The following is a 236,147-nucleotide window of genomic DNA, read 5'->3' as shown; positions in this document are numbered from 1 at the left end:
AGCACTCATCTACTTCCTCTGAAAAAGTTGATTTTTTTTTTTTTTTCCTCCCCCCTACTGAGGAATGAAAAAAATCCCAATTTGCAGGGTAGGGGGAAGCTGTGCTTCACAAGGAACAAAGAGAGCTTGGAGTAAAGTTTGAAAAGGGCTGTGCTGCTAAAAGGTGAGGCTTTCCACAGGAATAACTTGCACAGGGACCATAAACCTCCACAAGGTGCTGTTCTCCCTCCAGTCGTCTTTCGCCAGCTGGAAGGAGAGGATTTGGCCACGAGAGGGCTCTGTATGGACAAGAAAGCAGTTCCCAGACTCCTGGCCCCAGCAGGGCTGGAAGTGGCCCGGTGCCAATACAAACTTTAGAACTACACAGTATCTTCCCCTGTCAAAGAAGTCTGTTCATGGATGTCTTTACAAGTGTTTCTCCTCAAAGTTTTAGGGACACAGGTGTGTGCAATTGTACTACAGTTGCTCTATCTCACACTGCATAGATCAACTGCTAGTGAAGATCACTGCGACTGCTCTCTTGCCCTGCACTTTGCTGTATTTGAGTTCCTTGAGAGCAGTGAGGAAAAAGATGCCTGTATTCTAGCCCCTGACTGCCAGGCAGGACTCAGATCACATATTTTACTCTCTACACCAAGAAACAGGTTCTGACAAATTAAATTAATTTATTTTGTACAAACAGTAATAGTGTCACAGTTATTAAAGTAATACATAATTTTATACATCAGTTTTCTTTTAATATTACAAAATTCCCTGGGACTATTTTTTTAAAAGGAGGGTCCTGACATTGATCACATTCTAGTCTGAAAATACCTTAATCCTTAAAAATAAAAACAACACACCACCAACAAACAATAACAGAGCCACCAGTTCCAGTTATCAAATCTGACATACAGTACAAAGTGTTAACACACTTACTTGAAAGGCAGGAAAAATTGGTCAAGTGTCAATTAATTCATGGAAAGCTTAAAGTGTGCTTTAATCAGTGCAAATAGAGGAATGTGTCAATTGCTGTAGTATCTGACCACCTGGTTATATCTGGCAAGTTATCCCTGAGAAAGCAACTTCTCCCTACAAGTCTCTCGGAGTTTGTTGATTGTTGCCATGGATAAGCTTCCAGGATCTGTGAATATTTTCTGAGGGCAAAAGAAGAAAATTCTTAGTTAAAATGCTGGCCTTGGGACAGCATGCTAGAGTTCTCACATGGTTTTCTGATGTGTGAAATCCCTGCTTTGATGTCCATGCTGTGACATTGCTCACTGCTTTTTTGGCCTTCCTGTAACAGGGTAACATCATCATCTACTGTGCTGTAAACACGCAGTAAACCTGCGGCTCATAACAAGTGCGGTAAGTTACACAAAAGCAGCACTAGAAAATCTCTTCTGAATGTGTGTCCAGTTGAGATTATTTTAGATGGCAGGTGGTGGAAAGTGGAATATTTGGAACATATTAAACCGTCCTGGGTAATGTGACAAAGCACCAGTGTACTTTTTGTGTGATGCTAGCAGAGGTGGTTCAGGCTCTGGAACACACAAAGAAACCACTGTCTTCCTACTGCAAAAAATCAGTTCTAATCCCTCACTACACTACCTTTGCTCCTCTTCTCTACCAGGCTTTCCAGGGGAGTAATGAATACGGATGTAAGAACTTGATGCATTCTGAATGCCATCACACATTTTCAATTACTTTTTTTCTTTTGTTTCCACTTGTTGTTCAAGAACAATACATTTGTTTCCACTACTTCACCTAGAACTTCTGAGTGAACAAAACTGTGAAGCAAGCTACAAGTCTATGCACTTTAATCTACAGTTAAGGTGTGCGGGTACCTCAGTTCTCTGGAGCTGTCATTTAACAGCTCTAGAGATGAGATTGTAATTGAACCAGGTCAGAACAGCTTAAACACTAAGGTTCTCTTCTGGGGGAGGAGGCATAAAGATATGTGTCATCACCTCTACTGGTACTAATACCTGTACTGTTGAAAAAAACCTCAACCCAACAAATAAATCCAAACACAAAAGCACATGTTTCAAAGTTACAGAAGAACCTAACCTTAATTGTTTATCTAACTGCCTTCAAAGCTCCATTACTACAGTAAATAAGTTAAAATTCTCAGGGTAACTGCAAGAAAAAGGTGGTTGATTTTCTAAAAATAGCTGGTGTAAAATTTAACACAATTAAAGAGAGGGGATGGAAGTCCTTCAAGGACAAGTGTTAACATCAGCCTCTGAAGAGGTGTTCTTAAGGCAGTTAACATTTAATGAAATTCTTACTCTAAACTGTTTATGGAATGGACCTCTCAAACATCTCCCTTCTAAATTAAAGCTGTACCTGTGATTTTTCTCGTACTCCTTTAATTAAAAGACTTAAAAGTGTCAGTAAGTTAAGCTAATTTTTCTTCCATATGAGCAAAACCAAAAGTTAGTATAAATGACATCCTACTGTGACTGACCTATGCACAGAGATCTGCCATGAGCATGAAACTCTTTCGGGAGTAAATGTCACCGTCCAGGAGATGGTTTTGTGCACCCTGAGCAAACAATGATAGTGGAGTTGGCCAGGTGATTTATGACAGATGTGCTCCTGTTACTTGTTTTGTAGTTACCACCTTTTATGTTTCCATCTTCCGAGATAAAGCCCTGAGTCTCGTGTTTTATACTGATGTGGCACCCACTGTATTAATAATTTACAAGAATAATTCTTAGATTACATATTGTCATAGCACTTGGACACTCAACTTCATGGGTTTTTGTCTGGAAATGAGAACCTGCTGCTACTTGTCTTGTTCTAAACAGAATGCTGTGTGTTCTGGCACTAGTCATTTATCAGTGCAAGCTTGAAGTTCACTTTGTGCTTATTCTACAATACTGTATTACAATTAATCTGAAAAAAAGCACAGGATCGATATCCATAGTTCACTGGAAAAATGCACTAAAATTGTTTTCTCATCAGACTTCCTGCCTTAACTGGTAAAAAGGGCAAAAAGAATTTTCTTCCCTGTATGACAGATAATGCAGATGGATTGCTATATATGGAATTAGATAATAATTATTAAACATATTATTTAATTGATAATAATAAATATAAATTATTCAATATATTAATATATTTCTTAGAAAGGTTGGAGTTTCTTACTTTAAAAAACAATCCTGACAGCTACATTTCTCTTAACTGTATCCATCTTTTGCTCAGTGAAAAACATTTCTAAGTCAGTCTTGGTTTTAATCTGGAATGACTAAAAGCTGCAGAGAATTTACCTGCATGAAGCTGTGACACTCTGTTACAAATGTTCCTTTGGTGATCTGCTTAAATTTATCACAGATGTCAGGAAAATTCGTGGCTTCCAAAATAAAAGCTTGGTTTTGCTTAATCAATGTTAAGGCCACGCGGAAGATGATCTTTGACCCTTCGTAGAATAAACAATCCCATATTCGGAGCACAGTCTGCAAGGAAGAATTCAGATTAACCTTGATTTCCAGTAAGCAATTATTACTAAAGCAGTACAAACAAAATAATTATGGGTGTAGTAAGAGAACTTTATGTTACCGATTACCTCCACTGGAAGAATGTCAATGAACAGGCATATAAACCAGCGTGACACCACTAGGGTCCACATGACTCCATGTCTTTCCATCAGCTCTGCCACAGCTGGAACTTTCATTTTCACAAGTTCACCAAGGACTTCCTGATCAGTTTTGAGGCCCAACATTGCAGGACTGTAATAATCTTGGAGAGAAGAAATCAAAACTGAGGAATCTGTGGACATGATCTTTTCATGAAATTGAAGAGAATGTCCTCTGCAGCTGAATGTGTAAAGGCACAGTGAGCCTATAAATTCCAAGGTGAAGTAAGTTAACCCACAGCACGAAGATCTCTGCACTGTGGTCATACAGTGCTGCTCTTTCAGCCAAGGCTGATCCCTCTGCACAAACACTTCATTCATGCCTACTAAGTATCTTCTTTCTCGCTGATGTTTTTTGGCAATTCATTCTTCCTTCCCAAGGAAGGATAGTCTAGGTGGTTTTTAACTGCTAGCCTAAACTATGAAAGTGTAACTAATATTTAAACAGTCCAATATAACTACCACCTCCTTCCTGGGTGTGGGGGCTGCACAACTCCCAGTCCACACAACACCCAGACAGGTAACAAAAAACTCAAACCACCACAGTAACCTGCAGCCCTTAGACCACGTCCAGTCAAACTGGAAATGCAAATTCCCCAGAGTGTCAGCTGTGCAGGGGTGCTGGAGGCCAGATTCTCCCCATCTCCTAAGGTGTGACCTAGCCGTTAAGGTAGGAGTTTTTCTCTCCTTTCTCTGAGCCAAAAAAATCCCACTTTTCATAGAATAATTCTGAAAGGAAGTGAATGACACATCCCTCAGGCAACATGTCTTTCTTCTGAATTTACCTGCAAGAAAGGGATTGAAATAAGACCTATATCTCCTGCACTTCTGGTCACTGCAGTAAACTGGTAAATTCACAGTTAAGAACCACAGAGCGCCCTCTGGCCGTCAGTCCACAGCCTGTTTGTCAGTAATAAGCATTTTCATTACCAAGGTGCAGGCTGAACAACGAGCATCTCAGCTCTATAAACGAGTAGTTTTGGGTATATTTAAGGGAAGAAAAATACGTTGTTTCAATTCATTAGTATTCAAATGCCCCAGAAAGGGAAGAGAATTACACAGATGTTTAAGAAATTCGTATTTTGGGTTTATATATTGACAGAAACATTTAAGCTGGACTTGGCTGCTCCAGTCCATCATGGGAAGCAACCTTTGATGGTTCATGAGTGCTTTGCTGACAAGACCTATGTAATTAACTTTGTTTATGGAAAGAAACCAGTGGTAACACAAACACCTTTCTATGCCTTTCTTTCCTTCACTGATTTTGGAAAGCTGCAATTCAGGTTTCTCTCTCTTAACTGGTTTCTGCCAAGGTCCCCAGACACACACTTCATATAAAGGTGAAGGAATAAGAGCAAAGTCTATTTGCCTGCAGTAATTCTAATAAAACCTCCCAGTGCTGCAGGTAAGTTTAAAAATATGTCTGAACTATGCAGTACATGTATAACCACTTTAATTTCTGCAATTTCACAAGAGCAGTTTAATATTCCACTTTCCCGTGCCACTGGTTTTCCTGAACAGACTTCCCACCCATGAGCTATTTGCTCTGTATTTGTCCTGTCCAAACTCTAGAACATTTACAGGAGTTTTTAATGGCACTACATCACATTCAATCTTTAGGAATCTAGCTTTCTGTATGGGATCTTTTTCTTTGTTCCCACTGAAGAGTGAAACATAAAACTCCTCTACAGACCTAAGAGTCACTGCCACTCTATGTATTTCTTTAACCATCTGCCTTTCAATTGCTTGTAGGGAAAGCTCAAACAGCTAAACCACAAGTAATCCCATGAAAAAGTGTACTGAAAATACACCATAACCTCAGAGCCAACACAAAAACCTCTCTTTCTGCCTATGTTGTATTGGTGGTGTTCTCATTTTTGAACTGGAATGCAGGTAACAGTAACATTAATTAGCTGAGTAGATCTTTTTTAAAATGCTGCTTTAATGCAAGTGAAATCTAATCACATCTCCAATAGCAAGTAACAGAACAAGCCTTTTCTCTTTCCTATCCTTCCTCCTCCTCTCACACATCCACAAACCTTTTCCTTTTCTTTTGTGCTCCTGAAACATGTGAGTACTGAAAACTTCAAGTTACCACCAACAAATGTCCTCAGGAGGAAGGACAGCAGCCCACTTGCTCTGCTGCAATAATCTGATATGCTGAAACCAACAGCAGCTGCTATTTTTAATCTGTACAGCAAAGTAAATGTCAGGATCTCAAGAACACAACTGGACACCTACCCAGCTCTTTGAGAGCTGGCAAGCAAAAAGTTAACAGACAAGCAACGTGGATACATCACTCCACAAATTACTGAAGCAGCCAGGAAGCTTTGGTGTAAATTAAAATTTCATTCAAGTCTATTAAGACTGTACTGCTGGACAGAAAGGAAAAAAGGAACTATTCATCTATCTGGGGCAGCCCCCTGCTGTTCCTCGGAGCAGGAGCAGCTCCCATGTGCCCTGGTACACAGCACTGCAATGTTCAGCCCAGCGCTGCTGCAGGACAAGTGGGAGGAGTGATTAACGATTTATGCAAATGCCAATAACTGAGTAGCAGGGGTTTTCAGGATATTAGGTGCCAGTTCACAACAGAAGTTAGGTTAAAGAATCTGCACTCAAGACATTTTTACATGTAATTATTATACATTATAGTTCATGTGGGTATTAATTATAATTATTACACATAATTAATATGTAATTATCATTTTCTATTTATTTTTTCCTGTATATATACTTTTATACATAAATGTATGTATATAAAATTAGCTCTTCAAATTAGGAAAGCCACATTTCCAAATCCTTCAGAAACATTCCTGGAGGACCTCATATTTGTGCAAAACTTACCCACAGATCAGTTACAAGGAACACCTTTCACAGTCCACATCTGGTTTCACTAGGGAAAATGATTTTGTAACTTGGTTCAGTGCCTAAGTGCTTAGTAACATTTAACTTACATGGCCCTTCTATTCCCTTCTTATTTACTAGGGATTCCCAGTCATTAAGCCTTCTGGAAACGTGCCCTCAGCAAAAATCCTGCAGCTCTCCCTTGCTGCAAATGCTTCACTGTGCGCCCTACTTTCCTAGTATTTTGTAATTGGCTGCTCTGCCCAGAAGTCAAAATATCCTTTTTATAACCAAGTCTACACAAGCCTACCTCTCCCCCACACCACAAAGCTGTTTTTAATTAAATACAGCACAGTCAATTATTCTTACTCATCTACCATTGAAACACATTAGCTTCATGTCCCTTCCATATCTTATATCTTACAAATTATTTGAAATTTCTAGATTTGCATGATCCACATTTAATTAGCATCTTAATTATTTTTCCCCTCTCAATAATCTGGCAAGATACTGAGCAGCTGATGACCCAGAACAGACCTGAGTCAGTAACTGCTCCCAATCTGCCACTTACTAATTTAAAAAAAAAAAAAAGGTAGGCCAATTATATTGTGTATCTGTTGATCTAGGTGGTTTATGGGAGTGTCCTCTCACAAAATATCATTCCCCTGAAAAAAAACACATAGCCAGGTTGTTTCTTTTTATCCTCCAAATGGTCAAATGGAAGTGATAATTTTTAGGTGATCAGAAACTACATTATTTTTAATCACATTTTCTGGAAGGCAACAAATGAAATATTGTATTATAAATTATTATTGTATTATTAATTAATTGCTAAATTCCAGAAAAGTATCTAGATGAAAATCAAGTTCCTCGACATGCAACCTGGCATTTTCAAGTGCTTTTGGAAACTGATCCTAGGCTTTTTGTACTTTCCTCCCAGCTCTCCCTCTGTTGCTTGCCCATGTGGACCTGCTTTGCCTACTCTTTTGTTCCGAGTAACTGCCTATGGATTTTGGATGCCTTGCTAAGTTTAGGATTGCCCGAGAGCATAACAGAGGGCAATGTGGGCAGCATCCCACATGGATTCATCCTGCCAAGTGCCCCTTCCTCATCAAAGTCCTGACCCTGAACAGCAGTGTAGCCCTGTGGCTCTGCTGGGATCATCAGTGTCTTCCTCTTGAAGTCAAGCAGCAAACAGGAAAAGCCAGCTTCACCAGCTGCCAGGTACTTTATTGCTACTGTACAACACAGGTGACCACATGAAGGCACTTTTTCCCTTGTTCAAAGGGCTTTTTGTTACTAACACTGCACTGCCTGTGGCATGCACTCACTGAGCTGGAAACCTGTTCTGGCAAAGATGCATTCCTAACACTCCCTATCATTGTCTCCCTATCACAACAGTTAGCACCTCTGAATTTTACCAGAATGTCCAGGACTAAAATGTAACTGGCTGCTTATGCTCCAGAACAGTAATAAGATTTGTAGGAAGTAAGGATAAAGCTTGTAGGGACTGTATGACCTTGTTCTCTGTTACAAATAGATTAAGAGGTTCCAAAAATAAGTTTAAGAAGCAATACTCTTACAGCCTTAAATTACCTCTACGAGTCAGAGCTACAGAAGTTAAAAAAAAAAAATTCCTTCCAGTCTGTTGTGCATATGTCACGTTAAATACACACATTCCTAGCAGAACAAAATTCTTAAGTGTTACAAAAATGCCCAAAACAAGACCTCAGCTCTGCTGCTTACCTTCCAGCATTTCTGACTATTATTTCAAGAGCCTACATAGCCCAGCCTGGGACAGAACGATTTGTCTTGGAGATCCAAACCAGCTGAAAAGTTAAAAACTGGGTGGTTTAATTTTTCTCACAGTCTAAGCAATGCAAAATATTTTATTCACAAGAATATGTTTATAATGTCCATGAGAACTGGGGGGGGGGGGGGGGGGGGGGGGGGGGTGTGTGATAATAATAATGTTCTCTCTCCTCCCATAGTAGCAGAAATAGTTCATTTTTATACCAACAAACAACATTCAAGAATGTCTCCTTGCTGGAGATACCATTTGCTACCAGACCTCACTGGAATCCAGGAGGGAAACAGAACAGGCCTAAGGACTGGCAGGAAAAAATCAGAGGTATCCATGAACAGAATTTCATGAAAAGCACTCAGTTCTATATTTCAAGTGTAAACCAAAACAGATGCCATCACGTGCATTTGTAGGGGAAAAAAAGAAACATTTAAAACATACCAACTTTTGTGTCTTCTAAGTATCTACATCATGAGCCTTACATTAAAAGCTGAACAGCCTAAATTTGGGAAGAAATCAGAAAGCCACAACAAGAAAAGGGGGAAACTCAAGAGTACTGCCAATTCTTTTTGCAATATCAGGCCAGAGTGACCCCTGCAGGTATCCTGGCCAGAGTGATATCCTGCAGATATGCGGTTAAATGGCAAGCTAAAAACTCTTAACTACGTTATTTTTAAAACACAAGTTCCTAATTTTCCAGGGAACAGAAAAAAAAAAAAAAATCTAACAAACCAAGCAACCCTAAACAGGCTCAAGCCGTATTTTATCTCTTCCTTCAAACTAAACTGATTGAGAATTTCTGTCCTGGGGTACTGAACTCACACCACAGCCAGCATTAGCTGTATCATTCACAATTCAACATTAGCTTTAAGGAAACATAAGGAAACCAATTTTATTTTGGATGGCAGAACTACCTTAAAAAATGGGAATGCAAGCATTTTATGGAACCTTATTGGTTGATATTGAGATTACACAAAATCTAGAGTAATGTATCTTGAGAAATTACTTACTATTAACACCTTTCCAGCAAGCACAAAAAGGCAGTGTTTGTTTCTACATAATGCCATCTACCTGTATTCAACTTTTGCTTCTGGTCCCAGATTTGGAAAATAGATCCCAGGGAGCTGAAAGAGCCCTTTGGTTTCCCGTTTGCATTTCACAGAGCACAGTGGGATTCTGAGCAGATGCAGTAGCTACCTGCCATTTGGAAACTGAAGAAGCATGCTTGTTAATTAGAACGACAATGGAAAGGCAGGCAAAGATGCCATCCTTCCAGACATTACAGAAGGCAGAGATGAAATACAAAGGAACAAAGACTTCATGTGTAACCCCTTAGAGAAACAAACTGAAGTTAGCAGCATGTTGGAAAACACAAATGCAACTTTCAGACATTCTAGTTACAGAGAATGAAACTGGCTATGTTAATTATTTATTTACACACCAGCTCTGTTATGTGCTGCTCAGTAGAGACATTTGCATCATTTAAAACTAGTCCAGCTTAAAGTTGTAGCTACCAAAACACTCTCTTATAGCTTAGATATAGCTGAGGCAAATACTGTTGGCCAGCTCTCCTCTCTTTCCTCTTCATATCCAGTACCATTGGAATGGCTCCTTCTGTGGACAGTGGTTTTCTCACAGTATCACTGAGCCGACAGACACCAACAGACAGAGCATATTCCCTACTCAGCTGTTTCCAAACAGCCTGGCCTGACTCCAGTCATTGCACCCTATGAATTGTGCCTGTCTAAAGAGTTGCAGGCTTTGGAGAAGTCTGCAGCTTATGGAGCTGACGATGGTCCCAGGAGCCAAGGCTTTTAATTCACAAAACACTTTGACAGACTTTTATCACCAATTTCCTCAAACGAAGAGGAAATTCATTGAAAACTGCAACTGCTTATCCTGCTTGTTGAGGAAACAAACTTTTCTTTTAAAAACAAACAACTTACAGCTCTATAGTGAGTCTGAATGACTGATGACTTCAGCTGAATAAGGATTCTTGGGTCTGTGTTTTTTAACTCCTCCACAGGATTAGGAAGAATAGGTATTTTATCAGTTGACCATACTGACAAGATTATTCTGAACACTTCAGCACAAAACACAGCAGTGATACCCTGCCATGCTTAAGAAGAACCCCAGTGTTACATTTTCATCAGCTCTACCCAAGAATGCTACAGTCACACCGTAGGGACCATTGAGGACATTACTTGAGACTGGGACAGAAGCAGGCACCTTAAAACAGAGCTGAACCAACACGTACGGTTCTAGTCTGGCACTGGAAAAAGGAAACCAATCCAACACTTCGCTCTGAATAGAAGGGCAATTAAAGCCACAATCCTCTTACTTCAAGCTTGAAGAAGCTAACGAGAGAATTAATTTTATTCTTGAAGCAACAGTTTTTAAAACTGTAAGAGGAACAAGACTTTTCCGCTAGCCATAAACTGACAGCTTAGTAAAGTACTCCAGGTCTTCTGAACATGAAACACATGAAATTCAACCAAGGTTGCATTTTCCAACCATCTCTCTCAAACTGAACACTCATGTCTTGTACACTTAGGTAGACAAAAGTTACCACTGTACATCTTTTTAATTTAATTCCTTTACTCCCAAAGCACATCTCCTTACACCAACACATTCTTTATGTTGCCACCTCTGCTGCATTTGCATTATACTGTATTTTGAAACTGTATCAAAGCATGCTGTCAGTGCTTCTTTCTACTATGACATATTTGAAAAAACTCCATCGCAATAGAATTGAACTTTTGAAAAAAACCCTCAATTTTGCAGTATCTTAAGTTGCAAATACAATAAATCCAGAGTAAACACAGCTCAGAAAAAAGCCAAAGCAATCCTTGGATATATTTACTACTGAAAATAGAGTGTATCATCTCTGATTATGACATTAGCAAAACTGAGGTTAGAAAACTGCACCCAGCTCTGATATTTACAATTCAGGCAGGAAGTTGAAGAACTGGAAAGGAATGAAAGAAAAGGTTATGAATGCTACTTAGAAAAATTGAGTTCTGTAAGGAAGCTCTTTATTTGTAGCATTTATGCAAGAAAAATGAAAAGCAAAGTTAACCACATAGTGAAAACACACTAGGCATTGTGGGCTTTTCAATGTAGTAGGAGAAAGTCTTAAAAAGAAGTAATACGTGCAAATTAGGACAAGGCAAATTCCAATAAAAAATATAGCAAGTGTTTTTAATAAGACTGATTTACAGTTTGAATACACTACTAGCAGTGGTGGCAGGGTCACTCTTTCAAACCAAGTCTGGGACCTCTCGGATATCTTGACCTGGTCTCAAACACTTACAGGGACGTGGCACCCACAACTTCTCTGGGCAGCCTGTTCCACTGCCTCACTATCCTCCAAATAATGAATTTCCTCCTGACATCTAATCTAAGTGTCCCCTATTTTAGTTTAAAACCATTCCCCCTTGTCCTATCACGATCTGCTCCTGCAAGAAGCTGCTCTCCATCTTTTTTTGAAGGTCTCTTTAAGTACTGAAAGGCCACAATGGGAGGAATTACTACTATTTCCTCACCTGGCTTTTTGTATGGAAAATCCAGTTACACTTCCAGTTTTATGAGTCTTGGTATTTCATACACAGATAATGTCAAGCATATTAGTACATTTTATGGGGATTTACAAGTTAAAATACAAAACTCTACACTGGGATTTGCTTTGAGCATGTATAGCCCATCATACATTTGTCAGCTGATATGTTATGCTTCTAACTGTCAAAGAGACATATTCAGGAAGGTTCCTTTATTAAAATTGTAACTGAACATACAGAGCCCTGGCTGACCATCAGAAAGTAACAAAAAACCAAAAAAGCTGCTGTGCCTTTGCTGTGTTAATGCCGCAGGTAGAACAGCACAGTCCCTTTAGCATGGAGATGGCTCTGTCAAAAGTATAGTTTCTATACCACATGTGCACATTAGTGCTTTCACAGCTCAAGCCATTAGATAAAACTAAAAAAAAAACCCCAAACAAACCAAACCCCAGCAACAACAAAAAACCCCCACCACCATCACAAAAAAAAAAAAAAAAAATAGAACATCCCTCTAACATGGCTATTCCAATAAAATACAAAGCACAAAATAAGTAAGCCCTGAACCCACAGTTCCTACCTTCCTCCTAAGTACCTACCTTCCTCCTTTGCACGCAGCCAGGGAATTCTGCTTTTGATCGGCCCTAGCTGAATTAAGATTTCATTTGACAAGTTATTTTGCTGATGGCTTTTGAAAGGGATGAAACTTTGATTAACTGGGGAGATAAACAGGCAAATAGCACTGTCTGCACAGAAAGACAAAGGCTGCAGTCCCACACAGAGCAGTACCATGGATGGCCTACTGAAGATACTTCAAGTTCAACATAATCAAATTGTATCAATAAAAGGCTTGCTTGTCAGAACAAAGGAGGCATTCTTGACTTTTTCTTGGTGGAACAGGTCCTGCTTCCAGTGTAAATACAATCATGTTAAGGGACACAACATTCTTCAGCGTTTTTAAACGCTATGGGTGCTTTTGCTGCACAGCTGAAACTCAGCATGTTTCCTCACAAAAGTATGGCTGACAGCATGTATATTCTTGTCACATACAGCAAGCTTCTGTTTCAGACAAAAGTGTTAAGAGCTCTACCCAGCCAACTAAAACACACCTACTAAATAACAAGATTCTTCTTTTATTGATGAGGTATGTGACTGTGGGGGAAGGAGGTATGATACAGAAAGTAAATAAATTATTTCAAAAGTATAAATATCTGTATAATTTTATAGAAAAAACCCCAACAGTTACTTGTTTCCTGCTTGCTCAAGTCTCACAAATCCCCTAGCAGTTCAGATTTGTAAGTAATGAAGATTTAAGGCTTATCATAGTTTCTAAATACAGGCACATGACTCCTTCATTCCACCTTTAGCTTAACAGGACACTGCATGCTTAATTCATAGGTAAATTCAACTGATCTCTAATGCTCAAAGATTAATGCTTTAATTGTGGCTGGAGTATAACATGATGGAGTCTCTATTTCAGAACTCTTAATTGTTCAGCTGACCAGCAAAACACTCCTGTGTCCGAGTAGCAGATATGATGCTGTAGTCCAGAGATGCACACTACTACAGCATCAAATGCAATCCCAGACGAGCTCCATGGATGAGTGAGAATTCTGCCAACTCACAGACCTGCAGCTGAATGCTGCCAGAGGAGGAAGAAGAAGCCCAGAACTGATCAATCTGCTGAAATTTTCTGGGTTGATGGTGCTATAAAAAAAGCTCAGTTATCAAAAACTACTTGCAAACATGGTGTCATGCATAGCCTTGAGAGGAGCTTTCCACACCAAAAGCACATGCCTGAGGTGCTCAAGTCTTCTCTCTGAAAGGAAACACTTTTCATCATAACAGTCCCCATCTTAGGCTGCAAATTCAGCTCGGTTTAGGTCTAGCAGTGTTTTTTACTTGCAGAGCTAAATAAAATGCTTCCTGTGAAACAGTTCCACTCCCTTTGGAGATGCAGGTCTGAAAAGATGCAGCTGCCAAGCCAGTTCTGTATTCAGAGGTTCCCTGGCAATACCTAATTAGGGTATTTAAATAAATTCAGCCACAATAACGAAATAAATACAGACTTAACTGCAATTAAAAGCAAAGAGTCTAAATAGCAATACTTTACAGCTTAGTACAGCCTTCTGCATTTCCCAAGTGGTCCTTCCCTTCACAGCTGGAAGTCTGTATGATGGGACTTGAAAGAATGTTACAACACAAGTCACTCAAAAGAGAAGGATATACAAGAGTTTGAGAGGTAGCTATGATGCCATTCAGTTCAAATATTCATGTCTCTTACTGTGCCTAACTTCTTGTGCAACCTGCCAAGTCTCTGGCTGATACAACTGCAAGCCAGAGAGAGCTGAACAAACATGGGAGATATCTGTTAGCATGCAGGCACTTGCCTTAACCAGCAGTCACTATGTTAGACACCAAACTGGCACCTTGCTTTGCACCTTGTGTCTTTGCAGCTAATGCCAGTTACTTCAGTGCAATCTACTACTTTGGTGACTATTTCATCATTTAAAACTCTGCTCTTTTAATTTTTTATAAACAAAGAGGCAGTACACATTGGTAAAAAAAAAAATTTAAAAGAAGCTGCTAAAAAGTAACGAGACTGAAGGAAGATTGTTAGACTGATTCTTGAAGAATGCTACACCTCATGTAAGGTTTTTATTAAGAACATTGGAGAGAAAGAAAAAGCCGGTATTTGTTGACAATCCTAAATTAGGAGATACTGACCCACGTCAGTACACAAGGCACAACAAAGTAACAGTGTAGAGACTGGAGTAAGAGACATGATGACATTTAAAATAACAAGAACAAGGATGTGCAAGTAAAGTTCAGCAAAAAGGTGTTATGAATTCCTAAATGCTGTGGAAAAAAATCTGTTGACAATGAGAGAGGAGGAACAGCACATGCATTATGATGGAGATAACAAATCAAAACTAGAGCACCACTAAAGAAAAAAGGCAAGGGAAAGCCTACAGTTTTTCTCTCTTAAGCAAAACACTTTCCACTGTGAAAAGAGCCACTGCACAAGGCATTAGCTGATTCTCCAGTGGAAAATAAAAGTGTGCCACTGTGATCAGGTTTAAAAAAAAAAAAATTGAAAAATCAGTTTGAACTGGAACAACACACAGAATAATTACTAGGCTAAAACAGGAACAGAAAAAAGTTTCATGCAAGAGAAGAGTTTGACTGAAGCAGCATAGCCATACAAAAAACCTCCAAAATTAATTGACTGCATCCTACAAATACATGAAAAGTGAGCACAAAAGAGAGGGGGACTTTTCTCACCCCCAAAAGTCGGCATTGACACTAGAATAAAAGGATGTAAAACTGGCCATGAACAGGGCAGTGCAGAACTCATGAGAACTCTCTTAACCACAGGAGAAGTACTCTACAACTAGTTTTCAGTAAGCGTTAACTCCAGTATAGTAGTCCAGTAGACTAATTAGAGTATAGCTTGATATACACAATTGCTTCCAGACTGAGAACCACTGAAGGCAGGAGGGGGATTATTCTCCTATATATAAGCATAACTGTCATGCTTAAGTCAGACCAAATTGTTGAATTTTTCTTCTCATAAACTCACAACTTAATCACAAATATGTAAAATATGACAAATACACACCTTAACTTACATACTGAGGTATGACAGTCAAAAGGTCCTACCTACCCAATGCTTTCTAAAGCAATCTCCCAACTATTTCCTTAGCAGAACAAAAAAATCCCCAAAACTTCTCAACAAGGATCAGTGATGAACAGAACAGAAACATCAGAGCTATGCTGAGTACACACTGCAGTCACATCCACTTTGAGTTTGAATTGAATCTATACTGCTTCTTGTGGGCAACGCTGTCTGCTCCAGTCATCTGTTTGAATGAGCCTGGGAATAAAAAAACACTTGGTAACACCCAAAACTTCAGTTAAACAAATAATTCTCTTCCCCCTTGCTGTGTTTAAATGATAATCCCTCCAAATCCCTGGCTGAGCAGCTGACAGACACAATGGGCAGAAATGCATGGGCTTGCCTTCAGCAGAAGCCTCCCCCAGATGTACTCAGCAGTGCTATGTTCAGCCAAATGAAAGGCATGCACAGAACTCCTCCTATCAATCAACCAAATCCTAATTTACTGGCTCTCTCCTCCAGCTGTGTTATCTCCATTTGGATGTAACAGAACAACTCAGCCTGAAAACCTTTACTGATGGAGTCCCATTTTCTGTCCCTTCCCCAGAATGCTCCCATCTGTCACACTGTACATTTTTCAATCAATGACATTGATCTGCGGCTGCCTCAGTTCACCTGCTGACCAAGAAAAGCACTGTCAGCATGATGGTACTGGAGCGGCTGCTTAATGTAATTAAACGCGTGTGGGGAGGGGAGGGAGCACTCACAGGGACACGGGAGAGGGCAGAGAATGGATTTCTAAATTGTCCTAAAGCACCACTGATTTAACTGGCAGCGACAGGACACACTCGAAAATGAGGACATGACCTGGAGGCATATTTGATGACATGGCAGGGGAAAAACATGTAGATTATAATGCAAACAAATCAAGAAAAGCACATCAGCAACCAAACTAATGGAAAAATGTTGGCTAATCAAACTGTTAGCATCCAACAAAACTGATTCCTAGTCTTCCCTCAGAAGACCTGGAAAACATTCAAGATCTAGATGATCTTGAGAGGTACAGTGCTTTTCTGCTTCCCTAACAAATAATTGTAGGGCTTAAAACTCAAATGTGCTGTACATTGCACTGTTAACAGAAAAGTATAATTATTTACTTGAGTTCCTTTATGAATATGGTCTGATTCTCTTTCTCTCACATATGTACACAAAGTATTTCACTGAAATTACCCCAATTATTTTATCTGTCATGCTTTGAATTTTATAAATATACAAATCAAACATGATATAGAAGAGTGGTGGGAATAGAAGGGATAAAAATATTTTTTAGAGTTTTGGGGGGAAAAGCACCAGCAACAAGTTTTCTGTCAATAAAGCCTTGTATTATTCAATACAAATATTTATACTATATAGAAGATTCATACTGCCCAGTTGGACCCAGGCTAAAGTCAGTAACAACAATCTTGTTACAGGAAAGTAAAAATATATCTGTAACTTGAGTAAATATACACACCTCCTTTATACATAGTAATTGCATTTCATGTTATGACTTTCTTCTCATCACCAATGCTACCTGTCTAACAACACAACAACCAAGAGGGAGAAATAAGAACAACTTTTGCCACAAGTATCAGTGAAGTGTAAAAGGATACACAAGAACTGAAGGTTTTATGACAAAGTGAATTAAGTTCCCTACCAAAAACAACGAACACAAAATTCTGCCTCTACCTCCTTTGCCTCAAATAAAAGTGTCGAAGATTATTGAAAGGATTAACAGTAAGAGTTTCCACACAGCATTTCACAATAAACCTGCCTTGTACTGAGTGCCTTATCCCTGACACAGTGATGTCAAGGCAGACATCCACCCATGCCAGGTATTGGCAGGTCACATGGCAGACAGCAGCCCTGTCTCCTACCTGTTTGCACAGCTTAGAGTTCTCAAGGCTGAACAAAAGCAACAGACAGTTGATTTCTTTAGACTATTTTTATAGCTTAAAAGTAAACTTCAAGGCTGCATAATGGCAAATATTTGCAGACGGATTCAACAATTCATAACATTCCCTGCCTGTCTCTACTCTTTCAGTCTGGAAACAAAGTCCAACCACCCTTTCCACACAAGGAAAATCCAAGTTCCTATATGATGTATTCCATGTAAAATAATTTTTTACAGGCATTCAAAAGCATGAAAAGAATCTTCCAGCTATTCTTCTTTATTTCTCAAGGTCTTTCCTTTCTATTCAATAGGGAACCAAAAATTATATATCTTTTTGTTTAATCTTAAACAAGAACGGACAGAAGGAAAAATGAAAGTATCAATCAACCTCGATGTCGTTGACCAGTACCTAGTTGACAGTGTAATACTGAATTCCACCTCCAACCATTTGAGATAAAGATCTGTGCAAAAGCAAAACTAGGCCAATAAGGAATTAGTCCTCCATTTTCTATTGGTCTTCCAGTTAGACTTTCCACCTAAATTAAAGGTGTATCTGTAGTTAGTCCTGTGCAATGCTACTGGGAATTCACGATGAAACCATTCTCCTTCTATAATTAAATCCCAAGAAAAAACATTCCTAAATGCATTTCACAGGAGTAAAAAATGTGCCTGGTGTCTGCTTCTGGCTTTAAACTACCTCACGTGCAGTGAGGTTCAGCTTATACATAGGGCAAAACTGATTGTGTAAACACCTCCTGCAAACCCAGGGAACCAGGCAAGGGAACTCAGAGAGCTACTGAACAAACCAGATGCAGATATTGTCTACAGCTTAATTTCTCCTAATTTAATAGCTGAATATCTCTCTGGACTCTATTGACCAGCCTGGCTAGATCACCGTGGATTGTAACTGAGCTTTAACAAGAACTTTCCATACAGACACAGATTTTGACATTTGTCTGCTTTGTTGCAAAATCACAATGTGTAAAGTGTCCAAGAAGTTGACACTCAGAAGTAGGGACACAGCAGGAACTACCACCACCTTGTCAAAAAGCTCTGCAGAAAGCTCATATTGTGTCCTGCCAAGCCTGGGAATTCCTGCTCCGGGCTCAGTGCTCAAACTGGGCACATCTCCCACCTTTGCTCTGCTCTGCAATCACTGCTTCATCTGTGCTTTGTGCGACATCCCTGCAGCCAGAAGCGCCAAATCCCAGACACCTTCCCAAGCCCTGTTCCCCAGCATCACAGTGACAGAGGAAGACACCTAGATAACAGGTGTAAGTAGGGAGTGAGAAGAAAGACTGCATATTAACATACATATAAACCACTGCCTCAAGATGGAATCTGACTATGAAATATTGACAAATTTTGCCTGTGTGCTGTGTCTTTGTCCTGTGTTTCCAGGACCTAAAAAACCTTTAGTCCAGGCAAGCCCATTTTAACATCTAAAGCCTCTGAAACTGGAGAAGAATGCAAAGATAAAAGCCAAGCTCCAATATATGAATAAAACTATGTTTTTAACATACCAGGCAATATTCTTCCAATAAGAGCATCTAGCAACCAAAAGGACTCCTCTTCATTCTTTGTTATAAGAATCAGGTATCCAGCAATGAAGTTCATGCCCTGAAACAGAAAGAAGGGTTTTGAGATGCATACACTTATCTTAAGAGTTTCTAGTTTACTTCTTTTGATTAAGGGCTAAATTACTACAGCTCTACAAAGTGTGCGTACTAAATCAACTCTAGTAATGAAGGCCTTCGGTTGAGTAACCTGCTAAACCTGCATGACAACAGCTAAAAAGAATTATTAACAAAGATCAAGGGGAAGAAAATTAAAAGAAAAAGCTTAGCAGTCTATACTTTCAATTTTCCTTTTTTTTTTTTTAAATTCCAAAGCCCAGTGCAACTGAAAGCTGCTTTGATCAGAACCCAGCCACAGCTGTATTAGATGAGCACTACCAACATAACACACCTGCAGGTAGACAGTGAGGCTGCAGGAGGAGAATGTCTGACCCAAACACACTAAGTAAAACATTGCAGCCCCATCAGCTTTTACAAGTTTTTGCTGCTTAACTCATCCAAACGCTGCATACAAACATATTTCTTCCGTAATATCTCTAGTACTCCATATACACATATAATAGCACTGATCCTGTGAGGAGACCAGAGGTGCAAAGAATCCACACAAAAGTTTTTTTAAGTGTTCTTCTTTTGTTAGTCCATTAAACAGTAAAGGTACCAAAACATTTTATTAACAATTGGACATGTAGAAGCTACTATGGTTTAGAAGTTGTGTTATGTTGTGTATAACTGCCTCTATACAGAAACCTGACACTTGGCAAAAGTGAGTATTCGTAATTCTACCCCTTCTGTTATTATCAAAACATTAAAATTATATTTTAATAAATACATATTACTGAAAATCATAAATATCACTCATCTTTTGAAGAATGGGAGTAAATAATTTCTGTACTAAAACTGGTTGGGATACACAAGAAAAAAAAATTTTTTTTAGAGACTTCAGTGTAGGTTTAAGTCCCTTTAAGTCTTCTCCTCTCCAGATTTAAATAAATACTGTTCATATTCTTTCAAATTTGGAATAGTTGTACTTACTGCACTAACTTTCTCAACTAACACAAGCTATATGTTAGCACACATATTCTTGCTGAGGAAGGGGACAAGACAGGAGAGGACTTAATAAGTGAACTGAAAACACATTTTGCAGTTCCTGCTTCTTTAAGATCCTTAAGGATGGCTGCTTTTTTTCTTGACTGTCAGACTGTCATGAAATCAACTTATCTTCTTTGTGTCCCACAGGAAACTTTACAGTACTTGACAGTGACAACAGAAGCTTTCCTGAGCTGCCATCAAAGCAGTATCAGGTTGAATTTCAAAGAAATTTTCTTCCTACTTGTGTTATCTATATTGGGAGATGGCACTAAATAAATGCTACCAGCCCCGAAGTACATGATGTCACATTAATGCTGGTCTCTCTGTACTTTGGAAAATGTGACAGTGAAAACAAAGGAAATTGAGATCTCATGATGCCTTCTACATACCAAGGACTGTTTGGGGGAAGATGGCAGGAGGGAGGAAGAGGGAAAGGCAGGCTTGCTTTCTCTTGCTCTCCAAAGCAACTACTCTTAATACAACCATGTGTGATAAAATATTTCTGTTGCAGCTGACAAATGGAACCAAAGTGATCAAGCTGGCATATGAGAACAGCCACTGAGAAACTCAGAAGGACATGTGAACTTGCCTGAAGCAATTCATACAGCCCCCCCTTCCCTCCCCTCCTGGGGCCAGTTTAAAAACAGAAATAGTTTGTGGGTGTGCTTCTAAAAACACACATTCAAATGGACAAGAACAGTTACCACTCATGAAATGCAGCATTGTTTACAAAACAATGATTACCTACCTGACAATATCCTACTGCTTTATTATGATGCCCATATGCTACCAATACATTGTAGAGTGCATGCTGCAAACACGGATCAGCGGTTTTGCGGAATTTTACATTATCTGGAAATGTTCTGTTCATGTCTAGACAAAAGGGAAAAAGACCAAAATTAAGAGCCGTTCCCTCTCACTTTCCAAACAAACTTTTACAGGTCTTCTGAAGTACAACTGAAGCTTCACTATGGTTCACTGAACTGTTGTTTTGGTGGAATAATCTTAAACAGCTTTACCTCAGTTTTGGCTAAAAGGGCACTTGCATTCAAGGATAATCTCTTCCTAGAAAGAATAATCCTATTAGTTGTTGGGGTTTTAGGAGTTCTCCTTCTGTTTTCTTTTTCTCTTAAAGAATTTTCCCCATACATGTTGCCAGGGGGACAAATTACTGGGTGCTTAAGAAAAACAAGACCTGGCCACAGGAGGAGGGGTCCACCTGGCTACTCTCTTTCACCTGGGCTTGTGAGCTGTTAGTTCCCGCGTTTGGACAGAGAGAGAGGCTGGAAGGAATTCGTCAGCACTGGAGACTCTGCTTTTTCAGCTGCCTTCCTTCTACCGGAGAAACCCCGGGATTCCCAAGCCCGCCTTTCCCTGTCCCGCTGGGAGCAGGGCCGTGGCCGCCCTGCCCCCGCCATTGCTTGGAGCCTTCGCTACGTTGTAGCCCCGCATGCCCTGCCTGCTCAGACCTCCAGGGGCTCCCACCGCAGCTCCAGAGTTCGATCCATCTCGTCTGCCACCCGGGATTTGTGCTTGTCTCTGCCGTTCCAGCCTGCTGTTCCCGAGGGTCCGGCCGGACACCGGGATCGGCTGCCCAGCGGTTTGTGAAGCCTTTGTCCCATCCCTTCCCGGGATCCCAGGGCACCGGTGCCGCGTGCTCCCCGAGCTCGCTCCGGAGCGCCCCCTGCAGCCGCGGGGGAACCATCGCACCTGCCCTGCTCACCGGGAGCCGCCAGCGCCCCTGCCGGCTGCGAGCGGAACTGCACCCGAGGGGAAAGGGCCTGACAGCCGAGAAGGCTGGCACTGGGTTTGTGATTGATTGCTGGTACTGCCATAGTTATTGCTGTTTGTTTGACTGGTTATACACATACAGATATATAATAGTAAAGAACTGTTATTCCTGTTCCTCATATCTTTGCCTGAAAGCCCCTTAATTTCAAAATTATAATAATTTGGAGGGAAGGGGGTTTTAATTTTTTTTTTCTCTTCCATTTCAAGGGAGACTCCTGCCTTCCTTGGCAGACACCTGTCTTTCAAACCAAGACATTAGTATACAGAAACCAATTTCAAGCAGGCCTAAAGAAATTTTCCTGCAGATTGGACTCCCTCCACGTCTGACTGCAAAGGCTTAAATGAAAGCAAACCAGGTATTTAGACCGACAGACACAAGACATGCCAAATGTATCAAGTCAAGTGGCATGAAATGAGTTGTGCCTCTAGGAAAAGCATATTCTCATAACAAATCAGATGAACTTTCAATTGACTTTACTCAGTGAACTTCTACCAAACAGTAACAGCCAAAAAAACCCAGACCCGTTCCCACAGCTGCCAACTTCCACTTAAAAATCACTTTTAAAAATTTAAGTTTCTCCATGATGTGATCATGAGAGGAGTTGTGTCTTCACTGGTGCAAGATCGAGAGTGGGAGTGATTTCTGAAAACCAAGCAGCAGAGCACATTCCCACATGCTTCAAGCTCAATCCTTAACCAAGTAAGGAGTATGCAATTACTGACATTTCCAACCATCAATTTCTTTCAGACCAAACACTAACAGTAGGACTCATCTCTCCTTACAAAGGTCTAAAAATTAGTCATGCAAGTTTGATCCAGTTACCCCAAACCAGCCCATAGTTGTTGGAAAGAAACTGGCAGAGTTAATTTTTGGCTTGCTTCACTCCATAAAGAAAGAACCCAAGGTCACTAGTCCAGACTTGTGCATCTGATTTTTAAACAGAAATTTTCTCTCCAACTTAAATGTCTAAAAGTAACTTTGCAGATTTTCCAAACCCAAGAGTTATTAATAAAATATGAGTAGTTTCTTGGGTTATATTTAACAACAACAAATTGGGTTAAAGTTAAAAACAAACTTCAATAACAGCACCTCTGTACAGATCTTCATGTCCTAAGAATTATCACTTTTTATCAGCCTTTTCCGGCACAAAGGAAGAAGTCTGTTACAGCTTTGACACAAAGTTCAGCTGTAAGCAACCAAAGGAAGAAAGCTCCCCAAAATCACGAGCAGTGTAGTGGAAGTCACATGCATTAAGAAGTTATCATACTAATCACTATTTCTTCCTTTTAAAGTGAACAAATCATTACCAGGAAAATATTTCACTTCACCTCTCATGTGAATGGAAAAAAACCACAAGGAAAAAGAGGACCTGAACAACAGACAGTTACAGGATAAACAAATTTCTTTTGTTTCTTCTTGGTAGGAATGCAGCATAGTATTTGCATAATCAAAATTTATTCTTTATTAAAGTATATGCTGAATGTTACAGAAAAGATTAATGCTGAATTTTGGCCATGGCTCTTCTCAGCTATGCAAAGGTGAGCGGGGAGTAAGAGAAGTCCATCACATACAAAGCAGGGACTACTCACACTGAACTCATCTGTAACTTCACAACCTGAAATTGAGAGAATCAGCTGCAACTTGTTTTCTGATTGGAGAGCACTTTTTTCCTACAAGGACTGGTGGAAGCCTTCCCTAGTTTTATGAAGGATTTTAAACTTTCTTTTATATTTACTAACAGTATTTTAGTTTAGGGGAAGGGGATGGAGAGAAAAAACAAGATACAAGAGCTCAAAGACTTTACTCTTAATAGAAGATATAGGGCATGGTCCTTGTGCCAGACTATTACTTTGAGCCCAAGAGCAGAGGGTCTCATTGCCTCTCCATCCTACCCTTTCTGCTCCATTTGCATGCTCTCCCTCTTCCTCCAGTTCTAAGGCTCCTCTAGCTCAAGGTGAGGGAACTCAACCCACTCCACAGGCACACACAAGCCAATACATTTTATCATACTAAAAGATGAGGGTCAGAGATTACTTGAGGCAAATGGCAGGAGTAGGCAAGAGCTGTTCATTTGGCTTCACTGCTTATATCCACTTTAATACATCTATTCCAGGGGAGACATCCAAATACTTCCTTCTCATGCTCTGCACAGCCTACCCTCTGACCTACTGTCCATTAATCTGCTTCGTTCTTAACGGACATTACTGTCCAAAGGAACACAGCTTCAAACTGGTCCAGTTTGGGGGAAAAAAAAAAATCGGGATTCTTTTCAAGCAGCAAAATGAACATTAGAATCTTACACTGCTAAATAAATCCCAAAATTATGACTATCTTGTCATTATGTGCAGATCTGCTTATAAATAAACTAGGTATGGGAGCACAGAATCAGGAAGAAGGCCACAATGAAAAGATTAACTACTCTTTTGTAGTAAATTTAGATTAAATCCCAATAGAATTTTTTTAGACAATCTTTCAGCACTCAGAGGTGGCAGTTTTATGCTGCTGTGAAACAAAACCAACCAAAAGCTTTCCTGCTGATTCATCTCTGTGCAGGAACCATGAGAAGACCATTGGCTTCTTTCTTCCCTCTCATGGGTCTGCAGTATTTCTACCTCACTCAGTAACATAAACAAAGGCAGAACACATTAGCCTCAGTTTATAAAAAAGATGTCTATTTCGGTACCAAGAATCAGAGTCATTGATGTTATTTCTGGAGCAAAGAGATTTGAAAGCGCAGTCCAGAAAACCAATGCTTTTGGAACCAGTCTCGTGCTTTTCCTACTTAGGGTACTTCAAAGGTCAGGCATCTACAGGACAACCTTCTTCACCTTGCTATCTCATCCTTCCTTTTTGTCCTGATTCTAGCCACGATAGGGTTAATTTCTGCAGTAGCTGGGAGGGGGTGTGGCTATAGGGCCTGGAGGTTGCTCTATACCACCTCATCACTGCCAGGGGGTGGGAAAGGGACTCTCTTCCAGGGAGAAGGGGTTCCCATTCAGTTGAGAAAGTGGCAGAGGTATTGTCTATTATCGTGTGCTTTCTTTCTGTGTGAATTGTTTTGTATACCTTTTGTTATTAATATTGTTGCTGTTACTGTTTGTTTTCATATCTCATTGCTGTTTCCAGTAAATTGTTCTTATCTCAACCCATGATCTTCGCCTTTTGTCCCTCCAACTGGAGGGGGGAGAGGGACCAGCATGTGGTTTTAGAGGGAGTGCTAAATTGGAGAATACATTTCCTAAACCATGGCACTTTTACTTTCATATCCAGGTGCTTCTCACTATGAGACACAGGTGGTCAGTAAATTACACAAGTATTTTTATAACTAATATATTGTACTCCACTTATGGCCACTTCTTTGCTACTCCTACATCTGTGATGTGCATCTGCTCTGAAGAGCTTCAAGGCAGGTAATTTTTTCTTTTTTTACATAGTAGAGAGCAGAGCAAAAATTCACCTCATCTGCCAACTACAAGCATTCAAAAACTCCACTGCATATCCAGAATTCAAAAGTTCAAGCTTTCCCCTGCAACACCTGGAACTATAAATTATTTTGGAGGCTTGGGGGGTTTGCTTGTTTTAAGTTAAGGCCAAGTTTGTTATTAACTAAAGTCAGAAAAATTGAGCCTGACAACCCCCACTAACAAGTAACAGCTCAAGAGCTTTCAGCAATCAAGAAAGCCAACAGAGTTAGGGTTTTTTACAATATTGCCACTGTATAAATCCGAAAAGCACGTGCATAAATTCCAGTCCCCTTCATCCCCAAAAGATGACACTAGAATTAGAGAAATTGCAGGAAAGAATGGCAGCAAGGAAGACCACAGATACAAAATGGCTACCATATATAGCACAGACCCAGGTGGATTAGAGCTCCTTAGTTTGGAGGGAGATGCTTAACAGCATTGAGACAGCACAAATCTGCAAAATCATAAGCAAAGTAAACAACATGAAAAAGGAGCAACCAGAAGGGTTTTTGTGAATTTTTTCCCATCCAGCATTATTAGGTACAAACATGCAGCATATGTCTTGGCAACTCTCCAAACCTCAGATGACTGGAGACTAGGAAAAACATTCTGAGGAAGTCCTCCAGTTCCCCCTTTAGCTGTTCTGATAGACGAAAGACCAGATGAGGCAGCAGTTTGAATATGACCTGATAGGGCTCCTCTTACAGAGAGCCACAAGAGCTGGCACTGCTCTTCCCCTTCCTCTCGAATGGTTAAATGCTTTAAACTCACCTGAAAATTCCCAACTTCCACTAACAGTTTAACATTCAGAGAAGCTTCTTAGTACTTTGATAGTAAAATATTCCCTGTCTCCAGTGAAATGACAATGACCATTGTTTGAATTACTTTTCTGAACCCATCATAAACTCAATTAAGATCCTACAACCACCATCCAATCCTCAGTCAGATCCTTATGCCAGCTGTCACACGGCACAGCACAGGCTCTGGGACTGACTGATAAAGATCAAACCCTGGGTTTCACAGCACCTACAACTCCTCCTCATGAAATACAAGAGTGTAAGCACGGATTAGCTGCATGTACGTGCCTGAGGACTTGCAGGCATACTCCAAAATTCAATGGCCAGCCTAAGGGGAGCTTACTCCAAGGAAGCTACAACTTATACTCCAGTCTTTCCGTACCCAGCATGTAGCCTCTGCATTAGGAGGACAGCCACTTTTTATCTTACATCATCATTTGTGCTACTAAACTTGACTATAATAGGGCATGAAAAACAAAGTGTAGTCGGAATGCATGCCCTTCTAAATGTGTACGTAAACTAAGACACGAAAATTTAGAGACCTGGATTCTTTAAGCTCTTTTTTTAATGGTTAGAGTAAGAAGCCTGTTCTCTCCGACATTTTTCTTAAAAAAAAAGTTCAAACCACAAATAGCATATTAAATAAAGTCAGCAATAAAGTTCATCAGTTCAGAATCAGGAAATTAAAGGGCAAAAATGGTGAAAGAACAGATTACAGATTTAATTAGCTGAAAGACTTCTGTTGCTATTACTAGTCAGATTTTTCTTTAAAGATTAGACCATTTCTTGACACAATCTACCTGCCCTTTTTAACCTGATTATACCCATTAAAGACTTTCCCATATGAAAAAAAGTTCCATACTTAAAAATTGTTTGCAGCTTCTGGGCATGTAAAAGAAACAGGACACAGAGACTCATACACATTTTAAATTGAATTTGAAATAAAGTCTTTGGTTGGCCTTGTCCTCCTGCCCCTCCCCCTGGAAAAAAGAAAAAAGTGTGATTGCTGTTCTCTTGTTTATAAACCCCAGCATTGTGCTGGGCTGTAACTTTACAGCTAGACTGTGGCAATGAACACAGCACAGTTGCCTGAAAATTCTGGAAACTGCAAACATGAAAGCAACAGTAGTACGATTCCACATCTTACCTTGGTCTACTATTAAAAAAAACTACAGTAATGGGAAAACAACACTTGAAAAAACATAATGAAAGGCACCAATTCACACTGAAAGAGTCCTCAGCCAAAGCCCACTATAAAATGTGCAGTGAACAGGAGCACGAGTTCATTAAACACACTAACCACAAAGTTTACATTCACCTTAAGTACTTTGTTCCTTTCATCTCTCCTACGGCCACACTAGTTCTTCCTTTCTGAAGGAAAATCTACCATTGGAGTGTCTGAGGTCTTAAATTCATTTTTTCCCCTCCAATAAAGTCTTCCAAGCCATTCTTCTTTTCCCTCACTTGCTCCATGTTAATTTTCTCTTCTACAGTTTTCCAATCAATGCAGTAGCCCTTCCAAAACTTTATTTCGTCCATAGTTCACAAAGAGATCTTTATCATTACCCAGTATTTTTCCTTCCCCCAGAAAAATATTTTTATTTCATTTTAACCTGTGTGGAAAGCCACCTACTGATCCTTCATGTCTTTGTCTAGTACTGGAAAAAAGTTGTTTTCAACTCTTGCAGAAATTTTATCCCAGTTGAATAGTTTGATGCTTCTCCAGACCCTTACCAAGGCAGGCTTTAGAAAGTCATCTTACTAGCTCCCTCTTTATTCATAGTAAGAGCTCTACTGTTTCAAGTTCTGAGCAGGATATAAGCCTGCAGATTTCTGGCTAGTCTCCATATTCATAGGAACATGAAGTTAATGCTCCAACACACCTTACTAAGGCATGTAGTCCCAAAAGCCCAAAGTCCCAAAAGCCCATAGTCCCATGTAGTCCCAAAAGTACTGCTGTTGAGGGGAAAGGCAAAGAAGAAACTCTGCATAAGCCAAGTGTTTAGATGCTTATTCAACTCGAATAAAAATCTATAAAGCCTAAACTTTAGGTACCTGAGTTTTTTGCAAGAGGAAAAAGACAACCTACCTTTCTAACCAAATAACCTCAGCATTGTTCCAGAGCAGAGCCCAACCTCTTGACTTTTTAATTGAGCAATTCAGCCAATATCAGCTTCACCACAAAGGCTCTGCTGTTGCAGGTTTCAGGACAAGTATCAGTTACACCAAACTCCTACTTGTTTGTCCTCACCTACTGCCTCTTTTTTCTCCCAGTGGGCCAGCCCAAGGTCTCACTGCCCTTATACCCTGTCATCAGTATTGACCACTGATCAATGCTCACAGAAAGCACACATGAAAATGGATCAGTAGAGGAGGGGTACACTTCTCCCAGGGATTTACATTTAGTGTTTAATATTTCATGCATCAAGTGGATTCCCCCACCTGTCAGTTTAGCAAATTCCTTTTTAAACCAGTTCATACTTCTAAACTCTGCAGCACAGTAACAAGTGCCACAACTCTTCTAAACCTGCAGCACGGCACATTTCATTTAGTGTCCTTGGTTCTTATGTTACAAGAAACAAATAACAATTGTTCCTCATTCACCATCTTCGCACCATTTATAATTCATATAAATCTATCAACAGCTCTTTCTTAGCAGTCTTTTTACTCAACCTGAAATCCTAGCATACTTCACCTGCCTCATATAGACCTCTATACCACATCTTCAACCACCCCTGCTGCTTCTCCAGTGGCCTGTGGGACAGAACTAAGGAGAAACAGACTCAAAGGTAGGTGTCATGGCTCAAAGATACAACTCTTCACTTAGATGACACTATAATGTTTTCTAGTTTATTCCTTCTCAAATAATTTCTCATCTTTCTTAAAAACATTCCTTAATGCTTTTAACCACATGATGAACCTGGAAAGATCTGTGCTGTTGAAGAGCTTACGACTAATCCAATTTAAGTGTTAATTCAGCACTTAAACCACTACTACAGAAATACTAAGTTTTCCATGACATAACTTTATCTCTAACACTTAAGGACATAGGATGGATAAATACAGATAAACAGCATTATCAAGAGAATAACCTGTTTTGATTGCTTCAAGCAGCTTGTCATTCTTCTCTCCTTCAAGCAGTCTCTGGTAATACCCAGGGTTTTGTTCCATGTTGGCTTGGGCCCCACTCACAATCATCCAGATCAATGCACGGTGTTCATTGGGGATGCCTTTCCTGATATATCTCTTCACTGCAAGACAAGAAGTTTGGTTTTGCTTGTTCATTTTTTAAATAAATGAAAAATATCCAGCTGTATAACTCTTTTTTAAATGAGCAACCTAAAGTTAAGAAGTCATAGGAAAACTCTTGACTAGAGATTGTTTTCTCTCCTATGCTACCATTTAGGATAAGCATTTACTTCTCAGCCGCATAGTATATTTTAGATTCACTCCGAAGTTCTTGTCATTCAGACTCCCCGCCAGATCTCCAGACTCAGGTTTTACTCCGTCCTCACTTCCCTTGTTAGAATTTTGAATCCTTTCCTCTTCTTCTGCCTTTCTGGATGGAGATACGAACAGCAAAGCTCCCCCTTGATCTTTGTCCTTTTTCATTCAGATAAGCACTGACTTGACTTTTCCTACATCACCAGTGGCCTCTGACATGATGGCTCTGCCCATTCAGCTCTAACATCAATGGCCATGTTAACATAACCCTAGGGCTTCAGCTTAGCACCTGACCACTGAAATACAGCAGAAACCGAGGAATATTAAATACGTGCCTCCTATCTAAATGAGCCCTGGAAGAACTGGAGATGTGAGCGAACAGCAGATGATTTTTCCCTAGAATAACCGGGGAAGTCTTTTCCAATCTAAAGTAGCTCTTATCCCCTGCATAATTTTCATCATTAGGGTGTGCTTTATGGTTTTTTTTAAGCAGATGATTCAGTGTAAATAACTATGATGCAAGATTACAGGAAGAAGCATCAGGCTACTGGCAATGAAAGCAGCTTCCTCCTGGGAATGGTATGAAAAATATTAATAAGGAGTCAATGCTGTTTATGGGTATATAATCCTAAATCAGCTTACCTTTCCTGACCCAAAAAGACAGCTGAATGTTTGAGATTCTTCTCCTTTTTTGGGGGGAGAAGAAAATGACAAATGAAACAGACATTTCTTACTAAATGAATCAGGTTGTATCAATAAAAGCATCAACTTCTCCTCTCTACATTTTATGGGACTCAAATCCAAGTGGAGAATTTTATTCCACCCACACACTACCACACACAATATCACTACCTAGCCAGGTTTTATTCAATCACATAGTTCTGTAATAAATACTGCCTAAATTAAAGGCCTTAAAAACAGCAGAGTGAAGCAAGGTTGTACAACTCAGCCAGGCACCTTCTAAATACATTCCACCTAATTAGAACTGCTATCCTTTAGGACCCAAAGCTGCTTCCCCAGCATCACCCAACATAAACATGCACATATAATGACTATTTCACCCACCTAAAATCTGGTGTTTTCTCTCAAAGAAACATATTTGTAATAAATACCTGGTCTTTAGAGTACAGTTTTTGTTTCACTTTTCAATGAGGATTTATACTACAGGCTACAGTCTCTACAGTTCTAGCTCTAAAGCACCTTAATTACAATCTTCTTTTAGACTGGAAATAATTTACTTGTTTCCATGGTGGTTTAATAATCCCCGCTTCATCTTTTTTACGAAGTTTTGAACTCTAATGCTCAAGAAATCCTATAAATTGACATAGCAAATACAGGAATGAGCATCAAGAACCAGTCCCATTTAGGTTAACAAGAGACACTCAGATGAGCCTAGAAACAAACTTACTGGCTAAAATACTGGATTATCATATTTTAACACATAATCCAAATGGTATTTTTTTCTGGAACAATTTTAAATTCTGGAAGCATAGCCAACATCGATATCCAACAATACACATTAAATCCAAGAGAAGCATGGACAAGCCTTTGACAGTGGCAAAAGGGGAAAGCAGCCTGCAGCACAGCACACACTCATCATTCCTCAGTGTCATCATTTGCATGGCAATTGACAGCCAGGGGCTTGTATCACCCCAAGTGACTACTGACCCAGCTCTCTCATTCCCTGAGGAATGCAAAAGCCCTTTACATTGTGCTTTTTCTCCTGACACCATTAATAATACTTGCATTCAGAAGCAGCAAAGTAGTTTTGAAAAGAAGGACAGTCGCAATTTAATACATATCACTTATATATATATATATACATAGATACAGATATATCTTCTATACACAGAATTGTGTTCATACAAATATGTATGTATAGGCTCTCTTCCACATTATCCTTGGGAACGAAGAAACCCACAACAACAGTTGACACTGCAGAATATCCTCCCACTGTAACATCTAAGAAGCTTTCCCAGATGAAGCCAGATCATGCATGGGTCTCCACCCACACATCCAATGCCAGTTGCTTGACCTCAAAAGTAGAACTGTTGAATACCCCCAAGCCCCGAGTAAAATTCTAGAACATACATAGGTAAGAAATATCTTTATGTAAAATTTTTGCCTCTGTTCATTAACAAAATATTAAACATCAATTTTCATGAAACCCTCCCCCACTCTTAATAATTCAATTTCCTCTGACACTTACTGCCAGTTTCACAAGTTTAGAGTCACACTTTATGAATGTGTTTTCCTTGTTACAAGAAAAAACAGCTACTTGATAGGGTAGGAGTCTAAAAGTGATGATAAATACCCAAAGTAACTTCAAGAGAAAAGTATGAAGAAAATAACATTTTTCTAATACTGTACACTACTTATAGTAACAAGATGTAAAAACAAGTCACTTAAACCTGCCTGTCCTTGTTTGATGGTAGAATATGAGAATTTTGGAGACATGCTTCAAGATAAGTGTTGTATTACCTTTTTCCCCCATTAACATTGTTTCACTCTACATCATAGACTCAGTTTATGTAGCAAAAAAAAAGCCAAAACCACCAATATTTAAAATAAAAAATTATCTCATCTTAAAAATATTAGAAGAGCGTGATTTTGAGAAGCATCTGCACTTTTACTTTTTCAGTTACTAACAATTACTGTTGAATGTTGAGGAAATAGGAAATAAACTTGGGCCCTAGAAGAAAAATTCTACAAAAGAGCTGCAAACAGCATACGAGGAACTGAAAGCTTTATTTCATGAATATATAACAGAAGAAACAGAGCAGATCAGTGCTGTAAATGTTCAAGTTCCAGTCAAACTGACTTTCCGTCCACTAAGCCCTGGGCTGGAACAGAAGTGCCCCTGTTATAACTATTGTTTAATAAATTTACTTTTCCCTTTCACTGTATTTTATCAAAGACCAGAAAGTGTCTTCTGCTACTGGTCACTTTTGACAAATTCACTAAGAGCCAAATTGTTTTGTGTAGCATGAGTTTGGTCAGAATTAGGATACTTTGAGCAATTATGTCAGACAGTTTGTTGCCCACCTGTAAACAAAACAGAGCAGAAACCTGTATTTTGGTCCCATAAAGACAGAGCTGAATGAAGCAAGGAAAAAAATTAAGAGGATCTCAATAGTGGCAGAGGGAGAAGGAGAGAGAAAGAAGGCAAGTGACAAACAGTGACTATAAACTCTCATGTGCAGCGGAAACAAGGTGAAGATAAGGGTAGGGGGAGAAACAAAATAGCAGAAAAATAACAAAAAGGAAGAGACTGGAGAATGAGTGAAAGGAACTGACATCCAAAAGCCCCATGACCCACCCTGCCAGCAGGCTGCAATACAGAACAACAGGATACACTGCTTAATTACCATTATTAAAATGTAGTCTAATTATTTTTCTTTATAGTGGAACAGAATTACATCCATTCAAACCACCCTGGATATGAGGCAAACTCAGTAGCATGCGAACATGCCACATTTCCAAACTGGAAAATTAACACAAGTCATCACTTCTTCCTGTTTGCCTGGGCAGGAATTATGAGCTTCTCTGTGTGTAGACAAATGGGTGTGGAACTACTGAGCTATCACACATACACTGCCTCTCACATGTCTACTCACAGCAGGACACACAACAGTGGTTTCACAGCTACTGCGTTCGGGGGGGTAAGAGGCAGTTCTAGCTTATGGCAGAGCCAGCAGCCCTGAGCAAAGCTTCATAGCAATGAAGTCAGGTCCTGGAGGAGGGAAATTCAGTGGATAACCTGCAGAGCTTCTGCTATTTGCCTGCAAGGAAATCACTGCATAATCATCTTGCAGGATAAAGCACACACCTGCTTACACAATTCCATGTGCATGTCACAGACTTCAATCTTAATAACGATATGAGAAGGAAAGTATTTAAAAATCAGTAATTGCACAGGTTAACTTTTCACTCTCCGCCTCTGAGGTATCAGCTGAGGATAATGCAGGAAGCTTTTTGTAACAACTCTGGATCTACACTAAGACTACATTTCCTCAGTATTAGTTATTCCTGTCACTCTCCCTGGAATTACATGTATATGTGAGAATCCATAGCCTACAAATCCAAGTATCTTTAGCAAAAGTCAGTAATGTCAAAGATGAGGCACCAGCCCACAAGGACTTGCGCAGTCCAGAGCCATTGCCTGTGTCCCCTCAGTGGATTTATAGAATCCCAGTTTTCACAAAGAGCAGCCTGCTGGAGACAATTAAAGTCACGTTAAAGGCTGCTGCCATTATGTGCCCAGTAGGGCAGCATGACCATTGATTCTGAAGCCTGGTGGACAAGTTGAGATATTTGGTCAAAGTTTTGGCTCCAAAATAAGACCAAAGGCATTCACACTTTTAGTACAATCACAGTAACACTCTGTTTCTAAAATGCTAGAACTGGGAACACAAAGAAAGAGAAATGAAATGAACACACAGAAATTGCTAAAAGCTGCCAATGTTACCACTCACACATTAAGAGAAGGATATGAATTGAAACTGAGATTATTTTTCCACAACTAGAAGACTAAGTTCTGCAGAATCTCAAAATCCTCACCAATTCAAAATGGCACAAAGTTATCACTACATTCAAACTTGACACCCCAAACAAAAGCATCTTTACAGCTCAAGCCTACATTTCCTGGAATTTCTCACCATTGAAATAGACATCTGTACACAAAATACACTGTTATATTTAAAATGTCTCACTAGTTATCATCCCATTTCTGGTGCCAAGGGAAAAAAAAAACAACAACCCCACAACAACAAAACCATCAGAATCACCAGCCAAAGTCTGCACCTGGAGCACAGCTCTGAATACTTCAGCTGTGTTACAGTCAATGTCTGATTAACGTTTGCTTAATTTCACTCACTTTTTCTTTAACATACGTACAGACAACTCTGCCCAACTCCAAAAGACACCCAAAGAGAAAGCAACCTGAATATCACCATTAAGAGCAAACAGGAAAATTTAGATGCTTATTTGAAAACATAACCCAGGGAGAGAGTGGGAGGAAACCCCACCCTTTAGTTTCACAGGATTCCCTGACACCTTCTGACTCTCTCTCTGTATTTCCACCTGTATCTCTTGCAAGATAAAACATTGCTAGAGGTTTTCATGCTCTTTGAAGCAGACATTAACACTTCCATCAGCATGGATACAGTGTTGCATCAGTCCCTGCATAAATCTTACTTTCTTCGCTTCCTCAGGCATTCATCGTCAGTTCTTAGTACACACCTTTTTAGCTGCATGCTCAATGTCATTTTACAAAAGAAGGATAAGGAGAGCTGCAAAATCTCAGCAGCCTAAGAACTGTCAAAGAGACAGCAACTGAGAACCCTAACATCCTGATCCCTGGGGTTCAAGACAGCATCTTCTACATAATCTCATGTCTTTTTAAAGAGAGTACAGAGTACAATACAGCAAACAGCTGCAAAACGGTATCTTGCAGTGCCAGTGGCCATAATATCTGGGTTACAGATGTAACAAGATATTAATGTGCTGAAGAAGGATTACTCCTTTGGAAGGTTTAAATCAAATCCCTCTAACAACAGCATACTTGCTTATGCACTATTACTGTTTATACTACTGGTTTTCATTTGAAGACAGAAATAGCATTCAACATTCAAAAACACAAACCCACTGAATACCATTTCTGTTGATCCCAACATAATGCACATTTACCTATAAAAAGACATGAAGCTCACCTTTTAAACTCTTCTGTATACTGTTATTCCCCTTTAGGAGCTTGGACCATTTTATTGCTCTTCTAGTGAGTACCACTAGGTATCTGGAAAAGAATGCTTCATAGGATGCATAATCAAAGTCTTCTGGCCTTTCAAACCCATATGGATCAACCCTGCAAAATAAAAAAAGAATTCCTGTAATAATGTTTCTACATACCTACAGCTGGAGAAAAAAAAAAAGGCAAGTATGCTTTAAATAACTTCCAGTTGCTATTTCTAAAAGCAGCTCAAGACTCCCTCCTCCCAACGAAAACCTACTTTACACAAACTGTTACACTCCATTTAGCATTTAAACTTACTGTTTAAGTAAATTAATTTAAACATGCACTGTTCAGTCAGTTTTACAGATTTCACTGTTTTTTTAAGTACAGAGTTTGTGGAGCAAAGGACCCATTGAGTGCAAAACTGACACAAAATTATGGCCACATAAAAGTCTGGGAGGTATTTTTCACCACAATACAGGCAAACAGTTGAAAAGTATAAGGTATGGCACAAAAGTTCGAATATGACTTGAACTCTCTTTCCACACAGTTCTGTGCACAAAAATGACAACAGAAAGTACAAGTGTAACAGGTTACAAAGATTATTTTTTAAATAGGTAATTTCTGAAATTATCTTCATGAAAATATACAACTTGGAAAAAGACAAATCCTTGTGTCAATCCACCTTCTTCATATGTAGTACCAAAATGCTTATTTTATTATCTTTTACAGTTGTTCAATGTTCAGCACATTATCTCAGGCAGCACAATACTGACAGAGTATCAGAACTGAATGGCTGATTTTGTTTTAACATATCAACTCACCTTGATAAATTATATTTATGGCAACTTCCCAGGGTGCTCTATACCTGCCAATTACCACCTGAGTACAGGACATTAATGGGCTTCACAGAAGTTAAACAGGGAGAGGGATCTGTCCAGTCAGACAAGGTTTCAAGATAGACTTGAGGGTTTAACTTCCCAAAACACTGCCTGTTTCATTCATGGTGAAGGAATTTGGCCACGGAGCAGCACTGGAACAGCCTTGGGAAAACTGGCTCACGGGAGCGTCACAGGTAGAAAAGCATGAATCAGATGAGGAACAATTAAATATTCAGACCTCAGATTGTTACTACATTGTTGGCTGCTTAGAAGAGTCACCTTAATATTCAGGTACTCCTCAAATCTGACACAAAAACCAAAGGTGTAAAAAGCACCGAGACCCCCGACACAGATTGCTCTGAAGACACAGAACATGAAAACACACACATACAAAAAACCCCCTCACACGTCCATGAACACACATCTCTTATTTACGACTGCGACTGCCCAGGCAGCAAGTACAGATTAATTTCATGCTCCACTCCATTCCTAAGGTAGAAAGGGAAAACAAAGAGTGAGGACGCAGAGTTTCAGGGAAGCCACCTTCCCCGGCTGCCCTCGGGCAGGGAAGGTTGCGGCGGCCGCTCGGTGCCCTCAGCCACCAGCCGCGCCTGGGCCGGTCCGTGGGGCTTCCCCCGGCCGCAGCACCCCGGCAGGGCCGGCTCCGAGTGCTCGGGGAGGCACAGCTCGCCCTCCCTGCACGGCTGGCGCGGTCCGAGCCCAGCCCTGTCGGCAGCCCTACCTGTACGCCCAGTCCCGCCCGTCCTCTCGCCTCGCCATCGGCCACCCCGCTGGCGCCCGGCGGGCGGGCGCTCCCCAGGCCGAGCAGCGCCGCGGCCGCAGCCCCGCGCGGAGCTCCGGCTCCCCAGCTCAACTCTCAGCCGCCCTGCGAGGGGCGGGGGCGGCCGCCGGGCCCGCCCCGTGCCCGGGCCGCCACCGAGCCGGGCAGGGCAGGGCAGGGCAGCTCCGCGCCCGCGGGGCCGGGCCGCCTCCCCTGGCCGGCCGGCCCGTCAGGGAGAGGCGCGTCTGCTGCCGATCGCGATTTAGATTTGTGTATTTCACATTTCGCTCACATCTTGGAGAAAACAAATACAAATGTTTCAGCACGAGGGAAATGTCTCACTAATACAGGGGGAGAGTGATTTCAGGTACAGCTCTTCAAACCGAAGGAATTTCCCCATAACCACGAAGAAGAGGTGGTTGCGTTATTATTTATGGGGTTTTCCCCCAAATCGTCACAATCTTCTTTTTAATTTCCTAAAATTATTCATTACTGTCAGAATCACAGAATATTCTGAGTTGAAATGGACCCTCAAGGATCATCAAAGCCCAGCTCCTGACCCTGCAGAGGACACCCCAAGGGTCACACCAAGTGCCCGAGAGCATTGTCCAAATGCTACTTGAACTCTGTCAGGCTTGGTGCTGTGACCGCTTCCCTGGGCAGCCTGTTCCAGTGCCCAACCACCCTCTGGGGGAAGAACCTTTTTCTAATACACTGCAATATTGCCAGCTTTAGCTCCTGCTGATTAGTTTTCACCATAAACTAACATTCATTTAGATATTATTTAAATAATAAATGGCAGATTGTAAAAAAATGTGGATTAATAATACACAAAATTATACCCAAAAAAATTGGCTTCCCCATTTCCAGAATCCACCTCTAAAATTAGCCCACTGTTCTTCATCTTTAGAGGTCTCGAAAAAAGCCTGAAGCCCACAAGGACTCAGCCCTACCTGACTGCCAGCAGCTTAATTCATAACACACTGCAAAACAGAAGGGAGAGTGCAAAATTATATCCCTGCTTGTCCTTTTTCGAATCAAGTTCTGACTTTGCACCCAGCAAAGTGCTTGGAAAATTACAGCTACTGCTTGGGAAACATTATCTTGTTCAGCCAGCAAGTAAGAGCTGCTGCAGACAACAGATGGGATTTCACAAGGGAGATCAACAGTTGCTCCAGCACACTCTTCAAGAAAGCTACCTCCCCTCTGCGGGATCACAGGCAGTCACCCACACAGAAACGTAAAAGTAGTTCGGCTCCAATGGCAAGGAAAAAAAATAAAGAGGTTTGTACTTGATTTGATTGCCATTGCAGTGCTGTGAAAATTTGTGATTGTTCAGCAAAATATAACTATTACGTTTTTGTGCGCTGGGGGAGGGAATGCTGTGCTTCACCGCTCATAGGGCTTCTCCTGCAGGAGCAGGGTCCTGCCCGAATTACTGTGCGGCATCACGAACGCGCTCGGGTACTGGCAGAACTGGAGCGTGATTGCAGCCCAGCCCGGGGAGAGCCGGCCGGGGCCCGTGCCAAGCTGCGCTTGACTCGCCGCCAGCGTTGCCTTGGCAGAGCGTAGGCAGAGGCACGCTCAGCAAACAGCTCTGCCCCAGCGAGATGGTCACAGTCTCACAGAAAATCCTTGGCAGAGGTGTGAATAGGAGGCAATGTTGTCCCACGGAAGAAAAGAAGGAAGCCTCAGTTAGGCAGAATATCGTCTTCTCCTCTAAATTTTGAAGCCACAGGCTTTTTAGGTAACAGAGTTACACTTCATCTGTCAACATCAGGCTCTTAAGTGCATATGCCCTTCAAAATGGATCCATCAAAAATTCCCTGCAAACAGCAGATTGTTTCTGTGATTAATTAAGGTACATCTGCAGTGCATCAAGGGTAGCCTTGTCTATAGCACAGTGTACTTTTACTCAAGCCTCAAATGTTATGAACAGTTTCTGTTGCCTTAACACAAACACAACTGTGTGGGTGATTCAGGTTTATGCCTGTTACACACAAAAGCTCCCATTAAGAATGCTTAGGTTATTAATTGATCAATAGAAATAATTCCTAAATTTCAGCACAATAATTGGATCCCTATATTTTGTCTGATAATATGAGCTAGCTCACTGTCTGGCAAGAGATAATACCTTGGTTGTCCTTACCAGGGTATCAATGCTGCTCTCTTCTGGGCAGATGATACCAGGTTGCTTTTAAAGGCATTCAAAGAAACTAATGCACAACCCCTCAAATCTGAAAACTGCATGTGCTTGGTGGGGTGATCAGCAGAAAAGGATACTATTTACTTTTGATCCTTTACTTCTGAAGGAGCTGGTGACAGTGGCAGAGTGCAAAAGGGCAGGCTTGGTTAACGTTCAGACCAGTGAAGCTCACAGCCTTCCTATCTGCCACCTGGTGCAAAAGGAAATATACTTTATATAACTTCTCCCACACCCCATTTTTTCATCTGAACCTTATCCCTGAAGTTTTTATGTTATGGTGAATATGTTTGGTAGAAATTCTCATTGTTCTGCTGCCAGAGTAAGTCCTTAAAATAGTGACTTCCCTTTAAGGGTAGGCATTTAGATGTGCTCCCTGCAAAGGCAGATGGAGACAGCAGATGAATGTTTCACAGGCTGAGACGTTCAAAGCTTTGCTTTTCTCATATCCTGCATTTTAAGTGAGCAAGGCTTCTCTGCTTGTGTTTGCAGAGCAGTTGCTAAATAACAATACCAGGATGATTATGGGGAATTATAAGGTAGAATGGAGTTGTGAGCTGTAAAACCTGCCTGCAGAGGCACATGGCAGCACAAAGGAGCCCATGGTGGCACAGAGAGGCTTGTCTCCACCAGACCCTGGGGGGAGGAGGTGTCACAGGGCAGACACCTACAGAGAGGAGCCTGCCGGGAACTGACGGATGGATGGGTGAACAGTGAGTGATCATCCCATAGAAGGACACTGAGAAAGTGTGCTGCTGATGTGGCACCATGGGATAGGTCACACCATATAAAGAAATAACTGTGCCTTAGAAAAGTGTGTAAAACCAACTCACTCCTTTGAATAAATGATTCAGATTCCCTGCCGGTCTGGGTCAGTCATTCAATCGCCGACAGATGATTCTCAGCCTTATCAGGAATTAGTCTGGAGTGGCTTTATGCTTCCTAAGGCTGTGAAATGTGTGCTACATCACCCACGTTTGGTGTATCAGCAGTGCTGAAATGTGGTCCAGCTCCTCACTTAACATCCCACAGCCACTGTTACTTTTAAGGCCAGACAGGGAGAAGGGGCATCAGGAGAAATTCCCTAATAATATTTGTGCTGGAAGTATTTTTTGACTGCCTGTGGGGACCATAAGGATTCTTTATCCATCCAAGAATGGAAGAAATATATCTATTATTTTATATATCAGAAATGTGTCTGGTGTTTTTTCCCCTGAGGTTCTTTTTTGCTGGCTTCAGGGAGGCCAAAGAATATAAATTGTTAGGGGAAAGAAAAGCACTATAAGACCAAGAAACAATAAGGTGTGAATATAAGTGTACATGGATATAGTGTGCCTAATATTTTTGAAACAGGATGGGTGAATCTGCTCATAAGAAATACCAGTGAGAAACACCATTTCCAGCAAAGGTAGCAGCTCTGCTTTTTCAGATCCAGACAGGAGTTTAAACTTTTTAAAAAACCTTAACTTCTCACAAAATGGTTTAATAGCCCCTGTTTAAAAAATAAGAAAGCAGCAGCATTGGAGAAGAGATAAAAAGATAGTTCTCACTACTGACTGGGTGCTGTGGTATCCTAAGTAAGGGATGAAATTCCCATAGCATACGTGGCTTCCCTAGCTCATCTGATTTTCCATACAGCCACTCACCTTTGTGTCTGTACTTAGTTAACCACACCACACAAGAGTACTCTGCTTCCTTGGAACTCTACTCTGCATCATTTGGCTTGAGCTACTTTCCCGTGACCTGAAGTGAATCTACTGCTCCATACTTGGGGAAAACAGTTAAGGTGAAGTAAATTTGGCAGTACAGAATATGCAGTAAGAAGTAAACATACACTTATGTATAAATATGTATCTATATGTCACTGCTTGTCTATATTCTAACCTAGACATAATGTGCTCCAGGACCAGACAACTCATCCAGCTAATGAAGTTGAGGAATGCAACCATCATATCCAGACACCTTTACTTCCTGTTACAACCAGCTACCTACCAAGTTTAGTCAATCCTTACCTACATATGGATTAAGGCTCTCAATCCATAATGAAATGTAATGAAATGCTGAACTTGCTCCATGTTTTTGTCCCAGAAAATTGCATCATGCTTACATAATTGTTGTCTGCAGGCCTGATTAAACCTGTTCATGTGAACTGTTCCATCAGCATTCACTGAACTTCAGAATAGGCTACACAGCAAGGATAGAAATGTACTTAAAAAACTTAATTTCCACTATTCCCTAAAGGCTTCACAGCTTAATGTCTATGAAGGTTACTAGCTGCTAGGACAAGTTACATCCACGTGTAGTCTGGGAACTGCCAGTATTTTGATTATTCTTGGTATGACTGTGGCCCCAGGAGTCAAAGCATACTGATAAGAGCATCTATAAAAAGGAGCTCTACAGCTTGCTGCATAGCACTGCAGCTGCCTAGAGAATCAACATTACCCATGTAAACCTCTGCAGAGAGGTTTCTGCACTCAGCTGCCATCCTCCAGCTGCGTCAGAAAAGAAGGCTCAAGGCTGTAAGTGACAATACTGGAAACAGCAGGGGCAGAGAACTTATATGGTAGTGCCTTTGGTGTGAAAAACACAGCAAAATTATATGTCAAAAGTGATATGGGAAAGGTACGTGAACATTACTAGCAGGAAGTAGTCCTAAGGCAGGGACAGGGATGTCCTTAGGAAAAAGGTCAGTAGCTATCACAGATCAGCAACCCAATGGTGTGGAATTGAGTAGAGCAGGAGAGAAGCTCATGAATCTACCTTAGGTTAATCTGCAACTCTGTAAAAAGTGTTTGTTTTTCAACTGACAAAGTGAAGTATTTTCTACATGGCTTTGTTCTGTTTGTTTTGTTTTTCCTTATCTACTTGAATGATCATGAGGGGTATGATGAAAGCCCTTTAAATCATGCTGATGATGTTTACCTTCCTGGCTGCATGAGTACAAGGCTTATAACTGAACTTTGAAATTTCGTAGGGAGAGATGACAGACAAGATTGGAGATTATTAACTCCTTACTTGTCCCATCTCCTTTTCTTTCTTGTCCCCAGTTGTGAAGGTATTCTGCCTAGCAAATCTGGTAGCTCAAATATCTACTGATTAGGGATGGGCTTTAACTTGGATGTTCTCTGTCTGTCTACTATGATTTCATGTTTGGTCCTAGTTGAGAAAAGTTGAGGCAAACCTTCTCCTGGCATTTGATTGCTTCTGCATTAGGATTTCTCTGCAAGGACTCTCATTCCAGTTGTCTCAAGTAGTATCCTAATCTGTAAGAAATGGAGTTATCATTGCAGGTCTTTAAATACAGTATTTGCATGTAAATACATAGTATTAGCTGTGAAGAACATTATCTGTTTCACTTAGTTGTCTGTATGCAGTAAGGAGTTTCTCTAAAACTAATGCATTATGTAAAAATATTCTTAAAGTAACGACATGATTTGGTGTAAAGAGAAGAAGGTATATCTACCCACTCAGGAACAGACATCTGTTTCACACATGGAATAAGGATGAGTTTTGTAGGAGCGCAGATGTGAAGTTTCAGTAATTAAATACTATTTTATAATGCATACATACAGGGGTACTGAGTTTAAATCAGATCAGCAAATTCCCTTCTTGTGAGTTCCAAGCCTTGGAGTGCAGAAGGTAACGTGCTCCCAAGGAGGTTGTTCTTCACCATAGTTTTCTGCATGTTTATTCCCTACACATTTTTCAAACTCACAGCCTGAAAGAAAAAGAATAAGTTTTGTGAAAACCTAAAACTGGCTTTGACAGCAAGAGTGAGTGAAGCTTCTTGGAACCACAAGGTTATAGCAACAACCATCGGTACAGATGTGCCTCAGTATTTACATGGGATCTGGATATCAGCTGAAGTATCATGTTTTTAAATTCCTTTGGAAGGGAAGAAACTTTGATTGCAACATCTAGGATCAAATTCTGACTTTCTTCTGGCTTACTTTGTCAGGTTACAAATTATATCGCAAGACTAATACTGGAGGAAAAATGTCATTCTCATTTTGTGTTAAGCTGCATATAAATGTTCCTAGTACTATCACAAACTGGTACATAGTCAAAATTGAAATAATTTAATTTTCCTTTTTCATATTTCAGGTATTTCTGACACTGTTCTTTCCCATCTCAGAGTAACCACATTGACGAGGGAAGCATAACATTGAAAAACAGCAGCAACATTTTTGTATTTCCATGGTTTGCTGCATAATTAGATACAAAAATAGTGTGTTCTCAGTCAGCTGTTTGATCCTTTTTTCCATTCAAAGTGTAGCTCTTTTGTCAACAAAACACCAGTTTGTTTTTTTCAACTGAGAAATTTTATTTTAGCTGTGTATGAATTAAAGAAAATGATAGAACTTAATTTGCTGTAATTATTCAGGGAGCCATAGCAATCATTGAGTGTGACAGTGCTGCACATTTGTATTGCTTCTGCAAGAAGTACTATTTTGGTGTTTTCTTATTTCTCAAAAACATATTTTTCAAAAATTTTCTGCTCAGAAACTCCTATTGTCTTATTTTTATAATTTCCTTTTACATGACATCTTGCCACTGCCAGTCCTCCCTGAGCAGTTGCTAATTTTCTGAACACAGTCAAGTAAGCTTTATGATAATTATTATCTTTCCTGATCTATGCAAAGTAATTTTTTATATGGTTGCAAAAGCACAATTGTTCTTTTATTAGATGTTGATGGAACATTGTTGATGAAAAATTGCCTGTAGTTATAATCCATGTGTAGATGTAAATCAACTCACCAAAATACATAAGTAATACTTAGAATTGACCATAAGAGTTGTGGACATGCCTTGTAGGGGCCCTGATTCTCTGCCACACTCAGTTACAGTTTAGGACATGATATCTACGTGTGATGAAACCATCTAGAATTCTAAAGAATGACTGTATAAGCAATTCCAGCTACAATTCTCTTAACTACTATGTCCTCTCTCAGACACAGGTTTTTGTATTTTGAAGGCAGCATAAACGCCCTGTAAAAAAGTTTGTTGAGAATTACAGACTTGGAGAATTTAATGTTTCTTTATGTGTGGGCAACAGATTAGTTTGTATAAATGATACACTTTTCAACAAAGAAAGGTCAGATTCAATCCCACAGAAGTCAACAGAATGGGCTGAGTGTTCTTCATGCCTCTTAATAATTTCAGTTCTTTGTTTCATCCTGTTCTAGCCCCTGGGGTTCAAGCAGCTGTGGCAGTCGAGGATCAGAGAGAGTGTAAGAATCACCCAAGAAGAGATGATTCTCCTCCAGTGTGAAAATCTGTCACTCAGGCCTTCACTCAAGAAAAAAGGTAGTTTCTCTCTCCAGCTCCAGTGCCCAGCTCTGAAACCCACCTAACTCTTGGAGCCTTCCAAGGCACAACACAGAGTTGCTGATCCAGAAGAAACAGTGCTGGGAAGATCTAGCACTCCTCCTAGCCAGAAATACCCAGTCTGTGCTTGAAGGAACGAACTGGCTCTCATAAAATGTATTATATGTGGCTGCTCTATCTCTCATGTGGCATTTCTTTGCGTGTGTAACAAAAAATAGAGGCGGCAGCTGTACATTAAAGCGGGGGCTGTTCATTAAAGCAGGTCAAATTGCAAATGTGAAGTTATAGTCACAGTTTTACTTTGCATCTGAGTAGTAAGGGAAATTAAACATGAAGGAGCTGCAAGTAGAACAAAAGCAAGTTCAGCCTTCCATCTGGTACACAAAACCTTCTGGTGCATTGGATATTGTGCAGAACAATGCAGAATTTCCCCCCTGCACATCACAGGATCAATTATTGCTCACAGCAAAGTTGCAAGTCTAGCACCCATATGCAAGATGAGAATCAAATGGTTGGATACCAGGAACAGGGACACCTTGCCGAGAACTTCCTTAGATTCACTCAGTGCTTTAGAAAAGAAAAAAAAAGAAGAAAAAAAAAGGAAAAAAAAGAGGGGACTCTTGGAAGTCCTCTTCTGGGGAGGACTCAGCTTTCCAAGTGCACACAGTATTCATGAGCATGACAAACACTGGTGGTTCTTTTGATTGCACTGGCTGTATTTTAGAGTACTGCTGTGTGGTTACTACAAGGGGTGGTCAGAGTTCACAGTGTAGGTTCTAGCATGAAACAAATGCAGGATTAACAAGGTGTTGTATTTCCCACAGCAGTGATATTATGTCCCTGACAATACTTTTCATATTCCCAGGAGAGAAAGCTAAAGCTGATCCTTGCAGTCAAGCTCATGTAGTGATAATAAACAGTACTTAAAAACCTCTCAGTTGTTGTCGAGGGTCCTCACAAAGGATCATTTGTAATGAAACAAAAGACAGCTCTAGTGGACTGATTTCCGGGAAGAAGTAACAGTTAGGTAACACTTATGTAAGAATCAATGTCTGGCCTTAGCTTTTCAATGGTCTGATTTGCTGCTCCAGCACCCTTCAGTACCTTTTGTAAATACATCCTCCTGTGCAGTTACTGGCTTTTGCAACTTGCACTCCCCTGACTCACAGAGCTACTTTCAATTGTCTGAGTCCAGGCTGCATTTAACATTTCTTGCTAAACAATTTTGAAAACCAGTGGAGTAACATCAAATAATATTTGAGAAATTTGCAGCAGATGATTGCAAGGAGCAAAGCTGTGAATGATGAAATACTATAAAAAGGACATGCAAGATGCTTATCTTGTCACTTCCATTTTACCACTTACCTTTAATTAAACTGAGAAACAAAGGCATGTTGGATCTCCTCCCTGAACATACATACTGCAATACAGTAATTGAGTTGATGGTCTGTACTATTAAAGATTAGTAAAAGTAGTTTAGAAGAAGGTGAGACAAAATCTGTCTTTGACAAATGTGAGGAGAGATGACACAGGACACCACAGAGAATCACTGCATCAGGGTTTTTGCAGCTCTAATTTGAACATGACTATTTTTAGAAGACCTGTTGTACATACCAACAACACTAATGACTGCCAGAAGAGACAGCCACGTTCCTAGAGCCAGTGACATCATGTGCAGCTCTCAGGATTTAACTAAAGCCTGTGCTTGGCAAATAATAATAAAAAGTAAATAATTCTTTTTGTTTCCATCAAATTGAATTACACTTTTATTTTGCCTCTCTTTTCCTTTCAGAAATTAGTCTTGAGAGTAATTTTACAGCCTTTAGTTCTTACAATTTAATGGAGTGAATGACTTTTCATGTTTTGTGTGTGTTGTGGATGGAAACCATGATTTCCCATTGACTTCATTTTATTGTTATTCTGTGATCCTTCTAAGATTTCGGGAAGCAAAGCAATCCCTACAAAGAAACCTGTCTCCCCCATTACTGGATGGTGCAAAAAGCAAAGAAGAAGACTCTGTAATCTCTGGCAGGAGACGTGCGAACACATTTGCCATATAGACCCACATTTGTAAAAGGGGCATCCTGAGCTGGCCCAGAGTAAGGGAGATATTGCAAGGCAAAATTCCATCTGCCTTTGCCAAGGGTGTCTTTCTTATCACCATTTACTACTAGCAAGCTGTTCACTCACAGATCTACAGTGCTGATAATGATAATGTTCATAAGTGATAAAGCAGCCTCATTAGAAAAGTTTCCAACTGGCTGTGGTGGCTGGGGAATGCAAGTTGAGTGGTAAGCAGGGGGGTCAGAGAGAGCACTTTGATCTATGCCTGCAGTAGAATAACACCCAAAGAAATCACTGTGCAGACACTATCAATGAGTGTCAAAAGTGCCTTGAAGCAAATTGTGGAGGATTTGATTGTTGATCTCAGCAAAATACCATCCAGACTTTGTCAACTGTGGAAAAGGGAAAGAAAGAGCCAGAACCTACAAAATGCAAGGGCTCCATTAGGCAAAGCCACTTAGCTGTTGGTTTGTGCTCAGTGCAATTACTGAGCCCACTTCAGACACAACATAGAATCATAGAATATTAGTGTCACCAAAACTGGGAATCAAAGAAACTCTCCAACACCACCTTTTAAGTGTTAGAGAACCAGGCATTACTTTATTCTGGCCAGGATGTGCCATGGAAATCCTTCCATCCACATGAAACATCCACACATGACAAAAGTATCAGGGCATCATTTCAGATGGAAATGACCTTTAAGATAGTTGAGTCCAACCATTAACCCAGCGCTCCCAAATCCACCTTTTGCCCTGAAGTGGCAGAACTTTGCAGAAATCGGGAGGGGGCGTGGGGGGTGGGGAGGCAGGAAGGGAGGGGAACTCCAAAAATGGCTTGTGTGACATGGAAGAGCCTGTGCTCTTCTTAGAGAGATTGCCAGTGGTGCAGTCTTGCTTTCAGCCCTGCACAACCACATCATCTAAATGACAACCAAACTCTGAGATTATTTTTGTCCGCAGTAATCTGGAAAAGCAGTTGAATGATTTCCATCCTATAAAATAAAAAGTACACTCTGTGCCAAGTGGTAATAGGGCTTTAAGACCTCCATGATTTGGTATTCCTCCATCCCTGTGGCAACTTCACTGGCAACTGAGCCTGGAAGCCCTGTGTGCATCAGGAAAGGCAGAGATAATGGCATTAAAGGCCTTGCAGCAAGGAGAGGAGGTTTAGTCAGCCAAAATTGCTGAGTTTTATCAGCCAAAAAGTGCTGTGTGTGCAAAGGGAATGCCCCCAGGCTGGTGAAATATGCTATGGAGGTATTGCCTCTGTTCCCCTTAGCTTTGCCCACATGACTCACAAACTGTTGTGGGGTCAAAGACAAGCTATTAAAATCTAGGAATGAAGTGGAGTCTCTGGATTGCTGGAGGGATGAGTTACCAAGTGCTGCTCTTTGCCAGCAACATGCTCTTCTGAGCATAAATCAAAGTTTCCTCTTTCTTTCCACTCAGCCTTTGCTGTGCATTTCTCCTTTCCTGGAACTGTAGGAAGCCTCCACCATCTTCTGTGCTCCACAGCTGCTGATTGTCATGGAGCTGCTGATTGCCCTGCAGCAGCCCCAAGACAGTCCTGTCATGGCAGCAGCCCTGCAGCATTGGGTGTTGGATGAGCAGAGGGAAAGCCATGGGCAAATACACTCATGTATGTGTCCAGGTTCTTGCAAAACCTGCCCATTCCCATGGGCAAGGGTGGGGGACAGTGGTAGCAGTGGCAGAGCAAGAGGAGGTTGGTGTTTATATGAAATTTTGGATCATGGTTGCATTACAGAACACAGCTCTTATAGCTGTGTGGCTTGTAGAGATGAACACGATGGCAGAGCTCAGCCCTGGTGCAAGTATAACAGGCCTGGCTTGTGTGCTGTGCATTTATGGTCTGACAGCTGAGGAAGCATCCTTCTGCCATGCTGGGAATGTCAGAGAGGATGCTGCCACCTGCTTTGCAGCAATACTGGCAGTAGCACCAGCTGCCTGTCCTTTGTGCTGCCCAGGGCTCCAAGGTGCAGATGACTCAGCCTTCCTTACCAGGCTCCTCCTGCAGCTGGGGTGGTGGCAGAGGGAAAAATCCCAAGGTATCCAAGGATAAGTGGGGTACTGCCCTACAGAACAGGAGGGGTGGAAATGCCTTCCCCGCTTCCCCCAGTATTTCAGTTATTTAGTTATTCGAGCACCCAATTCTCACCAAAATTGAGGTTTGCTGCCAGAATGCAGTATATGTGTGATTTGTGTAGCTGATCAAAATAGCAGATTCAAAATGTTGGAGTTTTTTTAATATCTATGAGTGCTTTCTTTAACAAAATAGCAGTGAAACTTCAGAATGGAAAGATTACTACGTTACTGAAAACTCTGTTTGTTTTCAGGGTTTTCCCAGGAATTAATGAGCAGCTGCATGTTGGAAAGAAATTCTTTCTCATGAGGCTCTTGGGAGGGCTCAGGAGTCTTTATTGAACAATAACTGGAAAATTTGACCCAGAGAGCAAGTTCTCTATGTTTCTTGGAAACACATGATTCATGTTCCAGTCTCATTATGTAGCCCTTGAACAAGACAGAAATGTAAGGGGAAAAATAGGAAAGTGGAAAGGAAGAGAGGGAAGCCAACAATAGGAAATGTATGTGTCACAGGATGAGCTTAGCAGTTTCCATGTGGGCACTGAGGGAAAAATGTATATTCCTTTGTCTATTAAAAGTACTCTTTGTAACATCTGATTTTTACTTTTGTGAAGTATTCATAATTTTTGTTTTGTGGATTGGTGAAAGAATCCAGATGAGTTTAAAACACAAACATGGATTTTGAAAAGACAGATGTGAAAAACATATTTTCCTAGAAATATATGGTGATTCGGTGGGGCCCAGACTCAAAATTTTTGAACTCCTTGGAGAATTTAACTCAATGTGGCACAGAGATCAGTAATGCTGCAAGTTATTGCTTGAGTCTTAATCGTGGAGCTTGCTGTGGGACCTTTGGAGTCAGTCAATATGAGTATCTCTTAATTCATGTCTTTGTATTACTAAAGACTGTAGGGGGGACCAGAAAACGATCGGATGATCATCATATACATGTTGCTCCACCTCCTGGAAGAGCAGATTTAATGATTTTGTGCTGTGGACTGTGGTTGCTGCTGAAGTGGGTAGTAAAGATCCCTATTTCTGTTACAAGGGGTAATGTTTAATGATCAGCTGAAGTATTGGTATTACCATCTTCGGAGCAATATCCTCATGCCTGGTAAACAGCTGGTCATGCACGCAAAATGAAGCATTGTGGGAGAACTGTTGGGCAGGGTGAAGAATTAACTCTTAGCTATCATCTTCAGGCAGAATTTGTTTTTCAGACTCCCTTAAGGATGCAGGGCTTTTCCTTGTCAGCAAAAAGACACATCTCCACGTGGCAAACTCGCCATCTGCAGGCCAGTGAGGCAACTCGCCAAGAATGGGGAAAAAACAGCCCCGCAAGCTCAGGGACACCTTGCTTATGGTGGTCTTAGGATTTCCCTCTCTTTCGTGCGCCATTTAACAAAAGGAAGTCGCTCTCTGGGTGTTATCCCAAAGAAGTTTAGAATGTCTGTCTCTGGAGCTTAATCCTATCCCCAGAACCTGGATTGCTTAAAAAATGCAAAAAAAAAAAATATATATACTTGATGTTCTTCTGCAGCAGGCTTCTTCTACCCTCATAACTCATGTCTGGTCTCAGCAGCAAGGAGAGAGAACAAGCTTCCCAGCCAGGCCTTAACACCCTCCCCCAGCTACTAAAAATCAGCACTTTTTTGTCCCATGAGACACAGTTTTGATTAGAACATACTGTTTCATAAGCATATTTTTGCCATGAGAATATGTTTTAGTTTTTAAAGATACTAAAATATAGTATTTCAGGAAGTTTGCGCTTTCTTTGCCAGGCTGGAAGAATATTATTGGAATGCATTTGTCTACTTGAAATAAATCTTAGGGAGAACATTTACCTTATTTCAGTGGTTATTTTGTAGTGCTTTTGAATCACAGTTGCATCCAATTAACCATAGAAAGTCAAAACCTGAAGAAAATTTTTCATTTTCATAATAATGCTTCCATTCAGCCCTCAAACAAAAACCCAAGAGGAAACTGAGGCAACCTTAGTTTCCCCCCATTTTGAATAAAAGCTATCTCTAAGCTATTGAAAGGAAAACACGCATAGCCTAGGTCCTGCAGCAACAGAAAGGTTTGAAAGCATTCCAGAGAAACCAAAGAATTTGCAGCCCTCCCCTGTAAGCCACATCCTAAATACCATCATGTGGCATTTATGAGAAATTGAGCATTAATGAGAAATGAGAATTAATAAGAATGAGCATTAATGAGAAACACCTACTGCCCTGTCTCCCCAGTTTGCCACACATTTGGCCCCGCTGGTCCCAGCAGCTGTGGGTGAGACCCAAACCTGCCTTTCATGGCCTCTTCTGGCTCTTACCAGAGGTTTTGTTGTGGTCTTGTCTCACCTGGAGTTTCTGCTGTGGAGGAATCTGTTCTACAGTCATAGGGTTACATGGAGGGCAGCCACCAGACGAGGGGCTGCCTAGAGAACCTACCAAAGCTTCAGGGTCCTATTGGCCTTCAGTCAACCTGCTGCTTGACTTAATACACTCTTGCAATCTTTCATTAGTCACAGAACACTAGAAGAGAAATTTCAACAACCTTCATGGAGACTGTTGTGATTTCATGACCTTCAGAAGTAAAGTTGAACTTTCTTCAGCCCCTGGAAATGCACAGTTATGTCATTGTACTTCAGGCCCTGAGATTATTTTTCATTTAAACCTGGGTTTTTAAAGAAGAAAGAATAAAGAAAGACCTGATTTTGCATTTCTGTTTGTCTCAAGTTGGGCACTGGTGGTATATACTGGAGAGCAGTGTCCACTTATTTTTAAAAAAAATATTTAAAGAAGACAGTGAACCAAATTTTTAATTCAAAACCAAGCCTCAGCATTAGCTTGTTTGAAAGGGAAGCACCCAGATGTTGTACCTCTGCCACGTATCTGCTTCCAGGTGAATTCTGAAAACAGGGGACTGAAGGTAATAGAAAATAATAGCTGAAGTATTCAGATTGAGTTTTCACATTGCCTGGAAACATCAGGTGAGCTCTTGGTTGCAGTCAGAAGGGTAGCACATCTGCATCCATATGCTTGTTGCAGACTGCCATGACCCAAAGAACTTAAGTGTATAAAGACATGGTGAGGGGAAGAGTCATTCCTTCCCCTTACACAAGGGGAGAAGCAAGGCATAGACCAAGGCTGATTCTCTTGACATCAAAAAGCCTACTGCATTGGAAGCGGGGAACAAAATCAAGACTTAACTGTATTTTCATTATATTTCCTTAGGACTCCCTTGGGCTTAAGTGTTTGGTTTCATGGGGTACTAACACAAGTCTGTTTCTTTTAATTCTTACTGACATTGAGCTTCTACTGGGAATTGTGTTCCCACACAATTTACATGCACTCTTTGTACCTTTTTCAAACATGGGTTTTGACAGATAGAGTCTATGAAGAAAAACACCAGAAGAACATCACAAGTCCCTGAGCAATTGCTCGCATTGGTTTGGGTAAAAATAGGGGAATTGTAACTCAGTTAAACCTAAAGCTGAAAAAGTGCTGCCTTTGTAGGTGTTTTCTCTGATGACCTGTGTGCTCACATGGGCTGTCTCCCACCACAGCTTGTTCCCTCTCCACCACAGTGTCCCGCTCAGTGTCACCTATGTATGTCTCCTGGAGAAATAGCACTGGAAAAGCCAAAGGGGAGTGAGGATCAGTGGTGGTGGTTTTGGAAAAGGAGTCAGGTGCACAATGGTGAATGGTCCTGGTCTCCTTGTGCTGTTCACATCCAGGCAGTGGCTCCAGGCTGGATGCCTGCTGGACCCTGGCCACAGCTGTCACCTCAGCTTCCTGCTGCCTGTGAAGTACATCTTCTGTTTTGCAGGCAGGACACGTGGATGAATTAATTACCAATTATTTCATAGACAGTTTGTGACAAGAAGGAACAGAACTGAACTTGGCTCCTCCAGAATATCTTCAGATGGGGCAGGGTGAACCCTCAGCAAGATCTTTCTCTTCCCTTCAGTGGCATTTGTGGGAGCAGAACAAAGGCCCAGAGGAAGTGTCAAGGGTCTCGCCAGGGTTTGCCCCTCACAGACTAGCTCCAGGTTTGCCCAAATGTTCTGGCTGAGCAGCAGGCAGGGCTGGAATGCTTGCTGGTCACACTGGACTACTCAGTGGGTAACTGTATTTCTATGTTCAAAGGTTCAGTTTTGCTGGAGTTTCATGTTCTGGGGAGAATAGCATCTGGCAATTTCAACAGTAAAAGCTGTTTTCCTCAAAGGTTATATGTGAAGGACTAGCTGCATGAGGCCTTTCCACAGTTCTAACATACTGATTTCATCAACAAATTACTCACTTCTTCTGCCAGCCTTGAACCACAGGTAGCGAAACTTGATCCAGCCCTGCCACAGCACCGGGTTTGTTTCGGGTGTGCATTTAAAAACTGCCCTCACCAAGCAAAGGCAAGACAGGCAGTCATGTCAGGTCCTGCAGCCTTGGCCAGCCAGCCCTCCTCTATTGGCAGCATAGGAGAAGGAAGTTGGTCCAACCAACGCAGTCCTTAGCCCGTCACTGCTCCTATTTCAATGGCCAGAGCCACCTCCCTGACACACAGTCTTTCCTTTGCCCATGTCTGAGGAGCCAGCACGGAAAGGGCAGCAGGGAACAAGCTGCAGAAAATGTAGTTTGCTGGGCTCTTTTCAAAGCCAAGCCATTTGTGTAATTAATGTTCCATATTTTCTACCTATTCCCAGCTGTCACATGAAACTTGGCATGCATCAGCTCTCTTGGGCGTAAGGAAAACAGTTTGTATACTGATGAGACATTTACAGGTGCTCCTTGTCTTTATTTCTCATGCTCCTTCCCTGATAATGACAGAATGAATACAAGATTGTTACTTTATATGCTTTTACTATTTCAATCTTCCCAACACACAAGTAAGACCCAGTGGTACAAATAAGGAACCCATCTGAGGAGGAGAATAGTTTTATTAAGAAATCTGTATGCCATGACAATGGTACAGACTTTCTTGTCACATGATGTGTGTAATTTAAATGAGTTAATAAGGAAGATGTCTTTTGGGTATTTCTGGTCTTCTGGAATAAGTGTCCTGGAGCTTGGAGACAGAGTTGGGATACATTTTGTGGGACCTTATTTGGGTGTTTGGATCACTGCTACCTGCACTGTTCCCATTCCTGAGAAGAATGAAAGATCTCAGTAACTGGGTTAGCAATCCAGAACTGCCTTTTGATAGTCCATTGTATTGGTACAAATCCCAAGGGACACAAGGATTTCTGATGATGTAATTTGACTTCACAGTTGTTTCTTGAGAAGGATGGACTGGCTCTGAAGTGTCCAAAAGGTTTCTTTCTTTGATTCCTTACAGAAGTCTTGGGAAGCACAGCAATGGGAAGGACTCACCTGCTTTTTAGACTGCATCTCAACCAGTAACTGCAGCAACTGCAGCAACTGCAGCAACTGGCATTGTGCGGGTCAAAGAAGGTGTACAGCCTGCAGAAGGTGGTTGCAATTCTTTGTGGTAGAAGCAAGGCGCTGGCTGCATTCACCTACAGGGCTGCAGAGAGCTGGCCATCCCTGCACACCAGTTTTTTTGCTCACATGCTTTTCTTTTGTAGGTGCAGGGGCAAGTAGGTGCCCATGAAACTCTCCTGTATTTCAGGAACCTGGGTAAATTTATTTAGAAGGGGCTTTGGTTGCCTAACAGGAGGCATCATATGAAAGAATCTTGATTTTCAGAGAGAAAATGCTGACCACTTCCCCCAAAAATCAGATCTATGATAAGATGCCCCTTTTTGAATATTCAGGGTCACTATCAATTTTTTAAAACAGAGCCCATGACAGCTATTTGGTGGCTTTTGAGGATAACCAGTTCAGTGCATTATAGATTTTTATGGCTTTACTTTCCCAGTGATTTTTCCCTCTGGCACTACATTCCTGCTGTTGCATGACAAGCACCATTGAGAGCCTGCTGCAGTGCTTGTTCGCCAAATGAAAATCCCACCATCTTACAAAGTTGTTCTTGCACCTACAACTAAGGACACATTGAGGTTACTACCAAGAGCAGTAACAGGAGGTATGTAGCAATTCCCTAAAGTCTTTCAGGTCCTTCAGGTCATAAGAGGTAAAATACTGGCCAGCTGATTCATTGGTTATTCAGTATACAAAAAGTCTTTTAGTTGGCAGGAAAGTCGATACCCAGCAAGCTTTTTTTCCCCCTATTTTTTCCTAAATTCTCATCACGGAGTGAAAAATATTTCAATTCTATAAAAAGATGTTTATGGAAATGAAAAGGAGAAACAAAGCTCACAGGACCTAATACATTTTGGAAACCACATTGTGAGCGCAATAGTTAAAACTGTTTTGCTGGTAATACATATCCCTGTGCTCATTTCTCAGGTAACAGAGATTTACTTTAATGTTCCAGAGAAACCCACTGCCTCAAAATCCATAAGGATCCCAGTTATTACTTGTCAGTTTTCTCTGATCGACCAGAAAAACTTCTTTTGGATGGCGTCCATAGTGGCACAGGAATAAAAGAAGAAATATTTCCCTAAATTTTCCCACTATTCCTGGCACTATTTTTCCTCTGCTTTCACCACTGCTTGCCTGCAGCCTGCTTTATAAATTCAACCATTAGGTGGGGCGTTTCTACTGTCAGCAGCCCACATTTCATCTGCGGCATCTTGGGCCTGGGACAGATGCTCAGTAGTCCCGTGTGCTGGGATATGAGGTCTCTGCTGTTATCTTTAGTGCTTTCTTCTTTTACCAGTTCCATTGACATCCAAAATAGTACAAAGGGGGAAACCTGAGTCAGATGGTACAACCTGAGGTCTTGGTCTCTATCTTTCTTGTCATGTGTGATGTGTTAAAGGTTATCCAACTGAAGAAGATGGTGATCAATTACTAAGTTATTTCACTAAGTTCAGAGCAAAAAAATGTGCATTCATTAATTTTTTTCATTTCATTTGAACAATTTGGAATCAGACAGCACTACTGGGACAACTATTTCTTCCTGGTTTCAGTGTCTGGGTAAAAGTAGTGTCACATTTCCTGACACTGCAGTGGACCAGTCGTGTCTCATGATACAGCACTGGCCCCTGCTCTTCCATGGGGTAAACTTTCACAGGGTTTGGGCTTCTTTTTCTGTGAACAGCTATGCTTTATGTGCCCTTTTTAAATTTGAAAAGTAAAAAAAATCAATGAGGAGCTCTTTGTTGTACTTGTATAGAGACAATGCTCATCCAGCATAGCTGAGCAGCCCTTCCTGAACTGGGGGGAGAGGGAGCTCTCCCATGGGGCCTCTGAGCTCTCCTAGCACCTGAAGTCCCAGAAATATAGGCAGTACTTTCACTTCATTAAACTTTTGGAGAAAGTGATGGTCTCTTTGCAAACCTGGGCTCTGAGGCCTGGGTTTGTCCCAGTCAGACCCAAGTGCCTCAGTCAAGGACTGCATTGCTGCAGGAGATGGAGGGAGAGAGAGGCACATACAGAGGGCAGTTGAACTTTTTCTGAGTTTGGGGACCAAAGGCAGAGGTTTGTCCTTCAGTCAGAAATGTGGGAGGATGAGTGGGGCTGCTGGAGATGGTGGGCACTTGTCCAGCACTGTGAAGAGGACTGTACCATCACACTGATGGGCCAGATCCAAGCTTGACTATCCAAATCACCCCAAAGCAATCCTTTTGTGGTTTCTGTATTACTAAGCCCATCTGGCAGGTGTCCTGCCAAGAAGAAGGGCTCGGGGAAATTTGACTATGGTGTAATTAGAGAGGACATAAAAAGTCTGAAGGACTTTACTGATGGCTGGTACTGGGAGCCTGCCTGGTTTACTGTTGCCTCAACCTCTACCCACCACTAACTACTGAGCCCCCCTCAGACCTGCTTCTGCAGATGGGACCCTTCAGGTACCCCAGCTCCAGCTCAGAGTCTGGACTCCCCTTAAATGCCTCTTTTATTAAGGGTTTCAAAAGCTTCTGGAAAGCTACACTTTGGAGACTCAAAAGCAATGGACTATGCTTGAAGCAATAACATTGTCATTAATTTTTCCCAGTCTCCTTAAAAAATCTCTTTCCATGAGAGTCTAATTCCGTAAGAATATGAAATTTCAAAATACGTCACCATAGAGAGGGAACCTTGAGAAACCTTGTCTACCTGGGCTTTTTTTTTTTTTATATTCCCTGTTCCTGGCCTGGTTGTGATTGTGTATCTGTGTCTATAGCTAAGCCAGGGCTTTAAGGAAGCATTAAAAAAAAAAAATTCCTGCTACCTTTAGTATAGGCTAAGGATCTAATTCCTCCAGTGACCTTGAGAGATGCTTGCCTTGAGAACTGTATATCAGTAAAACAGAGCTCTGTAGTATGGAAAAGGAACAGAACTGCACGGAATTACACCCATTGTCCAGAACCACAAAAGCCAAGAGATGTGCTGGCAGATGCCTCAAAAGCATCTGTTATTAGGTCAGACAAATTGAAACAGCAGCTGGAGGGCTCCCTTCACTGCCTCTCCTGTGATGGAGTGAGAGATGTGCCTAAAGGATAGCAGGGGCACAAGGCCTCTGCTCCTGGGGGTAAAAAAATCTGTGAAGGACTACTGGACACTGTGAATTAAACTGTTTTCTATTGCCTCAGAAAGGGTCTCATCAGAGTTGAAGCCTGGCCATTCGCACACCTGGCACCCCAGCATAGATGAATATATCACTCCTCAAACACGTTTTCTTTCTGAAATACTAATTTCTGGCATTTCTTTGCTTATCACCAGTGCTAAATTTCCTGCCCACATGGTCTGCAGTGACTTGTTTACTGCAAGGCACACCAGTACTCTATTGCTCCATCACCACTGGAATTTGTATGGCATTGTTCTCTTCTTTCCTGAAGGGTTAAGTGTGCTAAATCCCAGAATGAAGTGATTTCCTTAAGTGAGGCTTTACCCATAAGGATGCATTTAATGCAAGTCTATGTCAGGCTTTAAGTGTACTTTGGGGAGGGTCATTTGACTTGGAGGGATGTTTTATCTTACCAGCAGAGATTAAGGCACGCAACAACCTAAAATTGACCCCCACAAGATGACTCTGCCTGGCTTGTCCTGAACACAGGATACTGCATCTTAGTCTGCTAGTGTTGCATCTCTATTGAGAAAAACAAACAAGGCAGGTGTAAACTGAAAGACTTAAGGGCCTCCTGGTGCCCAAGGACAAGCTCTGCTGGGAAACACCTGCTTAATATTTGTCTAACTTTCTGCCAGAGACAAGAGCTCCTTCAATTTGTTACAGAGGAATAATATTTCCAGGTGTGAATAAGGGGCAATGTTCCCCTCCCCCCCCACTTTCTTTAAAAATGTTAGCTAAAGAATAATTAAGGTGGCTTCTAATTAGAATAATTAAATTCTAATAAGATTAATTAAAACTCCCTCTATGAGAAGGTGACCTGTCTAGTGGGTAAGGGAAAAACTGAGTATGTTGTCTAACTAGACTTTAATAAAGCCTTTGACACCATTTTCCACAGCATTGTTCTGGAGGAACCAGCTGCTCATGGCTAGGATGGGTGAAGTGTTTGCTGGGTAAAAAACCAAATGGATGGCCAGGCCCAGAGGGTGAGAGTGAATGGAATTGGCATCCATCTGGTGTTTGGTCACCCATGGTGTTCCCCAGGGCTCAGTATTGGGTCCAGTCTTGTTTAATACCTTTATCAATGATCTGGACAAGGGGATTGAGCCCACTCTCAGACAGTTCACAGGCGCCACCAAGCTGCGCAGGAGTGTTGATCTGCTGGAGGGCAGGAAGGCTCTGCAGAGGAGTCTGGACAGGCTGGATCCATGGGCTGACATCAATGGTGCAAGGTTCATCAAGGCAAAGTGCCAGGTCCTGCCTTGGGTCACAATAACCCCAGGCAGAGCTACAGGACAGAGAGGCTGGAAAGGTGCCTGGAAGAAAAGGACCTGTGGGTAAACATGAGCTAGAGTGTGCCCAGGTGGCCAAGAAGGCCAAGGGCATCCTGGCCTGTATCAGCAATAGTGTGGCCAGCAGGACCAGGGCAGTGATTGTCCCCCTTGTACTCAACACTGGTGAGGCCACACCTCAAATCCTGTGCCCAGTTTTGGGCTTCTTGCTATAAGAAGGACATTGTGGAACTGGAGCATGTCCAGAGAAGGGCAATGGAGCTGGTAAAGGGTCTGGAGCACAAGTCTGGTGAGGACCTGCTGAGGGTGTTTAGCCTGGAGAAAAGGAAACTGAGGAGGGACCTCATCGCTCTCTAGAACTACTTGAAAGGCGGTTGTAGTGAGCTGGGTATTGGTCTCTTCTCACAAGTAACAAGCAATAGGACCAGAGGAAATGGTCTCAAGTTGTGCCAGGGGAGGTATAGATTGGATATAAGAAAACTTTCTTCACTAAAATGGGTGTCAGGCATTGGCACAGGCTGACCAGGGAAATGGTGGAGCCACGATCCCTGGAAGTGTTCAAAAAATATGTGGATGTGATGCTTAGGGACATGGTTTAGTGGTGGACTTGGCAGTGCTGAGTAATAGGTGGACACAATAGTCTTAGATATCTTTCCCAACCACAGCGATTCTGTGATTCTGTGATTCTCCTGTGCAGGCAGGAGAAGCCAGCTAATAGGGAATTTTTATTCAAGTCTGTTGCAAATGCTCTATGCTTTAAGGACTTTTCTCAAATGTGAAATGAAATAATGGACAAGAAAAAGTAAATTAGGCTTTAGGTTTAGTACAAAGTGGCCTTTATGTTTGCCAGCTTGTAACAGCTTGGTGGGTGAAGTAAACCTCTGTGTGTAAGGGCAGTGTTGTATCTCCAATAAAATCTATTTTAGTTTTTGAGGACTGGAGTGTGATATACAAATGCAGTTTTCATTTTGTGACCCTCCAGATGCCAGAAAGCCTAATTCTTGGCAGGTTGGGAAGGAAAAAGAAGTCAAAGTTTCAGCCTCTTCAGTGGTCAGGAAACACGATGTTCACATGTCCCCGACCGGGCCAGCCCAGTTGTCACTTACGTGACTCGTGTGCATTGTGCTGGCAAACGGGTTTGATCTCAGCTTGCTGCCAGCCTGTTCTTGTCCTTAGTCTCTTGATGGCAGTGGGTGGGGGCACTCTGCCAACCTGGGCTTAAGGAACAGCCAGCCCTCAGCTGTGGAGTGTGGTCATGGAGAGCATCATAAAAATGGAAGGGAATTCACTGCCATGGGGAAGCAGGACCTTGTTTGTACAAACCCTCTCTCCTCCTGAAGTTGGATCCTTAGGATATGCCTTTAGGGTTCCTCCACAGTAGGTTTTAATATGAATGTGTGGCTACAATGCTAAGCTAAACTAGTGTATGGGAGAGTTGGCGCTGTGGGACGTTCTGTCTGTCACGGCTTAACTAAGACACTCAAGGCAGCAACCCTGCCCTCCCTTCTCCAAAACAACATTCATCACACACAAACTTTTTGCAGAAGAGGCTATTATTGTAAACACAAAAAATCATACTGCATTAGTAGGATTCAGTGACACTGGCTGCTTTTTACTGCTCTATTTCACATTGCACTGTAAAATAAAGACTTCCTAAGACTTTAAATGTGAGCTGAGGCACCTGCCTCATGTCTGTGTGCCCCAGCATTTGGAGTGGGACAGATGTCCCAGGAAGAGCTGAATTGCCATGTCAAAGTGTTGAGCCACTCTGGCTTACCTTGTCCTCATGGCCTTTCAGAGTCGAGCTTTTTTGAGCTCTTACACTTGTTGCATATTCATTTTCAGTAATTAAGAACCCCTTGAAATGGTGTACCTTTACAACAATAATGCATACAGTGTACGGCCAAAGTGCAAATAGCTTCAGAGGAGGTTAAATCACTATTTTCCCAACATTAATATTAATGAGGCTGAACATTTGCATTTGCCATAAATCCCCTTGTAGCATCAATGTCCTTTGAGGATTTTTCTGCAGATAAATGAAGCATTCCCCTCCTTCCCTCACTACTTCTGCTAGCAATGTCACTCAGTGCAGCAATAGATCAACAGTTGCTGCTAATCTGTGAAAAGGCAGAGCCTAGAACAAGTGCTTTTTGACATAATTAAAGCTACACTGCCTACCACTATTCCTGGAAGAAGTACTAGCAGACTTTCATTAGAACAAGTAAATACAAATAGAGTTCAGCCTGAACAGTTGTCTTTGTTCCAAACAAAGGCCATTAGTTAGCGAAGAGAATTTGAAGCAGGGCTGAATTCACACTGATCTCAAAGCCCTTCTCATATTTAATTTATAAACTGATGATTAATTCAGTGATTAGCTAATTCACTTGCAGTGATTAATTTAATTCACGTCTTCAGGCTAATGTTTAAGAAAGAAAAAAAACCTAGCTCTGATAGATGCACATCAATGTCCTTGTGATTAAAAAATGATAATATAATGCCCTGGAGAAAAAAGGAGAAAAGTAAGATCAAGAGAATTGGTAGCATGATCTGTTGTAAGTTCTTGCCTAAGCTGCAGCTGTAATTTTTAGCTGTGATGTTTAAATGTGTCAGTTACTCTAATGATCAATGGTTTGAAAGCTGAATCTAAGGATCCTTCACTGTAGCTTTCCACTGTGTATTTTGAGAATGGTGTTGCTTTAGAGCAGTCCTCCAGCTCTGCTTTTTTCTCGCTTGTTTTGCCAGCTGCCTGCCCACTCCCCTCCCTTTCAGCAGCGTCTTTCTCATGCCTCACCAAAGTCTTTGACGAGAGTGCTTTGTACTTCTTAAATCCAGGCTGCTTTTCTCTATTTCCAGCAGGATTTTCCTCATCTTTTGATGCAACATGTAATGATGAGGATGATTTGGGGGATTTCTCTGTATTAGACAAACTGGTCTCTTTTGGGACAGCACTGCTTTTACAGTTTATGCCATTGCTTGGCAATGGAGCTTGATAGCTTCTGAAATCCATCACAGGGCCCTCCTCTCCTGAGCCATGATTGCTGTGCCTCTCTGACTGGGCTGAAGAACCGATCTTGTATTTCTCTCTTCTCTCAGGTTCCCTCTTCTTTTCTGGACTACCAGTCTTATGCGTTGGTTTTTCATCATATGGTGGTGGCAAATGCTCCTTTTTGGCTGTGGCATTATTTTCTTGAGACTTCACAGGCAAATTTGAGTATGGGGACTGGCACATCCCAGAAGTTGGATCTTTGCTCTTACGTTTTACAGCATTTAAATCAGGCTTTGTAAAACTTTTGGATACAGTTTTTGGTTTTTCTCCTCCTGGAATATTTTTCTCAGGCTTCAATAATTTACTTGAAGGAGGTAACTGATGGTTTCCAGAACCTTGGTATTTATCTTTCTCTTTTACAGCCTTTTCTTCAGGTGACCTGGTGTCCTCTCTTGCTGGCGTCTTTTGCTTCCTCTCTCCTGAAGTGCTTTTTTCTTGAGGCTTCAGCACTCTGTTTGAAGAAGGCAGCTTCTCAGAATTTGTATCTTCATCCTTTTTTTTTACAGAATTAGTACCAGGCTTCTTAAAACCTGAAGAATCTGATGGTTTTTGCTTTGGTTCTGGAGTAATTTTTTCTTGATTTCTTTTCTTATTTAATGTTTCTGGTGGTACTGATGAATACTTCCTGGAACTTGGAAGTTTGTCTTTCTCTTTTGCAGTATTTGTATCAGGTGTTGGAAGATCTTCAAATCTCATTTGCTGTTTGTCTCCTGGAATATTTTCCTCATGCATTTCTGATTTTCTTGATGGAGGTAGCTGGTGCTTCCCAGAAAACTGCTGCTCAATATCTTCTTTTACTACCTCTCTTGCAGGTGATCCAGTGTCTTCTGCTGCTGGTGTCGTTTGCATCCTCTCCCTTGAAGAGCTTCTGTCTTGACAATTTGGCACTTTGTTTGAAGAAGACGACTGGAACTTCTCAGAGGTATGTTGAGCCTCTTTTTTGTCTGACTTAGTTTCAGGCTTTACAAGGTCACCTGGTGACATCTGTTTCTGTGTCTCTAGAGTGCTATTGTCCTCATCAGAGGTCTTATTGTCTTGCCTTGCTGTATTTCTTGGTGGCATTGAATAATTGTTGAAGTCTGACTTGGTGTTTTCTAGCCCTTCACTGTCATTTGCATGTTTCATTGGCTCATCTGATGAGTCCAGGTGGTTCTTCCTATTATTGCAGTAGATGTCTTCATCTCCTGTCATATCATGTTTGTGTTTCACAAAATCTCTTGGAGGTGCTAGATGCTCCAAACTCTGTCCAGTATTTTTCACTCCTTGAATGTTGGTATCATGCTCTGATGAAGATAACTGGGATGTTTGAGGTCTATGAGCATCATTCTCCTTTGAAGAGTTATTATCATGATCCACAGTATCATTTGGTGGGAGTACTTGTTTCTGCTCAAATTTAGGCAAGACATTTTTTTCTTCTTTCTCTTCTGTCTCCATTCTATCACTTCCATCCTTCATGTCATCATCTGAGGAGAAGAGCTTATCCCTTGTGTGTTCAGATATCTTATTTCTACTTTTTGCATCCTTCTTTTGGTCTGAGACCAATTCAGTTGATGAAGGAATTGGGTTCTCTTCCAGCATATCACATCCTTGTTTTTTGGTATCATCTAATGTTGGTGTTTTGCTCTTCTCCAAGGGTAATGGGGGTTCTCTTGCTAGCGTGGTTTTATTTTCATGTTTTCCTGGCTTTGTGGTTGAATGTGAAAGACAGTTCTCAAGTCTCTGACATGTATTTGTCTCTTTGTCAGTAGAGTTTTCATTTTCTGTTGCATGATTTGGGAATAGTGCTTGGTTCTTAAAATCACACATAGTTTTCTTCTCCCCCATTGTGTCATTCCCACCATTTGTCAACTCATCTGAAGGGGGGTGTGGATGCTTCTCAGAGCCATGGCTGTCATGCTCATGTTGCACACCACCAGCTCCCTGTCCCACCAGATCAATAGGCGGAAGTGCTGGAGGATTTCCAAGAGTGTGATGGATACTTTGTCCTGCAATCCCACTCATTGATATTGGTAAAGGGGTTGACAAGGGTGACTTCCATGCCTCAGAGTCAGGCCAGGGCATCTCATCCACAGTGTCCTCTTCATGCTCAATGAAAGATTCAAATGGCCTGTGGCAGGTCTCCAGGTCAGTTAAGGAACTCCTGTGCAGGGCTTGATTGTTTGAGTGATTCATCATTTCATTTGATGAAGATAATTTATCTGTCCCCAAATCTTCTTCTGAAATAAAGGAACTGTGCTTTACAAGGTCACCTGGCAAAGGGCTTTGTGTCTTTTCCAAAGGAGAAGAGGTGTCCTTTTCTTCTGCAGCACCAGGCTTTGGCTCCAGGCTCTCATTTGAGGAGAGTATAGGTTTGTTCTGATTTGCACCTGGAATTGGCATGTCCACATCGGAAACACTATTTTGGGAGCTACAATTGATTTGAGGAGGCTGTGGCTGCGTAGTTTTAAATTCATTTTGCATTTGGCTGTTGGGTGTTTTATTCTCCTTGTCCTCCATATGTGGGATATAACTATTATTTTTGCTAGAAGACATTTTGTCTTCACTGTGAAATTTTGCTTCCTCAGAACATTTGCGTCTTAAATCCAGTGCCTCTTTTTGGACCATTGGTGGCTTTGTGCCAGAAGCTGGTATTAGGACAGTTAGCTGTTGATCATCCATTGGAGACTCAACTTCACAAGATGCTGAAAATCTTGGAGAGTAAAATGGCAGAATGTTTTCCAGCGCTTTCTGCTCTGGAAAACATTTTTGGCCTGCAAAGAAAGGATCCTCTTCTGACTCTGTGAGCTCTGTGTCATCTTCCTCTGAGCTGTATACATACAGCGATATTTCAGGAATCTCTCCTGGTTTAGTATCCTGAGGGCTTTGCTCGTGGGATTCTTCAGCTGTGCTAGAGTCAGGCGAGTCAGAAGGTGGGCTGTCTTCCTTAACAAGTTGCAGAACACTGGTAATTCCCAATAGTGAAGATGTGTCAGGCCCAGCTGGCATGTTAGTTCTGTCACAATCTAGACCACATTCTGATAAGGGAGGAATGCAGTCTGCAAGAGCTTTGTTTTTATGAGTAGTTGAAGAGTTACCTAGAACAGGATGAAAGTTGGGTGCCTGGTTTGTGGAATCTATTTTAGCACAGTCCTTTGCATCCAACATGGCCTCTGGTGCCACGAGTAACTCTTCTTTGTCCTCCCTGTCCTGTGCTGCATTTGCCAGTGTTTTGTTCTCTCCATGGTCTCTGTTGGATCCTTCCTTTTCGTTCAGTAGTGTTCCCTGACCAAAAGGCTGGTTTGTGGCATTATTTTTCGACCAGCTCCAGGGATGGTTAATTTTTGTAGCCATGCTTAGTCTGGGCACTGGGACCATAGAGCACACTAAATTTTGGGACTCTGGACTCTTTATACCTGTGGCTGTCATTGCTGCCATGCGCAGCATTCTGACCTCAGGCTTATGAATAGTTTTTCTGCTCTGAAAGCTTTTAGTCTTTCTTTCACCTTTGCGCAAGAGGGATGCTTTCACCTCTGCAGCTGAGCAGAAAGCACTTTGTTCAAACTGCTCCTTCAGTTTGGACAGGACTGAATTCTTGTTGACTATTTTTGGCAAACTGATGTTTGCTCCCTTCTTTTTCCAGCTGGGAGACTTCTCCTTCGCTTCTTTTTCTTCAGCAGCTAAAAATTTCTTCAGGATGTTCTTCACTGTGTTTTTTCCAGGCACATTACTCCACCTTGCCCTCTCACTGGGTGCTGTGTCTTCATCCTCCTCCACTGCTTTTCCATCTCCCTTCCTGTCTCTACTTCTGTCCAGCTTGTTACCAGCCCTGCTCATCCACAGCTTCTCTTTAATGACCAGTTTGCCAACTTCTCTTCTCTTCTTGGTGTACGGCTCACGATTGTTGTTTAGAAACCTGGACCGCAAGAGCTGAAATCTGGTTGGATACTGAACCCTGACTGGACCTGGACATGGCTGGTTAGAGCTCACCTGGTTTTCTTTACCTTCTGCCCATTTTGTCCTCTTGTTGCTGATCTCTGGATCACCAGCTGCGAGCTCAGTGACGTATAGCAGCAGACTGCTGAGAACCTCAAAGGCTCCTGGCTCTGTTGCCATCCTATTGAGCTTCTTCTTCAGCATCAGAGGGTCTATAAGCATCTTATCATCTCCACAGAAGTGTGTGCTTTTGGTGCTGTGCAAGAGAAAACATAAATATCTTTTCAAGTCATGAACATTGTCACTATCTTCTTACTTTGCTTTAATGGCATGCTGCTACGCATGAAATGGAAAAAACACTTAAATTTAGAATGTCTCAAGAGAGTTGATGTTAGTGGCCTGTTAAAAAGCATGCAAAGTGGTCAACAAGCTTCATGAGGCGTGGTGTAGCAGGACTGTCAGGGCTTCACATCATCCCACACAGCACTGTCAGCTCTTTCTTCTGTTTTTTGTGGGCAGTGGAAGCACTTTGGGAAGCAAGCAATGCTAGTTGGGTCACTGCATCTCCTCTGTGCCACTAGTCCCTCGTTTAGTATTACCATGTCCTAAAGTGAGGGCAACACTGAAGTTGCTTTCCTTTTTTGCTAGGTAAAGTGTAGGCAAAAATAAATATGATGAGACTGCAGTTAGCAGGAAACCATGGTTCTGTCTCTGGTTTATAAAACCAGACACCGACCATTAAAACAAAATATCAAGGTTGAGGGACCCAAATGTGCCACTCATGGTTTTTGCTATTGGTACAGCTTAGAAGTCAGTAGATACCTCCCCAGAATTGAAAAAACACAACCGGGTTTCTGTTATTTGCTTTTTGATAGCATTCAAATCTGACATCAGGACTATGCTCTTAAATCTGCTTTGTGAAGGCTATCACCACAACAGCAACCCTGGCAATGTCCCTTGACTACAACATCTTTTAATCTGGAGGAAGAAGGATGGTGTGTTGGACCTTTGCTTGTTTGAAGAATCAGGCCTTTGGACAGCTGGGGATTTAGGCAATGCTTTAACTGGTGTGGATCAGTTACTAAATAAAATACTGAACTCAGCACAGAAGCTGGAGCTTGAAGTCAATAACAATAGATGGGCCTAGGAGGAAAAAATCAAGAGGTGTCAGCTTTCTGACACCATGAAAAGCTGGAAGGTTACTTCACTGTGCAGTGAAATAGTTTCATGCACAGAATGCAGCCTGCACACCCAGAGGGGACTAATCTTTATGAGCAGAAGTGGAATAAAAAATTCTTCAAATTAAGTCCACATGTAGAAAATGAAGAAAGGCTTCAAAGAGTCTCATCCTTTAGGGAGTGTCAAGCTTGGAAGGTTGTGGAAGGCCCAGCTGTGCCTTAGCAGCTGGTACCCCATGGCCTCTGAAAGAAACTGGACACGGCCCCCCACTGCAATATTAGGGAGGCTGTTTGCGAAGTGAGGGGCTGGTCCTCGTCCAGTTGGGTTGTGACATTTGAATTCCGCTTGGCTGCATTTCAAGTGCACATATTGAAAATGACATCCCTCATCAGATGGATGAAGTTGCCATCTTGAATGGAAGAAGGTCTATTTATAATGACTTTGTAGGTATTTTTAAAGGCCAATAAAAGAAAATGCCTGACAACTGGCCCATGTCTAATGTGACAAACAATACCTTGTAGGTTTTGATTGGGAATAACCACATTTCAGCATAGCACAGGTGGTATCATCCACCCTTTCCCTTACCAAATTGACCACAATCAAGGAGGCAAAGCTTCTACGTTACACCAAGAAGCCCATTTGTCTCAACTATGGGAATTTTCAGAACAAAGAAAGAACCAGAATTCAGAGTATAATTGGCTAAAAATATCCTAGTTCATTCCCTCTCCTAGCAAGTCTGCCGATATTTTAACTGCAAGATTGCCATCCCTCTCCTCCCTAACTAGTGTCTAGTGTTTTCAGAAAAACATGTGGGGCCATCAATCAATATGTTTTAGGGTCATCTCTGATCTCTCAGAACAGCAGTGGAACCAGATGCCCTGCTTACCTCTCCCTTCTGGACTGCTTTGGATGCTATAAATGGCCACAGTAAAATACAGACTAGTCTTGCTTTCAGCATAGCCAAACTTGTATTGATTGTGAAGGAAAGAGGATCAGACTCTCTCTGCTAGGAATATTCACAGTATTTAATCACGCATGAGCTATAAAATTCAAATAGCTTCATTAAAATATACAATGAGCGAGGTCTATTCCAGGATTTCCTTTTCCATGTTAGAGTGTTATTATAGGATGCCATCTGAAATGTAGCATGTGTGGGAATACTGCATTGCCTTAAGTACCAAGACATGTTGCATGGGTTGAGTGTTTGATCCATATTCACCAGCCAGCAGAAGAAAATGAACAAACAGCTATGGCACCTATTTAGGGCATCTGCAGTTCTTCCAAGATGACGTCACCTGCAAACGACCATCGTGACCATGTAAATCTGAAATGCATTCTGTGCAAGGGCAGTGGTACGATGACACTGAATTCTGAGACCACCACAGAAAATGGAGGTAGTGGATGAGTCAGCTTTGACCTAGTGTTTGGAAAACACCATGGTTCCCCCTCAAGGAAGGAGGGCTAAGTAAGAGGTTTCTCATGTTTGGGAGCATGACCACCATTCTCAACAGGCTAAGTCATCATCCCTAATTTTTCCTTACTGTCTTTTCCCAAGTTGCATCCTGCTGTTCTTAAACTATGTCACTTATCAATGAAATATAGTCACCTCTATATCACCTACAGACAGTCAATTATAGTCCCATTGGGAGTACCTCGACAGGTAGTCCCCAGGAACAGAGGGAGCCCCATGCCAGCAGAATTCACTTCCCAGTGCCATGAGCTATGCCGTATGGCAAGGCAGATACTTGGGCTCCTCCCTGATCCTGTGAAATGGCCTAACATGTACTTTATCCCCCTCACCCCTCTCTTCCTCTGGAGATGCTGATTTTCACTCTTTTTAATGTGTGTGATGTGCCTCAGTGTGCTCCTGGTTCATGGAAGTGCTGCTGCATGGTTTTCAGTGTCTGGAGGACAGACTACTTGGACCTGCAGAGGAGGCAGGGCCACCTTCAAAAGTTTTGTCTTCTTGGCCCACAAATAATTAATATGCATAGGACGGGCTGCTTAGTTACTTATTTATAGGTTCTTTGGGGACACTGATCACAGGCAGCATCAGAGTGGTAACAGCCTAATATGCTAATGGGCATCAGTGCAACCCTATCTGGTTTACTGTCTCTGGAGTGGAAAAGAGAAGGCCCCGTCTCCTGATCCTGAATTTCATGTTAAATATCTGATCACCATTTTAGACACTGAGGCAGCCTGAAGGACTGGCTGTTGCAGGGACAGTGGCATGGGCAGGAGGAGACAGCACTATGGAGGCTTCATCAAAAAACAAGAAACAAATTGGAAAACACTGTCCAGCCTGCAAAAGTTGTCAGAGATCAATGGATTTGTCTGCCTTACTGTTGGTAGGCACTGGGGAAATGCCCATGAGCTAGAGTGTGCAAAGTGCTGCATCCCATAGCCTTCCTCATCCCTGGACATCCCATCACTACCTGGTTCTGTGTGGTGTCCAATGACCTGCCCCTAGATAAGGAAGACAATCAGGACCAGCTCTGCCCACTCAAACCAAACAGGCCTTTTGAGTGTGTTCAATGAAATGATGGCCAAGGCACTGCTCACCCCAACAGCTGCAGAAATGGTGCTTTATAGGTTCAATCTTTTTTTTCACCTTTTAAATGAGATTCTCTTATTGATCTCTGAAACACAACTTAGTCCTGCCCAGGCTGGATAGAAGGTAAAGTGGGAAAAATTATGAAAGCTCTTAATTTTTGTCAGTGATTTTTTTTTTTCTAAAGGAAGAAGAAAAGCCAAAGTACTAGAGAAAGTCCTACCTTATGCAGAATATGTTCTTCTCTCTTCTCTACTGCTGAATTTATTACAGGAGTGCTAGAGGCATCCTAAACTAGAAGCAATGTTTTCAGAAAGTCTTGGTATTCTCTGGCACCAAAAGCTACTGACACAACTGCTGCCTTTGGTTTAACACATCTCCAAAGCAAACAAGAAAGCACCTTGCGAAGCTGCCAAGAGAAAACATGCAAAAACAACAGTGCGAGAAGTAACGCATCGTAGGGAAAACCTTTTCATATGGACATTGTCATGCAGGCTGCTATTCCTACTGACAGGCATCACCTGCTCCTGTGTCTGCCTCATAACATCCCAGTGATGAGTCCAGCAATGGCTTACATGGAAAAAGGCGTAGGAAAGTACTCATGTATTTTTAGCTATCTTTTTAAAACACAGTTCAGCAGCTGGAGAAAGACAGGAGAAACCAACACCACGTAGGCAATCACACACGGTGGAAATTAGAAAGCATTACGCAGACCTCAGTTTCTGAACTTCTAAGGTAAAACATGAGGTTAAACACAGGAACAAATTCTGAGCTTGCTTCTGCATTATTTCATAGAGGATTCCAGATTTGTGCCTGTGCTGCTCTTGGGGGCATTAGGATCTCCGTCGTCAAGGTCTACTGTTTGCTTTGTTTGTGGTATGCAACTTTTAACCCAATCATGGTTTGTTGGTTTTCTTGAAAAATGAGGAAATAAAAGAAAAAGGGAAAGAAGAAAAAAAAAAAAACAACAGGGAAAGGCAAAGAGGAAGAAAAAGAAAAAAGAATGAAAAAAAGGACAAGAAGTAATAAAAATTAAAATTAGAAAAAAATAAAAAAGGAAAAAAGAAAAAATAGAAAAAAGAAAAAAGAAAAAAAGAAAAAAAAAAGAAAAAAGGAAAAAGTTGAAGTAGAACTTGGAGAGGAGAGGTGAGATGAAGCCAGGCAAGGAAAGGCAAAAAAGAACAAAAGGTAATAAAAGGAAGGAAAAAAAAAAGAAAAAAGGTAAAGCAGTTGTAACTTTTCTTCTTGGGGTTTTCGTGGTGCTCAGACTTACGAAACGTATCACAGCCTAACCGTTGACCTATTACAACTGCTTGAAGACCTCAGCCAAAAATTCTGATACTGATACACCAACATATAATCTGTTCCATCTAAAAATAAAGACTGATACTTAGAAAATAGTGCAAGATTAATTTATTTACAAATATTTCAGCCAGTTATATTTTAGAGAAACTTTTGTTCTGAAGACTGAAGAAGAATAAGAACATAATTCGGAAATTTTAGACACACTGATCAGAAATTTTAGACACACTGATGCTTTGCTGTTCCTTGGAGGTATTTTTAGTGTTGGCTTTTCCTTTTCTGGAAGCTTCTAATGTAACAATACTTTACACCACAGTGCTGATACAGGGATCAGTGATTCATTAAAAGTAATCCACGAGACATTAGGTTTACAAGTGTCACAGACACATTAGATTTGAGAACAAGGAGGGACACAGTGGTGAAAGGATTGTCAAATATACAGAGAATATCCCTGTAAGTGGGTACTACCATTAGTTTTGCAAGAAAGCATTAGTTCTGAAAATTAATTTTGTATGTGTAATTACTGGAAACAGCTGTTTAGGAAGTGGTATTATAGCAAGTTAGACTGAAATCAGTCAAAAGAAGTTTTATTTATTTTTTGCCATTTGAGGTTTAAGCAGCACTCCTTATATTTAGAAATCCCTCCATCTGTAAAAACCCCACAAATATCGCATATATCTAATCAGTCTAATAATTCAGCTATGTTCACTTGCACGCGATGTACATAGAGCTCTTCAGACTAACTCAGGGCTACTTCCTTCTCTATGAATGCCAGTCAGATATCTACAGGGTTTGATATAGTCTTTATAGAAAGAGAAAATGGCAGAAACTGCTTTACTTTTCCTCCATGGATAGTCGGTAAAGATTCTCGCCCAAGAACTCGAGCCTCTCCCTTTGTTCCAGGTCCTGGTACAAGCCCTTGGGCACCTTGCTCAGGCCGTAAACCAGGCCGAACAGGCAGCCAGCGATGGACCCAGTAGCCGCGCTTTCCCCTGCAGGTTTAAGCACAGTTGCAGTGGTCTCTTAGTGTCACCTTCACACACACAACCAAAAAACTGCGCTGCACAGAGGAGGGAATATTCCACACTGATGGAGTGCAGTGGGAGCATGTTGGGCCAGTCCTAAAGGCTGAGGATGCCTAAGTAAGAGAGTGTTGCCAAAGCAAGCACATGGAGATGCCACTGTGGTGTGAACTCCTGGGCTGGGAGCTCACTTGGTTTTGGGAAAATCTACCCCAGCACAGCAGCTCTTACAAGCAGCTAGCCATTGCTAAGAACAAAGGAGGGAATAATAGTTGTTGGGGTGTCTACTATACAACAAAGGTCCTGGACTGGAGAGTGTCCCTTCCCTCCTCACAGCGCAGCACAGCACTGTGCAGGCTCTAAAACATCCAGTCGTGCTGAGGAGCACTGATGCTCTGTGCATGCAGTGCCTGTGGGTTTGTGCCTGCCAGGGTTTGCAGTGGGGGACTGTGAGCTCTCACCACTGTGTTGGGGCAGGTGAGAGACCCAGAGCCCCTGCAAAGGGCCCACACCACATCGGGAGGGAGTGGGTGATTCAGGGCTGGGGTCCTACCCACCCCAGCTACGCTGGCCCTCCCAAAAGCGCAGCAAGATGCGTCTGCTAATAAGAAAGTTCTCTCTCACAAAGCTGTAGAAGTACTTAATTGTGTGCCTCTAAGTGCTGGATTTTATTTGGCTGTCACTTGTTTGGGTGCTATATTATTTTTCTCCCTTATTTAGTTTCAGTACATGCAGCTAAAAGGTTGTTTTGCCAAAGGTGCTTGTGTTCTGTCAGGAATTGTCAGCCCTTTAGAGAGTCCAGCCTGCTGGACTTACTCCTCATGAACCTCGGGCAGAACCATGAGATGTAGGAGGAGCAACATATGAAAAGTGCCATTAATGGCTTGTGTGGCAGCTGCTGCCAGAAGAATGGGGCTTAGAGGATAAAACCAGAGGGGAGAATGTTACAGACAGCATGGCAGATTGGCCAACAGAGGCAGCTGACAGCCAGGAAGGCGCTATCCTGGCCCTGGCGAGGGAGCAGGGGTGGGAAGCACAGGGGACCCTCACCTCCGTGGAACATGGAGCGGTTGCAGAGCTCCGTCCAGTCCCCGCCGCAGCCCATCAGGGCGTCGTACGCGATCATGGGGGCGTCGTGGCCTCGTCTTCCCCCACGGCCTTCGGAGCTCCACCGCCTGTACGTCTGCGGGAGAGACAGCACTGTCAGGGCAAGGTACTGGAACTGCAGGCGTGGGGCACTTGGCCACGCCGGGCTGGAGTCTCCCCTGCCAAGTGGGAATGGCTCATTGGGCTGCGAAGGGCGGCAGGGGCTGTGCTGTGCTGCCGGCTCCTCTGTGTGTGGCGTGGGACGAGCCACGGCGGCAGCTCCAGCAGCCCCGGTGATGCCCGAGGTGCTGGTGTAAGCCAGCACTCCAGCTTAATGCAGCCAGTTCCTGGCAGGCCAAGAGGCTGGTTTAAGCAAGCCAGAAATGCCAAAAAGTAGATGAAGATAGCTTTCAAGTTCACATCCTAGAAATTCCTTACCATATAAAAAATTAAGATTGGTAAGTCTTTGTCAGTCCTCTTCCTGCCTCTGGGAAATATTTTCAACTCCCCTTGTCACACATTTGCAAATGTTTCAAAAGTTTTCATAGGGGGTGAAAATGTTCTGATTCAGTAATTTCTTTAGGGCCTTAGTTTCAGACTATGTTAATTCAAGCCCCTTCCTCTGTCTTTTTCTTGCCAAGCCTTTTCTCTCCTCTTCTAAAAGCTCTTGTTGAACAAAAGGAAAAATAATTTGCAAATGTAACAGTTCTTCTCCAGGAGAAGGAGAAGAAAGAACTCCAAACCCACAGTGAGGTTTGCAAAGGAAAATCGGATTTTCTCTAGAGCAGGTACCTCCAGCCCCAAATCCCCAAATTATCTCAACACTAATAAATTTATAGTTAAAAAATACCTTCCTATTAAGAAATGGGCAGCTTTATTTCCTGACGTTTACCTTACATCATGGCAAGTTGAATTGTTGCTGGTTGGCTGGCTCTTGGCTTCTGCAAAGTGTATGAAGAGTTTGCATTTCTCTCTATTCATTTTCACCTCAGCCATTTCATACTTGGCTGAGGTTTATCTACACATACATCAAACAAGGCAGAGTCAGACTACAGCTTCACTCTGCTGCTTCCTTTTTTTTTTTCTTTTTTACAATTTAGGAGATTATTTATGCCTTTATGCTGTCCTCTGCCCCATGCAAATTTCCAGCCTTATTGCTGCAGTTTGGATGCTAGTGGAGCAGCATGAACACACATGCAATGCTACCAAAGGCAGGAGGGCTCAGCACAGAGGGGCTATTCTGGGTGTGCAGCCGGGCGGCTCAAGTGTCACTCTGGTTATTCCTCCTCATCCCTGATGCTCTGCACACATCTGATGTCATCTTGCCTTGTTGAAACAGCTTTACATTGGGGATAGCTGTCCTAGGACTGAACCTGGCGGGACTTAGCTGCACCAAGGCAGCACTTCCCGAACTTCTTCCTTCTCCTTTCAGCTCCAGCGCCTTTGTGCAGCCCTGTGCTGTGCTGTGGCACCAGCCCAAGCTTGCCTTGGGCCAGCAAGGACCTAGTACTTGGATGGGTGTCAGCAGGCACTCTCCTGCTGAAGGCACTGAGCTGTTGCCAAGCCCAGGAGGTAATTCACTCATCCCCTCCTTGCTGTCAACCCCTGCCACCAGTACTTACAGCTGCCTCTGACTTCCTCACCCTTCAGGAGCTCACCTGCTGCTGGCTAGCACTCCCTTTCCATTCTTTTTTTCCCCCTGCTTCCTGGGTTCTTTCATACTGCTGGTTTAAGCAATTCCATCTTAAGGAAACAAGGTCCTTACAGTCTAATTGTCCTGAATGACTTCGGTTTGGTTCCTCCCTCATTTTGTGGCACATTGTGTCCATCACAGGAAAGCGAGCCAGGCGAGTGTTTTGTTTGCAGAATCAAGGCTGATCCCACATGTTGAGAAATGTCTGCCCATGCACCGTGTATCTAACATCTTCCAAATGCGCATCACTGAAAAATTATATATACCAGCTTATAGAGAATGTGGCCTTTGCTGCAAAGCATTTCAAGGGGTGATTTGTTTTTGGGAGAGAAATTGCCTTTGAAACATGCTTGGATCAGTCCAAGCCACATTTGAGGTCTTCACTTTCACATACAGCTGGCACTGTGCCTGAAGAAAGGTGTACCTGGCCAAACAGGAACATGTATGGTGACCTGTTGGCAAGGGTTGTGCCAGATACTGGTGCTTTATTAACTGCACATGGAAAGCGAGTGGCTGTACTCCCAAACGCAAGGGGACAGCTAGTCTGGACAAAAGGCAAAGAGAGAGTACTCCTGGGAAAAAGGCAGGCAGAGTTGTTACCTTCTCCTTGTCTGTTCTTTCCATAGCTATTAGCACACTGATGAAGTATCTCTGCTTCTGCCAGGCTGTGATTTCTGCCTGCTGATTTGAGGGTCAAGCACCATTTTTCCTTTCTTGTTCATCAAAATAAATAGTCAATAGGCCAAAAGAGTTGGGCTAGGGTAATGAAGGTAAATTTTGCTTCTGCATTAGGAATTCATACAGTTCTCTCTTGAAATGACCGTGCGAAATTACTGTTTTGGTTTAATCTCTCCTAAAGCTTTGCTAAGACTCCAGTGGTACCAGAAGGACTATAAAACTAGTAGCAAATTCATGGCACCGATTTAGTAAAATAAATCTGGAAGGGAATCTGTTCTTTAGAGTGAGCAATTTCTTATTACCTGCAGTCAATCAGACTTCCATAGGCACTTTTCACTGCACAGATAATCACCCAAGCATACACAAGGTGACTTCTGAGCATAGAACTATGCTTAAATAGTCTGGAATAAAAGATTGGTTTATGGCAAAAGGTGACAAGAACCACATACTTATTGCTTAGCTGCCAAGTGGAGAGCTTTGGGAGGTGCCAGCATGTATCAGATAGCTGTAAACACCAGGAAAGAAGACACATTATTTCTCTCGAGTTAAGAAGATACAACCAGCAAAGAAAAGATCATGTACACTATAAAATAGTATCTCATGGAATGTGGTGAAACATCATCTCTCAAGACACTTAAAACTAGCTTGGCACAGCCCAAGCTGGCAGAGAATCAATCACTTGGCATGTCTGTCTTCTGCTCGAAGAACCAAAAAATCATAGACTGGTTTGGGTTGGAAGGGACCATAAAAGCCATTGAGTTCCAATCCCCCGCCATGGACCAGGATACCCTCCACTAGATGTGACCAAATCCAGCTTCTAATACCTGGGGACATTTCTGTGGGACTCTGGCCATAGCTCCTTAGGCTTTAATGAGAGCCCCAGGCAAGACATTTGCCTTTTCCACCTTCAGATAACCATGGCCTATGTCCTGTACCTGCTCTGGGTACCAGACCATTAAGTCTGCCTCTCTGCACTGTTTTCTCTCATTGCAGCAAACCCAGGACTGGCGGCAACTGCTTTTTTTTTTTTTGAGCTAACATGTACCTGAGCCAAGGACGGGAACTGTTTTTTCTTTCTTGAAATTTCAGAAAAAAAAAAATTTCCTGACTACTCTGGCAGCAGAATCAGTTGAAAAATAGTGGTTTGTCTCTTTGAAAATATCTCTTTTGGTTCAGAGCCATCCCAAGAAGTTTTGGAAGTTGCAGTTACCTTTTCTCTCTCCTCTGCATCATAGTTGGCTGGAAAGACAGGTTGATTCTGATTTTCCTCATTGATTTCTCTCTCCTCCAAATAAAACTGCCACTTGGCTTCAAAGTAAAACCAGTGCTCCTGATATTCTGAAGGCAAAAGAAATTAATGATGTAGTATTTCATTTTGAGAACATTTTCAGTTCTTCTTTAACATATTTTAAGGATAATGACAGTGTTGACTGATACGAAACCCCAGGTATTTTACAGTAATATACTGCATATATACTAAGTATGTATGGAGTGGGACATCTAATTGAAAAGAGGGTGCAATGAAAAAAATACTTTCAGAATTTTGTGCTATTTTAATGGCATTTAAGATATATCAAGATGAAATTTTACAAGAATTTACTGAAGAGAACTCCAAGGAAAATATAAGAGTCAACAAAAAGAAAATAATCAATTCTTTGTCAGTTTTTATTCCTTTACTGTGATTAAAGAATATCTAAAAATGCTTCCATGTCCTAAATACAAATTGCCACCTACCTCAGTTATCAATTTTTAATCACATAAGTTCTCCAGTGTTTCTGTTCTATTTTCATCGGGTTTATTGTGTGATCATTCAGGAAAAAACAGATAGGAAAGCCCAAAATTCCCATTTGCATATATTATAATACATATCAAATGTAACAAAAGGGATAAATAACACACACCTGCTATCTGTGCCTATAGAAATAAGCCTTTTTAAGTAACCATATGTCTTTCTCCTTCTTTTCTGTCACTTCGGGAAGTGATCTCTAATCATGCTTAATGTTCCACGTGTAAATAAACTTTATAAATTTAGTTTGCTTTCAACCCAATGCTCTGGTTCACCCTTTTCAAAAAGGCTTAAAAAGGCACCTAAGTCAGTCACACTGAACTGTTAAGCACATGCACCTGCCTGCAGAACTGAGGCCTGAGGGAAACCCTGCCTGGCAAGTTGAGGGGGATAAGGAGTTAGAGAACAGTGGCCCAGATGGCTGAGTATGCCAAGGCAAACTAGCAATTTTGGATGGGACTATGGATGTAAAATAAAATTTAACTTTCCCACTTTTTCCTTGTCTCTCTCCTGCTTGGCTGCTCAGTGGTGTGTGCTGCAAGTGGCTGAGAAGCACACACACAACCAAACCATTCATCTGAAGGATGTAATCTGATTTTCCTTCTTTTCCTAAAATGCCACAGTGGTGATGCTCTTTGGCAATTAAGACCTTTAAGTAGGGGCTTTTTTGTAAAAATCCAAGCCAGCAATGAGCCTTCAACCACATGCCTGAGACACCCGGAAATGTCCACCTTTTTCTGAGTCTATGACCCAGTTTGACCCCATTTCAAAGAAACTATTCACCAGAACCCTAAAAAAGGGGAGGTGTTTAGAAAAACAGAGTGAAAGTGCACTCACAGCCTTGAGGCCAAGGAGAGCATCTAGATGCATCTACAGCATCTAGAGGAAAAGAAATGTAAGCAGAGCAAATGTAAACTATCAACACCCACTACAGCAGCTGGTTATGATTGTTTTTAGGAATGTGAGTGACCTGACAGGTTTCTGTCTTTTTTGTTGGTTTTTTGTTTGGTTGTGGCTTTTTTCCTAATTCCCCCGTGACAATAAAGCATAACTGCCCCAAAAATGAATGTTTTCTATGTAGCATCTAAACAAGCAAGAAAGTGTGATTATTCCACAGGTTCCAAAATAGACGGATCAAGCGGCTGAAGGAGATTTTTATTGGGTGGACCTGTAGCACGATCAGAATCCCATGCCACTAACCCTAGCAAGGCTCTGCACCTCCCCTCGAGCCCAGCCGAGATGGTGGTCACATTCAGGTCCATGGAACTATCTGGCAGTAATCGCAGTTGGATATCAGAGAGGAGTGTAGAGTCGACCTCTCTGTGACATGGATAACAAACTCTCTGTTTGTTATCCATGGGGGATAATATAGCTAAAATAGGATTTTCTAAAACTGGAGGACTCTGTTTGGCAGGATTTCTTTGCAGCGCATCTCAGCAGCCAAGGAGCTTAACTTTAATGCAGGACACTTTTCCCACTACCAAAATAGGATGAAGCTCAACAATACGGGCACTGGCTGGAGGGCATGCCTCAGGAGTCCAGCACGCATACCTCCACGCTGAGGGGTCCTGCTCGGGTGGAGTGACAGGGACCTGCTGCAAAGCCACTCAGAGAGACGCTCGATCACATTAATCCTGCACCTGCTCCTCATGGGTCTCTGCTAAAAAAATCCTGGTGTGCAATGAGGCGCAGATGAAAATGCGGGGTCTTTCAGAAAGCCTTCCTGGTGCTCCTTTCAGATTTTAAACCAGCAGCTTTTCTTCAGGGGGAAGGTTTAATTTCTGGGTGCTCTTGAGTAAAGATTTCTATTGAATTCAGTCTTTCTCAACAGCTGTCCCTTAATCTCTTTCCTTGATGTTTCAGTGTAATGATACTCATCTGTCCATGGCAGGTCTCACCGTTACAAACACATCACTCCCTGGCAAGAGGGGACTAAAGTACCTTTGCCCCAAAGACCACATACATAGCAATAATACGGTAGTAGTTGTAGTAGTACAACTACTACAGTAGTAGTTGTGTGACACTCAGTTTTTTAAAAACAAGGCTACAACAGGTTGTATCTTAAATATTTGTTCAGAAAAGCAACAAGTCAAATCTGAGGTTGTGGTCAAAAGCTAACTCTTGGTTAGGGGCATCTGCAGGTGCAATTTTCCTGCCAGGATGAGGAGTGTCAGTGTTTTTTCTTTTGGATGATGTTGAACTCCACTAATTGATGGAAGGCAGCTGAATAATTAGTATCTCAGCAGTCACTTTGCCTAATAACCTGCTAAATATATTTTCCTTCCTCCCCCCCGCCAGCAATCTCTGAAGATTCCCTAAAAATAATACTGTGCCTTAGGGCATGGTCATTGCTATTTTGCTTTGTATTTTTGCCACTAATACACCAGGCAACTAACTGGTGGTAGAAGGTGCACCACCTGTAAAGAGCTTACTTCTCTGAGCAGAGAAAGCAGGAGGACAACCTGTTGAGGGAGGAGAAGGGGGAAAGCAGCAAGTTGGAAAGACTAGGGAGTGACATTTCTTCAGTGCCTTTTCAGCTAAACATAGCTTTAAGAAAATAAACTCTTGATTCAAACTCGGTACCTGCCATGTGACGAATGGTCTTCTTACAGTATTCTTCAGCCATCGGCACAACCTTCATCATCTCTCTTCCCCACTGCGCAAGGGGTTTCCCTTGTATAGCATATGCCACAAAGAGAGCTGTGCAAAGGGACCCTAGAAAACCTGGAATTCACAAATAACAAGGATTACCAGTGTGCATCTGTGCTGGTACCATCCTTGTTGTCCTTGTTGTTCCTCGTAAAATCACCAGTGGAATGCCTCATGGCTGTCAGGTAGGTTAACAAATGCACACAACCCATCTCCGCCTGCTTGCAGCCTGACCTGTGGCACGTCGAGATTATTGGCTAATGAGTGGTTCCCACTGGTTTGCGACTTATATTACATGGAAGGGAGCTTCTGTTCTCAGTGGTGTAATGTGATAGAAATTGAGGTAGGGGTCAAAAATAAACATCATCCACCAATGTGATACTGAAAATCTTCTAATTGAAGTCACATGAAATAATTGACTTGTACAAAGTGATTCAATTACAAGCTGTATCAGCTTGTTTACAGCATCATCCAGCCCAAGAGTGGTGGTTGCTAGATCTAACACTATTTCTGGCTCATTTGACTCTAAGGGAACAAACCCATGTCCCCTTAGAGGAAAGAAGAAATTGTCCAAGAACAACACGCTTATCTTCTACTTTGGTTGCAAATATTTCAACATTGCAAATATTACAAATACTATAACTGTTGATGGGCACTCAACACTTCCATGACACCAGAAGCAGTAGGGTTCATTTCTTGTATTTGCTCGTGTTCTTAGCATTCTGTCAAGGGCAACAAAATTAACCTGGTGCAGTGTGCAAAAGAAGCTTAAGAAAACCAGTCAGTTATTTAAATAAATCCCAGGTGAGCAAAGTATTGATGCATGTGCTTCTCTCAGTGCATGGATCCAAAAGCGTCCACTCCTGCACAGAGGCAATCATGAACTTTGTGTGTTTTGCTGAAGGTAAAACCAAATTATTTTAGGAGGTGACAAGTCCAGATGAGGTGATTACTAATTCCCTCTGCCACAAGACCTGCAATAGTGGGTCAGGCCCAAGGTGCATCCAACTGGAGTCCAGTAGATGTTTTCATAAAGAATAGAAGCCTGTGTAGAACCAATCTGAAGAGTCTCAATCAGGTAGACAGCATCTATCCCAGATGACACAAAGATCCTTGAGTGCCACATTTACCATGAGGGTGGCAGCAGAGGGTTTAGAGTGAATCAGAGGGCTAGCAGGGGGCAGTGGGACAACTCAGTCAGAGGGTGGCAGAGGCTAGGGTGTGCCCTGAAGGTTTTCCAGGGGCTGGCAGTCTCCCCCTGCCCACTGCCCAGGCTGTTGCTGTTGCCCTGCTCCCAGCAGCCCTCACACAGCCTGCTGCCCCTCACTGGGGAAGAAAGCACACCCTGGCCAGGGTGTCTGCCTCTGCAACACAGTCAACCTAAGTGGTTTGGCTTCTCCATTCCCCAGAGCAACTAAGCTAGCTTCGTGGCCATTTTAATTACACAGCTTGTTTGATTTGACTTGATAGTCTCTTTGCCTGGTCTCCTTTGAACCCAGGCATATCTGTAGACTTTGCAGCTGTCTGTAGCAGTGAGGTCTGAGGCTTCACTATGTATAACATGGAGAAGTATTTCCTTTGTCTGCTTGTTTCAGTCCTGACTGACACACTAGCTGGGTTTTCTGAGTCTTTGAGTTATGAGGATCACAACTGGCATTTCACTGATACCTTTCAGGGTGGCAGTGAGGTGCATGTAGCCCTTCCACCCCCCTCCTTCCTGCCTCCCTGCTGTACCGCTTGTTTCTTTCCCAGCTGAAAACTCTTTCTGGATGTAATATCTCATTGTATGGAAGGTGTCTGACAACTTGGATCCTCCTTGCTGCCATTTTCTGGGTCTCATAAGCCCTTTCTGGCATGAGGCACGCAGACTGCCAACAGTCTTATGGCTGCTAATGCACCACAGACTTTACATACCAGCTTAATTTTCTGCTTTGTTTTGAACCCTTTTCCCCTAACTTTATGCCATCCTGATGGCTTCTCTGACTGCTTCATAGCACTGAGCGTGTTGAACATGTCACCATTCATTATGGTTTTATTTATTGCTGTTTAAAACAGACAGAATGAATACATGTTTACATAGCATAAAATTATCAAAATGACAGACCTGAATATTAAAAACAACATTAAATCTGCTTATTTAGGTTTTGTTTAGAAAATGTTTCAGATTCTATCCTAAAATATGTGGAGTTAGGTTTTTTTGGCTTACTACCTTTACCTACGGTGATTGGATATGACAAAATCTGCCAAGAGAAAAATGCTGTTATCCCCTGAACCATAAATTTGCATGATAACAGTGAGTCATCTAGATAGACATGAATCCTAAAATTTGACCCAGGCAACTAACATGAACATGCTTTGGACAAAGCAGGTTGTGTTTACATATTGGGATTTTAGGAAAGAAAACAACCTGAGGATGCTGTCAGCATAATATACAAGCAGCTATATCAGCCTATATATAAGTAACATACACATGTATGTGTTAACCAAGCAAAGTTCAAACTGAGGCCTTGGAGCCTGCAAAGCAGAAGTAGTTTAACCAGGGGGGTTCACAGGAGCCACGTTAGTCCCTGCAGAAGAGCAAATCTGCCTTAGGGATGTCAGAGTGTGGGCATTACCTGTGGGATGGTTATGAGTCATTCGTCCACATTCAATGCTCACTTCAATAAGCGACTCCAGCCTTTCTGGTTTCCAGTATCGCATCCCTAAACACATGGCTTTTGTGGAAGCTCCAAATCCAGAACCTAAAGTGAAAGGATAACACCAAGCATTTAAAAGGAGACTGATCTCACACAAATATGTTGATAAAATGTGAGACAAGCACACTTCATTAATTCCGTTCATGTGTGGGAAGGGAACTCCCCAGGGAATGGGAAATTAACATGCAAAATGAGTTACAAGTTTTGAAAGTTTCTTGCAAGGGATTTTGCTCCTACATAGTCATTCTGGTTTTACAGGTATGTTCCAATATAATCAAGTGCTATGAAGAGCACAGTGGGTTCAGAAAGCAGTGCGCTCTCTTGTTCACAGCACTTGTTTGATCCAAACTCTCATCCCATCTTCACTCATTCTTGGCTGACACTTCTGTTTTGCTTGCTCCAGGTGCCCACACTAGAAACAGAACTTTGAGAAACAGATACATTTTCCCCATGCCCTTATTTTATAGCTGTAAGCACACAATTAAAACACTTTATATGAGCCTCAGAGTTCACCTTTCAATTTTAATGCACGTTTCATCCTGGAGAGCCTCCCCAGTTTCTGCTACATACAAAAATAATGTGTCCAAAAGAAAGTAAAGGCTACAGAGCCAAATCCTACAAAGTTAGGCAATGTCAGAACTGGAGTTTCCCATGCAACCTCAAATTAGTGCTTGTTGTGCTACAGCCTACACTTACTGAGCTTGGTCTTGGGAACATCTGCCTCTGTGCAGCAGAGAATTTATTTATTGAATAGCTAATTCAGAATTTCTTTTAATCCTCAGCACTGAGTGCATGATCCCAGGTGTTCAACTTTTAAGCACTTCATTGAATGGAGTTAAACTTATTAATGAGTTTCTCTGCAGTACTTATCACAGTAATATCAGGATCCCAGAGAAGTTTTAATGAGCTTATCTTCACAAGGCACCAGTGAGGTGATTATCTCCTCTTTGCAGCTGGTGAGCCAATGCCCAAAAAAGCATTAACTCATTGCAGGCAACCACCCTGAGATGGATAGGCTTTGATTTTTCAAAGTACTTGGCATTTTTCAGCACTGTCTTTGCTCAATCACACTTCCCAGTGACCTTGGGAATAGCTGAGAGCAATCAGCATTTCTCTATTTGGTTCCTGGAAGATAAGGGGCATATTTATGCTACCTAATTTTAGCCTGTGTGAACCTGCATTACGAGCCCAGTCTCCTTGTCTTTCCCAGACAGGCAGCATGGAGAAAGGCTGTATGTCCATGAGTGTGTATGATGGCATAGTAGGAGCAACTCAGGGGCCAGAGTGAATTGAAGCAGCAGATGCCAAGGAGCCAGGGTCATGGCTTTCAGTCACTTATCTGCAGAAGGGCCCTCAGCTGCTCCACTGGGATTTGTCTGTTGTGGGAGCAAAACACATGGGGCTCTTTTGGAACACCTCTTGCCATTTACTCTCATCCCAAGTGGCTCCAGCTCCGATGTCCTAAGATTATGAGTGTGATACAAGTAGGGTAGTGAGAGTTGCAGGGAGATCTACTTCAAGCCAAACTGAAGCCTGAGCCAAACTAACATAAGCTACCTACTGGCATTTCCAGGCGCAATATCTGAATTTCCCTCTTAGGAAGAGTTCTTCTTCTCCCCGAGAGCAGCTATCCAGGAGCAGATAAAACTGTCTGCCGGTCCCACATATCACACAGAAACCACAAGGAAGAGCCAGGAAGAAAATCCAGTCTTCCAGGGCACCACTCAACTGGGAGAAAATATCTCCTCCTGCTTGCAAGACCAAACTCTTCATGAAACCATCTGCTGCTGTAGAGTAGCAGATGAGAATCTTCACTATGCAAACCTGGTTTCTCCAAAGGACACAATCCATGCTGGTTATCCAAGAGGGAAAGCTCTTGTACTGCACAAAGCTGCTAATTAAATAACATCTCTCACTGTATCCAAAGTGGAAGATGTACTACAGTAATCTGACTTCTGGTTTGGAGGAGCTTCTCTTTCCCACTTTATTGCGTTCCTACAGTCTGGGAAGTTCCATTAAAACCTTCTGCAGTATTAGAAAAGTAAACTTGGTAACAAAAAATTCCATCACATGGAGTAACATTAAACCCAGACAGAGCTTCAGGAGCTGTTAACTCCCATGTCTCATGTCTACCATTTGAACCAAGGACATAAGGGACAGTGAGACTAGTCTGAGCAATGGGTGACACATGTGACAACATAAGGAGTGTCCTCCATGATCACACCAAAGGTCAAACCAACTTATCATGTCTGAAAATGAAAAGGATACTTAAAAAAGAGTAAAAGAGAAGTACAATGGCACTATCCCTTTGCACTAACTAGGCTGCTGACAGTTTGTCTCCCTGATCCAGGAGGCAGCTAGCTATTCATTGTTCTGCTTAAAAATGCATGAAGGATTTCCCCTCGGTGAATTTGCCCAGCTCTTTTTTGAACTAGCATGAACCGCATCATCTGCAAATTGGCTTTGGAAAATAGTTATGCAGCTTATGTAGGTGTGTGAAGGAGTCCTTTTTTTTGCTTCCTTTGAGCTCATGACCTCTTAGTTTCATTTGAAGCCCCTAGTTGCTGTCCTGGAGGAGACAGTGAATTTTGCTGTACCTATCCATGTTTCCCAGTTATTTTCATTTTCCTTCATGCACTACATTATTCTTTTTTAGTATGTCATACCTCAGTGTGATTTTCTTCACTCTACACCTGTAGAATAACGAAGATTAGGGTAATGGCTGCTAAGCCCTGAAGAGGATGTGCCTTTTGTGACTACAGATAATTCTGCATGAAAACGTAGAGCCCAGAACCTTTATCTCCTGTGCATCTGCAGCTTAACCCTCTCTTCAATTTTCCCCTCAATTTCTGCATTTTCCCTCACACGTTTCCCTCATGCTCCTCTGACAATACCACCAGCAAAAGGGCACTGTTTTCAAGTGCTTCTAGGAAGCCCAGAAGTTGCTTCCACAGTTGCAAATAAAGACCTGCTTGGATGCTACAGTCTCAGCCTGAAATATGCACGATACAGGTAGAGCCCAGCTATTTGACTCGGCATTTGACTGGCCTTTCGCAGCGGCTCCAAAAGCAAATCTCTGGCTCAGGGGGTACCACCTTACTCAGATTTTAGTTCCAGTTCTACAACATCAATGATTCTCTTCTGAACAATTTGAAGTTTTAGCAATGGGTCAAAACATTTTTACCATGTCTCAGAAACAGCAAACTCATCTGCATCAAAACTTTAAGCAAATATTGACAGACAAAGAAAGGCAAACACTTAATGGAGAGAACGTTAGCCTTGCACTTATCAATGTTGTAAATGGTAAACAAGCTCTTAAAATGGAAGGTGTTAGACAATCTTGGGCAGGTTTTCTGATGGTCACAGGAATCTCACCAGCCTCTAACATAACTCAGGTATCTCTGCAAAGAGTGTGGCAACGAGCATGACATGAGGTGGCAGAGACACCTTGGGCAGTTTGACTTAGGGATTCAGTGTGCTGCCTAAACCCACAAGAATTTGAGCAGAGAAGCATCCATAAGCAATGCAAAATTACCTAAGATAAGTCCATGAAGGCTGGCACATGAACTATTGCTGGAAGCAAGATAAGATAGAATGCCCACAGCAAATCAGACTTTCGGTTCCAGCCTATCTAAAATATAACCTGACTGCTAGGCATTCAATCCAAGGCATTCAATGCCTGTAGCATGTTTTTGCCTCAAGAAGAATTTTGTGCAAATTCAATTAAATGTTAATTAGGTCCATAGCAGTGCTTGGTCCCGTAGTAGACAGAACATCTCCATTCAGGTCACTGGTTCTTCTGCTCTCAGGGTGAAAAAAAGGCTTCTTGAGATGTTCAGGATGCTTATTTGTCAGACCAGATGGAGAAGGTGGCTTTTAGCTGTCAGATCTCTCAAGGCAGGAATTAATTTTAGATTCTTCTAGCCCAGAGTGTCCCCAAAGCAGATAGTCCATCATCGAAAGCTGGGGGAGGAAGGCTGAAAGAAGAGATGTAGCTCCAACACTGCACTGGACCAGGGAACAGCCATACTCAACTGCTTGTTGAACAATGTTAAGAGCTACTTGGGGCCAACAGCATCTCCCATGATTATTTTCACCAAATTTTATCCCGTGTCAGTCAGAAAACACATGACAAGTGCCAAAGGGGCACTTTCTCAGATCTGGCTGATAGCAGGGTGGGAAAAGTAAACCCTTATCACTCCCAGCAGCTGTTGTGAGGAGCGGGGGACAAGTGAGAGATGCTTTTTTTCATCAGAGAAAACTGGCTGCAGAGACCCAGAAATAGCCATGGCACTGTGCCACCGGGTCTTTGCCGTGGTGTTGCATCAATACGCAGTTGTGTTGAGCCAGTGTGCTCTGCAGTGGCTGAGTGTCACACCAACACAGCCAACGCTGGTGTGAGCTGACACCGTTTTATGGCTGTCTGGGTCTCCCTCTGATAACGGGGTGTCTCTATGGCCTTTCAAGATTAATTGCACTGTATGTGTATGCACATAGCTGCATGAGCATTATTTAACTTGAAGCGGAAATTTTATTCATTGTAAACATAAATGATCATAAAGAGAAGGAAAGAGAGGGTCAGGTGTAGGTAAACCAGGCTACGAATATTAGGGATTGTCAACAAAACAACCACAGTTGTTAGCAGGGGGTCCAAATGGATACAAGTCTCTGCTTTCCCTCCAGTGAACAAGTTGGTGCTTAGAGCAATTTACAGGCTTGGCATTTTGTTTCAGATCTGGTATCACTGAAAAGATCCAAGTCTACAAACGTTTAAATGAAAAATGGCAGAAAATATTTCTTAAAATAACCATTAAACTCAAGGACAAAGATCTGGACCCTGAGGCACAGAGCCAAGGACAAAGCCTCTTTAAATAGATGTTAAAAAGGGAGGGGTTCACTTACAAGAGGACACAGTGCCCTACAGAAGGAATTCTTGGCAGATCTCTTGTCATCCTCAGGCAAACATGGAAATGTTTCAGGGGTAGTGGCCTTTGATGTCACGGGGGGAAAAGGAAACATTTTCCATACAGCCACAAACACCGAGAGCATGCATTATTCTAGCCAGGGCCTCTAAAAGGAAAGCAGTACCGTACCCTTTTCATTGAAGGGCGTGTGCCAAGCGAGAAGGTGGTTGTCTGGTTTTAACTCCCTGCAACCTTCGATGGTGGCGGGGTCCGGCCGCCTCCCTGACAGCTTGTCAACAGCATCCACATAGCGCTTCACCAGCTCCCGGTACAGGTCTTCTAAACACCAGTAATCTGCTCAGGGGAGGGAAGAGAAGGTTATTGTGTGAAGGCAGAAGGGCAAAACACCACAGAAAACATGTAAGCAAGTTCACTATGCATTTGAGAAATATTCCTGTTTCCATTTCCAATATAACAAGTCATATTTCTGGTGCCACTGTTGACACATTTTTACACAACATGACAACCGGCTGGAGGGAGAATGGTCTTCACTCTCAATTCTCATCTTTCCCTCCATTTCTTCCCATGTTTAATTCCTTCACTGGAATGATGAAGCATTCTGTTAATCCACAGTAGCTGCTGAGGGCCTGTATTTAAGCTCTGTGGTGTGAAGCCGTTACAGAGATGTTCAACTGTCTGGTCACAGTGTGGCTGCCATGGGGTCTGGGTAAAGCCAGGTATGCCTAGCTCAGCCCCTGCCTTTACAGATGTGAATCCAATCTAAAAATGAAAGCTGTTTTTTTTTTAAATTACCACATTATATAATTACTTTAGAAGTATATATGACTAGATACAAAAGCAAATTAGCAACCCCTTTTTAAAATCTGTATTTTATATAAATTTTGTCAAAAATTTGTAGGTCTTACATGTAGGGATCCAAATATCTTATAATATCATTAACAGTGAGCTTTTATAAAAAATATTACAAAAATCAGTAAGAGTAGTAAATCCCTACTGCCTGAAGGCACTTTCCAGCACATAAATTTCTCTAATGTAATAAGTTCACTAACAATATCTGTTTATAGATTATTTTTACCAAGTCCTACAGTCTTGTCTGAGGAGGAACCTTCCCCCTGTTAAACATATACTGTTTCTTCAGTATTGCTGCTTCTCTCGGCTGATGTTGTCTGTTGTTGGTCTTGAAGAGTCCTGCCTTTTACTCTTGTCAAGGAAAACCATCCACTGGCATCTATTACAACTGCGTAATCAGTGGAAACAAGAGGCCAAAGGGATTTATCCACTTACATATTTTCTACATACTTAGAGAAACTCCATTTAATACTTGGTTAGTTGCACAGGTTGAAAGACACAACAGGAGAAGTTCTTCTAAAAATATCTTCATTTTGTCAGAGAGGGTGAATTCTGGAAATCCACAGTTTAACTTAAGAGAAAGTTTGGAGTCCAGAAGCCAGAGACATTCTGAAGTACCAGTTGTGGAGGCAGGCAAAAGAGAAGATGAAGGGTCAAACATTCGTCTTCTTGCACATAAAATAGTACCCTACCAGTTATACTAGCCATCCCACATGTAATCCGAAAGAAACAAGACACTGTCAAGCTGCCAGTTCTTTCCAGACTTAGGAGTCAGGTGTCACAGTTTATCCAGATGGGAACTGCCTGGCAGTTCCTCCAGAAACCTTGTCCCCAGAGCCAGAGTTGCTGTGGTCCAGCACCTCCAGGCTGTTCAAGCCCACCACGGTTCCCATGCCTGGAGCCAGATTGCTGTCTCAGCCATCAATAGGACAGGTTCTTTCTTTAGAAATGAACTCTTATTTTTTTAAACCCATGTGTAAGTAAGAGAGGAAAAGGCTTTTGTCATTACAGGGATAGTGTCCCTGGGTTTGATGATGCTGTCCTTGTTCCTCCCTTATAAAACAGATTCCTCCTGGAAGCAGATGTTTTGTCTATCCTTCATTGTCAGATCAACCTTTCAGTCAGGGCACATGGTGGATTTGGGGAGCACCAGCTCAGTCTGCAGCAGTGCCCACAGCCCTGGTTGCTTGTGGCCATGCCCCTCCTGGGATGCTCTCCATGCAGCTGCCAAAGCGCTGGCCAAAATCCCCTCCCCAGGTGGGAACAGCATTTGTCTTTAACACAAGCCTGCACCTCATGCTTGGCTGCTGCCTCAGGCTGGGAGCTCCCCCGAGGGCAGTGCCCTGACAATGACAACGGGACTGCCTGACTTTAAGCCGTGGGCAGGTTTAGTCCCAGCCTACAAGTATCCCGCAATTGCCCGCAGGTGAGCATCCGGGGAATGCTGTGGCCAGCAGGCAGCCAGCCAGGCAAACAGGATGTGTAGGGAGCAGGGCAGTGAGAAACAGAGATATTTTTATTGCTTATTTCCACTCCTTTTTTTTTTTTTTTTTTTTGGCTGGTAATGTTCCAGTCACCCAATATATTCTTTAAAATCTGTTTCCACAGCAGTAAGGGCAGGTCCCCAGGGCTGGGGGCAGACGCCTTCAGCCTCACAGATGTTTCCCTTCCTCTGCTCCACTCTGTTGACGTGGGTGATTTGGCACCTAGGCTGGGCCATGGGCAAGCCACGGGGCTTTTTTGCATTCCCTGTGGGCAGGAGGAGCCACTGCTATGGGCAGGAGGAGCCACTGCTGTGGGCAGGAGGAGCCACTGCTGTGGGCAGGAGCAGTTCTTGTTTCCCTTGTGGGAAGCAGGGAGAAGGACTTGTTTTATCCCACTCACCAATGTTGCTGTGAAATGAAGATTTCTTACTAAAATTCCCTACTCCATCTTGCTGTTTCCTCTCCAGCCCATGAAAGCACCTTTTTAAAATGCTTGTCTGATCAGCTCACAGGGAAATAAGAATGTAGGATAAACACAGCCAATGGAAACAATAGCTTAAACTTTTTTCTTTAGAGCAATTTACAGGCTGCTATATTTAAGAAAATAATTATTATTTTACTGTTGGTCTAGCTGACTTGATTACCCAGAAGTTATGGTTTTAGAGGGTTCAGTAAGCAAGAAACATATGATACGTATTTAATCATAGCCTATATTCAGAAATATACTAGTCATCTTTTTTCTTGATAGGCTGACATCTTGCCCTTATCTTTAGTGTATTAGCTACTCCTTAAACCATTGGTTAGCTAATAGCCAAGTATGAAGTGTCCTACACACTCTTCAACTGATCTCTACATACTAAATTTAGAGCAGATTGGAAGCAGGCAGATAAAGGAGTGAAACACTAGCACAAGGGAAATCTCATTGATGTGAAGGATACTTGGCTACACTGTGAGTTTCTGCTACTGGTAGTTATGCAGTGTTATGAGTTTTAAGAAAAATCAGGAATATTTAAAAAAATTTTAAATAATATTTCCTGATTTAAAAAATCAGGAATATAAAAAAAATTGAATCATTGTGAAGAGGCAAAATACTGCTGAGAGGTCACTGTCTTCTGGTGTACTTTCTATGATCTTGCCAGTCTCAGCTCTAGTTTGATGGGTAAGGTGTCGATACAAACACTGTCTTATCTTAAACAGACTACCCCCACTTTAAGAAAAAACAAATGTTCTCTCTCAAACCATTGTGATTTTAGAAGACATATCTTAATAACTTCCACTATTCTGACAGATTTCATCATAAACACAGAATGTTAGGATACTTTTTGGACTAAAGACATGGAGCTCTCCTAATAAATCAAATAGCTTTTTTTCTGGCTTTGCAGATGCAACCCTTTGTCTGAGGGGCAGCAAAGAGGAGACAGCACTAGTGCTTTTAGCCTGAAAGAGGTACTAAGGTAACTCTACTCCAGCCTGGAGTTCTGGACACAAACACGTAAAAAATGCACTCAGAAGAGTTCTTATCTTTTACAGAAGGATATCTAGTGGCTATATTATTCCCTAATGTATTCCAGCATACAGATAATCTACTTGGCAATTATTTTTGTTATGCTGGACATGTGATATTTTAGTCTCTAAGCTTTAACCAACTGTATATCTCTAGAGAAAATATAGGAAGAGCCCCTCCACACTCCAGAAATCAAGACGACCCCCCAGTTCGTGAGATGGTCACAGGATTGTAATGGAACAGCCAAACTAATGCACATTCTCATTCATGTAAGCAGCATTTCTGACATGCTTTCTTATGACTTCCCCAGCAATCAGGCTTATTCTAAGAACTGCAGCAGCTCGACCGTTCTGCTCCTCTGCAGACTGCGTTCGCCATTCGCGCCGTACCTACCTGTGATGACAGCCTCAGCTGTAGCCATGTGCATGAGCGTGTTGTCACTTACTGGCCACTTGTCAGGAGAGAGCACCAGGTTCTCAAGCCCTCCAATTTCCTTCAGCTCCTGCTGGATTTTTGCACCTAAGGCATTGTTTTCTCGGGAGAAATTGCGATAACCGAGAGCATCCCCTACTCCAGCCAGAACAAGCGCAGCCTTAAATTTATCCATCCCCAAGACACTTTCCACTTTCCTTTTGCCTGAGACAGCCACCGAATCTTGATCTTCCTTTGTTCCTTTGCCTTCAACTCAGCTCCCCCGACACTTTATATCAGCCATTGTGTCACACCAAGAGCTCTCTCTATAAGGCAAGGACTTCCTTTTCTGGCTCTGCAGATGCCATCTCTTGTCTGGGACCCGACAGAGAGGAAATATTTCATAACCCAGGGATTTTGCAGGGGCTTTGTTCAATGAAACTGTAAGAGCAGACCTGCAAAAGCCTCGTTTCTGCAACCCAGCTTAAAGCAAGCCAAGAGATCCTTAGCTCTACCCAGCCAAAGTAACTCTACACCCAGAAAAACAGATGCCTCCACAGGGGTGCTTATTTATTCAACAACTTGTAAATTAGTATTTTTTCTTCTGCCCATTTCTGATATGCTGAAGTCAGCCTCCCTCTCAGGGACCAGTCAGAAGTAAAGGCTATTATAAAAGCAGTTTTCCAGGCTCTGTACACACTAGAAGGAGGGATCAAGGAGTAAGAAATCTAGTGAAATGCAGATGACCTCTCCCGTTTCTAATTACGCCCTATAGAGATATTTTGTTAGCAGCTTTCTTGTTCTGTTCCACCTAGTATAAGAATGTTCTGCTAATTCACTGCACCCCTGGATAAACACTGAGCAAAACACCAACTTCAATTCCATGCCTCTTAGTCCCTGGCAAAGAGTGACTTTCTCCTGAAGATGAGGTCAGTCCACACTTGGACTCTGGAAGGAAACTATTTTGAAAGATGTATTGAAATGGCATCCTGTGAGTCTAATAAAATCCTAAAGACTCACAAACAACTACTACTACTTTACAGATAGAAATAGAAATGTAAATATAAATGTAGGTAGATAAACAGAAAGCTTTGATTGACTTGACTATAATTTTGATAACAGATACCAGGGGAAAGGTCTTTGTTTTGATTTTTTCAGAGGGCAATACTGATTGCTACCCAGATGGAAAAGGCCAGCAGTGTAAAGGATGCACCATCCTAGCACCCAAAGCAACAAGTTAATAAGCAATAAGTTAATCACAGTCTGAGTTATTGACCTGTGTAGAAATATCTCTGTACTTAATGGAGTTTCAGGACACAGAGAAGCATTGCCATACTTATTCTACATTAGAAGAAATAAAGTGCCCAAATGGTGAAAGCAGCCTCTGTTAGTGCACTCTTGCTTTAAAGATTGGGATTGGTTAACAGAAGAGCTGAAAAGGACACTGAGAGTGTGTTATCATTGCTAGAAAGCAAAAGCTCTACACTGAAAAACCCCCAAAAAATGCCCCAAAAAACAAAAGAAAGGAGGAAAATTATGCCTTAGGGACCAAAGGATATGCAGGGACAAGCATCAGAGGGGCACAGCCAGCCTACTCCCGGGCTGGCTTGCCACAAGTGGTGGATGCCAGCCCTGCTGCCCTGTGTGGGGCAGGGGGAACAAGCATCATCTCCCACAACCAGGGCATTTATGTAACGCAGAGATAATCTTAGAGTCACCCCTGCACTGCCCGTTACCTCACGTTCCACGTGTCTGAAAACAAACACTAAAAATGGAAAACCAAGGCCAGGGCAGCTTACAGAACACACCAGGCAGAAGCACTGACGTTGACATCTCTGTTACAGGTCCATCCACCCCTCTGTGGCACACACCTGTTTTCTATTCCTGCATAGCATCACGGTTTGGAGGCACGTGGGAATTTGAACTTGCAAAGCAAGGACAGGAGGAATCACCTGCTGAGGCACTGTGGCGAGCTAGTAAGGGCCTCATCAGATGGAAGGTTCCTCCCTGAAAAGGGGCAAAGCTATTCTTAGTTTTCCATTTATCTTTTTCTTCTGAATGTGGCTGGCAGTTGCACTGCCCTTTTGCCTCCTGTGGACTTCACTCTGTTGCAACACACTCGGCTGCTCGGAACACAGCCCAAATAAGGAATAAAGCCATAATAAAAACCCAGAGAAAATTGCAGAGAAGTTCTATTTTTCAACTCTGTAAAACAGAACATGCAGCAAAGACATTTTTATTTATTAATTATGCAGGGTCTCCTTTTCATGTGGTACTTCCACCTTCTGTGAGCTTTCTGGGCAGAGGTAGGCTAGACACACTGATAACTCCCCCACAAAGCAGACAATTATTTGTAAAATATCATACCTACATGTCTTAAACAGAGACAAAAGACAGTAACTCTGTTAAGATGGGTAACTATTCACAACAGGAAAAAAACCAAAACTGAGCAGAGGTCCAAACTACTTGGTAAATCACATAAAAATGCAGCTTTGGTGTCTTTTCACAGTGTACATACAACTGCTTTCAGATGGGGAGAATCCTTAAAGAAAGGAATGGGAAGGCAGAACAGAGAAAAGGCTTGTCTGTGTTGGTGGCAACACAGTTGTTTCAGCTCAACTGCATTTGAAATCCAAGGTGAGAACATGAAAGCAGCCTTTGGCAAACGTGGCTGCTCCTGCTCCTCCAGCAGAGGGATGTGCATGGATGGTCTCCAGGCCCAGGACACCCGTGCACGCTACAGGTGCTGAGCTCTGCTCCAAACCAAGGAACTGGCAAATGGAGCTGGGCTGACACTGTGTCCACACAAGCCCTTTTAAGTTAAAAGAAGACTACACCCCAAATGCTTCTCCCATGAGTGAGTGAGTGATCCTTTGCCATTCAAAGACACTTGGCAGAGAAACGCTCTAGATTCCAAGTTCATCCATCCAAAGGACACAGCGCCATATCCTGGAAAAGCAGCATTGATACCAGATGAGTGCCAGACTTCTGTCAGAGTTGCATTTTTACAAATCTTGAAGTGAAGGATTTTACTCCAGCATCAGGATCATTCCTTTAAAACACATTCATTGAGATACAGGAAAAAAATAAACTGGTTTTACTCAATTCTTTAGCAATGGAGATGAATTATTTCCATACAGTTTTATACCACTGCCTTGAAGGAAAAAGAATCCTTTAACACCACAGGATGGACTTCTTTACTGTCTTGACAGAAAGCTGTCACGATATGAAACCTACAGGATTCACTGAACAATAGAGTAGTTCATTGCTTGGAAAAGGAGGCACAAAAAACCCCCATGGGAATTGGTCAAGTATATGCACCAACAAGGGGAAGTATCCCAATATTCAATCAAAATGTGAATGCCCCTAAACTTCCCCAGCCCTTCTCATTAAGAGGTGAACATTGCAACTACTTGTCTGAAATACAGTATTTTCTGCATGTGATTGTAGAGGCAGCTGCAGATCCCTCTGTCAACAGTTTAGAACAAAAAAGTTAATTTTAGAGGTCTGTCACCTAGTTCTACCCAGCACTTTGTAGATAAGGAGAAGATCAGAAAACATGTTCTGCTGAACAAGTTCATGGTTGTAAAAACATTACACTTCTTCTCTTTCAGAAGAGCCTTTTGGTGAGCAAGGTGCTGGCTGGCATCACCTGAGGGAAGTTACTGGTGCTGAGACTTGAAAGAAAAAAGGCTTGCCATGGTTGAAATATCAGCAGCTGCAGTTTCACTGTCACAGGAAAAGGAAGACAAAACTTGTGCAACACCAAAGCAGCCCATGGTTGGTGAAAGCACTGGAGAAGGATGGCAGCTGGGTGAAAATAGAGGACAACTTATTTATTTTAACTTAAACTTTCAGAAGAGAATTAATGATAGGTGAATGCATACCTCTGAAGGTCTTTGCACAGATTTCTGAGCATGCTGCTTCTCCTACAGAGCTCAGAGCCAGGACTGAACAACACTTTCTGGCAATTAAACCTCATTGCCAGCACAAAGTAATGACAAAAATTGTGGAGAGTTTGGTGACCAGCAGACACATGCAGTGAATACAGTACTGCAGCTAAACATGCCAAGCTTCTTAAAAGCTTAACTGTGACACAGATGACCAAACCAGACATTTATTAAGGCCATATAAAAACTACTGAGTTGCATCCTTACCCTCTTCTGGCTGATAGAGTAATAACACAAGAACCTAATAAATGAACCAAAAAACAACAACAAAAAAACTCCCACCAGACCAAGACTTCCAAAGCAGAAAGCTGACAAAAACCATACAGACAGCCCACATGACTGACTTCAATCCTTTGACAGTCCATTTATTCCTTTTTCCATTGCCACAAAATAAACACACACGTACAGCTTACTCAGCAGCAAATCTCCCAGGTGCATTGAATGAGCAGATGCCTGCAGGTTTGCTCTCCTTGGCATGACACACATGATAAATTACATTTAAATTTAGAACTGGCAAGTACAAATCCTATGGCTCAGTTTCAAACCAAACAACTTGGCACCAAGTTTAAAAATACATACAGCATATCTGTGAAGTAATACTGTATGCACTGAACAACTTGAAGACATCTGTACCATTTAGGATTACAAATTGAGCAGCCTGGGTGTTACCACTGTATCAGCTTACTTAAAATGGAAGTCAGAGTACCCTGTAAAGTGGAACTGTGGACAGCAGCAAATGATTAAAATAGGTAAGAAATCTGTAAGGTGAAAGCAGTTTATTTGCATTTTTTATGACTGTTCAAGTGTGAAGGTGTTACTCCATGCTATTATGTATGGGAATATAAAAAGCACATGTGGTTTAAAATGGGTAGAAGGCCGGGAAGAACAAGGAAAAGCATAGCAAACCTCAAAAGCTGGCTGACAAGGAACAACTATCTTTGGAGTATTTTGCCCAGTATTTGTCTGCTGGAAGGTGTCACCCATGAAGGATCTGCACAAGAATGAGGTTTAAATGTGCGTGTGTGTATATATATATACATACATGTATATACATATATATATATGTATGTGTATATATGTATATGTACACACACTGAATCCTAGGCTAAGCACCTTCCTTCTTGCTCAGATTAACAAGAAAAAAACCCCTCAACCCACATGCATTTTTTATGCTCTATTTATTTTAAAAGGTAGAATCAGAATGATTTGATGGAGCTCTCATCATGAGCAAATGTTTCACAAGCTCTAGTGCTATGAAACTTCAGTTACATCACATACCAAAAGATTAAGCTACTTCTGGTCAGTTATATTATATCTATATATTTTAAGTGGCAATTGTGTGAGTAACTAGCATTCCACTACTTCTGGCTAGGTAAATGCACTTGAGGCTGTAAGATGTTACACATTCTGCAAAGCCTGCGGGACAGATACAGCAGTGGCTTGTTTTGGGGAGGAGGCATAGATAAATCAAATGCAGTTAAAAGAGCGTAACACTAGTTCTAGCTCTCTGTTGACTTCTGAAGAATACCTGGAGTTATGTACACAAATGCCCTTCTAAACAGATTGAGTGAGAAAGCAGTAATTTGGCACAACCTCAGTGGTTATCTCTGCACAGGAGCGCGAGGCAGCAGCAGGCTCAGACGCTGACATCTGGCGGCTGTTCGGCCAGGGCTGGCACTCACAAAAAAAAAGACAAATATTGGTAACAAATCATTCACAGGGCATTTCTAACTTGAGTGCTAGGCTCTTACTAAGAGAAAATTTGCTAATTTGTTCAAATTTTCCCTCACCCTGCTTTTTAAGCATCATGCACAACTGAAATTCCATCAAGTGGAAGAATGAAGGCAGTCTCTGTATGCAGCATGTACACTTGTCCTTGCAGGTTGTGTTGACATAATGAAAGCTGACTGCTTGTATGAAACTCTAAATATTAGAGTTTAAGAGAATATTGTAAGCTTTTATACCCTGGCAACTACAAAATAAAATAGTATGCTGTCATGCAACACTTCAACTATCCAAACAGATATAATTTATATAACTTAATGCACAATTTTATCCAAAATTCTTGAATCTATTCAGCCTTAAATACAGAAAATATATTGATCATAGCTGTACATACTCTTCAGCAACTCTTCATTTTAACAAACTTTTACAGTGGCTATGACAAACTCATTTTGATGAGGTAGCATTTGCAAGAGCCCTGTGCGAAGACATGCCGAATAGTTTCTGGTAAAACTTTTTTGTGCTTAGACATCAGAAGACACTGATGAGAAACAGAAGACTGACACCTCTGTGCACTTCATAATCAGTGGCTGGCAAAAGGGGAGAAGCAAGTGACTGAACAAGTTCCGGTTTGGTGAAACTGGTCCAATTTCACCAGCCTTGAGATCACTGAAACTGCATTAATTTGCTTTTTTCTCCCCTTAAATAAATACAATTGAATGCACAACACATCCACAGGCATGAATACTTATAATCATTAATATAAAGTCTCCTTACCCTTAACTATTTCTCCAACATGGAAGCCAACTAGTTAAGTCTTTGGGCTTATTCACATCTATTTTCCATGAGAAGTGCCAGGAAATGAATTTACAACTATGTTGCATTTAGCTAGAATTTATGATATGTTTCAAGCTACAAATAAAATCCATATTCTACCAGCTCCTTATTAAAAATAAATAAAACACATAATTGGAGACTAACTGAATTATGATAATCAAAAATGAATTATAAAAGCATCTTTGGTTGTTTAATGTCTACTTTAAAATGGCTACTAAAAAAAGCTGAAGTTGCATCACCGCATAGAGCAGCAGCCTGTCCTCAGCAATGCTATTGTTACATGTCCAAGCACTTCAAGAATAATGACGAAGTCAAATTCATTGGGAGAAAACAAAAGGCTGGATGTAATCACTGTATACATCCAGGACGTGAAAATACAAATTTAAAATGTTGGCAACAAGTTAAAAACAAAAAAAGCATACATTTGTTGGTTTGGGGTTTTTTTTACAATTCTATAGTAGGACAGATCCACAGAACTAACCTTTATAAAAATACAACATACTGCATAAGTTTTATTTAGGGATTTAATTTATATACCACAAATACTGCTCTTAATATAAGTACAATATAATACAGTTTTATTTATGTAACTGCTGGTGTTCACTTTGGATTATGAACTGAATGGCATGCTGTGCTGTCAAAACTTTAATAAAATGGCCTCTAGTTAAACTTCTCCAAAGTATAAAATCATGCAAAATCTACATCCTATATGATACAACCAGTAGAATAATTGAAGCCAGTAGCCTACAAACAGCCTGGACTATCTTCTGAGTTTGTTCTTGAAGTGTCCACACATCAGTCATCATTTTCTTTAGGTAGAAAGGAAGAATTTCAGCTTTGTCTGCAGAATGTCCATCACGACCACTGAAACCAGCACCAATGTGCACAGTTATCAGCTAACAAATCTTCATTACCCAGTGCAGTTCATTTAGTCCATATTGACAAATCTGGGGTTAGGAAGTTTTATGTTTTCCTCCTGTGACTACTGGTCGTGCATATTCCACAAAATCATCTATTAGAACAGGCCACGCTCCTACAGAGAAGTCAAGCAATTGAGAAATTAGCCTACCATTATCTGCAAAAAAATAGTGTAGTCTATAAATGCAAAGGATTAGAAGCTCATCTTGATTTCTGGCCTAGTCTAGCTTTAACATGCACAACACAATAAAATACTTGAAAAAAGCACCTAACTAATAAATTCCACATTTGAGTCTCTTCTTGCAGCAATAGTTCTTAAGACAACCAAAATGCATTTAAAGCATAAAACTGCACACTACAAATTTAAACATTAGTTGATAGCAAAACCATGGCATTCTTATTATAGCCATTTGTATCTTAGGACTTACTTCTGCACACATTCCAAAACAGAATTAGTAACAGAGAGTAAACTGCATATAAGTTAGCAAAAATTTTGTACAAAACATTGTTTCACTGAGAGGTCTGTAGCATAACACATTCAAGTAGTGTGTTCTATCATGGTGTGACTGTATCTTTACTTCTGTTTTCAAATTACAGCAAACTAATTAACCTTATCACTACTGTTTTGGCAATAAGTATGACACTGTATTTGTGGCCGAAACTTTAAGGGTAAACAAATTAGGACATGAGGTAACAACACGTTCTCTTGTTAATTTATAGCAGTATTTTAATTCTGCTGTACCAACTTTTGAAGATATTCAGGTACTGCTTACCTTCTTCATCATAGTTGGACATATCATCTGCAATCATATTTCCAAAGTCTAACAAAAGATTCCAAGTATCTTTTGGAATCGATCTTTTATGATGTTCCTGTATGGAGGAAAAACAGTACTGTTCAGTCCAAACTACTTTCAAATTCCACAGCAGTATTTTATATTGACATATACAGAAATACACATTTCAAAAATATTTCTTCAACTTCTTTATCTTACAAAACCAATAACCTAAAAAAACCCAACCATCTGAAAGAGTTCCAACTTGCTTCTTTCTTAGGTTGAAATCTTTTAATTTAAATATTTCTTCTGAACTAAAAATTCAGGTTGAATATTTCTCCTGAAGTAACACACTTTAATACCAGGTTATAAATTGCAGATTTTTCTTCAGTTACATCTATAGATCTGAATCTGGATGTCTTAAAGTGTATTAAGGCAGTTAAAATATGAAATGTTTTCAGAAGTCCTCTTGATGAAACTGGTACATTATTCAGTGATTCAAATAAATATACTGCCTAAAAATTTAGAAAAAAACTTCAGAAAAATATTTCAAAAAGTGTACACCTTCCCTATTAAGCACTGCGGGACAAAAATGCAGAAAGACTTCTTATTTCTCCTAAACTACAGATAAAAAGAAAATCAAGATAAATTATATATTATGTAACATTGTTTTTTGTAATTATATAGACATGCAAATGTAGAAACATGGATGAGTGAATCAGGTCTTTTACAAGAGCATGGTAAAATACATGGTTGACAATAATCACAGCTGTCTTGAGAATTAGCAGCACCAGTTCCATCTACAATCATGGCTTCCTTTCATGCAGGAACTTTCCTAAGTAGGAGGATACAGGATTAAGCAACCAGAACACTATCACTTTGCTGCATCTTTTTGCATTATTCTCAATTAGAAAATCATAAAGAGAAGATTTAATTTGGCTTGATTTGAGACTATTTTATATCAGTGTTCAAAAAGGAACAAGTTTGAAGGAAGTATAGAGATATTCTATCTTTTTCTTATTGGAAGCACACAGCCAACAAAAGCCAGACTACAGGGGAATAAGACAGGCAGTAAGGAATAAAGTACATACTTACCAACAAAAATTTATTCCAAAGATCTAAAAATTTAAACCTTCCTGACAAGACTAAATTCCAGTATGCAATTGCCATTTCTAGATCTGTAAGAGATAAAACAACATGTAAATATTAAGCACATTATAAGCAAAAAAGCCCTCATGGTTAAACTATTAATGCTACATCTAGTGTATTATGATACAAATGAATAACATTCTTTTAAAATCAGTAAAAAAACTATAAGGAATTGTTTTCTACTCTCCCTGACCCAAAAAGTAGAAGACAAGCAGTAACAGTATAAATTTTGTATTGAACATCAAAGTCAATAAAACCAAAATATTTTTGTCACCATCCACCAGTTACAGATTAAAGCTACTTTCAATCTACAGAAAAGGAACAAAATACTTATGGATAACTTTGTCTGCAAACCAAAAGAAAAATATACACACACATACACAAACATAGCAAATATTGACTGAAACAAACATTTAAATCCACAGATGTCAACTCCTCTTAATTTATCACATTTTGGACACACTTGACTTTGAAGGTAATTTAAGGATATGAGGGGATGAAAAAAGTCATTTGTCTGCGGCATTAGGATTCTGCAGAACTCCTTACAGCAATAATTCTCTTCTGGAATCGTTCAATAGACAAACCCCTATAAGCAATACTGAAAATACAAGTCTAAGAAAGCAGCCCTCATTCTGTATCCTGATCAGTGATCTGAGAGCAGGGTTCAAGGAAGATGCAGCACAGCCACATATTCTGGCAGAAAGGCAGGAGCGACATTAGATGCAGCTTAAGGGTAGAAAGGATGTTTCCTTGAAGGCCTGTTTTCATCCTCAGCAGCTCACAACACCTAATGGCTGTGGTGCTTGCTCCCACAGGTAACAGCACTAAGTACATGATTACTGCTGGGCAACCACAAAACAAGGCACAGCTTTTCTTAAACCACAGAAATATTTCAGCTTGTGCTTTCAGGGTAAAGGAAGCGTAAAGAGAACGCGAAGCTCAAGAGAAAGTAGTGTGATAGCATGCAAGACAGAAGCTTGACCGGCACTCCAAGAAATAAGAGCAGCTTTTGAAATTGCACATATCACACTACAAAACAAAGGATGCTCTGTCACCTCAAATCAAGTTTCATGTCTGAAAGTGATGTTCCAGATTTTAACACAGCCATGTCCCTAGAGTCCCTGTTTCAGACAGGGCTGCGGCCCGGATGAAGTGCAGCAGTTAAGATGTAGAGAAATGCAATATGCCTCTACCTGCCTATACAGGGACAGTGCTGCCAGTGTTTGTCCTACTATGATCAGTGCTCTTCAGTACAGAACTTGAATTATGCTCTAATAAACTTCCTTCAGTGTTGGAACCCTGGGTTTAGAGAATTTATTATATCTGGGATATAACAATATATACGTGTAACAATATGGAGGATTTTGGGTGTGGATTAGCTCTTCATAAATCTGAGTGCTCTGTTATTGGGTCAAAAAACCCGCACTGCAGGTCATGAATAGATAGTTACTGGATTATAAGTAAAAACATATTACTTGGTATTTCATAATTGGTTGATTTGGACTTTAAAAGGCCTTGAAAGTTAGAACTCGGGGACATTTTCCACCTTGTTAACTTGAAAGCACACCCTGTGCAGCTGTGCTAAAGATAAGAAAATAATAAACATCAATTAGAAGAAAAACCTAGTGTCTCCTGCATTTTAATCCAAACTAAGTAAAAGAACTCATGATTTCAGAGACAAGAAGAAAAAACAGAAAAAATTAATACTTCAGTTCTTCCTGTCTTTGCCACCATGCTCACTTTTCACCAAAAAATATGTAGAAGAGAGTAATTAATAGCATTTACTTGCTGCTTAGATATGCAGATTTATTATTCTTATCTGTTATCCCAAATGAAAAGCAAAAAGAATTAAAAAAGAGAAACTTCTAAAATCTTAACAGTTGCTAAACTTCACTGTGAAGTAGCTGGCTTTGATCCCATTCACTCAGGCTTCTTTATGAAGACTCAACCTCTCCAAGCAAACCTTGCAAATCTGTAATTTTTAAAGCGACATTGAAGTGACAACTTTAAGCAAAATGCGCTTTGAAGAAATAACACCTTAATAGTTGAAAAGTTTATACTTCTGATGGAAATATTCCTTGGAAAAAGGAAGAAAGTACAGGTAGGGAAACAAAAATGATTAAAGGTGCCACAAAAGAAGAGGTAAAAGGGAAAGAAGAGATAACACTTCCTTGGTTTTTGTCAAAGTCAGTGTTATGTTAAGGTGAACTTGACTATTTCAAAATTGTATTAAACACAATGCATGTGAAATACTATCCAAAGCTGATACTTAAGGGACACTGTACATGCGTCTGCCAATGAATTCCCCTGCACAAGGATGCAAAAGTTATTTGCTGTAACATGTAACAAATGCATATCCCACTGAGAATGCTGCTCTGTAGTGGCTGGAACAGGTCCACATCAGAGCTGCTCTTATCAACAGGCACAAGGAGGAAAGTTCTGTTCTTGATAAAATTTGCCAAAAGAAAAAAAAAAAAAAATCCATCTTCTTCATCTGGTTCACTGTAATCCCACAAACCCATCGACTAACACAAGTGTTATCTGAACACAAGGACTAGATGGGACTATCACTCTTGGTAGTGGTGCCAGTTTATGCAGTCTTAAAGTACGTGAGAAAACTAGGTCTTCAGATTTGCTACAATCCCAGGGGATACGGCTACACTTCTGTTTGAAGACAGTTCCCTACCCAGGCTGAAAAATTTGGCACCAGAGGACAAAAAAGAGGATTTTTCTGCTTTAAAGGAAAGACCTAGTTACAGGGTTCAAATTCAACATTAGCATGCTGACAGTAGTATCAATAAACAGTAATGCTGTGGAGACTGTATCTGCTACAATTAGTGCTCCACTGATAGACAGTAAAAAAAGAGAAAAGCCCTTATGCCATCAGAGTTCTGCATCCCCACAGGAAGATGCTTTTGCAAGGCAAAAATTCCTTAGGCAGTCTTAGGAATACCTATTTCAATGCTCTATAGATATGAAGGCATTGTTACAATAGAAATCAAACTACAACTATAAAATATGCTGGTTTTTTTGTACCAAAATACATGCTACCCACATTACAGACTAATAATGTAAATTTTATAAACAGAAAAAGATGCATGGATCTCAGAAAACACCTAGACAAGGACCAGTTTAAAAGAGACTTCATTGCTAACATCCATGTTCATATCCAAAGCATAAAATTGCCAAATGATTAAAAAACAGCATAAAAATACCACATCATATACTGTACATTATACAGTAGTTTGAGCTTTCCTTTCAACCCAAAAATATTTTCAGTGTCAATATCTACTGAGAGTTTTGTGTCATGCAGACCCTTAAACAATCAGTTTTTCCTAACCAGAAATAGTATTTTACATGCAGTAGGATTTATCTTCAAATATTAAAACCTCATTCTAAACTTGTTTTTAAAAAACCTCAGCCTTTTCTATCCTGATTGAACAGAAAGCTTGAAGTGATAACAAATAGCACAATTAATGCAGAAGGAGAAATACAGCCTGTGTCTGCTTTTAAGATTTGATCAAATGCTGATCTTGTTAAGAAAGAAAAAAATCTTTATTAGATTGCTGCATGAAAAAAGTAAGAATCAAATTAAGTTCCTCATGCCTTTGCTATGATTTTGGACCAGGGCAATGAAGTCACTGCACACTAGAAATCAAGGAAGTGTGAAAACAAAAAGAGAAATCAACAAATAGCAAGGAATTTTCTAGAAAGCAGGATTTCTGAGGAACAGGAAACGCAGTTCATTTAGACCTGCTGTGCCAAAACCATCCTCTGGGACTGCAGCACTTACTTTTAGCGTCTGCCAAACAGAGCTTTCTACCTCTCAGTCTGCCCTACCAACAAGATCTGTTCATGCAGTCATGTTTGAAACTGATAGAGTATTATCACTAATTCACCTGAATTACTGCTATAACTTTTCAACACTGTGTTGAAACTGACGCAGAGGTAAGAACAATGGAAACTGTTGTCAATCTGTCTCAACAACACGACTATCACACTGCCTGACCAATAAGCATCAAGTGAATACTTGCAAGAGCCAGTGAGTTAATAAATTCCTTGTTTCTTCATTTCTAAATGATTTTTAAGAGTCTTCTTTGGCCTCCAAATTGCTAAGAACACAGACACAAGAATTAGTTTCTTCTTTCCTAATCAGCAAAATAACAAGAAAATACCATGAGGTTTAAACCCAAACCCACTTAATTGAGTTGCCAAAAGCTTAGAGCAAAATAGCCTGTAGCTGCAACTGGAAGCTCCCCCACAGGAGACAGACAGAAAGGAAAAAAAACAAGTAAGGGGGATGATACAGATACAGATCATGGCTAAACTCAGGATCCAGCTGAGCTGGATCCACTCATCCCAGCAAAGGTGTAAGAAAAGAGCTTCCCAATGCCCTATGTTATGGGACAGATAACGCACAGTTAAGTGCCTGTGGCGGACAGGAGGAATGGTAAAGCACAGCACATGGATTTCAGAGGAGCACTGCAGGAATCACTGCAGAATTGAGCAGGGTCTGGCTGTGCTCATTAGCTCTGCCTCAGCATCTGCCATGCTGAAGCAGCCTGATTCCATGCAGAACCTTTCATGTTTATCACCTTAAGCATTAACTACACAAAAACAGATGAGCTGCTTTGGAATTCAAGTTAGATTTAGGCTGTCTGAACACCAGTTTTGAGTGCAGCCTAATGAACCTGATTGTAGCCGGTTCAAAAATCCTTTTGCCTCTGCAAATCTCTCCACGTACAATTCAGATAAACTACAACAGATGACTCAAAGTTGACTGGACATACATTTCCCAAACAAGGTCCAAACATGAGTAAAAGAATCAATGAGGCATTACTAGAACTGGCAGTTATGCCACACTTTTACTGATCAGAGAACCTCTTCTGTACCAAGTTTCTCTCAAACTGCTGGCATTTTCAACATGGAAAATGTGAACAAAAATAAAGCAAGAACCATACACACAGACCAAGGTCACTGGAACACCTAAAATACAGCATTCACAGACCTCTTTCAAAATAAATGTAAAATTCATTTATAGACCTTCCTCAACTTCTTCCATGCACTCACTCCTACCAATAGCCTACGAATCTAATTCTTCATTGAAAGGGGAGGACATCTTGATAACTAGGCTGGGGAGAGAGGGAGTAAAAAAAGAAAACAAAATACAAAGAAAAGATATCCTTCCCTAATGTCTAAAGATCTCTTCAAAGAATCTTACCATACTGCTATGGTAAAAGCCAAAGTTGATGTTGCTTCAATTAAAAAAGAGTACATTATACTCATCTGCTTATAGGAGAGGAAACCTCCTTGAAGTCCACATACCGGATGCAAAGATAGTCGTTCTTCTGGTCTTGAGGTAATATTTGATTCAAGTCTGAATGCCCTCCTCATCTTTCATCTCTTGCTTGATCCCAGGCAACTGGCAGAGAGAAGGAAGCACAACCTTTTGAGCCAGCAAGCAGACGAAGGGATCACAAAGAAGTGATGAAGGACCAAATCGGCTTTTTGTTTCCATGTTGGAAGGTGAAGATCATGAAAGAATGCTTTAAGCTCCTCCCTGGGGCTGAAACAAACTGTAACAAACTCCTGAGCATGTCTTTTTGGGGGTCAAAGGGAGACCCAGTAAGAGAATCACAGCAAGCATCAGGTTCAAAAAAAAAGAAGGGGAAAAAAAAAAAAAGATAAGGCCTTGTTTTGAGCTTCAAAGTGCCCTTAGAAATCTGAACTGCTCTGCAGACAACATGACAAAAGACCTATAATCCTATTTTTTAGTACACTTACCAACAAGAACTAAGATACAAAATTTCATTCGGACTGCAGTAGAAAAGCTAAACGTTGGGAGTAAAAGGCAAGATAAACCTCTCCAAATCTGCACCATGCAAAAAATAAATATTTATTGTACTATATCCAGTAGTAAGAACATGAGAAAGCAGACTAAAGACAGAATCACAGTTATCCATAATAATTCTTTTTAAAGTGTCCTGGCAAACCAGGAAGGTAACCTCATAAACTGCACCTTCAATATATAAAGACAAAATGCAGATCAAGTTTAATATATCTAAATATTATGTACGCCAGATCCAACATGCAGCCGTTGAGATGGCACTGCTGTGTTGAAACCCTGCTAGGTTTTTTTCCTGAATTTTGTCCACCACTTAGAGAGTCATAAGTTATAAGCATCCATTGTCTTCTTTGATAATGATCAAATCTACTCAGATGTATTTGAAAGACACTTGACAGTTGGGTGCTGAGCAACATTAACCAGAAAATGATGTTCTGATTAAAGATCATCAAGGCAGATCTTATGCACTGAGCTTCTGCCTCCTTCATCTCACTCCTTACACAAGATATCACCTTGGGGCACCGCTATTACTTTCACTTCTTTAAACAGCACGTGTCCAGACTGAAGGATTCTACTTGATAATACTGAGCTAATAAAAGTAAATGCCAACATTTGAGTTGGATGAGACTATAGCAACAGAAGTCCAGCATATACAAAGAGAAATAAAAATTCCCTACTGTCACCACATGAACTGTGGGAAAGAGACTCCTACAAAAGGCAGTCCTATTTCTAGGAATGAGTATTGGTGTACTCAATTCTGTGTCTATTTTAGGGAATGACAGAACAGATGTAACTTAGTTTATTGGAGAGGATCCTTCCCATCTAATTACATAAAGGCAGAATTTCTTGCATTGGTTTTGAGGGAAAATGGAGAAGAAGAAATTAAAAAGCAAGGGAGGACAGGCTTTTCCAAAAATAAATAAAACACAAAACTACATACACACTCCTACCCTCCAAGAACACTTTCCTGGAGCAAAATCCCCAATGAATTATGAAGACAGCTGTGTCAGGTATCATCAAAATTCTTCTATGACCAAAAAAAACTTTAAGAAGGGCTTCTGTGCCTTCCCACTCCCCATCTTATAAATGGCAGCTGGTGTGATAAAAGATACTGTCCTGCTGGTAATAACTCCAGAAAGAAAAAAAGTCTGGGACACGTGGAGATTTTTTTCCAAGCTATGCTCCAAGCAAAAAGATTCAATAAAAACTGACAGTTATTTCAGAAAAAGCTTTCAGAAATTCAGTCTTCAAGCACTGCTGCACAAAGCGAAGCCAGATATGGTGAAATTCACCTCAGTATGCTGAAGCGATCTCAAACTGCTTCCTACCATGTTTGAAACTTCATAAAGGTCAAGGAAGTTCTGGAAGAACCTCAGTCATTCCCTGCCAAACTGGGAGAAAGTAACTCATCCAAGCAGGTCAGTCCTGTATCTAACACTGCCCAATACTTAAGTAACTCAGATGATACAACAAAGAAAACTTCTATTAAATTTGCAACTTAAAAAAAACCTGAAAAAAGTCTAACATGATAGAAGACAGGATTAGGATTCAAAATTATTTGGACAACCACTTGGAAGTAAATAAGAAAGATTTCATTAAAAAGAAGTGCAAAGTCATACTGCTAGTGGGAGTAATCAACTGCAGAAATACAGGATTAGATTTAACTGGGTACATTGCAGTGCTACAGAAACCCAATAGTAAAACAGATTGCAAACTGCAGACAGTATCAAACTTAAGAACACTCAAAAGGATGCAAAACAAGAAGCAAAATATTTAAGACAAGTGGAAGGTATCTGGCTTGTTTGGGTACTACAAGACAAAGAGAAAATCAGATCAATTTGATTGCAAAGGAAAAGAGAGTTGGAACACAAAATTCCAGTATCAGCTAGAAGATAAAATTTATCAGGGTAGTTGGTTTTACTCGGTCCAGAGACGAAAGGCATATGTATTTGGCATACATCATGCCAAATATGTAAAAAGTTGTTACTCACTTTAAGGAAATGTATTCTGCATACTTACTTTGACTGGAAAATTTAGAAACAGAGATTTATGTTACATGCTAAAGAAAGAAAAAAAAAATCTAACAATAGGTTTAAGCAAACATGGACAAAGATGTATGAAACCTGCCATCAAAAATTTCAGGTTCTATTTTGTGAAGGCAATGGCTCTCAAACTTGTTCAACCAGAGAACCATTACGAATCAGACCTCAAATCTTATTGATACTTACTGAAACTGAAAAGGCAAGTTAGTATGTATTGTAGCATACCACGGAGCATTTGGTTAGAAAAGCATGTGCAAGGAGTGGTTTTGGTAGATGTTGATCCTGTCTAGCACAAGGGAATACACTACATAAGTATTTCTCTACCTTTTAAATTTAAAGACCACCTATTAAAAAGGAACCCATAAATCACAATTTCCTCACGTTTTTCAGAGGAGAGGGGACAAGAAGTTGCATATCACTTCTTAAAACAGCAGATAGATTTAAAAAAAAAATTAATCTGAAATGTATTAATGTACTGAAGGAGTAATGAACATGATTCATAATCAAAGCATTGCTGCTTGAACATTTTAGAGATACTTCATTAATTTCTTGTGGTTTCAATATGCTAAGATAACAAACAAGAAAACATGAAAAGTAATTGTGTAAGTCAGTCTGCCTATCACAGCCTCATTTCTAGCAAGCTCTATTTTCAAGAGTTACTTCTTTTAAAAAAAAGATGCCTTAGCACTCAGCCTGAAGGACCCAACAGAAGGGGTTTAATTACGTCTTCTTTTATAAAAGGTTTCTACTAACAATCTGTTAAGAATACAAATTCCTCATTTGTCACTATGTCAAACTTGCTGAGTTTTGAAATAGGTGCATTCATAGGTGATGCGTATATCCAAGAATCAAACAACATTGTTTTAGCCTACAGATCAGTCCCCTAAACAATGAGTACAATTACCAGACTTGGTGATAAAGGCTCCCAGACTAATAAGAAAAAGCACTGAATACTTCAGACCCTAGAAAAATCATATTAAAATATTCTGCAACTGAAATTTAGGAAAGAATTCCTAGATTATTTCCACTTCATTCATTAAAACTATGCACTTTCATCCTTTACTTGACAAACTTACTGACCTCTCAGTCTCCAAGTTACAATTCACCAGAAAGACTTTAAGGCAAGCAGCTTGAGCAGGAGCTAAGCAGCATCCTATACTGACTGAATGTCATCTAATGTGCATGTGGGGAAGAAGGAGAGGCCATCACTGTAAGATGACCTAGACACAGCTAGGCCCAGATTTGTACCAGCTCAGTTGGTAAAAAAACTAATTCTTCATTCTGTTTAAGTATCTGGACTTAATGAAAGTAAAGGCTCCAAACTGAGTAAGACAGAAGCAGACTCTGTACATGGCTGATACCAATTCCCGAATCTCTTTGACAATAGGGCACACAGTCATTAGACACAAATACCAAACATCCCTGGAGAGAGGGAGCAAAGGTTCTCATTCCAGGAGAAAATACATAAATGTATACAGAGAAGAGGATGTAAAATAAAAATACAAACCAACTACCTAAACCTGTATTAAATGTAGCTGAAGCAAGTAGAATTCTTAGCTCATATAGACACTCCAGTAAAATAACTGTTTGGATTTTTTTCCTTGCTTACAACTTACTGCTTCCTTCTGTGGTTATTACAAACACCTACCTGTAAACTTACTTTTTTCCTTCACCTCTTTGCTCCACTATGATGGTATTCCCTGTAAAGATTCCAACTCCAAACCTATACAGTGTTAATTTTTATTTGGGTAAGCTATCATTGGCCTCAATCACTCAAAAATGTCACATTAGTCTGTATGTTTGCTCAACAGTTTTTTTCTACTCAACCTATGGTGATCCAAGAAATATGGGGTCTCCACTGAATAACAGTGGCATCTGCTTATACTTCTTTACTGTCAAGAATCATCTTATCAAAACCAGAAAAAGTCTGATGAAAAATGCCACCAAGATACTATCATGTAAGAACTAAGTACTAGAAATTAAGAGACTGTATATATTATCAAAATCACTAAAATTCCTGAAACTGAAATCAGCAACAGCTCTCATCAATTCATCCTACAGTTTAAGCTTTACTTCAGCTTTTGCACTCCTTACTTTCTCCCGTTAATAGTTCAACTCTTAGTCCAAGAAGGAACTTCGGTACTTTTGGCAATAAAACACCTTTCTTACACAACAGGTAAGACAGATTTACCAATGAAAGGACCCCCAATACTGAATAAATAGAAGTAATGGAAAACAAGTAAGTTTCCTCCTCATGTCAAGTAAAAAGTGCATTCAGTTCCAAATCTGGGTTGGGCTGCCTGACGTCATCCACTCTTCATACAAGCTTAGGTGAAAAGCTTTTGAAATGTACTGACTGCCCAAGTTCAAGAGTTTCATGTTGGAACTGATCCAATCAAAACAGGAAGCTATTTGTAGTATTTCTTTAGGTATCCCATAAATTCCAACCTCAGCTGTAACTAACTTACCTTTCCTGCAATTTCAAAGTACTAATCTTTGTTAATGAAGACAAGCTAAGGGACTGGAATTCCAACCAACCTCACAGAGCCACTACAAGACTTCTTCATTTTTGTGCCAGTACAAGTGGCATGTGAGCCATGAGAGAGGGACAAATGAAATGAAAAATGAAACTGCTAAAAAAAAAAAAAAAAGAAGACAAATATAAACTAGCTAGAAGTTGTCCATAGTCAAAAAAAAAAAAAAAAGGACACCAGGGCACCAGGGAAGACAAGAGAGATTATTCAAAGTAAAGAATGGGGAACAGATACCCCTGGTTGAGGTCTAAACCAATATTCTGCTCTCCCAGCAGTTCTTGAGAAAAACATTTACCAACTTTTCAAGTAACTTAGACATAGATTTAAGGTGGCTATGCTAAAAAACATTAAAAACCCCCAAACCCTAAAAAAAACCAACAAACCACTTCCTCTCACCCACAGCACAAAAAACAGTGATGATGGGAAAGTGCTATTCTATATGCAAAACACTAATTCCTTTCTACGCAGTATCTTCTGAAAGTGGACATAAATTTGAAAAGAGTGGATTTCACCTTACTATTTTTTTCATCTATTCACAAACTAGAGATTTTTGATTTGAAGAAAAAATAAAAAAGGAATTTAAATAATGTATCTGTTTTACTCCAGCAATACAAGGCATGGATTGGGATAAATCTCAAACTTTATGAAGAGTAATAGTTTAATGCTTTATAAACTATGCTTATTTTTACTCACTAGTTTTAAACCAAGTCCATAATACCCTTTTCCTAAACTTTACATAAAAACTGAGCTAAAACTAAAAATTCTTAGAAGAAGAGTAACTTTTGTCAGTTTTCTCCCTCTTCTGAGCTGATACGGACTTCTTGTTTCAGTAGTTGTTAACACACAGAGCTCACTAGCTCAGTATTTAAAAAAAATAAAATTTGACAGGTCTTGAAGAACTGCACGAACTTCTTTTGACAAGAGGTGAGAGAATGTCAATACTGGCAGAAAACCCCATTAAGTTATCTGTACCAAGGGGACATTAAGAAGAGATTAAATGAAAGAAGATGGGAAAGAGAAGTCAGTGAAAGAAATCAATAATGAATTTACTATACAATCACCAATGAGAATATTGTAGTACTGGAACCATTTGGAAGACTTCACTGACTGCAGATATTTCCTCACTTTTTTTCTACTTACCTAGACCTTTTTGTCCTGGGTTTTTAGCAAAGTTAAAAGTAAACTGATAAAAATCTTTGAACTTTGTTGGATCCTTTAGCTCTTGTTCCAGTCTTGGCAATAGAGCTTTTAGTTTTTCTGTGGTGTCACACCTGTTCAAAAGAGATTATGTTATTTTCATATATTTAAAATTTCTTTCTACTTTCCCCCCACCTTTTTTATAGTTTAGTTTCAGAGCAAAACAAAACAGTGTTTAAGATAAAACCAGATTGTCTTTGAGGATAGCATTCTGAAAAATATAAATGCTCATGTGCCTTTACTAAAGAATTTTAAGTGGAACATTGTAGACAGGCATCCATTATGTACACAATGCAAACAGGATTCAATGGTTTAACTTCTTTTCTGTATCTTTATGAATTTCTGAACAGATGCTATTCTGTTCTTAAAGAACACCCAAACCTCACTGAACTCTGTTATTCCTTCTCCTGGGACAGATGTTGTAACACAAGTGTGTGAGCTTTGCGTTAATCTAGATAGACACTGCTTATTCCCTGCTCTCCTAAATAAAGAGCTTCACACTACATGAACACTTGAGAATGAAACCTAGGAATAAAATGAGCCTTGAATGATAGCCTGAAGACTGGCAAACTATTTAACAGCCTGGCACAGGTAAGCTAAGACAGAACCAAGTTACTGAAATTTTAACAGAAACACATCCCTGAATAACACCACCGAAGCATTTTCAGTGAAAACACCTGAGCTAATAAGACACATTTGTAAAAGGGAAAGCATTTCTGCCACAACAAGGCATCAAACGAATATTCAAGGTTACAGGACATTACCAGTATCTTGAATTGTACCTAGAAACTCAAAGCGAAGCAAACAGGTTTCAAAAGAAGCAGCTATCACAACTAACACTGTGTATTTGAAAGTTCTCCATAGTTAAATATTTGTACTTATTCTAAAGATTCCAGAAAAATTCTATGAAAGGATGGGTAACCATAACAACACCCATAAAATGCAAGTACAGTTTTAACTGTCTTGCATGGTATAGATAAAAGTAAGTACCTTTCTGGCCTCCAGCAGTACCTGGTGGAGAAAAGAAAGAATTCTGCCAATGGTCTTCAAATGAGAAGTTCAATTTCATTGGGACTTGATCTAGTCAACAAATATACCTTCCCATATGCATCCTAAAGATGCTATGGGATCTAAGCCTCAGGGAATTTCTTTCCATTTGAATGCTCACTTGTGCTCATTGCTAAAAACCACAGACACTGTGCCTCCAAGTACGTAACAACATCACTCCAAATTCTCAGTAAGTGCTGTGGCAAGCGGGCACAACCATATTATACTCCCAAGAACAGTTTAGCATGTGTTGAGCAGAATGAGATAAAAATCACAGACTGCTATGGAACTATCAGAGACAGTCAAACGAACACAGCAGAAATGTGACAATCAAATTCAAAACAAAATCCAAGCCAAAAGTCACAACGGGTTTAGCAAAACCTCTTTTAATCACTTTCATGGGAAAAAAAAAATGCTGGCAACCTTTAGTATAATAACATGAGCACTTAATTTCTGTCTGTGGTTAGAAAATCATAATTATTCTTGTAACTTCTTGTCCTGGGTTGCAGTGTATTCTATTACCATCCCCATCAGCTGTTGAGATCAGGTGGGGCAGTGTTTCCTTGCCTCCTCCCCCCAGACTATCTTTCTGTTAATTGCCCATCATTGTCCTGCCGCCTGACTCAGAGATAACTCCCTCCGGACTATCTCCTGTTAATGAGCCTAATCAACACTTGGCCTCATGACTCATTACCCCACTGTGAGATGCTCCACCCAGAGGGAGGAACCAAGCATCCCATCGTGGATATAATCTGAGGCTGAACACCAGAGACACGGGCTTCCCACTGGATTTCCAGAGGACAGGAGCTACACAGCCATCACTGGACTTCCTGAGGAAGAGCAGACTGTTTTACTACAGGATCACCGCTTCAGAGGACTGCAGCCACCATTCTACCAGACTGCTACCACCACCCTGCCTAACAGGGTGTCAGGTTGTACCTTGACTCTGTCAGTTTGACAGTGTTTTCTTTTACCTTTTTTTTCCCCTTTTCTTTAATTTCCATTAAATTGTTATTCTGACTTGGTGCCTCCCACTGGTTTGTTTTCAAACTAGTACACTTCTACTCAAAGCTACCCAAGGGGACAAAATAAAGCAGTGAACAAAGTGGTATCAAAAGTTATTTCATCATAATTTCCTAAAAATGGAAGCTTAAAAAAAAAAAAAAATCAGTAACTGAGGAGGTCAGTAACATCAGACTGCTAAGATCTCTGCTCAAGAAACAACCACTACATTTCTTAGAAGTTGGTCTGTCACAGAAATGTATTGATAAGGTGCCATTCTAAGACCAAATGAAATTGTTTACCTACAAAAAACATGAAAAAGTAATAAACTGTACTTATCCACCCATTTAATGCAATCTGTTAAAAAGTAAGTTATTTTGACATCTCTAAATATTAGAAATGCTGCTCCTCTTGCAAGGAAAAGTTATACACAAAATATTATTTTATGATGATAAATGCTTGGCTTTATTGGTAAACACAGGCAATGTTCAAGGTTTGTTATCAAGAACAGCTCCATAATCCAGGAAGGAAATTTTTATCAGTTACACCACAGTTGGACTAATCTTTTCTACTACCAAGATTCTAGTTTTTATTTCAATTCCTCATAGGTATTTTGTACAAATGAAGTATCTAGGATAAAAGAGACAAAAGTATGGGTGGTAAAACGGACAAAAAGAAAGATGGGTCCATTTGCTGATAGCAAGGGAAAGAATTGAAGGTTCTTTTCTGTTTTCCTATTTCTTTTCTGCTTCAATAGCGAAATTTTTTTCCCTTCACACACCTCCAGCGACTTTCAGTTTTTAACAGCAGGAGCCCCAACTCAAATCCTTAACACAAATATGGATATGTTTACTATGAACTACATAAAAAGATACTTGAATTCATCTGACTCCCTTGCTGTACAGGTAGAAATTGTTTTGCTTCCCCCCTACTGCGGTCATTAAGGCTTTGCAATAAAGCACCAATTCAAGGAAGACAAGACACTACGTTTTGCACCTGTTAAGCTTGGCACTGGCCTCAACAGCTTTGTAAAGCTTCACACAATTTATCTGAAAATGTTTTGAGCAGAAACACAGTTCAGGCCTTACACTATAAACTATGCAGAAGTAGATACTTACCCCAACTCTGTCATGCCATCAACAAATTCCTTTTTACTGAATTCACACTGAGTAGCTGCCCTGAATTTCCATGCCACAACCAGAACACTGATACTGGCTGGGTCCAGGCTTAAATCATCACAGAACTGCTGAATCCCATCAATGCCAATTTTATTTTCATCTTGTGGATCTGCAGTTCAAAGTACAGAGAGGAGAATTATAATTATTTACAAAACATGTTAAGAAATAATCATCTGACAGTTCTGATGTGCTGCATAATACAGGTATTCAATTTTTGATAACCTTCACAAATGTTTTCACTTGAAGTCTAGGTAATTTTAAAAGTGAATCAGTAAACAGATTAAGTATTCTGTACACTTACAGAGAAATTCATTTGCATCTTTTCCTGAACTTATCTGCTAACAACAAAATAGTTTTGTTTTCCCTCCCAATCCTCTATAAAAGATTTGCATTAACTCAGGAGATGCTGCCTACATTTAGAAATAGTAAGGGTGATAAACAAAATGTACAACACAGTTATATTGGTCAGCAGGTGTTAAGCTTAAAAACAAAAAGCAACCCAAAATCAAGCCCAGCAAAAACACACCTACCACGTAAGACCACAGATTTTTTTTTTTTTCCTGATAGTGACATATGGGTATCTACTGTATCTATTTAAAGACCACATTTAAACATTCTGGGGGTTTAATTCTAAGTCAGGAAAATCACCAAAACATTGTTCAAATAATGCCTTACCATAACAGTCTTAAGCTAATTAATACAATTTAGAACAAGCGAGACATAGTATTTCCCCACTAGTACCTTTCTGAATGTCAGAAGTGCATTTCTGAACTACCTACATCACAGTAGATGCCTCATAATAATTCTGTAACAAAATTCTCTCTCAAAAAAACCCCCAAACAAACAACCTCCTGCATGTAAACTTAAATAATTGGAGAAGAAAAAACCAAATGAAAACAAAAGAAAATGAGATCCACACCTGTAGTTTTCAGAGCTTGAGACTTTACAAACTGTCTTTCCTAGCTTTTGAGAGAAAGACATTTCAATATCATAAGTTGGGCTGTGTAGAAAAGCATCCCTTGAGAAGATTTAAAACTAACTTCCTAAACTGCTACAATTTTCAACCATGCTATTTTTAAGTCCTGATCCAACAAGATGATTTAAAAAAAAAAAAAAATATCAAGCCTAGATAAAACTTTTTGCATTTTATTTTAATTCTTAAGCTCTCTTCTACTTTTCCAGCCAATACTACAGTGAAAAAAATGGTAAACTCCAGAGAGGAAGTTAATTTGGCAAACAGACTTATACCCATTAAACAAAGAATTACACCTATGGTATAATTCAGGGACCTTTGACCCCAAATAACAAGTAAATATATCTATTCAACTAGTTCTAAGACACATATAACATATTTCTTGTGTATTTGGGGAGTAATTGAAGAACTGAAGGCTAGATGTGCACTGTCTTGAAACCAGTGAAAAGATTCTGGTGGATTTCAACAAAGACTTTTCATCCCTATCATATTTCACATTATCCATGCAATTAGTAACAAAAAATGCAATTGTTTTGACAGAGTTGCTGGATAAACAGGTAAGAAAACTAAGAAAAAACAGCACAGAAAAAGACATTTTATCTCAGATTTCAAGTACAGTGCAATATTGTATAGGCCTTGTAGAACAAAGGAATCCCTTACTGTTGAGGGACCAGTGACTCAGGTTTAAGCCAGATATGAATAAAGAAAAGGTGCTTAACCAAAACTTTTATAGTCTTCTGTCAAATCTGATGAAACTTTTTAATGTTTACAACTTCAGTGTTTAAGTGCCAGAACTGCAAAGGTGTGCTGCTAACTAAAACACTGACATAAACTGGCTAGACTTGCTTTCACAAAGTCAGATAGTGCAGTTTGCCCCTGCTAGGAATTTGTAAATAACAAATAACATTTGTGATGATCTTTTTCCATTTTAGATATTCTTAACAGCATTTATCAATCTGAATACGTATTTTTGACCCAGCAATCTCCAAGACTGACATTCAAGGAGCAAAGAGAAGATTCATATATATATGCTATATATATATACATATGTCAACATACACATATGCATATATAAACCAAAACATGGTTCTCTGAGTTTTGTCTCTGGGCTTTTGTTTTCACAAAGAAATGCTATAGCACTGCTGCCTCTTTGTCCCTGCACAATTCACTCCCACATAATAATGAAGTATTAAAGAACCCCCATACTTAAAACAGAATAGATTATGTAAAGAGGAATAAAAATGGTGGAAACAATATAATAAAACCAGGATAAATTGTATAAAAAGCATGCCATATATTTCAATTAGAAAAGTACATAAAATCATAGCTGAGTAGTGGCTAAAAGTTCATGTTTTAAAACACGAGATGTATGGATTTCAACAGGAGCTAACAATGACTCCAGCCTGCATCGCTCCAACATGAACAATGCACACACTCATGTCACATGGCCATAGTTCAGCAAGCACTGTCACCTGGATCATGTACATTCTTATATTTAAATGCCTATCTTTTCTTTTTTGTTGTTCTTTTTAATAGTGATGTAAAATAAAACCTGGAAAAGAAGCAACTCTGCCTTTAATCCACTTTCCTGTGGTTTTCCCTCCAAGCCTCTCTGAAAAGGCACATCACTTTTGCTGTAATATGGCAGCATGAAGGAATTAAATAAGGATGTAGTTTTCAGTTCTTGAGTTTCCTCATTAGACTGTTTTGTCACACTCCTAGCTGTAATGTTATCTGAAAAATTTTTGTTTTAATGTATAAAAATATTACTGTCTCTGAACAGAATTAATTTCCCCAAATGTTAGCATAAGACCAGTATGTATTATTTTGCCATGGAAGGAACATCATACACATATTTAATAGCAGCCACTGACAACAAATCATGGAAGCTGAATAATAAACTTTGCTACCATATTTGACAATTGACACTTTTTCCTCACTATAGGTTTAATTTCCTACTTTTGAAGTCTACAGAAATCTCTACAGAAGTTGTGTACAGACCATTAAGAGCATTTAAAACCTTTTTTCATTCTTATTACTGCAAACACACTTGGAGATGCAAAAGCTAGTGAGCTTTTCTTAAAGCTCCTTAAAAATGGTAGAGGGAAAAGCAGAAAAACTCCTCACACAACATAATTTAGAAAAAAACAAAAAAAATCCACAACAACATCAAAAAACCCAAGCCCACCAATCAAAAAAATCCCCCCACAACCAAAACCTTACCTTTGTATCGATTATACAATTGTTCTAATTTCTTCTTGTCTACTGAATTTTTCATGGATTCTTTGTAGTATAAATCTGGATTCTGGAAGTAGTTGTCTGTTGCCACTTCTAGTTTCCATTCATTCTGTGTTAAGCAGTATATAGCAGTCCTTTCACCAGCCTGGGTAAATGCCATAAACTGGCGGACCTTGTCCTTCTGGGATGATTTAAGCTTATGCTTTGGGATGCAAAAGAAGCAGGAAAGCCAATGAAGCTAATCCAGAAGTTTGTTTCAGCATTCTACTACTAATGCCTATCTTTTAAAGGTTTTAGTTTTCTTGTTGATGACAACTTTCACTTCAGAATTACAGGAAGACAAAGCCTTGTTCTTCTGCAGTTAAATAGACAGCATTTTCTTCTGAAAATTGAAATGACAGCATCTATATACACACTTTTAGCAGCACATATTCTGTCAGTAACAAACTTGTATTTCTGCTTTATTGCTCACATACGCTGACGTTTTTTCTGTTCTGTAACAGCAGTAAACACAAGTATCATCATAGTATAATATGGTTATCTTCTGAAAGATATGCCTAGTGGTTATAAAAAAAAAATAAAAAAGGTGCAACTCATAGATTCTCAAATTCTGTATAAGTCCTTCGTACATGGAAAAAAAATACCCTAGAGTTTTCCTAGTATTTTCTTAGCAACAATTAACAACACAAAGTTTAATAATTTAAAGTCATCAGCTGAAAAAGGCAGAAGCATTTCTCATATAATTATGTTATAGAACATTGCCAACAGAAGACATACAACAAAAATAAAATAGATGAAGCAGACGTATCGGAGACTGATGAATGTTACAGTGAGAGTATAAGATTGTTATAAATGTAATCTAAAACTTTAATTAAACTCTGAAAAATATGTTTATACTACTAATACATTAAAGAACAAAAAAGCCTGTTACAGCGGTCTACAGGAACTAATATGATGTTTCTCTCAATTGCAGCAACCATATTGATACAATACCCCTAAACTTCTGGAATACCCGAGAGGTAGGAATGGGCATTTTATGGGGAGAAAATTTGCCAGTAACATATTTCAACATTATTCTTTACATGAAGCTGCAAGCAGAAGGAGATTGCTTAAATCAAACTCCATTTTTTATTATATTCTGTAGTTTACAATTTTGTTAAACCATACCTAACACATGTTCTGGGCCAACAATTAAGCTGAGAAATTTGTCTAAATTCCCCACTACAGCTTAAATCATCAAGTATACGGAAAATTTACTGGTCTCTTAAAAGAGAACTTAATCCTGATCCAGTCAGCAGTAAACACGGGACCACCTTTCAGTTTACTTTTTTATCACTTGTACCCATATGGGCAGTGACATGTCGACTATAGATGGTCCTGACACAAGAAACACATCACATAAACAAGGTAAGGATTTTGGTCTTTCCTACAAGATTTTTCAATTTAGTGTAAGAAGAAACACGTTGGGTTTCTTTTTATACAAAAAATGTGTACAGTGGGAAGGAAAACAAGCAAAAAGTAACTACAACATACTTTGCTAAGTAAATAACCAATTTGGCTGCAAGCTCCAGCCTGCCTCCAAATTTTCATGAAGGTTTAGCTAAGGGAACCTCTGCACCTAGATCTTCCTCAGTTACATAAACTTCTTTTGGGCGACAAACTTAGCGATAATCACTTCAAAACAGAGCACTGTGCCAACAACGCCAAAGCAAACCCCATGTCCTCTTGCAAGCCTAGTTAACGTCAGGCATTTACGGATATTTTCTAGCTTCGTGTCTACCGAAATGACACACTGAATTATTTGAAGCGATAAGAAACACACTCGACTCTGCAGCCCACTACCCTGCCACGTAGCACAGTTCCTCCCGCTCATCTGCGGCCAGTGCCCTGCAGCGGGCAGCGGCACCCGCGCAGCTTCCCGGGGGGCCGGGACGAGTCTGAACTCCCGTCTCCAGCATGACTCCTCGCCGATGGCACCCGAACAAGGATGCGCACCTCGCACCCAGGCACAGCTCAGTCACGTTTCGGTAGCCCTCTCCCAGCGCTTATGACACCGTACCGCACACCCCAGGGAAGCGCTGAAGCTGCTGCAGAGGCACCGTGAGAGCGCTTCCTTCCCAGAACAGCCCCGGCCGACCCCGCCACCCCGACCCGGCAAGGGAATTTGTACCGCACCTTTCCCACCGCCTCAGGCTGCACCTGCCGCGCCCCGCGGCGGGGAAGGGCCGGTGGGAGCGAGGGACTCGCAGCTCCGGTGACCTGCCCCGCCGGCCCTAATCCCAAAAAAGGGAAAGGTACGCGCTGCGCCGGCTGCCTGCGCTCGAAATAGCCGCGGCGACGCCCGGCCCCTCCCTTCCCCCGCCGCCCCCAGTGACCTTCCCCGCTCCCGGCCCGGCGGAGGAGGCGGCGGCAGAGCGACTCCGCACGGGGGGTGCGCGTCCCCGTGTCGCCGCGCCGCTCGTCTCCCCCCGCCTGGCACCGTCGCCCCCCTCCCCGGCCAGGGCAATGGGACTCGGCGCGGCGGGAGGTGCGGGATCGCTCAGCTCGCCAGCCCAGGGGGAGCTTGGAGGTCGTTCGGAACTCCCCCTCCCCGGTTTCACCGCCTCCCCTCCCCCCCGGCTCGCACAACCTACCATTTTATCACCGGCGCTCCCACCAACTTCACCGCCCGGCGCCGCCTCCCGCGCAGGCGCGCACCGGCCCGCCCGCGCCGCCTCCCGCCGAGGAGCGCTCCGGGCACGGGCCGCAGAGGCGGAGCGCGGGGTCGCGGTGCGGAGCCCGCAGCGCTGCCGGGGGGAGCAGCGGCGTCCGCGGCGCTGGGGCAGCTCCGGGGCCGCGGCTCCGACTACAACTCCCGGCGTGCGGCGAGAAGCCGCTGTGACGCTTCCCGCCGCGAGGCGGCGCTCGGAGCGTGGGTCCCGCCCGGCTGCGCTCCGAGGCGCCGCCCCGGCGCTCGGGCACCGGCGCGGGGCGAGGGGCGGCCGCAAGGACGGGGCTCCTCGGTGCCCTCCGCCAGCGGCCGCCGCCCCCTTACACCCGTACTCGCCGCCCTGCGATCCCGCCCTTCCCGCCCCGCCGCTGCGGGCCTTCTCCGTCCCTCAGGTGAGCGTCGCTGCCGAGAGCGCCGGGCGGGGTGGCCGCCTCTTTTCCCCCATCCTTCCGCCGCCGTGAGGGAGAGGGAGCCGGGCCGGTCGCCGCCGCGCTCACTTGTCTCCTTCTGTTCTCCCCTTGTACCCCGCTGTCCGCCCGGCCTTTCTCAGGGACCGGCGCCGGGAGCTGCCATCGCGCTCAGGTGGGACCGCGCCGGGGCGGAGGTGCCGGGCGGGCACGGCCCCGGCTGCTCTGCGGCTCCTGGGGCGGAGCTGGGATTGGTAAAGGGGGCGAGTGGAGGCGAACCGACAGATGTGGAAGGACCCGCAAGAGGGTCCAGAGGCAGGGCCCAGTATTATCAGCTTGATGAAATCTGGTGCTACAGTGTCGTGTTCAGGAAGCAAAAAGGGGGAAGATGAGCTGTAATCCAGCAGGAAGCAAACGCTGCTTAAATAAGGGCTCCAAACGACAGTAGTTCCCTCTGGTTTGATACTTACTGGTGATGAATGGAGAGGAGTGTTAGTTTTTTTGCCTTTTTTTTTTTTTTTTTCGCTCAGCATCACATCATTTATTTCGGTATGTGAGGTCTTTATTCCCTTAAGAGCTTTTGAGCACTGCCCCAGGTGTCACTCCTCTAAACAGTTTTTGCTAGCTGAGTAAAAAGCACTGAAACAAAAATGTCCCACGTCTGAACCACAGTGCTAAGTTTGTGCTGCGCAGCAGTGAGTGAACTTTGCTGGTATAAATCTCTGCTCAAAATTTTGTTATGTGGTTTGATGTACCACATAAGACAGGCAGTAGAGTCTTCTACTCTCCTTGGATATACACTGGGTTTTTTCTTCTCCCTCTTTCTTGCAGAAATAGGTTGTAATACATATTTAGAAAAATCTCTGCCCCAAGCCTACTAAACAGGAAGAGTATTAGTTTGTATATATGAAGAAATACTTCCTTAAATTTCACTCTAGAACTTTGCCAGTTGGTGGGGATTGTTATTTTCCTGATTTCTTAAAAATAGTAAGCCCCACAGCTTTATCAAAGTTCCGAAATGTTTGTACTTTGTTATTTTATTGACATTAGACTGATGCGATTTGCATTTGCTACTTTGGTTGCCCTTTCAGTTCCTAATTTTAAATGCTTTAGCTCTTTGTGTTGTTAAACCCTAGCCCACAGTCAGCTATTAGTAACTAAATACTTTGGCCTGCATTTCATGCATTGAAAAAAGAAGTAAACCAACCCAAAGACAGATTTTTTCATTTCTCTCTGAAACAGACATGGGAGGGCATTTGTAGAATTAAGGTAGTGCATGACTGTGCTTGCCGTGTTCCCTTCCCATCGAATCATAGAATGGCCTGGGCTGGAAGGAGCTTCAAAGACCCTCTGGCTCCAACCCCTCTGCCATGGGCAGGGACATCTTCCACTAGACCAGGTTGCTCAGGGCTCATTCCATGTATTGACGATCGCTGGCCCAATTGGATACCTGGGAGTGTGACTGCTACTGCATTGTGGGAAAAGAAGATTCTCTGTTAGGCAGACTGCTTCCAGATGACTGTGTCCATGTGTTGGTTCTTGATTAAGGCTGCTGGCCCAATGATCAAGACTATAAATAAATTTTTAGGGAAATACCTGCTATGTTGGTGATCTATTAACATGTTGCGTATGATGTGTGTTTTTAGAATGCCACGTACAGAGTTTTATATATTGTTATGTGTAGCTTTGTGGTGTGTGGGTTTTTTTGAGGGGTTTTGTGTTTGTTTGGATTTTTTTAAAAGAAAATGTAACTTTGTTATTTTACAATAACATCAGTATTTTGCTCTAGGTTCTGAGGGAAGGAAATTAGTTTTTTACTTCTATCCTGCTTGGTGTTAAAATTAAATACAGCAGTCTTAATATGGATCTTCAAGTAGTTGTTGGGAAATGAACTTAAGAATGAATTGATTTAGTGTTTTTATAATTTACTTCAAAATCTTGAAGATCCCTAATAAGTTTTGAAGTAAAGTACCTCAAGGCCCTGCAGCCTTTCAGGAGAAGGAGGTCTTTGATCCAAACTAGTAGTACCCAGAAGTCCAGGAAGGTTTGCTGTTCTTTCTTCCACAATTATGATTTATAATGTAATCTGATTCAGTTAAGCTTTTTTTTTTTCATTATGTTTTGTTGAATGTGTGTAGTTGAGTTTGTTAATGCTTCTGAGACTTTATAAATAACAAATGATTATGATACAAAGTTTTAGGATAGGTTTGAGAAGAGACAGAAGGTTTACTGATAGCTAAGAATAATGAGTTCTAGTGCTAGGTTGAAATGCAGCCTATGACATCATGGCCTGATATTTTTAAAGGCTTTTCTTTCATGGAAGAAGTGCAGATGAGTACCATGTGAAGTGACTAAGCTTACCAGTCTCTGCTTTAAAACAAGGTGTTATCTAGGAAACAGTCAAGGGGAAAACAAAAATCTATCAATAACCTTGGACTGTTTCTTGGTTTTCGTAAATGTTGAGTGAAGAAGACCATATGTGTTCTGTTAAAGATAGTTGTGCAGGAGGCTGTCTTGGATTTATTTTCTACGTTAGTTTGATCTAATGGCCCAACATTACCACGTTTGATAGCTGGTTGGTTCTGTCTTGCAGCCTAGTGTGCATACTGGAGATGCAGAAACCATGTAGCAGAAAGCTTTGAGCAGCTGTGGATTACCAGTTTCTCCCAAGAGCAATATAAAGTGAAGAATGAAGGCGACTGGATTGATTTCCCTGTGGACATTGGTTTCACTGCCTTGTGGCCCGTTAGCAAACCCTGCAGAACGTGAAGATGTAGTGAAGCATGCAATAAAGCTGCACCGTGGGAAAGGAGCTGTTATCACTCAGAGGAAGCAGTGGGTGTTGGAGAGCTGCAGAAAACTGTCTGGTCTTCTTCGCCAAAAGAACGTCGTTCTCAACAAACTAAAAAATGCCATAAGAGCAGTTGAGAGGGATGCAGGACTGTCTGATGAAGAGAAACTTTTTCAGGTGCACACCTTCGAAATTTTCCAAAAAGAGCTAAATGAAAGTGAAAACTCAGTCTTTCAGGCAATCCATGGCCTCCAGAGAGCTCTACAGGGTGATTACAAAGATGTTGTAAATATGAAAGAGAGCAGTAGACAGAGACTGGAGGCCTTGAGAGAAGCTGCAATTAAGGTTGGTTTCCCCATGTTTGTTACTAGAATATTCATATTCTACTTGTGATTTTAATTTTATTATGGTACAGTTTCAGTCTGTTTTAATAAAAAGGTATCTACATAAAACTTGCAATGTTTACTGTTGAAAATGGATTTTGAATGAAGTATTTGTTCTCATTAGTAAATTTACAAGTAATTCTTAAAACTTATTAGCAGTCAATACTTCTTATCTCAAAGCTAAGCATAGTCGTAAGACCTATGGCAAATACTATGTTAAAGGGAAAGGAATATGAACAGGGAATCCGTGCACATAGCACAGTTGCACTAGCCAAGCTAGTGGGACTAGCTGAGTGGAAATAATGCCATCACATCGTGAAATACTGACTGGTTTTTCCATTTTAAATGAGAATTGCTAAACCAAAGTCCACAGTTAAAACAGAATGACTTGCTGCCTCTCACTTCCGTGTTTGTATAGATATGGGTAAAATGGACATGCAAATCAGTAGATGACTGGATTTTTAAAGTCAGTATTGCACTCCTAACCTAAGAAGTGCAGGTTTGAAAAGCAGTGCTTCCAAGAAAGAGCCAGCTGAGATAACTTTGCCAAGAAAAAACACAGATGAGTAACAGTTGAACACAAGTACTTAATGGAAAATTTGAGTTCCCATGTCCCATTAGGTTGAGCACAATCTGTCACTAGGTAGCGTTCAGACTATGTACTGGAAGTCTCCCGTTGAGAGAAAATGTAAGTTAATTTATTTGGTATTTAAATTGGTTTTTTCCTTGCTTTACCCCTCAACCACTGGAGGAATATATTAAGAATTTTCTTTGTTTTCTGTCTTCCGAAAGAAGAGGCTGCCCCTGCACAAGGGACCAAGAGAAGGAACAAAAATGTAATTGGCATTTAGCATTTGAGTTGTTAGAGTCTCTGAAGGGCATTTGTGCTAAGAGATGTGCAGATCTTGACAGGTGAAGATGGAAAGAAATTATGTGCAGGAAAGGTATCCAGTGAATTGTGCCAAGATAGGCTGGTGGAAGTAGAAATTAGGATGCAAACTTGGCAGACTGGTGTGGTTCTGTGCAGTGGAAATGAAGACTGAATTATAACAAATTTGAATAGAGAGTAATTTGGATCTAGGTGTATTCCAATGAACTGCTTTATATGATTTGTATATTGATACTCTATGGCAGTGGCAGCCTCTGCTGCATAGAAATGTCATAGAAATTGTCATAAGCTTTACTTGATTTTCCAGCTTTTTTCTTTCTTGGAGTTTGTAAAGTAGCAGCAGTGAGGCAGTCCAGAACCTTCTTTCCCATTTACCTAATTCTTGGTAATGTTACTGTAAAATAATAAAGTAATTTATCCTTGAACTTGAGAATGGTGCTTCTCCTAGAAGGAGGCCTGTGTGTACAATGATGTGTTTTAGAAGTGTGTGCTATGAAAACCTGACTTTTGCAGAAGTGGATTGTGCAGGCTTTTTTTGTATTATCAAAATATTTACTTGAGTGAGCAATCTTTTGCACCTTCCTTCTTATGCCGTGCACATGGTTATTTAAACAGAATATTTGTGGTTATTACCTTGTAATTGTTGTATAAAGGGAAGCAAAGGATATGGAAAAATGCATGCCAAAAAGATAAAAATTGCATGAGATACATTTGTTTTGGACTTGTTCTTATGTTGTAAGACACATATTAGTCCAATTTTGTCCCAGTTTCATTTTAACTGTAATGATTATTTTGTTGGTATACTCATAGAACATCTATTTTTAAACAGTGAGTGAACCGAAAATACAAATAACTGTAGAGGGTGCTGGACTCTTCCCATTATTTTATTTCTGTTGAGCTGAAGTGCTTGGAAGTCATTAGTGCTGGGGTATATTTGTACGTCTGATGCATTTATTGCTGGTTCTGCTGCTGTGAAAAGATGTAGTGGAATCATTCATGGTGCAGGGCAGGGGGAAGTAAGAAAGAAGCACTGAAGATGGCTTCTGCCTTCTTTTGCTCCAGGATCCTGTTTGGAAGTTCAGGAAAAACCAACAAAATCTTACCTACTTTTTAATTAGCTTCTGATTTCTTGGATGCCTTCTAATCAGACATGGGTGGAAAAAAATAACTTGCAAGTAGTGCCAAGATGCAACCTCTTCTGAATGTGCTTTTGTCATCTCTGATTAAACAGTAGAGAGCAACAGCAACACTGCATTCTGAATCAGCATTTCCCCAAAGTCTTACTTAATCTTACTTCATTTTGCTCATGTGTTTGTAGGTGTTCCTGTTAAGTGCACAATCCTTATCTGTATTACTTTGCTTAAAGGATTGCTTGGTATGTACCTGGTGATCGTGTGTCTCCAATCCCAGCCTGAATTGCACAGCAGTGTTTGTACTGAGATGCACTTCCGCTTAGCATGTAGCAGGTTGTTTGAATTAACTTGTGCTTTTTATGGACACCATTCCCTGTGATTGTCCCAGTCTACGGCTGTCACACTAGTCTGTTGGTGGAAACAGATGCCACTTTAATAGACTACAAAAACCTTTGTCTCCATTAATTGAAGAAACATGCAGCTAAACTCTAATTTTTTTCAAAGCTTTTCTACCTTGCTATTCAGGGAAAGTTAACTTCTTTGAAATTAGGGAATTATTTTTTATGTAGTTTGCCTCTAGCTCTCTTCAGCTTGTTTGTCTTGGCAGACAGAAAGGACTGAGATGGGCTCCTTGCACCCAAAACCTCTTCCATTTTTGAAGGGAAAGAATCTAATCATTATCAATTTCATCTTGTGTTCTAAGTTGTTGCTGCATTAGCAGGGAATCTGCAGCTCATACGGGGGCTGTTTCTTACATCTTTCAAGCAATGTCTGCTAGCAGAGAGCAACAGATAGGAAATGTTTTTCCTTGAGGCTGTATGAGAGTGACTATGTCTCCTACTTATGTATTGCATAAGAACTAATAGTTGACATTGGGCCAAACACATTACTAGTTACATTCTTCCCAGCTCCAGTTATTTTGGGATCTGGGTAACTTTCACCATGATGGTGTAACTGTGATAATTTTAAACACCAACAGACACCAATACTGTGGTTTCATCTCAGTCAGAGGCATTCCTCCGACTGTCAGGATTTTAGAAGGGTTCGGCTACAGTTACTGGTTGTACTGAACATATTCTTGTCTTGGCATCAAGGAATTGATTAAATTAAGTGCATGTTCTTGCAGGTTCCAAGGGGAAAAATGTCCATCTGCAAATGTGTGGAGGAGAAGACACTCCAGTTATTTAAGCGTAGGTGTTTAGGACCATTTCATAAGCTCAGGTTATTGAAGATATCTGTGGAGGGTAGGCAGATAAAACACAATCTATGGGAGACCTATGTTCTCTGATTTCTAACTGGGTGTGGCAGGGGCAGGGCATCTGGAGACAAAAACTTGTGTTTTCTGGGAATTGAGTCAGACCTATAGATTGCTTGCATTTTTTTGCCTGTGTTTTTTCCTTTTTGATAATATTTGCTCTCTAAAAGAACAGCAAAAGGGTCTCTCATCCAAGTATTCTCAGCATCCTGAATCTAACTGAAAGGAAGGAGTGCTGCCCTTGTGTATGTTTCCTAACTCATAGCTGTTCTCTCAACAATCTTTAAAAGAATGGAGGCATATAAAGGAAAGTCTTTTTTCCCCAAAAGCCTCAAGTTGTTCTCTGTCAAGACACAAAGTATTCTGTTTAGTTACTGTCATGGTAACTACGGAAAAGATACAGTGTTAGGCCCAGTAGTGATCAGTAAATTAAGCTTTTTAGTTCTCGAATCTGAAACATCCAAAGAGAAATGAAACATCGTAACTTTATCAGGGACCTTAGTGAAATATTTTCACACCATATCAAACCATATGAGCATATTTTCTCATTTTACTTCTGAAACCTAGTAATTTCAGAAGCTGTCAATGCAAGTTGATAAGAGGCCCAAACTGAAATAGGGGGAAAAGTCGTATGTTTTAATTCTGATAGGAAAAGTGCTTTTTGGGAAACATGAACAGGAAGCTTGGCTAGAGTGATTGGCTGCTCATCTTTCTTCCAGCTCTTTTTTTTTTTTTCCCCTGTTTCCACAGTTACTGTAATTTTTTGAAAACCATAAACAGACTTCTTCCTATGTTTATAAAAGGGCTTATAAAGTTAAGATTCATTGTGCTTCACATCTAATTTGTTTGTTTATTGTAGATAGTATAGCTATGCTTTCAAGGTATTGTGCTTCCTTTCTAAAGCATGAAGTTCTAAGCCTTTTTGGCTTTGAAATGTTTCCTAGAGTTTCTCAAAGTAAATTCTTTCTCGTATTTTCTGGATCAGAACCTTGGGGCAAGTCTACTGTTTAAAGGATTAGAAAACGCAATTGGTGGATATTTTGTTTGGTTGTTGTTTTTCATGCCCACTTATCCGGTGAAAATTGGCACAACAGAAAGCAATCTTTAAATATCTTCATGAAGTCTATATTGCTTTTGCAATTCACTGCTAAAATGTTTAGTGTCAAAAGAAGCATATATTTATGTCAAATGTTTTTTCTGCTCAAAGGCCTGGCCAACACTTTATCTGTGTGTTGTAAAATTCAACAGGAAGAAATGGAATATGTTGAACTCTTAGCAGCAGAAAAACACCAGGTTGAAGCCCTTAAGAACATGCAGCACCAAAACAAAAGCCTGTCGATGCTTGATGAAATTCTGGAAGATGTCAGGAAGGCAGCTGATAGATTGGAAGAGGAAATAGAAGAGCATGCCTTTGATGACAACAAATCTGTAAGTGATGCTTTACACTCAGTCATTTCATTGGAGTGCATTTATTTATAGTTGGTTTTTTTGTTGCACTGTGTGTTTCTCTTGTCTTATATAGCTGTTAGGATTTTAGTGATTGGTAAAGAGTGAGCAAACAGGAGTAATTGTTCCTTTTTGCTAGTGATTTCTGTGGTTTTGATTTGAAAGTCCTCCCTGCAGCTGCCACTTTAACAAGAGACAAGTGTAGTCCATCTCACTGATACAGCCCATGAGAGATATGGCATCTCTGTGGTGTTGGGGACTGTGATGGTTGGACTTGGCAGGATATGGAGTTACCGTGTTAGGCATTGTATCCACTTTTTCATTTTCTTGAGAAAGTTACGGGAGAGCAAGAATCCTTGCAGTTGGTTTTCACGGTCTGGGAAAAGATATATTGTTCAAAGGAAAGACCTGAAATGTGTTTGTGGTGTTACTTTCTTCACATCTGCCTTCCTCTGCTTTTTGTGCCTTGGCCTACCTGCACTGATCCTTGTTTTATGTTGCATGATGGGACAGTATCCTTCAGGTAAGGCTGTGTGTTTCTAGAGCCAGCAATGTGTCAGTTTATTCTGTGTCCGATTTTGCCATCCTCAAACAGATTGGCCCTGTTTGCATAAACATGGATTACAGTTTTTTTGGCTTCTGCTCTTGGGAGGTTTTTGTTGATTTCCAGGTTGACTCCCGAGGTAAGCATAGCTCTTGAGTTCTGCTGAGGAGGCAAGACCAGTTTCTCTATGGCAGAGAGCCAAGCCGTGCGTTGTTTTGTTTGTTTGGGTTTTTTTTGTAGTAGTAGTGCTCGAATCGAGAGAAAGCGACAGCAGCTTTTTAATTTCGTGTGCGGCGGATGAGAGCGGGTGTGCCCCGCGGGAGTCGCACCTGGCAGCGCCCGCGGCGGGCGGGGCCGGGCCGGGCCGGCGGCAGCGCCCTCTCCTGTTCCGCCGGGGGAGAGCGGCCCTGTCGGGAGCCGGGGCGGGCGCTCTCCCCCGGCGCCTGGGAACGGGCAGAACGCCCGCCATCTCCTTGCTTTTCTGCTTGTAGCTCCATCCATGAAAGAAAAGGAATCATGAAATGCAACCTGGAGGACTACGTATTTCTCCGTCATTGCAGGGAACATTCTTTTAAACTAAAACAGTGGAATTTTAGAATAGAGGAGCTTTAATACAGTAATCCGTATTCTGATAAAGATACACAAGCTTCTATTAAAATATAGCCAAATGGAGAAGTGTAGCAGGTAAAAATGAAAAAAAATCTGCACTACAACCTGTGTTCAAGAATTGCTGTTTTGAGAAAGAAAATCGTGAAAATAACTAGATAGAAATAGTTCTTATAATCTCTCCATCAAGTTTACAGGATAGTGACCTTTTCTTGACCTGGAATGCAGTCTTTAGTTCAGATTTTCGTGAACTCAATATCACTTTGTAATCTCCAAGTAGTTTTGTTCAAGGTGATAAGATGTTACTTTTAAAGACATCACGTTTTGATTAAGAGATTGAAAGACTTTTAGAGAAGAAACCTGCACTATTTTTAGTCTGTGTCAACAAGTTCTGTAGAAACTTCAAGCACAGCTAATAGTCTTTCCCTTTTTATTATATGCTTAATTGACTCCCCTTTTTTTGTTTCCTTGATTATTTGTTTTCTTTTTCTTAAAGGTTAGAGGTGTAAACTTTGAAGCAGTTTTAAGGGTGGAAGAAGATGAAGCCAGCTCCAAAAGAAATGCTTCAAAAAGAGAAGTAGAAGATGACTTAGGTCTTAGTATGCTTATTGATTCCCAGAACAATCAGTATATCCTTACTAAACCCAGAGATTCAACCATTCCTCGTGCTGATCATCATTTCATAAAGGTAATAATTTTAGAGACATTCTTGTCCTTCACTTTTGGGTTTAGTCCCCCTAGTTTGCATGTCAGTACTACTTGGTTGGAGTGAGTATAGTTTCAGCATTTGTCTCTCTGAAGTTATCCCAGCATTCATGACTCCCCTATCTATGATGATGATTTGGCCATGTGTTCCCTGCTCTTAGGATTGTCTTCACAAGATTGATCATGAAGCCACATGAATTCTCTCTGGTTTTATTCAGCTTAATCTTGTTTCACCTTTGGGGCACTGTCCCTTCTCTCAGACTGCAAAGTTTTAAAGCTACTGCTTAATAAGCCACTTGCATGTTGTCAATAGAGAGAATTTATCTGGTTGTGCCTTGTGATGAAAAAAGGGAGACTGGAAAATACATAGATGTGGTAGAGTTTTGATTGTACTTGTGCTTCATATAGAATAGCTGGATTGGGATTTTTGTTTTAATTATAAAACCCCAAAACAGTTCTGTTTCACCATCTTGTTTTAATGCAAGGTGTCATTCCACTCAGGAAATTGCCTGCTTTCTGTAATATATTTAAAATGTTTATGAGTTGATTAAAAGTCTCCCAGTTACTTAAGGTCGGTACCTCATCTGCTTCATCTGAAAAACTGCTATGCTTACTACCTGCAACAGCACTGAGGTTAATTTACAGAAGTTTTGTTTTCCTTTCACAGGAAGTAGTCTACATTTAATTTTACAGTGCTATTTATCTTTTGAAAGATAATAGTCTTCAATTTCATCCCAAATTTGTGTGTCCTTTATACTAACGCCTTTGTAAATCTTACGTATTTAGGATATTGTGACAATAGGAATGTTGTCTTTGCCATGTGGCTGGCTGTGCACAACAATAGGATTGCCAACCATGTTTGGATATATCATCTGTGGAGTACTCTTAGGACCCTCAGGACTAAATAGTATCAAGGTAAGCATGCAAGTTACTTCTTGACTGATTTAATTTGTTGAAGTCTTCAAAAGCAGTTTTAAAAGAATATGGTGTTGCCAACCTCAAATGTATTTTGAAAAAAAGATATCCCCAAACCTGAACCTTTGCAAGAGGAGGCCTTCAAATTTTATGTCTTTGAATCATTTTGTTTTCAATCTTTTTTTCTTCTGTAAAATTATGACAACTGTTGAAAGTGAAAACCGAAGGTTGTGTGTTGTGGAAGTTTTATGTCAGGTTTTTTTGTTTCTTTCTTTCTTTCTTTTTGACTTTAATCATAAAGCATCACGATTTACAGCTAAATTATTTAAATGACATAAAATATACAGAACCTTGCAAAAAGTCAGTGTTGACAGTGGAGGAAGCATTTAAAACAAATAGTTCCCCAAGTAACATAGCTTGGCTTTCTAGAGAGTTATTTTGCACCTCTGTAGTGCTTTCATCCACCCTAGTCCCCCTATTCCTTTCCCAGTACCCTGCCCACATTCCTGAAGTCTTTTGAACCTTTTTAGCTCCGTCACGTGTACCCTGATTACTGGCTCCTGTGAAACCTTGAGCTGTGGTTGGCTGGACATATTTTGATTAGTGCTCTGGTGTGCTTTAACAGATTGTTTAGCCAGCAGGCAAAACAGAACACGTTAGGGCTGCACGGTAATGTCTGCTTAAGTTGCACGTGTCTATTGCATTGATATCCGTGAAACCACTTGGAACTGTCTTTGCAACATCTGCTCTTACATGGGCTTCTGTTGGAAATGACTATTGGGCTCAAAAGTAAGTAGGGATTAGTAGAAATTCTAGGATTTTGTTGATCTTATGTTAGAAGAGATTAAATAATCTCAACCTCTGCATTGTACATAATTTCTGGGTGGAGAATGTCTGGAAAGTTTCACCACTTAGACTGAGAATCAAGTTTGTAAGCTTGGCAATTAGAAAGAGACCCAACAACAAATTTTCAGAGACTTACATTGCAGAAGATGATGTGGTCAGAACAGATAGAAAAGTTTCTTTAGGACAGTTTAAGTGAGTTGCCTTTTTCTTGTGGAGCTGTGATTAAACATTATTCATCTGGATAATACTCATATTGACTGGGTCTCTTGTGCTTGATCTCTTCTGCATTTCCTAAAAAAGTTGAATGTCCAAGGAACTGAGAAGGCCGGCAGATTCTAATCTGGCAGAAAAGATAGTTTCTGTCCCCACTTCTGTAATTGATGATAAACCTTTTCTTCTACTCTGCCCTGTAAGTACATAGAAAAGAAATACTAGGTTTTTAAAATAGAATAGGGTATTTCAGTCATAGTGTTCACTGTTCATGTTCCCTGCCTGAACACTTCTGGGCTAACCAAAAGGTAAAGCATATTGTTAAGGGCATTGTCCAAATGCCTCTTAAACACTGACAGGCTTGGGGCATCAATCAGCTCTTTAAGAAGCCTGTTCCAGGGTTTGACCACCCTCCCAGTAAAGAAATGCTTCCTAGTGTCCTGTCTGAACCTTTCCTGGGGCAGCTTTGAACCATTCCCATGCATCCTGTCGGTGCATACCAGTGAGAAAAGCTCAGCACCTCCCTCTTCACTTCCCCTCCTCAGGAAGCTGTGGAGAATGATGAGGTTGCCCCTCATCCTGCTTTTTTCCAAGCTAGGCAAACCCAGAGTCCTTAGCTGTTCCTCACAGGACATTCCTTCCAGCCCTTCCACCAGCTTTGTCCTCTTCTGGATGCATTCAAGGACCTTCACATCCTTCTCAAATGCTGGGACCCAGTGTTCCAGGTGAGGCCACACCAGCACTGAATACAGTGGGATAATTTTGAGTGACTGGTGATGTTCTGTTTGATGCACCCCAGGGCGGGGTTTGCCCTTTGGGCTGCCAGAGCTCTCTGCTGACTCACACTGAGCCTGCTGTCTACCAGCATGCCCAGATCCCTTTCTGCAGGGCTGCTCTTCAGACACTCCTCTCCTGATCCATACTTATGCCTGCATTACCCCATCCCAGGTGGATCAGAATCCAGCATTTTGCGTTGTTAAATAATTTCCTCCCATTAATCATTGCCTAAATGCTCGAGTGTATCTATATCCCTCTGCAAGGCATCTTGTCCCTCGAAAGAGTCAAAGCCACCTCCCGGTCTGGTATCACCAGCAAACTTGCTAGTGGTGCATTCAACTGCTCCAATATATATATGATAGAATTGTCCTGAGAACTGAACCCTGAGGGTACACCAGTTTCCAGCCAGAAGTATCCCCATTTTTCTGTAGTGATTAGGAAGACAGCCACTTTTCTTGCTGTTGGACCCTTCCGTCTGAAGCACAAAGGCTGGTAGTTGTGCTGGTCTGAGAGATGGATGTGTGGAGCCTGTAGGATGGCGAGCAAGACAGCAACCGCAGTCTAGCAGAAAGGTTATACCAATAGACCAAGAAAATAACTAGCGAGAAGTAGATTCTGAATGCAAGCCTTGGGGATTTAATAGGACCTGTATAAAACATAATTTACTTTTTTTCAACCAGCAAGTAAGCTTACTGTTAAGGAAACTTCCCCGTCTGACCATTGATGAAAGTCTCTGGCCTCTCAGTGTGCATTCACCTTCGTGGCCTTGGTTATCCCAAAGGCTGATACTTCACTGACACTTGTTGCAGGCTCCCACTGAGAGTTCAATCTCCATCTCAATCTGCAGCTTGCCAGCCAAGCTACCTGGACCAGATGTATTCCTCAGCACTTACGAAGATCAATGCACATGTGCACGTTGGGTGACCAGGACTCTCCAACCAAATTATCACCTAATATCAGCCAGGTGATGGGAAAAATAATTGCGCCCTAAAGGTGCTATGGGAACTTCTGATGTCATATGAGCAGCAAGTGAGCTACCTGTGAAGCATAATGAGAATCCATTTGTTTTGTAGTGTATTTATAATTTTGTATTCTAAGTAGACTGCTGTGCACTGATTTTTTTTCTTTTTTTTTTTTTCTAAGTCTATTGTACAGGTGGAGACATTAGGAGAGTTTGGTGTATTCTTCACTCTCTTTCTAGTTGGTCTGGAATTTTCTCCTGAAAGATTAAGAAAGGTATTTTTGTATAATATCTCTGCGTTAAAGGATTTAATTGCTAATTACTGAAACTGCAGGTTTTAGTTATATTTTAGATTTTTACACACTCCCTATAACGCAGTGGTGTAACTTTGTACATTTTTGAAAAGACAAATGTGACATTTGCTTCTGCACTTTGTGAAGAATAGAATGCATTATTTATTCAGTGTCTCAAAAAAAACTACGTTTACTCCTTATTGTAGTAAAAGAGTTTGATTACTAGAAAAATCTCTCACAGTTTGACAATCCATCTCTGCCTTATTTTAACATGCAGTAATGTGCAGTTGCTGTTATGGAGTGTCAGTGATGTTTGCCATTCCTGTTATGAAGAAATCAGAAATTTTAAGTCCTGCATACTGAACTGATAATACATACTCTACTGGCTAATAAACTGATCAAGCAAGTATGTTAACACAATCTGGAATATTAAATGACGTGGCCATCAGAATTCAACAAAAACTACAAGTTTCTTTTGGTCTTAATTTAAAAAGAAAAAGTTATAAACCAGCTAGAATTTTAATAGTGGAAAATATGGCTACAAAATATATGAAGACTATATGTAAAGAACTGCTTACTTGCAGTGAAAAACATTGTAACTTAGCAATGCGGAAAGTCATTAAAACATGTTTTCTTCCCAAGGTATGGAAAATATCTTTGCAAGGACCCTGCTACATGACAGTTCTGATGATTGCCTTTGGTTTACTATGGGGGCACTTGCTCCAAATTAGACCAACACAGAGTGTCTTCATTTCCACTTGCTTGTCTTTGTCGAGCACACCACTGGTGTCCAGATTTCTTGCAGGTAGTGTTCGAGGAGATAAAGAAGGTAAATATGACTTTAAATATGGACTACTATAGTATCTAATAAAATTTGATATGAGTTGACTTTGTAATATTATAAGAGAAGCTAGTTAAAAGAGCAAAACAAAACACACTGTTAAGCCTGGTTTACAAGCAGTCATCCTTGTTTAACACTGACCAGTGTTGTGCGTATTCTTGCTAGGAAGTGTACTTGATTTGTACATAGCCAGTCCTCTTTGGGCAAAGACAGTGTAGTACAACTAGTGCTCTCCATTAATAACTGACTTTACTGAGGGTCTGGAATCCTTGAACTTTTTAAGAGGTTACCAGATTAGCCCACTGCTACCTGTCATCAGGGCAGAAATGCTAATTTAAATAATTCACATCCTTCTTCAGGAAACAGAAACCGGTTCAGATGGTCTTTCATAGCTAACAGCTCTTCAAATAAGTACCTTCAAGAGCCGTATTTCTAGCTTCTCAAATACTTCTAAATGTTTCCTTTTGAAAGTTTTGACATCCTGCTTTCTTCCACTTAAATCTCCCTCATACAAATTGTGTTAAAGTACTCCTCACCCTCTAGAATATTCATTCTAATGCCAGAATTCAAAGTGTATGTTTTACACATGCTGGCTCATACATGTGTCTTCAGAATAAAGCCTGTAGAGAAGTTTCACTAAATGCATAACTAGTGCTTAACTGCTAAGCAAAGTCTATGTTTTTACTGTGTAACAGAAGTTTCATATGAATATTTTGTTTGTATTTTAATATGTCTTTATAGATACATTTTAATATACCTACTAGTGGGGAAAAAAAAAATCCCTAGACTTCTTTGAATGACCTTCAGCCCATTAAGAGCTATACTGGGCTTCCATTGGATTGAGCCTTTTCTAGATTTCTGAGCATTTGCAAGCATTCATGGTTTCTGATGACTGTTTCCATGACCACTTTGCTGGTGTACAGGGGACATTGACTACAGCAGCGTACTGCTTGGCATGTTGGTGATGCAGGATGTGCAGCTTGGTTTATTTATAGCTGTCATGCCTACACTTATTCAAGCAGGAGTGAGCACATATTCCAGGTAAAAAAATTATTGTATGGATCTTCCCCTTATCCCTTGCAGTTACTATGTAGATTACCAATATGAATGTGAGAGCACTACAGTTAATGTGTGTTCCATGGAAAATAGGCACTCTGGTGGATTTCCTTTATTCTACTTGTCATGAAGTAGAAACTTGTAGTAGTCATACAAAAGTAGTTGTATGAAAATAATCTCTTTGCTATAGCTGCTTTTTTCCTGTGTGGTAATTAAAATTTGTAGTGGAAAGTTTGTTATTTTAAAAAAACAAGAATGAATTTCTTCATTTACTTTATTCTGTCTGAGCATGTTTTTGTCAAAGACTAAGTGATAGTATTATTGTGCCTGATGTCTTACCTTGGAGATCAGTCAACAAAAATCTTTCTGAGTCAATGTGGAAGTAAATTCTAGGCTGTAAAAGAGGTTTCTGGACTAAATCTGCAGATTTAGTCTTAATCTTGTTTGCTAACGCATCTAAATACCTTCCTGTAGCTACTCAGTTTTGAACATTTATGGAATTAGATCTTTTCATTTACGGGGAACTGGTTGGGAAGTATGAGAGCACTTGAAAGAAACTTTTTGTTTGTTCTTCTCTTCCAGCATTTTCAAGGAAATTCTGAGAATATTGATACTGATTGGCCAAATTCTGTTTTCTCTGGCTGCTGTTTTTCTTCTCTGTCTTGTTATAAAGACTTATCTCATAGGACCGTATTACCGCAAGTTGCACACAGAAAGCAAAGGGAATAAAGAAATCCTCATTCTAGGAATAACTGCATTCACCTTCCTTATGTTAACGGTAATCTTTTAAATTAATAAAACATTTTTATGCATGTGGTAGTTTACTTCATCAATATCACAAAAGCCATCACACTTACTGTTATTGCATATACATGTGCCTCTTAATTATTTGGTTTTAAAATGTTTTAAAACAACCCCCAAATGTGCAGATTCCTGCATTATAGCACAGATGAGTAGGAAGAGATACAATTTGAATGTGAATCAGCTGAAATTCTGCTGTTAGCTTTTAATACAGCCAGTTTAGGAATCATGATCTGAGTTCTAATTGTGGGCTACTTCATGTATTTGAAAATAATTTAGGATGGGTTTTGAGATACTGATGTCTGATTGTGACATTTGCTCACAGCTTTCTTCTCAATAACAAATTCTCAACATGGTTTTTATTATAAAATAATTTTCTTTTTGTGTGGGAGACACATTTTGGGATGAAGTTAGGAAAGGAGAGAAGTGCCTTAAGGTTCATAGATTTTGATTAACCCTATTGGGTGTGGTTCATTTTTCCCTGAATATTCCTTATTTGTTTCTATCTCACATTTCAGCCCTCTGAAAAACTATACTGCTGGAGAGCAGAATGTGACAGTTGCTTGATAATGTTGTGGGTTTGACACTCCATTATCCTGAATGTGCAGACTGTTACATCCTCTAAGAATAATTAAGCCCAAAAGTTCCTGTGCCTGTTTTCTAGGGGTATTTGCTTAGTTACTGCAGCCCAACAAGGGAAAGCTGACCTTCTTCGGGAAGAAGGTTGAAAAGTAGTTAGTGAGACCATGGCTTTACAGTTAGTGACTTCTGTTGTACAAGTTAAAAATGCCATTGCTCTAAACAGGTGTTCATATTTCAAATGTGTCCTCTAATAAAAGAAACAAAACTACTTTCTCCTTTTTACTGTCTAACAAGCAAACATTACGCTTGTAAAACAACTTTAATGAAAACCAGCAAACAAACCACAGAAGCAGTTTTACTTTTTAATTAAAATCATGGCCTACATAGAATTGGGCTTACTGTACCCAAATTGCGTTTCAAATATACAAGGAGATTGTCTACATGACTTTACACAATACATATGTGTATACAAACATGGAGGGGAGAATATGTTTGAGTTCATTGGATTTATACTGCGAAACCAGAAGGCTTCTTCAGCATTTTCAAAATTCTTTCTTTTTGAAGTTGATCAATGATTTATCGAAGGGAATGGTACAAAGTTTACTACAGGCAACTTCAGTGAACCAGTTGAAGTGCTTGATATTCACTGACACTGATAGATTTGTTATAGTTTGAACACACAAATTTAAAAAAAGTAAAAAATCATTTGCTTGTTGAGTTGTACAAGTGAACAAACAAATCTTCTGGAAAACCAATCTTAATTGGTGTAGATGCTGTACTATGTCAGGAATACAAACATAGGATGGGTGATCACAATCTAAGCTGAAAAAAATGTTGCATGTCTTTGGAAAGGTGAGATTAAGGTTTTCGGGTGCCAGGTAGGAAAACAATTAAACTGTCATGGATTCTGCAAAGATCTTTCTCATTGGAAAGCCAAGTCTAAATATTGAAGGAGGTTGTATAATTAATCTGCAAACACTGACTTCTCTGTACTGGTGCAATTCTAAAAATGCTTTTGAATTTGTAGAGGAGCACTAAGAGAGTGCCTATTTTAGTGTCCTTAACCAACGACAGCTCTGTGGCTCCATTTAGAAAATTTGAGATATGTTTGTAAATAAAATATTTTAACTCACTATCTAGCATTGTGAGTTACTCTGCAGGACACATCCTTTCCAATACACAAAGAAGAGAGTAGGAATGATATGGTCTTCCTGCCTCATGCATATAGTTACTTATTATGTGCTTCAGTGTTGGCTGTGTTTCTGGTGTCCAGCTAAGCTTATTCTGTATTTGGATTAATGTGTAGCACCAGGACATGTAATGCTCATTATATATAAACTTAATTTATTTTACTTGGTTCCTGTGTTTGAAAAATCTCAGATGATTAATTAAACAAGAATTGCCATTTCCTTGTCAGTAAGTGCAAATTCTGTATGAGAAAACAAGAGGGAAGATGAGACAGAAGAGGTTCCTATACTGCAGTGTGAGTAAGGAATTTTCTTGTAAGGATTATTCTGTCAGTTGAGGAGATTTTGTGTATGGTCATGACTTTTGAGCATTTCTGAGCTTGGCTCACTTGAATAACATTGCAACTTGTTAAACCTGAAACAGATATTTTAGTAAGACTTGGAGCTTAAGATACCCTTTCTGTTCCCAGTATTCTCAGAAATAATTGAACTTCCCCTCCCTTTTATCCTTCAACTGGTTAGGCAGATCGGGGCTGGGAGGTGGGGATTGTGTCAAGTGCCAATCCTGTAACAGTATAGATGACACTGAGACAGTTGTGCATCTTTGAATCATGTACCTTGTCTTCAGTTCAGTAGGTTCAGTAGATCATTATTACACTTTCAGCAACTCCTTTTCAAGCTTTGGGATATGCATATAGTGGTTGGTTGGTTTGTTTGTTTTTGTTGGTGAACTGTTCTCCTGAATTACCACATAAGGAACAAATCTAACTTACAGTTTTAAATATGGCCATTCAGGATCAATGGCCAAACTTGTAGTTGTAAGTCGAGATACTTACTGGGATCAGCTGAAGAATATGTCAGCCTGAGCATTCACTGGTGTAGTGTTGCTTTTTCATATTCTGTATGTACGGAAACATTACAAGGAAAATTGTTTTAAATGCTGTCCTGATAATGAAGTGCTGTATTGGACACCTGCAGGACAACTGTAGTCAGTTTTATTGTGTTTTGAAACTGAAGTTGCTGAATGTTATTGGGGAAATGGAAAAATATAAAACCGGATCTGACAAGAAGGACAGCAGTTACATTTATACTATACATTTATAGTTTATAGGACTGTGCATACACATCGGGGAAAAGTGGCTTCTGGTTTCACTGCCTGATGGTTGACCCAGGATGGTGACAGCAAACGGAGGGAAATTGCCAGTTTGCTTTACATACCGAAAATACAGTGATGTTATTGCAGTATTTTACATATGAATACGTACAGGGGGTTTTCTGCAATTTCTTATGGGTATCATTACTAGTACTGCAATATCATTCTTAGCTTCATGTACTTTTCAATGGTTTATAACCTGCTTATGAACTCTTTCCTATCAATTAAAAGAAGATTAAGGAAGAACTTTAATTTCAAATATTCTAGTTAATTATTTTGTAAAATACAGTTGAGATAGAGGTTTTTACAAGGTTCACTAAAAATTGTTTCCATTTCCATTATGGCTTTACTTTCTTGAAATGCAAGCTTAAAATTCACCTCTTTACTCTTGAGCAGATTTAAATTACTAACGCCTGAAATTCTAATACCTTTATTTCCACCAAAATTTTATTTAATTTTACTGGTTTACCATATTCATTAAGCTTCTATGATGATTAAAGAGAGGCAAGAAGATAGACACCATTAGAGAATATAAGCAAAACAACTGCTGAACAGATGGTTGAGATTCGCACAGAACATGTTATAGCAGTAATGTTTATTTCTTTATTTATTGACGTGGTAGAACATTTGAACATAAAAATCCAATATTCTAGTGAAAGCAAAGCAATCCTTTCTGAATTAGAGTAAAATGGGATCTTTGAATACAACTGAAAACTAAGTTGTACTGAGGAAAACATATAAACTGACAACATTTTTCACATAATTTTGACTGAAAAAGCTTTCTGTAGTGTAAGAGTTGGGAAGAGGACAGTGCAAAGCCCAGGGATTAGTAATTGCTAAAGCCCTGTTTGGTAAAGGCGGAACATTAGAAGTGATGCAAGCAGAGAGGGAATACTAAACGCTCAATACTTTCCAGGCTTTGCTTATGTAAGAAATTCTGCTCTGAATGCCTTCCTGCCAGTAAAACAAGTCCTCTAGTATGTGTGTGCACATGTGCCCTTACATTATATATAATAAACCCTGATTCTACAGTTTTAGCTGAGGAAATGTGTCCACTTGTAGGTAATACTATGGGACAGCCAGAGACAAAGCTGGGAATTGTAAAAGGAATGTATGTATAAAGCTACATATAAAAGTTGGACTTGATGATCTTAAAGGTCTTTTCCAACCTAGTTGATTCTGTAAATCTGAAGAACAAACTGGAGCAGGGGAGAGAGTGTTAAAATTACGTAAATTTGGGGTTTTTTCTTGCTCTCTGATACACTTTACACTTTTCTGTATCTGGAGTGACCTATAGATTCTGTAGACCTGAAGTTGTGTGGTACCCAGAGACTAGACAAGAAATAGCAAAATCTGCCTATTTTTTTACCAGGCTCTTGAGCTCACACTTGGCTTGCTATAGACTGAAGGAATGTAATTCAGTTTTTATGCTGTGGGACCAAATTCCCAGTTAGACATGCTGTTTACTCCAGTTATGTCTGATGCTTTCTGAACAAATATGTTTCTTTCACACTCAAATTGCTCCTTGCTTGAAGATTGATTCTCACAACAGTGCAGTATCGTGCAATTCTGGTACAAGATATGCTGCATCTCATATGGTAACCTAATCCTGTCCAAGGGAATGTTTAAAATACTAGCTATAGAAGTTTTAATGTAGAACTGTGTTGCAGCTGATAACACTTAAGTGTGGGAAGATTATAGCTGAGTAGTAAAAATAATTCCAACTTTATTTGAATAGGCTATATTGGATCTTAATCATCCACAAGAGGTGTGACTTTTGAAACAACTAATGTATGATTGAGAAGAACTTAAATGTTTCCTATTCATATCTGTTTCCTTTATTTTATTCATCTCTTGGTGATTTTTAAATCCTTTATGTATATATTGCCTTCTTCCCTCTTAAAATTTCAAATTGTTCTGAAAAGCACTGAAATTCCTTTTGTTTTAAAATGAGAATAACATTATTTTGTTTGCTTTGCATGATCAGCAACTAATATTAGTTGACAGAACCAATTTGTTACCTTAAGTATCTTGCAATAAATTAGAGTGTTATTACAAATACAGGTATGTGATAAGCATTCAGACATTAATACTTCAATACACAAAAGTCTTGGGATTATTTTTAGATGGCATTTTATGCATAGCGTGGAGACTTGTTTATTGTGTCTTTTGCACTCCTCCATTAGTTTCACATCACCTGAGTTTTTGTTTCATATCTTACAGTATAGCACTGTTCAAGATATGATGAATGGTGTCCATAAATGTACTATAGTGTATTCTTGCTTAATCTAAATTAGAATGAAAATTAAGTCATCGGTTTTAAATGTTCTATTAATATTAATAGCATTGTCCTTTCTCAGCAGGATGACCATCTGCAGCTGCATGATTTTGAAGTATTTTAAAACATACTTTATACCATACCATACATGAGAATTGCTGCTTGCTTTTTTTGTAATGTTCCAGGCATTGCCTTAAGCAGTTGGCTTTGTGTTTTGTTTAGTCTCTTTACATGTGTTTCATCTCATCTTCTAGTACCACATTAAAATACTAAAAAACAATGAAGCAGTCTGAATTCTTTCAAGCAGACATTGTGCTTCATTTCAGCAGTTTACTTCATACACTTAAATGAATCCCTGTTCAGTAAAGCACACAGGTACATTTGAACCAAATTTACAGTAATTAAATGTAATTTATGCCGGGGGCTTCTGCTAGATTGAGACTCTTCTCCCAAATACAAGCTTAGATTTTCATTTTTTCCCTCTTGTTTGACAACTGGAAAATACGCTGTTCTTACTGCTTTATTTCACAGCCTCCATGTGTTATGTAACCCCAACTCCAAAGATGTTATAGTCTCTCTTGGACATGTGAAATCAGATGCTGTCCTTAAGAGCAACACAAAGCATTACAATGTAGATTAAGAAATTAAATTTTCTTTTTGTGGGAAAGGAGGTAACAGAAAGGGAGAAACTAGTTTTGTGAGTCTTCTGTATAAATACAATACTGCACAACACTGAAATATGTACACTGAATTCTGTTTGTTGTTGAACTTGCATGAAGACATACTAATTTCCTGCATTTCGTATAATGTAAAGTTCTATAGTTTCACTGCGAAATGGTATATAAAGTCACTCAGCAATAGATTCTCTGTTATTCCTTAACAGATCACAGAGCTGTTGGATGTTTCAATGGAGCTGGGATGCTTCTTAGCCGGAGCTCTGATCTCTTCTCAGGGTCACATGGTTACTGAGGAGATTATGTGCTGTATTGAACCAATACGTGACTTTCTTGCCATCATTTTCTTTGCATCTATAGGTAACTTCCAAGAAAACTTACTTTAAAATATATTATATTTATATATAATATTAAATAATGTTATATCTATACTATATAAAATACATACAATGTATAAAAACATTGCTTACAGTGTGGGTGAGGAGAAAAAAATGTTGTCTATAATGTGAGGGGAGGAGATAGATTGTACTTTGTTAAAATACTACGCTGTTAGCTGACCACAGTATTGGTTTGCCTTTGCTGCTATTTTTAAATGTAACATTCAGTTTCAGAAGTCATTTCCATGTTGTACTCCCAAGTCTTGTTTTAGTGTCAGTTTTTCAATGTCAATTCTGAAATGATCCTATTTAAAACACATAACTAAAAATTTTAAGACAAAAAGGTCTTGGTTTGGGCATTGATTTGCTGGGGTTTTTTTGAATGTTCTTCTGTCTTCCCAGCAGCTGTATTTGTAATTTTTACTAAAATTGTATTACTATTTTGAGTCAATTGGTAGAGTAGATTTCAGATTTTTGTGACTTGGTTTTCTATAGAAGCAGAACGTCATAATACCATAATTTTTTATAGCTTGTTTCTTTAGAAGGTTAATTGGGAGGGGGTGGTCTGTATGTTCTCAATGCAGGGAAAAAATAATTGAAAGAGGATGTATCTCAGACACTACTTGAATGCCAACTGAAATGCAGCATTGATGCATAAGATGAGAGAGTAACTCATTATGCTTGATATCCAAAAGGAGTTAACTCAGAATACTTACAGTAAATCAGTAATTTCCTTTTGAACTGCTATGCTCTCTAGCTGTCTGTGCATGTCCCAATACACTTCGTCTAAGGGAAACTGGAACGCGTTACTGAAGTGCTTGGCATCAGCAGGTGAGGAGACAGGCCCTGTGAAAGTACTTGCCTCTCCCTGTGGATTGTATAGGAGATGCATGTCCTGCAATGCCGGGAACATCGCAGTGTCTAAGAGGAGGTTTGGATGTGGCCCGGTGCACAAATCCAACTTTCTTCAACCCATGTTTACTCAGAAAGTCTTAGGGTTTGGGCTTGGGTATTTTCAACACCACCCTTGGTTTTTCTTCTGGTAGGATTTTAAGTTTTTTATTGTTCTTTTTATCTCCATGTATTTATTCAGATAACAGTAAAGTCCCACCATCAGCATAATTTTAATGTTTTTCCATATATACCTGTGTGATACTTATTGTTTCGTAACAGAAGCTAAACTGGTGGCTGTCAAAACAGAAAGGAAATAGCTATGCTTGCCAGTCTTAATTTTATTTTAATATTTTTTTAATCCAGCCCATGCTAATAGCTTCTGATGATGAGTCAGATTACTTAGTAATAGATATGTTTATTTGAATAACTTATTTTTTAATAATGGGAGGGAAGTGGTGGGCTGTGATGAAACTTGGGCCTATATAACTGACAAGCTTGGATGAGTAATGCTCACAGATGTAAGTTGTTTATGTGTTTCAGTAAAGATGGTGATGGAGTGGATAGTGTTATCAGGGATACAAAGCATGACAAGTGATTATAAGCCCAAAGTTAATTTTACAAGGGACTGAACAAAAATACTGTCCTACGCTCTTGTGGCTGCATAAATTAAGACTAGAGATAAGACTTCGCTAGAGTACAAGAAAATAGCAAGACCTCAGTTGGCATGCTAGCAGCACTCTATACTGCCTACATTGTACTCTAAGGAAATTATTTTAGTAATTCTGTTACAGAATTATATGAAAAAAATTCTTTTTAACAGTTGTTGCCATTATAATTGGAAGAAGGGAAGAAAAGAAAATTTCCTAACAAGTTGGTGTGATTTTACAGAAAATGGGCATTATTCCTGCCTCAGAAGAAAATTATCTAAAAAATCAGAAGAGCTATGTTAGAGGCCTCTGGCAAAATGTGAAAATGCTTGCTTGTTAAAAAAAACCAAACACAAAAAAACCAACAAAAACCCCTCCAAAATCAACAAAGAAAGAAGACCCAAAACCCTAAAAACCCCCCACCCTCAAACAAAATCCCCTTCCTCCCCAAATAAAAATTAGCCCCCCCTCTCCCTTTCAGTTACTTTTAAATTTTGTGCTTAACAGGAAATTCTGTAGGGTCGCACAGAGGTAGGTTTTAAAAGGAGTGAATGTGATGTTGCAAAGAAAACCTGAGTAGAATAAAAAGTAGTCCTGAATTTTTCTTCTTAGTAGACTTCTTTTTAAAGACTTCTTGCTTGCTCCCTACTTGCATATGTACACATGCAAATTATATCTATCTATAAATGGATAGAGATTTACTATGTGAAATTACGTAAGAGCCACAGGGAAAGGTTCTTCCCCCTGCCTAACGAGAAGGTTTTTTTGTTACTATATGCAGCAATCATATTATAGAGAGCAGTTATATAGAGAAACGCTTGAGATCCTGAGGAACACCACTGCAGTGGTATCATTTCTGGTCCCTGTAGAATAAAGGCACAAATGGAAAAATTATCATAATTGAAAAGTGACTGTAAGTATGTCATTTGGAAAAGTTCATTCCTATTTTGCTTGTCTTAAAAGCCTGCTTTTCTGTTCTCACTACAGAAATCCTTCTGGTGCCTAAAAGCTGAGCTGAATAGTACTTTTCATGTAATATCCATAGCAGTGGACCTGCCCTAAGCTTGACCTGTGCAATGGTACTGCTTTCAAATTTGCGCTTGGGTGCATTTGTGGGAATAATGCACCTTTGCAGTTAGGCATTAACAGCTGCACTTTGAGTTAAGCTCAATCTGTACATTCATTTAGGCCTCTGGATGTTCTTCAGGGTTCCTGGCGCTCTTCATGCCACCTGCTGAGGTTAGAAAATTCCTGTTAGTCTCTGTCCTCACTAGGAGTTTTGAGGGAACATCTTGACCAGTCCCTTAGAGCCACATTTGGGCACTTTCTTCCTCATTTTTGTTTTGGTCCCTAGTACACAGATCTTTACCCATACATCATTTGATTTTGTTTTGGTTACTTTTTAGAAAGATGGAAGGCATCTTTGAGTAGACTGTTTGACTGTTTTAAAAAAGCTCCAATTTTTTTAGTGTACATGTGGAGTATGGAGTTTGAAACTGGGCATCAGGACCCTCTCTGCCACTGGTGAGGTGAGAGATTATTTCCACTGACAAGTTGTGTGTTCTCAGTTGGCTGTACAGATGTACCCACCTGCCAGGTTCCGTGCTTCCCTTCTGGGTAACTCCTGTGGTCTGTGTTGGACCTTGAATACAAGATGCTGAAAACCCTTTAACAGCTCAGTCCTTTGCTACGGAAGATGGGTGATGCTGACACTGACAGCACCATCACTGTCCAGAACAAACATGCACACAAGGATTGTCCAATGAGCCTCTTAACATTTCTGTTGAATCTGAGAAAAATCAAAGGAAGGTCCCAACTGGAATTCATTAGGTGGCATGCATCGCCTTCTCTTTATCCATGCAGCTCTACTGCTTTGTTTTCCTGCGTGGAACACAATGAAACTTGAAGGTTTTATGCCCTCAGAACTTAAAATCAAAAGGACTTTACCCTTTGCAGAGATATGAAGTAAATTGGCTTTCTGCTCTGCTCCTTAATGATCTGGCCAGGGCTGTAGCATTTATTGCGTTTGCTGGCTATGATCTTCGGTTCATTAGGACTCTTAGTAGACACAGCATCTCAATGCATAGCTAACATGATTTTTCTGAGTGATGTCCTGTCTTGAGGATGTGTCAGAATTAATTCTACTGGCTCCAGTTTGACCCACAGAGTTCTGATTTTTGCACTCGTTTGCCGTCAAGGATCTCCAAGATTGCTTTTTTTGATGTTGGATCTAACCAGGATATGGTCAAGATGTTTGGATATTCACATGCTGTTAGGAAGCTGTCCAGCAGATCAGTAGAATCTGTCTAATCGAGGAAAGAGGGAGTACTTTTTAAGAAAAATGTACTTATAAAAAGAATGTGCAAAGTCTTGCCTGTAATTGTCCACAGAATATATACCAACTTATATGAGTGAACTGTGCTTTTTGGCTTGACATCGATGCACCCCAAGGCCTCTGTTCCAGCTCTTTGTGAACACTGCTTAGAGCTGAAGTCCGGTAGCTTATGGTCAGCTCTGTAAAAGTGTACCTAAGTGTTATCCTAGCTATTGACTGCTGGCCAATGTGACATGTGCTGATGACGCTGCTGACGTTTTTGAGTTATTTGAAGTGTTTCTTACATGTTAGAGAATGATTTCAAAATTACTCCTGAACTTAGTTGAAATCTGATCAAAGCCATTGCAATAACTGGCCATATTCATACACCTTCTGCCTATGAATTTAATCTTTCTGATGGTGTTTGTGTTGTCAGGAAGGTTTCATGTGCTTGTATAGGAGTCTGATATGACTTCTGGCCTTACCCTGGGTTTTCATCTAGGACTGGGGCAAAGGTCTATACTGACCATAAAAATCACTTACAATGAGATTTATTTCCTTCAAAAAAAGTCTGGTTTCTGGGATGTTGATTTGTCTGCTCAGAATAGTGTATGTGACAGGTTTAGGCTTGTTTTCACCTTGCAGACACTCGCCTCCAAAGGATTGGTACAGAAATCAGCTGTGGTTTGTGCTTTAGCTCTTTGGAATATAGCAATAATCTCCACATTGGGCAGCAGTTCAAATGGACTTCAGACTGCCTGTGTGCTCCAGAACTGAACGTGTAGTGCCACCAGTAGTGATGAGAGCACTAGGTTTTATTTATAGCCTACTGTGGAAACCTTCAGTTCTAGATGTGGCAGAGTTGGCCCTCTTATCAAACATGCCATTGCTACAGGCTGTATTTCTCTAATTGCTTTTCATGTATTTTCTGAGATCGGCCTAAAGGTGAAAGAGCACTGTGTATGTGATATACAGTGAAAATACAGAGGAGCTACTTGCCCTTCCACGTGCATCTGTGTATATATGTGGATTTCTTTTTTTTGGTGTGATGTTCATCTCTTATTCTGCCATCTCTCCTCTTACTTTGCCAGTCTTTTGCATTTCTGTTTCAGTAGTTGGAAGGAAATCGAGAAATAAAACAGGGTGTGTGCGTGCTGACTGGGTGGTACTTGGGTAAAGATCCCTGGTGTATTTGAAGAACGTTTCCATCAGCAATTGAATGTGCATACAGACAAAACATTGTGAAGTTACTGTAGGTCTGGAAGTGATGACAGCTCTTGGTCCTCTCCAGTTTGTCTGGCTCTGCACTATAGGGAGGGAAAATTAATGAAACCTGTCCCACATTAAAATAAGAAGTTATTTACAGCATTGATTTACATGCCTTATGCTTTAGAAAGCTAAATTCCTGTCCTTCATCAGAAATAACTGGATTGGAGAAATGCCAACTATTATGAATTTGTTGAGAACACCACCACTATTTTGATTTCACCTTTTAGAAATTTTTATGAAAAAGGAACGAGCTTCCAAAGATCCACAGTTATGTTTGCCTGCACAAGTTCCTCATACTTCAGGAGATAAAAATGGACTTAGTTGTAAGATTATTCCTTGGTGACTCTAGGACTTCTCCAACAAATACTTCTTTTTCTTATGTTTAATATTAACAGGATTTAATTTTATGTTTCTGCAGTCTTTGTGGTTCTTGTTACCTTTCTTCATATAATTACCAAGTTAGAATGACCAAATATTGCAAAAAACCAAAAAAGCCAATCCACTCCAACAAAAGAAACCCCACCAACATCAAAGCAATGGGTTTTTCTGTAATTCCTTGATTGTTAGACCGTGCTCAGGGGTTTATAGCCTTACCTGATTCCAGTCTAAGTGACTTTTCAAGTTCAGGTGTCTTTCAGTGTTTGGAAGTGAGGGTCATAGAATGAAGCAGTTTGGATTTCTGTTGTAGCTATAGTCAAATATATGTAGTCAGTATGCAAATACTGAGTTACATGTTCCTTCCACTGTGATAGTCCATGACCATATTGTACAAAAAAAGTTAAATGACTAGCAAAATATTACAGTGACTGTGCAGAACAATGGAATTATTTTCCTGTGGGATTTTTATAGCTTTCATTAGATGTGTGTTTCAGTTCAGATTTTGTATTGTTGGCTGGTGTGGAAGACTGAAAGCTTTAGAAATTAAAAGTGTTTGTCCATCAGTCATATGCAACTTAATTCATTTGGGAATATTTCTTGTGCTGAACCTCCCCAAAGGAAAAAAGGGCTGGATATTGCAGGAAATGCTTTTGTGATCAAGTAGGTAGTTAGGGCTTTAGTGATCAAGTGGTTGGTAGGTAAGTTAAGGCTTTCTGTTTGATTGGTTTTGAGACTATAGTCTTTCAATTAAATATATTATTAACCCAGAAAATTACCATAGTAAGATATTGGCCTCAAACTGTGCAATATTGTTTTCTTTCCTTCTAGGACTTCATGTTTTTCCCACATTTGTAATATATGAACTCACAGTCTTGCTATTCCTTACATTGTCTGTCGTCATAATGAAGGTATTTTCTTTTACGCTTTTAAAAAATATTTTAATCTTCAATAATCTAAGTAATCTTTGTGCTGCATGGGCTAAAGAAAATTCTATGCAAGAGCTGAATATCTGATTTAACAGAGAATACTACTGTAAATCTGTATTTGGAGGAATCTTACTGATTAGAATACAGTTGATACAATATTCTTCAGGTATTTAAAAAGAAAATTATTTAATGTTAAAAGTAAGTTACACATGGAAAAGCATCTATTTCTCTACCTTGGTATTTGTGACAGTTATCAAGTGTTTTTATTATAGTAAAGAAGATGCTACTTTTTAATGTGCAATGTACATTGTCTGTTTTGACATTAATACAGAAGACACACTTGGAAGTCCATTATTTTATGTTATGTCCAAAATTATTGTATTTGATGCTATGTATCTTACAGAGATAGTACTGTTTTATTTACTGCACTTCTTTTATCTAATCAAACAAACAAAGCAAGCCCACAATAACTCAAAAAACCCTGTTTTGAAAGTTTGTCTTGGCAGTGCTTGTCCTTTCTTTGATTCTTCCAAAGACCAGCCAATATATCAAGTGGATTGTCTCAGCAGGACTGGCCCAAGTCAGTGAATTCTCTTTTGTTCTGGGAAGTAGAGCACGCAGAGCAGGGATCATATCTCGGGAGGTAAGCTGTTCTGTGGTTATTAACTTCATTTTTGCACCTGAATAACTTACACTGTAATACAAAATCCCAGTATTTGAAATACCAAAGCACTCCAATTTTGTCGCACCTCTCAACTGTAAAAAAGTAGAATCAACCCTTATACAAATGGATACTTCTGTGTCCTTGATAGGGTTCTTAGTGCTGGTTTTTACTTGTTTCATACTGTACTTTAATATTTTAAATAGCTTAGATATAAATGCTTTACCTTAACTTCTCTCACTTACAACTTAATTATGTGAGCAGTGAGTTGCAGATAGCACCCAAGCGACACAGACTGAGAGGCCTTTGCTTTTAAAATCTTGATACAGCTATTGAAAGAGGTATAGGAGTATACAATACAGAGAGAATATAGGATTTGAAGAAGGAAATACCAGTAAATAAGAACTAGAGAGCAGATATTGTGAAAATTGCCTTGACATTTAAACAAGCAAATAAACTTGTAATCACTTTAACCTGTAAGGCTTGTTCATTTTAAATCCTCCACAGAAGAAACAACCAATGTTTTCAGTAGTCATGAAAAAAGTTCCCCAGGAAAGAAGCCTTAAACTTAGTTTTATACTGAAGCTGTGAGAATGTTACTTTTTTTTTTTTGAAGATGAAGTCTGATTTACGAAATTAAGTAAATTATGGCTATAGAGATACAACAACTGACCTCACTTTCTAGTACTAGCTGCTTTGTCCTCTGTGCTTCTGCTCACAAAACATACTCTCCTAGTGCTCCAAGGTTTTCATTATATGAGCAAGTGGACTGCATAGTGTTGGAACCAATTCCAAATAAAGCACGTGTAAAAAACTTACACAATGTTTACTTGTAGGTAAAGGTGATTCACTTTCACGTTCACTCTTTCATATAATTAAGAGTTACAAATATTGCATGTTTGCATAGAGTTTCAAGATATCTCTGTGGGATCACAGAGCCAGTTTAGGGGCCCACCCACTGAGCTTGGAGGCTTTTAGGCTTTCATTTTTTTCTATTCTCACATGATTATCTACTGTGTAGGTTTGTATAGCTGTGAAATTTCCTGAACTCATTCTTTTTCTTAAGACCTCAAAACTACTTCCTGCCACTCCTAAGACTGATTTAGACTATGTAGTTAGGATCTTTTTTTTCCAGAAGATGTACAGTATGACTTAAAGGGATTTTTGTTTGCTTTTTTCTGTTGATAAGTGAACTAGCAGTGAACTTTGCCATTCTATCACTAAACCACAATAGTTTAGAGTGGTGGTGGGAGTTTTTTTTATTTGTTTGATTGGTTGGGGGTCTGTTTGGTTTGTGTGTTTGGGGTTTTTTGTTTAGTTTTTTAAATAAAGTGATAATTGGCCTTTGACATTTTAACAAATACTGAATTTTCAAAATTGGTCACTTAACTATACATACAAACAATTGTTTTTCTATAAGTTCATAATGATGTTTTTGCAATTGTATCTTCACACCAGGTAAACAGGTAATTAGATGATTTGAGCATGCACTTGTTTGCTTTTGTAGCAATATGCAAAGTTGCTTAGGAAGACAGGTGAAGTCTTTTGAAAATATTGTCTAGAAGAGTCTAATCTCACCAAACTTCTGGTCGCTTCTTTGTACAACCTCGCAGCCAAGAGAAGTAATGGCTTTTATTTGCCTTTTGCAGGTCTATCTTCTTATTCTAAGTGTGACTACTCTAAGCCTTTTACTTGCTCCTGCCCTGTGGAGAGCTGCAATTATGAAATGTGTTCCAAGACCTGAAAGACGCTCAAGTACTTGATCAAGTTTTGCACAAATAGAACAATATGTCCTCTTGGAAGGAAAACATCTTCATTGCTCATTGATTTTTATGCACTCAGAAAACGAGACCTGTTGAGTAGTCAGTCCTCTTAACAAGCACTTGGTTATAAGCCTTATACTGCTTATACTTAAAGCAAAACAAAATTCAATACTGAAGGTAATTGCATCATTTGAATTGCACACCTTTTACAAAATTTACTTTAACTCTGACAGATTGGAATCTGCTAGAATATTTTTTTCTGATCCAGTCTGTTATTCAGAGCATAAATTATTTTTTTAAAATATAGCGTCATGCAAACTATGTTGATTATTTTTTTGCCTGAATGTGCCTTTTAATTTTCATCCTGTTAATGATGGTTCATCACCAGATTTTGTTCAAAAAGGGAAAAAAAAAAAATATATATATATATTATGGTGCCTATGGTATCTTCTTTCACTAAATGACTTGAGTCATTTTCACATTTCGGATTTTAATATAGCAGTATAAAATTAATTACAAAACAAATTTCTCGTGGTGAATAAAAGAGTGGTCTTCTACACAAAGAAGAGGTTTAACTGTTTAACATCAGTTCCAAGCAGTTAATTACATATTCCAAATCATGCAGCCAGTACTGCATGATATTTTATTCCAAATTTCAGCATATAATATATTTTCTTATAGTGGTATATTTTGTGTTAGCTCTTGTATTTATTTACATATTTGACAAAAAATTGACAGTAAAAAGGGCGTAACTTATGTTTGAAGACTGACAGTTGTTACCTGTTCTTGTTGCTAACTGCTGCTACAGTAATGGTTTACGGGGTGTTTTCTTTTTTTTTAAATCAAAAAGAAATTTAATAAAACTGGGAAGTGTAATTTCAACTAGATGTGAAAAATAGCACTTCTGTAACTTTGGAGGTTGGGTCTTAGTTGACACTATTCTAGATTTGAAATTATTTTAAGTAAATTAACTTGCAGAAAACTAGAAACAACAGACTGGATGTGTATTTGCTGCTCTATGACCCTTTAAGTTACATTTACATTTAATAAATTGTTAGTCTATTTAAAGTACCATGATATTTTAGAAAACAATGTTTTGAATGTGATCTTAAATGTGTTTTTTCTTTAAAACATTGTATGTAGTGAGATAGGTCTTGTAAAAGCCCATTCTTTAAGTGTCATAGAGTAAGCTTACTCATAGGCTATAGTCTACTCTGTGACAAAGCAATTAAGAATCATCTTGAGGTTTATCTGCTAAAACAAATACTATTTAAGATCCATTAACTCTTCAGATCGGTATTGCAGTGTTACCTGAAATAACATTGATAACCGCAAAATGGTTAGAAAAAATGCATGTTATGAGGTTTAAATGCCAATTAAAATGAAAATTGTCCTCCAAGTAGCTAAACAAAGTTTTGGATGGATTTTTGTGCTCTATACCTCTTTCCCCCATAGCAGCCTCAGTTTCTTCTGTGTTTTCTCTGACATCTGCTGGGCTTGTCCAAATGAAGCTTGGATTGATCTGGAGCGTGTATGTGCTGGTGGGACAGGGTAGAGATCATCATGTTTGAGTTCTTCCTCACTGGATTTGGGGCTTTCCCTCTAGGCACTAATGCTTCATAAAGCTTGGAGGAATGTATGGCAATTCCATCTCCCCTCAAATGGTTTCAAAAGTTGTTGCAAAACAGACATATGCAGAGCAAAAAGCTGCCCTATAAATGAATTTTTTTTTTTTACAAAATGAATCCATAACAGAAAAGAAACTCAAAACTTGTTGTCAAATAAATAAAAATTTGTTGGTGAATTTCAGTATTTTTATTCAAAATAGAGGAGCAGTTCAAGTTTTATGGGTCCATTTAACAATCTATTATCTCAGTCCTTTTACTCTTTTCCAGGTGCCTCACTTAAATATTTTGTTTCTTAACTGTTTTAAGGAGAGAAATCTTACTCTACCTGCTAACCTAGCTCATAGTTTCTGCATGAAATACAGACATCTCTCATGAGTGCTTCCTTTTGGCTTTGAAAGATGCTTATTTCACATGTAGTTTGCCACCTGTTTCAGGGGGTAAAAAAGGTATGACAGATCATGGTAGAGACTTCTGTATGGTTTCCATTATGTCACTTAGTTAGCCCTTGAAGCAATTATACAATGTATTACGCCTGTGATGAGTAAAACTTTTATCTAAATAAACTGCTGTGGGTAGTTGTAGTTCTCTAGAGAACTCCAGTTAGGAAGGAGACTAGGAAATGCTGTTGGCTTGTGTCTCATAAAAGAAAAAAAATGTTTTCCTGATTATCTTTTTGAAGATTTGGGTGAAAAGCTCTTTTGGTACCATGTTCAAAAAAAAGGAAAGTGAGCATCTAGATACCTTACTGGTTGCCTCACCTCTCTCAGTTCTCTTCCAAATAAACTTGTATCATGGTTTAGGAATGGTATTCCCCAATTCAGTGCTCTCACCAAAACCATGCTGTCAGTTGTTTCCCCTCTGCCCCCAGTTGGAAGCACAAAAGGGAAAGATTGTGGGTTGAGATAAGCACCATTTACTGGAAACAGCAATGAGATAAGAAAATAAATGGTAACAACAACAATATTAATAACAAAAGTGTACAAAGAAGCCCCCCCAGACAATAACAGTTCCCCACCCCGCCACACAGGAAGGGGCCGCCTTTCTTCCTGGAAGTAAGAGAGGGAGCCCCTTTTTCCTGCCTCTGGCAATGACGTAAGATGGTATAGAATAATGAGGTAGACATACCCACACCAGGTTCCACCCCCTCACGGCTACTGTGAAAAAAGCTCTATCCTGGCCAGAAGCAGGACAGCTTGGCTAGGCTTTAGGAGAACTCGGGAAAGAGAAATAGCCTCATGTGACTACCAGTGTTCTGTGCCTCTTTGTTGACATAGACTTGGATTGCCTGGTTCAATATTAGATGTAAGTGCAAAATAGTAACCTTATTGGACATATGGTAAGTTTGTTTACAATCAGATATTTGAGATTGCTGCATAGAAATCTTGAGGTATATTGAGATACCGTAAATGTTTCCTGAAATGCAAATAATGGCTCCATGCATAATTCCATGTCCAAATGAGGTAGTCTCATGATATGATCTTAGGATAGAAACAACAGACCTTATTCCTGAATGATCACTCATTCCTGTATGGAAAATGGGGAGAATATTGCATAACCAGCCCACTTAGATATAATTGCAGCTTTTTGGAAACCTTATGCTTGTACTGTGGAACATTCTCTTTCTGTGTCAAGCAGATAAAATTAAAGCAGAGTTCCAGAAGTCCTGAAAGGAAAATCCACTGATTTGTTGAAGGTTTCTTGAAGAACGAAAGGTCTTTTCTGGAAATTCTTGTTCCAGCTTGTTGGACAGAGGTTCTATCTCATTCATTAACTAATGATCAGCATCATTTGAGTACAGAGAAGCTGATACAGAGCAGAAACCTGATTAAGTGATGAGAGGATATTCCTGTGGCCAAGCTGAGCTTAAGGGGAGTGAAAAGGAAGGTCTGCTCTGTGCTTTACTTGCAACTCATTCAGCTAACCTATTTTGGGGTTGAGATTCATTTTTTCAGAGGGGGGTTGGTTGTTTAATTTTATATGTGGATTTAACTGTGTTTGTTTTGCATGGCTTTCTGAAAATTTGAGTTCTTGCATGTTACCCCTTAATTGATCCCTGTGGTCATTCTGTAAAGATAAAGGAACCAAAGTAGTTTAAAAGCTGGTAGTGTGGGCTGTGCTTATCTTTTGTGAGCCGTTTCCCTGGCCCTGGGGTCAGATGAGTATATATGGACCCACAACCACCCTACTTGTGGCTTATCCCATATAGAGCAGGTGGCTTCAGTTTGTCAGTAGGAAGGTATTTGTGGGAGCTGTGAGGTGGTTTCCTGGAACTCTGACTGATGTAGGTCTAGGATGGCTCAAGAATGTGGTGATGGTGGACTAAGTCCATGGGACTACATAGCCTTTTAAAAGCTGTAAGAATATGTACTTCCTATAATTCTCAAATATGAGGAAAAGCATCCTCACAATGCCTTGTACTTCACTTGTTCTGTGATTGGACATCCTCAGCTTTGCAGGCAGAGAGATGTGGGGGTGCCTTGTATGACAGAATAGTGCTGTACGGTGGTGCGTGATGGAGGGGGTGAGAATCTAGTGTGGTCTTGCCTGTTGGAACGAACCCAAGAACAGTCAAACCACAAAAGCACTCCTGGGGTTTGTATAGGGAAGGAATCCATAGTTCTGCTCTGTAACCAGTCCTGGCAGTGTTCCAGTATGTGGGCAGTGCCAAAGGTGGAGGAAACGGGATCCCTGAATGACGAGAGACAAGCCACACTAACAGCGTTACTATTTTGTGGGAAATGCAATAGCTTGTAAGGAGCAGCAAAGTATCAGACATCCACTCTTGATGACCTGACAACAAGGGAGCCAACACAGTGAAGGGAGAAGGAAGAACAGTGAGACAGTGAGATGTCCTAAGGGCTCAGAGATGTGTAGCCCACTCAGCCCCTAGATGCAGAAGGGAAAGGCATGCCTTTACCAACTTCTCTCAGTAGCCCAGGAGATTTGCTCCTTGGGTTCTCCCACAGTCTCTGTTGAGTAATTACCACTGCTGGGTTGAACTCACTGACCCTTAAGGACAGTGGGACTAGAAAAGCCTCCTGCTTGCTGGAGACAACAAACTGGACAAAGGTGTGACAAGAGTGACTTAGGGATAACTGATCCTGCCTTGTGGGAAAAAAACCTAGATCAGGGAGTTGTAAAATTTTCAAATTTATAATACCAAGCAGTATTTTTTATTTCCTAAAATAGAGTAGAAATTTGAGAATTGGAAGGTGGTACCTCCCGACGAGGCCAGATGCTGACAAGGTGGTCAGCTGGCATGAGGTCTTTAATTAACTCATGAGCTTGCACATGTCACAGTGGTCACATTGTTCAGATTGCATGGCTCCCAGTTCATGTGCATGTCCTCTGGCATCTGTTGTAGCTTTCTGCCTATAGACTAGATGACCTCTTGAGACAATTTCCTCACGTCTGTCATGCAGTCCTGCCGCAGTGATGCTGTTTAAAGTTATCATCTGTTCTGCTTTTCGAGCACCCTTAAAAGGAGGAGGCAGTCCCCAGAAAACAGTTGTGAAGTGGAATAGACTTGCACCACTACAAACAGAAACGAAATCCTAAAGCTCCAAAATACCTGAAAACGGTGTGCTCAGAGATTAGGCAAGTGTGAAAAGTTTTTTCACTGGTACAAATACTTCAAATTAGTTGTGAACAGCCCTCGGCTGGAGGGGAAAAGAACCACCACCCACGAGTGGGCGTGTTTGGGCAGTTAGTATGTATCAAAATTCTAGCAAACTAGGACACTCCTTCTTGTTTGTGCTTGTCCAGTTGACTCGCAAGGCTTTTTTCCTACAAGAATTAATGTAAAACAAAAGAGGGGGGGGTGGGTGGGTAGGGACGTGAGATACATAGATAGTTTGAACCCTCAGGCACAGTATATACGACCTGGAGGGTGGAGAGCAGCACTATCAACTGGAGATGTCTTTCAGGAAGCACTTTTTCCTGCAACTGGCTTATGGTGCTTCATGGGTTTTGTGTGTGAAAGTTTTTGCTGCTTTCTGAAAAGTTACAAAGTTAGAAACACTTTTTTATTATCACCTTCTTTCTTCGATGTCCACTGCCGTCAAGCTTAATCAAGAGGAATGAAGAAATAGGATAATAACCCTAGAGCAGCAAGTGGGGGGTTATTGTTAATTAAAAGCTCCGAAGACTGCTATTTATCACGAAAATGAACGTAGTGTTTAATTATAATTGTAAAGCACAACTATTCAATATCTCAAAAAAGAAAAAGTAAGGTGTAAAAGTAAATGCTAATCTTGTCGACTCGTGAAATCCATCTTCTCCAGCATTCTCTCTGCTGGATTTGTCTGCTGCCGCAATGGAGTGGCTCTGCTGGTCGTGTGTTCTATTCCCAACTAGTCTTCTTCCCCAGGAAGCAGCATGATTTTAGCGAAAGAACGAGCCTTTTACTTCCTGCTCCCCTCTTCACTGCGTTATGAGCAACCTTGTGCCATGCAGGCTTGGTCTTGCGTGCAGAAGTGTGCATAGCTTCCTCCCCATCAAACAGCCTTGCATCCACTCCTACGAGCAACGCAGCTCTTGAGCTTTCCTTACTTCCCTGCAGTTTCCACCATTACGGCCCTGCCTTTGTAGCCCCTCAGCAACGCTGCAGGTTTTTTGGTTTTTTTTCTTGCCAAAACTTACAGGACAATGATGTAATTACATCGCACAACCCTCGCTAACGTGCTCTGTTCCTGCAGTCGTCATTACACGCAGAGGCTGCACAGCCCCGAGGTACTTTAGTTTTGGACGCAAGGTTGAGAGCTGCAACCGCCCAAAGGAAAACTTTCCCTTGGATTACCACAAAATCCCTAATTTTAGCAACGATCGCTGCAAGCGAAACTTTGCTCGAGTAACGGCCGGACAAAACGCGATGAGGAAGCACCGGCAGCAGGATGTTGTGGCAACGAAACCGCACGGCCGAGTCCCGCTCCGCGCCAGCAGCGCGGCCGCACCCGCGGGCACCGCTCGGCACCGCGGGGCGGGCGGGGAGTCGGAAGAAGGCGCGAAAATCCCGCGCATGCTCCATCCGCGGCTCCCTCCGCGCCTTGGAGCGGCGGGCGGGCGGGTTGGCTTGGCCGCTCCGCGTGTGCCCGTGCGAGGCGCGCCGCGCCCGTGACGTCAGCGCGCAGCGTCAGGGGGACGCACAAAAGTGTAAGTTTCAATTTTTTTTTTAATTTTATTAAGAAAAAAAAAAAAGACAGGGGAAGAGTGGCGGGGTCGCGCGCCCAGGGTCCGTGGGAGGGGGGAGGTCGCTGCGCTCGCTCGTCCCCGCTCATTTCCCGCATCGCCCCCCATTCCCGCGGGCAGCCCCTCGGCGGCAGCGGCGCTGGGCAGGTGTGCGGGGCCGCGGCGTGCGGGGGCGGCCGGCCGGGAGCCCGGCGGGCTGGCGGTCGGCGGGGGCAGAGGCGCGCTGGGAAGTGACAGCCCGCCGGGGGAGACCCTCTTCCCCCTGCACCCCCTCCCCCGGAGCGCGGGGGGGGAAGGCGGTCCCTGCCGGTGCCCTCTCCTCCCTCCTTGCTTCCCTCCCCTGTTCCCGGGCTGCCGCTGTCGGTGTCCCGCCGCCTCCCCCCGCCCCTGCCCCCTCCCGCCAGGCCCGCGCAGCCGCCGCACATGTGCAGTCGGGCGCCTCCGCAGCGGCAGCAGCAGAAGCGGCGGCAGCAGCGCGGCGGCGGCGGGCGGGGGGTGCTCCCGCTCCTCGCTCCGGGTCCCTGTCTCGGGGCGGCGGCGGGGGATGGAGCCGGTTCTCTCTGCCTTCGGCCGCTCAGGTGCGGGCAGCCCGCGCCCGAGGATGGGAGCACCGGGGGGGTGCGTGGGACGGCGGCGGGGGGCGCCGCCGGCGGCGGGTCGGGCGCGATGAGGATGGGGACGGCGCGGACCCGCACTCCGCCCGCCGCCCCTTCCCCCCGCGGCCGCCGGTGGTGCCGCCGGGCGCGTCCCCCCTTGCCCGCGCCCCCGCCGCCGAGGCGATTAGCGCGGCCCCTCGCTGCCGGGGGGAGGCGGCGCGGGGCTCAGGGCTCTGCCCGGGCGGTGAGGCCCCGGCTGGGGGGCGCGGACGGGCGCGGGGTGCCCGCGGCGCGGGGGCGGCCGCCGGTCTGTGCCGCCCGGTGTGGCCGCGGCCCGTCCGCCTGCGAGGAGGAGGAGAAAAGCGGGGCTGGAAGGCCCCGGGGGGAGCTGCCCCTGGGGCCTACTTGTGCCTGCTGCTGGAAATGGGGGTGGGGAGGAGGAGGCCGTGATCGCTGCCCGCGGCCAGCGCTCGGTGTTGGAAGGGGCGCAGCTGGACAGGGACCGGCCTCGCGTGGGATCGGGCACGGGCTGGGGGAAGGGCTCTGCCAGGGCACAGCTCACTCACCCCCGCCGTCGGGAAAGGAGTGCCCCCCACACGTGAGCGTGGGGCTCAAGGGACGAAAAGGTGGTGATGGGAAACTTTTCCCTTTTAAAAACGTGTTTTTTTCAAAAAGAAACCTAAATTGTATTTGGTAGTAGCCAGTAATTTCAATTGTAAAAACTTTCCCTTCTTTCATTTTTTATAGCTGGTGCTGTCTTTGCTTGCTTTCCAGAAAATAGCATTGTCCCTGTGTCCTGCAGCCATCAAGATTTTACGACGACTGGTTTTTAGTCTTTGGTAACATGGCAAAAGATGTAAGTATATTTGTAGCACATAAAATGTGGAAGCATAGAATGTTAACAAAAGCAAATGGGGTCATGCTTTATAATAGCTGGCATTAATGAATATGTGGAACTTTATCTATACTGTGCATCAAGCCTAGGCTGTTTTCCTGTAGACAGCATAACCCAGCTTCAGATCTGCCGCCATTTTTTTAGAGTGATTAATGTTGAGAATTCCCTATGCTAGTAACAGCACTTGGGCTGTTGTCATTATGTGCATTCATATTGAACACTGAAACAGCTTGGGTTTGGATTGGATTGGAAAAAACCCAGCAAGTGTTGTTCAGATGGTGGGGCTGTCGTTGACTACTGTTGTCAACTAACGTTGCCTTTCTTGAGTTCAAGAAGGCATCAGACATTGGAGGGAAGGTGGGTCATTCTCCATATGTGTACGTTGTTTGTCTACCAAAAGATGCTCGTTAGTGTCTGTAAAAACAGGGTCTGGGAACTTTCATCATAGATTTCCATTACTGCTGGCATTAAGGTTTGTGGCTTTGATTCTGTGACCTGCCTCATGGAGCACGTTTGCTCTGTACCCCTTCCCGTACTTAGAAAAAAAAATTTCAATTTATTCTGCCTTTAAGATGTCAGTCATTCTTAATACCCAATATAATTGGACTTCCATGTTTTGTTATTGAAAATAAGACACTATACTTGTCTGTATTCAAGCTAGAATATATTTCACTTTCAAAAAAAACCCAAAAACCCCAAAAAACAACAGCATGCAAGCTAAGGAAAAGTGATACAACTCACTGGTTAAACAGCAGGTTGCAGTCTAATGTGGACTGTTGCAGTTTCAAATAGCGAGAACTGCCATGAAAGAGTGATTGGTTTAAAAACTTAATCTTGTAGGGAATTTTAGTAGTTCAACTGAAAAACATCTTAATGTCTGGAGAAGCAGCCAGACATACGTAGTCACTCAAAGCTTGCCTGGAAGAGATAAGGGTGGCCAAGTACATTACAGATAGCAGAGTTCAGGGAATGATAGGCCATATAAGCGGGAAGAAAACGAAAGTGAAGTGTTAAACTAGGAGATGAAATTGAAACAGTTTAAAGGAATTGAGATACCAAAGTACATTTGTTTAATACTAGCTTTTGGGAAAGAGATCAACTAAGTGAAGAGTTGCTAGCACCTGAAAATACAGATAAATGTCATACTAGATCTAAGTGAGAATAAGACATTTAAGAACAAACCTTATTTTTGACAGCTCTAGATTCTAGGAAAGAGAGTAGTTAAGGAAGAAAGGAAGGAATAACCTACCACATAGTTAACTTAAGAACTGGAAGAAGGTGCTACAGATAGGAAAAGAAATTGCTTTCAGTATCCTTATTAAAGAAGTAATAAACCAAATTTGGAAAAATGAAAATCTAGGTCAGGTTGTAGGTAAAATTTTAAGTATACTTTAGCACTGGAACAGGGTAGCTAGAAAGGGTTTGAAATCTTAACTGAATATTGTCTAACCTGTTCTTAAAAACATCTACATATATTTCAAACCTGCCTCAGGGAAGAAATATGAACTGCTTACCTTTCTGCAGACTATACCACCATTACATGAGATCTAAAATGTGTAGTGAATGCTGGGAAATTGTAAATTTCCAGGTCTGAATATGGGCCCTATGAGTTGTGGTTTAATGGCATAACATAGACATGCTAATTGGTGTAACACTTCTTTTAATTTTCAGAAGGGAAGAGATTTATTTCCATATTTTTGTTCGAAGTCCAAGTTGTTTTTCAAACAGAATAATGGAATTAAGCATGATATGGACAGTATCACTAAATTTCTGGGCACTGAGTCTCTGAAAACCTGTGTTGCTGTAAATTTAAACATTCTGATGTGAAAATATTGCTGTGATAAAGGGCTTGTGGTTCTGCCATGTCACCTATCAAGTGCTGTAATTGTCTGTGAGATCTAGTGGTGAAGAAGATGGCATAGTTGATGATTGCTCCTTCTCCTTCCTTCCCTTTTTCTCAGCAGAGCTGAGATGGCTAAACTGTGGGAAGGGCCACGCTGCTACAGTCCTAAGTCTGGGCTTCCTTCAGGTGGCATTTCCATGGCCGGGCATGTTTGGAGTGCTGCAGTCTGGGAGGGCAGGCGTGATGTGCATCGCACTGCTGTCCTGTGATGCTGCGGCCAGCGTGCCGTGGTGACAGTGGAGCAGGGAGCCCTGCAGAAGGGGAAGGTGTGGAGACAGTGCACCACAACAGAACATGCTCCTACTTTGTGCTTCTTCCTGCCTGCTGCAGGAGAGCACTTTTCCTTTTATTGCTCCCTTCCAGTTCTTCTGATGCTTCTTCATAAAAACTATAATTGGATAAGACCTGCTAGAAAAGTCGAATACTTATAAGATTATGCAGACTGAGACGTTACTGGATAATTGAAGAAATGGGGGAGTGTGATGGAGAGTACTGGCAAACCCAGTGAAATATTTTTGTAAAGTAATAAAGAATTACAAAAGTACTCGTCAGGTAAGCTAGCAAAATAATGTTTATGAACTATTTGACCCAAGTCTAAATTCTGTGAAATGTTACTTTTTTCAAGTATGCCTCTAATGTTTTTCACAGTGTACAATCTAGAGAAAATAAGCAGTAAAGCATTGATTTTAAAATTCATTTTAATTTATATTTTGGGGTTTTATGCAAAATACTTTGATTTCCTTGGCAGTAGTCGGAAAGCTGCGAGGTGGGAGGAAAGATACATTCATATGTAGCACCTTAATTAAGAGCCTGCAGGTGGAGTTTAAATGCATAATCACAATGTTATAGCTGGATAACTTGAAAAACAGTAATGTAGAAAGAAATAATAGCTTGTGAAGGTTAAAGTATCCGTGGCTATACCAATTTATGTTTTGGGTAGGGGATCTGAAATGCAGTAAAGATAAAGGGTGAAAAATAGGAGCACTCATTTTCCAGTGTGATCTAGTAATAGCAAAAGCACAGTCATTTTTTAGTTTATGAGCGCCATGCGAAGCTGAGAAGCAATTCTAACAGAATCAGGCAGATGTGGTATATATCACGTGCAATTCAGGACATCTTCGTTCCTAGAAAGACTTTACTTTTTGTGCAATTTAAAGAAACAATGAAAAACCACATGTGGAGAGAACACCAACTGCTGTATCTCAAGGACTTGTGTACCTTGGAAGTGGAATCATTGCATTGCTTCTCAGGGTCTGGATGACAAGTTGAGGTCAGTAATTTTTGGTACAGTTCTACACCTACATTTGCACTCTGTGGGAAATTTCTTGGTCATTGCATATGGGCAGTCTCCAGAAACTTCATCTTAGTGGGAATTCCTCTTTCTGGTTAATCAGTGTCGCTCTGAGTTTGCTTCGTCTACTGTGAGCTCTTCCACTGCTTACAAATGTGGCATGTTCCAGGCAGGAGCTGGGGGAGCCAAATGTACAGCTGAGGTCCTCAGTCTGCTTGTGCTGCTTATTGGATTCGTGGGAGTAATAGTGTGGGGGGAAGGCAGTTCCCTGTGTGCAAGTAGTCACCCATCCACCCTTGGCATGCGTAAAACTAGGTAGGATGCAGCATTGAATGAAGTAGCAGGAATTACTGTAGCAAGAAAGAAAATTTGATAGATTACTTTTTTTTTCAGCTCTCAGCATGAGACTGAGCACTGCTTGCTGGCCACTTTTATATTCAGTTGTATGTTGAGAATTATCTGTAAATTAAGACGAAAAATACTTTTTTTAGTAGCATTGGCTAATGTACCTTCCACTACTAAATTATCAGCTTCTGTAGCGTGGCTGAAGATCCAACTTCTGGTGACCATGTTTCCCTCGTCAGTTACTTCTGTCACTGGTGAACTGTTCAGGCCTCTCAAGCAGCCATAAGGAAAGCAAAGCTTGTGGATCTTTTCTCCAAGACTCAGTGTTGCATAGGAGAGAAGAAGCAGGAGCAAGGGGGTTTATTTTCTGCCAAATTTCTGTACTCTTGAAGCAACCACTTGCAGGAACTGGGTCTGTTACTGAGGGTAGTACCTAATGCATGGTGTTACAGCGAATATTGAAGAGAAAGGGGCTAGCCAAAAGGAATGGGTACGATTCCTTCTGATCTCAAAAATTACACCTATCAGACTATATGAGTCACGTAAATGAAATATTTTTATCTAGGCCTGTTGTTTATGGTTGTTTCTGTTGTTCAGCATTAGTGGATGGACCCCTTCAAGTAATTTAAAAAGTAGATTGTGCATAGAGAACTTAAAGTTGAAAAATAACTTCAAAAACTTTTTAAAAATGACACACCACTGTTAGCTTTCAGAATTTCTCGCAGACTAAAATACCTTTCATGAGAGTTGTTCTTGAGTTACTGTTTTATAGGTTACTGACAGTGGTGTTGGCTTTGGAACTGCTTGTTCTAAAATGAGGTTTTTAAATTTATTTTTAAAAATTATGTTCTACTGTCATCTTTTGCTTGAATTATTTTATGAGGGATTTTTCTCTTGATCCCTAGTTTGCATAAAAATTATTGTATCTCTTTAGTTTTTTGTGGTACTTTCATGAATCATACTGAGTAGTAAGATGTGGCACATACATCCGACTTTGTGAAGGAAGCCCCATGAACGTGTGGAAATATGAGGACACACCATGTGAGAAATTGTGCCTGTAAAAAGTTCATCACCTGATCTAACATTACTATTTAAGAGAAGTACAGATGCAGGAATTAATGCTGGTGGTTTATTTTAGTTGAGTATTCAGAATACATTCAGGTATGTAGCTTAATCCAGTGGATTTATTTCACAGTATTAGTACATATTTTGCTCAAAGAATATATTTCAAAAAACCCACAGCAAACTGATTTCTTCATACAGCTTTACTGGATAGGTTAATAGGGCTGCTTTTTTTGTGGAAAGTAAAAATCTTTTGTATTACTGATTTTTGCCAGAGCACCACAGAAGTTGTACTTCTACATCAGTCTTGAGCAACTCTAAAAAAGTTAAGTTTAGGATGGATTAAAAACAAGAACCCAATGGAAGTAGGAAAAATACTTAATATGGACCATTTTTACATGATGCACTTTGAATCCCTAGAAAGTATTGAAAAGTCTTCAAAACGTTTTTCAGACTCTTCTTAAAATATCAGCATGCATTTCGCCTTTTATGTTTATTTTTGGTTATGTACTGGGAATTTCAGTGAGGTGGACTAGAAAAGTTAAGTCTTTGAGGAATCTCAAAGAGGAGTTTTAGTTCAGTGGCTTCTCAGTAGCTTGATCTCCTTCTGTTTGCCTTTAGTGAGTTCTAACGCGTCCAGAAGTTTGCAAGCTAACGATCAAATAATATTATGAAATTAGGTTATCTAGAAAGGCATCTCTGTTTGGGATTTTGAATGTTTCTGATTTTTCTAATAGGCTTTTTCAACGAAGGCAGAAGGAAAGTGATCTTCAAGCTCTCTTTTATATGTTCCAAGTATGCAGTCAGAGCTCTGTATTTTTCTTATGTTGGTTTGTATTATAAAGTCAGGAGATAGCAACTCAGAAGTTGCCTGTCACCTTGCCAATTTATTTGTATAAATAAAGCATTTTTTTGTAGCCTTTTAATGTTAAACTTTATTAATTGTATGTGCCAGTTAACAGTAGTGTTTTTATATAGGTATATTGTAGTATTTTACTGAATTACTGCACTGTGATAACAACAGGCTCCACAAAAATGCAGATTTTAGAAGTTAAGTTATGCTAAGGATCAATTGTTTTAGTGTTTGTATTTGATTGCCTGGGTATCTCTTAATGGAGATTTATTATGGCTAATTAGAAGTGGGAAGAAGAATGGATCAATCTTTGCTAAATGTTATCTGTATTGAAATGGTTCTCAGGTAGCAGGCAACTTGATTTTAAAGATGGACAGTGGTCCATATTCCCCAAAAATGCTTCTGGCTACTTGTCTTGTGTTACATTACATTTGCTAAGGGTTCCAGTACTGCATTATTGGTTACACAGACTTGCTTGAAAGCTACGCTGTGGGCCACTCTAGCTTTGTAATACACTGATAAGGAGGTTGGTAAGAATGAAGCAGAGCCCCTTTTAGAAGGGGTCCTGTGTAACACTACTTGTTGGTTTCGGCTGTGGTTCAGATGCTGGTGAACAAGCTGCTCTGAAGTCTGGGTTTGGCTAGAAAAACAAGTCTCTTACAGTCAAACCTAGAACAGGTTCAGGAGGTAGTTGTGGAAGTGGCTGCTGCTGGTACCTCTGCATACGGGTATTTAGTCCAGAAGGACTCAAATTATGATTTTATTTTCTGATTAATTTATGCAGTAAAAGTGGAAAACCAATGCTTTGGTGTCATACTCGCTGCTAGGAGTCTCGTATTCAATTCTGCTTCGTTCTTACAGCTTCACATTTAGTTTTGAGCGTGTCAACTTTAAGTTTTACAAGGATTGTATCACTTGAGCAATTGAATTACTGCAAGAAGCAACACCATGGAATGACTTTTAACTCGAGGTGGTTTTGATCTGTTGACTGCTTAGACAGGACCACCATTTGACTTGTCTTCAAAGTGAGTTCTTAATTTAATTTTTGCTGAATTCTGGATGTGTTGCTCTTGTCAGAAAGAACAGCCAAGAAGCTAATGGTCTTGACATACTCTGCAATAAAGGAGATCTTGGGTGTTATTTTGTGTATTACTCAGTGTCCAACTTACCTGCAGTATCAGCAGAGCCTGTATTCACACAAAGATCGACAGTGCTTAACTGAGCTTCTCACCTTATTTAGCTTTTTGGTTTCACAATTCTGTGGTATCCAGACCTTTAGTGCTTTGACTATGCCTTGCTAGTTAAGGTGCTAAAAATTCAAATATACTCTTTGGAAAGCTCATTTCTATGGTGTAGCTCATTGCTGAGTGTTTGAGAGGCACATTAATCTTGAAGATACTGCCATGAACTGAGGATGTGATATGATTATCTCTGTTTCAGAAAAAGGTTTCTGAAACACGGTAAAATAACACATCTGAGAATTTTGAGGGATCAGACTCTTGTAGCCCAACTTCAAAAGTTTTTGTTATTTATACAGTAAAGCATAGTTCTCACTGGCTTCAATTTCAAAATGAAATCCAAATGTTTTAAATTTAAAAACTTTCCCCCCTTTTCTACAATATTCCTCTACTTAATACCTTGATTGCCTTCTAAATTTTGCAAAAAATGAAATGGATGTCCCATAAGAATAATCTTTTGCATTTGTATAATAATTCATTCCCAGAGCATGTTTGCTCTGGTCCCTGCATGAGGTGAGAAACCAATAGGAGAAGTAGTTCAATATCATCTTCTTATAAATGACATTTACATATGGATAGGGGTGAAAGAAGAATAAAGGTTGTTTAAGCAGTCTTAAAATAAGGTTGTTTGTTTCTGATTATAAGCTTTATTCCAGTTCTGCTTTGTAACTGCTAATTTTCTGTTGCTTCCTGATATTGAAATAAGACAAACAAAAAAAAGAACCTTGCATTGTCAGTAAAGTGGCCCATAGTAAAATTGCATGGCATGGGGCCTTTAGGCAGGTTGCCTTTAAAATGACTGGGGATCATCATGGATCGAGTTAGGCACAGTTTTGCACAAGATGGGTGGTTGTTTGCTGGTACACTTTGCAAATGCCTGTAGACAGCAGAGGCACCGTCCTGGTCATAGAACTGTGGAATTGTTGTGGTTAGAGAAGACCTCCAAGATCATGAAGTCCAACCATCAACCCAACACCACCAAATGTCTCTGACAAGCTCTGGGTGGAAATGCTTTCCTTTCCCAATATCTCCATTTTCTGATTCTGTTGTCGCTACTTCTTTCCTAGTTTATTTTGAACTTCTCTGTCTGAGTCCCAGCTTATTTCCCCTTTCAGTTGTAGTTTAGGTTGTATTCGTTTTCCCACTTCCCATGTTCATCCCTTCTCACAGGATTTGATCTCATTGTTCCATTAAAGCTTTCTTAGGTTCTCATCAGTTGTATTGCCTGTACTTTTTCAGTGACTCGCAGTTCCTCTACCTCAACTCCTAATTCTTCCATCTGATTTTCTAGCTCATTTTTTGTGTCTTTCCCAGACAGTCCCAAAATTGTCTCTTTTTCAGACCATCCCATTCTGGCTCCCATTCTTTAACCATTCTTGTATCTTTGGCACCTGTACCTCTTGTCAAACCCAGTCCTGTGCCTCTGTGCTCTGTGGGCTTAATCTGCTGTTGACAGCTGAAAATTTCTGTTCTGAGGAATAACCTTGTAGCAGGTACCTCTGTTTCCATGTGTCTCTACCCTTTTTGCTCTTCTTTCAGTTCTTTTTCAGTTACTGTTCTTAAAATGGGCTCATTACTGAGAAGCAAGGTAGAAGAGGAATTTCTGTGGCACAAAACCACCCTTCCCAATATTTAGTTAAAGTAGTGTGGGACAACGTGCCTCAGATTAAATCCGAAATACATAGCACATGTACTCGTTCAGTCTTGTTTTTGTCAGATAAACTTCTTGTTTTATAGGTTCCTTGTCCTTTAGTCCAAATTCACCTTGCGTATTTTCCTGTTTAGTTTAAAGGTTTAGTGAATAATTTGATGCCAATTTTTATTAACAAATTGAATTGCAATGCTGGAAAGCTATGGAAGAACTTATATTTTTGTTGTAAGGATGTTGATTTTCTAATGCATAACTACAGAGACTGCAAGGAGTAGCTTGTTAGTAAGATACTAAATTATTCTCTCACAGTCCCTAGAGACTTTTTTTTTAATAACTGAAATTCTCTGCATCTTTAGAAAATTGTGTTTTAGATTAACTTCAGTCCCAGCAAAAAGATACTTCCCAGTTTACTGATTTTCTGGCTGAGGGCACTTGTAGTGCTTTTCAGTTTTCATTTGTAAACAAAACAAAAATAGACTTCGCAGTCCTTAGGACTGCCGATGATCTCATAGCAGGCCAAAGCTAACTTTAGTTGATTTTTTATATGTTTAGCCCTTCAGTTAATTTCTTTTCCTTAGGAGCTCTGAACAATGAGCTGAGACCAAACCTTGGTGATGGTTGGGATCTCCACTCCACCACAGCTTCTGCAGTTCAAATTACCAGATCTACTAATTTATCCAGTGGGCTTTACCCTCCTTTCTGGTGATCTGTGGGAAGATACTAAGTTACTACAGTTTAGATGCTGTGTTGGATGTCAAAAGCTATCTTTTAAAATCATTGTTGGCTTTGTTGTAGTGTGTTAAGGAGAAAGGCTGTATCTGTATCTGTTGCTTGTTTAGGATTATAGGGGTTTCTTCATGTAGCCATAGAGAAGTAGACGTTGCCAACATGTGTCTTCGAAGAGGAAAGCTTCACTGAATTGTGGAGTTGCACACACTTAATAAACTTTCCAAATCAGATACTAAGAGCATTATTATTTCAAGCAGCCCAAAGATCACCACCAAAGGAGGTAATGCAACCTGAGATTGAGAATCGTGAGAAGATAAAAAAATGTGGAATACAAAAAGAATACAAAGGAAAATAGTAAAAATCCAAATACCTTGTTACAAGTAGCTTGATAAGGCCTAAAAACTAAGTCTATTTTCTCATCAGAAAATAGAAAATCCTTGACGTTTAACCCTTCCTGACAGAAGGTTACCTTTCCATTGGGCTTTCCACCTTTTCCTGGGTGGGTTTTTTTTTTTTTTGTGTGTGTGTGGGTTTTGTTTTTGGTAGTATTTTGGGTTTTTTTTCTTTTTTGTTTTTTGAGGTTTTTTTGGGTGCGTTGTGAACCTGTGGCTATAATATACCGAATGGGAGCTATAGTCACATTTTCCTCTATTTTCTTTCTTTCTTTTGGGCACTATGCTCCATAGGTCCCAGAGGAGTAATCCTGATGTTTCCTCCAAAATAACCTGGCTTGAAAAATAGTGAGAATGTCCTTGAAATGCAGACTGAGAGATGTTTTGTCTACTGTTTCCATTTCAGAACGAAGAGACCAGAATTCTGTATGGGATGGAAGTTTTGCTTTTCAGTTTTCTTTCACCAAAACTTGTCTCTTCAACCAGTGATAAGTCTTGCTAACCTTAGAATTAAAAGTGTGTCTGGAAGTGTGAAGAGCATACTGGGCCTGGAATAGCAGAATTTTCACTAGAAATCAGTTTTCACTACGAATAATAGCAGCTGGTGATGCTGTTTTGCTGTGGGATACACAGTATTTTTTCCAAATACCTTACTTGGAGTCTTTCTGGGCATATGCTTACAAATGAGTTGAATGTGCCATTTTAACTGCTAGAGGTGAACCTTTAGTAAGACACTGGTAGAAGGATGGTGGAACTATAACTTCTATACTGTTCATTAGTATTGTGGTCCCTGAGGGGATTTTTCTTGTTATTCAGTGATTGCTCTTCTCTGGTTTTTCACAAATTGTTTTCTTTTACTGATTAAATGCGGTGTTTTCCCCAGATGTTCTCCAGTTTTTCAGTGACTTGTGTCATTTCAGTCACACAAAAGCATGGTATAGGGCACGTAGCATTAACCTGAGCCTTTGTAATGCTAGATCAAATTATGGGTTTTGGAGTTGCATGTTGTTTTGGGTAATATTTTTTCACTATATGCTTTAATTATGCAAAAGAAAACTTGAAGTTTGTGAGACCATTTGATACTATGATGTTGGTTGGCTGAGTACTTCAAATGAATAGAGAAGATTATGCTGGAGACATTCTAATTGAAAAAAAAAACCCAGAAAGTTGAAGGGACCAATAAGTAATTGATTACTGAACTGCTTAGTTTTCCAATTACTGAAATAGTGATTTGCATTAGTATTTGAATTTGCTGAATATCACAGCTTAAATATTTGGGTTTGGAATATCACTGTAACTGACATGCACTTGGTGCAGGTTTGCTTTTGCATATTAAACCAATGAAGGGATTTAATAATTCAAAATTATTAAATTCATGTGCTTAAAGGAAAGACATTACAGATTAAAATAGCCATTTTCTTGGTGATTTTCTGATCAAAACCACAATAAATTAAATGCTTTTCCAGTCTCATTTATAATCTTTTTTTACTCTAATGTAAAAGAGAATTTACAGGTGTCCTGAATATAAGCCTCTTTCTGCTGTGGAATGCAAACTTAAGTACTGCATTTAAAGAAATGATGACAATGAGGCTGCACTTCCTGCCTGGTTTAACACTTCTGTTGTGAAATTTAGGTAGAATTGGAGTATAAGGTAACATTTACCCAAAAATTCTTCTTCATGTTTTCCACAGGGTTCCAGTGTTCTGGAATGTCATGTTGCTGTAGTGTAACTCTAATAACATCTTTGTACACAATACTGGTGTCATATGGATGAGTATACCTTTTTCTTTGGAAGTGTCTGATGTAGTCTGTTGCCTTTCTGAATTAGGTAGTTAAGTGTGATAAAGAGTTGGGTTTATAAAGAATTCTGGTGCCTTGGAATAGGGTGGTAAAACTGTTGTTTAACTGAGTGGATCTTTGAAATCCCTACTGTGGGCAAGAAGGCCAACAGGCAGTGTTCTGAAATAACTGAAAAGTTGTTGCAGCCTCCCTAAAACTATGCTATTGTGTTACTTTTTAGGGGGGGGGGGGAATGGAGGCCAGAACTGCCACAGGCTCTTCATTCTATCCAGCACTTCTGCTGTCTACTCACGTTTTCTTTATGTGACCAGGTCCTCATTGCTGCCATGCCATTACAGGCCACTGCTCTTTGTGCCTCTCTTAGCAAAATTTGTCTTTTGCAGAATTCCAGCTTGTCCCCAGTGCTCTATCATCTTCTCTCCCCCCTCTGTCCTTGTTCACTGAGGAGAGAAAGTTTCCTGTTTCTTAAAGTTCCCTGTCTTTCGTAAGAAATCCTTGGTCTGATACACCTGGATAATAATGGCTCCACAGCATCATCTAGTGGCTTTCTTGTTTTCCCCAACTACTGGCAGATGGCAAGTAGGGCTCTTCAGGTAGACTTCTAAGGGAGAAGCTTTGCTGCTGACTGACAGCAAAGCACTTGATTCTTGCTCAGGGTTGTTGGCAGCCTGCACGTACCTGCTATGTGCAAAATACAGCCTGAGGACTTCTCAGCCTCTGGAATACCACAGGCTACGCTGTGGTTAGGTACAGATGTTGGCTTTCTTACTGTTGTTTCTAAATGGAAACAGTGTGTCCTGTGTTTATTAATTTTCTTTTTTCAGAACTGTTTTGTCTGCAGATACAAAGAAATCACTGCATCCTGTTCTCTATTCAAAAATTAATAGTATTTTGAAAAGTAACCACTACTGTGAGCTTTCTTGAAGGATGGTGATGACTTTATAAACCCGTGTGTCACCCTATAGCTTTTTTCTCTTAAGTGGTTTGTATTCTGATCTTTAAAAAAATAATAATTGAAAAGCTAAAGATATTTCTTATTAATGATTTTTTTCCTGATTAAAATGGCCAAAGGCGCTCTCCACCCTCTGTACTGTTTTTGCTATAATGTTTTTACCTTATGTATTAGGTAGGTAGTATCTACAGAGAGAAAGGCATAGTTGCAAGTATCGGTGGTTCAGATTAGAAGGGTGTTCAGCTGTCTGTTAAAACAGTGCATACACACTGTAAGAGCTTAGGACACAAATAGCGAAGTAGGTGTAAACTGGTTTTCTGCTTGCTTTTTAAGAATATGGTGTTTATAAAATCTAGACCTTAAAATTTGACAAGTACTGTACCCCAAACAGTACATAGTGGCATTTTTGTAACAAAATGAGAGTAGTAGCAGTAGAGGCTTCTGGTAAGATACCTTTCATCTTTAATAATAAAAGGCTATCTGTGTTTGTAAATTTAATAAAAGTTGCTTTCTTTAACAGGCTGGACTAATTGAAACCAATGGAGAGCTTAAGGTGTTTATAGACCAAAACCTAAGTCCTGGAAAAGGTAAGAACACAATTCATAGTAAGACTCTCCATTTCTTGATTTTTAGTTGTTATGCATATTACTGGCTTTAAACTGCTTTCTTAGCATACTTTTTGTAAAGTTTTTCTTAAGTTATATGATCATTAAGCAAACTGTAGGTTTGCTGTGGTTTATAATTGTCTTAAAACTACAGGTGCAGTTAAGTGGTGGTTTGTCATCCCGTATGTGATCTCCTCAGTGTAGCTTGTGTTTAAGTATAAAGACCAGGATGTTCTGAAACATCTTTGGGGCACTGTGTTTCAGCAAATGGAAAAAAAATGCAGGAGGGTAGAAGTTTAAAATGGGTTATGACAGTTTTTATGATAAGCTTGCAGCAGAGTGGATGCACTATCTCAAAATACATTGTGAACAGCACTGTTTTGGACTTGCAGATAATGCCTGTGCATGTATGATAATGTAATGTCATTAAGCAATTTAATAAAACACAGGATGTAAATTTGAACTTGAATTTGATACGTGAGCTCAAAAACTGGGAGTACCTAAACATTTGGGGAGTTAGGAGCTGAACTTTCACAATTAGCATAGCTGAGGGAAAAAACAGAAGCAACACTGAGTTCCAGCCACCTGCAGTTCTGGACAGCTATGCCATGTAAGCTCTTCTGTAAACTGATTATGCTACATTTGAAGACTGCATTTTGTATATTCTTATGGGAGGGCTGTTTCCATAGTGAGATGGTAAAAGTCCTCTCTAATTCCAGTAAAGTATATTCTTGTCAGTTTATGCATTCTGCTGGTGACAATTGTTTCTCAGGTTAATAATTTCCTCCAGTATGTTTCCATACTTTTCATAAATAACAGTTGGGTGTCTTAACAGTCTTTACCAGTTTGACAGGTCAACTAGCCAGTGTTCCCTAGATTGCTCATCAGATGAGCTCTTTGTCCTCCGTGTTTTCCTTACTGTCATTCTTTGAGCCTGTTCGATTGCTTTCATCAACTTTCTCGAATACAAGCGACTAGAACAGTATGTGTGGACTCACAAGTGAAGTGTCAGTTGTTTCTGTATAGAGAGATCAGTAATTTTTCTATGCAACATCATGTTTGGTTCATAGGCATCTGACAAGGTATTTTGGCAAAATGGCCATTTTCATTTGTTGTTCCTTCCAAATAATGACAGTCTGCTTTATTCTTGTGTGTGACAGATGGTGTCCTTTGATAGGCTGTATGAAGGAGGGCAAAGTGTATATTAGGACAATCATTTACTCACTGTCTATAAACCTTACTTTTGACTAATCTACTGACTTTAAGCATTGTTGGAATACTCTAGTACTCTCAGATGAACCTGTAGTCCAGTTCAGGTGAACTCGTTTAGTATTACTGCTCTAGTATTTTATATACCATTTCAGGAAACCCATTTAATTTCTGTCAGCACCACTAGGTACAGCAAGTATCTTACTGGCATCTCACAGGACTCTGTCTTGGACGCTTCCTTGTCTAAAATATACATTGCTTTATGAATGGGGGGGGTATGCAACTAATCTGTCCTGTTCTTCATTTTGTGGAGAGGGCACTAAGGGTTGAGTAAAGACATGTATTAACTGGTGCAGGTGTTTATCTGTAAGCACAGTCACAAACCCCGGAGCTGAAGTGTGCAAGTAGGTACCTGGTCCTTAACAGCTGTACCATATGTGCTAACCCTGTGGGCAGTAAAACTGATGGGTTTTGGGGCAGAGACTTTAGGAGGGTACATTTTGCACCCACATAGGCATCTGTGTCTAGACCCTGTTACAGTCAGTGGAGAGCTAGTCAAAACAGTGCAGCAAGAATTGGAGATATGACTCTTCCATTATTACATAGCTCTTTAAGTAGAAGTGGTCAAATTGGAGGGCATTTTATTGCTTACAGAATTTTGTAAATAAATTCAAGTTATTAAATAGTTTATTATAGGCCTGCAGCTTGTCCAGTTTGAGAGTCGAGCTCTACTCTCAATGTATAACACAGCAAACTGGACTATCCTCAGTCAATTTCTGCATTTCATTGCTTTTAGGGGAGTTCTTTGAAGTTAATAGACAGCAACTAATTCTTAATATTGAGAAGAAACAACTATTTCTCTTGGCTTGATCAGTTTATGTTTTGTCTCTAGCTTGTCTGTGTTTTATGTGCAGGCTCTGTAGTCAATCAGAGCTTAAAGCTGCAAATATTTTGTCACTAAAGTGCTCAGGTATGTATCAGAATTTATTCACTACAGTAGCACTTTTTTTCGTTCGCCACTTTTTATAATTTTTAGGGGTATTTGTCCAGTCTTTAAATGTTGACACTGACAACTATACACAAAAGTACTATGCTGTCTCTAAAAGTAGCTGTCTGCATTGCATGCCATTATATCAACAAAGTGCTGTCCTCTGCTATGTTTTTAAATCTGTGCAAAATTTCTCTTAATTTCACAATGGAGAGGATTCAGTCCAGAGCAATCATGGAGTAAGTTTTCCATAGGGTAGCAGAAGTGTATCTGGTATACTTTTTAGGATCAGTTGAAGGTGGTTAGGGAAAAAATCTTCATGTTCTTTTCTGGTGGTCATCATTAAAAGGTTTTTTTTGGTGGGTTTGTTTGTTTGTTTGGGATTTTTGTTTTGTTTTGTTTTTTCTCCACCTTCCCCTTTGAATCTGTATTTCTTAAAACAAAAGAGTCTTTTCTGAAAGTTGCAAGTCAATCACAAGAAAGAGATTGAGAGTACATTGCATGATTGATATTGGTTATGGGATCAAATCTCCCTGCTGTGTTGGATGAGTGGTTTGTTTAACCCAATCTGCTGCCCTTGACAGCAGTAATTGGGCAGGCTCTTGAGGGAGAATGCAGGAGCCTGGCTGCTTTTTTGAAGTTCATTCTTACGCTCCTACAGCACTCCAGGTCCCTGGACTAGTAATACCAGAGGGTGCATTCCATCATAGTTTTGGAAAAGTCCAACTTTAAGACTCAGTGAATTAAGAATGAAAATTTGACAGAGAAATCTGTTACTTGCTTCAGTTTCTACTTGTTGCTAGCCAGATGTGAAAGGAGGAGGAGTTCAGCTGTCAGAGGAATAAAGGTTTTAGGGGGATGGTACAGGACAAAAAATGACTTGTGTGCTGGGTCATAAGGACATGCTTGCAAAAACAGGGTTAAAGAGAAAGAGCGGAAAATTGTAACTGAAATGGTTCCGTAACATCCTTGTCAGCAGTCTATAAGGTATGTGACTAAGTGGTAGGTATATGAGTCAACTATGATAGATAAGCCAAGGTTGACTTTTCTGGCCAAAACAGGTTATGATGCAAAAATTCTCACAGCCTGAACAGTTTTGTTACAATGCTTTCAGAATAGGTTGTGAATGAATTTCTGTAAATTTTTAATCTGCACAGGCAGAAAACATGGTAAATGAATAAATTCTTTTCAGACTTGAGTTTTGGTGGTAGGGTATGTTGCTGTTGTTTCTTAGGTGAATAACGAAGAAGAGACAAAACCATCTTGCTGAACAGTTATGCTGAACAACTTCTTGCTCAAAAAGTCCTAAAGTTTTGGAATCTGAGAGAGAGAGGGTATGTTTGAGAATAATCTCTGTATGCAAGTCCTATCCATACATTCATTCCCTGACTGTTCATGAATGTCCACTGTCAGAAACAGGTTACCAGTGTAGACAACCTTTTTGCTTCAGCAGTAGCTCATTTTGGAGAGACTGGTCTCAACCATGAACTCCAGATTAGGATTTTTGTTTTAAAGCAGAGACTGACTTTATTTGTGTTAAGAGGAGATAATAGTATGTAAAAAAACCCAAAACAAAAACACAACAAGCCCCAGAAACCCAAACAACAACCCCACAAGGTTTTGTTTATAGTGAGTAATGCATACAGTTTTGAATAAATTAGTCATGCACATAAAATACTGTTCTAGAAAATGCTCTAAAGATTTATTTCTTCAAAACCATCTCTAGTGTGAAATAAGAGGTATCAGCCTATATGTGGTAGAAATGAGATGGCAACTCGTGTTTTTTCCAGTGCTTGTACAACCTCCAGAAAAGGTTGCCTGTAAATTTGCCCGTGTTTTCTGATACCCCTGTGTATTTCCATTACTGGAAAGTAACACTCCATATAGCCCTGAAAAAACAGTATGACTGTGAAAGCTTTGTTTCACTTGGTAACTGGGAAGGTGCTTTCCAACTGGCTAATTCATTTTGAGAGTTAGCAAAAGCATAAGTTTTGGAAGGATAGAAAGAACTTTTAATAGGGGCTGAACTAGTAAAAACTTCCTCATGAGTTTGTATTTTCTATTGGTATTTGACAGTGAATTTTAGAAACCAATAAATTTTGCTGTTCGTGGAGGTTACATTTTGGAGAAAACTGCCACATTCTTCTGGTCCTTGCCATATTCAGATTAGTGTTGATACTTCAGCATTAAATAGAACACTATTCAATTCTAATCCTGCCCCTCACTTGTGGAGAAATTTGGATGAAAGAAATTATTTGCTTCAGATGGGTGCAAGGGAAAAGGTAACCAGTGGTATTAATATTGTATTGAAATTAAAGCTCTTAGGTTAAAAATTACTCGGAAAGAAAATTTGGATCTTCTCTTATGCCAGTAGGTGGCATTATTGGTATGTAACCAGAAAATGCTTGTAGGGTATGTACTGTAGCTCCTTTCACCACTTACACTTTAAAACAAGGTTTCAAATTTATAGGCTAAATATAGTTACATTTCAGATCTGAAAAAATTAAAGTCAAATATGTAACATTTTAAGGTGTGTTTAGACTCATATTTCAACACTGCCTAACTATAAGATTGTTTTGTTCTTTTTATTTATATGACAAGAAACTTGCAGTGAAATGTTACTGTTACTTTTACTTGCAAATTCATTCACCCTAATTTTTAACAGTGACTAGAATTGTTCCTCTGGAATAGAACTAGAGATCAATTTTCAGAACCCATGAATTATGCTTCAGCAAACAGATACATGTTTGAAATTGGTTATAAAATGCATATGTATTACTGCAGCTGAGGTAAATCCAATTATTGTCTAAAGTCAATCTAAGGAAATAAAACTGTTGCTGGAAGTAGAAATGGTATTTTGGAAAGTCTAAAAGTAAACCCCAGTTTATTTCAACACAGACTTGGAAAAACTGGCTTGTAATAGCTGAACTATTACTAGTCATATCTAAGGATGTAAGAATCACATAGAAGTCTGTGTTCATGTAGGCAATTAATGAGTACTACACACTGGGAGACACGGATGTCTGTACAAAAGCTCCGAATTGCTGTGCAGGCACGTTTGTTGTCTTAAAACGGTGGTGTGGCTTGTTCAGTAAGTACAGGTGCTTTTACTTGACTTGACATGCAACTGGAGACAATCATCTGTGTTGTCACACAGATACCTGCAAAAAGAATTCAGTTTTCTGAAAGTTAGCATACAACTAACTAATAAAATAACATAAAATATCTGTGATGTTCACGACAGAGACGTTAACAACTTCCGCGTTACAGGAGTGACGTCTGAGGAATCAGCTCCCAGGATATAACTGTCACCTCTATTGTCTGTCAAAACTTAAATTTGTTAGAGACTGCATTATGAGGGAATGAGTTGTTTTTCTGTTGACTGCTCTCTCTTTCACAAGTAAAGAAAACATAAAGGCAGATTACTTCAGAAAATGGTACAGCATCTAGAATGAATGGAATTTCTGCTCCTGAGGCAAGGAATACCTCAGCCCATCCTCTCTAACCTGAACACCAAATTCAAAGTCGCTGCTGTTTCAAGAACTGGAGCAGTCGGCTTTTCAGGAGATTTACCTCATTGTCTGCAGAGGGCACTCGTTTCTTTGATTTTAGATGTACTGTGTCTTTTTTCTGTGTCATCTTAAGTTATTTAAAATGTTCTTAATTAACTGTATCACCAGTCCTTTAAACTGCCAAAATTCTGCAATGGATTCTTTCTTTTTGGTAAAATTTTTTGGTTTGTTTTTATATGCAAGCAAAGGTCCAGTTAACCAGTAACACAGATTATCTGTCTACTTGTTTGTAGACAGATAAATAACAGGTTTCATTAAAGAGCACCGCTTTTTTTGATATGCAAGTTTTTTATGCCGTTATTCCTTGATTCCACCTGAATCATCATCTTGTATTTGGAGGTATTCTGGAACATCATATTAATGAAGTTCTACCTCCCTTGAGGTTTAATGATTGCTTATAAGTTACTAAAAGTAGTTTTCCAAACATTTGGGACATTGAGAATGTAAGTAGTAGTAGTAGTAGTAGTAGTAATATCCTTCTATATACACTGTTTTTTTCTGCTTTACATGGCATTTTCCTGTGGCTCTCAAAGTCTTCAGGGGGGAAAAAAAGATACATCAGAACTAGCAGTATTTGTTTTGAAAAGAAAGCAGAGTTGATGCCAGCAAAACTGTTTGCAAACTTGTGGTTTTAATTTTTACATGCTGTTATATACACTGTATGTTGTCTGCAAAGTACAGGATTATTGGGATTGCAGTGATGGCAGAGTAACAGTAATTAAGAAGTTAATAGTAAGATTTGTTTGAGAAACTGAGCTGTCAGTCACTCGCAGATCTAAGTTGATACAATTACTTCTGCTTGTACTTAACAAACAAAAACCCCCCACATATTATGAGCTTTTGAAAATGCAGATGAGTACGAGAAAAATGTTTGTATGTGAAGCAAATGAGAAAATAGAATACACTTGGACAGAGACATTGAAAATATCCTTTTAAAAAAAGTCTTTTTTTCTGTATAATTGAGCACTTATACTCTTTTGTATATTGTATGATAGCTTTTACAAGTTGACTCTGAGTTTGCTTTGAACTGTGAAGCTCATGTTACTATTCTTTCACTTACATTTATGTTTCCTTGCCAGTCAGTTTGTGCTGCACAGAAAGATGAACCTTGTCATTTCTGTATAGAGCTAGGTTGGTTCAGTTGCATGAATTCTGGCACAGCACCACAGGAAATGTTAATGTAATTAAAAAATTTAAAGAAACATAGTGTGTGCTCTTTCCTTCTCATTGATGTTTTAGTTGCAAGATAGCTATTTCTGTTCAGAAAATTAAATTAATAATAACAGGAGGCTGGAGGCAGTCTAATAAACCTTGCCTTCAAACCAGGGTCAGCTTTGACGCACAGAGCCTTCAGTTCTTGAATTTTGCTGTGTATCACCAAAGAACCTCCTATGCAGCCTGTTGCTGTGCACTGCCTTTGGCATTTTTCCCTGGTTGGAATTTGCTGTGCAACAACTTGTGACCATTCCCTCTTTTCCTTTTGTTGTGTCCTATCATCTCTATAATTTCCATTTAATAGTTGAAGGCAGTGATTAGATTTCTGCAAATAACACCCCTTGCTCCACCTTAACCTTCTCTTCCAGAGGCTGCACTTACCAAGCTCCCTGAGCTTCTCCTTGTGCAGGATATACTCCAGTACCTGAGGCACACTGGTGTATTCCGGCTGCACTCTCTCTTGTTTGCTAATGCCTCTCTTGCACTGTGGGCCCCACAACTGAGCAGAGTCATCCAGGGACAGTGTAAGGAGTGCTCAAAGAAGAGAGAATAATCAGTTATTACTGTACTCTTCCAAATGCAGCCCAGGATGTGGTTAAGTCTTTGTTAGCATAGGGGAACACCTCTGGGTCACACACAGCATATTGTCTGCCCAGACCCCCTGGTGCTTTCCTGAGCATCTGCTTCCTAACCACTGATCCTGACCTCTGCACTTGTGTTGACTTACATCATCACGACATTGTTGTCTTTGTTGACTGTGTAAACTTTTTTAATAAACGACAAGATAGCATAAAGAATTACTTTATTTTTAAACATACCAGAATAATTAAGTCTCTTAAGTGCATCTGTAGAGGGTCTCATGGCAGTATTGTTCTTTATGAAATTGTCCTACTGAAGTAATATTTGGAAGCTGTCCTAGGAAAAAATTCATAACATGAATGGGTAACACTCGTCAGAAAATTGTCTACCTTTGAATTCTTAAAGGAGCTAGCAGTGGCACTTCTATCCTTGTAACTTGGTATGTGTATAATTGATACAGTACCAGAAGAAAGAGAGCCACATAGCCTGCACCAATTCCTGAAGGGCTCAGATAACTGCAGATGAGTAAGTTACACTTCTGTTAGGCAGCTTGGTTGAGTGTGTAACAGAGAAGCAGTACAGTGTGGACAGATGTGATAATGGCCTTCAACGGGGCTTTTCTGGAGGGAGGGTCTGCAATTACGTCTTTTTAAAGTCATGCTTTGAAAGAGTCAACAACCATGTGGATAAGGATTATCTAATCGGAGTGATGTCCTTGGATTTTTTAAAAATAATAAATTTTATTGTCAAGGTCCTTCATCAGCCTGGTAAACTAAGGTGTGATAGAATGGGATGGTCCTCCCTTGGGTCAACAACTGGTGAAAACTGAACTTGGTACAGTGAGTATCCCAAGCGAGCTATTAGCACCCAAGGAAGATGCTGAAGTCATCGTAGCTTATATTAATGAAAATGTGCTATCAGTGTTTGGTGGGGAACAAGCACATTGAATTTTGAATTACTTGGAAAGGAACAGGTAATAAAATAGAAAATGAGTTATAGAGATATAAATAACGTATGGCATTCCTTAACATAAAACATTCATGAATACTGTACGTATGCCTGTCACCTGCAATAGAAAGGGCAGGAGAGCTAGAAAGCATGGGCAGCAAGGACTGTCAAAGGTAAGGGAAGGTTGGTTGAAGCATGGTGCTCATAATGCCAAGGCTGGGGGTTTGATCCCTGTATAGGCCATTCACTCAAGAGTTGGAGTTGATGATTCCTGTGGGTCCCTTCCAACTCAGAATATTCTGTGATTCTGGGAAGATGATCAAATAGATGAGGTGTCTTAACCTTGGAAAGCAGTTACAATTCCTGTTTTATACTGGAAATACAGTCTTCAGGTTGCACTTGTTTTTTTAAAGAAATGAGGAGAAGTTTTAAAAAAAAGCCTTCCAGGAAGCTGAGAAGAAGCTACATAAGCACTGCTAGCCAGGGTAGTTTATATTGATTTATTGTATTCTGCAGAGAGGAAGAACAAACACAATTCAGGTCATGAGAGTGATGAGTGTACTTGATGGGACAGGAAGACATAATAGACTTATGTTACAAACTGGATAGCTGCTGACTTTCTGAAAGAGCACTGGGAAGCTGGTTAATAATGGAAGAAGGACATACTGCTGCATCCTCTTTGGGAATAGATTGATCACTGAGAGTAGATTCTTATGTGAAACTGTCCCTTTGACATGGTGTAGTAATAGCAGCTGCGAAATACAAGCCTTCTGGAAAGCAAGGGCTTAAACAAGATTTGAATTGTCCTCAACTTCCTGTAGACTTCCTGAATGTGTAAAGAGGGATGATAGGCATCAAGGACCAGTCAGGGCCCTCCTGATACAACCCTTGTAAAAATGCCTATTTATTGCATCTATGTTGGACAGTGAGAAAAAGAGAATGAGAGTTGTACCAAACCCTTCTGACCCCATTGGCCCCTTTAAAAGTGATCTCAGAGAAACAACTGCTGAACCTGACAACCATACTTAAAAGTTGATTTGGCAAAAAAAAATGTCTCCAGTATTTTAAGACTGATTTGTCTATTATTTTCTTACTGTAGTGAGTCTTTGTTGCTTTTTTTTTTTTTTTCCCCTCTGTTTTGTTGTTGCTTGGGGGGTTTTTGTTTGTATTGAATTTGTGGGTTTGGGGTTCTTTCCTCTAAACTATATCATGGAGCATCAAATTGCTGGTGACCTGGGTCATTATTTTTGATTTATCTTTTACATGGCTTAAGACTTGCTTTACCTACCAGTGCTGATTGCATATGGGTTATGAACAGAGAGAGCACAACCTTTCCTGCAGGGTCTGTCTGCTGAGTTGCATGTATTTTTCTGAAGTAATGATGCTTGAAGCTGTTTGTTCTTTAATTCCCTGCCTTCAGCTGGGAGGCGACACTTAGAGGAAAGCTGGGAATATTCTCTTGGAAAGGCCCATTCCAGCCAAATTTTATCTCCTGTGGATCAGCATGTCTCAGAAGGCTATGCTGTATGCTATGGCATTGGGCATGTTTGTTGGGTGGTACTGAAAAATATTTCAATAGCCACAAAGGATAAGGGTAGAAGAAGAGAGGTTTATGCTTTTTGTCAAATGCTGGTTGCCTCCTTTACTGTTCTTTAAGAGAAAAATTGAAATACAAGGAATTAAAGCGTATTATGTCATTGACCTGTCAGGTTATATAGAAGAAAGTTTGAGAGAACATACTGTGTATCTTGATTTCTTTTTTTGCTTCAAATGTGTAAATGCTACATTTCTATTGAGACTACATGTTTCAGGGCTAATTGCCATTAATATGCATAGGTAGTATAGATGAGACTATTTGCTAAAATAATACAATATGCTGACCTGAAGCTCTCTACTTGTATTTGTTTCAGGGGTTGTTTCTCTATTGGCTGTTCATCCTTCTACAGTAAATACGATTGGAAAACAGCTCCTGCCAAAAACATTCGGACAGTCTAATGTCAACATTGCACAACAAGTGGTAAGGAGACTTTGTTGGGATTTTTTAAAAATTGTTTCTTTGTTTGTGGGGCGTGTGCTTTTTTTGAGTTGTTGGGGGGGTTTTTTGTTTGTTTTGGAGTTTTTTTTGTTTGTGAGGGGTTTTTTGTTTGGTTGGTTGGTTTTCTAATTGTTTTTATTGCTTGCAGTATTATTTACATATACTGCAAATCTGATGTATCTTGGTAGTCTGTATCACTTATCATGGGCAGATAATCTAAGTTTGTTTCTAATTTTAATAGACTTATGTTAAAAAAATGTGTATTGCATAAAGAAATTCAAAGATGACTCTCAAATCAACATTGTTACCTCACTATTCAGGTGGCTTTATCTTTTGTTAGTCTTCCCATTTAAAGTCAGTGTCTCTTTCAGATTGTGCTTTGAATTCTGGCGTAGGAAAATGTAAATGAAGTCCATAAACACATTTTTATGGAGATTTGAGTTAGGTGGAACAAAATTGAAAACAGAATTATATTTTACTGCTTAATTTAAGTATTCTTTTGCTGAAATATTTATTTCGAGCTTTGTGTGAGATATATGGAATTAGATGTTTCAAAGACTCTTATAATGCAATAGATAATACATAGGTTATACTAATTCTTGCTGTAATCAAAATTAAAATCTGTTGATCTGAATAGAATTGGTCTCAATCTTCTGGAAAGCAACTGTAACTTACAAACATCTGAACTAGAATGTCTTATATTTGGGTTTCTACTTGATAGGAAAGCAGTTTCCTATCTGCCTTTCCCATCTCTTAAGCTGGGTCTAAGGAGAGTTTTATAATTGAGGCCGCCTCAATCTATAAACTGTACCCCTTCACCTGTTCAGATGTAGTGCAGATCATTCACTGTGCTGTATTTCCAGCAGCAGGGGTGACTTAACTACTTCTTGTACCCACTTGCAAGTGAGTTTAAATGAATGAAATTGGTCTCTCAGTAGGAGGTGTTTCATCAATAAATTCCATAAAAAATGAACTCAGAGTAGTTAGGCATTCTTTTAATTTAAAATCAGTAATCAGCAGTAGAAGAGTGTTTTATTTATAGATCATAGGCCATACTGGAACAACAGTGGTCCTTTCTGGGCATTGTCATGAGACTGTGTACATACTTGGGTTAAATGTTGAAACTGAATTGTTCTTTCAGGTGGCATGCAAAATCTTTTCTTAAAAGTATCAAGACCAGGGGATAACAATGCACACTTCATTTCTTCCTTAGTAGTGTTGAGTATTTCAGGACACTCCTGAGTGCAGTAGAGGTCCAGGGTTTGCTGCTGTCAGTTTGTTTTTTCTCCAGCTGTAATTCCTCTTGTCCTTGCCCCCTGCCCCCATACTGGTTTGGCTTTCATCTTATTGCAGAGTGATAGAAATTCTAGATGTGGTACCATGATGGGGCTGCTCATGGAATTCGTAAGCTAGGGGGTTAGAGAGTGGGACTCTCTGCAAGCAAGGTGTTAAATCATCTCTTGCAGTCTTCTGTCACTGTGTCCTAGGGAATAGAAACTAGCTAACAGCGTTCTTCAGTTCTCCATTTAGTCTACTTACTTGAATAGCACATGGGTGGTTTTCACACTCTTTGGAGACATTTGGTGAGACAGACCAGTTGGTATCAATACTGATAGTATTTTTTTTCGTGGGAAGAAAGTGAGTGGGTTCACGTGTGTCCTGTGCCAGCATTCCCCACCCTCAATTCCATTTCCTACAATCAGAAATTTTGTTTATGGAAAGCAATAGAGGAGATTATTTGGCTTCTCATAAGAGACAGAAAGTTTTCAAGTATGGTACAAAGCTGCTGGAAAGGAGTACCTAAGATATTCTAGCTGTCAGAAGTGGATGTAACAAATTTATATGCTAACTGCTCAGAGAGGTGGCATAATATAAAGAGAATATTTGGGAAAAAAATACAGCTGTTTGTCTTTCCAGGCAGCTGAAATCACGGACATCTAGCAGTCACTGGACTCCCTTTGGCAGCGTATATGTAACTTTCACACATGTAATGTTTCATTTTCAGTTTTTGTATTTTACTCTTGTTGAGGCTAAACTATTGAAGCTGGCCCAATGAAGAAAAATTAAGTTTTGCTGCTCAGACAGAATGTAGCTGCAGGAAAATATGGAAAGCTTGTGGGTGGTTATGGGTTTAGATTTGTTTGATGCTTTTTTCATTTACCTGATGTCAGGAATGCAACCAGCTGTTTCCACTGGGAGATAAATGTGCTCCAAAAAAGTAGGTACATCTTTCTACAAAAGAGTAATCTGTATGGTATCTTTTTTTTCCCCTAAATCCATATTTTCTAGAAAGTTACATTTAAAACAATTCAGAGATAAAAAACATCACCTGCAAAAGTGGGTGTTTTGTTTAGCTAGCTTCAGAGGTTAGGAGGGCACAGTTTTATGTGCTAGTGTATGTATTACTACTTATGATCAAATTTACACATCTTCAGGACCACACACTTGGAGGCTGGAAGACTGTAGCCAAGTGTGTGCTCTTAACATGTTTGCAATGGAATGGTTTTGCCTAATTTGATGTCACTCACTGCAGTCATGAGGGAAGTTCACCCGTACTCTTTCTCACCTCTAATGTAGTGGTTTTGACTCTAGTGATAGAGGCTGACATCAGAGGAGAGGCTTCTTGCAACAGCTCTGTATTTTCTCTCTGGTTTTACTGATTTTCAGCTTTTCTTATGTTCATAGTTTAACTGTAATTTACTGCAGTATCCTTATACATTATTTGGTAGGGTTGGGGGTTTTTTTCCCTCCTTTTTTCCCCCCATTTTCCGTGGAGGGAAAGAGTGTGTGCGTGTTTTGATCTTGTCCAAGTTGGTGTTGAAAAGTGTTAAGAAATCCAGCAAGCATGAAAACCTCATTTAAGGAGATTAAAATAGAAATGCTCATAACTTAGGGAGTGCTCTAACTATATTAACCATAGTCTGAAGTTTTTTATGCTAGTGTGTATAAATTAGATGCATGTAAGAGAAATATGTAGAGAAAAGTACTAGTGTTTGGATAATGCATCATTTCAATTGTGTCGCTTGAATATCTTGGAATTCTTACCATTTTCCAAATTCTTTTATCTTTACTGTAGGTTATCGGTACACCTCAGAGACCTTCAGCGCAAAATACTATCCTGGTAGGAAGCCCACATACACCTAACACACATTTTGCATCACAGAACCAGACTGGAGATTCTTCGCCGTGGTCTGCTGGGTGAGCAAAATGAAAGCTAGAAAGGGTTAATAAACGGTTGGAACTTTTATTTTAAATGTTGTGATAGTGTATGTACTCCTCAGGGTAGCAGTGTGGGAAAGTCTGTTTACCTTTTCATCAAGAGCACTTCTCCACTGAAGTCTATTGTACTAAAATAGGGAGTAGTCACAAAATGATGAGTACCTCTTCATTTCTTGTAAAAGAATGCAGAATATTTTCTGTAAACTCTGGTAGATATTCTGACATTACTAACATTTAGAAAATTTAGCTCCTGAAAGGACACAGGAATTTGCTGACTTCATTCTATGATTTCTCTTATGCTGGTGTATTTTCAGAAAAATACAGTCTATTTATGATTGAACAAGGGTATCCCAGAGTATAATTTGAAATAAGAATGTAGTCGTTTTTGGGAAAAAGTATTAAATACAAGGAATGCATTCTTTTGGTGTGGTTTTTTCATGCAAGCTTGTTTTAAGGGCATCTTGTTAAATGTAGTTGCTTTAAGACTAAATTTATTATCAGTGGCCTGTTCCACATAAATAGATTTCTGCTTTGGAATTATACAGTGAAATGAGATGTAAGAGTTGTGACTTCCCCTTGCTGAAACTAATTTTGTTGATACTTGTGTTTTTCCTCTAGTTACAAGGAACTTTTTATTTAAAAAACTTTGCAAAGCAGAAAACGTCGTTATACTGCTTGTAACTTTGAAGTTCTAATAGCAATTTCATATACTGTATAACTTCAAATCTGTATTATAGTAATAGTGTAATGTTTAGTGAGTTCAAACAATACCAGACTTTATCTGTTCAGTCAGTATCAGTATCAAATTGCATAGAAAATGCTCAATCTATGTGCTACTTTAAATTAAAAATAAAAATTTTTAAAAAGGACAACAAAGTTCTCTCCTCTGATTCAGTTTTCATGTTTTAGTATTTATCTCCTTATCTCTCCTTGTCTTGAAGTTTGGAAGGTTTTCTTTATTGTCTTCTTCAAGGAATATCCCTGTTGTTAATTTATTGTCTGCTACTGGAAACATTTCAGGCCAGGTTGGATAGAGCTTTGGGCAACCTCATTGAGCTGAAGATACCCTGGCTCAGTGCAGGGGGGTTGGACTAGATGACCTTTAAGGATCCCTTCCAACCCAAACTGTTCTATGATTTTGTGATTCTACTGGAGCTAGCAAAGTTGGCAAAAGAATAAATTTGTATTGTGTTTCAGCATCAAAATACTAGAATTGTTTATAAATATTGTAAATTGTCGGGGAAAAAATGTAGGAGCAAGTGTTGGGAAGGGATAAGAAGCAGAAGAAAAGGGAAGGCTTGGGTTTTTTACAGCAGTGTGCCTGTATTTGAAAAAGAGACATCAAATATTCCAAAGTTCAAATCTTCTTAAAATATATATTATACGTATATCTAGGAAGCGGAACAAAAAAGGCGAGAAGAATGGCAAGGGTTTACGTCATTTCTCTATGAAGGTTTGTGAGAAGGTACAAAGAAAAGGAACCACCTCATACAATGAGGTGGCAGACGAGTTGGTTGCAGAATTCACTACCACTGATAATCACATTTCACCAAATGAATCAGTAAGTATATGGGAAGTCAATTACATGTGAACTGAATGGGGGAAGAGAATTTTCTTTTGAGATTTTTCTGTTTTAACCCTATTGCTAAATGAAACAGTTCAGACGTTATCCGAGTTTACCCATTTGCTGTAATATGTTTATTTTCAAATATTTTTGGCACAGGTATATTTTTGATTAATGCACTATGTCTACAGCAGGCTTACGACCAGAAGAATATTAGACGACGTGTCTATGATGCCTTAAATGTCCTTATGGCCATGAACATTATCTCTAAGGAGAAGAAGGAAATCAAATGGATTGGTCTACCTACTAACTCGGCTCAGGAATGTCAGAACTTGGAGGTATATGCATTTGGAAGTTCACAATGGCTTTGTGTTTGAGTAAATGTTTATAGCTTTAATATGTTCTGATACAATATGTGCCTATAATCTTCTCAGATAGCAAAATAGAGTAGTATGGTCCTCTTAGACTTTTTATATTCTATTTGTATGTACTGAACAAAAACTCTTCAGCATCCAGATTGTTCAAATGTGTCTTTGTTTAATTCTTTTATGTCAAATACAGCTTTTACATGTGAAATGGTTCTTAGTGGAAGGTAGTCAAAGATTAATGTGTATTTCCAACATTGCAGTAGTGGTGCTCTCAGGAGTCAGGAAGATTTGTTTTCTCCAGATGCCAAATAGATAAATAGATCTGTGATGATAGATATTGCATGTAGGTCAGTACATACAGGCATCTCCATTGCTGCAGGTCTTAGCTTTTTGTGACAATTCTCTTACATGAATATGTCAGACTTCCTTATTCCATGTCTTGGGGACGAAGTGAAATGCTTTATACTGAAAGAGATTTGTAAGTTCTGACAGAATTTTTTTACTATCCTGATATTTGCAGAATAATAAAGTTACTAAGGTTTACTGAAGTAAACTCACTTCATCAGAACAGAATGAGACTTTGTATTTATTCTTAATAAGTCTAAATTTCCTTCAGCAGGACTAAAAAAAAATCAGTGTAGAAGCTGCTGAAGTGAGGGGGAAAGTGGAACAAAAGTATTCTGGAGCCTTATCTACAAAGGGATAATTCTAATTTTTGTTTGATACTGATAATTGATTTTTCATTTAATACTGTAATTGCTGTCTAGATAAAGTAAATACAGGGTGTCTAATCATTAATTGAGATTTATTTGAATATCATCCCAAGTGAAAACTATTAGTTAAGAGAGTGATAATTGGGGCATAATTAATAGGGTGAGTATGGAAGGTGAAGAGGTTCCAAGATGGCAATGCTGTGTGCTGAACAGGGAACCAGCTAACTGGAGGGATTTTAAAAGTAGATCTCCTTGGATCTGTCTCACAAAGTATGGCATTGCCAGCAATGTTGGAGCAAAAAAAAAAGGAAGTGTGGCTCATCCAGCTGGATTTGATGTCATGACTGATAATGTTCTAAAGAAGAGTAGGATAATATTAGTACTGAAGTAAAAAAAGCAGTGTAGAATATAATGATGCACAGTGAAGTTTCATGCATTTAAGATGGGAACAGGGATATCTTACAATTAAAAAGAAAGTGGGAACTTGTTAATTTGCTGTCACAAGAGGAGGAAAGAGTTCTGTTAACCATTGAATAATTAAACCATGAGTGTAATACAGTGACTTTCTGAAGGCTAATGATTAATTTGTAAAACTGTCATGCCTAATAAAGTTTATTTTGCTATTCTATCTGATACTGTTTAGCTTCACCCCTAACAGGCCAAATAGTTTATAAGGAACATCGGAGTTTGAGGGCATCCTCATCGACTATTTATTTTTTAAAATATTCTTAAACTTGTTCTTTGTGTGTAAATTAGAATATTAGATTTGGTAAAATATGTCCTGCTAATGCAAAAACAGAGGGTGTGGAGCAGTTAATAAGGTTTGTGTCTTTAAGTAGTCTGTAAGGCAGTGTAGTTTACTTGTATGTGATAAAAAAATGTCTCAGTGAGTTTTATGTTTTTTGGAGAGAGGAAGTTATTTGGCTTATTTCCTAATGCTGAATTGTAAGATTTGATCCTATCCTTTAAAAAAATTTTTTTTTAATATAGCATCATGCCCTTTTGCATCTTTGTTTTTTTAACTGTGTACACTTGGGGGGTAGGGGAGTGTTTGTTTTTCATCAAAACTAAACACAAAACTACATTCATATGAATTTTTAACTTGAGTAATTTCCTTTCTAGTTGCACATTTTAAGGATCTAAAAAAAATAAGTTGTTTTCAGGGCCAGCAGTCTGTCTATTCAGGATCTTGGCTGAGAGTAGCAGTTACCTAGGAAGGACGAAGAGTAGGACCTGGGGAACTACAGGCCAGTCAGCCTCTCAATCCCTGGGAATCTGATGGAATGGTCTATCCTGGGAGGCTATCTTTAAGTATGTGGAAGAAAAGAAAGTGGTCAGGAGTAGTCAGCATGGAGTCACCAAAGGCAAATTGTGCTTAACCAACCTGATTGCCTTCTGTGATGGGATAACAGACTGGGCAGAGGAGGGGAGAGCAGTGGATGGTGTCTGCCTGGGCTTCAGCAAGGCTTTTGATGCTGTCTCCCACTATATCCTCATAGGCAAGCTCAGGGAGTGTGGATAGTGAGGGGGATTGAGAACTGGATGAATGACAGTGTCAGAGGGTTGTGATTGGTGGCACAGATTCTGGTTGGAGACCTGTAACTGGTGTCCCCCATGGGTCAGTGCTGGGTCGAGAATTGTTTAAATTACGCATCAATGACTTGGATGAAGGGGCAGATGCCTCCTCAGCAAGTTCAGTGACAACGCCAAGCTGGGAGGAGTGGCTGAGACCCTGGAGTGCTGTGCAGCCCTTCAGAAGGACCGTGACAGGTTGGAGAGAAGGGCGGAGAAGAAATGTGTGAAATTCTGCAAAGGCAAATGCAGGGTCCAGCATCTGGGGAAGAAAAACCCCATACACCTGTACAGGTTGGGGGCAACCTGTTGGGAAGCAGCTCTGTGGGGAAGGACCTGGGAGTCCTGGTGGACAACAAGCTGTCCATGAGCCAGCAATGTTCTTATGGCTGAGAAGGCCAGTGGTGTCCTGGTGTGCATCAGAAAGAGCATTGCCAGAAGGTCAAGGGGGGGTGATCCTGCCCCTCTGCTCAGCCGTGGTGAGGCACATCTGGAGTGCTGAGAGGGGACCTCATCACTCTCTATCAGTATCTGACAGGAGGTGTCAGAGGATGGATCCAAGCACTTCTCAGTGTCGTGCCAAGCAATAGGACAAGAGGCAACAGGCAGAAGCTGATGCACAGGAAGTTCCACCTGAACATGAGGAAGAACTTGTTTATGGTGTGGGTGACTGAGCACTGGAATAGATTGCCCAGAGATATTCCAGAGACTCCTTCCCTGGAGATACTCAAAAGCCATCTGGACACAATCCTGAGTTATGTGCTTGGGGGGGACACTCCATGAGCAGGGAGGTTGGAATAGATAACCTCCAGTAGTCCCTTCCAACCCTATTTATTTTGTGAGTGATGAGAGAAGGTATTTAGTGATGTTTTCTTTTGTAATTTTGTGGTTGAGGCATAATTGAGGCAGATACATTATCTTTCTATTTAATAGCCCTCAGTATTTCTTCCACAAATTTTTACTCTTTTTTCAGTGTTTGCTTTTAATATTGGGTTGTTTGTGTCAGTGAGTCTCAGGTGCCTGAGAAGCTTCTTATGAAATACCTTCTGTTTGGTTTTGAACATACTATATTTAGTTGATGTCTGCTGAATATTTTTTTTAATTGGAAGTGATGGTGACCTAGTCATTCCTTATTCACTTTCTGTATCCTATTAATTGTTTTATAGGGATCTCTCATGTTCTCCCCCATTATTTCATTCTCCTTTCAGTGGAGTCCTAATTTATTCATTATTCTCTTGCATGGAGTCTGTTTTGAATCACTTATGATCCTGATTACTCTTTCATATGCTTGTCTTGAAAAAGGACCATCAGACCTACAGAAATCAAGATGTAAACATTCTGCTTCATAGAGTAATGTAGTGGTAATTTCTCTTTGGTTCTCTGTTTCTTGCCTAATAATTCAAATTTTTGGCTGTCTTGTTATACTGAGCTGATGGATTTTGCAGATACTGTAGTTTAAGACCCCTACTGAATGTCGTTTGAATTCTAAAGTATACATGGATTCGATTGTTTTCTCACACATACCACACTATATTTACCAGAAATAATTTAGATGATGTAATCACTAAGTGCTACAACACACTTTGAGTTTGCTTTATGACAATCTCTCTTTTTACTATGCCCAGTAACCCATCATTGCCAGCAGATTCTGTCACCTTGTCACCTTCATCTGGTTGTCTATAGTTTGAGTCTCAGTCTGTCAGTTAAGTCGTTGTAGGAATCTGCTGGGGAGCTTCTTCCACTGGGAAAGCTGGGCTCCATATCAGTTTTGTGTCTTTAAGCACCTTTCATGGCTCTTCTCCAGCACCTCCAGTACCAACAGGCTCTACATCAAGTAGATCTTTCTTGTCTACCTTTGCCTCTTTGAGAGAATTCCAGTAACCCCTTGAGGCATAACTTCTGTTTGCAAAGATGTTTTTATCTTCTTCACAGGCTGTTGTATTTTATTCCCCAGGGTTCTAACTCTGCTTTTTCTTAGTTTCTATAAGTAGTACTGATGTGTCTTGATAGTTAATTCTCTAAATTATGTGTAGAACGTTAATGATTGATTGATAATGATATCTCGTGCTTCCAATTCTCTGGTATTGAAATGATTTTAGGAAAAAATGTTGGCATAAAATGCTACTTAAAACGAACAAACTGACCAGTCCTTTTTTTCTGTCTTAAGGTGGAGAAACAGAGAAGAATTGAAAGAATAAAGCAAAAACAGTCTCAACTACAAGAACTCATTCTACAGGTACAGTCAAGGTACTCTTGTCTATAGGGCAAGGTAACTTATATCTGTATTCCTCCTTTTTTATCTGAGTCTGAGGGATGGGAATCTTCTAGGAAGACTAGAGGTGAATTTCAGGATAAGGTGTATGCAGTTTTTATTTAATGCTGTTGTTTATGTAGCTGGGACCATGCTGTTGGCCATTGCTATTGCGGAAGGAATCAACTTTCCATCAGTTATGATGAATTTGTTTGGAGTTTCAAGTATGTTTAAACACTGTTTATGCTGATAGGAGCAGTATTTCATAGTGTACCCTCTGAATTTTCCAGTTCGGTTCCTGTATGTAAAATTTTCTTCCGTGTTAGCATCCATAGATATAATTAAGTGACTGTGGAGGTTGTCTGCCATAATGCTCTGCATTGTGCCTCTCTGGAGACTCGCTGGCACTGGTGTGTAAGTGGCTTGACAGCTGTGAAACAGTGGCTGAACTCCTTCCCAGATTTCCCCTACTACACTGGGGGAAGCAGTAGTCTGTTTCCCAAGTCGCTGTGCTGCTGGTCCACTGAAATGTATCCCTTGGTAGCTGCGTTACCTACACAGTAGGAATGAGAATTTCAGGGATGCAGAAAGAAAGTACAGACAGCTGTGGGACAGCTGCCTGATTTTCATCAGTCTCTGTGTTGGCTTTGATTTTGGTCTTAATTCTTGTTTATTTCATTTGATTTCATGACCAGAAAAATACCTTTTTTTTGTTCAGTAGCTTACTGTAAGATTTATAACTTGAGTTTCAATGGTTTTTAATTACTCAAATTGCTAATTTTTAAAATGGGAACATTCCGTTGTAAAAAACAATTTTGGTAAGATGTTAAAGTCACTAATCTTAAACAGGTAATTCAGAAACCTATTGCCAGATAGTCAAATCCCAAACATTAACTTCTTTAGCATATAATTCATTTCAATATTAACATTCAGGTGTATTTGTGTATTTTTTGAAGTGCAGTAGCTAGTAGGGAAGAGTAAATGGAGAGGAAGTAGGATGCTATATGAAAATTTATTTTTCCAGTCATTGTTATCTCTCCATTCTGTCAGGGATCTGTCCAAGGAACTGTCCTGATGTAGTTAGTAGAATGTGCATTTTTTTCTCAGTAAAGTTTTACTGTATTGTCTTTTTTAATACTAATGTTCAGTGACTCTTCTTGCATCTTAACATAAAGAAATATGGTAAACGCTCTCTGTCCTTTTCTGCATTTACTTGCTGCAACCATTGCTGGAATTCTTCATCTGTGGGATTTTGTTAATGTGATCCTAAAAGCTTCATTCATACTTTGATATCGCTGTTGCTTTTTCTAGCAAATTGCCTTTAAGAACCTTGTCCAGCGAAACCGTCAAGCAGAACAGCAGGCAAACCGACCTCCACCTTCCAATTCTGTCATCCACTTGCCATTTATTATTGTGAACACCAGCAAGAAGACAGTGATTGACTGCAGTATTTCCAATGACAAGTAAGCTAACAAAAGTTTTCCATCTGGCTTTTGATGGAGCTCTGAGTTCATATAAATAAATGTTCATGTAGATTTGTTAAAAATTAAATATAAACTTAATTTACTTGTGCCTTTTTTAAATTGAGAACATGTATTTCAGAAAGCTTTTTTTTTAATTGACTAATTGATTCACATTTGATAACCTATTTAAGACTTGCTGTCTAGAGATATTAGGCATCTCTCTTGACATTTTATGTCATACTTAACTAAGTAGTGTTTTTAGTGTTTTCCTTTGGCTTTAACACCATGCAATCCAGCCAGTAGAATTGAAAATTGATTTAGCTTTCAGGACTGCTGTTCCCCACTTTTGGTTCAAAAAGGTGTGTTTTTCATCAGCTAAATAAAAACTGAATGTAAGAAGTCATGAGCAAATACATAATTCTTGAAAAATTTGATTGCTTAGTGTGATGTGTCACTAACACACTTAACACTGTGTATAAAGCTTTTGAAGTGCTGCAATTCCTGAAAATGGAAAGGTAGATAAAGTTATTGAAGCTAATTGAGACATTTTTTCCTCTCCAGGTTTGAATATCTATTTAATTTTGACAATACTTTTGAAATTCATGATGATATAGAAGTACTAAAACGAATGGGAATGGCTTGTGGGCTAGAATCTGGAAGCTGTTCAGCAGAGGACCTAAAAATTGCAAGGAGTTTGGTTCCTAAAGCTCTGGAACCATATGTGACAGGTTAGTTACTCCAAAAAGAGTTGTTTTGTTTTCCTCCTTAGTATAGGACTCTAAGAAAAAACATGAAGATACCTTAGATCGGTTAATTTCCAGTGGATTGTGGTAAAGATTTCTGTCAAGTTCTCAAATTTATCTACTTTTTACTGTGCCCTAGGGAGCAAATGACATAGTGACTGATAAAGAATGGACTGCTGCTCTGTGCAAAACATTTTGCATTATGCCACCCAAGTAGATCTTGGCAGTGTGTAATTCCTTTAAGAGGACAGTATTTATGCTTGATTCACTTGGAAAGGCAAAAGGTAGTAAGTGCAAGCATGTGATGAATAGAAGTCATCTGTCTTGCTCACTCCCAAATAAATGTGGTTTTTAAACGTATTTTGAAATTTTGTTTTTACACTAGCCTTTTTTAAAATTATGCTGTTTTGGTATGGTACATCAATATGTTTTGTTGTTTGGGCTGCAAGACTTCTTTTCTGGACTTTAAAGGGATTAAGCATTTCCACTGAATTAGATGGTTGTGTTTGGAATTTTTCCTGGAGTGCATGTTGTTTGTTTTACAGAAATGGCTCAGGGATCAATCAGCAGTGTATATGTCACATCTTCATCAGGTTCTGCATCAAACGGCACAAGATTTTCAGCCAGGTGAGATGAAATTTTCAATTGATTTTTAAAATCTGCGGTCATCAAAGAAACTTGGATATTAAATGCTTCATGAAACAAGTTCTGTTTTGATTGTGTGCTATGGATATGTGTTTTAAGTTTATTCTCAGACATCACTTCTGTGGTGGTTCTTAGCAGTGTCATTAAAGAAATCCTTTTCCTGTATAGGGAAAATGGGTTGGAGTGGTGTTAATCTTGAATGTGTTGTTTGTTTGTTTGTTTGTTTAGGGTTTTTTTCTAGTTTAGAGTTTGTGACAAGAAAACAGATACTTCTCTAAAGATATAATATTGGAAAGATTACTCCTTGGTCGTTAGTGTCTAACTTAAGAAAATGTTTTGGTCTTTGGGTTTCAAACAGCAATCAGAAGGTGGTAGCATGATAAACCATAACTAGTATTTAACTTTGTTACTCACTAGTTTCTTATTGCTGTATTAATCAAAAAGATGTCCTTCTGTGAGCTCCACAAGGTTGTAAATTGAGTCAAATACTCAGCAGTTGGATTCTGTGATCTCTGAGGTCTTTTCTAACCTAATTGATTCTATGATCTTTGAAATGTTTGACGTTCTTAACAAATGCTTGAATTAAGTTCTGCGTGTTTTGTGCAAGGGAACTGAAGCTTGAGTGAGAATTCTGCCAAAATATCTTTAGAGATGCTGAACAGTACCTAAAATCTACTGTTTTCACTAAGTTTCCTTCCGTGGTAATGAGCATGGTGTAGTGAAAAAGAGCCCCATGCGTATTTCAGACTTTGAAATTTGAATAGGCCACTGTTAGCCAGAGACCAATAAAAAACCAGAGGCTGAGTGGGTTCATTATCTTGGTGAGAGCACGAGAACTTCTACCATTTCCATTTCTTAGGAATTTGGAAAAGGGGAGTGACAAATTGTGTTTAATTATAGGACATATATGAATATTCAGGGCAATAGCCGTGAACATTCATGGCAATACAAGTTGTGCTGCCAAGGCAAATAAAGGCTGTACTTTTATTTAACAAGGTCTCTAAAGAAAGTCTGCAGAAGACTGAAGATGCTGCTACCAATACCTTCATCCCAGTTTCTTTGTCTTACTTACTGGGATACTCAGGTTATGAATCCAGTTCTATTTTTATTGAAAAGAGAGGAGAACGGATTTTGGGTTTGTATTTTCCAAGTTTACAGAAACACGAGAATAATCTCTTTTTTGTTCTTTTTTTCTTTGCTTTTGAAACTGCTTTTGCAGATAATTATGGCAGACCTGTTGTAAGTCATCTGACTACAGCTAGACAGATACCTCTGTATCTTGCTGCTGACTAAGTGCAGAACAGCAGAAATTCTTGAAAGTGTCTTACTCGATATGTTCTTCCTGTGAGCTTCTCGGGGGTACCCCTGCAATTTCATTCTGCATGATGATAGACCATTAAATTGGCTTCATACAGCAACAAGTGATGATTGAATATGTGCATTAGTTGGATTAGCATTTAAAAAATTACTAGCAAACATTTTTGAAAGCAATTTTTTAATGATGAATGTCTTTCAAGGGAGATACTATTTTTGTGATTTTTTAAAAAAAATATTTGGTCAAGAATTTGTGGCCAAGTTTAATAGTTTATCAAACTATTTGAAAAGTCAACAATTAAATAGATTGGCAAAATAGCAAGTAATAATGGAGGCAGGAATTTTCTTGCTCTATTAAAATAAAATACTGCACAATGAGAAGAAAACAGTTTCAAATTAAAAATACAGCACATAACAGTTTGCTATGTCATATCAAGGAGTTAAGGAAAAGCTATTAATTCCTCAATTTTCCAAGTCTTTGAATCAAGATTAGTGACTCTGAAAGACATGATTCACTTGCAAGTGTTCAAGGCTACATAAAAATACTAAAGAGCTTAGCTGCATAGCCTTAACACTGTGTACTTTAGAAGAAACCTGAAAAACATATTTATAAGATACCTGTGAAAAGGTTTAATCTTTATATTAAACCTAAAGGAAGAAACCTAGTAACAACCACTTCAAAATTATTGGGGAGTGTTTCAGCCTCTTGGAGACAACTTGGACATATGTTAAAGACAGTTTATAAAGTGGCAGTGGCAGATTCATTAAAGGAAAGGACTAGATACGGGAGAGATCATAAAGCAATGCCAAGTGCCTTTTTTTTTTTATTTTTCAGTGACTTTTCCAACGGTGGAGATGGGATGTTGGCTACAAGTTCCAATGGATCTCAGTACAGTGGCTCCAGAGTTGAAACACCAGTTTCTTATGTTGGGGATGACGATGATGATGACGATGATTTTAATGAAAATGATGATGACGACTGATGCCCTTTGCTTGTAGACTATTTTTTGTTAAAATTCAGCAGGCTTCAGGAATAAATTGTTCTAGGGAGAAGTGTCTCAAATTACTTTGCCCCATCCCCCAAGGAGAATATTGGTAAGCAGTTCTGAGTTTAGAAATTGCACCTCTGATAAGCAAACAAGGATTGTTTTATGTAGGATATTTTTAAATGTGGTGTGGATGTGTGTTTTTGATACCAGTGTGTTAATGCAGAGCCTTTATTTACTCTTGTTTTAGGGGTTTTTGGTTTGTTGGTTGTTTTTTGTTTGGGATTTCTTTTTTACTTGAAGGAAAAAGAATTTTACCCCAAATGTTCTTTCAAAGTTTGCTAAAGAAAATGTAGACACATCATTGAGAAATAAAATACTATCCTTCTGTGGAAAATGAATACACTGAATGGCAATTTATTTGGAGTGTATTTTGATTATGCCACTTTTTGAGGGATAGTGAGCTAATGTAGTAGTGTTTTTTGTTAATCATGCAGTGTCCAAAGAACCAAACAAGAAAGATACGTCCTACTTTTTTACGTGTTAAATTCCAGGAATGTTGTTATGAACTTATTTCCCTTAAATTATATCTAACATTATGATTCCATCAAGTTTATATACTTTTCACTGTATGTTGGGACATATGAATTACAAAGTTTTTGGCAAATGTTTACTGCCAGTTGGTGCAGCTATATAAAATGTCTTGAAGGTTTGGAATGATTTATTGCTTATGGTAAAATTTGCCTGATTTCTTACAGGCAGTCTTTGGAAACTTTTTATTATATAGTTGTTTACATACTTATAAGTCTATCATATAAAGACATGTACTGAAACAAATGTTTGTATTTGTTTCATAAGCATCTTCCTGTAATCTATTATAAAGTTGAAATTAAATATAGAGAATGTTTTAAGTTTTTTAACTCAAAATTTGTCAATCATTTTTAATAGTTCATTTTTATAAAAGGAATTTCAGGGCAGGTGGTAGTCTTTTTAAATTTATTCACAAACAATTAACTGCACAAATACTGTCAGCTGCCTATTCTAAGACAGTAGTCTTTTTATTGAAACACAAATAAACTTTTCTGTAATATTTTATGGAATATAAAGAGACTATAATTGTTTGACTTGTTTAACCTTGGCACTGTTAGTTTTTATTAATAAAACGCGCATGGGCATTTTTAACAAGCTCTGTGGTTTTTCTAATTCTAGGGTTATTTTAGAACATTTCACTTCTCGGCACAAGACCTAGAATTAGCTGTCTTGGGATACTGCATCTGTGCTACAGAGGACCAAGATTTTTGGCTTTGTTTTAGTAATTTGCCCTTAGAGTTCTTGATACCTTATGATGCAAAAGGCAATAACTTACCCAGTATATTCTCTTCTTTCACGCCGCCTCAGTTCATTTATGTTGCTTCTCAGCATGACAGGTCAATCTTAGTACTCCAATCCAGCTTCTGTTTAAAATCCCATGCCTAATGTCCTAACTTTTCATCCCATATTCCTCAGTCCTAGCTTTCTGTCATATAGTCCTATATCTTCAAAACAGGTTTTAATCTATTTTCCATATGCTTCCTCCTTAAACCTTTTTGTTAGATCACATTCTCTGCTCCCACCTGCAAGAGCATACTGAACTGGCTTAGTCACTGCAGGCTCCTGTCACAGTCAGGATTTGATACTTCCACAAACTCCAGGGAGTCCCTGCAAAGTATTAATGGCTGTGCTGACTGTGATATGGGCTCCTGGATGCACTTAAACTCTGTGGTAAATGTGAAGTGTGTTACATGGGTTTTTTTCTTTAAGGGATTATGCATAGACAGATCTTCTGTGGGAAGGTGGGATGTGGGTTATTAACAGAGCAGCTGATACACACTGAAGGTTTTTGAACTGTTATCAGACCTTGTAACATGAGTGAACCAAGCAAATTACTTTATGGGCCTGGGGAAAAAATCTGGGGGAGAGGAGGCTAATTGAATGTTTTGCTTCTCACTGAAGATGCCATTCTCCACAGTGCTAATGCTAAACACAAGGTTCTTGTTGTGGGTGAGACAGTTGACTCAAGTTGTCTTTGATGTTGAATGGCAGCTCAGTTTGCAGAGGAACTTTGATTATTCTAGCTTTCCCTTGCGTTCTCCAGTGTATGATCCAAGATTTACCTACAAAGAGTGAGTAGAGGGATGTTAGGGAGGGGAGGCTGAAAGAATCTTACAGTTTTCTTTTGCTTCTTATTCTGGAATAGTCCTCAGATAAAATAAGGTCAGGGTGGGAGTGAAAATGTGACAGAACATACATTTTTAAGATGTTACTTTTCTCTCTTCTTTTGGTTGCTGATAAATCTGTGAAATTAATAATTAGAACACTGGAGTGGTTTGGGTAAAATAAATTTTTATTATATTTCTGGTTGATGATCTTAAAGATTTTCTTCTAAACAATTCTATGATTCTGTGTTACCTTTGTTTTGGGAGAGCTTTCTAGTAATGGCAGCAATGAATAATGAGAGAAAGTCTATAGACTTGTTAAATAGTTGCTTGATTTTGGGCAGTCACTTGGTTGTAGTGTTCAGGTGAAAGAGGAGAAAAAAAAAGACAAAAGAGACCAATGATGTGGGGCCAGGATGAGATGAGGAAAGGAGATGTGAAGAAGTAGGAGGAGGGAAGCAGTAAAGAGAAAACAGATTATAGCGGGGTCTTTGCAGAGAGCATAAAAAGAGAAAAAGGTGTAAGTTGGAAAGAATGAGAAAACAAGAGAAGACTAGTCAAAGACTACAAAGAATAGTAGTAGTAGAAACTTATTTTTAAAAAAGACAGAGGAATACATATTTAATAATGTCAGACATAGCATGAAAGGAACTGGAAAATGAAAGATAACTTTAAACTGTACGGTTCCAATCTCGGAAAAAAGTGGTTGCATGTGTACAGATGGAAAATGAAGATTAAAAGCAGGAACAGAACATAACATGAAATTGTGGACAGGAAATTGTTGAGGAAATCTGTGGGAGAAGATACTGTAAGGAGATAGAAACTGGAATTCGGTTTAAGAAAGATTTAAATGATGGTAAAGGGAATGAGAATTGGTATAAAGGCTCAGTTTGGGGTAAGAGGTAGCAGGAAAGGGATGTACTTTTAATTCCTTTACTTTGCCAGCACTTTTTCATGATGTGAAGAAAAGAGGAAGAGTTGCAAAGTGTGTATTTATGCCTCTGAAATGGTCCTGCAGATAAGTCGTGGGAGCAGCGTGCATCTTTTGCGCTTTCTAAGTGCTACTGAGCTTTGAAAGACTGTCTATTTTGACATGTGTAACAAGTTAAGGATTTCTTGACCTGTTTCACAGATAATCTGTTTTGCTTTTCCTGTAGGAATTTGTCTTAACCAAAGAGAAGCGGTTATGACTTTGGAAACTTCTTTGGTTTGCTTTTGGGTTTTTTTTTTTTTTTGAACCTTCCTTCAATGAAAGGTGACAACTGTTGTAGAGAAGAAAAAATAAATGGAGCTGATGGGGTACTAACCCTTGATGGATACCCATTTATTTAACTGAATGAAAGGATGAATCTTTAATGAAAGGTAGTACTGTCACAAATCTCCTCATTCCTTAATCAGTTAATATATATAGGTTGTAAGATCTTTGTATTAGTGAGAAATCTGAAAATTGGATGCTGCTTTAATACAGAAAGGCCAAAGTTTAAAAAAAAAAAAACAACATGATGTAATTCTGCTGGAATGATCACCAGTAGAAAGGACAGTATATACAGTTTTTCCCAGATAGATAATTATTTACTGTAGGGATTTCCTTTCTCTTGTCTGCTTATGAGAAGTGTAGTAGGCTATTTGTCTTTACAACTACATTGAGTGAACAGCTTCTCACCACTTCTCAGCCCTGTCTGCTTCCAGAAAGATGAAGCTACTATCACACACACTTTATTGTTAAAGCCTTAACTGTCATTCATTTATCAGGAAAAGCAAAGATGAGCCAGCACGTTGAGAGCAGCCTTTTTGTGTCACTACTTTCTAAATTTAGGATTTAAGATTTTTCCAGGGTTTTTCCTGACCTTTGGTTTGTCCTTGAGCTTCCATGGATTCTGGTTGGTTACCAAAATGCTCAGTGGGCTGGGGCAGTTTTGCTGTATGAGGAGAGGCTGAGGGAGAGTGACTTGTTCAGCGTGGAGAAGAGGCAGCCTTGAGAGACCTGATGGCAGCTTTCCAGTGCTGCAGGAAGATTATTGCAAAGGTGGGGCCAGTCCACAGTGGTGTATGATGAGAGGATGAGAGACAACATGCACAAACTGAAATGGGAAAGTTTCCAGCTAAATATGAGGAAGAACTTGGGATGGTCAAGCTGTGGAACAGGCTGCCCAGAGAGGTTGTGCTGACTCGATCATTAGGGTTTTCAAGACCAGACAGGAGAAAAGCCCTAAGCAATGTAGAGTCTGACCTCACAGCTGAGCATACTTTGGGCAGGATTGGATGGGAGACAGTGTGAGGTGCCTTCCAGCTTGAATTACCATATGGATCCCATGAGAGAGGGGGAAAGAAAAGAAAAACATGTTAGAAAATGCCAGTGTTGGGAACAGACTAACAAGTGGATCATCTGGCTTGTCAGACTCGTCAGAAAATTAATGGAAGCTCAGCTTATCTTCAGAAGATGTCAAAAGGTACCACACTCCTGTGATGGAAAAGGTGGTTAAATGAGCAGGTTGAAGTGAAGACTGTCTTCCTTTAAGATGAAGTTTCTAATAAGCAGAAATACAGCTGATGCTGAGAGCAGAATGAAGAAGGGCAACAACCAGCAATGCATGGGTATTTCTGACTTCCAGCATTTGGTTACACTGGAAATTCCTGTCTGGCATGATGATGGTTCTCACCTAGCACCATCTGCCTCTCACTCAGTTGGGTCCCTGCTGTCCTCACATTCAATAAATGCCACTTTGTGAAACAACAATTGGAGAAAATCATGATGATTATTGATGCACAGCTTAGCCGTGGTAAAGGCAGAATGTTCTGATGTGGAAGAGAATAAAGAAGAGAGGCTGGTGTTAGTCAGAAATCACCCATGTAATACCATTACAAGTGCCTTTGTTCTGCCATGACCTTTTTGTTAAATTCTTGGATGTTTTGAACAGGTTGAAATCCAGACTTAGGCTGAAAAATTTGATCTTTTATCATGTTGCTGTGTACACATCATGGTACGTTCCTGTAAATAGCGCAGTTTCATCAGCCCTACCTGGTCAGAGCATATGCACTATAGCATGTTAAAAAGACAGCAAGGTGTAGCACACTTCAGGCAAGATTCCTGTTCGTTATTCATGTAAACTTGAGAGAATTTATTAAAAATAAAGCAGAACAGTAAGCACATACTCTTGAAACAGGGAACTCCAGTAATTAATGTTGGGCAACTGCTGATGCTGATTTTTAGTGAACCTTAAAATAATTCTTACAGACTGAAATAATGCTAGAGTGCCAGTTTTTGAAGTGTGAAAAAATAAGCATCAAAGATGTGAGAAAGTCCTGTCCAAATGTGGTCTAGACAGCTTGAGGTCAGCCCTGAAGTTTGCATTAGAAAAACTTGAAAAAAACATCTAAAAGAAAATTAGAAGCCTGGAAGATTAATTGTTAATGACAAAGTACAGAATAGGTCTTCCCAAATGAGTATGGGAGGAGATTGCAAATTTTTAGCTGATTAAGGAAACAATGGCTATGCTTCAGCATATTTAAACCTTTTTAATTTCATTGCATTCTGATTTTAAATACATTTTATGATGCCAACAGATTGTATGTTAAGGGGTTATGAACTATTTACTGCTGAATCGTTTTTGTGGCATTATCACTGACTGAACAGCTGCATCAAGTAAGATTGTACTTCTGTTTAGCAATTTATTCAATAACCCAGAAGAAAATTTAAAAATACTCTAAAGTAATACTGGTTAGAAAATAAGTAAACAATGAAGAGGAGAGATTAATGTGAATTGTTTGGCAAGCAGGTCATGTCCAAAAATGTTATGGTTAAACTCCACATCGTGTGAAGAAAAAATTCAAGGTACACTTACAGGGGGAAAGACTGTGCTGAAAATGTAGGATCCTAAAAATGATCCAGGGTGTCAAGGTAGATTATAACTGCATATGTCTCCTACACTGTTTTTTTGAGGTACTAGCTAATCTGAATTTGGATATGTAGGTAAAACTAATAATGGATTGGAATATGGTGTTACATCCAGATACATTCAGTGCGACCAGCAGTGAGCAGCCACATACTTGATAGCATTATCATTTCAAAAGGATGTTGAAAAAATCAGGAAAGATTCAGAAAAAAAGCCCTCCCCCCAATTATTTGATTCCTAAGGTCAAGATCTATTACTATGAGACTGATAAGTCTTATTTTGGCTTTAATAAAAAGGGGGGAAGAAGGGAGAAATTAGTGGATTTGTGTCAGGTCACACAAAAAGATACCATCTCAACAAGGCTCATCAATATCTGGGAGAAAGTGACAAAAGATTTAAGAACTGGAACTTGGAATCAGAGTAATTAAAATGAGTTACCTGCTTGATGATAGTAGTAAACCCCTGGAAAATTTTATTAGAATTTTAATTGAAATAATGACATTCCCACACTGGTAATAGTAGGACTACACGTAAATACACATATTAATGAATGAAGGGTATTATCCCAAGTGTCTCTCAGGAATTTAGTTCTTTCTCAGAGGTGCAGCAGGATCCTAAAAAGGGAATTTTCAGCCCAATTTCTGCTCTTAAAAATGTGAGAAGTTCAGAGCATCTATTGTTATCACTCTGGTAAGAAAAAAAATGGGAAGAAAAGAAAACTCACTCCCCAATGAGAAGAGTCTTTCAAATTAAATTGAAGAAAGGGCACCTGTTCTTTCATGCACGTATTTATTTAAACGAAATAATCTTGCTTGAGCTCAAGCCTTTGTGCCTGGAAGAAATGAAACTTGTGAAGGGAGCTTAGGTGCACAGCAGAAAATACTTTCTGCAAGCATTATTGATGTAGCTGTTACTTTACATCCAATTACTGAAAGTAGCACATGGTTAGACAGCTTTATTTGTTGCAGAATCAATCTCTGCTTGACTTTTATTACAGGTAAGAGATTAAAAACAGCTCTGTGAAATGGTGGGAGGAATTCCCAAGTGCAATAGCAATGACATCATATGAGACCATTAAGCAAAGACTCAATTATTAATGTCTAGTACTTGGCAATTCTGAAAGGTAAAGGAGGCTTTGAACTTGCTGTAGTCTCATAGCCATAGCACGAAGTCCTTTAAGCATCAAGGTGCTTGTATTCAGTGTTTTTCTCCACTCTAGTAATTTTTATTCATGGTTTTTAGAAACAGACATTAGGACTTTACACTTCAATAATTTACCACTGCTATGAATATTCATAAGAAGGAGGTGTGGAGAAGAAAGGGCGTCTCAAAGCAACTGCTGTGTTTCTGTTCTCTTCACACTGAGCTCTAAGAGTTTTATTTAACACCTTTAGCAGATAAGTTTGGAAACTAAAATTTATTTGATAAAAAAATTCATGGTGTTAATGTATTAGTTTCATGGCCTATTATGCCTTCCTCGTGCCTTTTCTCCTGGCTTACCTTGCTGTTGCACCGCTGGTAGGAAAAAAGGGCAGAGAGACTGGCACTGAGAGCCGCTGTGTGGTCTCTGATACTGCCTGCCTGGCCCCTTCACTGCTCCAGAGGCATGGGCTAACCACCCATCCCCATCCTAGTTGATCTGCATCTAACTAAACTCAGGAATTTGCATTTGCTTGCAATTAATTCTTAAATCTGCTGTTTCAGTTTCCCATGTAGTCTGACGGGGTTTTTCCCCATTTATATTGTTTGGTCTAATCAAATACTGCTAATGTTGCATCTGAATTTATGTATAATCAGTGTATATGATTGTATCTAGATATACATATGTATATATCTATATACGTTCTTGAATGCATGTGTATCTCTCTCAAGGAATTGGACTCTTGCAGTGAAAGTGGTTAAAAGACTGATAAATGTGTCTGGTTTCAAGTTTGAAAACAAAGCTGTTGAATTAATTCCTTGACACACTTTGTGCTAATGTTAGCTCCTGCATAGTAATAATTATTATTGCTATGTGTACACAACTGGTAGTCTGTAATGCTTGTTAGTCTCTAACACTAAATTAACTGTGACTACACAGTAACTTGCAGCTCCTGATGTACAGCTGGCACTGGTGGCTGAGGTCCTCTCAGTCTCCAGGGTGAAGGTGATGAGGCTGGAGAGCTTAGACAGAGGAAATGCCTGTGTTCATTTCTTTCCTTTCGTTGTGGGTGTTTTCTGTTTCTTGCCCTCCTTCCCCTGGGTTCAGCTGCTTTTTATCTTGTTTAGCTTTTGCCAGTCATGCTTCTTGTGCCTTGGGCACGATGCCCTGCCTGTCTTCCTTCCCATGTGCTTATTTTGGTCTGTATCTTGTAACTTCTACCATTTTTACGTCTCCAAAGTGCAGCTGTGCTCACTAGATAACATGCTTATATGTAGTATTGGGCTGTGTCATGCAGTAATTGGTATTACAAAGTATTTGCATGATGGGCATTCTGCTATTTAAGTGTGCTTGCATTTGGGCTTTGGGCAAGCTCATACTAACTGCACACAGATTAATACACTTGCCAAGCTGATATTAACTACACTTTTATACTTCAGCTACACTAGCCACAAACCTTGCTCTTTGTTGTTATTATTTTTGATTTCTGTAAAGAAAGGGAATAATCTCAGATGGCTAAAAGTTCAAGAACCATTTAACTTCAGGATGACAGTCTTTGTACATAGAGAACCAGATCTGGTGGGTCTTTTTTTTTTGATGTTAGAATGCATCATCGTTTGGTCAACATAGGGATGCTTCCGTTTTTCCTTTCCCTATTTATCCCATCACAGTCTTCCCGTGAGGCTGCTCTAGGCTGTTGCTCTGAAGCTGTAGCTTTGCAGGCCCACAATCCATGGGGAGTTTGTTCAGCGTATTCCTGTGCTGTGGTTGTAGGGCTGACTGGAATGTGAGCTTGTGCCACTGCTTTGCCCAGCTCAGTGCAAGCTGTAAATACTAAATACAGTCAAGAGAGTCTGCCTGTGTTAGAGCACCAAGGGAAGAGTTCTTGGTTTTCTTGGCAATACTTAAACATTCTGCTTATAGACCACATAGAACTAACCTTGAGCATGAGTTACTATTTTGTTAGCAAAAGTATTTTATTGTTTTCCGTGTTATTTTGGAAAGATGCACAAGGGGAAACCTGTGTTCCAAAAAGGATATAAAATTGATTTGATTTTCATTGTTTCTTAGAAGAAAGGCAAAGCCCCACTGTAAAAATTGAAATAGGAAAGGCCAGGGGAAAAAAGTTTTTATATGAGGAAGCATTTTCTTACTGGTTTTGTAATGCAGAGTTTTTCTAAGGCTCAAATATCATCGGTGGTTTTAAAGAGGAAATACTCCTCTCCAACTGGATTCTGTCTACAAGCTGGCTGGCTGAATGTCACTGTAATACAGGAGATGATCTGTTACATCTTCTTGCTTTCTGAAATGTCCAGACAGTGAAGGTGTAAAATGATTTCTGCTCTTGAAGATCTTTTATTTTTGTGTGCAGTGTTTATTCTCTCACTGGAGCATGCTGGACTTCAGGTAACATATACTATACAGACACAACAATCCTGTCTTTTTGTATCATATGTGATAGTCAGACTTCTCAAATTTTAGATTCACTTAAAGATTTGGTGTTATTTCAGCATCTTCCAGATTACTCCAAGTAACCCAAAACTCATCATTGCAATACAGGGTTATTTTACTGGATAAAACAAAACCATCACAAAAACAACGAACACAAAACAACAGCAAAATGCCAAACAAACAAAAGCCCCAGCAAATTACAACCTCTAGTTAAAGTAACAGTTTCCTGGGTGTAACTGGGTGTTACAGTCTTGCCAGTCATTTTTATTAGGTTATATACATAGAAGTAAGTGGTACAGTGAAATCTGTAAGCTAGAGGACAGATTTCAAGTTTGCTTCTTTTGCAGTCATTCGATTTGTCAGCTAAAAAATTGACTCAGCTGACTAGGGCAAAAAGCCAATGCATTGGGATACAGATGATTTTAATGCACTTTCATACATCCTATACAAGAGAGATTAAAAATTGAATTACTTGCTAGTATTTCAGAGTATTGATTTCCTTTTCAAGCTATGTAGTTATTTCTCAATAACCAAACTTTAGTATCATACATCAATTATTTGTTACGTTTTGAAAAGTGATTGAAAATGATGGTTTGAGTCTATACTTTTGTTCCTTGAAGGCACAGCTGCACCCTTTGGGGGAAACTTGTTTTGTACAAATATTTGCATGAAGGCAGCAGCATACTGTAGCCATGAAATACTAAGCTATGTACATTGAGATAATCTTTACACGTTGAGAGTAGGATCTTGATTTTTAGCTGTATGGGTCATCTTACAGTAGAAAATGTCTCTTTGCACTGTAAGTTATATGGGAACCATAGTGAGAAAATAAATATAGATGGATGTGATAATAGTTAAGTTTACTCTTCATACATTTTTCAGAAATGTCTCTGTTGCTGCTCAGTCTTCTATTTTCAGTTTAAATTCCACTTTTCCTTCATATGGATCATGAACATTATCAAAGGTAATTCCAGCTCCAATGATTTTGCACACTATTTTAAGTTCTATGTTCCTTGTAATGTTGAGAAATTTCACAGCTACCAAAGGATTGCTGTAGCTGGGCTAGGAGGAGAAATAAAAAAAAATAGGAAGAAAATACTTTAATTTTATGCTACTGGTTTAAAAATGAAGTCTTAAAAATAGCCTCTCCAGTTTTCATAGGATTGCAGAGATGCTCCATGTTTCACCTTACATAAAGAGAAAGAAGAAAAGTTAAATACAAAGTACCCACCTGAGCCTTTTTCCCGTAGTAGGGGAAGTAGTGCAGGTTGAAGGTGCCGTTCATGGGGTAGTAATCCACCTCCAGCGGGCGAGACTCCTCACCCTGTTTGTAAAAGGAGAGAGGAAGAAGCTCTGTTGGCGAGGAAACCATCGGCCAGCCCGAGGCAAGCGTTTTAGGGCTGCTAAGTGTGTGTTCAAGCTCAAGTTCAGCAAGTTGTTTAGCACCAGTCTTCTTTTTCAAATAAAAGTGGGAATCTCCCACTGCTACTATTGCCAAGAAAAGCAGGCAAGTGTCCTTTGATAGCAGTTGGGAATTCAGTGAGTTGGACCTGCTGAGAGCCTGAGGGAGCTGCGCTGAGGCATGGACGTCACTACAGGGAGCTGAAAGCAAACAGCAAATGTTCTCTGCTGCATGAAAATACACATTTTCAGATGATTTAAAATAAAGCAAACTTGGAGTATTTTTCCTTGGCATGTCTTCTAAGGAAACTGAGAATATTCAAAGTATTTGGGATCTGATTTGCAGAGTTGCAAGTGTATTTTTTCTGGTCCCCACTGCACTTTCTTGCTCTCTGAGCTGGCAGTGCTTGAAATGTGTGGGACTCAGACCTCATACCCTTACCACATATGTGCAGTTCACCCTTGGTGCAGTGCCATTGCCAGGGAAAAACTTGATAATCTGAAAAAGAAAACACATATTTGGTCAACTTGGAAATTGTTTCGAGATAAAACTGAGCAAGCAATTATTTGAGAACTGAGCTTCAAAAGATGCTTAGTATGTTCTTATGTAAGACTCTGTCAAACAAATAATCTCATTTATGTAGATGAAAAACTGTTGTGGCTAGATACTTAGGAAGCAGGACTCAGCATTACCTGGGATGGGCACTGCAGATGGGCTCTAGCCTGGCCAGAGCAAGTAGCACTACACCTCCTCCGACTCCAGCTCATTTACCCACCCATACCACTTGCCCTTGCTGATGCCCAGGCAGCCAGGGGGTCTCTAAAAGCAGTTAATTGTGTGTCAGTAAAGGAAAAGCTGAATCTCCATGCTTTTGATCTTACCCTTCTTAGAAAACCTTGGTTATGGCAGAAAAACCCTTGGGCTGGTTTGATCCTATAAAGCTAGTGGGGTTGCATCCTGTAACAGCAAAGGTGAAAGGAGGTGAAGTGCCCTGGTCACTATCCATGTGTCTTTTCCCTGCTGGGGCTGGCACTCAGTCTTGCTGAAGAAGGCATTTTTGGAAAAAGCCTGTTTCACCTGCCCGAATCAGGGGCACAGTTCCCCTCTCAGTTAGGGCTTGCACAGATTCTTGAAAATGCCTAAGGTGCAAGCCAAACAAAAAATGCAATGATTTTGTCTGTCAGAAACTGGTGGAGAATTCGAGCTCTTCACTTTCTACTGAAATTGAATCAGAAGGCTCAGAATTTTACCCAGAAACAAAGTGCTTATGCCTTTGTCTGTGTCCTGAAAAAAATTAAAGCATTGAAAATTCCCTTTATTCCTCTCCAAAAAACATGTTGGTGGTTTTCCCTGAGAAAAATATCTGCCATTTTTGAATTTTGGTTGTATAGGTTCTTCTAAAGATTTTCTTTGCCACCTGGAGAAATAAGATACCACCTCTCAGAAACCGCATCAGTTACTGTAACATCCTGATGCCTCAGTGGAAGGCACAGGGCTGTGGTATTCCAGGAGGAAACTCTTCTGGTGCTGCTCTGTGGGATGAGAGCCTTACAGAGACACTAAACTAAACTAAACTAAACTAAACCCAAAGCTGTAGAGAGTCAGTTCAGAAATCACTGCCCTATGTTACTTTCCTAGAGATGATGAAAAAGTCTCAGGATTTCCCTGGTGACTCCAGAGGTCTGCCAGGGAAAAGCACATGATTTTTGATTCCCAGTACAAAGCAGAGTTTAGAACCCATGGCAGCAGAGACACAGCAACTCCCCAGTGGAGACTCAAGCTACTCTTAAATTTTTCTGCTCAGCACCTTGAACTTGTACTTACCCTGTTCATTTTTATAATAAAACAGGGTTTTCCTTCTGGAAATCCAAAAGTTGAATCTGTGATGCCGGAGCAGTTTTGAAGCATATCTGAGGTAAATTTGCAGGATAGTTTTGTTTTATTCGGGCCATCAAAGGTGTCCTGGATGAAGTATGTGTTATTGGTGCAGTTGATGTTCAGATGCTGAGCAGCTGGTGTATATGCTAGATGTGTGAAGGAAGAAAGAAAGAATCCCCTCTGAAGCTTTTCATATGCAAATTATACATCCCAACATCAGGCTGGAGATTCTATCTTGGGAGACTGTCCTTCAAGTGAAGTTGGGATTAGACGGAACAAGGAAAGTTTAAACTGTTCAGGGGTTTGGTTCAGTTTTGTTGTGTTTTTTTAGAATATCCAAGCAAAGCAAAAGAAAAGGGATCAAATTGAATTAAGACTGGCAGTTTGTGTTGATATCTCCGTATAAAGTCAATTTCAAATATAATTTTTCTCAGTATGTGCATGAGAAACATGAAGAATTACAATATTAAGGCTCAATAGTAATATAAATGTGCTAAGACATGGACAGGCAAATGGAGCACATAACCTACTTTGACTGTATTCCCTCATGACACCATGCAACAGCTTTATGAGATATATTGTGGCATTTTGATGTTTCTAGTCACACACAAATTAATTAGATTAATTTAGATGAGACTAGTTTTGAAGACTTTTTGTCCTCCATCTTCCTTCAGACTTTCTGTTGGTCTATTTTATTAAGTCTGTTTAGGATTAAACAAAGTAAAAGCCCTGAAGCAGAGCCTGGATTTTAATAGATATGTACATATGTTTGATTTATAGATTCATGAGGTGATTTGCTCATCCCTTTCAGAAGATGCACTTTCCACTCAAAATCTGTGATTCGAGAAGGACAAATGTAAAGTGGAAGCACTGACTTAAGGTGCTCAGACCTAGTATGGGAGATAAGGCAGCACCTTTTTTCACTTTCATGCAAGAAACTTTATTTTTACCTGTCAGAAAAGTGTGAAGAGTTGTCACTAAGCCTTCCCAGGTTTTGTTGTCGGATACGTTGTAATAAATTTGTAGTCCTCTATCCCCATAAACATCGGGTCGTAAGGTTACACCTTCACGAGGAAGAAAAGGGAAGACAAAGCAGAGGAGAGGTGCCACGCACAGATTTGTTTATTTAAATTGACAGTAGCAATTATGCTGCATCAAGACTCACTGTGAATGTAGAAGATCACCCAGGCTTTTTGGGGAGGATTTAACAATGTACAGAAACCACCTCAGCTGTGAGTTGTTCAACCAAAACCCTAAAGCCTGTGCTGCTGCTGAATTATTTTCTTTTCACATATATCCATGCTGTTACAAGAACAGCTTGTAAAATCATTCCAGCAATTGCACTGGATTTCCCAGGACTTGTTAGCAATAACAGTCACATCAGGTTAAAGAAACAGATCATAGGCAGCATGAGAAACAGCTTTTGAAAAAGCCACATATAGTTTGCCACAGGAATTATTTTCCCAACAAACACCAAACTTGCTGAATACTGGGAGTGGAAACTTCAAAATACAAAAGCATCTGACAGAATAATTTTTAGGGCTATTTTTTCCCCTCCCATTGTGAAAACAAGCCATTGGGGTGTGAAGTTTTAGCAGTGTGCACCGATGGTGTCTGATCATCTCCCCTATCTCTTTTCATGTCTCACAGATCTGTGTTCCTAAGCCTGCATCTTTGTCTTATTTTTACTTCCTTGACCACTGGCACAGCACATCCTGCTGGGCAAGGTATTCCTGCTCTCCCAGGGACTCTCCATGGTGCTGGCAAGTGTGGAAATACCCACTCCAGGCTGCTCATCCCATCGCCCTACATCTTGTTGGGCACCCCAAAGCCGTCTGTGATGCTTGGGGGGTTGGAGCAGAACCTAGGACTTCCCCAGGGACTGACCCCTGCCTATGCAGAGTGAAGGTGACCTGCTACAGGCCGGCACTGGTCATCCCAATAGCAAGATGAAATAAATGAATAGATATATTAATTTTTCATATTATATATTCATAAATATATTAATATATAAGTATATTCATATATCAATATGTAAATAAATGTGCCAGATTTATTTTAAAGCCTGAAAGTGTTTTCAGGCAGAGGTTAAACTTTGCAGGGGTTGTTTGGGCAGAAGTAACCTGATTTATTCCACGTTGGCCCACCCTAAGCCCTGGGCTCTGCCCAAATGCCTCTCAGCCCAGCCCAGTCCTATGCAGCTGCTGCAGGACGCTGGCAGTACCTGGGGATTTCAGCTGGTCTTGGTAATCCGGCTCGTATGGATTAATCGTCCTCATTAAAGAATAAATGGAGAGTGCAAACAGCCCCGACATCACCACGTAGAAAGCCAGGTAGTAGAGGCTGATCCACACTGTGAAAAAGAATAAGGGCAGAATTTCATGTTTTGAGCAAGGCCCTGCAGTGCTCTTTCTGCAGCCAGGATGATCCCAGCAGCAGCAGCCGTCTCCTTTGCACCCTTGTCCCCAGGGAAGTTTTACCTGTATAGGTGCTTTGGAATATTTTCTCTACATTCAAAGGAATATTCTTCTAGCAAAAAAATTGTATAGTTCTACAAGGATTTTTGAAGAAGCTGGTGCTGAGCTCAGATTATTTAAAGTTTAAAGGTTATGTGGCATCTTGAGGTAATTCCACATATTAAGACCATTTATCTACTTACTACACATGGACAAAGCGACACAGATGATGAGGTATTTCTTTGACAAACCCAAGTTTCTCCTTCTGTTATTTGGATGACAGATGTCAGTACTTAATGTGTGTTGGGTTTAGACCCATATCACTGCACTGCCTTATACAGCTGAAATCACCAACAGCAAAATGTGCCATCTTGCTACTTTATTCTGCTGTGAGATAATGTGAGAGTAATGTTGTGTTTCTGTCTGTATGTGCGTAAAGTGTCTTACACATGGCTGGTGCTGTACAAGCAGCCAGTGGTTGTTTTGGGGGGGGTGCTATTAGAAACCTGTCCTTTTAATCATAGGTGCCTTGTAACACCTTCTTCTCTACCAACTGGAAAGGCTCACATTTCAGTTGCATTGTCTGTAAAATTCTGGTTTTAGGAGTAGCCAATAAGCTACACACACAGGCTTTGTGACAGAAAAAAATCACCTGGGAACTTGCAGCTACTCTTACAGTCTGTGGGAACAGTATGCATCTTCCTTACAATGGTCCAGGCTTCCCTTCCCAGAATGTAGATCATGATACAGATCATCATTGTAGACACAAGTTTGGCTATAGGAAGGGAGGCTCAGCTGGAATACTTGCAAGTATAAAATAGATGCTGGTATGAAATACCTGCTAGTATGAAATACATGCTAGCATACAGTGATAAGAAACAAGATCTACTGAGCAGACAATAATTCAGAAATGAATTTCAGAAAAACAAAACTTCTTTCCAAAGAATTGGACAAACTCACCAAGTAAGCAAATTTCTCCATGAACCTGAACCCCCTTTTAATTAGCAATGTGAAAACCACACTGTAACCATCACCCCTAGCTATTAGTAAGGTACCTGTTAACATGTTAATTTTTCTCATTTTGAAGTGCTTGGTTCAAAACCACTTTGAAGTCATACATTTGCAGGAACTACATGGATCAATGTTTTGATCTACTTGATCCAGCTCATAGGGCCACCCATAAAGTGGTTTAGAAACACGTATGAGAACTGCTGTCTTCAACATATCTACATTGTGTCCCACTCATTAGGATGACACCTCCCCCCCCAGTTTTTAAATATGCCAGAAGGAAGAGAAGAATCTTGCACATGAAAACCTACCCCAGTTAATTAAGGACCTTCCCATGAAGAGCTTTGTTTCTGGATTCCAGACAAAACGCCGGAAATCTGCCATCCGTTCACTGCAGGTCTTCTTTTCATTTAAAGTTGCCATTTTCTTAAAAAAGCTCCCAAAAATGTGTCCTGCTTGGAAACTAAGAAATTCAGCTGGTGCCCAGACAGTTGACCAAGAAAAAGACTTTGGGTTTTATACCTTCTTCTCCACTGAAGGTCACCGAGATTGCTTCCTGTGCCAATGAAAGCCCCTGCTCACCACTATCAACCTGCTGCAGATACAATTCTTTATAAAGGGTGTTGATAATGCTGGCAAGGGAAAGTTTGTTCCTATCAAATGCCCTTCTCCTTTCTCTTGACTGCCTTAGTGGGTCAGCATAGTTACGCATTTTGCCAAGTGCCCGTAGGGTTTGCGATAGACTCTGCGTGATAGCTGCTATCTGAACAGATAAAGCAAAGGAGAACTTGTTTCTCTCTGGTTTTTTTTTCTTTTTTTCCAATTAACCTGAAAGTAGTAGATATAGTTATCCCACTACAATGTGTAGCCATGTGTTGGAACATAGGGTATTGCAGGGGGACAGTTAGAAAATAAGTAATTACTTGTTAAGTATGCAACTACTTTTGGAAGCTATTAGCAAGCAGATGGAAGACAAGAAGGTGGTTGGGATTTACTAAGGGTGCACCACATCCACCAGTCTGTGAGACAACTGGACTGGTGAGCAAACACGGAGGCTTTCCAATTCCACATCAGCCAGTTTGACATCAGCAGAGCTGGTGGCACAGCAGCCAGGTGGGGAGCTGTGCACTGGCTTGGGAAGGGCTGGGGCGATGGATGGCAGCTGGATGACAGCTGGGACCACAGTGCAGCACCCAGCACGTGGACATCCAACTGCAACCAGTATGGAGCAGTGTTCCTGAGGGGCCAGTACTGATACTGGGACAGAGCTCAACGCAGTCAAGCCAGAATCAAAATCACAGAATGGTTTGGGTGGGAAGGGACCTTAAAGATTACCTGGTTCCATCCCCCACCCTGCCATGGACAGGGACACTTTCCACTAGGCCAGCTTGCTCAGAGCTCCATGCAACCCGGCCTTGAACACTTCCAGGGATGGGGCACCCACAGCTTCTCTGGGCAATCAGTTTCATCGTCTCATCACCTTCACAGCAAATAATTTCTTCCTAGTATCTGATCTATACCTGCTCTCCTTCATCTTAAGGCCATTACCCCTTGTCCCTGAGCATGCAATAGGTCTCCCCTGTTTCATATCACAGAAACCCCCTGTTGAGCTGCCCTCCCCTCTTCCAAAACCCAGACCTGGGAACACATGCAAAAGTATTAATTATGTCTTTGGTGAGATCCAAGTGGCAGCATGAGGGGGCCAGAGGGGACACTGGGCCACGTGCTGCATGCTGTGTATATGGACAGCCTGCTCCCAAGCCATGTCACCTTCATGGACTTGTCCCCTGTCCCTCCTCTATTCTGCAGCAGCAGAGACCATGGAGAGAGAAGGGCCATCAAGAGCAGCACCTTCTTAAGAGCAAGTGTTCTGAGTGTAGAAGTTTCCCATTGGGAACCTGGGGATTTTCCACCACCTTGCAAACAGGCTGACCTGGAACCTGGTGAATTGCTGGATGCTCGGCATGGCTGAGCCATGGGCAGCCTCCATGTGCAGCTGTGACAAATCTGTGATTCTCTTGGAAAGTTTGTGCATGAGTGAAAATGAGCACTGCCTGTCTGAAGTGGTTTATCAAGGTAGGATGGAATAATTGCTGTTCTATGGACTCCTGGACACTGCAGTAATTTGTCAGGACACTTGTTACTGACCAGTGGGCAACTTTTCATGGCCCCACAGGAGGGCTGGTCTAAGCTCCCTGTTGCTTTATAGTCCATCAGGATTCATCCAGTGCCCCCTTTCCTCACCTGCCCCTGCAGGGCTGCCCATCAGCGCCCATCTCTGCCACAGTGCCCTGGCACTTGGCCATTGCAGCCAGCCCTGGTCCCAATGCAGTGCCAATCCCTTGACCCAGAGCCTTTTGTTGAGTTTAATGTACCCAGAGCTGCTCAAAGAGGGACTAATGTTTGCTTTTCTTGGCTGGTTTTTAATGCCTGCACCACTGACCTTGGGCTGGCCACCAAAGGGAAGGACGGCTGAGAGGGAAGGTCACGCAGGAGAGAGGGAAGGTTCCTCAGGAATCTGGAGTGGCACAAGGCTGGAGGTGAGGCCATGGCCTGGCATCCCCTCCTGCATAGCCCAGGCATGGTGGTGGGCAGGGCTAGGCAGGACCCATTGCACTTTTTCTCTTGCTGACCAAGGCACCAGCAAGATAAAGCCTAGGCTCAGGGAGACCAAGATGCTCCAAAAGAAACCAATGGAGAATGTGCTTGCAAGGGTCACACTCCTGTGACCAGAGGTAGCTGAATTATATGTACAAACAGGGAGGTGAAGCCCTTTCTGTGGTTTGCACAATTAGGAATTTGAGTAATAAGTTTGAAGGCCACTTTTGGAGCACTGTGCCTAAAACGTTAGATCCAGGCTGAGATGTTACCCCTTGGAGATGTTGTCCTGAGCAGACCTGTGTGCCAGCAATCCTTGGCACACCAGGCTTGGCTTTATCCCAGGCTCCTTCCATGCCATACCAGCTTGAACTGCTCTAAGTTCACCTGGCACTGACTGGGAACTCGGTGTCAATGTTAATAAAACATTAACTTTGTTTACTTGTGATAAGGGCACCGATTCCTCCCTCTTGCGGAGGCTGTGCAGGTGGTGGTGGTGGTGGGGAATACCAGGAGGGACTGGTCACTGCCTGCAGCCTTACTGGAGCATTGCCAGCACCACTCTGGGTGATTCCATGATGCTGCCTCTCCAAGCGCCATGATTTCAGCCTGTCTCCTGAAGGAGGTGTTCATCCCTTGATGCCTTAGTGACTGACTCCCCAGTGTGGAGCATGGACGGCATCAGCTGGCAGGAGAATCCATCCTGGTGTAGCAAGGTGTGGGGAAGGATCCCATGGGCTCCCTCCCTCATGTACCTGGGGCTTGTATGCTAGGCTGGCATTGGAAGTTCATCTTCCTTCCATGGTAGAAGTGAGGTCTATGCCTTTGGACCATGTCTGTCTTCTGTATTAAAAAGTCAGAAGGTGACTGGACATGTCAGGCTTTCTCTGCCTTTCTCATGGAGAGGGCAAAAATCTTTCCTGAAAATTTTCTGAAATAAAGAATTTAGAATGTAAGAGAATCCCAATCCCTCAGATGGTGTAGCACAGTGAAAGAACACTCTTTGCATCCAGCTTTCTGAAACTCCAGTTTCAGAGTTTGAGGCGTGATTTTTTTTGGTGTTTTTTTCTTTTCTGCATTGTGTTTCACTAACAATCCCTCTCACTTGCCTCTCTCCTGTATTTTGCAGTTTGACAAAAGAAAACATACTGGCGTTTTTTCAAGTTTGGGGAGAACGGTTATTCTGTGTTTGAAATAAAGACATCTGATCTGCAGCCTGAGCAATTCAGGGAAGCAAAACAGTGAAAACATCTTGAAGTTGAACTGAACTGATGTCCCCACTGTTCTCAGCCTCAGGGAAAGCAATAAGAGCAAGGGAGGGTATTGGCAATAGTGCTGTGCTGGGTTTATGATAGCACAGCATGATCAGGCAGTGGAAAAGGCAAAGCAGCCTTTCTTCAGGGCTTGGCTGGTCTCCGCTTTTCTGTCCTGCTCTTGTTTTGTCCAAGGGCTGCTGACCCCACCATGAGCCTAACCAGATCCCTCTACTCCCCCTCTGCCTCCTGAGAATCCAAAGGAAATTACTGCTATGAAAAACTGCTAAAATGAACTCAAAAATAAACCTAGCAAAGCCCAATGGTGTTTCTTTCAGACATGGTTGAACACCAAAGCCTGCTGGTTTGGGGCAACTTACTACTGCTTGTGGTGTCTTCCAGATGATGGCAAATAATGGAGTCCTTGGAAACATTAAATGTCCCGTGAAACACCTCCAGCAGTTCTGACCTCATCACCTTCCACAGAAGGGAGGGTGTCTCTGTCTGCACAGGCTATCGCAGGCCATAGCGTTTCATGTGGTGTTGCAAGAAAATAAGCCACATGCCCAGCTGAATGCCCACCTGCAAAGCTGCACCCTGGTTCTCATTACATTCAAAGTCTTGTTTGTGGACAAAAGGGACGCTCATCAAGTAAAGCCGAGAATTTACTGATAACATAGCTGAAATTTTAAGAGTTTAATCATTATTACTCCAAATCTAGCTGTAACAGGAAAGAATAACGCCGTTAAAACCATACACACACTTTTCAGCCTCTGCACTTTTTTCTTGATATTGCATTTCCCCTTCCACTTCTTCTTGGGGTCCTAAGATGGTGGGGCATTGTGGGTGGCAGGGACAGCCAGAGGCAGAGACATCCAGAGGCATCCCTCAACTGACTCAGCCTTCAAACCTGGGCTTCTCCCAGCCTGACCTCACCATGGCTGTTGGGGCACTGTCACCTTGTGAGATATTGCTCCCCTCTACCTTTTGCTCCTTCCTTTATGCCTCCTTACTTCAAAGACTGTTGAGATACTGCTTAGCCAAGGTATTAATAATTGAATAACTCCTCAGTCTTCCTTCCTGAGCCAGTTATCTTAAACTATGTTACTGCCATTTTGTTTTGAACTCCTCCCAGCTTGTCAGTGACTTGGGGGTAATAAGGTGTCCAAAATTAAATGGTGGTCAAGCTGTGGCCTCACCAACCTCAATTCCTCTAAAATCCATGGCAATGTGCCCACTGGCTTAAGTTTGCTTTGGGATCTGGCCTAAAGAGAGGAATGCTGCTTTGTCAGCTTGGTAACAGGATGTCTCAGCACGAGCCACTCAAAATTACATATGGGGTTTTTTTTGTTGGTTTTTTTTGTTTGTTTTTTTTTTTTTTTTACCACAGCCCTATTAAATTGCAAATTCACGTGTGTTTGGAGAATGTAACCTGGTGTCACCCAAAGTGGACACTCCCTGACCGTGGAGGAGCCTTGCCAGACCCTGGTGAGAAGATGACTGTTTTCTTGTCACATCTTCAGAACCTGGTCCCCAGCAAGCACTGAAAGCTCCTGCCCCACTCAACACCACGGGGAGCCCAACTAAGGTAAGGGAGGCTGGAGCCATCAGGGTTTTCCTGCACACAGCAGGTTTGCAAAGCCTTTGGCAGTGTTGGTTTGGACCTTACTCTGCATCAGACTGTGCAGTGAAAGGTCAGCTCCAACCAGGTGAGAAATCAATACCAGTGGAAAGCGTTGTCTCAAGCTGTGGGTGTTAAAATGCCACTGGGAAAATCTACTTTTACAGATAGCCCTCTTCCTCATTGAAAATTTCCTCAAATATGCATGGCCGATTCCTCCATTGATGTCAGTCTGATTAATACTGTATTTGTTAAGAGCTAAATCCTTATAGGCCTTATTTCTCCTACTAATAACAATCATTTTTATATATATTTAACAGAATTTTTTTTTTTTTTTTCCAGGCTGCTATCAGGAAGCAAGGCCAGCTAGAAAATGTAGAATTATCTTCCAGTACAATCACAGTGGCTGTTCAGCTGTTAATGAGCTCAATTTAACATGCACACATTCTTTAACAGTCCTTGTCTCTCTGGAACTGTTGTTACAACAACAAACCAATGCTCTTTTTATTGATGTGGCTCCTGTTGCTGGATAAAAAGAGACTTGGTTGAATAAAGTATTCTGAGCTATCAAAAAGCATATGGAATGGTGTTACGATATAAAGGACTCAAAATTCTGTTTTTTTCCCAAAGACTCAACTCTCACCACCTCTCACTACAGCAGGGCTGACAGTGGAGCTGTGTGGTGCTGTCCTGCACCCATACAAGTAGCAGCAGCAGGGTGCTGGCATGAGCAGCCACTGCAGCATCCCTCTGGGGCTGCCCATGAGGATAGAGTGCACGGGGATCAGCCCCAGGGTCCTCCGTGGTGACCTGCACATCACTGCACAGCTCTAGAAACCATGGCCAATCTTACTTTGCACATCCCCAGAATGAGTCATGCTGAAGGGCATTTTTAAATGGTGTCTAAATGATTCAGGAAACAGCAAAAATAATGCATTCAGTCTTCATCCAGAGGCAAAAATATTTCTCTTGTTCCAGGAAATGTTGGTAAGTGGGAAAAGACAAGACTTTTCCTGATAAGAGTGATTTTTGTTGAGAATCTTTTGCTAAGATTCTCAACAAAAAAGGAGGTGAGAGAAATCTGAGGACAAGGGCTGAGAACAAGCAGGTTTTAGTATCAAATTATCTCTGTGTTGTACCTACTTGTAGAGACATTAAACCACCAGCCTAAGCTACACTGTCTTATGAGAAAATCTTATCTTTAGCAACCTGGCATTAAAAAGGTACATGGCTAAAGATGAAAACGTTCTACTTTTGGCTACTTAGCTACAGGATTTAACTGAGTCTTCAGAGAGAAAAAGTGAACACTTTTAATGGAGATACTATTAATTCAAATGCTGTCTGAGTCAACATTTCAAAAGAAGACCAGACTGAGAAAAATTACTGTATAACTGAATGTTTCACTAGAACAGGTTAGGAGCATTTATGACACTGTTATGTTTAGCTGTCATCCTGCTGGGATTGGAACATTTCAGAATATGGCTATGCATTAGAATTTCAGTATCAGTACATCTTTATATTGATCTGAGTGCCTGGGATCAGCAACCATAATGGATAATGAAGCTTGTGATCCCAAGGCACCCTTATGAAATACCACTATTTAGAATTTACTATTGCTATAAACAGAAGTTGTGGAGATACTTGTGAATGCCGGGCCTGGGTCTCAAAATATATTCCAGTTGTTATAAAGAACTTCTTCTGTTTGTAAGCTATAACACCGGCACAAAGATGTACTGGTTGCATTTATCACAGTTGCTGTGAATGTGTAACTAGATTTCCTAGAAATAAATATTAAGATTGGTGAATTTGGCAGGATCTGTGGCACAGATCACCGACCACCTCAGAAAACAATGAACCTGCTTCTGATCTGACACATACAGCATTGTCAGAAAGCCAAACTTGAACATGAAACCCTCAAACAAAGAGAGAAAACAACTGATTCAGCCTTCAATCTACCCCAATGACTTCAAAAACCCTGAGACTCATGAGAGAGAGTTCAATGAAAATCCCACTCCCATCACCACTCATCCTCCACTCCTGCTGGATAGGACTCTTCTTGCCAAGGGTATTCAGTGAACTGAGAGACATCTGTATAATGACAGTCCTCAGAAAACTGCAGTTATCAAGGGGAAAAAAAACAACAAAGAGCAGGAACATGAGAGACCACAGAATTGTTCACTGGAGTCTTTTAAATAAAGGAGCTAAGTTTATCTTTTTAAGTAGTTTATACAAACTGTAAATCAACCAGAGGCACACAGAGATGTGATCCATACCAGCTGGGCAGGTGCAAAGGCTGTCAGCTACTCCTGCAAAGGATGGCTGTGGTCTGAAGCTCCACCACGTTTTGCTGCTCCCCTCCTGTCACCTACACAGCACCTTTCCACAAGCCAGGTGCGCTCTGTGCTGACCCTCTCCAGCCTGTCTCTCTCCATCCGGGCGTCGTGGGCTGTGCTCCCACCTCTGGCGATGCCAGGCAGGCACCGGCAGCACCCAAAGGTGAGAAGCCTGCACTGGGGTCTCCTGCTGGGATCTCCTGCAAGTCAGGATTTTTGGTGGCCTGAGGAGGGCAGCTCGGGGGTCTGGTCTGCCTCCTACACAGGAACACTCGCATGGCACCCATGGCTTTCTTTGCCCAAAGCAGGGATTGTCTGTGCTCAGGGGAGGGGGCTGAGCTTGCATTTCACAACTCTTAGATAAAGGGTGCCCTTATGAGTGGGGTTCACACCATGCCAGACATCTGCTTTTGGTCCCAGGGCAAAGCCCCCCATTACCCTCATAAATCTGTGGAGCACGATTTGGCCTCCTTGAAGTTTCCTAGTCCAATGCTGTGTACTCTTAATGAATAACAGCCCTGCCTCATGCACAGCAGCAGACATCCACTTAGCCAGCACCCTAAAGCATTCTCAAAGAGGAGCCAGCACCCTTAGGTAGGTTTATTGGGGGGACACAGACACAGCAGGCATTCATGAGACTTGTCAAAAACTTATTTTGGACATGGCCATGTTTGATGATTCTAGAAAGGCTTTTTCCAGTCCTGAAACACACATGCCCAGAAATAGATTTTATGTAGTATTTTTATTTTCCTCCCTGGCCAGATTTTCATAATGTCCTAAAATTCAATTCCAATCTCTCTTCTGCAGCTGTGACAACAATATCATCATTCAGTGCAGCAGTACAACAGAGCTGAGCAGGCTATTCCTTACCATGGCCCCAAGACAGCAACACCCTCTTAAGTGGGGAGGTACACGGCAGAAGGTCTCACTGATGATCTTTGATTTCTTTGCCCCTGTAAACAGCTGCTTTTTCTTGACTCAGTAAAGTCACTATAAATGCCAATACTGCATAATGCAGTTATTGATATATGAATCATTAGCAGGAGGCTCTGAGGATGGGTAACATGATATGGAGACTTTCAGTAAGAGGTCACAAGACCTGAGCTGAGGCCAGGGTACTCTTGGGGACGCATAGCATTTTGGTCTGTGTGGTTGCCTGCTGGCTCCCAAAGCTGGGCATGGGATGCAGCTGGGCAGGTGCAAAGGCTGTCAGCTACTCCTGCAAAGGATTGCTGGGGTCTGAAGCTCCACCACGTTTTGCTGCTCCCCTCCTGTCACCCAGAACTACTGCACCTGGGACTGTTTCCAAGCCCTCTTATGTCCCAGTGACCCCGTTTACCTCAATGCACTTAATTGCCACTTTTTTCTAACCTTTTATTTCCATCGAGGTGTTTCTGCTGCTGGACTGGGAGAGGCAGTATCTGGCCATTGCTGAGTGGGTGGAGAGAGCGTTCCCCTGACCTTTGGGACAGCAACCTGGCCTGCAGCCCTGACTGGAGCTGTAGCGGCAGCGCTGGGGGCTGCAGCATTTCCTCACATCGCCTTGTTCTTCAGGCAGTGCAGAGCCACAGGGGCACTTCCCCAGGGCCCCCTCACAGCAAGAGGCACCCTGATTACAATGATCACGTTACACACGTGTGGCCAAATAACTGGGAAAATGTGGGTTATTTCTGATTTCACACACATCCTCAGGGACCCAGAGCTCTGGCACTGAGACCTGGATGAAGCTGATGAGTTTTGAAAGAGAAAGGAAAGCTTTCAATGCACCTTGAGGATAGCAAAGAATGCAGTTTTGCTCCCTGATGAGGTCGCTCATGCTTTCTCCTCATTTATCTTTCTGTTGCTCTGTTTCTCTCCTTTGTTTCACCTTCTACTTCCTTGCCTCTCGCTGCTGCTTTTACAGCTGCTCAGAGATCCTGCCGCTCATCCAGTGTTCTCTCCCACCATATATCCCACTGGTCTTTGCCTGTCTCCAGCTGTGTCTTGTGCTGCTGCCAATGGGGTGCTTCTAATAGGGGTAACTGGCCTTGTTCCTGGACACAGCATCCATCTTCACATCACAGGTGGTTGCTGGTTTCTGGGTTTGGGGATTTCTATGTCAGTCACATTAACTGTTCCAGGGCAGTCAGAGCCCAGACCACAAGGCAAAGTGCATTACCTGTGCTCAGTGGGCAGTGTTCCCCGTGAGCTGCCACCCAAAAGCCCTGCAAAGAGGATGCACTTGTGCTAAGCAAGTGAGAAAATGCTTGCTGGCAATGCTTATGATGGAAAGTGTTTGCTGTCTAAGTGCCTGAGCAATGTGGGCTCACTAAAACTTTGTCTTATTTAGAAGGTAATCTAAAATAATTTTTGGAAGTATCTAGAATGTTCCTAGTTGAATGTCTATTTATATCCCCAACAGTGCACCACAGGGCCCAGTTACAGATACCAACACTCATCCAGAGCTGCCACATGCCCCAGGCATACTGGACAGAAGCAGGGTAGCTGTGTGCATACGTACACACCCACTGCTGATTCCTGTGTGGTGTCATTCCACTGAAATGCCGAAAGTCTAGTTGTTTGGATCCTGTATTGCTGGAGGTACAGGAGGGGGATTATGGATTTAGGCTGACGGCACTTCTCTATTTATGCCCACAAGGAATGCATGCACATGTATCTGGGCCTTCCTAAACATTTCTGCAAATACATTTATAAACCAATGTCATTCCAGACAGACAGACAAGAGGATCAATATTCACTATCACTCAGTATCCTGACCAGCACTGATCCCCCTCAGATCCGCACAATAGGGAGTAAAAGCTGAGCATGTGTGGTAGCTGTTAGAAGTTTCCTTTCAAGTGATATGTTTTAAGAGTGCACATGTGCAATTCCACTGATCTGAATAATTTGGTGAATATATACCTTCCTCCTAGACAGTGAGAATGGATGAGACAGCAGGTTGTAATCTACTGTCACGTGTGTTATCTGGCACTGTACTTCCAGACCAACAGCATCAGTGAGAAGGTTCAGGGTGAAGAACAGCAGATGGACAAAACTGTCAGGTAATTTTTGTCAACACGGGAGTAATAGCTGCTGTGGGAGGGCCCACCAGCAAAATCTGACCTGCTTCTGGAGGTGAGGACATGCCTGTACAGGTGACCTGAGCAGGGATCAGAAACACAGAGCTTTTTGGTACTGGTGTGTTTGACCCTAATTATTGGTCACCTCACAGAAAGGACATGATTAATAGAAAAAAATCTGCTTATTAAGTAGATCCTTAGTTATTAAAATTTGTAAGGTCCTTTTTACGTTGAAGCTGCTTTTACTGCTACTTAGAGGACTTTACTGTTTTAAGGATAGGGGAAATTAAATTTCTCTTGAGCCAGGTGTGAAGTACCGAGTATCAACGTTTATATGCTTATGCTCTCCTTGGGAACTTTATCCACGGTTTTCCCATTCAGTTGTAAATGGCTTCTGAGCCCTAAGCTATGAGATCACTGTACAAAGACTGGGTAGAGTTTCTCGGCGTGTGTTGTACTGCAAGGAGTAGGGACAACCAGGGTGGCTTCTCTATCCTCCAACAGCAGAATGAAGCCATATGGAAAGGGTGAGGCAGAGTCTTTCAGGGACAGTACTGATAGCACAGCCTCTCAGCATCCCTCCCTTTTGGCTCTCAGAGCTGATCTTGAACAGTTTCCTGTTGCCAAACCAAACCAATACAATCAGTAAATAATGTCAATCTGGCTATTTGAGGAGCAACCTGAGCAGGGCATATAAGATGTCACCAGTGCACACGTATGGGGTGCCAAATGAGCTGAACACAATCACGTGTCATTTGGGTCCCAGGAGCAAGGCTTGGAGGCTGGCATGAAGGGACAGTCTCCCCAGCACACATACTTTGCGTACAAATTACGTTTTGGGGTTTTTTGTACAAATGGTTTGCAGGAAATCTCATCAGCTGCAATGTGGATTTTTCCCCAGCTCTAGCGGCTGAGCCCTGTGGGGACTCTCGATCCAACACCCACGAGACAGGGAACTGCTCTGCATCCTGAGAGTCCTCTCCCAGCAAGAAACAAGAGGGGACCCCTCTGGCCTCATTTAGCCCCACTATGTGCCACAGTGTTGGAAGCCCTGCTCAAGCAGCCACCACAGGCTGGGCTGGGAGTGAGAGGCAGCATATCTGGGCATAAGATGTGGACCCAAATGACTCCAAGGGGTAAGTGGACAGAGGGAAACTTTTCCCATCTGAACCAGTGGTGATGACTCTCTTTTCAACTGGTCTGGGTGCTTTCTGAGCCCAGGTGACCTTGGAGCCTACGAACAAAAGGTCTCTGCCAAGTCAGCCCACAAATGACCTGCATATCGTGTGCACAGGTATTTTTCTGTCCTTTGAAGCTTCTGCCTGACAGCGTCACTTGCTGCCCTGTGCTGCTTGGATTAGAAGAGACGGCTGGCAACTGTTCCATGCTGGCTTTCTTACTGCCTCTCGTGGTCTTATTGATCTCCCTGAAGCCACCCCTGCTCATCTTCTCTTCAAACAGAAGAGCCCTCCTGGATTTATTGATTTCTGGTGCAGAGGCCTTTTTGTACCTTTGATTATCCTCACTGATGATGCACTGGTTAATCAGGAGCATCTTTGCATCTTTTCCAGTTCTGCTGTAGCTTTCTGGATGTGGGGTGAAGCACACAGTATCCAGCTTAAGAATCATCTGCCCCGAAAATCAATGTGTCTGGTCACCGCAATATTACTGGTGCCTTTTGGTCACATACAGAGCAGAAAGCAGGATGCATCCAGGAGGGGCAGACAGATATTCAATCCCATTAAATCCCAATAAATAAATAAATAAATAAATGGTACATTGCCTAGCAGAGCAATCTGGGCTATCAAATGTCCTTTCATAATAAGGGAGTGTAAAGCCTTCTCTCCTTATGGGAGAAGGTCCCCCTGCAAGCAGCACTAACATGCCTGGGGAGGTATCACCAGCTGCTGTGTGTCACTTTGCTGGGTTCTGATGGGAAATTTTGCCTCTCCCTTCCTATATCTAGATAATTTCTTTAAATGAGTTTCAATTTTTTCAGGACATTGATGAAATACTGTGACACAAATCAGCCTATTTGCTTTCTATTCCGGAAGCCACCCATTATGCCACCACTTTTGCTCAACATATCCTGCTTGTGTACAGAAGAAAAGTCATCCTGTATAGTGGGATAAACAGAGAAACCCAATCCATGACGAGAGTGGAAGGAAACCAACTTACTTTTTACAAGACATCTCTTTTCTGGAAGTGCTTGGTTGTAAGACCTCAGCAATTGATTCTTGTAGGGACCAGCACCAGGGTTGCCTCCTGACCACTGTCTATTAAAGTTGTTCACAGAAGATCAAAACTGATTTTGTAGATAAAAGAAAACTGAGCTGGACTGAACTATTCCAGGACACCCCTCTGTTTGTGAATCTACTGGAAAGCTGGACAGGAAGTTCATCTACGTGCTGGCTTGATGTTGTCTGTGTGAATGGTCCATCTGAGTTTTTGAAGCTAACACTCCTCAGACAAGCTGCTCCATGATGAGCAGAGTCAGCAGTGGCTGTTTCCCATGTTTCTATCCCTGTATAACTTCTCTGGTGCTTCCCAATGTGATTGACCTCTCCTTGAAACCCTTCTGCAGTGAATGCATTTACTCCCTCTCCCTTCATTGTCCAGTTGCTTTTTCCCCCAGATATGTTATCCTTGAGATTGCCAGCCCTCTGCGAAGTGTGCTTATGTCTGGCCACTGGGTTCAAGTGTTATTAGAGGAGGCTGATAGGCACCACAATTGCCTAAGTCCCAGCTTCAGGAGGAGCAAAGATAAAAATCACCTGGAGAGAACAAAAAGGAGAAAAATAACTTCATTTAAGAAACCTTCATGCGTTCATTGGTTAAAAGCAGAGTCTTCCCAGGGAACTTCCACTTAAAGAAGTGGAAGAACATCCCTGCAAGTGGAAGAACATTATCACATGGGGCAAGACCTTCAGATGTTGTATTAACAGATATGTTATCTGCATACCAACTAATAACCAGCAAAAGAAAAGGGCCTAACAATTATTCATAACATAGAGACTCTTAAAAAACCCATGTGTTAGGTGCCTCTGATGTTGATTTTGGAGTGCAAAAGAATGGTAGGCATATCACTTAGTGGGGCCTCAATTTCAAAGGGGCCAAATCTCTCCCAGGTCTCAACAGGCAGATCAGATGTATGGAGGAGTTTCATTTGTAGCTGCACATGGAAACCCCTGTACTTTATTTACCTCGCCTAACCCCAGCTCACCAGTCCTTGACCCTGCATATGTATGGGTGTGCCTGTGCAGATGCCAATGTACTGAATAGTCCTACACCAGAGAGGTACTTCTGCTGGGCACTAGCTCCTCTCAGGGGGATGTCAGGCCTCCTCTGAATGTGTGGGTTTGTTTTCTCAGTTCAGTAAATGTGAGTCTGGAACCAGGGTCCAAAGGACCAGAGCATTTCTGCAGGTGAGCTCAACTTCTCAGTGACTGGCAATCTGGGAGGTAGGTAGCTCTGCTTTCACACAGGAAAAAGGGCAGAAGATCTCAGGTTCCTTCTGATACAGGACGAAAACTCATTTTTTCCATGCAACTGATTCTTGCTTTGTGGTCTTAGAGCCTCTTTCTTCAGTGATGCCCTTTAGAGCATATAATGTACTAAACTAAGGCTTTCTAAAGGAATGAGATATGACCCCAGATAGTCTTAGAGCTCCTAACTGGCAACATAAGCAGACCAGCATTATTTATAAATGAAAGCAAAGTAATTGATAGCAGCAATACAGACTTGGTATTCAGTTTCTCTGTCTGAAATTTCTGGCATTGCTGTACTCAGCACTGCAACTCAGAGCTGGCCGTCACAGGGTATTTAGTGATCTAATAAGCAACATTTATGTTATTTTCATTGAGTATTTGCTATCTATTTGGGTAGGATACTTCCAGTACTTAGGGATTTCGGGTATTTTTGCTTCTCCGGAGAAGTCTTACTCCAGTCATGGTCTTTCATGCTTGTTTCCCAACTTCCAGACCAGTTTCTTACGTGGCAGATGCTTGCCAGTTTTTCCCCCTTCATGATCTGTAATATGAATAGAGGGATTTATTATCTCTTTCATTTATTCCTTTACTCCAGACTCCAAGTGATGGCCTAATCACCTTCCTAGCAAGAAGGGCTGTCTGTCTCCTAGGATTTTAAAAAATAAATGTATTTACTTCAATGACTTTGAGGCTATTCTTGTCTGGCTGTGTGGAGGGTTGATGTGATGGTTTTTAGAAGACAATGACTGCATATATGAAGCATTTCTTAAGAGTGCATTTCATAACCTGTGGCATGCACTGCATACACTATGCCAGAGCCTCTGGACCATGATTCAAAAATCATTGCTTCACCTAACATCTGTGGGCTGGCAGCCACCACTACATTTTGTATTTGCATTGAGGACAGGCAGGGCAATGATTCCCATTTTGTAGCTCACAGCACCTTTGCTGCCTGCAAAGCTGTTTGAAGACTGCCACCACATGAAGGTTGGGCTGGTTCAGAAACCTCATTCCCTATCACCAGTGCCTGTAGGAACTGCTTCTGCTCTTGGACAGTGCCAGCTCCCAACAAAGTCAATTTCAGTCAAGAGGTGAGCAGCACTAAGATGAGGGGAGCCACCAAAATCCCCCAAACAATCTGTTGCACTCAAAGACAATAGGAAATAATTCGCGGCCTTGAGGCAGGTCAGTTGCAATTATAGAGAAGCAATGCAGAAATGAAAAGCAGATAAGGGAAGAGATGGAGCATGATCAGAAGCAGTGGTTAATAATCTGATAGATGGTACAATTAAGAGGGACTGTTCTGTGATGCCAAGTGGAGGAAGGGAGATAATCCAATTCCAGTAGCACTGCCAGAGCACCACAACACTCTGCCTTCCATTTATTTAGGCAGCAGGAGAGCACTACCAAAGACACATCATCATTATAGAAAGAAGTGTTCATTTCTCTCTTGTTCATTGTGCAATTAATTAAAATTTATCTTTTATTTGTAAAGTCATCATAAGGTTGGGGTCAATTTATGTCTTACTGGAGGTACAGTTGCTATTTGAGGAGTTAAAACAGCAGAGCATTTATTACCCATCTCCCTCCTGCTTCTTCCTCAATCATTCCTCTAGCATTCTCCTTCCCTGCCAAGGTCTTGCCTTGGCCTCTTGTCCCATATGAGACTTGGTCCCTCATATCTGTGGCACACCCTCGCACATATACACCCTGAACATGTCAGAGGGTGTTCGGCCACTTGTGTTATGTGTCTGAGCTGAAGTTCAGGCGTCCCCCTTTGGCCAGGGTTCAAAAGTTTTTAGTGAAACACCTCCCAGAAAACCCTTGCAGGCAGCATGGATGCTTCAGCCACATTTCCAGAGGAGAAAATCAAAATTGAAACCTCTTGAGTACACAGCACCAAGTTAAGATTTTCATGTCCTATTTCCTTTCTTTCCATTTGTGTTTCTCCTCGGGTTTAGGCTTTCTAGAGTAGACTCTGGTCCTTCTTTTATCCTCGCATGAGAAATCAGTACATGTTGGGTGTGGCATAGGTGAAAAGAATTTTCCACAAACAGTTGTCATATACAAATAGATGAAGAGGTAATATTTAGATTAAAGACCTGGTATTCTTGCTTGGTGGGGGAAATGTAGGATGCTGTGTAGCAGAACATTTTTAATAGAATTAGAAAATTGCATCATATAAATCAACAAGCAGCTTCTAGTTAAAAACCAAAAGTCTAAGTAAGAAGTAAAAAATATAACAAAGTATTCTAGGAAGGAAATTTTTCATGTTAAATGCTTCATGTTTTTATTTATGTCCACTATAGTTGAAAGGGCAAAAAAAAAGGAAGACATTGATGTCCAAAGTGGAGCTGAACACCCAAATGCATGCACATGAAGAGCTTGATGATAATTAGAAGTCTCTGAAGGCTGGGTTACATTAAGCTTTGCTGTCAACAAGTGGTCCTAATCTTCCAGACTGATGAAGACAGTTTTGTTCAAATGTATGGAAGTCCTCTAGATTAATAAGGATTCTGTAGTAATTAAAAGTATTAAATGTTTATGTACAGAAAGAACAATATAAATAAATCAGAAGTTTTATATTTTTCTTTGACTTCTTTCAAAAGCTGTTTGCATTATAATGGGAACCATGGTGTCATCTCCTGCTTTATTCCTATTGTTCATACTGCTTTAATATAATTTTTCAAATTAAATGGTTTTTTTCCCAGTGAGCTGGAAAGTGGCCTTGTGTTTATCTTAGATAACAACCATGTACATGAGCAAGGCAGGAATCTGATATACACATAAAATTTAAGCTCTAGTTCAAGCCATAGTAAAACGGATGTTTCCCCATGAGCTGAAGATCCTTCAAATTCTGCCCAAATTGAATTCAGACCTCTGAAACAGACGTAGCCCAGGAACTTTTATTCAGAGTATATGGAGTTAGGCCTTCCCACATGGCATCCCAAATGCTGAGCACACTGAGGCGAAACCATGAAAAGTGATTTATAGCCCCCAATGTAGTTTCAGTTCCAATCCTTAAATTGATTCTCCTCACCCTAAAAGACTATGGCATTTCATACTGAGTACTCAAGACCAACTTAAAATGACCAAAGCAACAGAAGGAATCTGGCTTTGCAGGTTGGATTTTGCAGTCACCATAACATAGAAACATATAATTTCTCAAGTTGGAAGGGACCCATAAGCATCACCAACTGCAGCTCCCTGCTCCTTGCAGGAGTACCTAAAACCAAGCCATATGACTGAGTGCATCACCCAGATGTTGCTTGACCTCTGACAGGCCTGTTGCTCCAACTACTGTCCTGGGGAGCCTGTTCTAATGTGAACCCTCGCAGTGAAGAACCTTTTCCTAATCTGAACTTCCCCTGACAGCTTCATTCCATTTCCTTGTGTCCTACAGTAGAGCAGCAGAGAGGAGATCAGCACTGCCTCCTCTGCTGATGCCCTTGAGGAAGTTGTGGACTGTGACGAGGTCACGCCTCAGCCTTGTCCTCTCCCAGCTGAACAAACCAAGTGACCTCAGCCAATACTCCCGAGTCTGGCACTCAAGGCCATTCACCACTCTTGGTCACCCTCCTCTGGACACAATCTAATATTTCTCCTCTCTTGTACTACAACTGAACGAAAATGGGGCTGAGTTTCTGCCCAGAGATGCTTGTGCCAGAGACATGTTCCAAAGGCATCCAGGAGAGAGAAGCTCTTGTATTTTTGTATCTCACCACAGTCAAGGGCTACTGAGGACCTGGATCAATTGTGTGCCTGCTGTTAATGGTGAGTACAAACCAACATCCTGTGTCTCTCAGATATCTGCTGCTAACAAGGTAAGCATAAGATTTGAGGAAATAATTGCCAGGAGCTTGCAGAGAGGTTTTCTCATATGCTGATATTAAATAATTTTCACATTAATATCACAGTTTATGAGTGACTTCTGTTGGTGTTCCAGCTTAGTTGTCTCTGAGTGCATTCAGGAAACCTGTGCTCAGTCTGAACTCCGAACGCCATCAATACCTCCCTTGTTTTGTTCTGACCTGTGTACAGTTCTGGTTTCCAAAGCTTTACGCTTACCTCATTTCATTTTGCCAACCTGAACTGTGCCAAATTCTGACATCATGTATAAAAACTTTAGTGTAGAGAAAGGACCAGAATCAAAATCTTGAATTATCCTAAGTGTACTGCCAGAATAGAGAGCCCTTGGAACTGATGCCTCTTCCCTCATGCATGCCATCACCCTTAGCAGGAATTTGGATGCAAAGGAAATGAAAAATAAAAGCAGACTTGGTTTAGGACATAAATGCTCTTGAGTCACTAAAACGTGACATTGGAAATGTTCATTTTTAACCTATGCTCAGGAAGCCCTCCAGGGACAAGAGCCAAGTGAATCAGTAAATTTGGTTATTTATTACTAAAGGAGTTGTGCTGAGAGAAGAATGCCTTTACTTGAAAGAACCTAAATCAAAATTTAACAGTGAAATGAAGGCCCTTCTGAAAGTTTTATGAAAGGACAAAGCAGTAAGAACCTGTGGCTATTGACAGCTGTGATCACATCTACTGACTCATTTGGACTTTCATGTAAGTATTATTTAAAATGAAAGACAAACATAGCATGTGGAGATCTGGCTATTCAAATGCAGAAAGCAGCTATTTTTAACTAGGTTCTGTCCCCTTTCTGTCTTGTGCAGCCCAACAGATGCAGAGAACCACAAAACTGCACCTTCCCCCCAAATCAGAGCTCTTTATTTGTAACTATTGACTCAATTCAGTTGAATTCAATGATCTTAGTGGTCTTTTCCAATCTAAATGATTCTATGATTCTAATTCAGGATCACTGCAAGGTTCCAGTTTCAAGATCTGCTGGTTTGTTCTTCTTCATAACTGTTCAACATGCATCTTTTGTTACATAACTTATTTATCTTTTGTTCATAACTTTTGTGTGGGTGAGGTTTTTGTTTACACAGGTGCTCAAGAAATGGCTATTCTCTGAATAAACACATATATTGATGAGCGAAAAATAGCATATGGAGTATGTCCAATTGGTATTTGAGTTAGTCTTCAAAGTTTTATTTTCCTGGGCAAGGTGCAGAGGCACAGGGGCAGGAGCAGGTATGATTGTGCAATGCAGGCTGAAACCTTGGGTTTGGGAGCCATCAGGTCTTTCTCCAGCATGGCAAGGAAGTCCTGTGTCTCCTTGCAATCTGGCAGGCATAACATGAGGCTGAGGGTGTTCAACACCACCAGGGGAGAATACTGATGGGAAGTCCTTCATTCCTTCCTTCTGGGGCAATCCCATGCTGTGACCATAGGAAAGCCTTGGAGGTAGATGACTGATCACAGACAACAAGAAAAGAACAACAAACAGATCGAGTGAATGGCTTATTTCTCCTATTAAACAGTATCCTTAGGATTAATTATGGTAACAAATAAAAGTGTAGAGCTTAGGATCAATTCACAAAGAAAAAGTCAAAGTAAATTCGAAGTTTTACAGTTAGAAGAAATTGTATTTGCTCTGAGGCCAACTAAGGACTTATGG

At 40.4% G+C, this 236,147-nt stretch overlaps 7 protein-coding genes and 2 long non-coding RNA genes across 21 annotated transcripts; 4 read left to right on the top strand and 5 right to left on the bottom strand.

Annotated features, from left to right (window-relative positions):
* Positions 1 to 645: 645 nt before the first annotated feature.
* On the bottom strand, positions 646 to 37,002 carry GRTP1 (growth hormone regulated TBC protein 1). Its single transcript, XM_048327645.1, has 8 exons — positions 36,891 to 37,002; positions 35,248 to 35,399; positions 29,185 to 29,343; positions 20,788 to 20,912; positions 18,897 to 18,993; positions 3,551 to 3,723; positions 3,255 to 3,440; positions 646 to 1,136 (listed from the first exon to the last, which is right to left on the bottom strand). Exons 1-8 carry the CDS (start codon positions 36,926 to 36,928, stop codon positions 1,047 to 1,049), a joined length of 1,020 nt encoding a protein of 339 aa, XP_048183602.1. The 5' UTR covers positions 36,929 to 37,002; the 3' UTR covers positions 646 to 1,046.
* A 4,560-nt stretch (positions 37,003 to 41,562) lies between these two features.
* On the top strand, positions 41,563 to 45,392 carry LOC125321815. The gene is made up of 2 exons (XR_007201698.1): positions 41,563 to 41,651; positions 44,319 to 45,392. It is a non-coding gene; the product is annotated as an uncharacterized LOC125321815 (long non-coding RNA).
* Positions 45,393 to 53,538: 8,146 nt separating this feature from the next.
* LOC125337609 (serine/arginine repetitive matrix protein 2-like) lies at positions 53,539 to 68,713 on the bottom strand. The gene is made up of 2 exons (XM_048327527.1): positions 67,796 to 68,713; positions 53,539 to 65,694 (listed from the first exon to the last, which is right to left on the bottom strand). The coding sequence occupies exons 1-2, from the start codon at positions 67,828 to 67,830 to the stop codon at positions 61,065 to 61,067; spliced, it is 4,665 nt and encodes a 1,554-aa protein (XP_048183484.1). The 5' UTR covers positions 67,831 to 68,713; the 3' UTR covers positions 53,539 to 61,064.
* On the top strand, positions 61,299 to 70,114 carry LOC125337625. Its single transcript, XR_007208106.1, has 3 exons — positions 61,299 to 61,363; positions 62,339 to 62,448; positions 69,356 to 70,114. It is a non-coding gene; the product is annotated as an uncharacterized LOC125337625 (long non-coding RNA).
* Positions 70,115 to 70,564: 450 nt separating this feature from the next.
* ADPRHL1 (ADP-ribosylhydrolase like 1) lies at positions 70,565 to 91,757 on the bottom strand. The gene is made up of 7 exons (XM_048327540.1): positions 91,236 to 91,757; positions 87,174 to 87,338; positions 82,000 to 82,125; positions 79,319 to 79,459; positions 76,160 to 76,287; positions 72,543 to 72,675; positions 70,565 to 71,462 (listed from the first exon to the last, which is right to left on the bottom strand). The coding sequence occupies exons 1-7, from the start codon at positions 91,447 to 91,449 to the stop codon at positions 71,305 to 71,307; spliced, it is 1,065 nt and encodes a 354-aa protein (XP_048183497.1). The 5' UTR covers positions 91,450 to 91,757; the 3' UTR covers positions 70,565 to 71,304.
* A 3,786-nt stretch (positions 91,758 to 95,543) lies between these two features.
* On the bottom strand, positions 95,544 to 121,391 carry DCUN1D2 (defective in cullin neddylation 1 domain containing 2). 4 transcript variants are annotated; one of them, XM_048327486.1, is made up of 7 exons: positions 121,292 to 121,391; positions 118,644 to 118,860; positions 115,388 to 115,556; positions 112,164 to 112,294; positions 100,549 to 100,631; positions 99,454 to 99,550; positions 95,544 to 98,795 (listed from the first exon to the last, which is right to left on the bottom strand). In XM_048327486.1, the coding sequence occupies exons 1-7, from the start codon at positions 121,292 to 121,294 to the stop codon at positions 98,716 to 98,718; spliced, it is 780 nt and encodes a 259-aa protein (XP_048183443.1). In that variant the 5' UTR covers positions 121,295 to 121,391; the 3' UTR covers positions 95,544 to 98,715. The 4 variants fall into 4 exon arrangements, with proteins under 4 accessions (XP_048183443.1, XP_048183453.1, XP_048183462.1 ...); XM_048327496.1 differs by having other exon boundaries at positions 118,644 to 119,040; positions 121,292 to 121,362; XM_048327505.1 differs by lacking the exon at positions 121,292 to 121,391 and adding an exon at positions 120,834 to 120,953.
* On the top strand, positions 121,149 to 155,134 carry TMCO3 (transmembrane and coiled-coil domains 3). 4 transcript variants are annotated; one of them, XM_048327451.1, is made up of 13 exons: positions 121,815 to 121,950; positions 124,369 to 124,911; positions 129,475 to 129,654; positions 131,319 to 131,510; positions 132,314 to 132,442; positions 135,419 to 135,511; positions 136,172 to 136,358; positions 137,294 to 137,411; positions 138,009 to 138,204; positions 144,311 to 144,461; positions 150,809 to 150,888; positions 151,400 to 151,549; positions 153,217 to 155,134. In XM_048327451.1, exons 2-13 carry the CDS (start codon positions 124,465 to 124,467, stop codon positions 153,328 to 153,330), a joined length of 2,037 nt encoding a protein of 678 aa, XP_048183408.1. In that variant the 5' UTR covers positions 121,815 to 121,950; positions 124,369 to 124,464; the 3' UTR covers positions 153,331 to 155,134. The 4 variants fall into 4 exon arrangements, with proteins under 4 accessions (XP_048183398.1, XP_048183418.1, XP_048183429.1 ...); XM_048327441.1 differs by lacking the exons at positions 121,815 to 121,950; positions 124,369 to 124,911 and adding an exon at positions 121,149 to 121,760; XM_048327461.1 differs by lacking the exons at positions 121,815 to 121,950; positions 124,369 to 124,911; positions 151,400 to 151,549; positions 153,217 to 155,134 and adding exons at positions 121,149 to 121,760; positions 145,236 to 145,309.
* Positions 155,135 to 160,014: 4,880 nt separating this feature from the next.
* TFDP1 (transcription factor Dp-1) lies at positions 160,015 to 201,023 on the top strand. Of its 6 annotated transcripts, none has more exons than XM_048327401.1 (12): positions 160,015 to 160,109; positions 161,516 to 161,597; positions 174,373 to 174,439; positions 184,879 to 184,985; positions 188,080 to 188,201; positions 189,618 to 189,783; positions 189,978 to 190,124; positions 194,607 to 194,675; positions 196,002 to 196,153; positions 196,715 to 196,881; positions 197,442 to 197,523; positions 199,691 to 201,023. In XM_048327401.1, the coding sequence occupies exons 2-12, from the start codon at positions 161,586 to 161,588 to the stop codon at positions 199,836 to 199,838; spliced, it is 1,239 nt and encodes a 412-aa protein (XP_048183358.1). In that variant the 5' UTR covers positions 160,015 to 160,109; positions 161,516 to 161,585; the 3' UTR covers positions 199,839 to 201,023. The 6 variants fall into 6 exon arrangements, with proteins under 6 accessions (XP_048183358.1, XP_048183357.1, XP_048183372.1 ...); XM_048327400.1 differs by having other exon boundaries at positions 160,027 to 160,109; positions 161,489 to 161,597; XM_048327415.1 differs by lacking the exon at positions 160,015 to 160,109 and adding an exon at positions 160,606 to 160,723 and having other exon boundaries at positions 189,981 to 190,124.
* Positions 201,024 to 209,618: 8,595 nt separating this feature from the next.
* On the bottom strand, positions 209,619 to 216,858 carry ATP4B (ATPase H+/K+ transporting subunit beta). 2 transcript variants are annotated; one of them, XM_048327368.1, is made up of 7 exons: positions 216,577 to 216,858; positions 215,026 to 215,154; positions 213,752 to 213,865; positions 212,748 to 212,947; positions 211,359 to 211,421; positions 210,753 to 210,845; positions 209,619 to 210,583 (listed from the first exon to the last, which is right to left on the bottom strand). In XM_048327368.1, exons 1-7 carry the CDS (start codon positions 216,686 to 216,688, stop codon positions 210,422 to 210,424), a joined length of 873 nt encoding a protein of 290 aa, XP_048183325.1. In that variant the 5' UTR covers positions 216,689 to 216,858; the 3' UTR covers positions 209,619 to 210,421. The 2 variants fall into 2 exon arrangements, with proteins under 2 accessions (XP_048183325.1, XP_048183333.1); XM_048327376.1 differs by having other exon boundaries at positions 211,365 to 211,421.
* Between the last annotated feature and the right edge of the window lie 19,289 nt (positions 216,859 to 236,147).

Source organism: Corvus hawaiiensis, chromosome 2 (assembly GCF_020740725.1).
Source record: "Corvus hawaiiensis isolate bCorHaw1 chromosome 2, bCorHaw1.pri.cur, whole genome shotgun sequence".
Lineage (NCBI taxonomy): Eukaryota > Metazoa > Chordata > Aves > Passeriformes > Corvidae > Corvus > Corvus hawaiiensis.
This window is presented reverse-complemented; position numbering and strand designations above follow the sequence as displayed.

Excerpts from the sequence above, each read along its gene's own strand:
- TMCO3 (XM_048327441.1), top strand. The coding sequence starts at position 121,164 with ATGGGACTCGGCGCGGCGGGAGGTGCGGGATCGCTCAGCTCGCCAGCC. Across the intron at positions 121,761-129,474 it reads GGGCCTTCTCCGTCCCTCAG|GAAGAAATGGAATATGTTGA; the intron begins GTGAGCGTCGCT and ends AAAATTCAACAG. Across the intron at positions 129,655-131,318 it reads CCTTTGATGACAACAAATCT|GTTAGAGGTGTAAACTTTGA; the intron begins GTAAGTGATGCT and ends TTTTTCTTAAAG.
- GRTP1 (XM_048327645.1), bottom strand. The coding sequence starts at position 36,928 with ATGGCGAGGCGAGAGGACGGGCGGGACTGGGCGTACAG. Across the intron at positions 18,994-20,787 it reads AAGCAGTAGGATATTGTCAG|GGCATGAACTTCATTGCTGG; the intron begins GTAGGTAATCAT and ends TTTCTGTTTCAG. Across the intron at positions 3,724-18,896 it reads TATTGGAAGAATATTGCCTG|ATTATTACAGTCCTGCAATG; the intron begins GTATGTTAAAAA and ends CTTCTCTCCAAG.
- TFDP1 (XM_048327401.1), top strand. Across the intron at positions 174,440-184,878 it reads AAACCTAAGTCCTGGAAAAG|GGGTTGTTTCTCTATTGGCT; the intron begins GTAAGAACACAA and ends TATTTGTTTCAG. Across the intron at positions 184,986-188,079 it reads TCAACATTGCACAACAAGTG|GTTATCGGTACACCTCAGAG; the intron begins GTAAGGAGACTT and ends TCTTTACTGTAG.
- DCUN1D2 (XM_048327514.1), bottom strand. The coding sequence starts at position 120,248 with ATGAAAATTTGGAGGCAGGCTGGAGCTTGCAGCCAAATTGGTTATTTA. Across the intron at positions 99,551-100,548 it reads TTTGGAATAAATTTTTGTTG|GAACATCATAAAAGATCGAT; the intron begins GTAAGTATGTAC and ends TCCTCCATACAG. Across the intron at positions 98,796-99,453 it reads GTCCAACTATGATGAAGAAG|GAGCGTGGCCTGTTCTAATA; the intron begins GTAAGCAGTACC and ends ACTTCTCTGTAG.
- ATP4B (XM_048327368.1), bottom strand. The coding sequence starts at position 216,688 with ATGGCAACTTTAAATGAAAAGAAGACCTGCAGTGAACGGATGGCAGAT. Across the intron at positions 213,866-215,025 it reads AGACCAGCTGAAATCCCCAG|GTGTAACCTTACGACCCGAT; the intron begins GTACTGCCAGCG and ends TTCCTCGTGAAG. Across the intron at positions 210,584-210,752 it reads ACTACGGGAAAAAGGCTCAG|CCCAGCTACAGCAATCCTTT; the intron begins GTGGGTACTTTG and ends TTCTCCTCCTAG.
- LOC125337609 (XM_048327527.1), bottom strand. The coding sequence starts at position 67,830 with ATGGATCAAACACTCAACCCATGCAACATGTCTTG. Across the intron at positions 65,695-67,795 it reads AACCCATGCAACATGTCTTG|CACCAAAAGCACACACTTCT; the intron begins GTACTTAAGGCA and ends TCTCTTGCACAG.
- ADPRHL1 (XM_048327540.1), bottom strand. The coding sequence starts at position 91,449 with ATGGATAAATTTAAGGCTGCGCTTGTTCTGGCTGGAGTAGGGGATGCT. Across the intron at positions 79,460-81,999 it reads GACTCATAACCATCCCACAG|GTTTTCTAGGGTCCCTTTGC; the intron begins GTAATGCCCACA and ends TGTGAATTCCAG. Across the intron at positions 71,463-72,542 it reads CCGCTCCATGTTCCACGGAG|GGGAAAGCGCGGCTACTGGG; the intron begins GTGAGGGTCCCC and ends TTAAACCTGCAG.